Source organism: Anastrepha ludens, chromosome 3 (assembly GCF_028408465.1).
Source record: "Anastrepha ludens isolate Willacy chromosome 3, idAnaLude1.1, whole genome shotgun sequence".
In the NCBI taxonomy this organism is placed as follows: domain Eukaryota; kingdom Metazoa; phylum Arthropoda; class Insecta; order Diptera; family Tephritidae; genus Anastrepha; species Anastrepha ludens.
In genome coordinates, this window is record NC_071499.1 from 128,017,542 (window position 1) to 128,305,899 (window position 288,358).

General features: G+C 36.4%; 8 protein-coding genes and 2 long non-coding RNA genes across 18 annotated transcripts; 4 read left to right on the plus strand and 6 right to left on the minus strand.

Annotated features, from left to right (window-relative positions):
- The first annotated feature begins 36,994 nt into the window (after window positions 1-36,994).
- Window positions 36,995-38,918, plus strand: LOC128859186 (putative Dol-P-Glc:Glc(2)Man(9)GlcNAc(2)-PP-Dol alpha-1,2-glucosyltransferase). The gene is made up of 5 exons (XM_054095962.1): window positions 36,995-37,263; window positions 37,327-37,651; window positions 37,706-37,848; window positions 37,905-38,081; window positions 38,144-38,918. The coding sequence occupies exons 1-5, from the start codon at window positions 37,108-37,110 to the stop codon at window positions 38,693-38,695; spliced, it is 1,353 nt and encodes a 450-aa protein (XP_053951937.1). The 5' UTR covers window positions 36,995-37,107; the 3' UTR covers window positions 38,696-38,918.
- A 54-nt stretch (window positions 38,919-38,972) lies between these two features.
- On the minus strand, window positions 38,973-48,138 carry LOC128859183 (phosphatidylinositol 4-kinase alpha). Its single transcript, XM_054095958.1, has 11 exons — window positions 47,520-48,138; window positions 47,228-47,441; window positions 46,145-47,158; window positions 44,990-45,485; window positions 43,899-44,873; window positions 43,031-43,833; window positions 41,414-42,364; window positions 40,406-41,322; window positions 40,152-40,340; window positions 39,834-40,080; window positions 38,973-39,778 (listed from the first exon to the last, which is right to left on the minus strand). The coding sequence occupies exons 1-11, from the start codon at window positions 47,601-47,603 to the stop codon at window positions 39,393-39,395; spliced, it is 6,276 nt and encodes a 2,091-aa protein (XP_053951933.1). The 5' UTR covers window positions 47,604-48,138; the 3' UTR covers window positions 38,973-39,392.
- A 4,208-nt stretch (window positions 48,139-52,346) lies between these two features.
- Window positions 52,347-55,561, minus strand: LOC128859192 (uncharacterized). 2 transcript variants are annotated; one of them, XR_008454108.1, is made up of 3 exons: window positions 55,122-55,561; window positions 52,557-52,688; window positions 52,347-52,505 (listed from the first exon to the last, which is right to left on the minus strand). It is a non-coding gene; the product is annotated as an uncharacterized LOC128859192 (long non-coding RNA). The 2 variants fall into 2 exon arrangements; XR_008454107.1 differs by having other exon boundaries at window positions 52,557-52,818.
- LOC128859190 (uncharacterized) lies at window positions 54,851-64,492 on the plus strand. 5 transcript variants are annotated; one of them, XM_054095970.1, is made up of 9 exons: window positions 54,851-54,942; window positions 61,824-62,652; window positions 62,730-62,904; window positions 62,958-63,083; window positions 63,164-63,241; window positions 63,301-63,555; window positions 63,617-63,742; window positions 63,807-64,131; window positions 64,198-64,492. In XM_054095970.1, exons 2-9 carry the CDS (start codon window positions 62,549-62,551, stop codon window positions 64,455-64,457), a joined length of 1,449 nt encoding a protein of 482 aa, XP_053951945.1. In that variant the 5' UTR covers window positions 54,851-54,942; window positions 61,824-62,548; the 3' UTR covers window positions 64,458-64,492. The 5 variants fall into 5 exon arrangements, with proteins under 5 accessions (XP_053951945.1, XP_053951941.1, XP_053951942.1 ...); XM_054095966.1 differs by having other exon boundaries at window positions 61,824-62,064; window positions 62,214-62,652; window positions 63,807-64,492; XM_054095967.1 differs by having other exon boundaries at window positions 61,824-61,971; window positions 62,214-62,652; window positions 63,807-64,492.
- Window positions 56,151-59,712, plus strand: LOC128859189 (uncharacterized). The gene is made up of 9 exons (XM_054095965.1): window positions 56,151-56,987; window positions 57,247-57,694; window positions 57,789-57,974; window positions 58,080-58,157; window positions 58,217-58,471; window positions 58,533-58,784; window positions 58,846-58,962; window positions 59,027-59,351; window positions 59,418-59,712. The coding sequence occupies exons 1-9, from the start codon at window positions 56,959-56,961 to the stop codon at window positions 59,675-59,677; spliced, it is 1,950 nt and encodes a 649-aa protein (XP_053951940.1). The 5' UTR covers window positions 56,151-56,958; the 3' UTR covers window positions 59,678-59,712.
- Window positions 64,463-66,143, minus strand: LOC128859191 (putative nuclease HARBI1). Its single transcript, XM_054095971.1, has 3 exons — window positions 65,503-66,143; window positions 65,299-65,437; window positions 64,463-65,229 (listed from the first exon to the last, which is right to left on the minus strand). Exons 1-3 carry the CDS (start codon window positions 65,907-65,909, stop codon window positions 64,699-64,701), a joined length of 1,077 nt encoding a protein of 358 aa, XP_053951946.1. The 5' UTR covers window positions 65,910-66,143; the 3' UTR covers window positions 64,463-64,698.
- Window positions 66,144-71,965: 5,822 nt separating this feature from the next.
- LOC128859193 (serine-rich adhesin for platelets) lies at window positions 71,966-200,086 on the minus strand. 3 transcript variants are annotated; one of them, XM_054095974.1, is made up of 8 exons: window positions 199,941-200,086; window positions 168,424-168,863; window positions 81,006-81,908; window positions 79,452-80,852; window positions 77,598-79,384; window positions 77,373-77,532; window positions 77,134-77,302; window positions 71,966-77,056 (listed from the first exon to the last, which is right to left on the minus strand). In XM_054095974.1, exons 2-8 carry the CDS (start codon window positions 168,470-168,472, stop codon window positions 76,849-76,851), a joined length of 4,677 nt encoding a protein of 1,558 aa, XP_053951949.1. In that variant the 5' UTR covers window positions 168,473-168,863; window positions 199,941-200,086; the 3' UTR covers window positions 71,966-76,848. The 3 variants fall into 3 exon arrangements, with proteins under 3 accessions (XP_053951949.1, XP_053951948.1, XP_053951947.1); XM_054095973.1 differs by having other exon boundaries at window positions 199,937-200,086; XM_054095972.1 differs by lacking the exons at window positions 168,424-168,863; window positions 199,941-200,086 and adding an exon at window positions 104,394-105,458.
- A 4,795-nt stretch (window positions 200,087-204,881) lies between these two features.
- Window positions 204,882-206,264, minus strand: LOC128857732 (uncharacterized protein K02A2.6-like). Its single transcript, XM_054093475.1, has one exon. It carries the CDS (start codon window positions 206,262-206,264, stop codon window positions 204,882-204,884), a length of 1,383 nt encoding a protein of 460 aa, XP_053949450.1.
- A 1,755-nt stretch (window positions 206,265-208,019) lies between these two features.
- On the minus strand, window positions 208,020-216,295 carry LOC128859195 (uncharacterized). Its single transcript, XM_054095975.1, has 2 exons — window positions 208,179-216,295; window positions 208,020-208,107 (listed from the first exon to the last, which is right to left on the minus strand). Exons 1-2 carry the CDS (start codon window positions 209,451-209,453, stop codon window positions 208,099-208,101), a joined length of 1,284 nt encoding a protein of 427 aa, XP_053951950.1. The 5' UTR covers window positions 209,454-216,295; the 3' UTR covers window positions 208,020-208,098.
- Window positions 216,266-221,858, plus strand: LOC128859196 (uncharacterized). 2 transcript variants are annotated; one of them, XR_008454110.1, is made up of 4 exons: window positions 216,266-216,931; window positions 217,000-217,121; window positions 217,180-217,299; window positions 221,778-221,858. It is a non-coding gene; the product is annotated as an uncharacterized LOC128859196 (long non-coding RNA). The 2 variants fall into 2 exon arrangements; XR_008454109.1 differs by having other exon boundaries at window positions 217,000-217,299.
- Window positions 221,859-288,358: the final 66,500 nt, after the last annotated feature.

A 288,358-nucleotide genomic window follows, 5' to 3' on the forward strand; every position in this document is an offset into this window, starting at 1 on the left:
ATAAAATATTTCTCGAGTCCAATTATTTTTATATTTGTTTTCAAATTGTTTTTTATGTGATTGAATTCTTACTTTTTCTCCAATTTTAAAAACTGGTTTTTCTAAATTGTTTCTATTAATTTTAAAACAATTATCAAATATTAATTGTTCATTTTTTTCATTTACTTCACAAGGTTTCATACCAATAGTTCTATGTACATCTTTGTAATTATATTCATATAATATTTTATCAATTACATCAATCCAATTAGTATTTTTCTGAATTTCAAATCGTATTTTTAGTTTTTCATTAATGGTTCTATTAAATCTTTCTACAATTGATGATTTCTTTTCACTAAATGTTTGATACATGTTAATATTGTATTTATCTAAAACTTCTTGGAAATGTTTATTTAAAAATTCTTTACCAGAATCTGTATGAAGTAATTTTGGTGCACAACCTGCTTTTTTAATAATATTTAAAAATGCTTCAGAAGTTGTTTTTCCATCTTTCTTTTTTAATGGTTCTATATAAGCAAATTTAGAAAATGTATCAATTACATTAAGCATATATTTGTATCCTCTATTAATTCTAACATTAACTGTTGTCATAATTAGTAAATCTGCTGCCCACCATTGATGGATTATATAAATATAGAAAAATATTAGATATAGTTTTTGATGAAAAAAATGAAAAATATAAAGATTTCCAAAATAACTGGATATAATAAAAAATAAAAATCTTATTTAAACAAAAATTCAAACATTTTTTATATTGTAAAGAAAAATTCAAACATTTTTTTATATCTACCATCATTTGTTTCTTGTTCTTTATCTATTACTAAAAATCCAAACTGTTCTTTCCAACATTGAATACACATATTTTTTAAAATATCATAATCAATATCATTACAATGATCATTAAATATGTGTTTCAGATTAGTCTTATCTTGTTTAAATAAAATTATATAGTTTGCATTATCTCTTATCAATTGTTTAGGTATTTTTGAATATGTTTGACATAAATAAAAACAAGAAATGTTATTGTGTCTACCATAAGCAAAATAATTGGCAATATTATCTTGTTGTTCTGTAGAGATATCGTCAAATATTATTACAGAATATGGTTTAATATTTTCAGGTGTTGGTAGAGATTGAATTGATAAACATTTTATATCTTTAGATTCCAAATCATTTTTAACACACAATTTATTGAATTGAATTATCATATCTTCTAAAAATTTATATTTTTCTTGATAGCAAGTTTTTGAACAAATTATTATATCAGAATAATAAATCTTTGATAATATATTTAATAATACATTTGTTTTTCCACAATTACTTGGTCCACAAATAATTGCTCTAATAATATTCGGAAATATTTCATTTAATCTTTTTATTGGTTTATGAGTATCAAAATTTTGAATAGTTAATTTAATTTTATTATCTAATTTAGTAACTTTTAAATGACCATCCATAATTTAGAATTTTAGATAAATTTTTTTAATCTATTAATATAATTAATTACATATTTATTTCAATTAATTTTTAGTTAATTTTAATTTTATAAAAATTAAAAAAAACAAGTCAAACATGCATCACTTGATTTGTTAGTGGATTATATGAATAACTATCATCACTAATAATTAAACAGTGAACGACTGTATTTGATGGAAAATCTTCTGTCCATTTAAATTCAATTTTAATATCAATAGCAGCCTCTTTAATTACCTCATTCTGTTTAGATGTATCAATGCATATTATTGGATATTCTTTTAAAAATGTATCACAATTAACTATTGGTAAATTATTTATACTAGAACCATAATATGAATTTTTAAAATCTAGAAACATATTATATAATGTATCAAATTTATTTTGATTAATAGATAGTTGCATATCATAGTTTGGATATCTATTTGTATTTAATTTAACTACAACATTTTCTAAATTACAATGGTCAAATTTACTATTGTCTTCATAATTATTCTGATTTCTTGATGTTTGAAATGCAATAAGAAAATATCTAGGTTTAGCACTAGATGATGTTATATTCCAGGTATAAGTCTTTACAGCTGGAATTGCAGTAGTACAATAGTATCTCCAATTTCTAAAATACATTTGAAAGTTTGTATTATTTGAAATTTTTTTATTAATTTCATGATCAACTTCAACTGAAAATTTAACATGAGGCATTCTCCATATAATTTGATTAATATCAATAGAAAAAGTATGATCACTTAAACTATTATCAATAATTAAACAATTTGTATCATCATTTGATCTTATTAATTCTAATTTTTGATTAATTCTAAAAATGAAATTTTTGTAATCATCAAAAAACCCAATTAATATACATAATGGAATGCTAACAGAAAAATAACCTTTCTTATTACAAACACTACCTTTATTTACAATTTGCCAACCAGCATTATTTAATGATAAATCATTAGAAAATGATGCTAAGCCTTTAATTGTTGTTGTTATTCCAGGATTTTCAATTTTATCAATTTCAACTGAATTAATAAAATATGTAATTTTACTAAACAGATTTATTATACCATTATTCACAAAATTTATTTTATCAGGATTAAGTTTATCTAATATTTTACCATCTTTATCTTTAGCAATAATTTGACCTCTAATATTAAGTAAACTTTTTGATGGTAACGTTTTAATGTCTTGATTATTAATATTTATTTCTATTGGTCTTCCATATTCATTTAATAGTGTAGAATTAGATGGCAAATGTTCATAAAAGTCATAAGATTCGATACCTTTTTCTTCTTTCATTTATTTAACTAAAAAATATTATTAAAAATTTACTAATATGTTTTGACTAGGTCGAAACCTATGTTTAAAATAATTGTAGTCTTGTATTTAATTGTCTTATCAAATTATAAAAAAACATTATTAATAGAATAATAATTAGTACCATTGAAATGTATTCATTTTGCATTATTTTATCTATTCCATTTGAAATAATAAAATCTATTTTTGATAATTGATTATTTTTATCAAAATTGTTTTTACAATTATTCATTTAATGCAATAGAAAAAATCCTAAATATTTTTAATATTTTTTTTTTTTGTTAATCTTTTTACATTCATTTTCAATTACCTTTTTTTGTATATCTAAATATATTGCATAAAATATAAGAATTGCAATTACAATAAAAATTACAATAGAAATTAATTTTAATAAAGACGGATCCATTATGACACATCTACATCCTCCATTATATTTATTATTAGCATCAATTATGTATAACTGTGATATACAATCATTTTGATATGGAATAATATTAACACAAGTATTCATTTATTAACAATATTTTTTTTTTTATTTCATTTTACTTACACTTTTCAATAAATCATTGAGTTTTTGTGTTGTAATTTTTTTATTTACTAGTCCAATCTTCATTGTTTTAGATTCTTCAATAGCTTTTTGTCTTTTAATAAAATTGTTCTTATATTTTTCAGCTAATGCAGCGTTTTTATTTTCAATGCTATTTATAAGGTTATTATGTTCTGATTCAAGAATATCATAATTTACTTGTAACTCATACATATCATCATTTAATTTGCCAATAATTTCTTCATAACTCATTAAACTAAATTCTAATATAGCTTTCTCATTTAATAATTCATTTACTAATATTTTATTTGATTCTGAATGTAATTCAATATTATAATCTTTAATATTTTTAACACTTTTCATAATACAAACAGCATATTCATGCCATACATGATCATTATTTTTAAGTGCATCATTTAAACATTGAACAAAACCACTTCTATTATTAAACTGAGATTTATGTTGCCTAATAAATTCTTGTGTTTGTTTAACCTCTTTTTCTATTTCTTCTTTATTTAATAGTTTTATACTAGATCCTCTTAATTTCAAGATAGGCACATCAGTATTTGTTTTAAATTCTTCAATTGTATGTATATTCGACATTTATTATAATAAAAATTTTTAATATTTTTTTATATTGAAACACTAAGAAAAATATAATTATTTTAAAAAATTTTTTTATAAATAAATTAAAATTAATAAAATGTATAAGAATATAACTAATTTATACAATCGTCCAAGCCCTTCTACTAGAACTGTTTCACCACTTGTATCACTACAAGGGAAAACAAAAAGTTTTAGAAATTCAAAAAATATTCATATTCCAAAAAATGCTAAAGAACTTAAACAAATTAGAGAAAGAAATTTAGCTATTAATTATTTAGAACAAGCTAGTACTTTAAAATTAACTAAAGTAAAATTTTGCGAACAAAATCATATTTCACGCGATTCTCTTAATAATGGACTTAAATTACTTGGTATTGAAATTATTGGCAAAAACACTAAAAATGAAGACAATTCTCGACAATTCTCGACAAAAGAAGACAATTCTCGACAATTCTCGACAAATGAATACAATTCTCGACAGACTAAATCAAATAGTTTAACAGAGGAACTTTTAAAGAATGTAACTAAAATAAATAAGAAAAATAAAAACGAATTGTCTAATATTAATAAAAAAGTTGATGATGATATTTCAAGTTTACCTTCAGTTCATGATTAATAATTATCCAAATAAATAAATAAATACATCACATTTTCTATTATAATAAATGGTGCGATATTATGGTAGTGGTATTATAAATAATCTTATAAATAATCTTCCATTTGAATTACATTCTCCAGGATATAATTATTTAGGACCTGGTACTAATCTTGAATTAAAACTTGAAAAAGATATACATCCAATTAATAAATTAGATGAAGCAGCTAAAGAACATGATATTGCATATTCTAAAAGTAACGATATAAAGAAAAGACATGAAGCTGATAAAATTTTAGAAGATAAAGCATGGTCAAGAGTTTCAGCAAAAGATGCTAGTTTATCAGAAAAAGTAAATGCATATTTAACTACTAATGCTATGAAATTTAAAAGAAAAATGGGTATGGGTTTAACAACTCACAATTCATTAACTGAAGAATTGATAAATGTTGACTCTGTTAACGGTTCACAAAGTGAACATAATACAAATGAAAATGAAATTAATTTTATTCCAAAATGTGGACGATATATTAAATATCCAATATCTCTAAATGAGGATCAACAAAAACAAGTTTATGATGCTATGAAAAATAAAACAGATATTACTATAAAATTAGAACCAATTCAATTACAAAGAACTAAAGAAAGTGTAATGAATGAAACATATTTACCATTAACTAGAAAACAAATTAATTCAATAAAAAAACATTTAGATAATAATAAAACTACTTTTAAAATTTTTATATTAAAATTATCTATGTCTCAGTTACAAAGTTTTAATAATGAAAAAATTGGCGGATTTTTACCAGCACTATTACCACTTATTCCAGCAATAGGAGCTGCAGTTACTGCAGGAACAACATTATATAGAGCATATAATGATAAAAAAACTAACGATAAATTATTAGAAGAAAAAATACATCATAATAAAGCATTAGAAGAAAAAAATATAAAATCTGGTAATGGTATGTTACTTAAAAAATCTGGTAATGGTATGTTACTTAAAAAAAATTTGATTTTGAATTAATTCCAATTAAACCATTAAGTAATTATGATTTAAAAAAATATGCTAGAAAATTTAATATAGCAAATTTTAGAGGTGTATTCATGAAAGATAGATTACCAAAAAAGATAAAAGATATAGAATGTGGAATAATAAATTTAGATAATAATAATGGTAATGGTACACACTGGGTAGCATATAAAAAATATAATAATCATATTTTTTACTATGATTCCTTTGCTATAAATAAATTACCAATATTAATAGAAAAATATTTCAAAACTAATGAAAATACTGTAATTTTTAATAATAATATTGATCAAGAAATAAATGAAATAATTTGTGGTCATCTATGTTTAAAATTTTTACTTAATTAAATAATGCCGACTATATCATTAGATGGAAATACTTCAATAATTTCATGTAATTTTGATGAACCAATAATTTTAGATAATAAACATATTTCAACAGAGTCAAATGAAGTTAAACATGATTTTGAAATGTGTTTGCTTAATTTTTCTACTTATAATTCTATACCGAACATATCTGAAAAATTAAAAAATAATATTTTACATTATGTTGACTCTGTCATTGGTTCACAAAGTGAACATATTTTCGAAGGAAATGATTCACAAGATAATTTACATACAATTAACAGTGTTAACAAAATAATTACATTCCCAACTGGTTCATATGAAATAAATGATATAAGCAATTTTATAAAAGAGAAAATAAAGGGTATTACTATTAAACCAAATATGACAACATTAAAAGTTGAAATTAAAAGTGATTATATTATTGATTTTACACAAAAAAATTCCATAGCTTCATTACTAGGATTTAGTGAACAAATTATTCAACCTAATACATTAGTATCATCTGATTTACCAGTAAATATTATGAATGTTAATTCTATTAGAATAAAATGTAATATTGTAGGAGGTAGTTATGAAAATAATAAACAAACAAATATTATTCATGAATTTTTTATCAATGATAAACCTGGTGAAAAAATAAATGAAATACCTACAAATTTAATATACTATCCAGTAAATACAAATACTATTAGAAATATAACTATTTATATAGTTGATCAGGATAATAATTTCATTGATTTTAGAAAAGAAAAAATTAGTATAAGATTAAATATTAGAAATGTAAATTGATATTTTCGAAGAAAATAGTTAACAAAGTTAACATAAATTAAAAAAAAATATTTGTTAATAAATTGGAAATAATGAGTGAAATTATGTTTTCAAAAGAAACCATTCACGAAGGAAACATACCAAAACAAAGATTATATCATAAAATAATAAATGGTGAAAAAATATGTTTATCTATTATAGATGGTAAAAAAATATGTTTTTCATGCTTAGAAGAAACAACTATTTCTAATTTGAATAAGGGGTATTGTAAAAAATGTTACAATCAAAAATTCGCATATCGTAACTCATTACCAAGTAGAACTACAAGCGTAGAGTGTGAATGTGGTGTAAATTATACTCTTCCACATAAACAACGTCATTTAAAATCTCAATTTCATATTAAATATATTAATAATAAAGAAAATAATGAAAAAAATTCTGATAAAAATTAATTTCTAATTAAGTTAAATAAATTTAATTAGTATTTACATCACAATTTAAAGTATTAAAATGTTTGAGGTGCGAAGTTAAATTATTAAAAAAAATTTTTCTATATAAATAAGGAAAAATTAAGTAAAAATATCAACCAAATAAAAATGAATCCATTTAATATTAAAGAATTGAAATCTAAAAATTTAAAAAATTTAAAAAAATATATTAGAGCAAATAAACATATTTTTCAATTGCCAAAATATTGGTACAATAAAAATAAAAATAGTTTATTAAACATAATAAGTGTTTTAATAGAAAAGCATAATAATGATGTTATTCAAAATATATTTCAAAATTTTGATGATTATGATTTTGATATTATTGATATTCAAGAAAAACAATTAAATGGTTCATGTTTTAACAATATGGTTGCTGATTTAGAGTTTACAAATAATGAAGAATTTGATATTGAAAAGCATTTAGAATTAATAAAAAGAAATTGTTTCAAATATTTTTTCAAAGGTTTTAAAAAATATAGTAATTTTAAAGTGTCTTTAGGAACAGCGGTAATTCTTACGACTATTAATAAAAAAACTAATGAAATTGAAGAATATGAATATTGGTATAGATCAGAAATACATTATGTTAATAAATTAAACTATACAAAAGAATTTTATTTAATGATAGAGGAAATAAATAATAAATTCTCAGAAAAATGTACAATAAAATCTGCTACTAGCTTTGTTAGAATAGTAAAAACACATATTAGTAGAGATAAGTCTCAAATTCTTGCTGGATCATATATTCCATTTACTAATAGAAATTGTGTTAATATTAAAAATACTGATAATAAATGTATTTTATATTGTATTTTATATTCTATTCATCAAGATGAAATTGTTAAAGATCCTCAAAGACCAACAAAATATAAAAAATATCTTGAAGATTTAGAAAATGATGATAAATTTAAAAATCTAAATTTAGAATTTCCATTTATAATTAATGAAGAAAATGTTAAAAAATTAGAAGATTATTTTAATATTACCATGAATTTTTATCATTATGATTCAGAAAAAAATGATGATGAATATTACCAAATTCAATTAATGTATAAAAGTAATTCTTTTGGTTCTTTAGTTAATGGATTGTTCAGAAAACATATTAATATTATATATATAGAAGAAAATATTACAGAAGAAACATACAAATCTCATTTTGTATTAATTAAAAATTTATCTGGATTTTTAAGTGGTAAAATTCATCATCAGCATGAACATCTACATATTTGTAATAAATGTTTTAAACATTTTGAAAAATCTGATAAATTAGAAGAACATATAAAAACATGTTATTTATTAAAAGATGATAATAATATAATACAAAATATAAAGTTACCTAAAGAGGGTGAAAATATTTTAAAATATAAATCTAATGGTGCAGAATTATTTCATCCATATACTTTATATGCTGATTTTGAATGTACTTTGGAAAAAATTAATAAAAAAAAATCTGACAAATGTAAAAATACAATATTACTTCATGAACACATTCCAAATAGTTATGGTATTTATAACACTTATAACAAACAATATATTTCAAAGAATACTTCTAATAGAAAAGTGCTATTGAAATCATTCTTAGATAATTTAATAAAATATGCTAAAGATTATTATGAAGTAAGAAAATTGAATAATATAATTCAGGATAAAGAATCGATATTAAAGTTTGATAATACTAACAATTGTGAAATTTGTGATATTCCATTTTCTGAAGAAAATAAAAAATGTTGGGATCATGACCATACAACTGGTAAATATAGAATGGCTTTATGTAATAAATGTAATCTAAAGTTAAAGATGCCAAAATTTTTACCAATTATTATTCATAATTTAAAAGGTTATGATTCAAAATTATTTCTAAAATATTTAGATGAATTTCATCCTGAAACTGAAACTAGTGTTCTAGCAACGAGTACTGAAAAATTTAAACAAATTAAAAAACCAGTTATTGTAGGTGAAACTAAATATTTAAAATGTAAAAATGAAAAATGTAAATATCAATATAATTTAAAGACAAGAAACACTTGTCGTAATTGTAATTCAACAGATTTAGAATTATATACAGTTGTCGAAAAAATAGAATTAAGATTTATAGATTCAATGGAATTTATAAATACTTCATTAGATAAAGCTGTTAAAAATTTATTAGATGTTAATGATATATATTGTGTAACATGTAAGAAAATAAGAAAAATGGATTATGTATCTTATAAAGTTAGTAAAAATACTGAGAATAAAATATATGCTTGTAGTATTTGTTCAGTTTGTAATACTAAAAATATAAAACCTATTAATTTTGATCATTTAGAAAACTTTAATAATATTTTTAAAAATCTATCATTAAAAAATAAATGTTATTTACTTAGAAAAGGTGTATATCCATATGAATTTATTGATGATTATAAAAAATTAAGTATAACAGAATTTCCAAATCTTGAAAATTTTAATTCATCATTAAATGGAAATATTAATATTAACGATTATAAATTTGCAAATAAATTTTGGAAACATTTTAATTGTAAAACATTTAGAGACTATCATAACTGGTATTTGAAATTAGATGTTATACTTTTAAGTGATGTATTTGATAATTTTAGAAAAGAATGTTTTAAAAATTATAATTTAATATAGATCCTATACATTATATAAGTTCACCACATTTAAGTAATTCATCTGCTTTAAAATTAACCAAACAAAAATTAGAATTATTAACAGATCAAGATATGTATGAATTTTATGAAAGTGGAACTAGAGGTGGAATATCACAAATTGCACATAACTATGCTAAAGCTAATAATTGTTATTATTACATTTCCGAAGGAAACGGTTCACAGAGTGAACATATTGACCATGTCAACGGTTACCGAAAGGAACATGTTGACTCTGTCAACGGTTCACAGAGTGAACATGTTGATATTGTAGAACAAGTTTATAAATTAAGTAAAGAGGAAGCTTCTCTTAAAGGTATATACGATTCTAAAAAATTAACAAGTTATATTTTATATTTAGATGCAAATAATTTATATGGATGGGCCATGTCACAAAAATTAAGTGTTGGTAATCATGAATGGTTAAATGAAGATGAAATTAAATATTTTTGTAATGTTGATAATATTTTAAATAAAGATTTTGATGATAATAATATTGGATATACATTAGAAGTTGATATAAGTATTCCTCCGGAATTACACAACTTTTATAATGATTATGCTCCAGCACCTCATCATTATGTTCCACAATTTGAAGATTTATCACCAAATCAAACAGACTTAATTAATAAAGGGATTGGTAGTAAACCAAATGATAAAATTAAAAAATTAATGTGTACGTTGTTACCAAAGAAAAATTATATAATTGATATAAGATTATTAAAAGAATATTTAAATAATGGTGTAATTTTAACTAAAATTCATAGAGGTATTAAATGTAGACAAGAAGCATGGTTAAAAAATTATATTGAAAAAAATACAACACTTAGAAAAGAAGCTAAAAACGATTTTGAAAAAGATTTTTTCAAACTTATGAATAATAGTGTATATGGTAAGCAAATGGAAAATGTTAGAAATAGACTTAATGTTAGAATAGTTAAAACTGAAAAAATTATGAGAAAACTAATAAGTAGAAATACATATCAATCAAGAAAAATAATAGATCATAATATGTGTGTAGTGTTTGGTAAAAATACAAATATTAAATTAAATAAACCTATCTTTGGAGGTCAAAATATTTTAGATTTATCAAAATTATTAATGTTTAAAATGTATGTACAACTTAAAACTAAATATGGTAATAGAATGAAATTATTAGGAACAGATACTGATTCATTTATTCTTTATTTTGAAGGTAAACATATTGATGATGATTTTGATATTTATTCTGAAATGAAAGATGATCTAGATAATTATGATACCAGTGATTATATAGATAATTTTCCAATTGAAGATTTAAAATCTAATATTAATAAAAAAGTACCAGGAAAATTTAAAGATGAATATAATGGAATACCAATTAGAGAATTTTGTGGACTTAGAAGTAAAATGTATGCATTTAAGACCGATGTTTGTGATAAAAAAGTTTGTAAAGGAATAAAGAAAAATAATATTAAAAAGTTAACAATTGAAGATTATAAGAATTGTTTAATTAATTTAAAAAATAAAAATGAAACTGTTCATAATATTAGATCATATGATAATAAACTATATACTACAGAAGAGAATAAAATAGGATTGTCACCCTATGATGATAAGTTTTATTTCAATAAAAAGTTGAATAATAATGATAACGATAAGTTAAATAAGACTTACAAATTACCCTGGGGACATTATGAAATAGGAAATGTAGGTAACTAAAACGAACCCCTCCTATTTACTATACATTAAATTATTAATTATATTAGATTAAGTTTTTTTTTTTAATTTCAAATGAAATATGATGTGAACATATTTCAACGATGTTGAATATTTGAATTTTTATTTTGATTTATTATTTTTGTTTATCATTTATATATGTATGAATTTTTTAAATTATTTTTGAATTATATTTGTTTCAATTTGTAGTTTACTTTCTTCAATATCTGTTTCACTTTCTTCAATATTTAATTGTTTTATATATTCATCTACTTGAATACTTTTATCAATCTTATTATTAGTTTCATCATTTTGTTTAGTAATATTATTTTGATTAATATTGTCTTTATTTTGTAAAACTAAATCTTTAAGATAATTATCAATTAAAATTTGTTTTTCCGAATAACTATCCAATTGTTTTTCTAAACTGTTTTTAAAATTTTCAATATTTGTTTCTATAAAATCTACTTGTTTAGTTATGTTAATAATATCTTGATTTAAATTATTTTCTAATTGTTCTATTTCTTTATATACAACACCAAAAGCTACCACATTATCTTTTTCTTGTTTTTCAACTTCTTTTTGAAGTAGTTGATTTAATTCCATTAATTTACTAATAATATCTTTCATTTGATCACTATTTGAACGAATTTCTTCAACTTCATTTTCTAATGATATTATTCTATTAAGAGAATATTCATTAGATGAATTTATTTCTGAAAAAGATTTTTGTCCAAACTTATCAATTCCCATTTATTAGAAAAAAATTTTTTAATTTATTTAAATTTATATGTAATTTAATTAAACAGTTAATACGTTTCCTTCGGAGAGAGTCAACATATTTTCTTCTCTTAGTTCCTCAATAATATTCATAATTTCATTATGTATTTCTGGACTATCATTTCCTGCATTATACTCTCCTAACAACAAATTTAATCTATCTTTTAATTCATTAATATCATTCCAATAAACACGTTCACATTGTGAACGATTCGCAAAACGAACATATTCAGTAGGTAAACTAGTTTTAATTTTAAAATTTTGTAATGATTTTGAAAGATTATTTTTTGAATTTAAACCAGATCCTACTTTTTCTTTTATAATTTTATTTTTAATCAATATTGGTCTAATAAAATTCATATATTTATTTCCAACGCTAGATTTAATACGTTTAGAACTTTTGTCATTATTTTGCATGTAAGCATATGTTGATAATATAATTTCTTCATAATTTTGTAAATCATTATTTGTTACAGCTGTTGATGGTTCTTTTAAAGTTATCAATTCCCATAACCCTTTTGTTCCATTATAAGTTTTATTACTTAAAATAATATCATTATTACTAATTTTTACTTCAGTATTACCAATCCATAAATCTTTTCCATCTTCAGATCTTAGACCAAAAATATTGTCACATAATTTCATATCAGAATTATTTAAATTTAAATATTTCATTGCCATATTTCCAATTTTGTCTGAAATAAATTGTACTGGTGTAGATAACGTTTCATTTGCACTACGCAAAAGAGCGTCTTTTGATGTTGATGGAGTCAACTGTTCGCTCCGTGAACCTGTGCTAGTTGTTGGTGTACTTTCAACTAATTTTTGTTTGTTTGTTTTTCTAATTGGTGATAGTTGCTTTTCGTTAAATTCATTAGTTTGTAAATTCATATTATTGTCAAACGGTTTGGACTCCGTTGAAACATATTCACTTTGTGAATGTCCATCTATTGTTTTTTTATATGATTGATTTGATTGATTTAAATCTACTATTAAATTTTTAAAGCTATCATTTAAATTGTGAACATTAATAACTGATTGATTTAATGGTTCAATAATTGCTTGAAGATCTTCATTAATTTTTTCTTGTTTTATTACTTTGTTTAAATTAAATTGTTGAAGTTTATTTTTTAAGTCTTTTTGTGTTTTAATATATTCTTTTAAAACTTTATCTGATATCATTGTTATTTAATTAAAATAAATTTTAAATATTTTTGAAATGGATAAAGATGAATTTATTGATACTAAAAATAATGATTTTAAAATAGCAAAAGAGTTGCATAAACCAGTAAGAAAAAATTTTGAAAGAAGAAAAATTATTACTAAAGGCATAAATGAACTATGGGCAGCAGATTTACTAATTATGACAACAGTTAATGTTAGAATTAATAGAGGATACAAATATATGCTTAATGTAATTGATACATTTTCTAAATTTGCTTATATAGAACCATTAAAAAAGAAAGATGGAAAAACAACTTCTGAAGCATTTTTAAATATTATTAAAAAAGCAGGTTGTGCACCAAAATTACTTCATACAGATTCTGGTAAAGAATTTTTAAATAAACATTTCCAAGAAGTTTTAGATAAATACAATATTAACATGTATCAAACATTTAGTGAAAAGAAATCATCAATTGTAGAAAGATTTAATAGAACCATTAATGAAAAACTAAAAATACGATTTGAAATTCAGAAAAATACTAATTGGATTGATGTAATTGATAAAATATTATATGAATATAATTACAAAGATGTACATAGAACTATTGGTATGAAACCTTGTGAAGTAAATGAAAAAAATGAACAATTAATATTTGATAATTGTTTTAAAATTAATAGAAACAATTTAGAAAAACCAGTTTTTAAAATTGGAGAAAAAGTAAGAATTCAATCACATAAAAAACAATTTGAAAACAAATATAAAAATAATTGGACTCGAGAAATATTTTATATTAGTAAAATTTATCCATCTAATCCAATAACATATTTAATAAGAGATTTAAATTATGAACTAATATTGGGTAAATTTTATAAATTTGAACTTCAAAGAGTTCAAATTTGAAGTTTCAATTATTTTGCGTCCACCCTCTTCTAACGCTAAATACATACTGCACTTGTAACCATGTTTGACAAAGTCAAACGGTTTCGACTCTGTCGAAACATGTGTTGATGTATAAAAGCTTATCAAATATTATGCTTATCTTGCAGTTTGTGACTCATGTTGACTCCGTCAACGGTTCACAAAGTGAACATATTCAACAGTATTTCATTTTTTTTTTTTGGTTTGTGCTTATGCTTATTCTATTTATAGATTGTGAGCAATGTTGATAAGATCAGCATTGCTTGCTTTGCATACTACTCAGCTGTAATTACATTACTTCAGAATATGATGTTTAGATGAGTTGGTTAAGCAGTTGGAATTATAACAATAATTTTGTTGCAAGTTCAAATCTGACTCAAAGACTCTTGTTTTGAGGAGTTCGTCGTTTTTTTTGAAAGGTACTTTAAAAAATAAATGTATCCTTTTTTGTTTTTTTTTTTGTTTGAATAGATTACTTTAAATATTTTGTAATAAATATTTAAAATTATCAATCAATAATAATCGACCCAACTCAAAATTTTTAACTTTTTTTTTTATTTTTTTTTGAATAGATTACTTTAAATATTTTGTAATAAATATTTAAAATTATCAATCAATAATAATCGACCCAACTCAAAATTTTTAACTTTTTTTTTTTATTTTTGTTTGAATAGATTACTTTAAATATTTTGTAATAAATATTTAAAATTATCAATCAATAATAATCGACCCAACTCAAAATTTTTAACTTTTTTTTTTATTTTTGTTTGAATAGATTACTTTAAATATTTTGTAATAAATATTTAAAATTATCAATCAATAATAATCGACCCAACTCAAAATTTTTAACTTTTTTTTTTATTTTTGTTTGAATAGATTACTTTAAATATTTTGTAATCAATATTTAAAATTATCAATCAATAATAATCGACCCAACTCAAAATTTTTAACTTTTTTTTTTATTTTTGTTTGAATAGATTACTTTAAATATTTTGTAATAAATATTTAAAATTATCAATCAATAATAATCGACCCAACTCAAAATTTTTAACTTTTTTTTTTTATTTTTGTTTGAATAGATTACTTTAAATATTTTGTAATAAATATTTAAAATTATCAATCAATAATAATCGACCCAACTCAAAATTTTTAACTTTTTTTTTTATTTTTGTTTGAATAGATTACTTTAAATATTTTGTAATAAATATTTAAAATTATCAATCAATAATAATCGACCCAACTCAAAATTTTTAACTTTTTTTTTTTATTTTTGTTTGAATAGATTACTTTAAATATTTTGTAATAAATATTTAAAATTATCAATCAATAATAATCGACCCAACTCAAAATTTTAACTGTACCAACCTAAATATTGATTACTAGTACATCAAAAATAGATATCTTTAATATCTTAAAAATATTAACTACGAGTAACTATAATTTAGGGGTGGACTAAATCGACCCAATTCAAAATTTTTAACTTTTTTTTTGAGATAATATAAGCTAAAAAAATGAGTTAAATGTTAAAAAATGTTAAAATTTTGAGTAACTGTAAGTTAAAAAAATGAGTTAAATGGTAAAAATGTTAAATTTTTGAGTTAAAATGATAAAAATATTAAAATTTTAATATTTTTGATATTGCGTTGTAGCCCGGAATATACATACTACTAACAATAAAGATATTTATTCAATAAAGAATCTATTACACTGCAAAATAAGTTTTGAACCGCCTCATCAAAAGAAAACAATTCCACAATGCACAAATTGTCAAAAATACGGACACACTAAAAACTTTTGCACAAAAACCCCAGTTTGTGTAAAATGCGCGAGTAATCACAAAACTGTAGAGTGTGTTGTAGAAAATAGCAGCAACATAAAATGCGCCCTTTGCGGAGGCAAACACACAGCGAGCTACAGAGGATGCGCGGTGTACAAAGCACTCAAAATAAAACAATACCCAGAGCAACGTAACAAAGAATTGAATACTGATTAACAGCAAAACGCTTTAAATCGGCAAATAGATTCACAATATGTCAAACCGACAACGTCATATGCCCAAGTTATTTCTAACAACCCACAATCGGCAACTTCAATGACGACATCAAAGAATTAAAAGAAATGATGAAGCAGATCTTCACTCAAATGTGAATTATAATGAATATTATAACATTGCTCGTTAACAAAATAGATGGACAGCACAAGTAGACTCGAAATAGTCGCTTGGAATGCAAACGGCTTGGGCCAACACTTGAAAGAACTGATAGTGTTTATAAACCATAATTCAATAGACGTATTACTAATTTCTGAAACACCCTTCACTGACAAAAGCTTTGCAAGAATACCTAATTATAAAATATTTGTCACAAACCACCCTGCCAACAAAGCCCATGGTGGCACAGCGATAATAATTAGGCAAGAAAACATACAAGCGACATCGATCTAAATTGAAGATGAAGGCGGGAAACTAACAATCTCTGCTGTATATTATCCCCCAAAATACATAAATTCCATACCACAATACTACGACTTTCTGAAAACACTTGGCAAACGATACATAGCTGGCGGGGATTATAATGCTAAAAATGCAATTTGGGGTTCAAGATTGACGAACTCCAAAGGACGTAATTTACTGGACGCCATAAAAAGGAACAACAGCAAGTTCATAAGAAGTGGCGACCCAACATATTGTCCAACTGATCCAAAAAAAAGTCCAGATCTGATCGACTTTTTTATAACCAAAAACGTTAACCACGAGATATGTCAATTAAATCGTTAATTGAATTGTCGTCTGACCTTTCCCCAATAATAATGATATATCAGAGCACATATACGAAGGTATCCTCGAATAGAAACATATATAACAAAAAAACCTGCTGGGATACATTGAGTGAAATAGTCATCCGCAATCTTAACAATAAATAGGCTTAAAGACCTTTGACGAAATCGACAGTGCGATAGCCTATTTTAATCACACAATAATGAACGCCACTATGAAATCAACTCCACAAGAAACTATCTGTTCCTCGAGCTACAATATACCTGCACACATCCAAGAAAAAATCAAAATCAAAAACCGCTTACGTAAACGCTGGCAAATAACAAGGCTGCCACTTGACAAATGCAAGCTAAACGCAGCTACAAAGGAAATCAAGCAAATGCTATTCGACCATAAAAATATGAAACTCAAGAGACGCATCGAAAAACTTGGACCCGGTATAACGACAAACTATTCACTATGGAAAGCTACAAACAAAATCGAAAATAAAATTTTATACAAACCACCTATCAGAAAATTTGATGGCAGTTGGACTAGAAAAAATCTTGACAAGGCTGAAGTTCTCGCAAAACACTTCAAAAGTACTTTTACAAACAATACGCCTAATGTAAGCCTTTTCCCGACCCACGCAAACCAAAAAATGTTGCATTAGAAGAAATAAAACAATGCATATGTAAGAGAACTGATCCTAAGAAGTCGCCAGGATACGACCTAAAAATTTTAAGAGAACTCCCAGAGAAGGGGCTTATCTATAAAAGGAACTTGTTCAATCAATTCTTGAACTTGAAATATTTCCCAAAAGTATGGAAAATTGCTCAATTTATCGCAATACCAAAACCATGCAAAAATCCTACGCAAGTAACTTCGTACAGACCTATAAGTCTACTACCAGTATTATCAAAAATTTTTGAAAAGTTACTTTTTGACAGAATCGATCCCATTATACAAAAGGACAAAATAATACCTTGCCACCAATTCAGGCAAAAATATTCCACCATCCAACAAGTTCACAGAGTTATAAACAAAATTTTTGAAGACATCGATAAAAAACGAACGTGTGAAGCAGTATATCTCGACGTAGCCAAAGCTTTTGACACAGTATGGCACGCAGGACTTCTACAAAAACTTTTGACTTATTTACCAACAGACTACTACGAATTAATGAAAAGTTATATAACTGGAAGACAATTTTATGTAAAATTCGAAGATAAGTATTCTGATATACTAACAATGGAAGCAGGTGTACCGCAAGTTAGTGTGCTTGCGCCGCTTCTTTACACAGCTGATATCCCTACACCGGCAACTAAGAATTCTCTAATTGCAACATTTGCAGACGACACTGTCTTGCTAGCATCAGACAAAGATCCAAGAACGGCTGCTTATAAACTTCAGGAATTACTTAACAACACCAGTCAATGGTTCGAGGAATGGCAAATCAAAACAAACGCAGATAAAACCGCCCACGTCACATACACTAACAAGAGAAAAAAACAATACAATCCAATATTCATAAAGAATAAACAAATCCACCACGACAGGGCAAAATACTTGGGTATGATTATAGACAATAAACTTAACTGGAAGTTACACATTGGACAAAAACGACGCGAAATCAAGACTAGGTTTAAACAACTTCATTGGCTTTTGGGAAAAAATTGAACGCTCGCACTAGAAAATAAGATACTAATATATGTTTAAAGTAATTATAACACCAATATGGAAATATGGCGCAGAGCTTTGGGGAACTGTGAGCAGTACAAATATAAAAATTATACAACAAACGCAAAATAACATACTCCATATAATATTAAAAGCAGAGTGGTATACTCGTATACTAAATGATAATATCCATCGAGAACTTGAAGTAAAAACAGTCCATGAAGAAATACGCTACAACAGCTTAAGACACACAAACCGACTACTAGAACTTTCTAACAGGGAAATTCGACAACTTCCATTAAAAGAGAAAACCGAGACGAAGAGGCTTAAGCGCAAGCGACCAACTGACCTGCGGATGTAAATGGTGTCACAATTTTATGAATAAATATATAATTAAATAACGAGTTAATTTTTTTTTTTTTTAATAAATGTATATAGTGATATTGGCCTCTAAATACTGTTGAAACCCAAAAAGAGAGAAAAATTTTAAATATTTTAAGTTGAAATGGAAACAATAATAAAGGGTTAAAAAAAAATATCCAATCTACAGACATATTTTCAAAAGCAAATGGCTCGATGTACTTTTAAGTATATCTAAATAAATATGTTTGTCTATTTTGCCATTAATTCGCACCAATGGACCAACGCCATACCACAAAAACGCACCCCAAGCCATAACACTTCCTCCACCATGCTTAACTGTTTTCTTAATGTGCCTTGAGTTATACGCTTGGTTTTTTGGGCGATGAACGAATGATTTTTCATCAGGTCCGATCCTATTAATCTTAGTTTCATCGCTCTATAGTACTCTTTTCCAAAAATTTACATCCTTACTTTGATGCAACTTTGCAAATATCAACCGCGCTTTGATATTTTTTTTGTAAGAAGTGGTTTCTTCCTGCTAGTTCTTCCATACAAATTGGCTTCATTCAAACGTCTTCTAACCAGTCTACTGGCTACATCAAGGTTGTGCTCTTCATTAATTTCCGGACTTAAAAGGATCGGCCTTACATTTCCGTACAATAATTTTATCTAATCTTGGCGTGGATTTACGTGGTGGAGGCTTTCTTATTTTTTGTTTTGCAAAAAACTTTTGTCTGCTTGGATCAATTCAATAGCACTATGCACCATTTTTCTAGAACAATCTAATAATTCGGCAATTTTCGATTTGTTGGTGCCTTTTTCAAAAAGATTCCAAATAAGTTTTATTTTTTGAAAAAAAAGTTGTTTTATTTTATCACTTGCACAAAATACTTCAACAAATTGACTGATTAATATTTAATTTAAGAATGAATGCAGAAACAAAACTGAAAATGTGCTATTTCTTTGTCCAAGGTGAATGTGCAATATACCAACAAAAACGTGATTAAAAAAGAGACGAATCGATAACGATAAATTTCGAACGGGATCAAGATAGTATTGATATGACTAACAACACATGACAAAATTATTGATCTACGCCTGTGTATAAAAACATTACAGTAATAAACATTTTTTAGAAGAATTAGAAGTGTGCTATTTCTCTGTCCATGGCTGTATATATTATATTATATTTTTTTAGCAACGAAAGTAAATATTTTTGAAATTCTTACAACAGTAACTAAAATAATTTTAGTTCATGTGAAACTAGCTATAGTGAAAACTAAAACAAAAAAGTATTAGTACATCTAAACATAATATAAAAATTGCATTAATGATGTTTGCAAGCTACTCAAGCTGTAATATTTAAAATATTCTTTTAAATTTCTCCGCATTTGAATTATCTTTAGTGTTCTAGGCATTATAAATTTTCCTATCGCTCCTGCAGGTACTCCCTAAGGCCATATTTAAGCTTTGAGAAAAATTTGGAACGCTCACTACTGATACTGAAGATCATGAAATATTTTTGACGACTAACAGATTTTCTACTCCAACAACCGCCATGAACTCATCACTCCATTGTTGCCACACCGTCTTCATGTTAATCCTTTAACGGCATGTGATGCCTTATATGGTATTGCAATTTTTATTGTTACAAATAATTCAACCTTTTTTAATCCATCAGTATATATTTAGCAATAATAAAACCCAAAAAATTTGTCTATACTTTTATGGAATTTCGAAACAACCTCACTTTTATGCAAGTGGGTGAAAAAGCAGAATCGATTCATTTCTTGGGAGTCATTCACAAATGATAACACGAAAGTACTTTTTGACAAAAAATAATACATTTTCATGGAATCGATAACGTATATCTTTCTGAGCGGATAATAACTTTTCTGCTTTTCAACTGTTTACTATAATTTACAACAAAAAACTTCATAATTTTTCTTTTAATCTGTTATTGACATTAAATAAAGCTACTTCCACCATGAAGAAATAGTTTTTCAACACTTTACTAATTTATGCAGTAAATAGTTAAAAATATAAGCCGCGTTCTGGCTATTCAGCGCGTTTCCTGCGTTAACCCTCTCATAAACTCGGATGCCCCGCTCCCTGATTTTTAAATATATTTTTTCTTAACTGTACTAATTTTATTACCTACCGTTGACTTACCCTCCTCTCAACAAAAGGAAGTTTCCAACAAGAATACAACATTTTCACTGACCACAGTTGCCAAACATGGTTAATAAAAAAAACTGTTCTATAAAAGCGAAAATGTATTCAAATTAGACATTTTATTACTTTCCAAATGTATAAATTTCCGTTTCCTAATCACGGTACCATAACTTTTGTGGAGGACTGTTGTATGTGTTTTTGTTTGCATACACATTTTAATAAAATGAGCTCAAGTGCAACATAATGGCGACCCAAATGCCTGTGAAGGTAGCTAAATGCAGAGCAGACAGACATACAATCAGAGGTAGCACTCAACAACAAAAGTAAAAATAATCGTTAGACTAACAAACTGACTGTAGGTCATATTTGCTAAATATGCACCAAAACAAGTTTTTGTAGTATTATTAACAGAAGTATGAATAGCAGAATAGTTAATTTAAAAAAATGTAATGGAAATTTTAAAATTCTTCAGTTAAATTGCCACGAAAATTAAATATAGCATACTTTTAGGAGATATACAACATGTGAATGTGCACGGGAGCAAACCCAAAGTTTCTTACTATAAACCTTTTTCATAACGTAAAACCTCTAATAACCTCTTTCTACACTTAAGATAAATAGCTGAGGAAGAGAACAAACTCGTTAATCTTATTTAAAAATATATTTAAATGCTTTGGAAAACAGTTCTGAACCTGAAAATTACCAATTTTTGATTCTTCGCGTTCTTTCTTTTAGGCGCTAATTGCCTATTTATACATATATATGGTTAAAAGCCGCATAACTTTAACCCATATTTGTAGCCTGCTTTTAGGCTCAAAGTATATAAAGTACAATAATTTAAGTTATCAGTCTTAATTAGACTAAAATTATAAGTGAATGTTTCAGAAAACAGTTTTGATTATGGCATTTGAGAAGGTTGGACTAATTAACTAACTATATATGTATGTATAGCCTACATTTAGGCGAACGAGTGATATTAAAAACCTTCCTGTTCATTGGTATTTAGAAATGATATTCTAGATGACTGAATTGACTGCGATCGTATCTTGGTAGCTGTGTTACCCAAATACAGTGTACTTTCTCCTAGACTTTCCTAACGCCTCTCTTAAGGGGGTAGTATGGTTAATTCGGTGTAAAACAAGCATATTTTTCGAAATTTTTTTTGTCGACACAGTTGATTTATTCAAAATTTTAAAATTACTTCATTATAAAGTCATATTTAAAGAATATTGTGTGAAATTTTCATTGATTTTTATGAAGAAATGAGTTGGTGGCAGCGAATCTTCGCGGACGTCTCATAAAAAAGTTTTATTGCGGTGTCCCTCAGAACTCATTACTGGATCAACTAAAATCAAAAAACCAAATTGATTTCATCAGCTAATAAAGTTTCGCAGGTAACAACGTCGAATTTTTTTTTTTTTTTTTTAATTTTTTAAAGCGCTTTGAAGTCAAAACACCGATTTTTCATAAAAAAAACTTGAAAACTTTGTTGTTTTAAAATATGACAAAATTAAAAAAAAAAAAACTCGACGTCATTACCTCGTGAATAAAGTAAATAAACAAAAAAAACCAAATTTGAAAAGAATCGGTGCAGTAGATATGAATCATTACTGGATCAACTAAAATCAAAAAACCAAATTGATTTCATCAGCTAATAAAGTTTCGCATGTAACAACGTCGAATTTTTTTTTTTTTTTTTTTTTTTTTAATTTTTTAAAGCGCTTTGAAGTCAAAACACCGATTTTTCATAAAAAAAACTTGAAAACTTTGTTGTTTTAAAATATGACAAAATTAAAAAAAAAAAAAAAACTCGACGTCATTACCTCGTGAATAAAGTAAAGAAACAAAAAAACCAAATTTGAAAAGAATCGGTGCAGTAGATATGAATCTACAGTGGACACCGACCGTAAAAAAGGCAAGTGTGAGAAAAACGCGTTTAAAGATTTGTGAAGATTTTTACAGCGTGAAATCCGGTTGGAGAGGTAGATACTTAATCCTTTGTGTCTTTGTCAATTTTACTCTAATGCACTTCAAACTTTCACACAATAATCTTAAGATGTTATAGAATAATTTAAAAAAAAAAACAAAAAATGAAAAAAAAAAAATACCATACTACCCCCTTAAGCGGAGACATTTTTCAGTCCCCGAAGTGTCCTCTCAAAAGTGTTGAATAACTATAGCGCTGGGGCTTACAGGCAAGTTTTGACAATTTCTTTATTTTATTGTAATAATTTTTTCATGAAAACATAGTTTTTATTCTTCTACAAAAACCATGTAAGTCTAAATTTCAAACTTTTTGCAAGTTAAAAAAAAATCAACAAAAAAGATAAGTCCGTCTGTACAAAAAACTCACATCCCATTTTCTTGGGATCTGACCCCGTCAAAACATCACTTTTTCTGTTTAAGGCAACCCGGGTTTCGTCGGGTTAAAAAAAAGCCTATTTTCAATATTTTTTTCTATGTAAAAAATTATTTATTTAATTCAAACTTTTTTCTGTCTTATAGATACATATTTAAAGAATAATTTCTGAAATTTTCAAAAAATAAAATTAAAACTCCTTCATTGTGACGTCATTTCCGGTGACCCCTCGAAAAAAAGGTGCGTCCGCGTTGACAGCATAACTCCTGACAGACTCATCAAAAATGAAAAAACAAAAATAAGTGCTTTAGTTAAGACCATAAACTCGTGCTTAAACGAAGGAAAGACAAAAAGTAAAAATTGGAATTTTGGCAGACATTTTTCCAAAAAAATTAAAATTTCGGTCAAATTTGCTTGACATTTTATTTTTTTTTTAAATAGTTGTAATTGCAAAAAACAACAAAATCCTTAGTTCAAGCACGAGTAAATTGTATTTCGAACACCTGTGTAAAATTTCATCAAGATCGGTTGAGTAGTTTTCGAGAACATTTGACAACCGATTTTGAAAACACAGTTCCGAGAAAAACGCGTTTAACGTTTTGAGTAACAATAAAAATGGCTTGGAGCGCACACCTCCCAAAGGCTGTATCTCCGAATTTATTATTCGGATCGACTTGAAAATTTGGGATAATATTCCTGAGATGTTGTAGAAATTAATAAGCCAAAAAAAAAAATAAATCGAGGTTTTTTAACCAACGAAACCCATGTAACCCCTTAAAGAAGCAGGAGTTACCAAATTTTTAAATTTTCAAATTCAAACTGTCTTCTTTGAGTGTATAAAGAGTACATAATTTACAGTGTTGCATACTTTTAGCTGTTATGTAACTCCTCAACTTATGCTCAGCGCGTAAGGGTTCTAGTTCTAATGTGATGCGTTTATTTTATATTAAAAATGCAAAGTATTTTAACTGTTACCGCTTCAACTTCTAGCAGATAATTGCTTTCGATATTCTTTAGCTTTTGCAACGCATTTGAATAAAATGCAATTTTCTTGAATGGCTGCCTGGCTGTCTGTCATGTCACAGGGAAAATTGCATTTAAAAAATTTATTACGTATACGCAACGTTGCCATGCAATGATCATGGCGAGGCTCTACAAAAGTTGCTTGCCTTAAGAGAAATAGTAAATATGGGAAAATCCGTAATTTAAATGCAATTTTAATCAACAAATAAAGGATGAGGAGCGGAAGTAAAAAGATGAAATGGAAAGAGCAGCGACTTAAGCAAGAGGCAACTCGACCTATTGATGATGGTGATAAGACAAACTGGTAGTGGTAGCGATAGTGGAGGCAGCCAAGCCTAGTGGCAAAAGTTAAAAACTGACAAGTAAAAGGGTGAGGCCGCCATAAGCTGTCAGTTAGTCTCGCATTCAGTCATTTAATGGTAGTTGAATCCGATTGCGAGGGTATGTTTTGTGTGTGTGTGGGTATGTGTGTCTGCAGAGGAATGTGTGTTCGAGAACGAGGGTAAGGCAGCAAGCAAAGCAGCAGCAGGCGCTAAGGACAATAAAGCAAAAGGAAGAGATGAAATGTGCAATGGAAATAGCACAATCAAGCACAAGCACACACATACACATCTGCAGGGAAGTCGATATTAAATAAGTAAGCACGACCCACGAAGAGTTGAAACGACGTAATGCCATAGCGGCACACGTACACACATATGTACATGCTTCAACGGCATAGCTGAACCGAAAAGTGGGCTAGTAGGATTCGTCAGCTGCCATTGTTATTGCTGCCATCCTATGCTATGCGGTTGAAATCGACCGATATAGGTATTCAAACATTTCCCCACTCATAACCATTTTAAGAACTAATGTTGTCACCGCCTGATTTTAGGGTCGGCTGGTTGGCTGGTTGGCTGGCTGACACACGACTCTAGCTGCTGATGACAATGACACAATTACTAAACTAACGATTTTCGGCGCTTTATTTATACATATAACAAAAACAAAAAAATGCTGATGGAGCAACTGGCTTTGTTAAACAATAACCGTATTGACTGAAAAATAGACGGCAAGACAAAAGCGCCCTTTTATTGAGTATTAAAACATGTTCGAACAATTGGACTTGTAGACAGCTTTACGTTCACTAAGAATAGGAAACACTTCTGGGTTTGATAAAATATTTATTTCGCTGAGTACAAAAGAAATCAGTCTCCATAAATATGGATTACTCAAATTAATATAAATTTTCACGGAAATAAAAATTTAAATATTTTTTATAAAATTGTTTGTATTCACAATAAAAATTGCGTCAAAATCCTACGTCATTTAACCCCGAGTACTTCGAGCTGGCCAGAATGAGAAGGAATCTCAACTGAGTGGTCGAGAGCCTACAATTATGATACGAAACCGAATTAGAAAACAACTCAAACAAGAGCAGAGAGTACGTTTAATTAAGAGAGAACGCACATGTGAGCGCTCAAAATAATAATTTAGTAAATTCACCAAAAAAATTGTGCTAATGCGCAATGGCAGAGAGCCAACTTTTGCAGTGAAATCTAAGGTGTTAGTAAAGGCAGATTAGAGAGAAAAAAATAAATTAGATGAATGTGAAAATATGTATAGGGAGGGGATTTTTGACAGCTTAATGACGTTGAGCAGACGAGTTTTTGTTAAAATAATGACTGATTAGTAAATTAATGACAGGAGGCACTGTAAAAGATGTTTTCAAAGTTTTTGCGAACTTAAAAAAAATTACTTTAACGGTTCAGGCTTCAACGGCTTCTGAATATCAAAAATGAGAAAGAGAGCGAGTAGATGTGCTCTTAATACTAACACTGCGTATTTTGCATCAGACGCAAGATTTTCGAAAGTATTTAAAATCAGCCGCTTTTTTTGGGATTTTAAACCCCTTTCCAATTTTTTAAATCCGAGAGAAAATAAATTCTACACTTCTGACGATGCCAACTCAATTTTCACTACCTTTTACCCCACTACCTCTTGTCCCACTTTATAATTTTTTATGTTTTTTGCCTTTTTGCTTCATTTGCTCGCACAAACCAGCGAACAGCATTTCGCATACGCCTCTACGCCTTTCGGTATGCATGCAAACGGTAACACAGGGCGTATAAGCAACTTTTTTCACGTTTGCACGAAAATTTGTCACCACTTCGCAACTTTTCGAACACATACACAAGCTCACAAATATGCAGCACATTTATTATCGACACCTACAAATGCATATATATCAATCACAAATGCAAAGCGAAACAAATTTAGAAATTTTTCACATTTCTTAAGCTCTAATCAAAGGATTTTGTCGCTGCCTTACATTTATCAGCGTAGTCTTTAGCGCTGGTTGCTATGCAATATGCAATTGCATTATTTTATTTTTCAACTTTTCTGTTCGCCAATTTTTACATTTTTGCATTTTGAACTTTTCACTTTAATTTAAATAATTGCATTTGCATGAATCCAAAGGTTGAATTTTCAGTTACAAACGCATTTTCGCTGCTTAGCAACTTTTCGCCGTTTAAGTAAATTTTCGATTTTTCTTTCAGCGCTCCTACTCGTTGTCACCGAGCAAAGTGAAACGCGAGGCAGTAAAGCAAATAGCAGCGCGTTTCCTCAGTATTTCTTCGGTGCGTTTCGTCGCAGACGAATGACTCAATTGGTACGCTACGAAAGGGCAAGCAAAGGCAAAGCTGAGCGAAACCGCAATGACGCGACTCGAGCGACGAGCAAGGCATGAGCAATGAGCAACGATGACAGCAAAAAGACAAAAAAATAAAATAAAATAAATAAACGTGCTACTCGCCAAGTTGCTAATGGATAAGTTGTTGGCCATTGCGGTTATTGAGAGACGGCAACGTAAAGCGGTTTTCAACATATATGACGAAACGCACAACAGTCCTAGTCGCTTGACTTTCTCAGCGGTTCAAAACTGTGGCACACCAAAGCTGGATAGGTGCGCGCGCGCTCTGGCTCTCTTCTCTCTAATAAAGCAGTGAGCTGCTCGAAAGCATGGTCACTCAGGAGCATACCGCATTACACTTTCAAAATTTTTGACAATTCCCAGAAATGTCAAAAACTACGGCCATGAGGCATCGTCGCCATCGCGCAACGGTAAGCGAACTCTGGCATGTAGCATTTTTCGATTGCAATCTTTTAGGCGAAATAGCCCAATACTCACACTCGCACATGCATTCATTCAATCACTAACACGCTCACACACACATGTATTTATTTTTGTAATGTTGAAAGAAAAACGAACTTAGCCAAGTGAGGTGAGGTGCGTTAGAGCGAACGCGCGAATCGATTATTCACATACAAACGCACACACAAACAATTAAACAACAACAAATGCCGTTAAGTATTTTACTTCTCACAATTCCCCAACTTAAAATAAGTATTTATAGTAGATGTTTGCGTGTATCCTGTTCGGTTGACCAAAACCAGACTGTGGGTATGGGCACCTAAAAATAGGCAATAACCAATCAGTTTTTAATTTGTAGGTCTGATGTGGCGGGTGAAATGACGTCGCAGAGCTCAACAAAATTAAATCGTTATATTTAAAAATGCATCCCTCCGACTATATTCTGCATCGTTGTTGGTGTTGTAGCAATTTACAAAACCCTACACTGTGCAATGAAATCCTGGGTCGTGGTCGTCGATTTTTTCTGTAAAAAATTTAGCCCACAAGTTTGCCACACTGCTTTCAATAATAATAAATCTTAACAAGAAATAAAATACAGAGGCTACTTATTTTTGGAGCTTTTTGTCATATGTTATTTTATAGCAATTTCACAGTCCATTTTTTCGAAAAGTGTTCACGGAATTGACGAAAATTACCCATTTAAAGTCAAGTGCCAGCCAAACATAGTATGCTTCTTACGCCCGCTGTTTCAAAACGAAATTTTATTGATATATGTATGTATTTCACCTTAGTGGGTAAGGAGACTTTAATTTCGGTTGGAACCGACATTTAGCAAGTTGGAAGGAAGTGTTGCCTAGTGAATTTAAACATGCTTTGGACATTAGTTTCCTTATTTATTTTAAAGAATTATTTGGTAAAATTTTCGAACGTTTTTTCTGTTGGTCAAAGCCTCAAGTTTTCCACCTTGGCGTGTTTCAGTCTCTCGTTTTGTTGCTCAATTCAGAAGCCTACAAGCCACACTTTTTGGCGACAAATTAATTCTTCGGTAAAACTCACTTCTCATTATTGGAAAAGTAAAAACTAGTTTAACTAGTCAGTTTAAAAAAAATGCGATTCATCGATTCAATATTGTTAAAATATTATATGTACATACATATATATTTGAAAACAACATTTCATTTATTTCAATATTCCTTTTCTTACTCAAAATTCCAAAAAGTACTCTTATCCCACTACTATCCTCAAAAAAAACTAAATTCTACCCCACAACTAAGTGAATACAATTGAATATTCTCCCTCTAAAACAGCAACTTTAAACGAACAATCTATTCTATGTCAAAACTTTTGAAACAGTAAATACATGCGAACATGAGAAAACGCAAACAGAATAAACCGACAAATACAACATCGATGAGCATATTAGGTCAGCCACGACTAGTTTTCATTTCAGCAATAAAATAAAAATAAATATAATTAACAGGGAAGGAAGAATTTCGCGTGTCACGTGAAAGAACCGTCGAATTCCATACAAATTGCATTGCCGTGAAATATGCGTGAAATTTCGTACGTAACTCACGGCAAAGTAGTACTCAGTTCACGCTGTAAAAACGTCGTGCAACGTGCCATTCAAGAAAAAATTTTGCACTTTTGGTGTGGTTTTTGGGATGGCGGAGTCATCGGACCCTACTTTTTCGAAAATGATGCCGGTACCCGCTTTTACGATGAACCGAGGACGGTATCAATACCCAATTTTTGTTTTCACTTATGTCAGTTGGCTGTTATAAAATGTAGAACACAAAAAAAAAAAAAAAAAAAAAAACAGCAAGCAATTTGCATCAGTGACATTGAATAAAAAATGAGCTGTAACACGAACTTGAAGTATTAATTTTTTTTTTTTTTGTGTAAACTTACAGCGGCAAAAAAAAAAAAAAAAAAAAAAAAAAAAAAAAAAAAAACCGTGTGACAGTAGGAAATCAGAGAGTAAGGAAAAAATAAATAAAAAGAAAGAACTCACAGTGCGAAAAGCAGCAACAAATTAGAAGCCAAAATATGCAATAGAAAACCAGCTGTTAGTCAATGTGCGAATGTAGAAAAATGCATTGTATTTTCGCGCTGCACAATTAGCGCTGTTATGCAAGTGCAAACACAAGTTTGTGATGTATTGCAATGACGTCACTTGCTGATAATGTAATAGCTGTTGCTGCTTTCCTCATTTAGTTTAAGCTGACATTTTCTACACTTCAACAAACTGAATGTTTTGCAGAAAAATTAATAAAATGCCATTAAGCGCAATTTAATTTAATTGGCATGTTGTTGTACTATTTCTCTCTCTTTCCGTTTAGTGTGGCATAACGTTTAATGTACATTGAAATATTTGAAATTAGTTGTTGCAGCAATAGCATCATCAAACCACTCTAATGATCAGTGTCCACTTACCATTTTATAGTATTGCAATTATCAACACATTACGGAAGGATTTGGCTAAAGGAACTGCTGCGTGAGTAAGGAGTATAGTTAGCCAAATAAGCGGTTGTCAACTGTTACCAGTGTCGCTTTTTCTAGTCAACTCGATACAAGTAATTAGTTTGCGTGTGGCACGAAACATATTTGAGTTGCTTAATAATATTTAATTATGCCAAAAACGCGGCCAGGATAAAAGAAAAAAATTCATTACACGGAATGTTTACGGTCATTTTGAAGCTTTATATGGGCATTAATTTTAGAGCACAGAAATCATATAGTAAAATCATTGTGCGGGAAAAAAATTTAATAGCCGATATTTCAACAGAAAGATATTTTGGGAAACTGATTTTTTTTTTCAGATTGATTCAAATTCTTAAGGGCAGATACCTGTAAAATTTCGAAAAATAATTTTTTTTTTTCTGTCCCCTTAATCATTTTTGCAATTGGATCAAGTGTATGCTATAGAAATATACATATATAAATCAATTTTTGAATAATTGCTAAGCAAACATGGCCAAGGCTAAACTTACGTCTGTCCAAGAGTATTATAAAACTGAGTAGACTTCAAATCAGGACCTTAGTAGGGGCCCTCACCGGACATTGTCTCATAGGAAATCATGCAAGGAGATTAGGCGTTTACACGCATGATTTCTGTCGTAGCTGCCGAAATGAGGAGGAATTGGAAACAATTCAACACCTTTTTTGCACATGACCGGCTCTAGCCAGAAGCAGGAACCGATTTTTAAAATCCTACTTCTTAACGAATATATGGTAGATAATCTATATACTTTAGGTATTAACAACCTTTTACGCTTTGTCAAAAGCTCAGGATGGTTCAATATGGAGAGGGAAATGTAGCCCAGCCCCCGCGGCTCACAACGGATCCATTTCGTGGTCTAAGTGGCATCGTTGTCTCTATGTGCGATGAGGCTGCCAAACCTAACCTAACCTAATTTTTGAAAAGCTAAAACTAAAGTTTTCAAAAGTTATAGCAGAAGTTCAACGAGTGAGCAATAAAATTAAAAAAAAAAATTTGAAATATGTGTCTACAGCTCCATCTACCCTGAACTTGCTTATTGTAAAACATCCTGTTGCTTGTTTTAAGGGGTTATACGCAGTTATGACTTTCAAAAAAATAGATTTTTTTATTGCATTTTTGTAATGTACATATATTCAAAAGTATACGCACGAAATTTGAAGTAGATCTAAGCAATACTTTCGGAGTTATACCTAAATATGTAGAGATGCCTCGGCACGTTTTACGGTAGGTATTGAAACTTTAAACGTGTTTTTTTTCAAAACGGCATTTTTCAAGTCGGTGTACACGATATCTCGAAAACGGCTTGTTTGATCGGTCAACCGTTTTAACTCAATCTTTAAAGATACATTTTCTAGTAATTAATCGTTCCTTTTGTAAATCTGATACTTATTTTCCATTTTATAATCAATTTAAGGCCAAATTTTAACGTAAAAATCGAAATCATTTCTTTTAAAAGCTGCCATTTTGTGAAAATTCACTATTTTGATTAGCCGAACGATTAATTACTAGATAATCTAATATATTAACAAAATTTGTTTGGTTTTTTGATTTCAGCCCGATTGACAACCCGTCTTTTATTTGCTTCATAACAGCGTATAACCCCTTAATGAATATTTTTTGCCAATGTCTTTCTGAGCTAATTCCTCCCTTTCCTCTTTTTTAATAATTAACTTTTTCAGTTGAACTGAGTGCCTCTTTATATTCATACCCAACTTTTTTTATAGAAATATTAAAAATTTAAATGCTTTACAAATTTTACACTCCCATGAACTTCATCAAATAAAATCGTAAACTATGACGTGAGCTAAAGAGCAGACCGCAAGTCGGCCAAATTTGACAGAATCAGCTGATGTGCCTTCGTCACTTGGGATGTGTTTACAAAAAAAACCAAGATTGTGCTGGTGATATGCGAGCTTTCGCTCGTGTTGCTTCGTTGCTATCTGAACAAACACTGATTGGACGAGTGTGTGTACTCGTCTGTATCTCCCGAGTGACGTTGCAGCTGAAGTTCCCCTCACAAATTTCTTTTCCACCATAGTTAAAGAGCAAACCTATAACATATCATACTTGTACAATCGTGTACAAATAACTATATTTTCGTTGCCTACTATGAAAAATGGACACGAGTCCAATATATTTTGTCGTGCAAGTATTAGCATATATCTTTGTTTCTTTCAAATTTGTGAAATTGATTTTGATAATATATAATAATAACTTAAATCATATTCGATCATGAAGAATAATTATTTAACCGAATTTTAAGAGGTTTTGTTTAATTTTATTAGTTAATTTCTGTAAGTAATATGGTATTAAGTTTATATTATCATCTGTTTAATATGTTTCGTCCGCCGTGGATTTTAATTCGGCAAAAGATGAAACTACAGCAATATGCCGCACATTTCTTTGCAGTGCTTTGCGTTTTTCCAACAAAAACACTATTTTAAGAACCTCAGCGAGAGTAAAAGCCGAGTCTTTCCGAATGCTATGCTTTTTCAACTCTATAATTTGTATACAAATTGCGACACCTGAAACTTCAGCTATATTCGTATGTATCTATTTGGTGGCTTAGTTTTTTGGTATCTTAGTATTTTATATCTTGACTGCTTGAAACTAAAGGGTTTTTCAATAAGGGCGGGTAGATGTTGTAATGGAATAAAATGGCGTTTGCTGTGTGGCACGTAGCGCCGTCCTGCTGGAACCACATGTCGTCTAGGTCCATATGGTTCAATATGGGCCATAAGAAATTGGAAGGGCCACCACGTCTACCGAAAAATGGCGCAATGCGCGCAACGTTTGCGTTAATGAACACTCATTTTGATAATAAAGTTTTATCATTTGAACGTGCTGTTCAATCGTGTAACTTGTCGTGGTGATTTGGCATAAACAACTGAATAATAAACAAAAGATTGGACAGATGTCACCAAAACAAAATGGCTGCCACAGGGCGCCAAAATCGACCCTCGCCAATTGAAAAACGCTTTACAATAATTTACTCCAAACATGCACCAGCATCGGAAACAAACGCGTGGATTGAAAACACGATGGAGATTGTATGAACCAATTTCATTAATAGAAAACTAAAATGATATACAACTGGGTAACTTATTACCTTCAACTATTAGCAGCAGAGAAAGGCAGGTCGATATTTGACGCGCGCGCTTAAGTCTTATGATAGCAGTTATACATAATCGTATATGTAAATGGCAATACACGCACCGCCCAATTTGCCACATCAATAAGTTCGTTGAGAAAAAAATCATCCGTGTTGCTGGGCTGGCTGACTTTCAAGAACGAGACGTTTCGCTTATTGCTTTGCGTTCGCTGGTATCGTAGATACTATTTACTTAGGATAAGTACACCACTAGTCGGGCTCACCGTAGTAGGATATAGGATATAGTTCAACAGGATAACGAAACTAAGCACTCTGCTTCTACGACGAAAAAATGGCTTCGTGATGAAGGTATTTGCGTGATGTAATGATCCTTCCAAGGCCCAGATCCCAATCCTATTGAAAATTTATGAGCTAAATTTAAAGCTAAATGTTTGCTTTGTGGCTAAGAGAACGAGATCAGAACCAAAACATGTCCATACAAAAGTTCACCATCAGTGCATTGTTTTTGGGGATATGAATGATGGAAAGCGTATAAAGGCTGAGAGTCGATTTTTTTTACACCAGTGCAGCCCCGAAGTTAGGACTTTACTTTCTTTTGCAAGCAAGTGCAGGTAAGTTAGTAGGTATTTACATACATATGTATAAAAGTGGGACATGATGAAATGTGAGGCGTAACTATATACATATATATGGGTACCTAAGTTACCATAGCCCCAGTCAGAATAAGATATAAAAAAACGAATATCCCTTCACTTATTTTTAAGAGCTGATAATTACTTTCATTACATGCATGTTGAGCAAACAATATAATTTTGTAAATTTGTAAATTTTTAAGAGTAATTCACAAAGCAAGTAGAAATATGAAGAGCACGTTATCGATTTCTACTTCCGTCGTCAGAATCGAAATAGGCAATCGAACTATCAACTTTGACCATTTTTTCTGGCATTATTTTTCTGTATGCAACCTTTTACCCTTTTTGAAAACGAAATCAATGCACTCGTGTAGCCTTTACTCCCTTTCTAAAACCTATAAAAAAAAAATTGTACAGGTTTTGAAATGTCAGAAGAAACAATATCAGAAAAGCAACTAGGAGAAAAAGTGACAAATTGCGTTGAATTGTGTCGCTTCGTCTCGTTTTCACAACGATGACAGAAATGCATTCAATGCAGGCGATGGTAGAAAGCGAATAGAGAGAAAAAGAATGCATAGCAATTTCGTTGAAGAAAAGAACAAAGAAACACGATGAACGCGGTAACGCAGCAAGGGGGCTTAAGAAAAGCACTTGACGATAGTGGTAAGGATGAGCAAATAAACTTGTAACGCAAGGTGGAAATAGCAAAGAAAAAAAATTTACTTTTATATTTATTTGAAATAAAGAATGGATAGAAAATAAATATTCACACAAAAACGGCTCTTATATATACAACGCAATAGGTGGCCGCGACTTCTGTAGCGCACATCAGCAGAGCAAATCGAACAAACGAATACAAAATTTTCTAAGCAACAACTATTAGAGAAAGCAATAACTGAAGACGGAAACAAAAGGCCATTGGAATATACAGATGAGAGCACTAACAGCCGAGTGGAAATCTAGGAAAATTCTGTACATACAAATGCGGTACTAGCTGCTAAACTTGCCGACTAAAGGCTCCACTGAACATAATAAATTACTAAGAACTACTAGAGGTTTTTCATTTAAATACGATTTGCAATTTTTTTAACCAAATATTTATCAATCCACTACTTTTGGTTAAATAATCACTACAGTTTAACTTAAATTTATATTCACTCATCTTTCAACGATAAAACCACTCAGAGAGTTCGCGCACACTACTTTTTTTCTATTCTTTACCACTTCGCTTTCAATGGGAATCTCGCGTTCGTCATTGGAGCAGCAATTGGCAGCACGAATCTTTTGCGCAAAAATTATTTACCAAATAGACGACTCGCTTCAACGCAAACAATTCAAAGGAGAAATAGGTTTTGCACGTTACTAATACGAAAGCGACGCTCTATTCGTCTCACTTTTTGATAGCAGCAGTTACCTATAGCGCAGGCAGAGCCGTTGGCGTTACGAGTGCGACCGTTCACTCTCGCTCGCTCTTTCTATTCCCTCCCTCTTCCTGGCGTAGGACTCAATTTCAAGGATAGCCAGACATTTTTCTACATGACTTCAACGATTTTCCAGTAAAGCTGTGCAGCGAGCGACTGAGGGCACCGCAATCTCTGCTGTCGCAGGTTTTGCCATTACTTCTAGCCCGTGCTCAAAGAGTGAGGGAATTTTCCAATCAACTAGTTATCTCCAAACTTGTCACTTACATTTTTTGGAAAATTTGATACTTAACTTACAAGAATCATGCAAATTCCCAAAAAAATTATTAATGTTCATTCAATCAATTTAACTCAGTGTTCACTAACGGAACCGCTGCTTTTGCTGCGTTGACAGCTATTTAGCTGGCTAGCTCCCCGAATCGCGCTGTCGCCGCTGCTCTTTGCGACACACGTACGCACAGGTACACAGCGGTTACACAGCACTTGATTCCTTGCCTTTCCTTTAATTTTCTTTTTTTACGTTTTTTCTTCCGCTCGATTTTTATGTTCGTACGTTTTCCTTTTCTTTTACACTATTATTCTCCAGCCGTTTTTCCTTCTTTACAATGCGCACACTATATAATTCACTTATATATGTATATATTTTATATAATATATTCACAATTCCGACATAAAATTTTAGATGATTTGTCACATTTAAAAACCACACCTGACATTTAAAACTCAAATGCACTTTGTGAAAAATTTCTCAAACGGAAAAACGAACTACACTTTGAAGACTAGTATTCCGCATTGGAATAAGTAAAAAGAAAACTTATTTTTCCCTTGCTCTTTCGTTTTTCTGCTTGTCAATTTTTTTATCTACCAATTGCGGCTCTTCTCCACTTCGCTTGCGACGACGATGACGACCCACCAGTCGCCGTATTCCAAACTATTTTAAAGCACACACAATTACTTTTAGTTTACATCGATTAACGCCAATCTACCGAGTTAATATAATTAAGACAATTACTGAACGATTCGCAGCGAATTTATATTTTTAATGCAGAAAATTTCAGCGCCACACGCCGAGAAATCAAGAAACGACGACGACGACGACGACTCCTTTTTTCATCAATATGGCGGTGCAGTGCTGACAACCTTACAACATCTTAGTATTGCCAACTAATTCACTACTGCTACCAATACACTACCCAACGACTTGGCAACGTTCTTTCAATATATGCAAACGTGATTTTCTGTTTTCTCTATAAGTAGATGTACTCACGAAAATTTAATATTTACATATGCATTTGTGTAATTTCAAAATTAAACAGCTCCACATGCTAATGTACACAATTTTTGTTGCATTTTGACACTGGCTTGGCACCCCTTACTAGCTCCGTAGTTGGCAACTCATCAACCTTCTCCTCCATTGCCAACATTCATTCATTCATTCTTATATGCATTTTCGTAAACAAAATGATCAACTTGTCAATGGATTTGTTTCTCATTCCACATCACTATTGATACTATTTGCTATTCAGTAGTCAGTGGTTTGTACTTTGAAAATAGTAGCGAATATGCAAAAGTACTTCTGGCCGGTATTTTTGCCCATTTTATATCTGGCCTTCTCGTTACCGCTATTTCTGCGTGTCTACGCTACTGCTCCAACCGTAATTGATGAAGAGTTTCATCTGCGACAAGGACTGCATTTTTGCAATAAGCGCTTCGATGTGGTGTGTATGAGTGAATTATTTGCATACGTGTTTAATTTCAAATGCTTGACGATATATTCTTAGTGGGACCCGAAAATTACAACATTCCCAGGACTTTATCTGGTTTCTTTGATTCTCATACCGTTGGGCGCGTGTACGGAATTGGGTTTGCGATGTATATCGCTTGCAGCGGCTACGGTGAATATAATTGTGCTATATAAAATACGACGTCGACTGCTCGGTGGTGCTTATGGTCAGCTTGCCGCGCTCGATGCCATCATTGTAGGTGCTCTGCCACCACTATATTTCTTTAGTCATCTATACTATACGGATACGTTGTCACTTACGACTGTGCTGCTTTTTTACTACTATTGGCACAAGGAGTCTCATCTACAGGCAGCTGTTTATGGTAAATTTCCACCTTTTCAATATAAGAAATTTATTAATTTCTGTATTATTCCAGCTGCAGCTAGTGTATTGGTGCGTCAGACCAATGTAGTCTGGGTTGCTATGTGTTTTGGTATAATGGCACTGGATGTGCTGAGCGGCAACTACGCACGCGCCAAAGGTATTAAAAGACAGCAAGTAGAGCTACTTAATCCAAAGGTCTGTTTTCTTTTACGCCAATGCTTACACTTTCTTATTAAACCTCTGTATTGCAGGTGCTGTGGAGTATACTTACTGCATACCGGCTACTAGGGCGCAGCATCTGGCAAATATTACGTAAAGGCTGTTATTACCTCATCATAATTCTGCCTTTTGTGTTTTTCGTCTTCCTAAATGGATCCATTGTCATTGGCGATAAACGTGCACATGAAGCCACCTTACATTTGCCACAGGTATTATAAGCCTACAAAAACCTTTATCATTTTTCTCAAAAATTTTAAATATTTTATTTCAGATATTCTACTTCAGTCTCTTTGCACTAATCTTCGGAGTTTCCAATACACTGCATGAACTGCGGCCCACTCTGCGTTGTCTGTCGCGTGAAAAACTGATCGTACTATTCTTGTTCGGCATTGGCATGCTAACCGTCAAATGGAATACACTAGTGCATCCGTATTTGCTTGCAGATAATCGTCATTACATCTTCTACATTTGGAATCGGTTCTACGGACGCTACGAGTGGTTTAAGTATGCTATGGTACCCATTTATGTATTCGCCTTGGCTCTGCTACACTCTGGCCTGCAGCATATGCGCACCAGCTTTAAGCTGATGTTTTGGATAGCTACGGTGCTGGTTTTGTGTTTCCAACGCTTGCTAGAGCTGCGCTATTTTCTCATCCCGTTCGTGCTGTACCGCTTGCATACACAACCGCTTGTAAAAAGGCGCTGGGCAGAATGGCTGGAGCTGGGTTGCTATGTGGCGCTCAATGCCTTCACATTCTATATATTTTTGACCAAAGAAATAGCATGGAAGGACTACAAGGAACCACAACGCATTATTTGGTAATAGTCGCAGCATCGCTCTATTTGCTTCATTTTGCTAAGGAGTTGAACGCGTAAAGTAAGATGTTTAAACTAAAATGATCAGGTATTGCTTTTTGCCTAATCGCACACATGCACATAGTTATCAATGTATGTAAGTCAGAAATGCGCATATGCTCAACGCCTATACCTAAGATTTTGTGTATAAATCAATTTTCCTATTTTGATTTTTTTTTTGCAATTCAGTTAAATAAATATAATATTGAATTTAATTTCAGAATTAAATTTTTGCTACATCAAAATCTTGTTTGTATTTGAATATATTTTCACGCAATAGCACCACTAACATTTATACTTGAATAATATATGATTATATATATGTAAGTTTGAAACATCAATATTGTAATAATATGCAAATACTGCATAGGACAAACTTGGCAACACATTCTTAGCCGCGTTACAAGCACACAAATCACTAAAATGTTAGCATTTTTTTTTAAGTCGTACACTTAAAATCTAAAAATAACAAATTCGAAGTGCAACCAAACATCCACACAAATTTTCAAGAAAAATTTGCGAAGAGTGAATAGTGAATAACCTCCAACAATTTTCTTCGTCCTTTAACCGTCCTCAAATCATGCACAGTTCACTTCCCGTGCTCACCTACTCCTCTTTCTACGCGGTATAATCTCCTCTTTCCGCACATATCTCTGTTACATCCCTTAATATGGTATCTGGTTCTGATAATACTGTATCATATCGTAGGTGCGTGTGCGGAAGTTTTGATATGAATTCCTTATCACCGCCAACATGTGCGCTGCTGCCTCTTTATTATTCTTAGTCGCCACAAATCGTTGCTTCAATAAATTAATAGTCTGCCCGCGAAAACATGGGAGTCCGGTGTCAAGCATTAGAGAAACGAGCGATACAATGGCATCCTGATAGGGACGTACTGCGAGAAAGCCTTGCACGCACAACTCGCAGAACCACTTGAAGGCGGGCGCTTCCATTTTGCCACCCATAATCATAACCATTTCGTCGGTGAGTTTCATGTCCGGTTCAAAACCAATGTTGCCACCGGGCGAAGACTCGAACATAAAACCAAAATCTGTAGTGCCAAGCGGTTAACAAAATTCAAAAGAATATATTTAAAAAGTGCTCACCAATGTGTATGACATGCCCATCTTTGTCTATCATTATATTGCCGTTGTGCCGGTCTTTGATCTGTAGCAGGTAACCGACCAGCGAGTACGCAGCCATGGATTTGACAAAGTTGGCGCGTGCAGCTTGAAACTCTCTGGAGCTCTCGTCGCCGTATTGATGCAAGAAATACTCGTAGAGCCCAGTGTCGGTTTGGCGGCCCAGCTGATCGCGTGACTTGGCATTTGGCACGCACTCAATGACGCCGCACTAAACTCAGTGGTAAATGAATTTAAATCTTTTTCTATGTCCCATACGTACAGGGTGCCGCAAATACTTACGCCGGGAGCTGTGGCTACCACGCGGTATGGGAATAGGAATAGCTCTAGGCCGACTTGCTGGAATATATTCTTAAAGATGGTTATGACCTGCAGCGCTAATATATCCTGACGCACATCGTCGCCTACTTTGAAAATAGCGGCTTGCCAGGATTCCACGCCCAGCGTCATCTTAGCGTCCTCCTGCGAGTTCTGTAAAGAATCAAAACGTTTGTAATTCGATAAAATTAGATGCACAGCGAAATTCGAATACTAACCGGATTATTTGACACCTCCATGGCGCGCGTTTCGAGCTCAGTTATGCCACAGCGATACACACGAAACCGTGCCAGGTATGGCGCCTTTGCTGCGCTCTGCATGGGCGTGCCGCTGTTGTAGTCAATATCCAGTACCATTGCCTCGGGATTGGAGGGTAAATAGCAGCCCGATTGCACTTGTATGCGTGACAATGCTGCCAGGCAAGCGTTCTTTCGTTCGATGCCCTTCGGAAAAGAGCGTATCTCACCCGACACAGCTGTAATTTTGCCGAAGAAATCGAATTCGCGCTCGTAAAAACGCTTGGCGGCACCTGAAAACGAAGAAATTATGTTTTGCGACAACGCCTCCAAGCAGTCGTACAAATTCGGATCCTTATGCTGTTGATCTTCGTCCATAAACATATTCGTTTGCATATTCCAAATTAATTGGTGCGCTACAATCTGAGAACGCTTAGAAATGTTCTTAATGAATTCCACCACGTAGCCCATAGTGTCGTGGCGCAACGCTTGCACCAATTGTGGAATGTATGGCAATACGGATTCAGCTTGATAGGAGCTGAGTGTCTTGACGGCATACTGAGCGGTCAGCGGATGCGACGGGTATTGCCGCGAGAAGTATGATAGTGCTTGAATAGGATTGACCGGTGCCCATGAGAGAATGTAAACCAGATCTGGGCTTTCATGCAGCAGATTCTTCGTGTTACACAGATACTTGAGTGCTTCCGGTAGGTGGCTGACAGCAATGGGATCAGCGCAAACCAAACGCGACACTTCCTCCTCAATCGAGTCAGCGCTTTTGATGCGCAACGGCAAGAAAACGGCCAGTGCTGGGTTGTAAGCCCAGGCAAGGCGCGCGTAATCACGCCACAAGTTCAGTTTGGATGGCCGAGCGCGCCACTCGTTGACCTGCTCTTCGCCTGTATAGCGAATTACAAAAGAAACAGAAATGTAATATATTGTATTACATCACAAGCTACAAAATTTCAATTGCTTCGCCGCTGCACTCACCAGGTATTGCCAAATCGGGCAGACTATTCGGATTGTACCAGGTAATGAGAAATTCCAACTCGACGGCTAACAATTCCAAAATCAAGTTACGTTTTTTCATATAATCCTTGTCGTATGAGTCCTTCTGATAAGGTAGTCGTTTCGAACGATTCGATCGTTTTGATAGTGTCGATGTAGAGTGCGGTATGGTGTTGTACCAGCCGCCGGTGCCACCCGTCGACATCGATCGTGCCACGTCGCCGGCACTGATTAACGAAGCCGTCTCCGCGTTCTGCTTCACCGAAAGCATTTGCATCGAAGCTACCGCCGTAATATCGTATTCGCCTACCTCCGAGGTGACTAAATGTTTCTTCTCGCTGCGCATCGTCTGCCAGAATTTCAACAGTATCAAAATGTCATCCAGTAATTGTTCCTTGCTCTGATTCGGGCATGTGGGCGGGCCACAGAAATAGTCCAATGCATTGCTATAGATACGTTCGCGCAGTATATTACGCGCCAGAGAACGCGGTATTGTATTGCCTTGGAGTAACGAAAGGCCACATTGCAGTAGCTTAAAGCGACATCCAACTGTTGACACTTGGCGATTCTGTTTCAAATTCTTCGAAATGGGCAGACAGCGATGCAACAGCAGACAAAACATTTCCACCTTGTCACGATTGCAATACTTGGCGGTATCTACCATTTCGGATAGCAACTGCAGCCATATTAGATGTGGTGCAATTTGTATGGGCTTTGAGACCAGTTTGCAGCCTTCATAGGCTGCAAGTGGTATGGTCATCTCCACCTCGTCGGAAAAAAGACCCAATTTCTTCTCGAAGGTCGTCTGCCAGGCGCTGACCATCTCTTGAATGAAGCAGAGTTCCAGATCTTGGCGTGCGGTCAACACCCACTGCCAGCACTCCACGGCGGTTTCCACGGCATATTCCGTAAATAGTTCCACTTGAGATGTGGCTGAAAACAGTTGTCGGGTGGAGAGAAATAAAAGTATTTAGAAAAAAAATTTTATGAAAATATTTGAAAGGTAAAATAACGAAAGAATTCTTTTAATTAAGAATTAATTTTTAATTGAAAAAAAAATTTCAGAGAAACAAAAAACAATTTATGATTTAGAAAAAAAATTTCACCAGAATAAAAAAAAATATAATTAAAAAATATTTATAAATTCAGATTTCCAGAATAAAATAAAAAGATAAATTTCTATTGGTAAAAGATTTGACGAATCAAGAACAATCAAATAATGAGAAAGAGATTCAGGTAATATTATTTTTCGATAAAAATTTTTTTATTAAAATAAAAATTTAAAATTGAATTTATGTATCCTACAAATTCGTTTTTTGGCTATAAAAATTGAATGAGATAAAACTTTCAGACAAAAAAATTTGAATTGTATGCCATAAAAATTTAAAATAAAATTTGCGGGGACCAATTCGGATGAGACATACCAAAGTTGTTTATAGAAAATTCAGTTTTGACTGTTAAGTATAAAACTAAAGTGGAATTTTATCGGAGTAACGTTTCTGACCTTACGTGAAAAGCGCATTAACATATTTTTGCATCGGGAACTTTAACTTTTCCTATGCATTTTTATATTTTTTAATTTTCATTTCATCAACTCACCCACGGCATGCAAAAGCTTCCGATTCACATCGGAGCATATAATCAAGTAGGCGGTGGCACGCCACAATGCGCCACGGTGACGCGCATCGCTCTTTTCCGCGCACGCATCCCACACATCCTTTACCAACCGGTCAGCCAATCCTGCCTTGTCTTCCTCGCTCAGTACTGATAGCAGTCCTGAGATCTCACCAGCATATTTGCTGCGCAGACACAACACCGACACAAAGCGCGGTGTATTGCTGTTTACACAGTTCGGACGCTTATTGATCGAAGCCAAAGCATTCGGATACAAGGTATTGCTGCTCACTACCGAATCAAAGGCCAAAGCCAAGCCACTGTGATGTGCCAGCACCGGCGTGGGTATCTGATTTGGATACTCCTGTAGGTGAGAACGTGTGGAGCGCGGCGCCCATTTCATGGCTTCATTAACAATGCCCTGGCAACGATCAGCGAAATCCTTGAGCCGACTTTCGCGTGCCGGTAGCGAATCCATGAGTTGCAGCGTGTAAGGTGTGGACACGACACGTAACGTCGGCGTCTCTTCGTTCGGATCTAGTGTTAAAGAGAATGCAAGCAGTTGTAGAATATCCAACATGCACCAGAGCACACGACGATTCCACAGTAAATGCGGGAATTTATCGACCAACTGTGAGAGATATTGATCGGCGACCAACTGAATTTGCTTGTGTATGTGATTAAAATAGACGAGCAAAAGCATTGCCTGTGATTCGAGCACTTTCTCGCGTATTTCATCATGTCCAAAGAGCACGTTGCGGAACTTCTCGAAAACCTGATCGGCAACACTGCGAAAGAGGAATAGTAGTACGTTGTTTGATTGAAAATTATACATATTTCGTTCGCCACTAACCATTTTACGCACTGCCAGATACCAGATTTGTCCTTTTGCAGCGCATTATCGCACAGATAACTCAAAATCGGTTCTAGGCTTGGCTCCTCTGAATTCTCTACCCGCAACGTCTCCAACCAGTACACACTTAGGAGATAAGTGCACTGTGCGAATGTCAGCTTATTGATCGAAGCAGTCACATCGGCCGTGGGATGCTCCAGCAATAGCAATATTTGACTACGCAACTCATTTAAACTGACCGAATCGCTTTTGATTGCCGACGTGTAGTTCAATTCGCGCATGTCGGACTTGTGTGTCGTTTGCGAAATGAGTAAGGGCGATTTGGCTGCAATCTGTTGCACTCCTTGATACCAATCGGCTGGCCAGAGGCGAGCATTTGTAAAGCCCATGACCACACAATACACCCAGAAATCCTTGAATAATTTATGCAAGCGCATACGTGGATTCTTGATCGGCGGTAGGCGACGCACCAACACCGCAATCACGGGTATCAACATACCCAAATTTCCGGCGCTGGAGCTGGCCTTCTGCGCACCCGGTGTATTGTTGTCATAAGAGCGCTCGCCCTCCAGACCGATCTGCACAAAGAGTTCGAGCAGTTTGCCCAACAATTCGAGCATTTCCGCGTCACCTTGTATGTTGGCCGCAATATTACCCAAAGCATTGACCACCGCATCCGACACGTTATTGAATTGCTTCCGATGTTCCTGATCCGAGGTGTAAGCCAACGACGCCGACTGAACCGTAACGCGCGAAAACATTTTCATAATCTCTTCGAAAACATGTGGCTCGCACTGTGAGATTATCATACAGCCCAATTGATCAACAATAAGCGCATTCTGCTCGGAGGGTACTTTGCAGAAACGCTGAATGAAGAATTGCAAAATATTCTGAGTAGTCTTCGAGGTATCCTTCAGTGTGACGGCTACGTGACCAAGCATGACGATTATGTTGAGGCTTACCAGCGTAGATTCGCTATGAAAGGGGAAATATAATGGGTTACATGCGAAAAAGCAGGATTTTATATAGTCTTTAAATATGAGCATATATTTCCATATATCCAGACCCACAAAAATAACCTTCAAACTTACGACTCATGCTTCTCTGCAGTGAATAGACGATTCGAGAGATTTGCCACTAAAGCCGGCACGCAATACTGGTCTAAAGTGTGTGCTGAACGCAATGCAATACTTAGATTCTCAATCGCTGCATCACGCAACGCTTCGAAGGCCGCCTGACCCGAACGCATACCCGCAAGTTTCTGATTTTCTCCATAAATATCAACAGTCGAACGTGATTCGCTATTTTGTACGACGATTTTGAAGGGCGCCAACTTTTCTTTCTCTTTCTTTTGTAGCGCCAGCGTTTGCTGCGAGTAAGCATGAAGCTTGGCCAGTATTGGACTTGGGTCTACAAGAAAGTCGCGCAAATACGATATCGATGTACCGGCGATGTTTGGGAATTTTTGCGCCAACTTGCCGAGCCCCTCGAGACAAACCATCAACAGCGGCATATGGTCCAAAACAATCTTATGGCTCAGTACTGAGTTGAGCTTCTGCGAAAGGCGACCGCACAGTTTGTCGGCCTCTAAAAAGGAATGGAACGCAGTTAATAACAATCGCGTATTTCCAGAAGGCAGTGCGAGATTACAAAATAAATTAAACAAGAAGAAGAGGTATATTTAACAAAATCAAAATTGCATTCAAAAAACTATAAAAATATTGGGCAAGAAATGCAATCAAATGAGACAGATTATGCCACGCTATCTCTTTACCACTACTAAACTGGCGTGATAATGAATTAAATGATATTATGAATGTCCAAATTAGTACTTCGAATGATTTTTTCTTATTTTTTTTTTTTTCAAAAAGAACATTTCAGCATGCGCAGAACCGCACAAAAAACCGGTTCAAAACAAAACAAAAACCTTTAAAAATTAACAACCTTTTTTTAATAAAATTTTTAAACCCAACTGCAATGAAGGTACATTGTACTCATCATCAACTGAAAAGAATAATTCAAATTAAATAAAAAATAAATACCAAAAAATGTAATTACACTAAATCATTAAACGGAGATATTTCCTTTTCAAAAATGTTTTGCTTTTTTCTTTCCTTGAAAAAATCTAGCCTTCTTTTCAAGTGAACTAATAAGACTAAGGCAGAATATCCTACAATCATCTCAATTGCATTGTTTTCAAGAAAAAAGAAAAGTCTTCAACTAATAATTTGCGGCTTTTTACGTACCTGTTTCATCCCGTATGGCCCAGACAAGCAGATCCACGCACGCAGCATTTGCCATTACGTTCACCTTGTATTTGTTCACTACTGGTATTCCGTTCTCCTCGCGTTTCTCCTTCTCCTGATCTTGCTGTTTGTTTGCCAGCTCTGTTTGGCCATTCAAAAATAATCGCTTCACAAATTCTTGAACATCTTTAGTAAACGGCGTAGGCAAGTCGATTTGATGCTGTAGCAACTCCCGCAGTAAAGTTACCAATACTAAATTAAGTGTCTCCGAGAAACTTTTGTAGCAATAACCTTTGATTTGATGTAAAGCAAAGATATCGCTTGCTTGCTCATCCAAATGTTCTAGCGTCTCTTTGGTAAGTAACTTTTTTGCCACCGCGAAGATAGTCTGCAGGTGTTGTATGGGGAAAGGTGGCACAATAAACAGTTTTTTAGTTTTAGTTGGTGTTTCACAAACACGCATGTTGGGAAATTGATTGAAACTAGAACCGGTTTTTGTGAAAAAATGTGTACGCGGATCGTAGGGCACAGAGAAATATGTTTGTAATTGTGGGCGTTGCTTGTCGATGCCGTTAATCATTTGCAATTGGCGTAGGCGCCACTCGTTCGAGTCTTGGCTCAGACTACCGGACATGGAGCGTGGTATTATCGGTCGGAATTGTGAGAAGCATGCAATGCGCTCACTAGAACTAAAACTGCCACCATCCCGGCCATTCTGTTTAACTACCGGCATTTCTTCGCGTGGAAATATGCGACAGAGCAATGGAGGGTCTTGACTGGCATAACGTCCCATTGAACGTGCCAATCCGAAAAGTAATGGTACGGTGGCCTTGCAAAGTATGATGGGTGGTGGGGCAGAGCTACTGTCTTTGCTGGATTTAATGATATTTGCCAAAGCACTGAGCGTCTCTACTTGATTGAGAATGATTTCCTCACGTAGATCTGGGCATTTTGAGGCAATGTCGGAGAGCAAGGTATTCAAGCAGAAGCTAAACTTTTCTGCTGATGGTATGCCTACCGAAACAAAAATAAACATTTACAAATTGTAAAATAGTACATTCAAATTACACAATCTTCATTTACGGTCTATTTTGCTCCATTTCGCATCATCCACCCAAACGGCTTTCGGCATGCACTTTGCAAGTCGCAGCAAGTACGGTACAATGCGCTCCTCATGTTGGCATCCACTTTCCAAAAAATAAATTCCCAACGCTATTACCGCGTCCTGTGCTCGTGCATCAAGACAAAAAACGCCTGCAGCATTTTCTTGTGGGCAATAGCGAAAGAGCGATTGCACCTACAAAACAAAAAGTATGAGTCAAAGGTGAAAAGTCGATTATGTACTTCGAAGTTGACCGTGAAAATCAATCGCTACCTTGTCCCAAGGCGTTGGCTCTATGCGCGCCAACACTCGAGCTAAGCTCTGTACGGTACGCTGATAAGAAAACGTATCCGTCATTGCAGTGTGCCCGAAAAACACAGTTTTTGAATCTTTTCGTAGATTTACAACAATATTCCGCAATTTTCACTTTTTTATTGCCAAATCGTATGAAAAAACGTTCTGTTGATTTGGACATACATTACTCACTGCCAAGCTGACCAGAGTACGAGATGTTAGAAATTACAAAAGCTAAGAATACGAATGTGTGAGAAATTTTTTTTATTAATCCGCACATAAATAGTATTTAGCAACTGTTAGATGTAAGTTCGATGCTTCCTAGTACATATTTTTGGGAATATTTTGATTTTGACTTGATTTGGAATTTTATTTATATTTGGTAACTCAAATATTCAACGAAAAAAAACATGAAAGCAAAATACACCATAATACCATAAAAAATGTCAAAACAACGATAGATAAGCAACAGCTGTGGGTACACCATGTAGAAAAGTTCACATGTGTCGCGTGCAAATGTGTGTGTACACCATCTATTTTATATCCTCGGCTTTCCACTCCTTTTCGCTTATTCTTCCTCATCTTTTTTCTTGTTCATTTTCCGCAGAGAACGTTAAATATAGAGAATTCTCACGAGCTACGAATAGTGTGAATTGTCAAAAATGAAGTGAAACCGCGAACACTATTTCACCTCGCTTAACTCGACAGCGGGGAAGTTCTTAACAGGGCTGATTACAGTGAATTATGTACAAGTACATTGGCTCTGCTCAGTTTTTGGTTTCTGTATGAAATCAAATTGACGAATGCCGACGGCATTTTGCAAGGCATTTGCTTGTGCATTTTTATGTTCCCTTGGTAAACGAAAATTTATTCAATTTGTATTTTCAAACAAAGCTGATGAAGAAAAAATGATTGAATGTATGCGCCAACATTTCAAATCAAAGTACCTTTAATATTTTGATTTAATTTGTAAAAATTCATTATAAAACGACGTCTCACATTTTGGTATGTGCGTTTTAGTAAATTTAAAACTAAACAAATTTGATGAAAATTTTTACTAATTTTTTGAGTCGAAATTAATTCATAGCATACAAGTGTTTTGGTATATCGACATATGTATTTACATTTGAACATGCATTTATTTGTTCCTTTGGCAAACCAAATCTTTTTCAATTTACATTTTATTACAGGGAATAATAATATACATACATTTGTATGTATGCATTTTCTAGATAGTATAAAACTTTAAAATAAATAAAGGAAAACTTCAAAGAAACGTATTTGCATATATGGGACAACTAAGTTCTATTGCATCTTTAATAAATAGTGTTGCACGCATATGTATGCACTGAAGCAACATGACCTACCTCACGAGCATCGCCTTATCATATTTCATGCAATAATTAGGGTGTAAATATTCGAATGATCGAATTCCTGCAAATGCTAAAACAACTTCTTCTGCATTTGCATCGACGTACATATGTGCATGTGCGTATATGCACACTTGATGCCCTAACTATATATATATATATGTACGTTCAATTGATCAAATCAAAAAATTCTGTATACAAAACGCTTCATTACCAGGCACACAGGAAGATGGCATATGCAAATATAAATATTGAATTCAAGCAAAACAATGCTTATTAATATACACATATGCATGTACATACAACCGCACACACGGGGCATTCGCTTTATTCCTCAAAATGCGTATGTCGTTCAAAGCTAAAATTCCATGCCTAGCGACTACAAGAACAAAATGCAGTCATAGACGCAGGCGTAGCGGCCATCATTCTAGTTGCCATAGCGCTGAACAGTCGCGGCGGCGCCGAACAGTTTCAACTATTGTACTGTGCAACAAAAACTCATCTTCAAAAAATTCATTGATAAATTCGAGCTCATAGTTCTAAGAGCAAGAACTTTCATTCATAAAACGAGCCGCCCATATGCCAATTTTCTCGACAATTCAAAAATAGTCAATATTGGAATATTTCGCGTAGAATTATTTGCCAATATTTGATAAATCTTCAATTTTTGTCAAGTCGAGTGCCCGCGGCATCGTACATATGTATGCAAAAATATATATATGTAAATATGTCTTTCTAAATGCTCGACAGCCGCAGCTGCTGTGCGTCAAGTGCGCGCATGAGCATACAGTAAGTTGCAGAAGAAAACAAGTAGCTTAAAAAAAAGGTCTGATTCGGACATTTTAATACTAAGATAAAATTTGGAAACAATTATTTTATGTTAACTGATAGTAGGCAAATAGTTAATTAGTAGATTACTTTACGTATGTAGTTTTTCAATTGATAAAAAGTGCACAAAACATATGCATATATCTGCAGTTAGAAACTTACTCTGAAATCAGAGCATTTGTAGGTGCCTGTAAACATGTCAAGGTTACTGTACATACAATGCTGTGCCTATGAATGTGCGCTGCGCCTTTGAATGCGCGCTGGATTTCTTGCGAAGTTTTACCGTTTTATCTTGAGCTGTGGCTGGTGAGCACACATACACACAGCATATACATATGCGCAAATGTATATAAATTCACAAATGTATATAAATTCACAAATTTACATTTGCATATGCCATCTTCCTGTGCGCCTGGTAATGAAGCGTTTGCTATAGAGGATTTTGATTCAGTTGAAGGGAATTCAACAAAGTTTTACAGACACCAGACAGACAGACATAACATATGTACATAATTTGGATGATTTGGAGAAATTCAAATATATAGGTCATATTAAAAAGCTACCTAGCATTCTTTGCTTCTAATCACCAACAAATTCTTATCGACTGCTGCTAAATTTACATAATTCAGCCCCTTACTGTTAATTTTTGTTGAAAAATGTGTCTGTGGTGAAATTGTCTTCGCGAGACGAGTACCCCTCGAAAATGAACACTTTCCTGTCATTGAGACTTCTCTATACATTAACGTTCTCTGTTTTCCGTACCGACGTCACGGCACATTATCATTCTATCCATGGTGGAAAGAATAATGAGGTGGCGCCTATCGTGATCCCGTTACTTTGCGCTCAGCGAATTTGACAACTAGTTACGTGTCTTAGCTCCAGTATGGCCAGATTACCATTTTCGTAACTTGATTTATCTTTTTTTTTTTGTTATTTTTATTATTTTGTGTCTCGGAGTTTTAGTTCTTTCTTCATGACATTTTTCTAGTTGTTCTAATTAAAATGTCATGTTTATAATTTTGTAAAATATACATTTTTTAATAATTATTTAAATAATTCACTCAGTTTTATTTAGCTTTACTTTTTTTTAACATCTGGTGGCATTGCCCGCGAGTGCAGGTATTGTTGGTGTTCTTCTGCTTTCGGCAGTCAAATCTCTCTCTCGCTACTGCAGTGTTGCCTAGCTTTGGATATAAAAACGCATTAAAATGCCCATTCAAAGAAAATAACCCAACAAATTTTTATTGAATCACTTAAATAACTTTGTATGCGTGACAAATTGTCTTTAAAGTGTGCGTTTTTTTTAAATAAATGTGTCATGCTTATGTACAATTTAATTTATGAGGTTTTTTTTAAGCGAGACTTTTTTGTTAAGGGAACGACTTTTTTGCTATATTTGAAGTTATGTAACTAGATAAGGTACTCTTTTTGTAAAAATGTCAGTATGGTTTCTTTAGTATTTTCTGGTATTTTGTTGTTTATTTTTACAATGAATATAACTCTTAATGCCCTATGTCTCACTAAGGATTGATGACCGGAAGAAACGATTACACCTCTATGGTTTTAATTCGCATTCAATAAATATTCAAAGGCTTTTTAAAATGTGTAAAAAGGTTTTCAATCTTAAGAAGAGTTGAGAGAGGTTTGTTTGTGATCACAAATATGTGCACGCATAAGTCTATTTGCATACATATGTTTATAATATTTAATTAAATTAAAGTTAAATGTTTTAAAATGTCTATAGGAATAGTCACTGAGCACCGATCCACGGACTGAGTACACTGCCTCCGCCATCCATCCAGTGGCACCATCCGTTCAAGGTACTTCTCCTGGCGCAACTCCATCAGCACTATTAAAATCCACATTCACACATTGTTCAATCTTATCAGCGGCTGTGCAACAATATTAGACACTATAAAATGTGTAGATCCATGGCTTGGTTGAACAATTTAATATGATTTGCAAAATATTTAAGATTTTTCCTACCATTTTTTCAAAATACTAAATTTTATAAGAATCAACTAATTTTCATTAGCACTAAAATCTTCTCAGAGTGACCTAGTTTAACATTCTTTCTTTAATAATACAGTTTTTTTTAACTTACAGTTTCGGTAGCTTTAAATTAAACGCAAAAAGAAACAAACACGAAACTTCAAAATTTTCGCATTTTCGGTATAAAAAAGCACTAAATTTATTGCGAAGAGCAAATGGTTGGCAATACTGCACAACCCAGTAAACGTGACGTCACGTACACTCTGCGCCCATCAATCTTGTTTCTATCATTCTTGTCATTCTATCATTCAATTATTATTCTTTGCATCATGTCTATCATTATTATTGATAATGGTTGGCATGAGTAATTTGTATCTGAAAGTTATTAACGCAACATAAAATGTACTTTATTCCCATGCCCGCGAAAATTTCATTTTACCTATTCTCCATTTGCATTTAATAACATTCTTGAAGACTTTGTTATCACAATTTCAGCTACTTCTGCCTCATCGCTAAGGAGTAAACAACATAATATATCCAGGCAAAGTTTTATTAATTTTTAATTCAAACAATTTATTCGCAAAGCTAGAAATAATTTATTTACATTACTACTTATCTAGAAGTAATTTGCCATGAAAGCAACCAGCTGATTTTGGCGTTATGAATACTAAAAGCAAAAACAAAATACTTGTAAGTTTTTACTTACTTATGCCATAACCTGCAAAAAATTTCACTTAAGAGAAGGTACAGATGCCATAACCTGCAATAAATTTCACTTAAGAGAAGGTAAATACTCAAGACTCAGTCATCCTTGATAAATACTTACTTTTATTCTACTATTCATATACTGAATGCATCCAGAAGCATAATCAAAGCTGGATTTGCCATAAGTTCCATTAAAAGAAAACAACTCGACGAAGATTTAAATGTTGCAGATAACTAAATATCCCATTCATGCCTGCAAATTAGATAATTTTTAACATATTTCTATTAATTTGGGGAATGGGTATGCATGTTTGGGGAACGCTGCTGGAGTGACGGTCCTTGGTCGGGTATAAATCGATGTTGTTCCGGTGACGTAGAACCTACTGTTATAGATAATTTTATTGTCAATCACTTTAATTTGATTTAATGCTTATTTACTCTTAGCGTAATCTTTAGCGTTACGAGACTTTTAAATTCTAATTTTATTCAAATTACAAATAATTCAAATCCCAAATCAGTTAACAGTTACAGAAAAGGCAATGCTCGGATGGCCCAATTGCTTTTCTCCACTCTATCCAGGTTTAGCAGCATATGCGATGCTCTTATGGAGCGATAAACTGTTTAACCGTGGACTCTCTATCGAGTGTCACATGAACTCCTTGGTGAGAAAGGGTATACCAAATGAAATATTTTCCCGCTTTATTTCTGAATACACGAACAGCAACAAAACAGGCAGAGAACGTTAATACATTAATACCAAGAATGATATTCTTTCCATCATGCATTAATACATTAACGTTCTCTGAAACCGGTCTGTTCGAATAATTTTCGAGCAACGAAATTCTTGATAATTGTCATCTGTTCTCTCCCTCTCAGTTTCATTCTTCTAGCCTCAAAGAGATGAGTACATGAGAGTTGAGAGGGAAACTGCTTGTGGCGTGAAGCAAGGTGGATTTATTAAGGTGACAGCAAGGTGGATTTAATAAGGTGACAGCATTCTCCCAGCTGAATTTTTCGCCGTAGGTATGGCTTACGTCAAAATGTTATGCTTTGTTTGTATGTATTGGTATGTTTACATTCGTATGTTTACATTTGCTTGCTGATTTTGACATGATGCTTGCACCAAACGCAACAACAAATACATGTAGGGTTTTACTTATATGTGTTTGCTGTCACCTGTAATAAATTCGCCTTGGGTGACAGCATTCACCCAGCTGAATTTTTCACCGTAGGTATGGCTTACGTCAAAATGATATGCTTTGTTTGTATGTATTGGTATGTTTACACTCGTATGTTTACATTTGCTTGCTGATTTTGACGTGATGGTTGGACCAAACGCAACAACAAATACATGTAGGGTTTTACTTATATGTGTTTGCTGTCACCTGTAATAAATTCGCCTTGGGCGTGAAGTTTTCGGAAAAATTCACGTCTGGGTTTGACTTTGAAATTGAAAACAACCGATTTTGGGGGTGAAGGTTGTACCGTTGGAAAGGTACAAATTCCAAATTCACCCGAAAGCTTATAGTTTTGAAATATTTGAAGATAGAATTTTTAACCAAAGATATCAACATAAGAACCATGAATGTCAACATCAGCTGCTATTTCGAAGTTGGCAGCTCAATTTTCATTTTACTGCGCGCATCCAGCAATCTGATTTGTTCGATGCCATTTTGAAAACTCGTATAGTGCTGCCACACATACATAGTACACTAAAGTAAATACACTTAGGGCTGAGAATTCACTTTTTCTTTAGACGAGGGATTATATTTTAACTATATTCTATATAAAAAGTGGGTAGTAATTTAAATATTTTATTAAGAATAATTTATACAAGGTTTGAGTGTCCAATGAATTTTTTTCCAAGTTTTCACCTACTGCGGTTTTTATTTCTATATAAAACCATATACAGCGAATATACCAACAACTTTCATTTTATATTATATATAATTTGTTATAAGAAATTCTACGAAACATTAACAAACCAACGATTGTGTTTGTTTTGCTACTATATGGCAACTCGTTCGATCGCTATAAATTTCGAACAATTTTTACTACAGTCTGCGCAGTGAAAAATAAAGTTATTTTACAATCGTAATTTAACGAGTTTTTATAAATAATAATTAATGTAAACAGTTTAAATATTATAAAGTATTTACGAAAGTGAAGCAACTGAGATCAGTGCGTATCTTTATATGGATGTGGCGCTGTGTGGTTAACCAATTTTAAAACCTTTTATTTTAAATAACTCAAAAACTATTTGCTTCCGGCTGGTAAAAGTTTTATATTTGGAGAGGGGAGGACGGTACCACTTTTGCGCCAAAATCGTTAGTCTCTATTTTAAAGTTTTCCCTACGTCGGTGCTTCAAGCACTTCTCCGCCAAAAATTTCACATCAACAAACATGAGACGTACTCGACTAACTTCAGAAGCAAAACCATCGTTGAATTCCGCTTCAGGTTCCATTAACAGAACACAACTCGACGAAAGCATAAGTTGCGTAGACAAGTAAGTTAAATATTCATGATTGCAAATTAAGGGATTTTACTAATTACAAACAATTTAAATCCGAAATCATTAAATAGTTATAGAAAGAATCGTCCGACATTGGCGCAATTGCTCTACCTTGTAAACTTTGCGCGTAAGCATCCGAAAAAAAAAAATAAAACTAGGTCTGTCAGACTCACGCACGGTAGAAGTGAAACTTCTAAGTTGGTTGTTCCATGCATGGGAGCCCCGGTTTAGATCTCTCCCCCCTCTCTCGTGTTAAATTCAGGTTTTCATATTTTTTTTTTCTATATCACTCCACATAAATTTGTACTATTTATATTTGTCCTTATTAGCTTCAAATTTGACACTTGGGTGCAGTGTTGCACTTGACGTTGACATTTCTTTGCACTTCCAATGGTATTTTTTGCCTACTTTTGGCGCGTTAATCAATTTGCTTTGATCACCGAAACGGTTGAAATGTCATTTTACAACCTTCTACTTCAACTATCGTCACTCGTTTGGCAAACGCACTCATTGTATCGCTTCGTCTCCTCCATACCTACCATCTATTTACTTCACATCAGTTTCTTATTGCTTTCCCGCTTACACACATTCAATCGGCGCTTTATCTGATACTCACACGACAGAGAGAGCGAATAGGCGAGAGTGGGAAGGAGCAGCTGCTCCTTGGCCCCGCCCATTTGACGGATTTCGGTAACGCTCCGAACTTACCGTTTCACTCGCCTATTTTCAATCTGCCTTGGGGCCCCCGACGCGCCTAAAGAAGTTTCACTTCAATAATTACGTCTAAATTTGGACCTGTGAGTACCTTATGGGAAGAACTAGCCGACGAATTGAATTCTATGGAAGGGGCATATCGATCGGCTGATAAATGGAGAGAAGTAATTGATTTCATTTGAGTATTAAAATAGTTGCAAAAGAATGTATTTTTCAGTCTATGAGTACGTGGCGAAGTCAATTGCGGTGTAGAGCACGTCGAGGTAAAAGTAGTGGTGTACCTGAATTTGATGAATTCGCTTCATTTAATTTTGGCCAGCAAGCACTAACGAGCGATACGGATGTAGGTTTGCACTATTTAAGTTTTTGAAGTAAAACTTCTTTAGGTGCGTCGGGGGCCCCAAGGCAGATTGAAAATAGGCGAGGGAAACGGTAAGTTCGGAGCGTTACCGAAATCCGTCAAATGGGCGGGGCCAAGGAGCAGCTGCTCCTTCCCACTCTCGCCTATTCGCTCTTTTTGTCGCTCTCTCGCATCGCAAGCGCTGAACGATGTGAGGGAGCCACCGAGACACGTCGTCTCTCCCCTTCTCTCTCGAATGCCTTTCTTTCTCTCCCGTTTGCTCTATAGCAGTGCTGTCCAAAATGAAAAATGTGAGTGTATAAGTGAGAACGAGAGAATGGGAGCAGTCCAGTGGGAATTTTAAACCAAAATAAATAAATATTGGATTGGAGTAGAAAATTTTTGTGGGAGGAATCGAAATGCCTTTTGATATTACATCTATAGCTTCCTTTGAACGACTTGTAACATAAAAGGCATTGCAAGTCGCCAAAGGCACTTTCTAGCATAAAAAAGTTCTCACAGGGCATTGTATTGCATACATTAAGCGTCGCGGACAAACGTGTTGTTTATTCGTTGCTGGGTTGCTAACGACTGAACGATGGAGAGTAAGAATACGTGTCATCAATTGATGTATGGGATGGACAGCACTGCTCTATAGCAAACTACCCACGCCGTGCATCAGCCGTTCAGTAAGTGTGAAGCGAGGTTAGGATATTGCGTTGACCTGTGATTCGCACTGAACGAAGCGATATTCTTAATAGTTTTTAACAATATCGCTAAGTCGAAGGAATATACGTATTACGGCTATTGATTTTTCTTTATTGCGTAACTATTTAGAGGAAATTCAGTGTGTGTTGGTGAACAATTAAGTTACGAGCAAAATTAGTCAGAGTGAGACTGATGTGACGCAAACTTGCGCATCAGATGCGACTCATCAACAGATAGTTGTCTCCAATATGCCTGATGAAATACATGGCAATCCAAGGTAAATATATATTAAGTAAATATATCAAATAAATATATCAAAAAATATATCACATAAATGTACGATGAAATACATCACGAATGAGGGATTTTGAATACATAACCTCGTTAACGTGTGGGTTTGAATAGAAAATTCACTAAACTCGTAATTAATACACAGCCCCGGTAAATTGGTTTATCGCGTTCTTTCTGTCATCAATACGCTTTTTAATCGGAATATAAAATTGATTGGAAAATAAGAACACTAATATATGATCTAGGGACGTGATTTCTTCAACGGATTCGAATGTGGACGCGCTTCAAGCATCAAGTGCAGCAACAAATGCAGAGCCGAAGCCCACAATAACGAAATGGGCTGAATACAGTAGGAATTACAGACAGCGTCAAAAACTCGCTCGACCTCCGAAACCTCCACCTAAAACGCGAGCTGCGATTAGTAAAGCGTACCGAGAACGTCAGAAATTGTCGAAATCGATTGAAACTGGTGCTGCAAACATTATGCCATCAAAAGAAAAGCAACAGCGAAAAGTCGCTCAGCCCAATATGCCTGTTGCTCCAGTCCTTAGCCCAGATGATGGTCCACAACATATACAACATACGGTACAGGTGCATCGACAGTCTCAACCAATAACACAAAATGTTGCCAGAAAGACAACAGCTCAGCGGAAAAAATCAACTAAGATTAATAATAGAAACATATCTCAAATGGTATGTTCGAAGTGAATAATTGCGTCTTATAATACATTGATCGGGATTCTCACGGATTTTAATAATAATATATAAAATAAATTTATTTTGTAAGAATTTAGATGAGATTCAAGAGGCACCTATTCAACAACCAAGAACCACAAATGGGATTGATGGAATTCGCGAGGCACCTATCCGACGGTTAAGGACTCCACATGGGATTGATGAGATTCAAGACGCACCTGTACAAAACGCAAGAACAACACATACGAATCATGCTAATAGGAATGATTGGGATAATGTACGTATCATTTTCAAAAGAATGAAAAGAAAAAGTCGATAATAGTGAGTTTATTTAATTGCCTTCTAATCCAAATAATTTTGTTTATGTTGTGTAAAAAACAAGGAATTGGATGACCGGAGTAATTCAATCAGAACTCAGAAGAAATGTAAGGACATATTCAAGCACGACGCTGAAACGGAGGTATGTCACTGGTTTACATTTATTTGCATTTTAGTTTAAAAAACTATACATGTTTGTAGATCGTACTGGAACCGGAAGCAGATATAGAGATACAAAAGGAAATCGTTCCCCCGACAGTCGGTTCTGCTTTACCGGAACGACCCGGATTTTCATCCGGCCAAGGACTGTCACTACGGCACATGTATGGAAATGTTATAAATGTTGATACAACAACAACAACAATAAAAAAGGAAATCGATTGCTTTGACGATGATGATATAAATAAAGTGACGGCGATTTGCGAAGATATATCAGATGAAGATTCTAAACCGGATGTAGGTTATCAATCACACACGAATTTTCATTCTTAATTAATTAGACTCAAAATATTCGAAGGCTATTCTTGATTTTGAAGCTGAAATGGATATGAAAACTGAGATTGAGCTAGCGAATGAAGAATATACAACTTCTGAGCTGAACACCCCCACATCATCAGGACTGTCACTACGGCACATGTATGGAAATGTTATAAATGTTGATACAACAACAACAACAATAAAAAAGGAAATCGATTGCTTTGACGATGATGATATAAATAAAGTGACGGCGATTTGCGAAGATATATCAGATGAAGATTCTAAACCGGATGTAGGTTATCAATCACACACGAATTTTCATTCTTAATTAATTAGACTCAAAATATTCGAAGGCTGTTGAAGCTGAAATGGATATGAAAACTGAGATTGAGCTAGCGAATGAAGAATATACAACTTCTGAGCTGAACACCCCCACATCATTAATAAATGTGCCGACATTGGGTTTTCCGGTAAATTAACATTGCAAAATTTTTTATGTATTAAATATTTTAATTATTATCCAAAAATATTCAGGTCACTACACAGTCGCAAATTTGTGTTACTCTCCGACCAAATACTTCTTTGAATGCAACAATGCTGGCCTCTGGTGAAGCTGACAGAGCAACTACTTCGGATAAATCTAAAAAGTCGGTAGAAAAAGCGTGCAAAAAAAGTAAAATTGCTGTTCTTCCCTGCCCATCAGATATTACGAATGCCTCAGATGTGGGGCATAAAGAAAGACGAGTCTTTACAATCTCACCCCCATCAACTTCTTTGAATATATCTACGCAAGCCACAGTTGACACCGCCAAGGACGAAAAAAGTGTTCTTTCCCATCCATCTCCAACTACGGCAAAAGGTAAAAGAGAAAATGTTTGTATTGCCCGTTCAAAAATTACTTTGGATCCCTCTTTGATACCCGCAGAGGTGACGGGCACTGAAAGCTTTAACACCAAACATTCTACGCATACGTCCGTACCTGAAGATACAACAAATGGATCGAAAAAACGCAAGATCACATCTCTTAATGAAATGTACGAAATCGTTTTAAAGAGCATAAATAAGCGAGATGAACGAGAAGAGCAAATGATGGGTATTTTGCAAGGACTCACAGTTGCCGTAACAAGATTGACAGATAACGTTCAGAGACTAGAGGAAGTATTGACATTTTGTAAGAATAATTAATAAAATAAAAGGTATTAAGAAATATTTATTTTCTACATTGTACTGATATTTTGTTGCAAAAACAAAAAAAAAAAATTTAGTCATCGCAGCTGTGGCAGGTCCGCAACAGTTGTGTGCATACAACAGTTCATCATCAGTGCAGTTTCATTGGAGATGTGAAAGCGTACACAGGTTAAAAGTATATTTCTTTGTACACCAGTGTATATACTAGGCTTCTGTAAAAATAGTAATATTTCCTCCACTTTAATCAATTATAAATGTTGTGTATAACGGTGTCTAACGTGTGTGCCGTCTACAAATTTTGGCGCACACTTCAAAGCCGCTTTCTCTGACACCTTCGTCGAAGCCTCTTCTACCGATGTTTGTAATTCGTTTTTGAAGTGAAACTTCTTTAGGCGCGTCGGGGGCCCCAAGGCAGATTGAAAATAGGCGAGTGAAACGGTAAGTTCGGAGCGTTACCGAAATCCGTCAAATGGGCGGGGCCAAGGAGCAGCTGCTCCTTCCCACTCTCGCCTATTCGCTCTCTCTGTCGCTCTCTCGCAGTAGTAGACTGGCGACATGCAGGCAACCGACAATCGACAACCGACAACGGGTATTATAGATAGCCATAGCCCGTGCAAATGAGTGCTGTGTGTGAGTATCAGATAAAGCGCCGATTGAATGTGTGTAAGCGGGAAAGCAATAAGAAACTGCTGTGAAGTAAATAGATGGTAGGTATGGAGGAGACGAAGCGATACAATGAGTGTGTTTGCCAAACGAGTGACGATAGTTGAAGTAGAAGGTTGTAAAATGACATTTCAACCGTTTCGGTGATCAAAGCAAATTGATTAACGCGCCAAAAGTAGGCAAAAAATACCATTGGAAGTGCAAAGAATTGTCAGCGACAAGTGCAACACTGCACCCAAGTGTCAAATTTGAAGCTAATAAGGACAAAAGTAAATAGTACAAATTTATATGGAGTGATATAGAAAAAAAATATGAAAACCTGAATTTAACACGAGAGAGGGGGGAGAGATCTAAACCGGGGCTCCCATGCATGTAACAACCAACTTAGAAGTTTCACTTCTACCGTGCGTGAGTCTGACAGACCCTAGTTTTTTTCTTTAGACGAGGGATTATATTTTAACTATATTCTATATATAAAGTGGGTAGTAATTTAAATATTTTATTAAGAATAATTTATACAAGGTTTGAGTGTCCAATGAATTTTTTTCCAAGTTTTCACCTACTGCGGTTTTTATTTCTATATAAAACCATATACAGCGAATATACCAACAACTTTCATTTTATATTATATATAATTTGTTATAAGAAATTCTACGAAACATTAACAAACGAACGATTGTGTTTGTTTTGCTACTATATGGCAACTCGTTCGATCGCTATAAATTTCGAACAATTTTTACTACAGTTTGCGCAGTGAAAAATAAGGAAAAACTTTAGTATAATGTATATCGCTTTGGAAAAAACGGTAAAAAGGGGGTGATAGAGGGGTGTATCCCCATTTTAAAACTGAAAACAGAACCTGCCGGAGGCTTATAGTTTTTAAGTAATTTAATGTTAAAGTTCTCTAATTTAGCGAAAAGTTGGTGTTGCCATACACCTGAAATGAGAGCGAAGTTCGCACGCAGGGATGTTCGGTGGAAGGTTCATTGAAAAACTGCAGTATTTTTTGCTGTAATTTAAAGTTGAGAAATATTTTTGAAAATAAAAACACACAACATATTTAAACTTAAAAACAATGATATTAAGCGTATCACAAAAAATAATAAAGTAATTAAAATTAAATTAAATTAATTAACACAGTATTTTTGCGTAGAACTCCTTTTCGCGTGGGCGGCCTTCGGCCGCGCTTCAAAAAAATAACCCTCATCAGTCCAACTCCGGCTACGCAATCCACAGTATTTTTGCGTAGAACTCCTTTTCGCGTGGGCGGCCTTCGGCCGCGCATCGAAAAAATAACCCTCATCAGTCCAACTCCGGCTACGCAATGCACAGTATTTTTGCGTAAAACTCCTTTCCGTGTTAAAACCATTGAACCTAAAATTAAAACGTCATATGCGTGTATGGAGTAAGGAGGCACAATAACCCCCAGCCCCATGATTAACACTAAACTCAAGAACTTATTTTTTGTTTTCATTTGCAGGCATCCGGCAACACCATACTGTTGGCATTCCAATCTTCTTCTTATTCGCGCTTAAAATTGGGATGTGATTGCATAGGCAAATGAATTTGCATTTAATTTTAATAGATATAATTAGAATATTAGCATAAAAATCGGTAAAAACACGCATGTGAGTGTATATTTGGTGAATTTTAGTGAAATGTTAAAAAATATAGAGTGTAATGTGGCAAATTATAGTGAAGTTCCCGAGGGCATTTTGAATGTAAATAATAAAAAAATTATTATTTCCCGAATAGTTTAAAGTTATAAAGAGTGTTCCTTAACACCTCACTAACATCTCCACCAAGTTTCATTAAAAAAAACATTATAGTTTGCCAGAAATTCCAAAATATACATTGTTCTAAATTCCAGCCAAAAATAAAGTTATTTTACAATCGTAATTTAACGAGTTTTTATAAATAATAATTAATGTAAACAGTTTAAATATTATAAAGTATTTACGAAAGTGAAGCAACTGAGATCAGTGCGTATCTTTATATGGATGTGGCGCTGTGTGGTTAACCAATTTTAAAACCTTTTATTTTAAATAACTCAAAAACTATTTGCTTCCGGCTGGTAAAAGTGTTTATATTTGGAGAGGGGAGGACGGTACCACTTTTGCGCCAAAATCGTTTGTCTCTATTTTAAAGTTTTCCCTACGTCGGTGCTTCAAGCACTTCTCCGCCAAAGATTTCACATCAACAAACATGAGACGTACTCGACTAACTTCAGAAGCAAAACCATCGTTGAATTCCCCTTCAGGTTCCATTAACAGAACACAACTCGACGAAAGCATAAGTTGCGTAGACAAGTAAGTTAAATATTCATGATTGCAAATTAAGGGATTTTACTAATTACAAACAATTTAAATCCGAAATCTTTAAATAGTTATAGAAAGAATCGTGCGACATTGGCGCAATTGCTCTACCTTGTAAACTTTGCGCGTAAGCATCCGAAAATAATTACGTCTAAATTTGGACCTGTGAGTACCTTATGGGAAGAACTAGCCGACGAATTGAATTCTATGGAAGGGGCATATCGATCGGCTGATAAATGGAGAGAAGTAATTGATTTCATTTGAGTATTAAAATAGTTGCAAAAGAATGTATTTTTCAGTCTATGAGTACGTGGCGAAGTCAATTGCGGTGTAGAGCACGTCGAGGTAAAAGTAGTGGTGTACCTGAATTTGATGAATTCGCTTCATTTAATTTTGGCCAGCAAGCACTAACGAGCGATACGGATGTAGGTTTGCACTATTTAAGTTTTTTAATATAATTGCCTTCTAATCCAAATAATTTTGTTTATGTTGTGTAAAAAACAAGGAAGTGGATGACCGGAGTAATTCAATCAGAACTCAGAAGAAATGTAAGGACATATTCAAGCACGACGCTGAAACGGAGGTATGTCACTGGTTTACATTTATTTGCACTTTAGTTTAAAAAACTATACATGTTTGTAGATCGTACTGGAACCGGAAGCAGATATAGAGATACAAAAGGAAATCGTTCCCCCGACAGTCGGTTCTGCTTTACCGGAACGACCCGGATTTTCATCCGGCCAAGGACTGTCACTACGGCACATGTATGGAAATGTTATAAATGTTGATACAACAACAACAACAATAAAAAAGGAAATCGATTGCTTTGACGATGATGATATAAATAAAGTGACGGCGATTTGCGAAGATATATCAGATGAAGATTCTAAACCGGATGTAGGTTATCAATCACACACGAATTTTCATTCTTAATTAATTAGACTCAAAATATTCAAAGGCTATTCTTGATTTTGAAGCTGAAATGGATATGAAAACTGAGAATGAGCTAGCGAATGAAGAATATACAACTTCTGAGCTGAACACCCCCACATCATTAATAAATGTGCCGACATTGGGTTTTCCGGTAAATTAACATTGCAAAATTTTTTATGTATTAAATATTTTAATTATTATCCAAAAATATTCAGGTCACTACACAGTCGCAAATTTGTGTTACTCTCCGACCAAATACTTCTTTGAATGCAACAATGCTGGCCTCTGGTGAAGCTGACAGAGCAACTACTTCGGATAAATCTAAAAAGTCGGTAGAAAAAGCGTGCAAAAAAAGTAAAATTGCTGTTCTTCCCTGCCCATCAGATATTACGAATGCCTCAGATGTGGGGCATAAAGAAAGACGAGTCTTTACAATCTCACCCCCATCAACTTCTTTGAATATATCTACGCAAGCCACAGTTGACACCGCCAAGGACGAAAAAATTGTTCTTTCCCATCCATCTCCAACTACGGCAAAAGGTAAAAGAGAAAATGTTTGTATTGCCCGCTCAAAAATTACTTTGGATCCCTCTTTGATACCCGCAGAGGTGACGGGCACTGAAAGCTTTAACACCAAACATTCTACGCATACGTCCGTACCTGAAGATACAACAAATGGATCGAAAAAACGCAAGATCACATCTCTTAATGAAATGTACGAAATCGTTTTAAAGAGCATAAATAAGCGAGATGAACGAGAAGAGCAAATGATGGGTATTTTGCAAGGACTCACAGTTGCCGTAACAAGATTGACAGATAACGTTCAGAGACTAGAGGAAGTATTGACATTTTGTAAGAATAATTAATAAAATAAAAGGTATTAAGAAATATTTATTTTCTACATTGTACTGATATTTTGTTGCAAAAACAAAAAAAAAAAAATTTAGCCATCGCAACTGTGGCAGGTCCGCAACAGTTGTGTGCATACAACAGTTCATCATCATTGGAGATGTGAAAGCGTACACAGGTTAAAAGTATATTTCTTTGTACACCAGTGTATATACTAGGCTTCTGTAAAAATAGTAATATTTCCTCCACTTTAATCAATTATAAATGTTGTGTATAACGGTGTCTAACGTGTGTGCCGTCTACAAATTTTGGCGCACACTTCAAAGCCGCTTTCTCTGACACCTTCGTCGAAGCCTCTTCTACCGATGTTTGTAATTCGTTTTTATCCAATGTTGCATTACCTCCATTCTTCAATAGTATATTGTGCAATATGGCACATGCATATATAATGTTTGCCGCACGTTCGTGCTTATAATACAACCTGCGCCCTTTGGAGAGACATTTAAAGCGGGTTCTTAATACGGCGAAAGCTTGCTTAATACAATTATGAGCTCTTCTATTCCTATCGTTATAGGATAACTCCAGGCGACTCCTAGGCGTCACAGGAGTAAGCAGCCATGGTTCTAGAGGATATGTGACATCGCCTAGTAACCAAGTGTTTCGTGAACCTAATTTGTAATGTTTTATTAAAAATTGGCGTGCCGAAGAACTACGCCAGATGGATGAATTAGATAAGGAACCAGGCGATCTCGCGTTTAGTGATGTGAATAACAAGCGGTGATCACAAATCTATCAAATAAATTGTTATAGTGGAGATATTAATTGAAGACAATAGCTTATTCAGCTGGATGTACTCACGCCTTCTACTTTGATACTGTATTCACCGTGCTCATTAAAATATTCTTCCGATCCGAATTTGTCTTTCGGCGCCAGTATTTTAATGTGCGCTGTTCCAATGACACCCAAAGTATTATCCATGTCAAATTGTTCTTTGAAACTATAAAATAATTGTTCCGCATATACAGCAGCTCACAAACATAACATTTTGTCGTCAATACTCACCCCTTCTTCACGACTGCTTGACTCTCATTTGTGCCTGGAAAGCATATTTCATCACCTTTTTGTGTAACCAATAGTTCCGTTATACTTGACAATGAGCGCGACATCGATGGCTGACTGATGTCGAATATTTTATTGCTATTAGAACGTTTTGGAAAGCTACCGGAAGTGTAAAAATTGACCGTTGTTAGAAATCTTAGAGCGAGAGGTAGACTAGTGTCCTGTTTATCGTACGGTAGCAAGTCTTCTATTAATGAGCGACACATTGATTTTGGCAAGAGGAAGTGCTTTTCGAAAACTTGGGCTGGCAAATTAAACGGATCGCTGCAGTCACGAAGAAGCTTCATATTATTGCTATTGAAAGCATCCTGCCACGTCTCAATTAAGAGCAATAGAAATTCCTCTTCCATTTAGATACTCTAAGCACGATTTCAAAAACGAATTTATTTAGCGCTACTATTAAATTTTTATCCAGCAAAGTGGAATATTATAGCCCTGTCACAATAGGTCCGTTACGTCCGTTGCATTGACTGACGTGACGTGTAAAACGTACCGTGGTGCCACAATGGAAGTATTGCATGTAAACATAAAACAAATGTTCGTGTCGTGAGAGCAAATAATATAAATATTTCGTTGTGTATAAATAGGTTCTTGTTGGTTGTGAAATATATTATAAAATTTTGCTTATTGCAGCAAAAGAGGGTTTTAATAGAATTTATGGTAGTCGTAAACAGTGGGTCCGACCACAACTTCGAGATCGGGACGCACATTTATTTTTCAGACAACTTGGTTAAGCCCAGTCTTTTCTCTACTTTTTCAAGCTTTTATCCCAAAAATAATAATTCATTTAAATTTCCTTTATTTCCTGGAATTAATTAGATATGTTATAAAACACCATCGATAAAAATTTGCGCAATACAAAATTGTTCTTCTAAACCGTTGTCATTTTCGCCGCACTTGCCGTAGGGCAAAAGTAGAAAGTTGCCAGATTTTGTGCACAATCTTTTTTGATGTCAGTCAAATTTGTTGCCGTAACGGACGATACAGACTCATTGGGACGGGTCTATTAGGTACACAAATTTTGGTTTACCTTTCAATTGCAATTAATTTCTCGATTCATCATCTGTTTCGCAGCGCTTAAAACAGGGTGACACCGGCAGTGCGAAAAAAATATGTAGCTGGCTATTTCATCAGCTTTTGGATACAGCGAACTATGATGTATGTTGATATGAAAAAATCTATTATATTATCATAACTGTATCATTTGATTGAAATAAAAATTAAATTTTCTCACAAAACTGATTTTTGAACACCAAGGCAAACAGCGAGTTCTTTGAATTACCTATTATACTTTCATAAAGGATCAGAGCAAAATAAAGCTGTGGATACACTGTGAGCGGACACATTTACAGCATTACGTATAACAAGTACGGGAATTACGCTTGCTTTTCATCACGTAATTCTATTTTGCAACAATTTTTTACGGCATCACATAGAAATGACACAAAATGGCAGATAATGTGACGACAATAGCATATTTTATGAACAAAATGGAATAATGAAAGCTAGGCAATATGGTAATTTGAATCACTTTTGGTTTTTAATTTAGTTTGAGAGGTCTCGTTTGGAAAATCGTAACCCCTGTGTTTTTGTTGCAACAGCTTACCAAGCCCTACCTAAACTGGGCTTGTTCATCAATTCATCAATATTAGTCGTCGACTCCATCTAATGGTGGACCTATGAACCCGCTATTTCGATGGGGTCGGACTTAAGCAAAATAGCGAAAGGGATGTTACATGAGTTGGTTTTATGGACCAGGTGAGATGCGAGGCTCCTTCATAGGCGGAACATACACATACAGCCACTCACACCTTATTTGATACAAATACGACTTTTTTTGTAAGGTCTTCATTTCACAATATTTTGCGAAAATGGAAAAATAGAGTATGCAGGCATCTGAACTATTTTGATTTACTTCATTTCTAAACATAAAATACGAGAATTCACGCTGCAGCTTAAATGATACAGTTAAAAGTACTACTATTCACGGCGCAAGTTTCAACAAAGGAAATTGTATTTTTAGTATGCGAGAGTTTGTACAGTGAGTTTGACATAAAGCAATACTGAATTTTATGTACACTTTTTTTAACTGTGGCTAGGCGGTGTACTTCGATAGAAAAGCATCAGCCGGATTTGAACGTTATCGAAAACTGGTGGCTGGTTTTGAAGACGTATATGAGAAAATATGACATCTATAACAAATCTGATCGTAAAAAAGCGTTATTTGAAGAGTGGAACCAAATTAGTCCAGATCGTTTCTAATAGCGGACGTCCCTCGGTAGGCAATGACAAACCTCGAGTGTATTTCTGCTATGAAAAAAATTCATCATAAAGTTTCATCTGCAGTTCGGAGGCAGCATAAAACTGTAGGTCCTTCCATTTGTGGAAAAACATAAAGACGCGCACCACAAATACAGTTTTATTTGGTCTCTGAAGTCCGATAGTTTTTATTAGTAGCTTTTTCACGACATAAAATAAAAATTAAAATGAATAATTATTCTCAATTTTTCCATATACATAAAAACGCATTTGTTTAACTAATAAATAATAATGTGTATATATTTTTATCTTTATTGATTTCAAATTTTGCACAGTGACTCAACTTTTCCGGGCCATTTCATTATTTATTAATGTTCATTCATTGCGTTTTTGTGTATATATGTGTATTCTTTTAATGAAACTATTAAACATTTATTAATTCATTTGTCATACGTTTTCTGGCAAAATGCATTACTCTTATAGAAATTTTGTAACGAATCATGAAACTGAAATGCATATTTTGTTTTGTAAATAATTTTGCAGTTAAAAACAAAACCCTTCTAAAATCAACCAAACATATGTATAGTCATACTATTTTAACTGCGTACACATACATATGCACATATTTGTATGTATGTTTTACGTATGGTATCAATATTTTTTGCCAACTTTTACATAAAAATATGGCATACATTTATAATTGTCGCATATGCGTTACGTAATGCGCTATTGTTAATATATATAATATATATGTATATGTATGTAGCCGTTGTATATAGAATTTAAATTTAAACAATTTCATATACAATATTCAATTCAATAAACATGACAATTAATTTCTCAATAGTGTACCCTATAACATGTTTCTTGTTATTGTTTTTGTTTGTGTGCCACTAACGGGCTTGGTTAGCTGGAATCAAAGGAAGCAGGAAAGGCCTTGCAACATTATATTTGTTTTTCAAATTTCAAAAGTGTTCACAAGTTTAATTTGTGTTCGTATGAAATGTACGCCTTCATAGTTCTTCGCGCCTTTTGTGTGCATTTGTTGTGTTTTCGTAGGTGTCTTTTTGATTGGAAAAAGTTGCTTGGAAGGGTCAGCTGATAACATTTAATAATTTACATAATTACTTTACTAAGGGAATTTCTGCTCTTTGTTTTTTTGTTTCTCTTTGTATTTAATTATACTGTTTTCACTTACTTCCACGTTTACTAAGTTTTTGTGTTGTTTGTGTTTTCACTAATTGTTTGCTCCCCTTATTGTTGGTTTTTTGTATTACATAGAAATATAGTACTTGTTTAATATATGAAGGTATGTATGATGTATGGATGTATGTATGCATATGGTATGTGTTTATCCATTTTTCCTCTTTACTAAAATTTCGTATGCTAACGGCTGTTAGCAATGCAATCGATCACTTCCGTTGCAAACGCAATGCCAACGCGTTGCCAACTATGCTTATTATGCTTCCTGACCTGAGCCGCGCTGCCAGCTAATAGTTGCTGGTGGCAGTGGCGTCGGCATTGTTGGTTTTTTCTATTTTTCTTTTTGCAAAAACGTTGCTTGACCTCATTTCCAACCGCCTCAGCTTGTCAATCTTACTCACAAACTTTAATAATTTATACCCACCTAACCACTCTAAATTACTCATATTTCTGCCTGATATTCCATTACGTTTTTGTAAAGCGCGTGTGTATTTGACTAATTTTACTATGGAAATTTACACTCATTTTCAGCGTACTCGTATTTTACTTGTCTGCACATTTTGTTTGTTGCTATAGTATGCACTTAGGTTTATTTTTATGTACTTACTCATAGACTAATAAGTAAATGGATTTTTCTAATTACCCCTCAGTTTGCTACATGTTTGTTTTTGTTTTTTACTTTGTGTATGTAGTGTTTAATTTTATTTTTTGCTTTAGACTCATTAAGTCGGTATACCTTGTTTACTTTGGAATCCCTAAAAGAAGCTTAAACCTAATTTTTTCTGCTGCTTTCAGTGTTTTTTAGTTCATTGTGGTTTTTGGTTTCTTTGTGTTTGTTAGTTCTTCGATTTATTTTATTTAAATATTTTCTAACATTATTATCTGTTTACAAACACAACTACAATTGTGTTATTCATTTTTCCACATGTTTGTGTCATATTTTCAGAATTTAGTTTTAGTTCCTGGGACAATAGTCCCTTACACAAATTTTACTACGCCCATTAATAGTTTCTTTTTATATCTACTCGATATTCTCGTATTTTTATTCTTGTTAATTGATTGGGTATGTATTGTATTATAGGTATGTATGGATGTTGTATATATGTGATACTTCAGTATGTATTGTATATAAGTATATGTATGTATGCACGAGTATGTCAGTTGCATACTTTAATTTTGATAAGTTTTGAGTACTCATGCAGTTGACCAAAAACGGGTCCTTATTATTTTTTGTGGCGCTCGCAAGTTCTCGAATTCGACGCAAAATATGACAACACCGACTAAAGAACTTCTTAATAGCCGGGGCATTATTAGATAGTTTATTTAATTTTATGTTTGCCAATCTATGACAAGAATATGGTGTAAAATTAGAATTGAATAAAATTAGAAATATTAAATAGAAATAAATAAAAAAAAAGTTTTCATCTACTAGTTCGTGATAGGTCCATTATTGATGCAAACGATTTGTTACATAGTATTTTCAAAGCTGGCGCCTAAGAGCATGCAACAGATAAGCAACGTGTAAAACGCAAATCCGCATTGTCACATAAAATCCACTACTGAAGCTCAGGGCACATTGCTAGCAGCGGCGGTTGCGCAATTTCTAACTATAAGTTCTGATTTTAAGCCGCCCTTAACCCTTTGGGTAAACATTTATTTGATAGAAATTCTGCGTTTGGTGCGCATTTATTTTTGTGGGCAATTTAAAGCAGTAGCATTTGTGCCAGAATTCATTTATTTCATATTATTCATCTGATATACTCCTAGATTATATTTAGGTAACATTAGGCATCACGTGAGTGGCACTGAAGTGGAACCCGCAAGGGAGCAGAGGTCCCGGTTTTTCAAACAATACTTGCAGAAGGTCGATGATGCGCGAGCCAGCAGATGCCGACATCACAAGGGAAGGCGCAAAAACAACTGCTCAGAACACTGTACGATGGAAGAGTCTTGTCTTTCTTCAGAGCAGAATGAAGTAGTCAATTATTATTATAAAAAAATGTATAACAAAAAGCAAATTATTAGTCATTTTGAAGCGTGTGATATTTTCCAAAGGCATTACTAAAAGTCACTACTTTCGTTATCTATTAGAAAGAAACCCATAATTTTCTCGGTAGATGGCTTTAGTGGTCGATATCTCGTAAAGTATCGATCAAACAATTTAAAATTTATGCTCGTTGTCAAGGTGACATTTCACACTAAAAAAATTCTTTTGCTGGTTTTTGTTTGTTCCATTCAGTTGTGAGTTACAGGGCGTTAACAATGGAAGTCAACAAAGAGAAAATTTGGTACATTTACAGTTTTGCTTTGATAAAGGAGAAAACGCTATGGTATTGGTAGTCATGCACCACTCCATTGGGCTACGACGGCCGCCAACTAATACAAATTGCTCTCAAATAAACACGAATGAACATGTTAAATATTGCCTCCATTTCAATGGCGTATCAGAACGTCATGTCAGAATTTGGCCAAATAAATGCATGACGTTCTGATATGTCAAATGTACCCTTCTCGCTATCTTGCTGCTTGATTAGCTTAAGGAAAATTTTTAATGCGAAAGCAACAACAAAGTTACCGAGCAAGATTTTCCGCTAGCGAATATGTAATTTACAAACGCATGTAATTTCAGGGAGCTCAATTCCCGCGTTGCCAACATATGTTTATTTATACCAGTTGCTTCATCTATTCGGCCCTTGCCAACGTTTGGCGGAAAGAGGAGGCCTATTATTATATGATAATAAAATAAAATAAAAAACAACAAATTGTGTATTTTTCTTTGTTCTATTTTGTTTTCTTTGTACTTAATGCAAGCACATTTATTTAAATGTATGTATATATGTATGTGTATTTCTGTAATTGTGTGTGCGTGTGTGTGTATTTGGTACAATATTTTAAGTTTGTTAGTTAAATTTTTATGCGTACACGTATTTACAACAAAATAAAATGAATTCAATATGATAATATTTTTATTAACATAATAGCAAAATAGGGTGGCCAGTTGCACAAAAAAAAAAGAATTATATTTAAATAAATTTGCGCTGCATCACGCCGTTTTTTTTTCTTTCTTTAATGAAACTACATACACAAAAACTTATTAATAAACAATAATTAAATTATAAGTCTGGCGAAATTATATTTCCACAAACATAAATTATCGTATAAACAAATAAATATAAGAATTCAACGAATTAAATAAAAATGAAAAAATCGTAAAAACTTAATTAATGAAATTTGCTTTGTTTCAATTAAATTATTTTAAAAATTATGCTTACATAGGTAAAGAGAAAATTTATATTTATACGAGTATATCCATGTATGTATGTGCATAAATGTTGCAGCAGAAGTGTTGAAATATTTCATATTTAGCACTTGAGTCGCGTAAAATCAAAAACAAATCATAGGCATTACAACTATAAAATACATACATATGTATGCCTGTGCTTATATGATACAAATGAACAGCCGCGCATAATGCATACAAATGTACTTTTGTATATATCTGTTAAAAATTATTTTCTATTTACTGTAAATGTATGTATGTAGGTATATATGAATAAAGGAAATTTGCATACTCATTGCATTGTTTCTGTTTTTTTGTCAATTATGACTATGGTCTCTTCTTACATAGCCCCATTCCAGAGAGTGGTGAATTGTAGAAAAAATTTGCTAACATTTAAAATTAGACTGGAATAGCGACATTGTTGTTTTTGTTTTATGTTTTTTTATTCCAAGTCATTCAAGACTTGCTTGCACCACTTTTGTGTTTTTATGCTTAGTTTCTGCTGTAAAAATATGTTTTTTTTTTGTTTTTGCATTTTCTTTTCTACTGTAATATTTTGTGCTTATTTGCTGCTCTTTTTTGATATTCATTTTTCCAAGTCATATTTTTTATTTGCTGTTTTAGGTATTGTTGTATTTCCTTACGTCATTTAAATTTTGATTCTCAAATTTATTGTTTGTAGGGATTATTCAAAGACAATTTTTTGTGCCACTTTCCACACAAAAATTGAAAATTTAGTAATCAGTAAAAAATAAAAAAAATGAAAAGCCTCAAAATTAAAAAAAAAATGTTAACAAGCAATGAGGAAAAGTAATAAAATATATAGAAAGTAGAAACAGAAAATAAATTTTTGGTTATTCAGATAAAAGATAAAAAATATGTTCGGTTTTAGGGAAACAGTCTTTCACTATCTGTCTGAGTGCCCAAGTGTGAGTGCTCTACGCCATCAGAGAATGGCGGGGGAATTCTCGATGGTCAGCTTGAAAGAAATTGCAGAAAAGAAAATAGACGATTCATAGTCAAATCAAGATGGTTCGACGAATACAAATTAGTGGTTCTACAAGAAGTGTATCAAAATGGGATTTTTTGGTGTTAATTGGGTCTGAACTGTGTCACTCAGACTCAGACACACTTTTATAAATTTAAGAATAAACAAAAAATATAATAAATTTCAGAATAAATATGAAAATTAGATTTTTTTATAAAATACCACTAATGGGTTAAATTTCCACTAATATACGCATCATTTGATTAAAATTTTGTCTTAGCGCACTTTGATAATTTTAGCTTTTTTCGAAAACAAAATATTTATGTTCAGTGTCAACTAGAAATTATTACTTTACGTTTAAACATAAGAATTTTATTTGAAAAAAAAAAATGTAATATCGTTTAAATATAATAATTTTATTTCCAAAAAACATATCTGCGCTTACTATTATTTTATAGTAAAAGGTCGAATTTAGAAAATAATACCTATAATAGTTTTCTTTTTAATTTTTATTAATGAGCTAATATTAAGGAAACGTAATTTTTTTCATTTTTTTTTTTTTCAAAAAATATATATTGATAGTTTTATATTTGACAAGTTTTAGCTGGTTCAACAATGTTTGTTTTGCTTTTATGCTTTAAAATTTTATACATATAAATACTTCAAATTTGCCGCGCCTATTTTAGAGTGAAAGAGGAAATTTATAAATATTAAATTAAATTTAATTTAATTAGATTAAACTTTTTTAAATTAAATTTTAATTAGATTAAATTTTTTGAAATTAAATTTTAAATTTTTAAAATTTTTTAATTTAATTTTATTTACAATAGATTGAATTTTTTTAAGATAAAATTTTATTATTTTAAATTTATTAAATTTAATTAGATTAAATTTTTTTGAAATTAAATTTTAATTAAATAAGTTTCGTTTTAAGTAGGCCATCTTTTTCATTTTGAGCACATATATTTCGTTTTAGTATTTAGTATTTTAGTATTTTTTGTTTTAATTTGGTATTAATGCGACGAAAATTCAGATGTATTTGTTTTTTTTTTTGCTTTTTTCTGCATATAAACTTTATTTATATAAATACTTCGAATTTCCTGCGCTTATGTTGTTTTAGAGAAAAAAAAATTTAATAATTCAAAATTAAAATATTAAGAATTAAAAATTAAATTTTTGTAAATACTCAATCTTTTTCCTTTTAAGCATATACATAAATTTCGTTTTCGAAATAGTTTTTCTTTTAATTTAGGGGTAATGCGCCAACTTATAAAACGTATTTTTTTTACTTTCAATGAATATGAATAGGAATTAATCTTATTTTAGAGCGAATTGTATTAAAAAAGGAAATTTAATTTTATTTGCAATAAATTAACTGTACAACCAATTTGGAATACGCATATATTTTTTGCCATTTTCAGCTGGAAATTTTGTTTTCAAAAATTAAAGAAATTTGCTGTATTCATACTCATAAACTTTTTACGCAAAGACTCGAAATCCGCAGCTTCCAATGCGCTTGGTTTGATTTGAAAAAGTTTTAAATGTCTTATATGCCCGAAAAATCGCATGCAATAATTTTTATTGCACTTAAGATTTTTTTTAGTTATTTTGTTTGGTAAAAAAAGTTTATATTTTCTACGATAACTCATTAAAGTAATAATGCCATTCGCAGCAGGTGCATAAATGGCAACTGAAATAATTTAGCATAAATGCGCACAATCCCCGCCAAAGCGCATCTATTAAAAGTGGTAGCGTAGACCAGCTGCCTTGTTTTTGTTTCTTTCGACGGCTACATTCGGATGCAAGCACAAAATTGAATTACGAAATGCATTAGGGTATATTCAGAAACGCATTATAAATGCGCAGTAATTGCAGCGCTGGCAGCACTGCCAATGTGACAAGTGTTGCAATTGATAGATTGGCAGTATTGAAATTTTTCCTGCAAATAATGCGCGACGTTTGATACAAAAATGGCGTTTTGGAACGCGATGCATATGCAGTACTGCCATATTTGCATTTCTGAACGCATTGCCAACACTGCAAAAGTACGTTGCGCATTATAATGCGTTATTGAATATACCCTTACTAACATTTAAAGTGGTTTTTTGAAAATTGAAATTTTGTACTGAATAAATTCAAAAGTTGTTATGTGTTATGAACATTTTAAAATAATTTCACCAGGACAAATAAATTGATTATTTCTCGCTGTTTTGTCTTTACAAATAAATCCATAGAAGTGATTTCTACTTGATGCTCTACTTGATGGCATGCTGCCACCCCCTTAAAGGCTTCGAAAGCGCTCATTGTTATTGTTTATATATTATTAATATAATATAAAGAATATAAACATTTTTTTCTTTATATCTAAAAATGTATGACGTAATTTTTCAGTTCAAAAAAGTAAAAATTAAAACGAATCATATTTCTTATTTATTCTTAAATTTATAAAGTTGTTGTAAGCTGCAAAAACACTTGCCAACAAAATTTTAGTAATCAATTTTTAACATAATTATTTGGGGGTTTCAGTGCAAAAGCACAACTCCAAAACAAAAAATAGCAGAAATTGAAATAAAGCACAAAATATTTTCAGGTTATTCATCTATAAAATTGCAAAATATTTCAGAAAAAAATGTATTCACTGATCCTTATAAACTTTATGTTTTGCCTTCTTTTTGACTGAAGAAACCAACTACGGTTTACTAAATTCTTTAAACGCTTAATGCTTACAACTAAACTGACTATTTTTTGTTTAATACATTTTTTAATTAATATTTACTTCTCATAAAGTTTTTGTTACTTAATGTTTGCTTTTAGTCGCCCTGTCCCTTGTTTTTGTTATAATTGCAGTTTTTTTCCTTTCAGTTATACGCTTGCGCTACACCGTTTAAATATTCCTAAATATTTGTATGTATGTGTTTTACTCATTTTTGGTTAAATTTCCATTCCTCAGCGTGATTAACTTCCAGTAATGCAACGCAAAAATTTTCACTTATTAATAGTTTTTTTTTGCTATTTTCTGCAATACATAATTCTTTGCTTACAATAATAGTTTGTTTTAAAAATAGAACTACACTCAGCATTTGTTTTGTGTAAGTTGATAAGGAAAATATTTCTATATAAATACGTTTGCTATTATGTAATAAGAAACGACGCGGAAAGTAGGGCAAATAATGCAAATACATTGGCGAAAAAGCCGTACATCGAGTAAAGCTTACACATACAAACGTAAAATAGAAGAAGAATAAATTTAAAATAAGTCACTTAAACAATTTCGCTTAAAAATAATTAATGCAAAAAAAAAAATTACTCGAGAAAGTCCTAATGACCCTTCGCACTAATTTCAACAGCACATCTCATTTATATACTTTTATAGCACCCTATATGACATGCCAAAATGTTTAAAACCACAAATACAATACTATTTCATTTTGTTTTTGTTTCTATTATACCTAACCTCATTATTATTTTAGTGAGTCCGAGTGGCACGCATCGTGCTCACTTGCTGTAGTTGCTCCTTCACAGTGCGAATGCTGAGCGGAATATTTTCATTGCTGCCTGCTTAGTCGTTCACGACAATGTAGTCCTGCTTGTTAGGCATCTTCAGCAGCCGCCTTGTGCGAAACTCATACGCGCGCCGGCAGAACATGACCAACTCGGGATTGGTGTTGTCAGGCACGGTGCGTATGCTATAAAAACAGGGTCGTTTCGGCACAATGGAGACCTCCTCTTCGATGTCCTCTTCAGCGGCGCGCAAGCGGCGGCGATATCTAAAAGCAAAAAAAATGTGGTACATTGAGATTATTTTATTTGATTTTGTGTACTGCTTCAAAAATGCAATGCTCACCTGCAGTATTCACTGAAAGTGAGTACATAGCATTTATCCTCAATGCAGGCAACAGAGTTGTGATCACGATGCCTCGACGCGTACACCTCGTCGGGACTGTCATTGGGCTGGCGGCCTTGTTCGGTGTGTTCAGGCCGGTAGTACCATAGCAGAGACATCATCATTTCACCTGCAAAGCAAAGATTTGAAAAATTCTCTAAAATATACGCTCTCTCTATTTTTGTTGAGGAGAGACTAACCGTCTTCAGGATTCTCCCAGAGATGCGCCACCTTCGCCACATAGGGCAAATCATTATCCTCATTCGCTTTGAGCAGTACGCAGTCGCGTGTGCGGATTATGTCGCCCTCCGAATGCCGCATGGCGGGATAGCAGGTGCGTATGACTAGCGGATCGTCGCTCTGAAAGGGAAAAAATCAATTATTGATGGTATGTTTTACCTTTAACGCAATCAGCCAACACTTACATTCAAGAATACCGCGCCTTGGAATGGCTCACCTTCCCATGTCCAGCCGTTGTTCCATTTCGGCACCACATCGCCGCGTATTGCTGGCGGCAACCGATCGTCTAATTCAAATGAGACGGTGGAATGTTTCACCTTCTGCCGTTTGCGGCTACCGAATTTGGATCGTGAACGCGTGCGCTTAGTGCCATGATGCGGTTGGCAAACAATGCGCGGCATTGGCGGTACAGGCGGCAGGAACACTTGTGCATTGGAATGTTTCTCGATTGGCGGCTGTTGTTGCTGTAATTGAGTGATTTCCTGTGACGCGCTCGCTGATGACTCATAGTCGTCAGCTTCTACTTCCATTTGTGCGTGTCTGTCCGCTTCATCCGTCGACGCATTTTCTGCGCGGCATTTGTCATAAACGTTGTTATTTGTTTCTAAAGAAAGCTGATTAGCAGCGTGCACCGGCGCCGCCGCATCCATCTCCAAAACAGGCATCTCGTTGTCGCTTTCTTGCTGTTTTGACTTCGCGCTGGCTTTTTTCTTATTTCCAGTTTGTTTTTTCGGTTTCTTCGCTTTAGCGGTTTTTCGCTTTGCCGGCGTGCGCTTCGACTTTGTTGATTTATTTGTGCTAATGGAGTTGCTAACAGTCTCAATTGGCGCTGCCGCAGGCTCGGCATACGTAGCTCCTTGCATCAAATCTAAGGGTGCCTTGCGTTCCACATCGCACGATGCTGACGCAGGTTCTGTTGTTGAGGTAGTTTTTTTGGCACGCGCCGTTGTAAGCGTTTGGGCGACATCAGTAACTTCGGATGCAGCGGCGGTTTTGATAGGCTTCTTTGTCTCAGACTTTGAGCGTTTTTCCGCGCTCGACTTTTTGTCTTTCTTTTGCTTGCGTTCAGACACTGTCTTATCCAAGACTAGTTCGCTGTCAGCCGGATCACAACTAGTGTAATGGTTTTGCGCGCCACTGCAACGTGATGTTTCAGGTTCAGAGAAGTAACCACGCGCCACGGAGTCGATGGTTTCGAGCAAATGTAGTGGAACGCAAGTTTTACGCGGTGGTTTGCCGCGCTTTGGTGAAGGTTTCGGTGTGATCCTGAGTGTACTCATGCTGCTGCTGCTATTGCTATTACTGCCACTACTGAGGCTACTGCTCTCTGATAGCAGCATGCGCATTGTTGGCACTTCCGGCTGTGTGAGTTCACTGAATTCGCTTTCGGTCTGCTCTGGCTCCTCTACTAAATCGACGATCTCCTCGAGACATGGTTCGATTTCTTCTTGTTTTATACCGCTCGCAGCTAGTGATTTCTTCAGCTGCTTCTTCCGCTGCAAACGCTCTTGCTTGGCAGCTGCGCGCCGCTTCTCCAGCACTTCCTGCTTGCGGCGTTCCAGTGCTTGCAATTTTTTCTTACGCAGTTTCAGCTGCTTCTTCTGCTGATCAGTGAGCACTAATTGACGCCGACGGATTGTGCCATTAACGCCACCAGCCTTACCAGACTGCCGTATTTGCAGTTTACTGTAGCGGCCGCGTTTATCCAACTTGCGTCCACTTAGGCACAAATAGGTTCGCGGTTCAGTTTGTTTAATGAGACTTTTGTAGCCATTCGGCGATGATTTCTTACACAGTTGCTGTGCCTTGGGTAGGTTAAGAATTTTGAGACGTGGCTTTTGGCCACAGCCTGAGGTGGATGTGGTCGGACTCTGGCAGAGATCGAGCACGTCATCGTCTGAGGTCGTAGAGAGGTCAATGTCGCACTGAATGACTGGCGGCTGCTGCCAACTAGGTAAAAGGCGCATGCGACCTGCGGAGAGAGATGGTAAATGAGATTTGGAAACGACTTTGATTGATGTACGAAAACAATAACTTACCTAACGGCTTAAGTGTCGTATTATCGGCGACATCATTCATTACGGCCGTCACTTCTTCGCAGGCCAATGTGAGCGGCTCAGCCTTGATTAGCTTCACTTCAGCTTTTTCACTGTCTTTGTCATGGTTAGACTCCTGCTGTTGTTGCAGCTGCAGCACAGAGCTAAGCAACTGCTCTTCGTCTTCCAGCTTAATTTTCTCTGCCTTTATTTCCGTCTTAATCAGAAATGGTGCCTGCAGTGGTGACTGGATTGTCGCCGTTACAGGAAAGGACTCGTTTAGCGTCGCTGGCACTTGAGGTGAAGGGCTGATAGCATTTAGCAGCTGCTCGGGTTGTAACGCAACAAACTGTGTCGGCGCTGGCTGCTGCTGTTGTTGCCGCTGTGTATGTAACTGTTGCTGCTTTGACTTCGCTGCTGCGCCTGCGTACACCATTTCGCGCGCCATCGTTTTGCCAATGCGCGCTTTGCGTCCCAAAAGCGGTAATGCGGTGGAGCTGGTGGTGTTGGCGTTGGCGTTGGTATTGTTGCTAATGGTTGTTGTTGTTGTGGTAGTGATTGGTGTTGACGGTGGTGGCGTCACTGTCGCTGTGGTCAGGTCGTAAGCTTCAAGTACTGGCGCCGCAATATTTCTATTGTTGCCGGCCAATTTCTGTTTTGACTGTTTCTGCCTACTGCTATCAACTGTTAACTTGCTGTCATTTTTGTTAGTGCACAAGAGCAGCTTTGTGTTAGCCTCTTCAAGAGCTGCCGGCAGCGACGCCGATGACAACTCGTGTTCGGTTAGCGAATCCAATAACTTTTCGTCGTTGGTCGTGTAGCTCTCTGGCGGTGTCGGTGGCTGGACCACGCTCTCTTCGTATTGGCTTTTGTTGTCCGAGTCTTCTAATTTTAGCTCGGACTTCACCACCTGTAACAGATCCAAATGTTGTTGTGACTGTTCTTTGCCGAATAGTAGCAATTCGTCGATTTGGGTTGGTGTTGTTGCCGCTAGCGCGACGGCTGTTGCTGTTACTGGAGCGCTGGTAATTGTTGCTGTTGTTGTTAGGGTTGTCGTCGTCGATTTTTTTACTGGACCTCTACTGGTAGCCACTGAATTGTGGACCGAGCTGTTGCTGCTGTTGTTGCTGTTGCTGCTGTGCTGGCTGTGGTTCGTCATATTCGAACTCTTGTTGTTGCTGCTGATGTTGTGGTCGCTGTTGCCATTCATCAGCGTATTGTTGCTGTTGTTGCTCAAATGACTCATCGCCGAACAATTGTTGCTGTTGCTGCTGTTGTGGCTGTTCGAGCCGCTGTTGCTGATGTTGTTGTTGTTGCTGCCGTTGTTGCTACCAATATGAGGCCCAGTATGGACGTTTTTTGGACACGATTGTTGCATTGGACACGGACACTGTGGTGGATATTCTGGAAAGAGGTGAGAAAATGCTAAAGTGAGTTGCCATAAAAATCTAGGGCGGAGGCGTGTGAAAACTCTCAAAGAAGTGTACTTGGTGTGAGCAAAAATGTTTAACCTCTCCTTCCCCCATCTACCTAGGTGAGAACCATACTTTTCCTTACCCATATACGGTCCCTGTATGCTGCGCGTGTAACACTGCCCCGCAGCGCCAGCGCCTGGACTATAGCCGGTGTAGTAGCCTGGCGGTCCCGGATAGTGCTCGAGGTGTTGTGCGTGTGCTGCCGGTCCAGCCGGCACAAGTTGTGTTCCGGGGGGCGGTGCTGTTGGTGGTGGTCCCTGAATAGACGTAGGCGGTGGCGGTCCGGTAGCTTGTGCTGCACTACTGGCCGCCGTCGGCGGCGGTGGTGGTGGCCCCTGTTCGTAGAGTTCGGCCGGTGGTGGCGGATGGCCGGGCTGATAGTACGGGTAGCGTCGGTATGTGGAAGGTGGTGGTGGCGGTCCTGCGCTCTGATAAACTTTGGTCGGAAAGTAGGGCTGATAGGCGGGCGGTGAATAGCAAACCGCTTCCACTGGATAAGGCGTACAATAGTTGGCCGGATACGCTGTAGAATAGTGCATCTGTGCATGCATCGAGCGTGAATATGGAGAACTCTGATGAGCGGCGGCGGCCGCAGCAGCAGCAGCTGCAGCAGCTGCGGCGGCAGCTTGCTGATGTAGCTGTTGTTGATGCTGTTGCTGCTGCACCTGCTGATGCTGGGTGGTGGGCGCGCCGCTGTGTGCGGCCGGCGGATAGCGAAAGGGTGTCAAGTCGCCGCCAGTGATAAGCACATCACCGTCTGCGCTGTCTGCGGTTGCGGCCGATGATGGTGGTGGTTGTTGGGCGGCTGCAAGCTCCGGATCGGAGCTAAGCGGTGCGGGTATTTGTTGTGACTTCTTGATAGAAGAGGCGGAAGCGGAAGCAGCACCAGTCGGTAGAAGTGGCACATTAGGAGGCGGCGGTGGTGCAGTAGCGACGGGTGGTAGAACGTGTGGTGAGATCAATGGACCGGCAGGTTGGTAATAGCCTGGAAGATAAGAAAAGAATGAGGAAAATTGTTAGTTAGTACGACTAAATTATAACAACTTAAATAAAATACGAAATACAAAAAGATAGTTTTGTAGGCCAAAGTAGCGACTTGATTCGTATCCTGAAACTCCTCACACAAAAATATTCGTAAGCACATATACATGTGTTCATAAATGAACTATATTCGCAGGAAGACCAACAAAAAAAAATCTGCTGGTTCTTGGGCAGCATCTATAAACGAGTCTAATTTATAGAGGTTAATCTGTAAAATATGGCCATCTTGTCGCCGATCGATTGAATATTACGTCGCACAAAACCCGGCAGCGTTGGCCACAGAAACAAACAAACATGAAAACTCGTATAAACCTGCAGTTGTTTTTTCTTTCTAAAACGCAACTCGCGCTTTTAAAAGGCAAGGCGGAAAATGAGAAAAAACACAAAGCTAAATAACAAAAGCGTCTCTTTATCGCACATTTTATCTGTTTACAGTTGCAGTGGCTGCAATTGCAATTTTTTGTTTTTTTGTTTTCTTACTTTGTAGTTGCTGTACTGCCTTTTTTTAAAAAAGTCTTACGTAAATTGCGCGCACAGTGCCGTTACGTTGCTGCTGCTGTTGCTTCTATGTATTGACAGAGAGCGCACTTCCATTGGCTATTGCAGCTACAAAAGTGTGGTTCGGTTAGTTGGTCGGGCTGTCGGCCAAACGAATGATTTTCCCAAAGCTGTTGCTGTTGCCTTTGCCGTTGCTTTTGTTTCTTGTTGTTGGTTTTTGTTTTGTTTTGCCTACAACTACACTCAATTGACAGTTGCAGGCTTGCATTTTGCTAGCAGCAGTCAGCAGCAACCGAAAACAATGTTGCAGTGATCAAGCGACAACAGCAACAACAAAGGCAAAGAGCTTAACAAAGCTATAAATTTAAATGTGAAAATTTCCTGGTTGAAAAATTTTATTTTTATTTTTGTTATTATTTTGTGGGAATTTCGGCATTTTCTTTACTTGCTGTTTCTTGCAGTTGGATGATTTTTGTAGTGTGGAAATTTGACATTTTGACTTTTTTAACTGTTAAGTGGCAAAAGGTTAGTGAGGCATTTGAAAAGCATAAAGTGGGAAAATCAATTTGGTTAGTGAAAAAGGGTGCAAAATGAAAAGAAAAATGTTTAGAGCATGGAAGGAAAGGAGAGTTGAAGGAATTAAATGTTCTTAGTAAAACTTAAAATCATAAGCTGCTGTATTTCATTACCTAAAACATTAAGTAATACACTCATGAAATTTCAGGACCCTTTTGAAATTCTTTCTGGTTATAGAACCAAAATTTGGGCTGAAAAAAAGTTCCGACTGTTGGTAGGACTAACCAAACTTCCATTTAGCCCGTTAGATTAAAATAACCCTGATGATAAGGCACCGTAAACAGTAAAACCCGCGTATATAATGGATGTGTTTTTAGAGATGAATGAGGAATGAGGTTTGCAAACAAGTCACAAAAAATCATTAAGGATACCTTTGGCCAGCTCGACTACGTCTTATTACGACCATTCTGTCGGCTCAATTTAAAATCACTTCTAGATAACTAAACCTTTATTGGCAATAACGCGATGCCTACATAAACGAGAACCTAATAGTTGGTCCCCACTTCTTCTCTTTGAGAACTGTAATGTACAACGTAGTGATTCATTCAGTGCCCTGTGCGCAGAGTTAGTTATTTATCGACCAATCAGTCGAATAACTGACAGCGAATGGTTGCAAAATAGTTGCTTACCCAGTTGAAAAGTAATTAACACATTTTGATTTTTGTGCTAGGCCTATCAACTTGCTGTTGTCTCTAGGAAACTCTAGGAAAAACCGCCGAAGCTAATTTAGTCATTTACACCGTTTGAAGGGTGGCCAGTGTTATGCGCACATCTACGAACAAGAACTACCATATTTCATCATTTACAATAAGCAGAAAGATGTGGAAAAGAAATCGCTCAACCAGTCGATGTACGAGTAGAGAATTTCAAGTGGTTGATTGACCAAAGAATAAGCGAAAGGCAAGACAAATCAGAGGGCGGTGCTCACGACTGGTGATTCTCGGTTACCGGAGAGACTCCGATTTATTTGGAAATATTGTTGTTACTACTAATGAAATTTACTTCAGTATTAAGGTAAGTAAATGAAATTTACTTCAGTATAAATCGGAATTGTGGATATCATCCCACCAGATTATGGAAAGCAAAATATATTTAAGTTGCTACAAATATAGAATATTTCTCTGTTATAAACCATTTTCCATATTATAGAATTTATTTTTTATTTTTATGGATTCTTCCGCTTTAACATTTGGCATAATAAGAAGAGACACTGATGGCTAATCATCGCCAAATAAAGGAAACAAAGCAGTATTATGAGCCTACTAACTGCCTAAATATCACATTTCTAATATACGACTTCTTTATATATCCTTTTACAACAACTGCATTTAATCGTGCAAAGCCTCAGCTGCTTGATGCGTTCATTATCAATTTAATTCGTTAATAATTAATTTACACTCATCACCTTCAAAGAACACACTAAATAGCTCAATTTAACACCGTAAGTATCACTTCACCCAATTATCACACTTCCAATGCATCGCTTGACAACTGCCAATTTCAAAGCTTACGGCAAGTTGACATGTCAAAATATAGCTCTAATGACAACTCATTGTAAATAGCACACTAAAGTGTCAGGAAAACACACACACACGCAAACTTTTACACTGCCATACTCTTTTATACTTCACGTTTCTGTAATTATAAATGTATATCCTGTCACTTGCAGCACACGATTGTGAGCTGCCTTTTTGGCATTATTATCGGGTAAAAATTCACACACTCACCCCATAACATATGCACACACACACACTTGCGCGCAAAACCGACACACGATGTCGGCATTTGGGGATTCTCTACACCCACCAACCCATACATATATCACTCATTTCGCCTCACTGCCAGTTCATCAGTACTGAATCCATGACACCAAATGGAGGCTCCCATTTGCCAACCACTATCGAATCAAACTACGAGTGACAATAAGCTCACACATACAATATGTACTTGGACATACATATGTATGAATGTGTAGGTAACAATGCAGCTAATCAACCAGTGCCTGTCAATCAATACTGCGAATAAATTTCATATGAAGTAGAATATACGACGTGTATGTATGGAGGTATTTAAGGAGAGCGCTGACTGCCAGTGTGAGTACGCGTGTACTGTGGCACATCGCGAAGTTCGTGATTACGCATAATCTACTAGAACAGCTTCATTGTAAGTTGGAGTTTATTAAATATGCGCGTACTTGGTACAAATGCGTTTTGTATGGTGCTAAGTGAGGGTGGAGGGAATGTATGCCAGTGCTTACAATTTACTACATTGAAATAAATGCCCGTTTTTTATATTAAGAGATGTATAGACGCAAATCAGAAGTAGGCACAAGACAAGAGAAACAATTTTCCACTAAAAACTCTGAGGTGGCCGATCAAGAGAATTCGGCTTAGTACAGTTAACTAAGTGCGTTTTTAGATTTTATAATGCCAAATATAGGAACCCCAGTAAGTTGAAAATCAAACATCAGTAGATATATCGATCAGATGCATTTAAAGATAAATATATATTTAAGATAAAAATAAAATAAAATAAAGTGAAATAAAATAAAACAAAATGAAATTAAATAATAATAAAAAGATATAACCAAATGAATTGAAACAAAATAATAAAGAGAGCAAAGGAGAAATAAAAGAAAAAATGAAAAGGTCAAATGAAGTAAATATAAAAGAATTAAAATAAAATAAAATGAAATAATAATGAAAAAATACAACAAAATAAAATGAAAAAATAATAAAGGAAAACAAATAAATAAAATAAAAATTAAAGAAAAAAATAAATATAAGACAAAATCAATAAAATACAATTTAATATAATAACATTAAATGAATTTAAAAAAATTTTAAACATAAATATATAAACATACATTTTTTTAATATTGATTTTTCCCAGTGCCTTTTTTCAAGGGCCAACAAATGCATGAGAATACTAAGTTATTGGACAACAGAATAAAGCAAAAGAAATTGCATATTAATGAACCCAACTGAGCAGCAAAGAAGAAAAAAATAGAGCCCAAATATGTTTGTACATATGTATGAATGTATAAAGTGACATAAAATAAATAAAGCAATAATTTGCATATGCTTCACAAGAAATTGAGTAGCTTAATGCGATTGTACAAATGTACGCAAATATTATTAAATATGTATCAACATCAAGCTGCATGCAATTGAATGGGAACATAGGTTTAGGTTGGGTGAATTTGTGGCATATGTCAATAGGGAAAAATGAAAACGGCATAAAATTAGCTTGCAAAAAAACAAAAGTGTGCATGTGCTGCAAAATGAAGGGCTAGGACTCCTTGCACTGACCCCTCACTTGTTTTGAGAGAAATATTACGTATTTTCCAATGAAATTCACAGGAGATGTTGATTTCATGCTTATTTTGCTAAAACTAATTAGCACCAACACTATTCAGTTAATAATAGTTTTTAAGTTATTTGTTGATAAAATTCGTCCTTTACCTTCACCAAATTTTGATACAATAAGTGCACTTATCACATTTATTTTAATAATTATTCAAACTACATTAACATACACACACGTTTCTAACACTTTTTATTTGGTGACAGGTGTCACTATTGCTGTCAATAATTGAAAAGTCATTTAATTAAGTCTTTAAATTGGCTCTAAAGGTTGTATAAGTCGTAGAACACGATCTTCCTTAAATTGCGCAAGCAAAATTTTCTTGTGAGCAAGCTTGTGGAGTATAAGGAAGGAAGGATCCGCCATTTTGAATTTCAAGAAGTGCCACTTTGCTTTCGAAAGTAAACATAATTACCTACATTTTAAGCCCTCATAGACCTCTTTTCGTCAAAATCTATTCTGGGGGCAGGGGGTCTCACGTTCAGAAAGAATGCCCCATATATATCATATTTTCACTGTATTATGAATATATGATATACAAATACAAATCTGTAAACTCAAAATGCATACAATGAAACCTACTTTACTGAAAATCAAGCATTAATATATATATGTAATATATATAAATATATATATATATATCCATAAATATACCTATATATATATATCTATATATATATATGAATAGACGTATATAATATAGAAATAATTTGTAAAATTTTGTATTTTTATTCATTTATTATCTTCTAAAATTGTTTATTTATACGATGTCTGGCAGCACTTCGGGTTGTTGAAATAACTAAAATAGGAGGATTCTTGGTCAATTTTACAAATTTTGAAATCAAATAACTCAAAACCTATAAGCCGCCGACAAGTGAGGTTTTCTCTTTTAGAAAGTAGAATACCCCCTCTACCCCCCGTATAACCCTTTTTTTAAAACTCATGGGGCATGTCATGAGTATTTTCCCAAATGAAGAATGCGACAACTGCCGAGGTGTGACAAGTGTGAAAGGCAGATAATAAAATAATACATAAAAACAAATGAAGTGAAAACACAAAAATTAACGAACTGCTGTCAACGCTTCCGATAAACCTAACCTAAACGAGTATGTAGCGGAAATAACCAAGTAATTTAGTAGCGTGGCAAATCATCAGCCTCAAATTGCTTGCGAACATGAGCTTCGTATAAGCACTTCAAGAATCATCAACCACCCGCACAGCTAACGATAGAGCAAAGGGTGGCAGCACATTAGTACAAGAAGGCCTCAATTCGATGGAAAGGTTAAGAGCGCTTGTAGAGTTCGATACAACTCCATGTCAAAGTAATACATAAATGTTCTTCGGCTTACTTACGCTGCTTGGATGTGAGAATACTTCTACACATTTGTAACGATACATACGAATGTCTGCAGCCATGCCAGTGTAGGTAATTGAAACGTGTTAACAATAAAAATCACAACATGTTGAAATGGTAATAAAATTGTGGTTACCTAATGACGCCGCAAAGGCGTTAGTTACTACCTCACGCTCACGTTTCCTCACCTTGTCCCTCTCTCGCGCGGACTTCCTGTTTCCGTTATAAGCTAAAAGCAGCCACAAGGAATATGTGGTGCTCGCAAGAAGTTGTTAGCTTTGCTAGGATTGCTGACGGAGTCTTTGACACAAAACGTTTGGGTTTGTGTGATTGAATCCCTCTTGTCTTATTATTGACATTTCATCTTTATTCCTATTTTTATTAAATTGGTGGCAGATGGGTGAGCAATAAAAATGAGGAAGCAAGAGAAAATAAAAGAAGCCAGTCAATTCATAAGGAAGTATCAATACATGGCTGGCATGCCGCTGTGTGTTGCAAATTCCAGACATGTCTGTGGCTGGAATTATAATTGCTTTGCAATGTTTATGGTTAAATGACTTCATTATGACGATTGCACGCAAGCACGCCTAGCAAATTAAAATATTTAACGAAAGTTGTTAAGTAATTTGAGTTATTTGATGGATTCAATTCGATGATGACAACTAATCACAGAAGTGACAATGATAATAAAATATTTGTTGGAAAATAAGTAAAGATTTGAGTAAACTGATTTGCTATTTAAACGGAAAAAATTTAATTCAGTTTATGAAATCAGTGGCCTCATTTTTAAAGGTAAGTTGGCAACGCGCACGCCATAGCGGACAGCTGCTTTATTATGCTTACACATACTGCAATGAAATGCAAACAGAAATGAGAAAACAAGCCAATATCTCAAAAATTTCAAATAATCAATTGCTGTGAAGTGGAATGGTACATTTTCATGACAAGTGCTTGTTACATTTACACACACATATATAAGTACAAATGTTAAAAGTGTGCTTGAGCTAACTCAATATTGGTTTACTTTTCAGAAGTGGCATATGTAGGTAATACCTACTAGGTATGTATGCACGATAAGCGAAGCACATCCACTTGGAGGTAACGTGCCAAATTAATGTAATTTAAATTTTTGTAGCGTGAAAGCACAAATATTTACATAGTTTGGTGATTACGAACGATTGAAAGTACAAATATCAAAGGGTGCAAGAAAAGCAGCGCCACGAAGGAGATGAGGAAATATTCATAATTCAAATGAATAAATCTTATATTTATTACAGCTATAGCGGCCACAGAAGAGATTGAAATCCTAATTATAACTGCAAATATAAATGGTAATAAGAAACAGAAGCAAATGAATTAATGCATGCACATAAGCAGTTCAGTGCATGCGACAACGCGGGCTATTACTAACAGAGTGTCCCACAAAAAGTGCATATATAAGTACATACATATGTGCACGCTTTAATAGCTTATTCTTTCTAATTTATTTTTTTCTTTTCTAGTGCCGATCAGGTTAAAATGATGGCAGATTAGACTTTGAAAAGTTTTATTTATTTTGAAATGGAAGCGCAAAGACGGTTTAGAAGAGAGTTTCGGAGAGATCCACCTACGGGACTCACTATTATTCGCGAAAGTACATCTGAAAGAGACGAAACTGTTCAAGATGCCTACAAACAGCTTCCTGGGAGATGACGGACATCCATAAACACCGCAAGAAAGAAAAACAACTGAGAACTTATGGCAAAACTTCAGCAAGATCTATTCGACAAGCGACACATGAGGTAGTCGCCTCAAAAATAATGGAAATGGGCATGGATTTGAAGATTATTGCTGAGTAAATAAATACTACATCGGTGATATTGGATTTGTACTTTTAAGCTGTAATCGATCTAAATACATATACTGTTTTTATAATCAATTATCATTTTAAGATACCCTGTATAATAATGTTAAGCGCAAAAATTTGCAAGCATAAATGTTAAGGTATATTAAAAAGCAAAACATAAAACACCAAAACCTAGCTGACACCGAATAAAAGCAAAACCAGCTGTCCAAGTAAGTCGCACACAATAAACTTGGCGAGCCAACAACAAAATGGCATATTTTTGCCCAACACTTGCTGTAATGCATACCAAGTAGATAGTTTTTGCGCGCTTTGAGAACACGAGTGACAGCGCGCTAAACGCATACGACTTAAATGTGAACACGCAGCATGCAAATTAATGTGATTCGTTAGAAATTTTGATAGTATAACTATTTATATGAATTGAACGATTATTTATAAGAATAGGACATTTTAATGCACACAGTGGCAGGCAGCTGCGCCACAAATAGAGAACCTATAACTGTTAGCAATAAAATATGAACGATATTAACGGATGACAGACCCAGTTTTTGACCGGTAATCCCAGGGTGTTGGGTGTCGACGCTACTACGTGCATGAAACTCGAGTCAAACCTGTTAAGTACTATTCGTATTAAACCACGATTACTTTTGGGTCACCTCCGTTGCCGCTGACAGAGTGCATTTTTTTCCACCGCTCACTGAATACCTCATGAAAACGTATGCCAATACGACTCAAATAAATAAATAAATAAATGCATGAATGAGTAAATGACGAATTGCCGGTACACCGCTTTGCTGATAGCAACAGTGGCAAGCAGCAACACACCTAATACTTTAGCAGCAGAGCACGTTTTGTCGCACGCTGGCATTATGCGCGACTCGATGCGCCAATATTTAGCGCTATTTGACTGCAAAATGTGCCCATACAAGCTGTGCATGTGTACGTGTACGCGTCTGTGAACGTTTTTCGCACAAATTGTGCGCATAATTAGTCGAGGAGCGCGTCAAAAGACATACGAGAATGACACTTGCATACATAAAATGGTTCGGATATGTGCCGCCACATGCATGGTTATTATTGCGTGTATGAGTAATAGGTCCTCCATTGCCACATGCGTTTGTCGTCGTCTACACATTTTTAGATACATAAATTAACTGGATGCGTTGAGGATTTTTGAACAGCAAGCAGGCGAATAATGTGATTTAATATATGGTTAGCGTCATTATTCTTATACCTAACAGGACCATCGCAATTAGCGTCAAGATTTAGAGCACCATAGTTGGTGAATGCGTGCTTAGGAAAATCAGTCAGCATGGCGTTGCCATTTGCTGCATCAGTGACGTCTGCGAACTAGTGCAAATCGGAACGCCATGGTTGGAAAATTAATGCTTAGGGAAATTTGCTATGTTGACACTACCGTTTTCTGCAACAATTCATGCCGTCTTCGAAAGACTTGCATCAATTCATTCGGGGCAGCGATTGCTATTGGAAATAACTTTTCTATTATTTGATTATTTGATATACATACGTATATGCCTTTATAATCACATCGATGCAAGGCGCATTCATTAAAGGAGGTAGCACTAGACCAACAACAATATTTTGAACGTTTGATTGTCAAAGCAAAGTATTGGAAAAGTAGAAAACAAAAAATGAATTCGCCTTGATTCATTCAGGGCTGACAGTCGGATGGACACGCGAAAGAAAAAAAAAAAACAAATCAGCTGATTTGCCGATTTTATCTTTAATATACTCGCCTTGTATCGATGTTTTTTCTGTTAAAGTAATCAAATTATGAAAAACTTTTGGCGTGTTCAAATTTATTTCTTTCTCTTTTTTAATTTCTTTGCCACTAATTCACTTTGCTTAAGTCCACAAATTCATATTTCAATTTCAAAGTAGATTAGCCTACTTAGTTTATTTCGCCTTTTTCGCAATATTTATACTGTAGTGTATAAATAATGTCCCATTTAACGCACTCAACGCATCATAAACAACAGTCCCCCCGTCACATTTCACGCATACGCACACGCAGCACACATATAACTTTATCATCATCACCATCGACCACATCAACGCAGCCATCATCAATGTCATCAGCGCATAAATAATTAAACGCTGCAACGTGCCACATTACGGTGCAGTTGCGCGTTCTCAGTGTCAGCTCAGCGGAATTTTAAAGTGTCATAATTACGTCAAGCACATGCATAGCACCACGCACACACACAATCGCGTACGCACAATGCAAATACGCACGACGAACGGAATACGCGAAAAGTGCCAATAACGTTGCGAGCCTATCAGTGCCGCTACTGACTAATGCTTATGATTAGAATAACGATAATTATGATGGTAATGACGTTGCCATTGCTGTTGATGTTTATGTTGACGGTGATGTCAGATGTGTGAATGTTGACGAATACAGGCCTTAGGAGAAAAAATGAAAAAGTCAAAGAAGCGGCTAAGTCTGCCGTTGGAAAGTTAGGGGAATGGAGGTGTACGCAGAGGAGTGGTGTTGGTGTACCCAGCCAATGTTCGGCCTGCTAGTTGTTGCCTGTTGTCTGCCGATGTGCGAAAAGTTGATGGTGCGTTGCAGTTGAAGCAACGCTTGCGTGTTAATTGAGGTGTGGCGCGCATCATAAGTTCTGCATAATTAATCGCATTTTTATTGCCATCCCCACAAAAGCTGCGTACAGAGGTGGGGCGACCCGAGTGATAGCGTAACATAACGAAATGTGATTACAAAGTGGAGGATGGTTCCATGTGTAGAAGTCCACGCAAGTGGGGAAAGTTACTGATCGCCATTCACTTGGGAGTGGCCAGGACGATTCTTCTGCATATGGTTCAAGCAGCTCACAACGGCCGGGATTAGCCCACGTATCCTCTGGGTAGCTTCCGAACACCCGTTCGGGAGTGAGCTAAAGTGAGAAGGCGAAACATTCCAGGATAGCTGGTTGTGCGTTGGGTTTGGGACCCGCCACTTAAAAATCGCCCCCAATGAAAACTTTAAAAAAGCCTCGGATGAGACCTCCATATACTGATGACGACCCCTGCAAACGAACTAAGGACTATGATTTGAGGGCATGCACCTGGAATGTCCGGTCCCTTAATGGGGAGGGTGCCTCTGCCCGGCTGGTTGATGTCCTCGTGAGAGTAAAGGCTGACATCACTGCCATCCAAGAGATGCGATGGACGGGGCAAGGAAAGAAAACCATAGGACCTTGCGACGTCTACTACAGCTGCCATGTAAAGGAGCGCAAATTCGGTGTCGGATTTGTTGTGGGAGAGAGACTTCGTCGCCAAGTACTGTCGTTCACTCCGGTGGACGAGCGTCTCGCAACAATCCGCATCAAAGCCCGTTTTTTTAACATATCGCTAATTTGCGCCCACGCCCCGACGGAAGAGAAGGACGATGCGACCAAAGATTCTTTCTATGAGCGCCTGGAACGTTCCTATGAGCGCTGCCCCCGCCACGACATAAAAATCGTGCTTGGCGACTTCAACGCCAGGGTGGGCAAGGAGGGAATTTTTGGTCCCACAGTCGGAAAATTCAGCCTACACAACGAAACATCCGGTAACGGACAGAGGCTGATCGACTTCGCCGGGGCCCGAAACATGGTAGTCTGCAGCACCAGATTCCAGCATAAAAAGATACACCAAGCTACCTGGCTGTCCCCTGATCGAAAAACGCGAAACCAGATCGATCATGTTGTGATAGATGGAAGACACGCTTCTAGTGTATTAGATGTACGTACGATCCGAGGACCCAACATTGACTCGGATCACTACCTTGTTGCAGCCAAACTGCGCACGCGCCTCTGTGCAGCAAAAAACGTGCATCTACCTACGCAAAGAATGTTCGACCTCGAAAAGCTGCAATCACAACAGACAGCCAGAAGATTCGCCACTCGACTCTCACTCCTGCTCTCAGAGAGTACTGCCCAACAAACCGGCATCCACGAACAATGGAGCAACATTTCTCGTTCTCTACGTACCGCCGCCGAAGAAGAAATCGGATTCCGGCGAGCCCGAAAAAACAATTGGTACGACGAGGAATGTCATGCTGCCGCAGAAAGAAAGGATGCCGCCTATAGAGCCACGCTGCGATCGGGCGCAACGCGAGCCATGTGGGATCGCTACAGAGAGCTGAAAAAGGAAGAGAGACGTATTATCCGACAGAAGAAACGAGAGGCCGAAATACGTGAGTGCGAAGAGCTTGAGATGCTGGCCACCAGGAACAACGCCCGAAAATTCTACCAGAAAGTTCGGCGGCTTACAGAAGGTTTTAAGACCGGGGCGTTTTCCTGTAAGAACAAAGACGGCGAACTGGTGACCGACGTACAGAGCAATCTTAAATTATGGAGGGAACACTTCTCGAACCTATTAAACAGTGACAGCTGCGCATGTCACCGAGAAAGTGAAGATCCCGATACCCCAATCGTTGACGACGGAATTGTCGTTCCGCTACCCGATCATGACGAGGTGAGAATAGCGATAACGCGGCTAAAGAACAACAAAGCCGCGGGCGCCGACGGACTGCCGGCTGAGCTATTCAAACATGGCGGCGAGGAGCTGGTAAGGTGCATGCATCAGCTCCTATGCAAAATATGGTCGGATGAAAGCATGCCTGCCGATTGGAATTTAAGTGTGCTCTGCCCAATCCATAAGAAGGGCGATCCTGCAATTTGTGCCAATTACCGCGGGATTAGTCTTCTAAATATCGCCTATAAGGTTCTAGCGAGCGTATTGTGTGAAAGGCTGAAGCCCACCGTCAACCAACTGATTGGACCTTATCAGTGTGGCTTCAGACCTGGAAAGTCTACCATCGACCAAATATTCTCAATACGCCAAATCTTGGAAAAGACCCATGAAAGGAGAATCGACACACACCATCTTTTCGTCGACTTCAAAGCTGCATTCGACAGTACGGAAAGGAGTTACCTGTATGCCGCGATGTCTGAATTTGGTATCCCCTCAAAACTAATACGGCTATGTAAGATGACGTTGCTCAACACCAACAGCGCCGTCAGAATTGGAAAGGACCTCTCCGAGCCGTTTGATACCAAACGAGGTTTCAGACAGGGTGACTCCCTGTCGTGTGACTTCTTTAACCTGATGTTGGAGAGCATCGTGCGAGCCGCAGAACTTAATCGCTCAGGCACAATTTTTTATAAGAGCGTACAATTGCTGGCGTATGCCGATGATATTGACATCATCGGCCTTAACAACCGCGCTGTTAGTTCTGCCTTCTCCAAACTGGATAAAGAGGCAAAGCGAATGGGTCTGGTGGTGAACGAGGACAAAACGAAGTACCTCCTGTCTTCAAACAAACAGTCGGCGCACTCGCGTATCGACACCCACGTCACTGTTGACAGTTATAATTTTGAGGTTGTAAAAGACTTCGTCTATTTAGGAACCAGCATTAACACCGATAACAATGTCAGCCTTGAAATCCAACGTAGAATCTCTCTTGCCAACAAGTGCTACTTTGGACTAAGTAGGCAATTGAGTAGTAAAGTCCTCTCTCGACGGACAAAACTAACACTCTACAAGACTCTCATCATGCCCGTCCTAACGTATGGCGCAGAAGCTTGGACGATGACAACATCCGATGAAGCGACGCTTGGAGTGTTCGAGAGAAAGATTCTGCGTAAGATTTTTGGACCTTTGCACGTTGGCAACAGCGAATATCGCAGACGATGGAACGATGAGCTGTATGAGCTTTACGACGACATAGACATAGCGCAGCGAATAAAGATCCAGCGGCTACGTTGGCTGGGTCATGTCGTCCGAATGGATACAAACGCTCCGGCTTTGAAAGTATTCGATGCGGTACCAGCTGGTGGTAGCAAAGGAAGAGGAAGGCCTCCTCTGCGTTGGAAAGATCAGGTGGAGAAGGACTTGGCTTCACTTGGTGTGTCCAACTGGCGCCGGTTAGCACGAGAAAGAAACGACTGGCGCGCTTTGTTAAACTCGGCCAAAATCGCGTAAGCGGTTATAGCGCCAATTAAGAAGAAGATTACAAAGTGTGATGAATGGACGTACAATGAGATTTAGCGCTAGTGGTAGAAAATTAGTATTTCCTCGAGCATTCGTTCGATGGCAGTGAACTCGGCAAATGTCAAGCGCATTAAGCGACAAGTCACTTCATGCAGCGATGCCTAAGTACTTTACTTTACTTAACTTTTCCAAAAATCAGACGCACAACCAGTCACGTAATCAATCATACATCATATTGCCAACCATTTTATGAGCAGGAGTTGCCAATCAAACAAAAGTGTTCTAAGATTTTCGATAAAATTTAATGTTACTTTGCTCGAGCATCATCTAAACTGTGTCCTTTTCGCATTACCCTGATTGACGTTTACATATTTGGTTATGCAACAGAGTTTGCCTCATTGACCCAGCTGGGGTTAGGGTGCGCCATTCACCTAAAACCTCGAACCTTTCTGCGTAGGCAACACCTTCTCCAGTTCTTGCAAAGCCATTGCTGTCGTTTTCAATCACATTCAAAGGCATTCAATTATGCTGAAGCGTGGCAATTGTCACAGGAAATTGCTTCCGCTTTAGGTACAACGAAAATCCATTTAAAATGCAAAATTTGGGTCAAATTTTGACGATATATAAATGCAAAGTTTAAAAACTATATTTACTTCTAAAAGCTCAATATTAGAGGAGCAAATGTCGAAGTTGCAAAAGTTTTCCATTCACTTGAATTTTAAAAAGCACCTGCATTTAAATTTTATTCTTTAATTTAATTCATTTTTATTCTATTTTTAGGCTCTTCTAGTGCTACCAAAAATACGTTGGCATTGTGCTGGCAGCTGTGTGTGATCATTTCTGGCCTTGCCGGGGAATTAAAGTCGTACCATGCAAACACATTACGTATTTGCGGGCGAACACAAACACAAATACAAAAAGAAAAATGCAAAATGCAAAAAGTCATTATACGGTAGCCTCATCAGTGGCAACGGGTGTGAAATCAGAGCAGGCCAATCATTGCAGGTGCAGCTGGTCAATGACGCTTATGAGGCATGAAAGACAGTTTACATATGAATATGTATATTTATATATGTGTATATTTATGTATGTAGGTAAGTGCGGTTGCAGTTGTGTAAGAGTACGGCTGTGCGTAGGCAGAGTTTTCTCCACCACCCAAGTGCTGAGCATTTTGCAATCAAGCGCTTCCTGTGTGTGTACCATCTCGCCAATTGGTGGCATACGCAGTGCTGCACCGCAAATACTCGTACCAATAACAAACAGCAACAACATCGAAGGAACAAAAAAATAAAACAAGCCTTTCATGAAGTTATCAGCAGCACGCAGTTGCCTAGCTGTGCAAATTGTTGTTGCCATGTGCTGTCAACTGCTCCTGAGCAGGCAAATCCAGCGCAGCTAACACACACACATGTACTAACATACTCGTACATACATATATGATTGACATACAAATACACGTATGCTGCTTCTTTGCTTTTTACTGCTATCGGGTTGGCAAAACATTCTGGCCAATTCATCATTTTGTCAGCGTGACAAACTCAACAATTGACAATTTTTCAAGCTGACAGCGCTGCAGAGTTGCTGAGTTGTCGGTGGATGAGTGGCTGAGTAGCGGAGTGCCAGGCCGGGAGTTGATAGAATGTGGACAGCTGAAGTGTCTGGTCGTTTGCCTGCTCCGTCAACGTTCAGTTTGCGAATATGTAAATGTGTGCTGACAGTTCTGATGCGATGGGTTGTGTGGTGTTTGGAAGATATGTACACATAGTCGCATCTATTTATTTATTCATGTGTATGTATGTTTGTGTGTGATTCGTTTTTTGCAACGTTTTTTTTCAACGTCCTGCGTGAATGCTGATAAAGTGTGACAGATAAAAAGCGACTTTTGAATATTTTAAGTGGACTATCACCGGCGGTTGGACCGCATGCCACAAAATATACTTGTACTTGAGCTGTCTTTGTGTGTCAGTGCGAATGTGTGTGTGCAAAAAAGAGCGTAGCATTCTAGGATGTAATTAAAGTGAACCGCTTCGACCGCCCCTTAGGAATTTGTTTTAACAAAATATACACAATTTTAATTAAAATATTGATCAAAACTTATTTTTCGAAATTCGAATTTCAATTTTCAAACTTAAGACTGTTCATTTGCATCATACTCATACTGCAGGTACACTTATAGCAGATACTTCTTAGAAAATCTAGAAGTATTCACGATTTTTTTTTATTTAAAATTTTCGAACTTATGTAGATCCAATTTATGGATATTTAATTTCGGATACTTTGGTAAAGCATCTAACAAATATTCAACACGTAATCGCTTAAAATAACTCAGTAACTATTCTCTAGTGGGTTAGTTCAGTTACCAGCCATTGAAATATTTTCAAAAAAGTCATTCGTTAAAAATTAATGAACTTGTGTGAAATCATTGCTGATGAAAATTTTTGACGTTTTAACTATATTTCAAAACTGAATTTCTGATAAGTAAAATAATGTTTTTTTGCAATTTTCGAAAATTTCGAATTTGTGTTTTCGAAATTTCGAGCAGCACAGCTTGCAATTACAGCTGCTTTTTGGTAACCACTATAACAATTTTATAAGAAGCTTTATTAAAATTAATAAAACTGTTGTCATAGCTTTATTCTAAAGCATACGCAACAAAATACATATATACGCACTTAGGCTATTCTTCGGCGCTAAAAACACGCGTAAAGTCATTAATTTGATTTTATTGCGCTCCATATTACTTCACCACAGCTGAAACTCAATTAAACGCAGATTACTCCACAAGTATGTACGTATAACCACCAGTACTTCATTGAGACAGCAGTAAATTAAGAGGTGTTGACAAAATTTGCGACACCGACAAATAAATTTAAGGGCCTGCGTCCACCCCGCTACAGGGCGTGCAACGGATTGACTGAAAGGCCGCCCACGCAACATCACAAATGTCACGCGACGAAATCTAACCTGCTACATAATGGGTGATTTTTTAAAAGCTATAAGAAAGTTTTCCAAAAAACACACGTAAAATTCAGAAAAATGCACGACATTTTTATTTAAATCGATAGTACAGTCCATATAATTTAATGTAGGAAGATTATTTCATGCAAATGTTGACCGCGACTGCGCTTCAAATGGTCCATCCGCTTAGTCCAATTTCGGCATACTCTTTCCAATGCTTCGGCTGGTATCTCACACATAAATGCTTTAATGTTGTCTTCCAATGCGTTAATTGAAGCAGGCTTGTCTGAATAGACATAAGCTTTAACATAGCCCCACAAAAAACAATCTAAAGGCGTTATATCGCACGATCTGTGTGGCCAATTGAGAGGTCCCGAACGTGAAATAAAATGTTGCTGAAACCACATGTCATGCAAGTCAAGCTTTTGCATTTTGGGCAAAAAAAAGTTGGATATCATTTCACGGTAGCGCTCACCAGTCACAGTTACGTTACGATTCACAGCATCTTTGAAGAAGTACGGTCCAATGATACCTCTAGCCCATAAACCGCACCAAACTGTGACCTTTTCTGGATACATTGGTAGCTCTCGCAATTCTTCTGGCTGATCTTCACTCCAAAATCGCTAATTTTGCTTATTTACGTACCCATTGATCCAAAAATGAGCTTCGTCGCTGAACACAATTTTTCGATAAAAAAAAGTGGATCTTCGGCCAACTTTCCAAGAGCCCATTTATTAAAAATTCTGGGTTGCGGTAGGTCGTTCGGCTTCAATTCTTACACCAGTTGTATTTTGAAAGGCTTCACACCTAAATCCTTTCGCAAAATTTTCCACGTTGTTGACGGCGACGAATCGATAACACGGTGTGACAAAAAAAAAAACAATTAAATATACTTTTATGGAGACCTAGCACAACTTGTAGGTATAGTAAAACTAAGAAACATGGTATAGGAGAAATTTCCAATACACCCCCAAAATCTCATTTTATGGCCATAAAACCGTTTTTCAGTAGGTTGATGTGAACAATCACTCCTAACTTCGTCAATTTCCATCCGATTTCGAATTTGTTTTTTTAGTTCGAAAGAACAAAAACAAGCCTTTTTGACAGTGTGTTGACAATTTTTCTGAAATGACAACTGACGAGACTGTAGACGGAAGTATTTGGATTTTTTTTATTTTTTCTCTATTTTTTCAACTTTGACATAATTTTTACGATATTATCCGTTAGTGAGGATTTTTTTTAGTACACTACTGTTATAGTAAATTTAATTTTGCGTCGAATGAGCTATATTTGACTGTAATTGAATTAAAATTAATGGAGTTGTGTGAGTTTTAAGATTTTTTTTTTTTTTTACTAATTTGGTATGTAGGTATAACTTACGCTAAATGGGAATAAGGACGTGTTTTGATGCGTTATTATAGATACGTAATATTTATTGGAGTATATATGTATACATAAGAGTACACTGTACTGCATACAACACAACTGGTTAGAACTTACGAAAATATCTGACATATTATAGCACTTTTTTTTTTCAATAGAAATATGAAAAAGCTCCCAAGTGTACCAAAGTTCACACTGTACATTGATTAACAAAAGAAGTTTGTTATTATAATTTAACCTTATTAAAACGTCAAAGTTTTATTGTTTGTTTCATTGAAATCCAAGAGATATAAATCAAAACGTTGCCAGAAAAGTCGAATTTCTCAATATTCTCCGATGATGTGGCATCATCAGCCTTATCATAAACCAGATGATTGTTATTTTTGTAAAACGGACGTAAACGGTCATCATTATAAAACTCGAAAGCACATAAAGTATGCTGATGTTGCAATTGTTAAGAACCCCGTAGTCTTGGACGATATGATTGACTCAACTGCAAGTCATGAACTGAAGGAAGTTCAACTCATTGCTGATGATGATCAAACTGATAACAATAAACCTGATGATGAAGAGTACTTTCCGTCTGGTTCTAAGTCTTCAGAACGACACATTGTATCAAATTCAGATTTTCAGGACCTTTCTCGTGATTTACTTCTATCGGGAAGACAATCTGAAATGCTCGCTTCTCGATTTAAACAATGGAATTTAGTTGATGACGACTTCAGATGAATGATGATGATCGAATTTCTTACAGAGAAGTATTCAAAACTGATGAAGAGAATGACAAGTGTACCGTACTATACTAAACTCCAAAGGGCCGTTTCCACTGCATTTTTAAGTTTGGAACCAGTTCCGCTGTGTACTGCACCGTACCGCACCGTACCATACCGTACAGTGCTGCACTGCACAATACTCCAATAAATATTATGTGTTTGTAATGACACTTGTTATCATTTTCATGCTTCGATGCCTACAACCAAATTAGTACAAAATAAAAATAAAATCTTAAAACTCACACAACTCTATTAATTTTAATTCAATTACAGTCAAATATAGCTCATTCGACGCAAAATTAAATTTACTATAACAGTAGTGTACTAAAAAAAATCCTCACTAACGGATAATATCGTAAAAATTATGTCAAAGTTGAAAAAATAGAGAAAAAATAAAAAAAATCCAAATACTTCCGTCTACAGTCTCGTCAGTTGTCATTTCAGAAAAATTGTCAACACACTGTCAAAAAGGCTTGTTTTTGTTCTTTCGAACTAAAAAAACAAATTCGAAATCGGATGGAAATTGACGAAGTTAGGAGTGATTGTTCACATCAACCTACTGAAAAACGGTTTTATGGCCATAAAATGAGATTTTGGGGGTGTATTGGAAATTTCTCCTATACCATGTTTCTTAGTTTTACTATACTTACAAGTTGTACTAGGTCTCTATAAAAGTATATTTTCACTGTCGCACAGTGTAATTGATGGTCATCATTAACACTGGCCGATACAGCTGCGATATTTTATTCAGTTCGCACTCTACGTAAGGGTGTTGGTGGTTTGATGTCCAATATTGTGAATTTGATTCTAAATTTAGTCACAATAGCTCGAATAGCCGCTTCAGTGGGTTGATTAAACTGACCATAAAATGGCAGAAGCGCGCGAAAAACTTTCTTAACAGAACACGCATTTTTATAATAAAATTCAATGATTTGCAAGCGTTGTTCGTTTGTAAGACGATTCATGGTTAAATTATAGACCAAACTGAAGATATTTGCCAGTAAAACAAAACACGAAACGTGCGGCAGCTGTTTAAACCAACTGTTTAAAAAGATAATAGCTAAAAAATCACCCGTTCCATATGCACATAAGCACTTCTCCAACACTTCAAAAAAGTACAAAATTGGTTTAGCTGTAACAACCGTCCGCCACCCGTCGTGTCAGCTCCTCCCCTTTGCCACCAGAGGATGTGATTACGAATGTCACATGTGCTTCGCATAGCGTATTTTGACCGCGTCCCAGACATTTGTCAAATTGCTATTGCTACCATTGTTGTTGCTGCCATTAATATTTTGTAGCGCATTTATTGCGTGACAAATTATTTATACGCGTACACACACACTTACACCGCGAATACCACAAATTATTGGCGAGCACTCTGTTTATGTTCAATCCTTCGCACCGCACCAGACGCCAAATGCCACTATAATCGAAACGGTAACAACAAAGCGGCTTCTTCTTCTGGTCGCGCCCAACGAGTGCGAAAATCAAACGATATAAAAAACGCGGAAACATAATTCACATCAAAATCGAAATCCAAGGACCATCGAGTGGATTCTTGTGGAAATATGTACATGTGCGTGTGTGTGTGTGTGGACTCAAAAGCGTTCGCTTTGACAGCAATAAGCTTCAAATGACAAACTGTGCAGCCCCAGCAACGGCAACAGGCAGTAGTTAGTTGGGCACTAAGACGAAGCGTTTCGCAGATCTTTTGCAGTTTGCTCAAACAAAACAGCACACAAACAAGCAACGGTATTGATAGGTAGCAGACGTAGCAGCTCAAAATAACGAAAAAAAATTGACGCATGAGTTCATTAAATTTTCTACGATGAAAAAATTTATAACAAAAGATGTTTTAACGATTTGCGTTTTTCAGCCGCACTATTTTTCATAAATTTTTTTTGCTTTGATTGTTCGGCCCCTTTTATTGCTGTGCTTCTGTCTACTAATAGGCATTCGTCAAATGGGCGAATCGAAAAATTGTGGGCGTCTATGACACTAATTGACTAAACTCGTTTGGGTGCATTTTGGCTTGTTTAGGTTAGCGCGTAATGCGTAGTTGTTGTTGTTCTAATATTTTTTTGGTTGTTGTTGCTTTTTTTGTTATCGCGATTAGTTCACGTTTGTCTGTTCGCGACGTTTGTCTGTTCGCGCCACCGTGGAATTTTGTTTGACAATTGTCAACTTTTTTTGTCTGCGTTCATTCGATGTCGTTGGTTGTCGCGTAGATAAGAGCTCTCCACACCGCGTGACACAGCACTGGCTTAAACTGTGGTTGCCACTGCGCGATAATCGTTGATAGCTTTGCGCTGTCGAAATTTTAATTGCTTGTCTATTTGTTTTGATTTATTTTGACATATTAATGGGTTATGGAGGTCAGTATTGAATAGACTCCAAAATTATAAGGGGCCTGCCTAAGGGAAAGGCAAATGAGGAGCGCACTGTAAATACAGGTTTATAGGTAAAGTTGAGCAAATGAGTGATTTAAAAACAAATTGGAGGAAAAAAGCTAGGCTTGTATTTCTGTATGTAATCTAGCTCTAATTAAAAAAATGTGTTGCCCAAAGGTCAAGGTGGTTTCAATTCATTTTCAACTTGCTTTTAAGTTTGCCTATATACTTTTCTATGTTTTTCGTCTCCAACTCGCTACAATGATTTATTTATTAAACTAAAAGCGTTGGCTAGTTGAGCCGTTGCTTGCTTTTCTACTTTACTTTAGTAAAGCTACTCAATGACATATACCCTGGTATGATCAGAAAGTACCGGGAATGTTTAAATAAAACAAAACGGAGTTAAATTTCAGGCAAATTTATTTAATCTTCTTCAAAATATGACCCGTTTGAAGCAACACACATGCCCACGTTTAACTCAGTTCTCCATGCACCCCTGGTAAGCCGATGAAGGGATGGTCTTCAGCTCCTTCGTCGCATTCTCCTTGATCTCCTCTATCGACTGAAATTTTCTTCCACGAAGTGGTAACTTCAACCTAGGAAACAAAAAAAAGTCGCACGAGGAATGATTCACTACTGACATCAAGGCGCCACTTTTGAAAGGCCCCTTATCTACAAATTAAAATGGCGCGTTCCCAATCAGGTCGTACATATTTGAAATGCCGAAAAAAAACCCAGATTTAACACCTCATCAAATTTGGTTAACCTTAATCAATTTTTCAATCTATGTAATCCATTATTCCGGAAGTTACACTCCTAATTTTTCTAATTTTTATTAACTCACATTTGCTTAACAAAAGTCATTAATCTTTTCTATAGGACCCACAAAATTCCATGCATTCCTGCTGTTTACCACACATTTGAACACTCGTCTACTGCGCTCTTGCGCGCGCACAGCCGCTTCAACTATGGCAAACGTCAAAGAAAAATGATAAATGCTTCTAATTTTACTGAATAATTGTCCACAATAAGGGGCTGACATATTTGTAAGAATTTCATTCTCTCACAGCAAGCAAAGTGTTTTGGCTGGTTCCATCCGCCTCCCCCCTCCCTCAAACGCATATTGCTACCCGCCTTTCTGTGATATGACACGGCTATTTGTCTGCTAAATCATCTGTTTCTACATATCTTTATTGTTTGCTTTTGAAATTTCCTATTAATTATAATTTATTTTTTCTGTTTCAAGATTTATACAAGTGAATCAATGTTTTCTACTTTTCGTTACCTCGTCCAAGCAAATGCGCCGCATAGAGCATATCACGAAACTGATGCGCCTGTTGATGTAATAACTTAAACGACTCGGCCAACTTGGCAGCTATCGCCGCAGCACCAATACCGCCAACCGCCGCCGTAGCCGGTGCTGGTACGTTGGTTGTTGGTGGTGGTGGTGTTGCTTGCGCCACTGGCCGTGTTGGCAGCAAAGGAATCGGCGCTAACGGGGCGCCTGTCATAGAATACGTTGGCATGGGGGGTGCAGCAGTGCCGGCTGCAATGCTCCTTACTGTCTGCTGCCAAATGCTGTAGCGCTCACTGCTGCTCGGCTGACTGCTCAGATTGGTGCTGCTATTGATCGTTGGTGACAGCGCCGAACCGGACAGCGAGGAAAGCGTGTCGCAAGTGCTGCTGCCGGTGCTGCCAACACTGGAGCAACGCTGCTGTGGCTGTAGATGTAGTTGTTGCTGCGCTGTTTGTTGTTGTTGCAACTGTTGATGCTGGCCCATTGGACTCGAGTTGGGGCGCAGCATTTTGTGCCAGCAGTTGTCCCGCTGTTGCTGATGATGTAGTAGTTGTGCGTTGTTGTGTCGCATTGCGAACAATTCACAAAATGTACAAGAATCCATGCTCTCACATTTCATGTTGTATTTGTTGTAATTGTATTAACGACTGTTTATAATTCACGTTTGTGTTTGTTGCTTTAGCTTTTGTTTCTTTTGTAGCAAAAATATATGTGTATGTGTTTACATTAAAATTCATTTATGTCATAGGATTTTGATTATTGCTTTTCAGTTTTCAACAAGGAAGCGTTTCTTTGCAAATGTTTTTGTTTTTATTTTTCAACGATAAGGCAACTATTTTTACGTTTTGTTTAACTTTTCTTTCATTTATTAACTCTGCACTTTTTATTTTACGGTTTTGCTGTGGGTTTTTTTATTATTTTTTAAATGTTCAATTACTGTCCCGTGGCTTTTGACACATTTGTGTAATAATATTGTTTTTAACTTTTTAAAAAAAATTTTTGATTTTTGCTTCGGCACTGGTATTTGATTATTTCTCTGATATTTCACATATTCTGCAAGTGAGAAAAATATATTGGTATTGGAGGATAAAAAAATATGTATTCATATTTTAAAATAAATTGCCCATATTTTTGCTATTCCCGTTTGGAAGTTTTTTAAAATTTTTTAAATTTAAACATTTTTTGGTTCAAAATATAGTTTCAAGTAAATTTTATGAGTTATAAACGGATTTATTGTTTGTTTTTTGCTTTGTTTGATATAACACAATTTTTTAAAAATCAATGATTCATTAGCAGCTAAATGCGTTTTAAATGTTGACGAATTCATATTAAACGACATTAATTTTCGATACACTCGTTCTTTCACGACAGGTTTGCACTCGAAGGTTAGAAAAGATTGTTTTTGCATTCTGTTATTTCATGTCCTGTATCCACCGAATGGTAGTCATAAACCAATTCGCAGCGCTGAGTTAATTAATTTTAGTATTTTCTAAAACTAATACATTTGAGTTGAGTTGAATCTTTGTTTTAATTTTTATTTTACATTAACTTATATTTCAATTTGACGTTCATACAAAGGTTTTTGAAACTCCCATTTTGAGCAAAAACAAAGTTTAAATAAAACAAAAACAAAAAAAAAAAATAAACAAATAAATGTAAAAAATTGGAAGCTTTTTAGTCCACGATTAAATTTAACTCTTACCATCACAAGATATTAGGACAGTTGGCAACTAAGTGCAATCTGTTTGGCAACATGGCTTTTGCAAATTACCATGGCAACGCAACATAAAATTGCATACAGGTTGGTTCAAAATTATTAAAAGCGAGACGTGCTAACCAGTAGAGAAATCCAAATTTATACCCCACATTAATACAAGGAGACAAAAAATTAATCACCCTATCAAAAGATTTATAATTTTTGCAAGTGGTATCGTTCGTACATGAATCAGATTTGATACTTGTATAGTAGACAGCTGCAGTATATAAACAGACAAGCTATGGAGCGCGTCAAGGTCAAAATAAAGATTTTCATTACTCAAAATCATTTTCTTTTATTTGGAAAAAAATTATTTAAAAACAAAATCTGATGATTAATTTTGCGCCACCTTTTATTTCAACTTTCAATTGAACACACAAACATTTTTGTTTCTATTTGTCAATTCATTTATTGTTTACAATCCCTTTGAAGTTGACGTGTCAATGCAATGGACGGAAACGAATATAAAATTCTTCATTTTGGTCTGTTAATCAGTAGAAGAAATTCATAAAAAAAATGGAAAAATTGTGCGCTGATGGCTTTTTCATTTAATTTATATATTTTGTTTATCTATAAATATTTTGTTTACTTATTTATACTTTATTTTATTTATAAACCTCCAAAAAGTGCAATACACGCCATAAATCATTGTTTGTGAATGTCCAAGTTACACTAAGCGTGAAACTGCTGAATGGCTGAATAGACATCCCAGATGAACGAAAAAAAAACTATCCATATTTTACATAAAAAATTACAAATGGAAAAACTTTTCGAAAAGTTATTGACACATTCGTTAACTCTTGAACAAAAAGTGCATCGAAAAGAAATGTTTTGACGTTGGCTGAATTGAACCAATTAAAGTGCGAATTGCTTGACCAGATTTAGCTTCCAGCGATTGCTACCTTTTCTTAAGCTTGAAATAATTCCTTTATGCCAAGCGTTTTCGTTGAAAGAAAAGTAATTTGCAGAGCTTTCACAAAATAATTACAGAGACGGATGCTATAAAGTATTTCGAGAATGAATGGAATAAGAGCATTGAAGTTGAGGGAGTTTGTATTGAATAAAAAAACAAATGATTTCATTTAAAAATTCACATTCTTTTAGTTTTGCTTTCATATTTTTCAAGTGACCTGTGCATTTGGAATTATAATTTATGAATGCTATGAAGCCACGAAATTTACACGACATTGTGAGCTGTCACATTGTAATTTTTTTCAAGAAAAAATGTAAGTATGCCATTGAAACATTTGATTAGCACTTACTTCTACTCTACCACACTTAAGTGAGCGTTCTTCTGACCTCTCGTTGGCTTATTGCGCTTTTCTAGCCTCAAATTTTATAAAAACCACGCCTTCCACACATTCACACTTTGTTGGCTTTCAAAAATTTAACACCGTCCCTTTAGGCAAACAATTACAACGCAAAATATCTCAAACATTTTAATGCCACAAAAAAATGCACATGCAGTGGCGACGCAAATATTTCTATTAACGCATTCGAACAGATTTTTTTGGCGCCGACTCCGCCGCTCTCCTTTCATTTCAAGTATCTTATTTATTTTAATTTACAAATTTTCCTGTTTTTTGCTCATTGCCTTATTGAAGTTGGCAAAACAGCCTACATAAATGAGCTTAGCGCGTTTGCGCAATTGAGCGCACAGAAGTAGACAAAAAACAAAAAAAAACAAACGATTGAATATATGTAAAAAATAAAAATTTATAAAAAATAAAAATAAAAATAAAAATTTTAAATTATATTAATAAATCGCGAGAAATAAAAAAGTAATATTTTTTGGGTATTTATGTTTATAAAAAATTTAAAAGACACAGCGCGCAGCAGGTAATCACAGTGACGGGCAATCCAAACGCCGCAGCAAGTCGGCAACCGATACATATTTTACATTGCAAGGACTGTCAAGTCGGCAGCGACTTTTTAAGTTTAGCATCTTGTGCTTGTGACGTTTTTGTTCTTTTTTTACTAATTTTTGGTTTTGTGACTTTTAGCTATTTGACGTCCATGCGATTATTAGCTGCGTTTTTCTGTTACCTCCTACTGGCTGACAGTTGGCCGAATAAACATTAAATAAATTCAAAACAAATAATTTTCCACTCAGTTGGCAACGCTAACGAGTGCGTGAAATTTCTGCATATTTCATTTACTTGTGCGGACCCATGCAATTGTTTGTATGTAAGTTTCAGATTTTATTGCTTACAACCCGTTATTTTGTATGTGTTTTTTGTGTGTGTTCAAGTAAATGCAAATAGTTACAGGCGTTAAAACAGCGGGCAGCAAGAAGTAAAGAATTGTGAATGCTTCCTGCTTGGCCGCACTGGTGTTAAGACGGAAGTAGAATGCCGTAGCAAGGAAATGACGTTGGCAGGCAATTGCTAGTTGGAGCAAATGCAGTAGAACTTGAAATATTTAAGCTGAGCATTTATTTGATAAAATGTTTAAAAATTATGCCAAGCGCATGACGTATGAGGTGTGTGACAAAATATAAAAGACAATCAATATCAAGCCACACAATAGAAGAACTTCTGTCCGAAGTTAACGCAGAAAACATTAAAAGTTTTATACACTTTATTTACAAAATTAATTTGTATTTTGAAATCTAAATTAGCTGATGGTCTAGTCGCTAATGCTTTTTAATTTCATTGTGATTGTAATTCATTACTTTTTCAATTTTCTAATAAAAAAAAAAAAAAAAAAAAAGTCAAGCAAGAAATTATCGATTTATTTATCGAGCTATCGCTAGCTGGCAAAGATCAAAGAAGGATTAGCGTTAACACCAGTGAAATTGTTAGGCAAACATGGCCAAGGCTAAATCTACGTCTGTCCAAGAGTATTATAAAATAAAGTAGACTTCAAATTAGGACCGTAGTAGGGGCCCTCACAGGACATTGTCTCATAGGAAATCATGCAAGGAGGTTAGGCGTATACGCGCATGATTTCTGTCGTAGCTGCAGAAATGAGGAGGAGTTGGAAACACTTCAACACTCTAGCCAGAAGCAGGAACCGATATTTAATAACCTAATTCTTAACGAATATAGATACTCTATACACTTTAGGTATGAACAACCCTTTACGCTTTGCCAAATGCTCAGGATGATTCAATATGGTCTAAGTGGCATCGTTGTCTCTATGTGCGATGCGGCTGCCAAACCTAACCTAATCTATCGCCAGCTTGCCAGTTAATAGAAATTAGCCAGCGCCTACGTTTGAAAATTCACACTTTTCACACTAACTGAAAATACAACTGCAAGCTCTTAAAGCTGTTCTCTGACAAAATATTCTTACTCAACCCAGCAACAGCGAAGAGAAGGCCGCTAAGTGTGTACATACTTCTACAGGTAGTAGTTGATAGGCGTTCATACTATATGTTCCCTACCGCACATGTGTGTTAATGGATTTCAATACGGAGCAACAGCAAGCCGAATGGTGTCGCGAATGGACGGACATGTGGATGGGGTAGACTGACGCAGCTGCTCAATCGGTGCAATTACCCTCCACTGCAAGCCTACTATACACTTCGATACATTTACATACACCTATGGCAGGTTGAAAAATTTTCCCACACATAAGCCTCCAGTGTGCATGCTTGAGTGAGCCGAAGGGGAAGCAGAATGTTAAGTGTACGCTGCATTTAAATGCCGACGCTCTTTCGTATTAAGCACTCATTACGGCTGTTTGTTGTTTCAAGTGTTGTTATTTTATTTTCATTGCTGCATTCGTGCTTCAAATAACTAGTGTGCCTTTTAGGTACGCAAAACAGCTTGGCTTTGCTATGCTTTATGTTCTCATTGACTGTTGCGCTATGGTGCTGGCCGAAGCGTACGTTTTGCGTGAGTTTACGCGCTTATTTGTTTTTATTTTTAGTTTTCTTTTAACGCTTATTTCCAAACCAAAAGGCTACAATAGTGAAAATATGCCACTAAAAAGTGCTACCTAAGACAACAGTCTTACAAAACGCACATGAATGAAACAGCTACAAGTACAATAACAACAGATGGAGCGACAAGAGCAGCAACAACACCAACAGAATTGCTGGCAATGTTTCCGTCGTCGCCAACGGCGCATGCAGTGCCACCGGCTGTTTAGCTTTACCGGCAGTGACCACCAGCGGCCTGAGAAAAACTTCCTTCACAAACTTCAGAAAAAAATAAAAGAAATAAAAATAAAAAACCAAAACAAACCTAAATAACACCAAGACCCAGAAGCAGCATGCAAACTTTAAAGAGTTAAAGAGGTGGGGAAAATGAGAGCCCGACCAATGACAGCAGCAATAATCAAAACAACTACAAATAACACAATAACAATAATAAAAACAACATCAAATTACGCGGTCCAAGAACATGGCATGAATGATCCACGATCGCGTAAAGCCGCCGCCGCCAGCAGTGAACACCTTGCCGACATACGAGTCAAGTGCTTACTTATACCTACACGTGGTGGCGGTGGTGCTGGTGGTAGTGGTGCGAAAGGTAGCCTATACACCACACAGTGGCTTTGTCGCGCTTTGTTGGTGGCAAGCGGCGGTTGTTAGTTGGTTCGCAGCCGACAATCGCATGAAGAGCCAACTGTTGCGGTGGCATTTGAGCGGCTTTAATAGTGATTCCTTTTGATTGTTGGCACAGCGGCAGTGGTGACGATAACATCCGTGCGCAGATGAGCAAACTGCCAGCAGCAGCACTTGAGTGGTTGAATCGGCCGAATTCTTTGGTTCGTTGATCGTTTGGTTACGTTTAATACGATTTCGGCTTCGAGTTTTTGCCGCTTACTATGCCATAAAACTGACTGGTTGGCTGGCTGCTGTCGCTTTTTTATTTTGCACACCTTCTGCTGTGTCATAACGACCGCCTGTGCCGATTTTTGAGACATGCTGCCGCGGTTGTCGGTGCTATGCGCGGCGATTGTCGCTTTTTCGGGTTAAAAATTCCAATGAGATTTCAATGAATCGCAAAAATGCAAAAATAAAAATAAAAGAAATCAACAAAAGTTATTTCGTGTATCTCGTTACGCAGCTTGTAAACGTGGAAATTTTACAAATTCTGCGGCAAATTTTCAATAAAATGTAAGTTGTGTTTTTTCTGGACGCGTAAGCATCAAAAGTCGTTAAGTATTCCGATTCAAGACAGAAAAGTGGAAGCACTAATGTTGGCGTTTCAAAAATATATCTAAAATTACTTAGCGTGGAGGGCTGATAAGATCTAAAGCTGAGGTATTTAGTAATGATTTATAATTTCGTTACGATAACACGAATGGCGTGACTCATTAAAAACACCTTTTTAATTTCATTCACTAACAGTTAGTTTTTTAATTAGCAGCAAAAGGATATCAACGGAAACTGGAAACTCTTGCCATTTGGAGCAACGCGTGGTGATTAAATTAGTTGTTCGAAAAGAGAATATAGTAAAACAAATGCATGTAAAATCTCTTGGGCGCTAAGCAAATTCATATTCTTTAAATGTAATTGTAAAAAAATGAGCTCGGCTAATTCAACAAGGAAGAAAGAGCTGTGAAGACGACCCCCACCTGTGCCTCCAAGTGACAGTATAGTGGCCGGAGATGCCCGCGGCACATAAGTGCTGTTTGTCCTAGATGACACGCCCCTTCACACAGCTCGGGTTGCGAGTGATGCCTTAAACGCTACGGGATTCACAGAAATTCAACTGCGCTTAGTTTTTATGGATTCGCCAACGGCAGGCAAACAGCAGAGGAGGCGAGACAGTAAGCAACACTGAGAGGTAGTTAGCAGTGGCTTAAAGGAACTTAAATATGAACCAAATGCGGAGCGGATGTGTTGAAAAACCGAAAAAAAGTTCAGCTAAAAAACAAATTGATTTTGTAAGAGAAAATAGTCTAATATTCGCTAAAATGGCATACAAATGTTGCATTAGGAAATTAAAGTTCCTCTAAACATAACTGAAACTTGAACCTAAAATTTACGCCTCCAAAAACGCTTTTTCATGACCGGAACAACTTCTTTCAATATTAGACGCTAGTGCGTTTCATACTTAGGGTAACTGAATGGTAATCACGTTTAAATTCACTCGGCTATGGTGGCCGCTGGCACGACAAAATAGTAATGCTACGAATTCATTGCTGTAAACCAGTTAATAATCAAATTATTATATATGTATATGCATTAATTTTATTAATCCATTAAGGAGCAAAGGGACGAAAATCAAATTATTATGTTATATCAAAATATGAATCGAACAACCTTTAATGGAAAAATCATAACACTCATTAAAAACAAAAAAAAAAAAAATATAAGTATATGAAAATGGATTCCTGGATTTCTTCTATGCTCACATCACCAGCATTAAAGTGCTAATTAAGTAACTTTGTAAACGACGTCATCGGCATCAACGCTATAATTATCATACATATACCCTTACATCCGCAGCCCATTCACACTTCACTCAATGGCCGCCATTCATTCATTTATTCCTTCAAACGAGACCTACAACATTAACGTCATGATTTCATTAGACAAACACGCCCGCGAGGCCAAGCACACACCCAGCCACTGTCATATTTACGAACGTCAGCTTAGGGAAGTGCGCATTTTAAAGCTGATGGAAGAACATTTTACTGTGGGGAAAGAGGGGGGAGACAAAAAATCTCTTTCCAAGTTTCTTACATTAAACGAATTCATTTTAAGGGCATTTTGTTAACTCAGGCGAAATAACGCTGAACGGAGTGGAGTGGAGTGCGTAATATGAGCGAGTTTCTGGCGTTGCTGAAAAGTGGCAATGGCGCAAGCCGCCAACTAAATGAAATGTAAAGCTCTAAAATGAAACACAAAGAAACGCAAATCACTCGGCTAGAAGGGACGTCAAATGAGCGTGCAGCAAAGTAATGTGAGCTACATTGCACAATTGACACTTCGATTATGGCAAACGCGAGTGGCAAACGTCAGCACTCAGACGTCACTGGCAAATGAGCCATGAGTGCTGACGTCGACGTTGAAGCTGAAAGCCTGAATCGCAAGCAATAATATTGATCGCCATCGTCATGATGATGTTTTTGTTGATGCTGATGCGTATGTTGATAAAAGCGTTGCTGGTAATAACATTTAGTGCTAATGAAAAAGATAATCAAAAAAAAGCATTGCCAACTATCTGCGAAACAGGCGCCGAGTCAATGGTGGTTGATGCTGTGGTTGATTTTAATGCTGATAGAGTGTACAATTTCTATGCTAAAGTATAATGAAGAAGAAAACGAAACGAAAATGACATCTTCTGCTGCCGTAGGGCCACACGCAGCACAAGTGGTTTAAGGGTGAAATTAACATTTTGCTGTTACTTCTGCCAACTGATTGTCGAGCGCGTTCGCCAGCCACATAGTTTGTTCACTTTGCCGCGCGGCTTAAGTCGACTTGATTAGAATGTCAAAAGTGACAAAAAACAACAACAACATTCCTACCCATCTATGCACAAGAAAGTAATTCAAATAAGAGGAAGTTCTTTGTGGTAAGGAGAAGTGAAAGGAAGAAAGAAGGCAGGAAAATTTGTGAGAATTTGAGGCTTGATTAGGAAAAGACGACAGGAAAGTTATGTGAAGATCGAGGCCGCTGATAAGCATTGAAGAAATGTGTGCAGTTGTATGAGTGCGTGGGCAGACAAACGAACAATGACAGCGAAATACGTTATCAGCAAGTAGCAGGACAGCTGTGGTGGCAATGGGCTGTTGCGACAATGGACTGTAAGAAAGATAATCGTGAACAGGCGTACAAAGGCATGCCTAGGAAAAATTGGGCAAATAATATTTTTTTCGCTTATTTCTTACAAATCCTTGCTCTGTATTGATTTCTGTGCAGACTCATTTTGAAGTTATAAATGAATTATGATTTTATAAATTTTTGCTAAGTCGCGTCTTCGCGTACTTTCCTGATTGCTTTACTGCACAAATATTTCTAATTTACTTTAAAGCTTAAAGCTTTTAGTCGTTCACAATATTACATTTTAATGGCAGTCATCAATCGTTAAGTTCAAGGACATGCAACCCCTTTTTTCACAGTACACTCGTTGGCGTACGGTACTGGGCTGACTAAACTCTCACCACAAACAGCAAAAGCCTTGTCATACTTTTGGCTACACTTTCGAGTGCAAAGTTGCCAAGATAACACACACACACCCATACAAATACACACCAATATGCATGGCGTATACTAAACCCAGTGTGAAATATGTCATTATGCAGTGTTTACACAAGCCAAAGTGGAGTTGGAACGTATGTTTTCGCATTGTTGAAGGATTATTGATTTTTGTTTTCACTCTCCTAACGCTCTCCATTCGCTTCCGACAGACGTCAGTTGTCAACGAGGGCGGAAACGTTTAGTCTTGTATGCAGGGATGGGGCAGTGGATTATGGTTTTGTTGAGGGTTAGAGGGATTATGAACATCAAGTCATGCCCACGGTGGAATTTGCGTGCAAGTGTTGTTGTTGTTAAATCAATAGTACCTCGCTCGAACCGTTCTTTGGTATCATAATTTAAATAAAATATAATCGTAGCAGTGTAAAAGTACCAGACGACGGCGGAAAGACACACACAAACACACACATACTTGATGTAGTGTCAATGGAGTGCTTCAATACTATAGAAAATCACTTTTTAAAACAAAAAGTACAGGCTTTGCATTATTAGTTGGCTTACAACACAGCCAAAGCCAACAGTTTAGCCTCTAATTTCGTTGCTTCTTAATGGAAGTTTACTTTGGAAAATTACTATACAGGTTGTGAACTATTTTCTGATTACTAAGAATGCATATCATTCAAATTTAAAGGAAAAGTTGCTAGGGAGCGTCAAAGGATAATGTAGCATTTTACTTTAAAGTACTATTCGACACATTTCATAGCCGAGAATACCGTAGTTTTTTTGCTACCCACTAATGCGAATGAAAGCTCCATGAGTGCTGAAGTAGAAAGAATAGTAGCCCAACTTGGCTCACCCGAAGTGATCTGCCACGAAATGATATTTAAGACCATGGAAGTTCTCCTAACAGGCGCAGGAAATTTCACTTCGCAGACAACAGGATTCGTAAAGTTTGACAGTCAAACCAGGCACACAAACTTACTTGATCAACTGAAATTGATTGTCGGAATTCGGTGATAAATATGCATCAAATAGATTTCGAGCTAAAAGGAGGCATATCGAAACTACAAAAAACCCCCTAAGTAGTTAAAGAAGATACACGACATAGACTGTTGAGCCTTAGGTCAGCTCAGGAAAGACTGTGCTAATCCACATTGCGTAATGTTACGAACTCCTTCGGCTCTGTAGTAGATCGAAGGCATATGAGAAGGCTACTAAGGCTAATCAAGCCGAAACGCTCGCTAAGAATCTTCGCGGATTATTCCAAGTGCCAATTGTGGTCGACGTGCGGCAAAGGGAAATGAAATTGCGCTGAGCTTGCCAGGAAGGGGTCGAATGAATTAGTTTCAGCGGTCTTCTACCAGGCCATCGGCATCTCCCTGAAAGCTGTTAAAGGGGAAGTGCACAACTTATTTCTCAGAAAAGCACAGAACAAATGGAGCTCCATTCTTTCATGTGCTATTTCGAAAACCCTTTGGCCTCAGTACAATAGATGCAGGACGCAGACGCCATTCAATTCCCAAACTCGTAGCTTTGCTTATTGGTCATTGGACGAACGGTATACACGCAGAAAAGCTAGGTCTACCTTCAATCCCCATTGCAAAAGCTGTAGGCACCTTTCAGAGAAGGAGACTGTTGAGCACTTTCTCTGTAAATGTCCGGATTTGGCAGCCAGACGACTACTGGGTACTGCTTTCTTCGACAGCCTGGGGCAGTGCTCCAGCCTAAATCCCTTCAATTTTCTTCACTATATCAACAGCAATGGTTGACTGTTGATATCTGCCTGTTGGAGGGCTCAAAATGCTATCAAAACGACGCTTCAGTGCTACTTGGGGAGTGCCAGACTGGTATTTCAACCATTTCACTACCTACTTCACCTACCTACTTATCTACTGTAATCATTTCCTTTCCCCCTCTACTTTTTAGTATTATCACGACAGTTTCTCACTCTCTACCCATTAATTTCCTTGTATAACCTAATCTTTACTTAATCTTAGCATTATTTTAGGGGTTTTCACTTTTCTCGGAAGAAATTTTTTCGCCCAGAAATGCTCTGAGCAGTGAAAGCGAGACAATTTTCGAAGATTCCAATGCATCTTCATTGCAATTCAGACGCATTCAGCTTGAAAAGTTCAATAAAATTTTACTCAAATCGACATAAGCAGCAAGCTGCGGCGGCTCCTTTTGTACACAGCTAACTCCAATATCTGAATACCCGGCATTTGCCATGCGTGTTGCCGCACTTGCTCCTCCATCATACGCGTACAAATCGTGCCCTTCGCCGCATTCCTGTGCTTGTTAACATGCAACCCAGCGCGCAGAGACCACCAACTAAACCTTCTTCGTGGCACTATGTACATTCGTTTATTCACTCGTTTGCCGTGTTCGGAAACTATCTACCGTTGAACGTGGGTCGGCCGCAGTTGGCCGATGCAGTGATGCGGGAAATTTTTTCACGCCTCTGTGGCAGCTGCTAAACAACCTTGGCCAACAAACGTGCCACACAGCATTCTTCAACATTTATGCTGTCTAGTTTTATGTATTAAATATTACAACACGCAAGTATTCTTAAGGTTTTGCCACTCGGAATGTACTCGTAAATGTATGTAGTTTGCTGAACGCCCAGTGATTTGTATCAAGACATGATGAACCGTCGCATAACATAATTATAGCGAACAAGGCGGCGGCGTCGGCGTATCACCTACAAAATGCTGAAGTTGTCATGTATTGTAGTTGGGTTTAGAGTTAACAAAAAAGAAGCAGTTGAAGCAGACGGTGGTGTTGACTCGTTAACACACGTAAGCTACACCGACATCGCTGAGTTAATTAATCCTAAATGCGTGCGCGCACGCGTAATCGATTGCCGCGCAAGCGGATCCGAAGCTCACAAGCATTACAATAGATGAAATAACATCAAAGCGGTTATTTAAATGTTTTGTGTTTTGTTTTTTTTTTTTTTTGTCATCGGCTTAGTTGTGGCTGTTTAGCGATTCATTAGCTACATCCATCCTATTTCGAAACTTTTTTTTTCGGAACTCCACAAACAAAACGTGCAGAAAGCACCGCTGAGACTACAGGCGCAGCCATTAGGCTTCGAAACTTTATTTTTTCGATTTTTTGTTTTTTGTTTCGTAAACGCATTGTTCGCTGCATATTTCTTATTTTTGTATAATTTTTCGATTTACGCGCTAGCTGTGCTTTTTACTTATTTCCATTTATACAAATTTTTTCGGCACTTTATTTGAAAATACATATGTATGTACATATTTTAATATTATATTGAACTGCAAGCGGCCAAAAGACGGGAAAAGAAGTCCCACGCTGGGTTGCGTTTTTTGCTACTTTATTTTTATTATATTTTGAGCTTTTTCTGTTTGTACTTGGCCTACGCGCATATACATACTTTGTATTTTCGGAATTCTCTTCTTTTTTTTTGCGCCTTTCAAAATGTCTTAACGCAACTTAATAAGCTTAACTTGGCTTACGCGCGCTGAATGCGCTTGATTAGGCTAAAACCAAAGCGACGGGGCGGGCGACAGCTGTTTTGCTGGCAGCACTGCTGTGTGTTGGTGCCACAAGTTTGCATAAACTTTGTAAATATTTTGATACGTTTCACTCTCTTAGATTTTATTTTATTTGAAGATTTATTTTTTGCCCTCTTAATACCTCGAAAACGACATTTTGAAACTTGCAAAAATGTTTCTTTGCTTAAAATTTGGCTTCTCTAAAACCTTAAATAAGACACTGTTAAATTAAAAATTAAAAAAAAATTATTTTTTATTATTGAAATATGCGCAGAGCCCAAAAAGGAGCCCAAAATATAATTTTTTTTCGCCGCTACAAACCCTAATAAATCAATAAAATATGCAAATTAAAACAAAATTGAAGTGGAGAATTAAGAAACTAACGATGACTTTAAAAAAAAAAAGTGTAAATATTTTTATATAAAAACTAGGTGAAAACCACAAATATTAGCACTGAAATATATCTAATTTTACCTAAACTAATAAAATTTAAACTTTGAATGCAAGTTAAAATGTAAATTCGTGATTAAACATCATCAATTTATAAAAAAATAAAACGGAAGATATAAATATTTGTATAAACACAAAAATAAAAATTTAAAAAAGTATTAAAAATAAAAAAAAACCTAAGCTTTATGAAATTTTTAATCAAAAGTGATGTTAAAATTAAACCTTTAAAACGAAAGAAAAAAAATTAAAAATTTAATTTACTAAAAAATTCAATAAGTAGTCAAAAAAATGTGCATTTAGTGAATAAAATTTAAAAATTTTAATATTCATAAAATAACAATAAAATAAATAAAATAACAATAAATATTCATCGGCTCGTAGGAATCAATCATAGAATGCAAGATTGCGCCCATCAGAGAGCCGACACAAGATTGCAAGAAGGAGAAATTACACAAACAACGAACGAATAAATTGCACAAATGAAGCGGTTATTGCGCCAAGCAAGAAGAAGATGATGTCGACACAGCGCGACTTTGTCGAATTTACTGAGAACAAAGTAGCGGTACCACCATCGGCGCCAACTTCTCATTCTCTCCATCGTGCATTGAAACCCTATACATTCCCGTGCCAACCACAACAAATCGACTTTAAAAATCAACACTTCAATGGTCTCCATTGCAAAAAAAAAACAGAAATTAACTGTTGAATTAGTCTCAACCAATGACAGTCTTTTACGCGCTTAAAATCATCGAACTTGCCAAAGCTTGCTTGTTTTTATTTCACGCCTACAGAAGTTGCAGCGATTAGCGTCAAAAGCCGCAGCACCGCTTTAAGCGGCAAGTTATTATAATTTTTTTTTTCGTTAGCCGCTATGCGTGACGGGTGAATTTTATGAATTTATTAACGGCATTACGCGGTTGATAGTGTCAGAAGCATTTAGGTTAATTGGATTTTCTTCGAAACGTCAGCTAAGTAAATATTAGAATAAATGATATATTTTTCGTTTCGTTTAATCAAATTCATAATCTGGCCATATGCGATTGCTAATGCGCACAAATTTACTTATATGTCACATTTTAGTGGAATAACTTTAAGATTAATGAAGTAATGGATATTTGAGTGTTGGATAGATACGAATCAGCGCTGGTGACAGGCGCAGCACGCGCCTCTCTCTCACTCGCTAACTATTTAGCTGTACATAAATTGCTGTACAGTAAAGAGCATAAAAGTCTCCACGAAGAGGGTAGGCGGAGGGGTAGGATATTTTTAGGGCAAGCTTTTTTTGCCAGACCCAAGGCGGAGACTCATTCCCCTGATGGTTACGCTTTTATTCATCACCTTCTGTCTTCTTCAGCTATAGTATGGATTCGATTCTGTAAATTTCTGCTTTTCTCTCTTCGAAGCCTTCTTTGGTTGTACTTTCTTTGAAAAACTAGCAACCTCATCATCAATTCAGTTGACATCTGAACAAAGCGCAACAGTCTTCTTCTGCCCCCTTTCAGGCAAATCTGAGAATAAACTATTAGCTTTTAACGTGTGTCTAACAAGGCACTCTCCATCTACCTGTCCACTTCGGTAAGCACAAACTGTCTTCACAACCGCGTTCGACACCCTTCGATCCCAGCTATGACAGCTCACCTTTTGCCTGTGCCTTCCATATTTTTAATTGCGCATAATTATAAGTTTATCGCGGCTTTACGTGTTAATGATTTGTTGAAAATTGTGAAAATTGGCTGTGGGCATAAAAAACTAACAACAACAGCAATCAAAAAAACTGTGAATTTATAATGGTCATTATAAGGTCCTTGCCTTCTGGATTTCTTATAAGGCTTTGAGAAATGAATCCGATTAAATGTAGAGAAAAAAAGTGCAGCAAATATAATACGCACGAATGCGTACTGCGGAAAGGTAGCAGCTACCAGCAGTCATTGCGTGGCATTCACTTGTCCACTCGTCCTCCCTCTCTAGTCAACAAATCACATGTTGGCTGTCAGTGTTTATGCCACAAACATGAAACGCGGTGGCATGTAGAAATCAAAGTCAATTGGCTGGACGCTTGCCTGCAATGTGCAGGATTGCTTGCTGACTGTCTGCCCATTTCGCGCCTGGACGTGCGGCAAACAAATGCAGAACAGACACGAGACATGGGTATTTAATCATAAACATCAAAATTAATAGGCTCACAAGCCGCACTTGGAACGCAAACGCCCCAAACCCGACGCTTCGGAGAGTGCCTTGTGCACGCTGCTGATGGACTGCTGTTGCCCGAGCGAATGAGTGAGTGAGTGAGTGACAGCTTGGCTGCCTGATTGCCTACCTTCGTCGCATGTTGATGATTTACAACAATAACAGCAGTAACAAGGTGGCATGAAAACATGTCTAACAACAAAAGAAGAACGAAACACAAGCGCCAGGTGAAAAAGTGGCGGCGGTGGCAATCAAAACTCACAGGATACAAACAAGCAAACAAACAAACGACGAAAAGGTGTCTACAAAACATTGGCCGCACCGGCGGCGGCAACTATGTTGTGGTTTAGATCTTTTTTCAGTTTGTGTTGTTGTTATTGTGGCTTCAGTTTCGTAGTTTGTTTAGCGCACAGGTTGTTTGCTGTTGCCTTTGTGCCCTTTGCTTCGAGACTGCCCACTTACAATTGACCACCTGCCGCTGCTGCCACTTGCAACCCAAAGCCGCCAGGCTGATTGCTTTTAGGTGCCATTTATGTTGTTGCTCCCACTTATTTGGTGCTGTTTGAGCTCATCTCATTATTGGTTTACTTGGCGGCGTGCGTATTATTAGCTTTCGTAGAAAATGAGAAAAAAGAAAATAATCATAGCGAAGAACCTAATGCAAAAAAATTGTATACCATCAGACTGCTTATAAAAATAAACCAGCCTACTTCTTTGCTCCTATAGCTCTTAGTGGAATAGGCTCAATAAAACCAGCATTTAAAAGAAAAGCGAATAGTCAACACTGTTTCCCAACATAAAAAGCTGCAGCTAATATGGAATTGTCATCTTTAGCGCATTTATCAGGCAGTGTTTGACGTCCGAGTCTTTAACAGGCCGGGACGATGACTTATCGCGGGCAGTGAAAGATGGAGTACCCAGTTAGCTCTAGAGTTCCGAGGTGAATTAATTTATTTAAGCTCGATGCCTCGGTGGGCCCTATCAACTTTTCATACTTTTTGGGGGTTATTAAGTCAGCAGTAGACCACTTTTGGATGCACGCATGTATGGTGAAAAGCGAAGAGGGCGGCCATGGAAATCATAGTTAGACAAGGACGATCTGAGAAGCATAGGAGGAGCGACCAACTACCGTAGTATGGCTATGGACCGAGAGGCATGGAGAAAATTTGTAGAGGAAGCTAAGGCTCACACCGAGCTGTAGTGCTAAGCATGATGATGATGATGAAACCAAGTTATTAGCAGCTTCGACTGGCCGCCACTCTCCATCTCGAACAAGTATGCTACTACAGTCCATAAAATAGTGAAGCTTCCGTTATTATATACATACTATTGGTCCATTTGTCCAGTGGCACACAAATTCCCCACCGGAAGCACTTCTCGCCTCTTGAGCTGAGTCATCAGCTTATGCGCTTTTTGACTTATTCATACATAGGTGCGAAAATTTTGATAAGCCCGAGGCCATATTCTGGATTCAATTAAATGGTAGTCGTAAGAAGTAATGTGTGGTAAGATCTCAGTTTTCAGTGTTTTTAAGTATGTCTTCACCGCTTTTGCGACTTGAGATCGGGCGTCGTCATGCTGAAGAAACTTTGTCGTATTTCTCTTGATACTGTGGCCGATTTTTCTTCAGCACTCAGCTCAAATGCATTATTTCAGAATTTCAAATGCAGCGCTGAGACGAAAAACAAAACCGATTGAGTTTCTTTAAAAAATTCCTTCCAAAAGTAATCGAAAGAGTTACCTAAGCAAAATGGAGATGGACCCTCCACTTAGCGCGCTTTACGGATAACAGAACAGCAAAGAAAAACGCAGAAAGGAGACCACTAGACAACAAGAGGAAAATTGGAAGGCAGCCCACCAGATGAAGCGATGACAAAGATGAAATAACGACAAAGTAGATAAAAACAGCACAGGATAGAGAAAATTACAAATCAATGGAGGAGGCCTATGCTCAGCAGTGGCCGCAAACGGCTGGGCTATGATGATGAACCCGAATTTCGGACAATGTTGAGAAATCGCCGCAAAGATTGTTTGATATCATATTTTCGGCTTTCATTCACTGCTCTACTTGCTTTTAGTGCATAGCTTGTAAATTTCCTGCCTGTGCGAGATCACCACCAACAGCAAACGGTGAAAATTGTATTGTCATTGACCACTCAACAAACAGCAGCAATAATTCGAGCATTACCTTTCACCTTTTCTTGGGCATCGTCAGCGACGAAAAGTGCACTACCGCACGCGTGTTAAGTGCAAATCAATTTAGTGGCAATTTGTGCAAAGTCAAGGCACTATCAAATGGAATTACAGCGTTAGGCCATGAAAGCTATTATTGCGCCGCATATGTGATATAATATTTAATTTGTGCTACAGCAGCATTCAGCGAAAGAGGAGATCAATTTACTTGCTGTAGTAGTGGCAGACAGGAGAAAAAAGCAACGTTGCGTAATAAAATAGGAAGTGCTTCCAAAAAGCCACAAAACAGCTTGCTTGGGCGCTTGATTGACACTGGCTCACAGGCAGCAATACATACAGATGGTATACCACTCGGTAAGAGCACAGCAACGCTTAGCGGCTCGTCGGCAACAAAGCCAATACTCAAAAGTTGCGGCGTTGTAGTATCAGCAACAAAGCGGGCGCACAAGTTACGAAAAGAAAAAATCAGCAAATCCAAATCGATAGTAAACCAATCAAGCAGATGGCATTGATATGCCCGACTTGAGCTGCGGCATGCAGCATAAAACGAGCAAAACGTGTGCACAGTCGGGTCGGTGCGAGTGGGAAATGTAGCAGTGTAATACAGCAGTTAACTCGAGCAGCAGCGATTGCAGGGAAGGAGCGACAAGCGGCAGAAAAAATAATTTTTATTTTTTTTTAGTTTCGACAAACGAATTGGAGTACAACATAAAATAAATTCCACAGGAGAGTTACAGGCATACAGCGAGTCATTCACAAGGAAAAAGTAAAATAAAATGAAATAGAAAGAAAAAAATAAAAATAAATGCGTGAGGAAGAAAATATTGCATAAATAAAATGAAAAAAGTGGCAGCTGAAATATATAGTCACATTCATACACTCGCGTGTATGTGTGTGAAGTAACAGTACTCGGTTGGTAGTGCTTTGCCGCATTGGCATCGAATACTCGGCAATTGCGGGCTCGGCGCTGACTGCGCTGTGAATTTTGTAAACGATACAAACGGATATAAAACTACGTAGGAAAAAGCATTCCTGAGAGATATGAACGCGCAGACCAACTCTGGAGATTTGAAAGAAAGTTGCGACAAAGCGTGCGATAGCTGAGAGGCAGCAAAATTAAAACTATATTGAATGTTGCGAAGAAAACAAAACCAAAACTTGGGGGGAAAAATGGGAAAAGCTTTTTGGAGGAAGGTGAACATTTCAGTTGTAAAAGCAACCAAAGAAAATTAAATATCGAAAACAAAAACAAAAAAATTAAGCAGTCAAAAATAAAATAAAAATGTGGCAAGAATATGAGCAAATGATCGAGAAGTGGTGCTATCTCTTAAGCCGTGCATGCGGAAGAAAATCATCACCAGTTCATGCGATTGCAATAAAATTTTGGTGTATTGTAGGTAAGCCAGAGACGGCTTTAAGTCTATTTGGCGCCCGCCAGATGGCGCTGGAGTTGAGGTATTTCTAAAAGTCGTACTTATGCTTCGATTTAATGCAGGATTTGAGTTGGGTGTCTAAGAAATACTTTAATGTTTTTTGAGGAAAATGAAACGACGAAGTGGCAATGGAGTGCAGATATTAAAATAGAAACCCGAAATGAAAATACTACCACTGTGATCGAGAATTAAGAGCGAGATCGAGGGGCGACCGCTATTAGAAAAAACCTTTCCTTCAATCTGTAGGTTGAGTATTTCCACTGAAATAATCCTAATTAGTGACCAGCACCGTTTTACTACCACTGTGTGATGATGTCTGTTTTTACTCCTTGTTTCTAAGTCAGATCCATTTAGTGAGCTCCAAGTATAGCAGCAAATTCTTTATCTCGATGCCCAAGATCTCATTAATTTGCTGTAAGAAAGGCTTACCGAAGGCGCGAAGTCATGCCCTAGTTAGCCCTGGACATTTACAGAAGTAGTGGCAAAGACTTTCTTTCGCCCCTTCCGCTTGGCAGCTTCTGCAGATGGGATTGAAGGGTAGTCACGTACCAATCCATTCGGCTACGCCCAAAATAGACTTAAGCTAAAGATGAAGACCTGTTGTGCTGCCACATTTGGCTAAACTGTACAACCCTGCGTCAAGATCTTGCAATAAGAACAAGGCTCATCACAAGAGATCCCAAGCCACAAAGCTTAATAAATTAATACAGTGCGCCTGATAAATCTTATTAACTCTCTTAAGTCGACACCGCCACTTGATTTAGAGTGACTACAAATCGAGTCACGAGATGCTAAAACTTGTTTCTGGCCAGTGCGATGATCAGGGAGATCGTTTCTTCCTCTTCATCGTTTTTCCAGCTTCTGTAATATCTTTGAAAAGGGACATCCAGTCTCTTTAGAGAGTACGCACCGCTTATTCGTTCCCAGTCTAGTTTCGGCCTCAGCAGTTCACTCAGCCACTCAGTTTATCTGAGATTTCGGTGAGTCTGGAGTCTAGCCTCCCTTAGAGATTGACAAGATTAGAATTGAAAGTGATAGCTTTAATTGCTTATATCCACGAACCCACGTAATTCTAGAGTCTGAAGCCTCCACCAGAGATCGGTAACAATACAGCCACAAGCTTAGAATTGAAAGTGGCAGAGCCCAAAGCTTCAACTGCCGCCTGACTGTCACTGATATAAGAAGATGTCTTTTTTTGTAGTCTGGGTTCCGATTTATCTCATCTAATTTTGCAAACCAAAGAGGCGAAAAGAGATGTTTATTAAACTGATCTTTATTACTAGTCAACGTGGAGATATCCACATTGGGTATATTGAAATTTCATGAGTCAAGTAATTGAAAGTGACAGAATCCAGAACTCTAATTGCCTTTAACCCGGGGCCCGCGTGAGTTTGGCAGTACCCCAGAGTTGCAAGTGACAGAGCTCAAAGCTTCAGTTGCTGCATGTCTAACACTGATATAAGAAGATAACTCTTTCTATAGCCTTGGTTCCGATCTGTTCTACCTATCGACAGCAAATTAAAGTGAGAACAAAATGTAAGTGTTAAGTAAATAAAAACTACTTCAACTAGCAGCGCAAATCTACGGAAAGTGAAAAAAATATTTAAGGCTCAAAAAAAGCTGTTGTAAAGAAACAAAAAAAAAAAAACAAAAAAACAACAATTGCAAATCCCACCAGAGGAGTTGGTTGAATGAGTTGTGTGCCATACAGAAATTTGTACGCTGTCAAGAGACAGACAAAATGCAGCTAGCGGCACATAAAGAAAGGCACACAAAAAATTAAATCCTATAAATGGAAAAAGAAATCCATGCAGCATGACACAGAACTAGTTGCAGTAACAAAAACAACAAAAAAAAAAATAATAAGAGTACAAAAAATCGTAAAGGTGCAAAAGGAAACGACTACATCAACAGCTAGAGACAATTTAACAGTCGAATAACACATTTTCCCAAGCCTCCAATTTTGGGCTGTGAGACTCAGCCTCAGAATCAGGCAGCGGCAGAAGAAATGGCACACAGCGCGCGCATTGTACTAAATTTGCAATTTGAGTTATGCGTTCCTTAAGGTAACTGGTACACTCACAGCTTTTTCCCACACAACCGGCATGGCTATGCTGCACACAAAATCGCATAGATCTTATACTTACATATAAATAGCCAAGTCAATGTTTATTTGCATGTGTGCGTGAGTGTGGCTGTTAGGGATCAGCAAGCAAGACAGCCAGCCAGCACAACAGCCACTGAAGAAGTCATTCAAGGATTTGGGGACACACTCATTCTGCGTGCTCTCATTGTCATACAAACACACACACACGCACATACGAGTACATACATACATATCTGGTGTACGAGCATGAATATGAGAAGAGCGCGGAAAGTGCAGCGTCTGGCATCTACAATGGGTGAATTATGAACCAGTTACATACATACATTTGCACGCACGAACATGAATACATACATACAAACATACATCTTGAAGACACTGCAATGACAATGAATAATGCAATGCAACGTAATATCAGCGAGCAGCAACTTGCATGTGTATGAGTGCGTACGGGCATGCTGCGTGCTTGTGAGAACTCGTTGGTCTTGGCAGACAATTGTGGGGTGGTTGGTTGACTGGGTGCAGACGATTGTGTCGGTGCCAGCTGTCGTTTGATGGCACTCGTTTTTGTTTTTTTTTTTGTCGTTCAGCTTTTATTTTGGGTCTCACGCGCTGCGCATCTACTTGTGTGAGATTTGCGCTGCTGTTTTTTCTTCTTTTTCTTTTAGTTGCTATATATACTTATGCATGTATGATTGCATGTGGCACCAGTGAGGGTAGTTTTATTGAGATTGTGATGAGTTGCATGAATGAATCTTTTCATTCAAAGTTTTGAGAAATCTTTTGCTTTGCATGAGACTGATATCTTTTAACAAAAAAAAAAGTGCAAAAAAGGGATTGAAAACACTGAAACTAATTTTTCTGGCGGAATTTAAAAAACTTGCTCTTTTATTTGTTAGGAAACGTATTTTTAAATGCTGCAAGAAATAGTCACATAATTTTCGTGTCCGTTAATACTTAAGGGAACAGCAACAGTAATTCTGCTCGATATACAATAATTAGCAATTTCTGGGCCATACAGGGATCTCGAAATAGCACATGAAGAAATGGAGCTTCATATTTTCAGCGCTTTTCTGAGAAATAAGTTGTGCAATTTCCCTTGAAAAACACTCAGGGGTATGCCAATCACCGAGCAGGAGAACTCTGAGACCAATTCAGTCGACTCCTTCCTGGCAAGCTCAACAGCAATTTCATTCGCCTCTATGCTCTAAAATGCTACCATGTCACTTGAAACAATGCCTACAGAGGCCAGTCTCCTTTAACCTGATTGCACTTTGCGCAGCGATGGAAACAACGTAAACTCGATGGGAAGTAAGTTCTAAACGACATTTAGGGCAGCACTGGGACAAGTTCTGCACGCTCCGTTGATGCCAATACATGCAGTGCTTTGAACCTTCGCCAGTTTAGTGATCTCATTGCGCTTCCGAAGAACTTCCCACCAAAATAGGCATCCATACGTTAAAATTGGCAGAACCACTACATTGTACATCCAAAGACCGATCTGTGACTTGAGTTACCATTTTTGGCCGAACATAGATATGCAGGAGTTATACTGGCCTTCTTTAATCGATTTTGAATGTGTAGCTTCCAATGGAGAACGTGGTTATTTAAGCTCTGTAGTCGTCGTAATTTAATGTGTTTGCAAAGCAGAGTTTCTCTCGCAATAGGAACTTGAAATAAGAACTCTCACCATCTTCGTGGTAACGGGCTGCAGCACAGCCAAACTCATTGGGTCCGAATATGGTTTTAAGAGAAAATGCACTTTTTTTAAGCACAGACTCGACACTGGAATACGAAGTCTGCGTATTACCTATAAAACAATGAGTACTTAGGGTTGCAAATCAACTGAGAGTTCAACATCTTTCATGCCCAGCATTCGTGAAGAATTTGCAGATTATTTTTGAATAAGTGACACTCACTCATTTGAACTTGACTTCCCGATTCAATGTGGACATTCTTAGTGCGCCTTAAATGTTCGATTATTCTCTCGCAGCCAGCAGACTGTCTCAACTACTTCGCCAGGCAGCAAAAATTAGAATTTTTGCACGCTGTTGGTGAGAGAAGCACCGGCATAAATGCAAAAGCGGGCATGAGCTTCACGGGTTAAAAAAACGAAGCTAAGCTTGTTTGCTATTTATCTCAGCTTTTGGCTAAGTTTATGCGTAAGAGGCGGTACTCAGCATATAAATTCTGGTGCCATTTACACAGCAAAGCCCAACACAATCAGTTGAACTTTCACGATTGCTCCCACAAAGAAATGTCGCTCTTTGACGCTTGCTAATCCACATAGCAATCACATGTGGCTAAGTTTGTTGGCTTCTGCAGCCGTAAAGTTTCAACCCATTCCTGAAATATCCGAAATTGCACGTTTTTAACACAACTTACCTTCAACGTTCTTGTCATCTTAACTTCTAACCTCTTTAACTTTGTCATGTTAAGGTGCGTGCGAGTAGCAGGCAATACAAACACACACACACATGCATATGTATGCAGTATTTTGTCAAACAGGAGTTGCCAAACTGTCATTTGATAAACAACAACTAAACAACTTGGATATTGAAAATCTTGTAGGTGGCAAACACACAGGTTGAATATTAAATATTTTACCTGCTACGTAGAAAAATCTGGAAAAGTATATTTTGCAGCAAAACATCAAAGAAAGTATTTACTGCCACTTTGCCTGCAGTCCAGTTAGGTTAAGTTCGTGCACTTTTGTTATTGTTTTTTTTTTGTGCTATTTGATTTTGGTAGCAAAACTTTGGTATAAGGCAGGCCACCACATTTTCTGACAACAAGCATAAACAAATTTTGGAAACATTTTTGAAATATATTGTACGCGCATGTACGGGAATCAGGTATGTGCGGCAACACTATTTTGTGAGCAAACAAAAAATAAAAGTATTTGTTGGAATTTATGTAAGTGTAGAGCTGTTTGCGTACATCGGTACGTGTTAAAAAGGTGAAAAGGTTGAAGGAGAAAACTTTACAAATATGTGGTCGGTTTTATGGTTTGGGCGCCTTGCAAGAGCTTTGAAAGTGCGAAAAAGGGTGAGGCTGAAGTTTTCAATTTTATGGATTTGCTCGTAGAGATTTTTGACTTTTTCATTTTTTGCTTTCATTGCATGTTTACAAACAAACACAGCTGGCTTACATGACACAAATGTTAAAGTACTACATCTATACAAATAACGGCTTGTACGGGTTTTAGTAATATCCTTCAGGCGAGTGCTACACAAATACAAATATTGATGTACGAGAATTAAAAGAAAGGATAGCTTTGAGCAATTTTGCTTTACCTTCGCTTTCTAATGCTCGCTTTTGTGTATTTGAGTGGGTGCTTAGCTGCGCAACCAAAGGTTATTTGCGCTCAGAAGAAATCATTCGAACTCAGATAAAATGAGAAGTTGTCGGTGAGTGGCGGAGCTAGAGATTAAAATACTAAAGTGTTTAAAGCCGTGTGCCGTTCGTAAACGTGAAAGTGACAGCTGAACATTGAAAGCAAGCCAGTGTCGCTTTTTGCAAGAAACTTCTTCTCATAGCCTCCTTCTTCTTCTTCTTCCATGCTAGTATACCAGTCACTACAATTCTTCAGTATACAATTTAAAAGCAATCCAACTTGAACACCTGTTGCTTCAAAGTATGAAAAAAAAATTAAAAAAATTCTAAACAAAACTCAAAGCGAGATACGAACCTTGGCCACTGAATATAAAAAAATGCGACTTTTTGAAGGAAAAACAATGTGCGCTTAACCGCTTACTGCATGCATAAAAACCCATTCACCCACCTACACACACACACATGCACATATATAACCCGCGATCGTATCAGTGGAGAACGTTGCTGAGCAAATTCAAGGAGCCAGCCTCCTAAACACACAGCCATCGGCGGCAATAATCGAGAAAACGATCAAAATTTAATAAACGAAAGAAGCCAACAACAATGCACAACAAAGTGTATAGTAAACAGCCGAAAAGCGGAAATAAGGTAAGCAGTCATGAAAGCGGAGGAACCGCATTGATCGACAGGCGCAACCACTAAATGGTGGTGGGCAGCAAGCGAAAAAACAGGTAGCCGAGGTTGGAGTTATATCGACAACCAGAAGGTGTGTGAAAGCAGTAGCCATGAAGCAATGCAGCAGCAGCAACAGTGGCAAGTGGCGGTTATTACTGGCAACACCAAAGGTGGTGGTCGCTATAAAGGCGATAGTAGCCAAGAGATAAAAAAAAAAACAATAGACAGACGATACGAAGGTATTGCGAGTACGTATGGAATTGGCAATAAAACAGACGAAATAAGAGAAAAAACGCACAAACTTTGTTAAATAAAAATTTAATGAATTCGATCAAGGAAAATATATTTGTATTAATAACTAATAATGAGAAGTGTTGGCAATGCGTTTGCTAATAATATCGAAAATCGATAACTATTGACGATAATGTGTTTGAGGTATAATTAGGTGATGTTCACATATAGTAAAAAATAGAACAGATAAAGTAGAAAATAAAATAAAATAATCTTTAAAAAGTAAAATGAAATAAAAAATTATGACAGATAAAATAAAAATATTGCCATTAAATAAAATTATAAAATAAAATAGAGAGAAAAAAAGAAAATTAAATGAACTGAAAAAACAAATAAAATGAAAGCAAAGCAAAACTTCTAGAATCTCTAAATAAGGATATAGCAGAAAATAAAACTAAATTAGAATACACAAAATAAAATCACATGGAAAAGTAAAATGAAATTAAAAAAAATTAGGAAAAATAAAATTAAAATCAAATGAAAAATAAAAAATTAAATAAAGTACAACAAAATAAAATAAATTAATAAAATTAAATTACAAAAAACAAAACATATATAAGAAAATAAAAAGAAAAGGATAATAATAAAAACGAAGTAGAATTTCTGGAGAACAAAAAAAAAAAAAAAATAGAGTAGAAAATAAAATTAAATTAGAATAACGTAAGAATCTTCTCTGGAATCTCACTGTAAACAGTTTGCTTCGAAATCTCGAAAAAGCAGGCTGCAAGGCTGTAGCGACCGCCGTAGCCGAATGGGTTGGTGCGTGATTACCATTCAGAAATTCACAGAGACGTCGTTGGTTCGAATCTCGGTGAAAGCAAAATTAATAAATATATTTTTCTAATAGCGGTCGCCCCTTGGCAGGCAATGGCAAACCTCCGAGTGTATTTCTGCCATGAAAAAGCTCCTCATAAAAATATTTGCCGTTCGGAGTCGGCTTGAAACTGTAGGTCCCTCCATTTGTGGAACAATATCAAGACGCGCACCACAAATAGGAGCAAGAGCTCGGCCAAACACCTAACGGAAGTGTACGCGCCAATTATATATATATATATAAGGCTGTAGCCTATGCAGATGATATTGCTCTCTGCGTGTCAGGCAAACACTGAATACCCTCACTGAGCTCATGCAACGCTCAATCAATATTCTGTCAAAATGGTGCACCGAATGCGGACTAAATGCGAATCCAGCAAAGACAGATCTTGTTCTCTTTTCAATAGGAAACAACAATCTCTTCCACTGCAAACAATAACTTTAAAAGGGGAATCATTACTTCTATCTGATTCAGCTAAATATCTAGGAGTTATTCTACATAGGAAGTTGAGTTGGAAATTGAACATCGAAAACAGATGTAAAAAAGCTTTCATAGCTCTCTATACTTGTAAGAAAGCAAAACCTGGGGTTTTTCACCTCGGATCATTTATTGGATATATACCTCGATCATCAAACTCTTCTACGGTGTGGTTGTATGGTGGACAGCACTCGAAAAACGGTGTAGAGTAGCCACAATTGATCGAGTCCAAAGAACAGCCTGCCTCCTGATAACAGGATGCTTAAGTACAACACCTACTAAGGCTCTAAATACGCTGCTTCACTTGTTCCCTATCGATCTGGCTGGCAAAGCGATTGCAGCGAAAGCAGCGACACGCATGAATGCTATATCGAAATGGAATAAGTATCTTCGCCATTCGGCCATACTGAACAGGAACACTGTTATCTCTTCCGACATAGACTATCATGTAAGTCTTCCATCACCACCCTTGCTATTCTCCTGTTCACTCCCAACTAGGGAAGAATGGAAGACAAATCTAACCGAAATCGATGGCCCTCTGATTATATATACAGATGGTTCAAAACAAGACGGCAAAGTGGGATTTGGAATCTTTTCCAATTCCCCTCACATAAATCTATCATTTAGATTACCCGACTACTGTAGTGTATTCCAAGCGGAAGTATGCGCTATATCTGATATGCTGCGAAAACTCTCTTAGAAAATAGAATATCACTAGAGGATATCCGCTTTTTCACCGACAGTCAAGCGGCCGTTCGAGCACTCAGCTCCTCTTATACCCACTCAGATGTGGTTCGATCCTGTCTCTCATCTCTTAACGAGATAAGTGTTCAGAATTCTGTCCAAGTTATCTGGATACCGGGTCACAGTGGATTCGAAGGTAACTGCAAAACTGATGAGCTCGCAAGAGCTGGAGCTGCGCAATCAAATGTTAGTAACTTGCCCCACAATCCACATTCCGCTCTCAACATGTAAAATGCTCATCGATCGAGAATTTCACAGCATTGCTGATCGGAGGTGGCGAGTGGAAACTACTTGCGTTACGACCAGACAAATCTGGCCATCCTACAATCTGAAACAGACAAAAACCCTTATAACACGAACTAGGGGCATATAATATATCTTATCACCGGCCACTGCCTTTTGGGCACTCACGCACGTCAGCTCGGGGTTCCTCAAAACGACCTGTGCAGATACTGCGAGGACGAAGATGAGGAAGTATCAAGCAGACATTTTCTGTGCAGTTGTCCCGGTCTAGCCAGAAGTCGACTCGCTCTTCTAGGCTCTCCAACAGTTGACAATCTTTCAGTACTCTCGGATGTGAAAATCGAATCTCTCATAAAATTCTCGAAACGAATTAATATCTTTGACCAAAATCTATAATAAAAATCTCGGTTAGGCGGGGGAAATCTATAATATAAATGAGCTCTAGGGCGACACAACGGACCCAACTTGCAGTCTATGTGGCACTCCGATGCGGGGTCACCCTTAAACCAACCAACCAACGTAAGAAAATAAAGCAAAATAAGCAAATTAAATAAATGGAATATAATTACACAAAATAATATAAAATAAAGGAAAAAAGAGTAGTAAAAAATAATAAAGGAGAGTTTAAAGAATAAGAATAAAGAATAAAGTAGAAAAATATAATAAACTGAGTAAAATTATTACAGACAAATATACAAATATATTACAGAAAGTTCAATAAACAAAAGTAAATGAAAAATAAAATAAAAAATAAAAAAATAAAGAGAAAATTACATGAAGTAAAAAGAAATTATAAAAACATCGCAGATCTATCCGGAGTAAAAAATAATAATGAAATGAAAAATAAGAAAATTAATCAAAATAAAATAAAATTAGTAAATTTAGAAAATTAAATTAAATCAAACGAAATGAAGTAAATGAAATTAAATCTATTATTAAAACAAAATTAAAATTTAAGGAATAAAAATAAATAAATGAAAATAATATAAAATAAATTAAAAACACAACAAAATTTTTCAAGAACTTTAAAGTCTCCTTTGCCGACGTAACTAGTGTGTCATCACCTTCAATAGCTCAATAAAAAAAATGTTTGCTTTCGTCTCGCACGCCTTTTTTGTGGCGCACTTCAGTCTTACATACCGGAGCACAGCAAATGCTGTCATCAAAATTAACAGCACTAGCCACAAAATGATCAACAAAAACAGTAATAACAAGGCAGTAGTTTCGCCCACGCACACTTGAAACAATGTTTATTTGTTTTGTTTTTGTGCGCGCTGAAATTTATATGCCACGAACTGGCCTCCAGTTGCGAATTACGGTCAGCGACTGTTGCCACTGCCAAAGTCTATTGATTTAAAGGGGCGGTACTGCTGTGCATGTACATATGTATGCAAGTAGCCGGTTCAAGCGTCCAACAAGTTAATTGTTTTTGTGCTTTATTGTTGTTCTACACTTTGCTATATTTTTTTTTATTGTTGTTTTGCTTGGTTTAATGTTATTGCGTGCGTTATTTGTGCGTCTTTATTTTAACTCTACAATATTTATATGAGTAGCGCACATTTACATAGTTGACACACACATGAAATGAATTTTTGCGGTCACTTGTAGCGTCTGTAACTTAGTTTCAGTATCGCCGTGCCTCCTATTTTGTGTCACTTTTTACAAATATTCATTATTTTTTCTGCGCAATTAGTCAAAGCCTGTCCACGCTCTTATAAATCTACAAATCTCGACTATTCTGACTTCTGATAAGTCACTAGTAGTCGCAGCTCAAAAGGGTAACACCCCAGTGCCTTGGTCATTCACACAGAAAATGCTGGACAATGTCAGCTCTATCTTTCGGTTGGCAGCTAAGCGAGCCATGTGCTTGCTGCCACAAATACTTAGTGATCGTTACTGTAATTCTAAAGGCATCTGGCTTTGGTTGATACAGATTTACTATTTACTGTCCTAAACGTTTGCATATCAAGTCTTCTCGCAAGAATGAGAGAATACAAGATTGTGTCTTCCGAATTCGCTGTGTCGTCATGCCCCGGGAATATACAAACAAAAGGAAGGTGAATTACTTATTTATGAAAAGGTGCCCCACCTTCTGTATTCGATTCGCTAAGGCGAATTCATTACAGGTGATGGAATCCGCATATGAGTAAAAAATACGTGCGTTTTGTTTTTGTTTATTGAATTTTATTGCGTCAAAATCGGCATGCTTCGGTTCGTCCCCAGGAACGAACGCCGAAAAAGGGCCCTTTACCCCGCTCAACTCTTTTTATGCACAACACTCATTTTTTTTGTTATATTTCACTTTGGATATTATTTGCATCACTAACTATAAATTATCAATGTACACAAATGGCAGAGTAAACACAGGGATGTCAACAAAATAATTAATTTTAACGTTATTCATATCTACGGTGAAAAAATTAGCTCAGCGGATGCCATGACCTGCATAAATACCCCTCACTATTCGCCTTCATTTTGTCGACTGATATTTGCAGTGAAATGTGTAGAGATGCCACACATTTGGCCTCTGGTGACGATACAGCATGCTTGACTGAGCTTTATATGTGTTAGTGCAGTCGGGTGGCGTCGTGTCACACATACTTGTTTTCGGTAAAAATCAAAAATTTTAGATATTAGCGTCAAGCACCCGACACGCACACATATAAAGTTCTTGTCAAACAATGCTAGACCGTCACCAGAGGCCAATTGAAAGCATTTCTATAACAAAACAGTTCTTTTTGACTGGCCACAAATTAGCTTAGTTGCGTTCGTTGCATTGCTGTTGTGCCGAGTTTGCTGTATAGAGTATGTAGACAGTTGCTCAACTCTCCCCCTGTCCAGCTGTGAATGTGTATTTGTAAATAAACACATTTAACTCAGCTGCCATCTGAGTATTCATTCTGCCAGGCCAACTACTTCATGCGTCATTTGCACTTACTCCTATCTTACATTGCATCTATTGAGTAGTCAATCACATTTTCCGCTTTTTTACGCTAAAAATACTCCTTTAATCGCATTATTTCTCTACAAATTATAATAAATATTGGCCATTTTATAGTGTGATTTGCCACAAAGCACGCGCTCGTTATATTCTTGCCGCACTACTGTTGCTTTTCGAAAGAAAATAGAAAAAATGCGAAAAGCCTATTAAACAGTCGTAAAGCGCAAATCAAATTAAAACATTTACGTAGAGCTTGAAAAAAAGTAACGACCATAAAAAGTATAGTGGAAGCAACGGCATCAGCAGCAATCGCACAAAAAAATGTGAGCAATGAGCGTACACAGAACCATATTTTGTAACACATTAAAACAAGGCAAGCATACGAAAAAATGGATAGGAATGTAAAAAAAAAATGCCAAACATCGAGATAAAAACGTTAAGAAAAAAAGTGTAACTGCACAGAAGCTGTCGAGTTGGGATGCCGATAAATGCCAACGAAAAAATGTGGGCGGTGAAGAAGACGCTGCGCGCAGGTGAAGAGCCTAAAAAAGGGGTAATAAAGCGTGTTTGAGTAACGCACAAACATTGCCAAGAGCGCTCGAATGGCAATGCAACTAAGCGTAAAAAATGCTACATGTGATCGTCGAAACAAAAGCCGATGGGGAAATCATAAAAGGCAAAAAAAATATTTTTCAAAAAGGAAAAAAAGGTATATATGCGAGTATATACAAGTATACAGGTACGTACACACTTATCAAAGCAATAAAAAGAAAAAATTCAGTGACTTCCAGCAGCACGCCGACATGACAGCAGCAAATTGTTCTCAAACTTTACGTGCGCGTTGAGTCGGTCGATGAAACAGACAATACCATACACATTTTCTTCCCTCTTGGACGCATACAAAGTGTGAAGCGCACAGAAAAAAGTGACTTAATAGGGAGTAGGCAAAAAACAACAGAACTGACTCCCTAAATTTTCCTTAACACTCAGCAAGTGTGAAGTCCAAAGTGAAGAAGAAAGTGTAAAGTATAAAGTTAGTGCTCGAAGCCAACTGCCTCTCTTAGCTACTCGACGACGCGCCCAGTCTGAAGCTGTAGTGCTGTTATTCGAGTGCACACGCGCGTCTCAAGTTACCTCCCAGCGCCACAGCAGTGCGGCTGTGGTGCAACAAGGCATATGCTACGCCAGTGCCATGTCTGCTTTTTATAAACTTTGTGTCTGTCTGTCTATCTCTGTGTCTACTCGTGTATCTGCTGGAGCATATGCGCCAAGTGGTCATATTGGCACGCGCGTACAATTGCACGCGCTAGCGAATTGACGTACGCATCAGCCGCAGTTAGTTATTTACTTAGTTAGTTAGGTAGGTGGTTGACCGATCCTCCTTTTTTCGGTCATGCACCGTACGACCTTTTAGTGACGATATCGTGTCTGTGGGGCTGCTTTGTCTAGCGTTTGCTGTGTGTCCTTTATTTTTCGTCTATCCAAAGTAGTTTGAGTGCCGCAATGTGCTGTGGATTTGCACTACACTTTTTGCTTCACTCAATCGTTACAACTCGAGTGCTGCTATTCCCTACCGTCTTGCTGTACTTTTACAACCTTTTGCGAAAAGGAATTTGGAAATATTAATGAAAGTTGAAAGCAAAGTTGTCGCGTTGAAAACTTGTTCGCAAATTCCTTTTTGTTTTTCGCTCTTTGCACTTAGCGCCACCTTGTACGGGTGCACGTACGCGTTGTGCTTGTTTTTGTTGTTTGTGTGAGCATGCAGCTCGCAGCTAAGTTTGGGGGCAGGTGGGTTTAACAAAGCGTGGCAATGCACTAAAAACCGCGCGTCTGCTTGTGTCTTTCAGGTTTTATGGGATTTTTCAAGCAACTTGTTGTTTAATTAACGCCACAATCGCGGATGCACACAAAAATTTAGCGGATTGGGTGCTTAAGCATGTTGGCAATATTAAGAGCAGCGCGTTAGCAGTTAGTTTTCGGGTTTGCGAATTTAGGAAGTGTGCAGAAAGTTCTTACGATTTTATTGTCCACTTTAGCGATACTGGGTAATAATTTTTGGCGAGTTCCACAATCCCAATCTAAGAGAATTTGTTGTTGTACTTAATGAAGCGGTGCGGTATTAAACTGCTGATAATCGTTGAGAGTGCATAAGTTCCAAATTTAAGTGGCGTGTGGACGTGGTCACAATGGCCTATAAAATTTGAGTGAATGGAGTAAGTTTATTGATGCACAAAGAAGGGAAACTCCACATGTGTGGAATGAATTACGCCAAAAAGGGCCATAAAAAGTAAAAGTTCCAATATTATTTCATTAACTGTGTATGCTGAAGTTGCGATTTAGCAAAGAAGTTTTGAAGAATTTATGGTAGTAAGCCTATTAGAGGGTTGCTCAAAGTCTAGCATTTGTCTTTGGATAGTGCAAGATGCGGAAAAAATTAGGAATATTACAATTTAACAGTAAAGCAACAATAAAATGCAGATTTTGCAACAACACAACAAATGTAGAGGTAAATTTCACACAGTTAAGTGCAGAAGTGCGGCGGCCGCCATTCGTAATTCACAGAGAGAACGTAGGTTCGAATCTCGGTGAAACATCAAAATTAAGAAAAACATTTTTCTAATACCGGTCGCCCCTCGGCAGGCAATGGCAAATCTCCGAGTGTATTTCTGCCATGAAAAAGCTCCTCATAAAAATATCTGCCGTTCGAACAACATTAAGACGCACGCCACAATTAGGTGGAGGAGCTCGACCAAACACCCAAAAAGGGTGTACGCGTCCATTATATATATATATATATATATATATATATATATAAGTGCAAAATGATCAATGCAACCTTGTAAAAGTTGCAAAATATTTTGCAAGAAATCGTTCAGACAATTGTTATGGATAATTTTCGTTCAACACTTTATTCCAGTTAAAAAGCCATTAGCTACTTCTTTCAAATTTCAATAAAAGCCTGCTAAGTGCTCGCAATTATTTTTAAAATCCCCTCAAGTTCAGCAATGCCAAGTGCAAATTAAATGCTGATTTCAAACTTCAATTAACTGCCTTGCAAGATTTTTGGTCCTAACGAAAAAGAATCAAAAAGCATGCGCTCATAATGACCTTTAATAACCTTTGCACCAATTAAATTTTCCACTTCATTAACCGATTTCCGTGTGAAATCTACGCTTCACAAAGTTCACTAACTTCTAACAGTGGACTGTTATGTTATATGAATAGCTATGCCACAAAAAATAATTGCTGCTGAATGGCACTTAAAAAAGAGAATTCTAGATGGAACAGCGTAGAAAAAAATGCTATTAAATTAAATTAAAATTTCATAGCCAATCGAAGCAATACGAAATTCAAAGGAAACGAATGGGAAGCAATAAGCAGGATAAAGTACCATACACAGACGGCACAGTGAAAGAGTTATGGGGAAAAGCAACAAAGAAAATGAAAACTACTCTGTGAGAGCTTGGGAAAAAGCATTAAACCTTGATGTGCGTGGGATGGCTGTGTGGCTTTTGCTGTCATGGTCGCCTCAGTTGTCAGCGCAGTGATGATATGGTCACATCAGCGCACATTTTTGACAGCTCCAACAATAGCAATGCAAAAGTTTGCAAAAATGACACTGATGCGACCAACAAAGCCTGGCATGCGGGGCATGAAAAATGCGATTACTTTATAAAGCACCACATCCACCAGCAATAACAACTGCAACAAAAGCCACTTTGACATATTCCCCAAGCCGCGGCTTGTGAGTTGCGTTGCCAACCACGAGTAAATAGGCCAAAAGCGCAAAATGCATATGTGAGTGCATCGATGCTTAATTTTTGCATGGCAAAAAAATTAAGAGTTATGAGCCGCAATTGGGGCAGCAACAACAACAGAAATTTAATAAAATATGGCAAGTTTAACAAAAAATGCTGTACAACTTCGGCAGCATGCGAGTGAAAAAAATTGTAATAATAATATACTTCAAAGTATATCTCCACGGCAACCGGACGGCAGAAAAAGCGGCGTTGCGCGCGTGTCGAAAGCGGGCAAAAATGAAAGTAGCTATCACGAAAGCAACAAAAACGCAAAAGCAATACAAAGTTATATATAAGAAACTTAAGCGACAAGCAAGCTGACTAAAAATCAGGCTGCGGGCGAAATTGTGTTTTTGTGCTTTTTGCTGCGCCACTGTTTTCGCCATTGGCCGGCATGAGCTGTTCATTGCTTTGTTCATCGCTGAGTGGCTGTTGTGCAGCAGTGCAATTTCGCTGTCAGCGCGCGACTGAAATATATGCAGCTCGCTGCTGCTGTTGTTGCTGTTGTTTTCGCTGACATTTTCATTATTATTATGCGCTTTTTTCAACTTATTTGTTGGCTTTTTTAACACAGTGTTGTTGTTTTTGGGTGAAAGGAGAAAGTTGCTAGCTGTTGGCTGCTGCTACAGCTGCAACATTGTTGCATGTTCCTGGCGCTTTGTGCATTTCAAAGTTGCATTGTTGTTGACCAAGGTATTGCAACTTGAAAAACGGCGTAGAGGAAAAAATAAAATCAAATATCAGTTGAAAGGAACGCGAAAAAGTAACGATGCATTCGCGTAAAGGTAAAAAAAATAAAATCAAACAAAAATAAAATGGAAATTTCAGTCATTTTGGGAACCGGGGGAACAGCGGCAATGGAAGGCAAAAATAATATTTGCCGCAGGTGACAGCGAAATCCGCTACAACAAACGTGCGCTGCTGACAGTTGTTGTCAATCGCGCTGAGCTCAAAGCATTTTTTTCATGTGTTTCACCACCGCTTAAGTAATCTTATTTGAAACTCTGTTTCCAACTTGCAAAAGTGTTAATTAAATTGTGAAAAAGTTTACGTTCAATTGAAGTGCATGGCAAACATGCAGACCAAAAATTAGATTTTACTTTAAGCTTTGAAAATAAAATAAGAAGGATAACAGCACTTACATTCCAGGCCTGCCAAATATATATTTTAACAGCTAGTGTCCACGTATGAGTAAAATCTTTAGTGACCTCTTATAAATAAAATATTTTCCCCGTCAGCCATTTCTTCAAATTGGGGAAGAAATAGTAAACCGAGGGATCAGAGGAAGCCAAGTTTGAAGAATAGGGGGGGTGTGAAACGAACACTATTTTCATTAATTCGAATTCTATTAACTTCTAATTTTATACAACTGCCGAGGCGTCAGCTCGTAATGCAAAAGGAAAATCACACGCCTTCCTTGACTAAAGCGGCTGACAAAAGCAAAGAAATACACCGATCTGGCTGTGTGTTCTTCCAAGAGATGCTACTAACTAAACATAACCTCGATACGCGCTAGTGGTGCCATTTCGCTGACTTTGCACGGACTTCTCCAACGACCCTCGCATAAAAGCTACGAAATGACTGCTCTGCTCTGTCATACACCTAAACGGAACCTTAGCCCCAATGAGTATTTATGGGTACATCTCGACAGGGAAATTCGAAAGAGCAGCACCGCCAGCCAAGACTCCCTAAAATCTGCTTTACTGGATAAATGGTCGAAAATTTCAGCTGAAGTGAGAAAAAGATTAGTGGCGTCAATGCAGCCATATAGGCCTTTTGTTTCCTCTAGGAACTATGGGAATATATATATATATATATATATATATATATAATGCCAAGGTGGTTAGTAGAAACAGTTGGATTTTTAAGTTTATTTTAATTTAATTTTAACTATAAACTTTATTTTGGCGCGCACAGCATGCACACGAATTCCGGTTTCATAGCTATACTCGTACAATTGGCAATCGGCGGAAACATTTTTCACTTCTAAGCAATTCAAAGCATCGTTACTAGCCACACAATTACATCATTTCACAATCTCAGAAAAAATGAAAAATTCAAAAACTCAAAAGCACCTTCAAAATCGTAAAAATTGACTTTTTATGTTTTTCTATGCTTATTTTGGCACACAGAAATGGTGAAAAATTTAAAAATGAAACAAATATAACTCTGGCAAAAAATTACGAATCTTATGCAATTGCGCACTCGCATTCGCACACTTCGTACATTAGGCTTGTGAAACAGCAAAACGCTGAAGCTGCATGTAACTGCTACTTTAGTAAACGGGAGGTTAAATAAACAGCAACAATAAAAGTGCACAGTTTTCCATTTTCGGCGCACATTTTTTTCACCAAAAAAAAAAAAAAAAAATAACGCGATCGTAGAAAAAATTAAATTGCAAGAAAACGTCAAACCGGTCATGCGGCACGTACGAAGATACTTATACGTTCACCGTGCGCATGCATGTTTGTGCCACCGATTGGCGTACTGAAACTAAAAGCGACGCTCATTGATGGCAACAACAGATACGACGACGACGAGTACTTGCTGTCATTATGCGAGTGGCATAGCAACTAACTAAGGCACAATCAACCGCGCAGTGCCAGCTAAAGGAATAGCTGAAGGAGCTGTTGGCAGGCGGCCACCGCCAACAACAATCGCCAGAGCGAGCGCAAACGTTTTCAGCTAAGTGGCAGCATATGCATATGCGTTGGCAAGTCTTTCGTCGCACACCTTTTAATTTCTGTGTGTGCATATGAATATGCTCTTTTATATGTACTTTTAATGCTTTTATAATATGCGCTTTTCTTTCCTCTTTCTTTTTTACAGAGGTGTTTTTTCTGCGCGCTTAGGTTTCCCATTGTGTTGTGCAAGACTGCACTTAAATTATAAAAAGTGTCTAGACAACTCATACAAATTTGCAATGCTGGTGGTTGGCGGGAAAAAAGAAGGAAAAGGAGGAGGCGCGCCGGCAAGCAGTTGCAGCAGTGGCAGATGAAAGAAATAAAAAGAAAAAATATGAGAGGCAGAGGAGTTTGCGGTGGTGCAAGAAAAACATGAGGCACGGAAAGTAGTGCCTTCGTATCAAAGGCAGTAGTTAAACTAACGTTTAATACAATTGTTGATGAGCTGGTTAATGCAGAGCCAACAGCATCAGCGCGGCTGATGAAGACGAACTGAGACATGCGCGGCATGAAAAAAGCGATAACTCCATAAAGCTCCTGCGCGGTTGTTAAAGGCAGCCTGAGAAAAAACAGCAGCTAAAGCGCTGCTGTTGTGACAAAAAAAGCGAATAATAAGAATAAAAAAATTATTTAAAAAAATTTTTTTTTTGAAGAATTTGACTTTTCTGCAAAATACGAAATAAATGAGAGAAAATGTAAAAGAATGAAAAAAAAAAATTCGAATGAGAATAAAAAATAATTAAAAATAAAATTATTCCAAAAAAAAATATTTTTTTTTAAGAATTCCGACTTTTCCGCAAAATACGAAATAAATGAGACAAAATGTAAAAGAAGGAAGTAAAAAAATGCGAATGAGAATAAAAAATAATTAAAAATAAAATTATTCCAAAAACATCTTGTTTTCTATTTTTGGTTTTTAAGACTTCGCATTTTTCGAATACGAAATAAATGAGACAAAATGTTATAGAATGAAATCAATAAAAAAAAATCAGCCAACCAACCTATAGTAGAAACTGCAAAAAGTCCCCAACACTCGTGACAAGTGCGCAACAAAACTGTTGAGTGCGCGGCTGCTGGTGTTGGTGCCGGTGCTGTACGTTGGGCAACGCGTCGGCGAAGTGGCGTACGCAACTAAAAAAGTGAACTGTGCACTCGTTTGTGATTTACACTTGAAAAGGCGTTGGCCACACTCGAGCGGGCAATGTGCTCAAGCAAGCAAGCCGGAAAGGAAAAGGGATGCTGAAAAAGTGCGCTGCAAAAGAAAAAGTGGTTACTGTGAGCGCTGAAGGGTGTGCAAAATGCGCTGCAGGTGGATGCGAGTGATGCTTACGGCTGACGTAGGATGGCGGCAGGCAGCAGCAACCTCTGCCTTAAGTATGCCTGTGCGCATAAATTTCACAGCAAACAAGCGATTTCGCACGGTTATTTGCGTGCTTCTTTCCATAGCGATTAAACTGTAGGGCTTGCAATCTCATTATGGTGTTGCCGTGAATTTTTTTCATAGGAATTTTGGATATAGGAAAAGTTACTGAAATACAGAGCAAAGGAATAGGACAAAAAAAAAAAAACGAAAATGTTGCTCGACAAATTCTGTTAGAGTGATTTGGACTAGTACTGAATTAATGTGGCATAAGGGAAAAAATCAAATGAAATTAGCAGCTCCTTCATGGCAGAAATACACTAGGAGGGTCAACCACTATAATAAAAAATATTTTTTTTTTTATTTTGGTGTGTTATGCCTATAGCGGATTTCGAGCCTTAGGCACTACCGAGTGATAGTCACGCTCAAATCCATTCGACTACGGAGCCGCATACGATATATAAAAAAACAAGAGTGCAAAGGTAAGGTTGGACATAATGCCCTATGTGATCATCTTCATTTTGGAAAACAAATAATCGACGCGGTAACACTCGCTATTGACTGTAACGGCGACTTGCTCGTTTCCGAAAGAAATGTTCCAATAACGCCGTTCGACGAAAATCCGCACTCGGTGTGAATGTATCTGCCCCATGATGGCGAGTAGATCCTCTGGCTTCCAAATGCTACAATTCTGTTATGATGTTATGATACGATATAGATATGATTTTAGCTACCAAAGTGAAATAAAAAACGATAAATCAAATTCGAAAAAGCTGGATGGACCACCCTGTATACATATGTATATGACTTTCTGGCTAGTCCGTTTAAAAGAGTTTGGAGCATTTTTTATAAGAAAAATATTATTTTAAAAGAAAAAAATAAATTTTTCGAAAGATTTTTAAATAAAAAAAAAATATAAAAAAATGTTTAAATAAAAAAAAAAAATTAAAAAAAGTTTTAAATAAAAAAAAAATGTAAATAAAAAAATTAAAATTTGGAACAAAAAAAAATCATTTGGAACGAAAAAAAAAACATTTGGAAAGAAAAATTTAGAAAGGAAAAAATTGGAAAAGAAATATTTGGACCAAAAAAAATAAAAGTTTGCAAAAAAAAAATGGGAAAGAAAAAGACAAAAACATTGTTTTTTAACAAGAAACAGGGTCATTTAAAAAAAAATGTAAAACCTCACTGTACAAAAGTGCATTAATTTTTGCAACAGTTCTTCTTAAAGTTTATAAAGAAAACTTGATTGCTACGATTCTTTGTAAAATTACGCACTTTTCAACAACAACTGCCAGCTTGTTTCATTGCCTTGTCATCAAAAATCCAATAGTTCATTTGTATATCCACGCCCACCTTCATTGGCATGCGCACAGCAGCTACTGCGTGTTCACAAAAATGTCATCTGCTTTCCACCGACAAAAAACAAGAAAAAAACACCAACCACAAAAACAGCAACTTAACCTATAATTTTGCCAAAATGAATGACGCACTCATGCAAAAAGATGAAAATTACCATAATTTCATCGTCATTATGCTATCATTTGCGCATAAATAATGGTATTCTTGACCAACCGACCGCCGAAAAGCGCAAGTGCACGAAGAATGGCACCGAACTAAAAATTAAAACATAAATAATGCAAAAAACCAAAAGCAAAAACGAAATTCCGGCAACCTGTTGTGGCGGCCAATCGAAGGACGCCGACAACAAATTGCAATTGAATGCAGCACGGAGGAAGCGACTAATTAAATATGCAGCAAGCAGTTAATAAAAAACGAAATAACAACAAAAAATACAGCACAGAACAAAACGCTTCGTTGCATTTTATCAGCCGCTGATGTCGAGCATAGGAAAAAAGGAACTGAAATTTTCTGTTAAGAAGGCAGACGTTTAATTTATGGTTGCCACACATCGCATCACTGTATTTAATTGTATTTCCTATACAAAATGCGTATACATACATACATACATATCCAAATATGCACATATCCCCTCCATCGCTTATCTTAACATTTGCATCGCCCAGCACGAAATACCAAATGTTGGTGAAGATATGTTAAAAAAAGAATTTTATTAATAATAAAACTTAAACCAAGTGCTGCGTTGGAGATAAACCAAAGGCGGCAAACCTGATAAAGGCCAACTCACAATAATGACGGCAGCAATAAGAAGTACAAGCACATAACACAAACGATAACGAATGACGGCGCAGCAGCAGCAACCCTTAAATACTTAAGCCGGTCAGTCAGCAAGCTAATCGCGCTTGGATGACCGCTCGTTTGAGTTTGGCCTGTTGGCCTACAAACACCCGGTTACCCGGTAATTATGCAAACGACTTCCTTCCTAAATGGACTGGGGCAAACGTATAGCAGAGCACAAGCGGCCATTAGCAAGCGCTAGTACTTTGTAGTTCTGCTTCTTTTTGCTTTCGAGTATTTCAAGAGAAATTCAATTACATACTTAACAACAAATACACAAACACCTTGTTTTGCAGTGTATGTGACTGTGCAGGAATGCCGTTAACACGTGAAGCAAAAGTGAGGGGCAAAGTAACGTTGAAATGCAACTACAAGTAGAAGAGCGACGCTTTCTCGCATTCGGCTACTCTGTAATTAATATATAGTTTTGTGGGCTTTGTTATTGCTGAGTTGTGTTTAACACGCCCTCAGCTGAGCTAATGCTGTACTCAAATTACTCGTCTTAGCGCTATTTGTGTATCACGTTAAAGTATGTGTTGAATGTTGGCATACTGATTGGGGAATTATGATGAACAACAGAATTGTACATGAAAAGTAAATTTTTGGTTATGCGAAATTATGTGCGAAGGATTCAAGGAAAGTTTGCGCGTTCAAATTATTAAGTGATAATGAGGTAAAAAAAACACAGCAAAAAATAGGTGGCAAATGGAAATAAACTGAAAATGAAAAGAAAAAACGGTCGTCGGCATATGTATGTATGTATATTGATGGATCACATGAATTGTGTGTTTGCTGGTGGAGTTTTAGTAGAAATAAAAATTGCATGACAAAACTTTAAAATACGACTTTTTTATAAAAAGACTAAAAATAGAAAATAATTTATCCCAGAGTCATAAAATTAGTAGTGACAGCAGAAATACACTCGGAACATTGTTATTGTTTGCTAATGAGCGATAAGAAAAAAATCTAACAATTGGCGTTTCGTGCCCATGGTTTCGAACCTGTGCACTAAGACACGCACCAACCCATTCGACTACGGCGGCAGCTTATAGGAATACCTGGTGAGGCATTTTGTGAGAAAAACTACGCAAAATTTCAAAACGATTGAGTTAAAGTGTATACGTATCTTCAAACATATTAGGCGCCTTCTGTTCGCTACTTCTCTGATTGCTATGTTCGGGCTCGGCTCACTTGAGGGGAAATTTGCATGTGAAAGCAACAACAAAAGGACTCTTCTATTCGCCAATTCTCTGCTCTCCATCTCTCTGCTCGGCTCATTTGACAAAAAATTGGCATGTGAAAGCAACAACAACAATGTTATCGAGAAAGATTTGCCACTTATATTTATTTATACCGATAAATTCATCTTTTCGTTACTTGTGAATGCTTAAGGAATCGAAAGCGCCTATAATCGATGAATGCCAATCTCTTAATTCAACACGTATCCATCTCTTCACCACCCTCCAATGTTATTGTTGTTGTATTAGCATAAAAATTCCATATACTGTTGGAACGACTGTCATGGGAACGACCACCGTACCTCTATTCCTTTTAATGAATTAAGTTGAGCCATGAATCCATTTATTATAATAAAATACACTCGAGAGATGAATCACTATTACAAAAATCGTTTTTATCACTTTGATGTTTCGTGCCCGTAGCAGATTTTGAACCCGGGCTCTGCTGTATGGTAGTCACGCACAAAAACTCATTTGGTTAAGGGAATATTAATATTTCAAAATATGGGCAATTTAGATTAATCATTATATTTGTAGGTAGTTTTAATTATTCCATCATTAAAAATTCAGCTGTATGCAAATAGAGAATTTGTCATATAAGATACGAGGGGTGCCGCTTATATTTCGGGATTTGGCAACCCTGGTGTTGCAATCTGGCAACTGACAGCTGTATCGCAAAGTTTGACATTTTTTGGCTTTTACGTACTCAGAACGTTTTGAAATACCAGCGCTATTTGTGTTGTTTACAGCAACTTAAAAGATTCATCTCGGTCCAAAAATGAAATTAAATCGTGAACATTTTCGTGCGATTATTTTTTACAACTTTCGACGTGGATTAACTCAGCAACATTGCATGGATGAAATTAATTCATTTTTTGGCGATGAAGCTCCATCAAGGACCAGTGTTTATCGATGGTATGGTGAATTCAATCGCGGTCGTAGTTCCCTCCAAGACGAGTTTCGTGAAGATCGTCCAAAATCAGTTGTTGTTCCGAAAACCATTGATGCTGTGCGCGAACTGATATTGCAAGACCGTCATGTGACCTATCGTGAGATTGAGACAATCTTAGGCATTAGTGGGACCAGCATACATTCAATGTTGCATAAACATCTGACTGTCAAAAAAATTTGTTCGCGTTGGATCCCACACAATTTGTCAATCGCTCAAAAAAAGGCTCGTGTCGATTGGTCGAAGGAAATGCTCAAAAAATACGATCGCGGGGCTTCGAAACACGTCTATGACATCGTGACAGGTGATAAATCATGGATTTACGCGTATGAGCCCGAAAGTAAACAGCAGTCGACTGTATGGGTGTTTCAAGATGAGCCAAATCCAACAAAAGATGTTCGCGCACGAAGCACTTCCAAGCAAATGGTCGCCTGTTTTTTGGAAAAACTGGACATGTCGCAACCGTACCACTAGAACAACGCAGAACAGTAAATTCTGAGTGGTACACAACCATTTGCTTGCCCTTTGTCTTCCAAGAAATTAGGAAAACCAATCGCCAAAGACGGATCACTCTTCACCAGGACAATGCGAGCTCTCACACATCGGCTCAAACAGCTGCATTTTTGAGCACCCAAAACATCGAATTAATGGGTCATCCGCCGTATAGTCCTGACTTGGCACCGAATGACTTCTTTTTATTCCCGTACGTAAAAAACAAACTGAGAGGTCAACTTTTTTCGACACCTGAAGAAGCGGTTGCGGCATTCAGAATGCATGTTTTGGAGGTACCTCATTCAGAGTGGCAAAAGTGCTTCGACAATTGGTTCAAACGCATGCAAAAGTGTATAGATCTTCATGGAGAATATTTTGAAAAACAATAAAGTGATTTTCGATTATTAAAATTTGTTTTTGTTCTCTAATCCCGACATATAAAAGGCACCCCTCGTATAATTCAAAATAGTTTTCCACTTTCACAAACACAATTTGAAACACAAGAAAACACTACGGATACGCACGAAAACCGAGTCAACATTTTAGCGTCACTTGTTACCGTTCAGCACGGCGTTCAACGATCAACTGACGCATTTATCATAAGCGCACGAAATTTGCCGTAACCTTATCGCTTTAAACTATGTGCATAACCATGCCTCGAGTGCACACAATGCTACCTGAAAAATAGCCTTCTAGGAAGAAATCAAGGCGCTACACCAACAACAACGTGCTGCACACTAGAACATTACAACAAAAGAATGTAAAGTAGATAGTAGGAAAATAGAGAGGACATTCGTCAATTTATTTTGAGCTAACATGTTCAAGGACGAGGGAAAAACAAAAACAAAGAAAAAGAAAGTACGGCGTTTAGCAGTCCAATAGGTATGAAAACCCGCCAGCCATTGCGTATCCAGCAGTTTAGCTGGCACCAGTTAGACACACCAAATGAAGCCAAGTTCTTCTCCACCTGATCTTTCGAACGCCCTTCGAACGAGGAGCCCTTCCTCTTCCTCTGCTACCAACAGCTGGAACCGCATCGAGTACATTCAGAGCCCGAGCGCTTCTATCCATTCGGACGACTTAACCCAACCAACAAAGCCGATGGATCTTTATTCGCTGTGCTATATATATGCTGCCGTAAAGTTCATACAGCTCATTGTTCCTTGCCGTCTTCTTCTCTCAAACACTCCAAAGGACGCCTCATCGGATATAGTCATCACCCAAGCTTATGCGCCTGGCAAATAGGACAGCTTAATGCTGAAGTAAAATGAGGAGGCTGTGATCAAAAGGGGGAAATAAACCAATCCGTTGCCATTTTCGAATGGATCTGTTTGCTGACCACCTGACAGTCAGAGGTTAGAGTAGATGATGATTAATTCCCCCGTACAAAAAAATTATTTAAGTCCTGTCGAACAACCACCACCTTAATTGCAACTTTTAAGTAAGATAATATTGAAGTGGCTGCCGATAGAACTTTACCAGCACATGTGGTATTCCATGAATAGACCCATTGAGACAACACGCGAAGTCAACATTTGAAGTTGTGGAATGAGAGTAGATGACGTATGCTTAATATACTGCCTAACACAACAGATCATATAGCAGATCAAACAGAGATAAAGGAAATGATGATGAACAGATCTCTGAAAATATGGAAATCATGAATATTGTTGCCCTCTTTGCAAAGTTCTTGGCATTCGCTGAGTGGTTCTTGATTAATGTTCCTTTCTGAAGTTCGTGTAGAGCCCTGTGGTGCATTATCAGCCTTTCTACATGTGTCCCGCTATTATCATGACCTCTTGCTGCCGTCCCCTGCGGCTGCGGATAATTTGTTTTGTTCAGCATGCGACACTACTGTGATAGTTTCTTATTCCGCTCTGTCTATATGTGTTTTTACAGCTTGAAGAGTACAGCAGTGAGGCGTAGGAACAGCTCGAAACGGAATGAGTTGAACTCTGCACTCCAAATTCCAGCTTCTTGACCATAAACTGAAATATCTTGCGCGTTGTGGCTTAGAAGCTACTATCTTTCTCTCAAAACAGGCTGTAATGTCGGCTTTGTAAGCCAGTAGCATAAGCATGGATTATAGCAGGTTATGTAGTGCTAGCTGATCTGTAAAATGATCTCATTTAGACCCCTAGCGTCCATTTTGGTGTGAGCCACAAGGGTTCATCATTTTATATAATTCACTTGGCACGTCTTCGCGAGGTTTAATTAGCTGTTCAGCCTTTTGTCAGCAATATCCTTCAAGGATAAAAAATATGTTGATCCCAGACACATTTGTCGATTCCTACAGAGAGCAGGGCAGTTGCAAAGTAGAGGTTCCAAAGTAATCCTAGTATTCGTTAAAGTAGGGGTTCCAAAGTAATCCTAGTAGAAGATATGGAGACAAATATTTTGCTGGCTGGTTACGTCGAGTTTAATGCTTGAAGGTATAGTCACACACGAAGAAGGAAGGTCACAAAAGTAAATCGAATTTCAAGGTGTACTTATATACATAGTAAGGTGAACACCATCGGTGCTTTAATTCCCATAATAGCAAAGATTCATATGTCCGAGGCACCGATCTGATTTACAGCTGACGGCGTCTAGATTATTTCTTATTGAGAAAATTTGTACTACGTGACTGTGCGCAGGTCTGTTAGATAGTAATTTACATCTAGCTTTACATAGACCTGGGCTGCGATCGCTCGATGTGTGTCGCGCGACCGTTCTGGCCTATAGCCGCTACGCACGTCTGGTTGCATATCGACTAAGCCACGAGCACCTGTTCTCACCGCAGACGGTTGTTGAGGGTTTACATTTACATCCACGCATTACACGCGTTTCTTTGTGTTGGTGCCTGCTACAATTACTCGGATTATTATATTTATTTCATTTCTATACCGCTTACATTACTATTCTCATACCCATTTCTATTCTATTGTCTTCGTCTGCGGTCGTCTGCAACTTTGCGTTGCTTTCACTGTTTTCTTCTTCGTTGAGCTGCTGCTTTGCGGTTGAATGCAAATTACACAAAATGCACTGCATTAATAATTGCCTTTTGCAACTGCCGGCCTGCCGGCCAGCCAACCAGGCAGCCAGTCAGCCAGCCTGCATGCATGGCGGCTTGTATTCATTCACTCTTTCATTCATACGCTTAACTTGGCTACAATGCGGCAGCGGCCTATCTGTGTGAGCTCATCTCTCATGCCACGTCCAGCTGCTGCCCCGCAACACTCAAACATATGCACTCACACCTTTCCTCTGCACTCGCAGCTCTTCCCTGGCAGCGGCTGTCTCTGAACCGCAATGTTAATTCCCTCTGGAGCCAACTGCCCGCTTCTTACCCTGATTAGGGATGAACCCAATTTGATACACACACTTTGCTCCGTCTGCTCCGTCTGCTTCTTACTGCCATTGTTATTGCTTATATTGTTATAGTTATTCTTCATGGCACATTTTGTGTGGTGCTAATAATGTGGCATGTTGCTGTAGCAAGCAAAATTGGTGTTGCTACTTACCTCACACTGCAAGCCATGCCATGCCATTACCGGCCGCGGCGCATCGACAATGGAAATGTTGAAAGCGGTCTGTCTGTTTGTGGGCACGCATGTGTCATGGCTTTTGTTTTATGGCCCATGGCGCTCGGCGTTCGGCGCTCACTCCAGCGCGCGCGTGTGTTGTTGGGCAGAATGCCCATGCAGTGCAAATTTCTACCAACAATTTGTGGACAAGCGTGTGCTTTTGGAGCAGCCTGCAGCTGAGTACATAAATTCCACGCAATCTTGCAACGCCACATTGGCAACACATGCAAGCAGTGCAACACACACCGAAAATACGACGGGTAATGCATGCGGCAACAATGCAAACACTCCTAATGATGAAGTGCCACGCTGACCTCATTATGTCGCCTCACTTTATCTGAGCTCGTATGTGGCGAGTACGGGTCCGTCCGCTCTCTGTATGTAGTGTCCTGCGGTTAGTGCAAAAGTCACCCAGCTTTCGACTGAAACAAAGCTAATATGCAAACAACAACACATGTTGTGTACGAATGCATTACGAAACCAATAATTGCTTGTGATGAAGATGAGGATGAGAACGGAGTGGATACCACTTGGCATTTGGGATGTGCCCCAGAAAGTAGGGCAATCTGTGGGTTACACTTGGGTGAAAGATTATTAACTGTGGCGAATTAGTTTGGTGTAAATAACTCAATTCTGCTTTATTTAACCACATGGGACAATTTAACTGAGAATCGGATGTGGTATGAGTAGGCAGGGTTGGTAAAATGAATGGCTCTGCGAATTGACTTCAGCTCTCTAAAGCCAATAAAAATGGGCGAATGAACCCTTACGAATAGAAACACCAACTTTCCCTTATCAGCAAAAATGGCTTGAAGTTGATACTTGTTTTTTTCTTCATCAGACCGAATAATGATATGGGACAGGACAAGACTGCCCACGGACAGTAATAGTCTAGCCGCTTAGTTACTTGATGGCGCTGAAAAATGGCACTTAGTGGTCTTACTCCGTGTGACCAATCAAGCGGAGAGCTGATTCGAAACACAGATTGGAATCTTAAGCGCTTAGGAATCTGCTGTAGCCTTTGAATGGTTTATAATTTATAACAGCTGAGTTAAACCACGTCAAGTGGGCCGCGATTTTTCCATCAAATTCCCGATTTTAAAATCAAATGCATTTTTGGATAGAGAATTTGTCACATAATAATTGCTGTGAATAGTTTTTTTATTTCGCCTTTTGTTTATGTTATTAACAATTCAATTTTTTTTGCATGATATTCTTGTAAAATCAATATTTCAGAAACTACAATTGATAATTTGATGAAATTTATTTCGGTTACCGAAAAATGTTTACTCTATCGCTTTAACGTTCATAGACTGTGTATTTGTTGAAACAATAATTTTTTATAAACAACCGCAATTATGTTTGCGTTCTTCACGCTCTAAATAGACAATATTACAGTCAGCTTAAGCGCACAATGCTCACCTTTAATAATCTGTAACAAAAACTTTGTTCATCCAATCCGTTCTGAAGATATCGAATTTTTTTCAGTCGAGGCACTACGCACAAAAACGAACTTGCATGAACATGGCTTTGCAGGGTACAGTCGTCGCAACTTCTAGTGTCAGTGTGCTGTGATTCCTAGTATGTTGTCTATGCTTTGAGGTTAGAAAAACATTATTATGTATTGTTATGGAAATGGTTCGACCTAATGAGTGTTGCAATCCGTTGGGGAAGAAAGGTCATAATTGGGTACGTCATAATTTATTCCAAATAACCGCTCACTGGGATGTAAAATTCAAACAATATATCAGTAACATAACAATATATAATACGTTTGCAAATCATGTCGTATGAAGATATTATATATAGAGATGGAAGTGTTACTGAAAGTGCAGCGTATATACGGCCAAGTCCACAGTGGGTATAATCTTGATATTTATATACATATGTTGTGCATCGAATTATTTAGGCAAATATAGTCAATAAGTTCTCAAAAATTTGTGACTGAAAATTTTGATTAATAATTTTCTAGTGCTGACCAAGGAGCAGAAAACGATGAGTCTCGGATAGTGAAGCTAATTTTGAAAACCAGGAAATTCAGAATGACCCGAAATTAGAAAAGGTGAACAAAATTTTACAGGAACTTGGTGAACCGCCAATAAAAAAACGACGTTTTTCAAAATTAAGTGATATGAATGTCAAAGAGATAAGAGCAGAAATCATCAACGAAAAAAACAATGAATATACGAGAGTAAATATTCAACAAGGAAAATAAAATTTGAATTCAGCATTTATGGAGAATATAAAGTCTGCTTTACGTGAGAAAAAAAAATACAAATGATAAAATTCAAATTTTAACAACGGTACCAGAAGAGGTAACATCGAAACAAATGCGTGAAACATTTAGTATTTCGAAAAGGATGGCATCTAAAGCCAATCAATTGAAAAAGAAAAGGGGGTTTGGATCTGTGCCTGATAAGAAGCGCGGAAAACGTATTCCGAACTCAACTATTGAAAAAGTTAAAGCTTTCTATTTATCAGACTATTCCAGCAAATCGGTACCTGGAATGAAAGATTGTGTAACTGTTTATGAAATTGGAAAGAAATTGAAGCCGCAGAAGAGATTGTTACTTTACAATTTGGTGGATTTACATGAACACTTTAAAATAGAGTATCCTGACATTCAGATTGGTTTATCAAAATTTCGATACCTCAGACCCCATCAATGTATTCTTGCAGACCAAAAGGGCACGCACAATGTATGTGTTTGCAAAATGCATCAAAATATGGCTCTAAAAATATATTGAATCAAGCAAGAACTTTGCAAACGTAAGATCGCCTTTAAATAATCTATGGGCGATTACAAAAAGCGTGCTGTGTGCAAAAATTCAACGTCAGTTTGTTATTTTGGGGAATGTAAAAAACGTCCTGAAGTGGCCCCGATCATTGATGAACTGCAAAAAATATTGACTGAAAATAACGTTGAAGAAGTCACGTTTACTCAATGGATCAACACTGATCGGTAACTAAAAAATTTTAAATGAATTAGCAGTGCAATTTCTTGTACACTTTTTTGCAGCTGTGATATAGTATCATACAAACGACGGATAAATTAGCTGAGTTTTTGAAAAAGTTAAGCGAAGATCTAGCATCCGTGTTAAAGCACGACTTTTTATCAAAAGCCCAAGCTGCTTACTTTGTTGAAAAAAAAATACTGCAAGTGATTGGGAATTCGTTGTCACGTTAGATTTTGCAGAAAACTACACAATTCAAGTGCAAGATGCGATCCAAGCTCATCACTGGTCAAATACCTAAGTGACCATTCACCCGTATGTAATTTACTATTGTATCGATGGTAAACAGCATCGTTTAAGCTTTGTCATCATTTCTGAAAAACTAACCCACGATACAAGTTCGGTTCACTTATTCAACACAAGACTTGTTAAGTATCTAAAAAGCAAATTTGGATCCAGAAATATAAAAAAGTTCTCTTACTTTTCTGATGGAGCTGCACCGCAGTACAAGAATAAATCTATCTTTTTGAACCTATATTACCACAAAAAAGATTTCGGAATCGAAGCCGAATGGAATTTCTTCGCGACTTCCCATGGCAAGGGAGCGTGCGATGGGGTCGGCGGAGCAGTTAAAAGGCTATCCCGAAAAGCAAGTATGCACCGTGTTGCTGGAAATCATATTCACGATGCTCAAGCTTTTTTCGAGTGGGCCAAAGGTGCGTTTAAATCGATAGATTTTGTCTTTTGTTCGCAAAAAGATCATGATGCACATGAAAAAAAAAATTTCCAAACGCTTTAATGAAACAATAGCTATAAAAAAACGCGGCAATTTCATCACTTCGAACCTGCAAGTAACAAAAAGATTCGAAGTAAAATATTCTCCGAGGATACATCTTGTTTCGATAGTATTATTACTAATTAAATTTTGTATGTTTTCATGTAGATATGGATGTATGTAATACAAATTCTAGTAATGGAACACCTCATTTTTGAATCTTTAATCCTTTTGTATGTCTTTTTTAAGTGCTATACGTTTTAGCGTATGATCCCATGGGACAATGTAAGGCCAACTGCGAAGCGCGTCGCGTTGCACCAGACTATACTGCGCATCAAAACTTTACACAGTTTGACAAAAAATTCGATATCTTCAGAACGGATTGGATGAACAAAGTTTTTTTACAGATTATTCAAGGTGAGCATTGTGCGCTTAATCTGACTATAATATTGTCCATTTAGAGCGTGAAGAACGCAAAAATACTTGCGATTGTTTATAAAAAATTATTGTTAAAAATTATTGTTTCAACAAACACACAGTCTATGAACATTAAATCGATAGAGTAAACATTTTTCGGTAACCGAAATAAATTTCATCAAATTATCAATTGTAGTTTCTGAGATATTGATTTTACAAGAATATCATGCAAAAAAATTCAATTGTTAATAACACAAACAAAAAGCGAAATTAAAAAAAACTATTCACAGCAATTATTATGTGACAAATTCTCTATCCAAAAATGCATTTGATTTTAAAATCGGGAATTTGATGGAAAAATCGCGGCCCACTTACGTGGTTTGACTCAGCTACATACTACGTTAGCGACAGCTCGATTCTGTATGAATCACCACTTCAACCAACAACAACATAATACGTTTGTTTCAGAGCTTGGCACCTACCTTTTTGCACTGTCATGACAATCCTTCAGATTTTGACTTAGAAATGAACTCGTCACGAGTTAAAATTTTCTTTTTGATCCTGCTGGATCCCACCCACCAGTAAAAATAGTAACTGGGCACAGTGCAAATTGTGAGTCTGTTTTGCGACAATAAAAAAAAGTTAACTTTTGAACTGCTGGCGAAGGCTATAAGCGGCACTCTTACATCCTTCGACAGTACGTAACCGTTCGATCTATTTTACTAGAACGATCTGAACTTATATCCGGTCAAGTACTATCACTAAAGTGTTGTCTCGTAAACAAGCCAAATTGGCAGATATGAAGCGACAAAAATCCACGATATGTAGTAGGTCTACCCTCCGAAAAAGTTACTAATTAGTGTAGATTTTGATTCGGCGGTATTTATTATTTCTTTGAAGATCCGAAAGAGTTGCACTCACTATCAGTGGGTAGCAATATCAGACGCTGAGTAGAAACTGTTTTTAGCGAAGGATGGATGCCATGGATCTCACAAATACATGGCTTCACTTGCCATACTGCGCAGGAAGCATTTAATCAATTGAATGAGAAGTTCATTTACCTCATCATCTCATGTGGCGGCGATATTCAGCGGGCGCCTAAATCATGTGACTTAACACGCCGCTCAACAACTCAACTATTTTCTGTGCGGGTATGTGAAATATCTGGTCCATGCAGGCAAACCATAGACGCTTGCCGCACTGAAGACCAATATAATGCGCGTTCAATCATCAATAAATTTAACAGTCCGTCAATCCACTGGTCCACATTTGTCACCTCGATAGTATCATCTGGTTTGTGTGCATACTTGACTGATTGACAAGTTTAAATTACTTTAATCATCAGTTGTTTTAAGAAAAATTGCGATGGGAAAATATACGATGGAAAAATATTTATTATGAGGAAATATTATTTTATGTTATCTCTTGTATTCCCCCACCAAATTTAGAAGGGCGGCAATCTCTTCCTCAGCAGTTAAGTTCTTGGCTCTTTTTTCTCTTTTGGTGCGTGACTGCATTCGGAAGTTCACAGATTCGATACACCAGACACGAAACATTAGGTAGGTAGGTAGGTGAAATGGTTGGTCTGGCACTCCTCAAGTAGCACTAAAGCGCCGTTTTGATACGATTATGAGACCTCCAACAGGCAGATATCTACAGCCAGCCAGAGCTGTTGAAGAAAGGAGCACCCAATGACCATAGGCGTCTAGCTGCCAAACCCGGACATTTACAGAGAGTGTGATCAACAGCCTCCTTCTCTGTAAGGTCCTCACAGCTTCTGTAATAGGGGTTAAATGGTAACTCTAGCTTTTCCACGTGTGTGCCGATCGTCCAGGACCGGTAAAGACAGCTACGAGCTTGGAAATTGAATGGCGCGGAGTCTTAAGGACTTTCTGAGTCCTTCGTATATCGTATTGGGGCCAAAGGGTTTTCGAAATAGCACATGAAGAAACGGAACTCCATTTTTTCTGTGCTTTTCTGAGAAAAAATTAATTGAGTTTTTACTGATAGCCGTCGCCTCTCGGCAGGCAATGGTAAGCCTCCGAGTGTATTTCTGCCGTGAGAAAGCACCTCATAAAAACAATCTGTCGTTCGGAGGTGGCATAAAACTGTAGGGCCAACATCAAAACGCAGCTCACAAATATGAGGAGGAGCTCGGCCAATAACCAAAAAGTGTGTAAGCGCCATTTATGATGACCCTCAAATTAACAAGACAGTCGAGAAAGTGGCCTAGGTAGCTGGTAAGACAATAAATAGTTGAAATAAAGTAGAAAATATTTATGTACAATAAAATATAAAATGGTTTTATTTAAATATTTCTTCTATGAATGTGTCACAATTAAAGCAACGCCTATCTTCCTAATAACTTTACGAGCTTCTCGCCTTCTAAGCTCACTTCTTAACTTGTCTTAACATAGTTTGCAAGCTGCTTAAGTTTGTGAGATTTTCGAGTTTATTTAAAGTTTATCACACAAACCGAACCCAGAGTAAACTTATTCTTCCGCAGAATTCAAAGCATGCAGCACAAAGTTAGTTTGCGGTACGCAAGCACAAAGTTTTGGCGTAAAAAACATAGCTTTTTTTTTGAATGCCCGGAATTGTCTGTGAGACAAAAGCTCAGTTAATGCATTCAAATGGTGCACAGGAATAATAACAAAATAAAAATCGGTATGTGAAATAGAGAAATGCAAATGCAATTCAAAACTATTGAAAAGCCATAAACAAAAAGTGAGACAAAGCGAACAATAGAGCACAAATTTCCAGAAAGTGTTTTCCAACACACCAAATAATATTGCGTTGTTGTTTTTTGCTTTTCAACATTAAGCAACATTTCATGTGCTCACCACCGTAGCGTGTGGCCCAACACATTTGCATGCGGAAACGTTGTCGAATTGCAGCTAATAAACTAACAAAGGACACGCAAAGGACGATAAGTGCTCTGGCAGTCTAAATTGAATTGTGAATGTGGAAAAACAAATAATAGAAATTAAAGACAAAGAAAAGAAAAAGGTTGTGAATAAAATAGCATAGCGCTCAGAGCCTAACAATAACAGTTGGATCAGTGAGCACTAAAAATAGGCAAGAGCACGCGCGTAGGCGCAGAGACGGCAGGTAGACACAAGGAAGTCGACAGGAAGCACATAACATATGGCCCACGAGAGCAGTAGAAGGCCCGACTTACATGCGCGCTTTTGTGTGAGTAGAGGAAATTTTTTTGCGGCTTTTCTTGTAAATAAATTACAAGCAGCTGCTGCCAACAAGAAACAAGCCGAGCCGAACCAGAGGGAACAAAGGCACAACAGGCGCTCACTCACTCAACTTAGGCTGTGTTTGTAACAAAGCGCACAGATAAGAAGCCAAAGCAAGCAAACAACCAAACAAATGCGGTTGAAGAGCGTTGAAGATTTGAAACAGGAACGCAAGGCAAACACAAAAACAAAATATAACAAAATATTTGCCGTTGGAGGAGAAAAATATTTGTAGGAAACAGATATTTGAAAAGGATGTCGTTGATAATTAAGTTGCCAGCAAGCAAAAGCGCTACACAAACAACAATAAATGTGTGTAGGAGAGCTAAAGCGGCAGAAAATGGCTATAAATCCTTGTCGTTATTGTAGAGTTGTTGTGGCACAGCGAGCAGTGGTGCAGCGCACGTGACAAACAACACTATTGACACATTGATGGTAGCGACGAGTGAGGAGGGTAAGAGATAAGCAAAAGGGAAGGAAAATCTAAAGATAGCTTCTAATGAAAAAAGTAATAAAAAGAAAAATTCAAGTTCACACGAATATTTGAAATTCTCTGGGGAGAGAGAGCAGCGCTGAAAGTAGAGAAAATTTCTTTAAAAATAGCAACTGGACAAATAACTAAAAACAGGCACAACAACATATGTTTTTCACTATATTTGTATTTGTTTTTTGTGTAGAAAATAAAATAAATAAATAAAAATAAACTTACATAGCAAAAACTAGAAAATCAAATAATTACTAGCTAAACAAATGACCACAAAAATTTTGCAATAAAATCTCTAAACTAAGCAATAACAACATTTAGTTGGCTTGACTCATTTGTTTATTTGCCTTGAGTTGGCGCACGAAAATTCGAACTGATTAACGAATTGAAAAGAGTGTTGAGAAAAAAATGGCAGCTATAAAAATTTGTTAAAATAAACAGCGACTAATTTGTGGCCAAAAATAGTGGGCAATACAATTTTGTAAATATTTAAAAATTTTATTGCTGCATTTTCCTGTGCAGAGGAAATATAAAAATTTGCACAAAACGTGGCAATTAAAGTCAATGTTTTGTAAAAGCTACTAAAACCAATGAAAATGAAAAATTTAAATGACACAAATTGAACTATGAATTTTTCCGTAGAAGTAAAAGTACGTGGCACCACCGTCATAACTTGCATCCGGTCATATCACAAAAATAGTAATATAAAAAATCTTCGGGGTTTTCAGCAAATATTTGCTTTTTGAAATTTTTAGTTACATAGTTTGGTCCACCTGTCATTTGGAATTTAATTTTAGGTTAGATTTGTATTTACTGCTTGAAATAAATACATATACATATAATCCAGATAAAACAAATTATAAGTTTGTTTTTTTAGCATACCACATTGCGTGAAAATATTCAATTAAAAAAATCAAAGAAATCGAAATCTTTAAATCGATGACCTAACTTCATCGAAAATTTTATATTAAATATCTCCTAGTTTGACCTACATACTTTTAACACCAGAGAGGTGAATGTACCCATAGTCTTACATATCCTATTTTTACTCTTGAATCACTTTTCGCTGGTTACTTTCTCCAAACCAGCTGTCAAAACGCAACTATAGTCTTCTAACCGCGTGTGTTACTCATCAATTTTGGCAGTGACAGACGCACCTACTAAATAAGTAATTGAATTCTGACAGCTGGTGAACACTCAGGCATTCCCATCATCACATACATACACACATTTGCATTTGCCCATTTCGATGGTAAATGAAAGTGTCAAAAAGGTTTGACAGCTCACAGTGCATCGACAATGGCGATGATGACTCGCCGCTGTCCACAGAATGACGCAAAACGATTATTAACTGCCAGCCGCAGGCTTAACCCAATAATGCACAGAGCGCGCCGAGTAATCACGGCCAGACGAGACGACGCGCAGCCGATGGGCCGCCAATGCCATCACCGCCGCCGCTGCCGCCGATGCATGCACGGCGATAATATAATAAATGCAAATGCAAATGAGCAGGCAACGAGGAATCAACACAAAAGTGAGTCGTCTGAGGCACACAAATACATACACGATTTTTTATTTGTTGTACTGTGCGCACATAAATTACTAAATTAAAGAACCGCCGGTTTCTGACAGTGCGCAGCGCCGACGAAATGTGTTGTGGATTGTGGAAGCGGCCGCCATTGCCGCCGCCGCCGCATCGATCGATGTGTCACGTACGGACAAAATTAACACATTTTAGGTGCGCAGACGGACGACGGAACATTATGTGTATGTATGTATGTGGGAATACAAGAGCGCGTATTTTTGTACCTCGAACATTCTTGAAAGAATAGACATAAAACTTATGCACGACGCATGCGCACGTGCGACATAAAATTTTAAGTAGCCTGTAGGTGTGAATGCGAAATAAGGAGTTGGGAAACTAAATGGAAATGAGTAGCAACAAATAAACATTTAAGCTGAAAATTATTTGTTCGCCGTTTTTGTAAAAATCTTTAAAATTTAATGTTAACTGTTAGTAAGGAAGTGGACAATTTTAAAACAGGAAATCATTAGTTGCAATACTAGTTAAAATGTAATTACTGTTAATAATGAAGAAAATTTTCATTTAGTAAAATAAAAAATAGTTTAAAAAAACTAAAAAACACGCTTTTATTGCTAATCGAACTAAAAAGTAGAAAATAAATTTTAATGACAAAGGGACCTATAATGAAGTAATAGCAAATCGAACGATCAGTCATAGTCAACTACCTCAGAACAGAATTATAACAAAAATTAAGATACAAATAGAGTAATTCAAATTAGAGTTAAAAGCGTGGGATGCTTGATATAGTAAATATTACAATCATTCTATTGGCAACTACCTATGTACAGAGGGTTATGAAAGTGAAGCAAAATGCATCCCACGCTTTTAACTCTAATTTGAATTACTCTATTTGTATCTTAATCAAAGATTCCGTTACATGCATACATACATACATACAACCCGACCTAATAAAAGTGTGTTAAAAAAATATTATGCTTTTGAAGTTTTTTCTATTTTTACCATGTTTTTATGTTTTTGGAAAGATTTTGAGATTTTATTTTTCTGTCTTCTCTTTTCGCAGTTTTCCTCCCTTTCGCTTTTATTAATTTTATACATTTTTTATTTTTATTTTTTTCACACATTTCTACAAAGCTTTCAATATTTATAGCAATTATCGTTAGCCATCTAAATATGCACTTGTATGTATGTATGTAAATGTCACCGCCATCGCGGTTGTTATTGTAATTGGAAGTAGTGTTCCCGAGGCTTGCGTTCAAGGCTAACAGGGTAGTAAATTTTTGCTTAACAAAAATACTTTGTTAATTTCTGATTTGAGTTCGAATTGATATTTATTTTGTTATTCACCTAAAAAACGTGGAATATTTTATTTTCGTTTATTATCAATTTAATTTATTGCGGTACGAGTATTTTATGTATTTAATACGGAGATTTTAAATAAAAGAGAATTTTTTATTTACATTTTAACCAAAATAAATTTATAATAATTTACAAAGAAAGAAGAAATATATAAAAAACAAAAACAAAATAAAATTATATTTAAACATTGGAGTAAAATGTTTGTCTAGCTTATAAGTCTTCTATGCATTTTTATAATTTTTCCATTTTAATCTTATATACAAGGTGGCGCAAAATTAATCATCCAAAGTTTTGTAATGCCATCATTATAATATATTACAGTATTGTTGCACTTTTCTAAATAAAAAAAATAATTTATTTTAACTTACTAAATAAAATGTTTCCTATTAAAAATAAACAATTATAATAAATTAAAAAAATGTTGAAATTCAATTTTAGTTAGTTTTATAATTTTTCAATGCATTGTAAAAACGTTTTTCATTTTAATTTTAAATATATAAAAGATGGCGCAAAATTAAGCATTCACTTTGGTTTTGAATAACTTCTCTACTAAATTAGAAGATGTAATTCTACCACCTGCAAACCTGGCTCCCAGATATAGTTTAAGAATAAGTCGAAATTAGAAGATGGTAGAACAGGGGCGGGTATCAAGGGGCTAAATCCAAATAATAGATTCTAATGGGTTTTTACCCATGAATCTTCCAGGCAGAAATACATGCAGTCGAAATATGTGGGAAGGAGTGCCGCCATAGGAAAATGAGAGCAACTCACTAATTCTTTTCAATCGTCCTGCTCGGGATCTTAGATTTCACGACATGTTATATGTGCTTTATCACAACACCAATTTCAGGATTAATTAACCGGATTAAAAGTTTAGATGTTTTCGCCAGTTCTGGTGAGAGTTTGAAGTCTAAACAAAAACGTTTGGGGTTTTTTTCCAAAAATGTTACCAAAAACATCAGGTTTTTTTATTTTATTTTGTATTTAAAAAGTTTATTTTGTTAGAAAAAAAGTAATTAAAAAAAGAACAAAAAATAGTTTTATTAATAGACAAAATATAAATAAACAAATTTTTATAAGTTTTTTTTGAAACGTATGAAAAATTGAACTTACTCATTTTTATTAGTTATTTTATTTATGTATATTTTTTCTATTAATAAAGCTAATATACTTTTTGTTCTTTTTTAATTACTTTTTGCCTAACAATATAAACTCTTTAAATTTATAAAATATAAGAAAAGAAACCATATGCAGCAGCCGGTACAAATGACAAGTGGCGATTGGCAAGCGCGATTCGTTCATGTGTCGATTGTAATACGAACATGTCGAAGCTTGCGAGCAGCACTCGGCTCGGGGCGTCAGAGTATGTTCCCCTCACACGAGCGCTGTTCCCTCAAAACCATTAAGCGGTTAAACTGCAATTAGTTCATATATCATATTTTACTGTTGGTGTACATTTACGCATTTATGTACATATGTATATTGTGAGTGATTATTATTTTAGTAATCTATTTGAGATGCACGCTATTTGATGAAATTTAAATAAATAAAAGTGAAATTTAAACAAATAAAGATAAAATTTAAATAAATAAATAAATACAGAGTCCAATAAATAAAAAGAAAAAAATAGTATATTACATATGTATGTCCACTAAGCATTGAGACTAACTTCAGACATACTATGTATATTTCGGTGCATAAAGAAACACACAGATGCACTTGTCAAGCCCATGTGTGCTTATACTTAACTGTCAAACTCATATTACGCGAAATTTTCCATTCAAAATGGCGTACAAGCTGGATTTATATAAATCTGGGCCAATCTGTTTGGACGACTCAGTACAAGTGAAATTCTGAAGGTGTTTGAAGATAAACCAATCTCCCGTGCGACTATTTTCGTGTTTTGAAAGATTGCCGGAAGGGAAAAGAACCGGAAAATAAGGTTATGCCGGGTCGCCCATTAAAAATAAGTGCCGCAACAACGAAAAAACTGCTGTCAAGTGCCAAAAACAAACTTGGTCAGTCAACACGCAAATTATCACGAAAATTTGGCATTTCAAAGTCTGGCGTTCACAAGATTTTGACGGAAAACAATGTAATTTATCGTAAACGTAAGCAAGCTCGAAAATATACCGCGAAGCAACTCGAAAAAATACCAATTTGCTGCCGTGCACTTGGTCGTGAACACTTTGCGAATGAAAAATTCATAATTTTGGATAATGAATCGTACTTCGCATTTTTTCATCATGGATTGAATGGCAACAACGAGAGTTTGAAGTCTAAACAAAACAACATCGAAACAACACCAAACGAGGTTAAATATGCCAGCAAATCAAAATTGAGCTGAAGATGCTAGTGTGGGTCGCCATTTTTTCGAAGGGTGTTTCAGAACTATTGATCCGCCAAAAAAAAAAGCCAAAGCGATCAATGCCGACGTTTGTATCGGTCAATGCTAGCCAAAACTGAAGAAATTCATCGATAAATATCACAATAGCTCAGACCTTGCAAGCTGCTATTATGCAAAAAAAACATTGGATAGGTTAACTGAGCGAAAAATACCATTTGTGCCAAAAAAGGACAATCCTCCAAATGTGCCACAGGGACGTCCAAAAGAAAATTTCTGGACAGTTCTCAAGCGGTTGTTGTACGAAAAGGGCTGGGAGGTATGAAAGGAGTATGATCAACTGTTCATCAAGCGAAAGTTGAAAGAAATCGATATAAGCACCGTCCAAAACCTAAATCGGGACATTCGCTCTACTCTACTAAAAATCGAAGACAGTGGTCCATTGAGTGTAATCTAAGTGTATTTTTGATATGTAACCAATCGACTGAAGAACCAAATAAAAATAACTTTTAATTCAATTGTTTGTTTTCAAATGGCGTATGCCAGAAGTTAGTCTCAATGTTTAGTGGACATATGTATGTTATTTGAAAAATTATTAATATTCTTTCATGTATTTTTAAAATCTATTGCTTTGCATTATTTTCAGAACCCTTCTTTATTTTTAAATTTCTATACAATTTCGCTTCAGCGGTTGGAAAACGCCTAAGATAACTTTCTTAAACTTCATTTCGCACTTTGCCACGCACAAAATAGTTCGACAGGTCTTTTATAAAAAAAAAAGCGAAAACTATTCACCAGCACACAAATGTTTCTACAGCAAAAATTTTCACTGCACAATTGTCAAAATATTTGCCAGCGCCTTTGTCGGAACGCTTATTTACGAAATTATCATATTTTACCAGCCTGCAATTTCAGCCCCAAAGCGACTACTTGGCAACGCAGAAATGCTTATCAAGCAAAGAGTTGACGGTTAAAACTTATTTTTGCGAGGCCTTCATTTTTTATCAGTTAAGTTGGCAAAATGCGTACGCACATACGCACATACATAGATATACTACAGTGGCTCACAGAAGTATTTTGCATAATAGCGCGTATGTACAAATTTAAGATTTTGTATGTACTAAGTATCCGAAAATAAAAATGATAATACTTACGCATACGCATTATTGAGCACTGTCTTAGCAATTGGGCTACACATCATGCACAAAAATTGTACCGTTAGGTGCATATAACAAAAAACGTGCGTAGCAATGAAAATGTGTGCTCACAAAAGTATTTTGCTTATTGTTTATAGATACCGTTACTGGACGCAGTTCAGTTACTTTTTCTGTTTTCGCTGAAGTTGTGGCTACAGGTGCGTATTATAATCAATTTTATTTGTAATTGAGTTCATTTCGTTTGTAATTGTGGTACTGTGCATATCGGAAATGCCAAAGGGTAAAGAACTAACTACAGCTGAAAAAACAATTATTTTACATCTCCATAATGAAAGAAAATCTACGAAATATATTTGCAATATGTTTAGTCATTGCCGCCAAACGATAGAAAATGTAATAAAACGGTGTAAAGAACGCGGTAATTTAGAAAATTTAACCCGTTTTGGTTGACCAAAGTTGCTAACTGAGAGAGAAGAACGCCAAATATTGAAAGAAAATCGCAAAAACCCACATTTATCAGCCCCAAAAATCAATGACAAAATAAAAGCAACCTTTCAGATTGAAGTATCCGATGAGACAGTGCGAAGAGCCCTCAGAAGCAACAATATTCACGGTCGTGCAGCAAGGAAAAAACCACTGATTTGACAAGTCAATAAAGCAAAGCGGCTTTTATTCGCCAACACCTATAAAACCAAAAGTTTTGAGTTTTGGAAAACCGTCATATTTAGTGATGAAAGCAAATACAACATTTTTGGTCCGGACGGACGTCGTATGGTATGGCGGAAGCCAAATGAAGAGCTGCGATTAAAAAATGTTAAATCCACTGTTAAGCACGGTGGAGGTTCCGTCATGGTGTGGGGTTGTATGTCGGCCCAAGGAGTCGGAAAGCTGGTGTTTATAGATGGAACGATGGATAAACATCTTTATTTGTCTATTCTCAAAGACAACTTACATTCCAGTGCAGAAAAAATGGGAATGTCGTCTAACCACTTTTTGTTTCAACACGACAACGACCCCAAGCATACAGCTCATGATGTCAAAATGTGGATACTTTTTAATACAAAACATTTGCCAACACCTCCCCAAAGTCCCGATATCAACCCCATAGAAAATCTGTGGGCCTATCTCGAAGAAAGAGTGCGAGAACACAAAATTTCGTCAAAAAGTGACCTTAAAGATGTTTTACTCCAAGAATGGGAAAAAATACCTCTTGACTTTTGTCGCAAGTTAATAGAATCTATGCCAAGGCGCTTTGAAGCAGTTTCCAAAAATAATGGTTATCATACGAAATATTGAATTAATAGAAATTAGTATATTTGTACACCACCTAGTCAAAAGCAAAATACTTTTGTGAGCAATGAATTCTATTTTATTTTACTTTTTTTACGTTTACATTGGAACATATTTTTCTTCTAAAGTTTTAATACATTGTTTATGTAGATATAAGGTTTATGTTTAAGAATTTATGAAATAATTAACAAATGAATTTAAAAAATATACAGGAATTGAAGCGTGAACTTATTTGTCTTCTCATGCAAAATACTTTTGTGAGTCACTGTATATCATATTTGTGCGACTGTCAATAAAAAAGTTATAAGCAAAGATGAAATAAAAAAAAGTAATTTGTTAAAGCACTATGCAAATACATTTGCTGAGCCACCAAGCTAACAAAAATTAAAGTGAAATTATTAATGCGGAGAAAAGGCTTAAAAAGTCAGAAATTGTTTATTTTAATTTCGTCTTAAATTTAAATAAAATTTTTGCAGATATTTTTTCGAGAACTCGGTCATAAATTATTGCGGTTTATTGCGCTCTCTGAGTGATAAGGCTATTTTCAGGATTTCAGCAGCAATTCGAAAAAAAATGAGCAGTTTTAATTTGCCAAAATATGCACTGAAATATCATAATAAATAATGATTAAGAACTTCGTGAGTTGAACACATGAAAATGTAAAACAAATAGCTTGAAGCGCCAAGAGGTGATGAGAGCGCACCTAAAAGAGCGCCAATGGTAACTAAGGCCGTCGGCCGATAACTATGGCTTGTGTCGCTTGGTTTACATGAATTTCAGGTGCCTCGTATTCCCGCGCATCTCTCGCGCGTTTTTATGCCAAAAAATATGCTAAAATTAAATGAATAATTTACAAAATAAAAATAATATACGAAAACAAAAATACAAACATTTCAAATACGGTAATCCGAATTTAATCCACATAGTGAAGTCATGCATGCGTGCGGCTTTAGTACCGGCGGTGCTGGCTGCAGCGATGAGTCCACCAAATGCGGATTTATGCAAGCACCGGCAGCAAGGTTGACGAGGCTGTGACAGCTGATGACAATAAAATTGTCATGAAAACTGCAGCGCGCGGCAATTAACTTAACTTATGCGCCTGAATCGCTATTATGCAGAATTTGTTCATCAATTTATTGATGCAAAAAACACTTTTGATTGCACTTTTTCACACACGAAACAGAAAGCAAAAAACAAAAACAAAAACACTTTTTCGTCTCACAAATAAATGACTTGGCATTTACATTTGAGCAAACAATGAGCTGATGTCACCTGCCACGTCATAAAAGCTGTTTCAAATGACAAATGACGTTTCAGGTATTATGCACACCTAAAAGGTAACAAAAAAAAAGTTAAAACAAATATTCATAATTAATATGACAAATCTAAAACAATTTTTTTTTCTCTTTATTTGTTGGTTTATTTATTCACTTATTTGCTTGCAAGTGCATTGTTGAATGCATTGGCTGGTTAAAATGCGGCACTCACTCATTCACGCGCCGATTATTGACGCGTCATTGTCGTTCACTTTTCATTAATTGCTGGCGACACTGCGAAACAACGAAAGTACTACACGAACTGATTACTCTATTATGCACTTGTTGCTATTAAATTGTTGTACATGCACTGTTTGTTGTTGTTGGTGTTGTTGCCTTTGTATTGACGCGTTTGAACGCTGTTGGAGCTTGTTGATGTTGATTGTTTGCTTGCTGGCTGGCGTTATTTTTATGTTTTATTGTTTGTTTTTGTAATTTTTTTAAAGCACGTTTTGTTGGTTTTTATTATACTTGTTGGACCATACGCCAACAGCTTTTGTGACAATTTTGTTAAATATTTATGCGCGCGTCCTTTTTTTTCTTTAAACAAAAAAAAAGTTTGAAAGAAACGCCCACGCATACTTTTTTGTAGTATCATAGCAGCAAGAATAAACGCATTTTGCATTTTTTTACAAAGCAAAAAGCATTAAGTTCGCGTTGCCAAAAAAATGCTAGCGATTTGTGCACTTAACCTATGAATGTATACCATTTCGTTGTTTGTTTGCGAAATTGAGAGTTTAAACATACTTTGTTTGCAGCTTTTATTATTGCTTGGCGTTTTTTTTTTGTGTTTGTTTAAAAAGTGCTTTTCAGCTGTTATTGCTGGAAAATTTGTTTCGCAACGAAAACTTTTAGTAAAAGGCGTAAATTAGAGGTTTAATTTTCGGCAATAACGCGACGAAAGTTGGCTGCTAAGTGCTAGCTTATCTGTGTAGGCATGTGACTTTACATATTTCCAAAGAAAATAATCTAAAGAAATCAAATTGCACGCACGAAGATGCCGGTGATTTGAACGTCCCACAAAGCACTCGAAACTATGACTTGTTTTTTACATTTAATAATGAGCCAAAGAATCATAGGATATTAAAATAAATTTTTTTTTTAATTTTAAACTAATTTTTTGTTTACTTTTTAATTAAAAAGGGAAACAAATTATAATTTAAAGCTTAAAACAAAAATAGTTAGTTTTTTTCAATTTTTAAATTCACAAAAAATTTTTTTTTCTGGTTTTCCAATTTTTAAATTACCAAAATTGCGCGGAAATTTATCGCGGCACAGTCACATCAAACAAAGACTAAAAACCAGGATTTAATCGAATCATTTTCCTCCGTGTGTGGAAAAATAAAAAAAGTAGATTTGACAAGTGGATTAAGTCATTTATTTGGCCCTCAGGCATGATGAAAAGATTTTTTTGAGGTGTATTTCCTAGCAGACCGTTATTCGGCTCTGAGCAAATTCGACAGATATGCCGTCATACATTTTGTGTTTCACTAGACTTAATCTAAATTTTGTGAAACACAAAACGAATGACGTAGAATCCAAAGTTCCCCTCAAAATAATTTTTTTCACCATACCTAACGTGCAAACCTGGTATCTATCATCCTTGGCTTTAAGGGCCTATGCAACTCTGCTTCACTCTATCCAGTTACCCATTTACCTATTTGCCCACACTCATCACCTAGAAACAACTTAACTCTCACTCATCACTCTCTTCACTTATCCATATTTACCACCCACTCATAGCCAGCAGCCCTGCATCACACCTACCACCACCTACTCATATCTGACAACACCCAATAATTACCATACTCGCCGATACACACTTGCCATTTATTATATTTTACTATTCATTTATATTGGCACGTCGGCCTTTTTGTGATCTTTTACGACTTTCGTGGTGCATTTCGCATTAACTCTTGTTTACATTATTGTTAATATTTACTATAAGCTTTTTTACATTTGTTGCTTCAAAATGTTTATTTTTTTCTATATTGCATTTACCATAAGCAACTCTGCTGAGTATTATTTTAATTAGTGTAGAAAATTAGAAAACAAAAAAAACATCTTTCATTGTAACACAGCTATTGTTCACGAGTCGAAAGAACGAGTTCGTACCGCAAATCGACGACTACAATGTAAGCATTGCATTGCTTTTATTCGTATAGTTGTAATTATGTGCAGTGCTGTATTGTTGTAGCTGGAGAGTTACTACGTAAATTTGATTTTGTTTTTGCTTCGGCTGCCGAACGCTTATGCGCCTTTAACGTAAAGTATTTAGGGTGCTTTGGCGCTTTTTTAACACCTCTTTCAGAGCAAACTGCAGCACTCTGGTTTCCATTTTTTGCAATATTCTGTTTAATGCAATTATAGTTATAGCTATTATGTTGCATTTATTTGCCTTTTACTTTTGTTTTTCCGTGCATACATATTTATACGTTTGCTTTTTAATGACTCTAAATTGTACTTTGCAATTAACTTTAATTATGTTGCAGCTAATTTTATAGCCAGCAAGAACAAAATATAAAACATTGCCAATGAGCTCATAGTACCAGAGTGGCAGTGGCGCATACAGAGCGCGCCGGCAGTAGTCTTCGCCGATAACTATTGGCGCCATCAAAATTGCGTTCTACTAAATTACCCACTAGACGTGTGGTAATTGACACCTTTCGGCGCAATGAAAGACAAAAGGAGGCAAAGAAGCTAATAAAAATAAAAGAATAGCGAATACATAGCAAAATAAAATAACGACATAATTGGAGTAGTGTAGCAAAGATGTATGGACTATAAGTACTCCACTGCTTCGTGGATTTTTCAAGTACAATACAATACGTATAAAATGGTATAAAGTAGCAAAATAATTTATGCTTAATAAGAAATGCGATCATTTGCTCCAGTCTTGCTGTGTTTTCACCTTAAGTGCGAGTCGCTGTGTGTATCGCAGATTTATCGATTCTACTTAAAAGATCGCTAAGCGATGTTGTAGAAATTTCAAAATACGAATACAAATTCATACAAGTATTAAAAAATAATGTTTCAAGAAGAGTTCGTAAAGCTTTTGTGATTAAGTGAAGGTGATTTTAAGTTTGGTATTCTAATCAGGCCGACACAAATTTTGAAGCAAGAACTAGACTAGACTTTTCGGACAGTTTTTGATGAGTGAAGCTAAGCTCAAAATAATGGTATAGTTAGTTATGGTTTAAAGAGTACAAATATTAAAGTTTTTGGCTATATTTGAGGTTGTCCAAGGAATCTCCAAGTACAATTCTTCACTTTCTAAGCCCGTTTCAGCCAATAGCCCTGGTAGCTAGTGCGATTACTAGTACATTAGATTAATCTGTAATTTGAATGCTATTTTAATAAATAATACTAATAATAAACCCATTTCGATATGTAAAAAGTATTTATTTGTCTCTAAGATAGGTCTGATATATTGAGCTCAAATTCGTACACGCAGGTGGGGAAATTTTTTGGTTCGCTCAACTTCTGAGTAGCTACCAAACACTGGATTGAGAACGAGCGCTGCTAGCGTTATTAAGGCGTATTGTTTGTTAGAAGGTATGACTGCCAATGGGAATCCGCCTTGAGGCAAACGGCTCTCTACAAAAACATATACGAGTATGTACATGTAGTATACTATGTGCTATACACATACACTGTGCTATGTGCTGTACTTGCGGCCAACCACATACAAATCACTGTCTTTGAAAGGATTAAAAAAGATGCGAATTTAAGTGAATATTACAAAGAAATTTGTAAATTTGGTGGAAAAGAGAGTTGTCTAAATAAGAATATATAGAATTTGATTAATACAAATTATGCCACTTTTAATAGTTATTTTGCAATATGAATGATATGCAAATAAAATAATTAGACCTGCCAGTCATACGAAAAAATTTAGTCACACACTTTTTGTGAACTTAAAAATCTTAACGCTAAAAATATTTTTAACTGAAAACTCACACATATCAAAAGACGAAGATTTGACTAAGCTTGAGGCTGGCTACTGAAGTGCGTTAAAAAATACCAAATTAATAAATAAACGCAAGAGCGAAATCAACAAAGTGTGAACAAAATATACAAAATAAAAAAAAATAAAACACTTAAATTGGCGAAAAAATAGTGAAAAGCAAAATTGAGTTTAAACTAATTAACATAAATTTATTTTTCTGTGCTAAATTAGCATAATTTTTAGGCACGACCATAAGAAAGAAATAAATATGTACATAAATAAGGGTATACATTCTGCTCAAATATGAACGAGACGTTATCAATAAAACGGTCCGCGGATGACATATGGCAAAAATAAATTTTTTGTTTTTTGGTAGGACGGTTATAAGCTTACATGGCGAATTTCAGCGTGATATGTCACATAGTTTGTTTTCTGTGCTACTGTAAACAAGTCAAGCTCGAGTGTGTTCTTCGAATTTAACGATGGAAATTCAAGTCGAACAAAGAATTTGTTTGAAATTTTGTTATTCCAACAAAATTTCGGCTTCAGACGCCTTAAAAATATTGCAGACAACCTATGGGGACTCTTTTCTATCGTGTTTACAGTAGCACAGAAAACAAACTATGTGACATGTCACGCTGAAATTGTCCTACCAAAAAACAAAAAATTTATTTTTGCCATATGTCATCCGCGGACCGTTTTAATGATAACGTCTCGTTCATATTTGAGCAGAAGGTACATTTAAAAATTGCCGCAGAGATGGTGAATGATATATGAACTGAAGCAGATTTCTGTTTTTGTAATTTTTAGCAATATTTTTTTTAACAAAACTTTACTTTTGTGAATTTTGGTGCGGCTGACATGAAGACATTAGACTTTTGTGTGATCGCTGAGGCACATAAAAACTAAAAACAAAAAAATTAAAATTAAACAAAAAAAAATTAAAATTAAACAAATTTTTTTTGAACAAACAAGTATTAAATTAAAAACAAACTCCTCTTCTTGCGCCACAACCACTATAATTTTTGGCTAACTCATTTTCGCGGTTTTCCCAAATTGTAAAGAAATCTATTATGTTTACTCAAACGCTAATTTTTCATAACATAAATTGCGCATCTAATTCTAAATAAGAATTTGTAACTCTAACAACTGGCTCACCCTGTGCGAGCTCACGTTCTAAACACATTTTGTTCTTGCTTTCAAAAGCCCCTATTGTTATCGTGTTTTATGTGCATAATTTAAATGCTAATTTTGTAGAGGCGTCGATCTTAAAATATGTCGCAGCCGATAAGCAATGAACGACAGCAAGCAACCCACACACCAAACATTGTTTCCTTTCAATTGTGGAGGAATATATTTTTTTTTTTTGACATTTTAAACGGTTTTGGAGGAGCATTTCATATTCAAATTAATGTCTTTATTAAATTTTTTGTGAAGTAGAAAGATTGAGTTTTGAGAACTTCGCATGCCTCTGATTTTTGGTATTTACATGGCATGTTTTATTACAGGGGTTCGTTTGTTTTATTACAGGGGAGCGTTCGCCCGCTGAAACTAGATAAAAACAAACGGGAGATATACCCAAAACTGTTTTTTTTTCATTTTTTTATGACCTTATGTGTGGAATATAAGTTTGGAGTTATTGGCCGCCGTAACAGCGCTGTAGGTGGCGCCATCTTAATGTTCCACTTGTGGATGACAACCATTGACAGCGATGAGCGCATTTTTAAGGGAATAAGTGCCGGTGATGTCGCCGAGTCATGGTGTAAAGAATTCAGAGTGTGGCCAACATCAAATCGTTAACCAGCTCTCAGCGATTTCGAAGGAATCAGTTGATTGGTTGACGTAACCGGGATCGTTTACAGCGGTTCGTGTACGTAAAAACTGAGATTGTGTTAGTAATATACGAAAAAAATTAACATAGTCTCCCGCTTATGTTACTTCGCTGCCGTCTGAGCAACCATGAGTGTGTGAATATGTGTGAAAGGGGCGGGCAGAATTTTGCTGCCTAGTATCCGGTGACGTGGCAGTCGAAGTTATTCTCACAAATTTTTTTTCACCACAGCGGATGACTAACTCTGGTAATCTACCATCCTTGTCGCCAAACCAATATCCACAACAATTTTGCTTCTCCACGAAGCGACTTAACTTAGTGCACACGGAATTTTTGGTGAGTAGTGCACTGATTTTTATAAATTTCTACAATTTTCAACGCACTCTTTCTTGAATCGTGTAGCATTTTATGGTTAAAAATTAAGATAAGGGTAAGGATACGCGCCAAATTGGGTAACCCTGTACATTACACCAAGCAGATCTACTGTTTTTCTATTGTAATAAAAAACATGAATTCCACTTATTTTCTTCTATAACTAATTTTTCACAATGCACCCAGTCTCTTGCTGCTTTCCAAGAAAAAAACTACTGAGACTTCAGAAAATTTGTCTAATCTACCCATAATCTTATCTGCAGCAGCCAATAGAGATAATCTTCCGTTTTCCGGTCTCTTTTCGAGTGCCAGCGTACACTCCCATCAGCTTCACCACAATTTCAGTTACCTGTTTTTCTTTTTCTCACGCTGCTGAGAACAACAGGAAATTTTATGAGATGTGCAAAATATGTATGTATGTATACACTCATTGATGAGGCGTTACGACTTTCATGACCATGGAAGTGCTGGTTCTAACAATAGAATCTCCAAATTCAACTCTGTAGACCGAATCACAAGTCGTTCAAGTTGCTTGGGTCATCCAGTTTGTTGCTCGCGATTATAGCAAGCAAAAACAATTGGTTGTTCTGCCAGCTTTTGACTATATAGGTGAACCACTTGTACTACTTTAACGCAGGGGTGATAGTTGTATTTTTTCACTATTCTACACATAGGTAAACTTGGTGAACACCCAAGCCATATTGTTGTTGAAGTGGTAAATTTGAATGTCTCGAATTTCGCCACACTTCACCTTTGTAAAACAAAACAAAAACAAAAAGAGTGGAAGTGAGCTCTTGCATATTAAGGGCTTTGTATTGCTTTAATCCGCAACAAAGTAGATTAGAGACGTTTTGTTATGCTTTGAAAGAAAACTATTTTGTGAATTTGAGACGGAAAATTGTAGAAAGATTTTGTGAGATAATGTAAGATGGTAGATGGATGATGTATTGAATAACGATGTATGCAATAACAGATAAGCGTAAAAAGATTTTGCGGAGCGATTGAAAACGTCTTTTCAATGGGTTCGTCTTTCGAAAGAAAAAATAGATTAGAAGATAATATGCTTTAAAAAGAAAGTAGTAGCAAAGTAAAGTAGCTAACCAAAGTAACGAAGCAATAGCGTATAGGTACTGCAAAGGCGTATTTGTTAGCCTTTGTAGTTTTTTTTTTGTTAATTTTTAATTTCTGTATAAAAACCTTACATGTTTTCGAAATAGAATTTTTTGAGTATTACACTTTTATTTTTGGCCGGTTTGGTTTTATTATTTATGTATTTCTGCATTATTGCAAAATAGTTTACTTTCCAGATTTCTCAAAACTATTCATATGAAATAAAATATGCGCCCTCTGTGTTAGAAAAATATCAGTGTTTCCTTTTTCTAAAATTTTACCAATTTTTTTTCGAAATCAATTTGTTTTTTTTTTTTTTTGAGTATTTTGTTTTTATTTTTGAGTATTTTGTTATTATTTTTGAGTGTTTTATTTTTATCTTGAGTATTTTGTTTTTGTCATTATATTTCTGCCTTGTTGCAATTGATTTATATTTCCCAAATTTCTCAAAAGTTCTCATATACACTCGAGCTTGACTTGTTTACAGTAGCACAGAAAACAAACTATGTGACATATCACGCTGAAATTTGCCATGTAAGCTTATAACAGTCCTACCATCCAACAAAAAATTTATTTTTGCCATATGTCATCCGCGGACCGTTTTATTGATAACGTCTCGTTCATATTTGAGCAGAAGGTAAAATAAAGTATACGCCCCCTATTTTAGTAAAATGTTAGTGTTTCTTTTTCAAAAAAATTACTAGGCATTTTACAAAATTCATTATAAACACAAAAAACTGTTTTTTCCTAATCAATTTTTTTGGAGTATTTTGTTGTTGTTATTATGCATTTCTGCCTTGTTGCAATATTAATAAAAAAATATTATTAAAATAAATTTTTTTCTGTTTCAAAAAAATTTCTAAATTTAAAAAAAAAATTTTAAATTGCCAATTTTTTTTATTTTTGCAAATATATTCTATATTTTTACGGTACCAGACTCAATAAAAAAAATTCTTTATTTATTTATGTTTGTTTTTTTGTTTTCAAAATTCATTCCAGGTATTTGGCTTACCACATTTAATTAAAATCTTCAACTGATTTTTTTTTGCCAAATTCACTCTAATTTATGGTAACCAAACTCAAATAAAATTGTTTTTTTTTTTTCAAAATTCATTCCAGTTTTTTGGCTTACCACATTTAGTTAAAATCTTTAAATTGAACAATTTTTTGTTTCGAAAAATCTAAGATTTGTAAGTTTTACTATCTGAAATATAGCCAAAAAAAAGTTTCAATATTTTAGAAAAAAGTATGCCAATTTAAAGTAGTCCCATAAGTGTGCAAAATATTTTAGCAACTAAGTAAAAAGTGCTTATGTCTTGTTCAGTGACTTAAGGACCAAGTAGTTACCAAGAAATTCTGATTTAGTAGCAAAATGAACGTCAACGCTGCTCGCTTTTCCACCTACCTACCACGGCACCGTTTGTGCATTGCAAATAAACTAACTCACATTTGCATTTATTTAGTTCAAACATAAAGCAAATTGTAATAATCTTGTTGGCTCCCCAAAGAGCTGTAGTAGAAAAAGTGAAAAACTAAGTTTTTGAAGAAAGAAATAAAATGCAATAAGAAGAAAAACCCACATACGCAGGACGAGACCCACGAATGTGCTGGGAAATTTGTGATTCTAAACAGTTGGGCATGGCAATGCATTACACATACAAACTGGCATTTCTGATTTAATACATGAATACGTGCGCTCTTTTTGTGCGCTAGTGCGGTGCCACAGCTTGTTGCACACAAAGGCACACACAAACACACACGTATGTTTTTGGCATTAGCACAATCAGATTCTTGGCAATGCGCAGCACAACTGCCACACAGCAGACAACATATGGACAGGTTGGTTGGCATGCAGCCGCAGCCGCAGACGCCGCTCAGCTGCACTGATCCACCGGCCGTCCGTATAGCGCGCACTGCCAACAAGTACAAGCGCACATATGTATGTATGTATGTATGTGTACGCCACTTTGCGGCAATAAAAATTCAACATGAAAAAACACAAAGAAATCAAGCGTAACAAAACACACACATACATGCAAACATATAAATAAAGCCATAAACATTTTTAGGTTGCATGTTGCGGCAACAAATTTATGAATTATTATTTGTGGCTGGCATATTTCGGTTCGTCGCTACCAGCCAAGTGCTTTTGAATAATTTTACAAATTTAGTTGCATTTAATGGCGTATTTTGTAGTTATTGTTGATAATTTATGTAAATTTTTATTTTATGAACTGCAAAAACGGCTATGAAAAAAGTTTACGAAAGAGTTGTGCATACATATAAAAACCATGTAATAGAAATGGAAAAATATATTGCACTAAATGCAACTTTATGTGGAGCCAGTGGTCATTGAACCAGATTTTAGTGGCGCATTTCTGCCAATCCGAACGCAAAAGTGAGATGAGAGATTTGTTTTGTGTATTTAATTTTTGATTTTTTTTCTTTCATTACATAACTCTCAGTTATTGCAGCAAGAAACTCACAGGGAGAAAGCGCTTAAAAATTTAACCATCTTTTGAATTGCACACTTTCACAGCGCTGACATTTCCGCCTGGCCGCGACTGAGCACTTTTTCCGCACTCCCGAGTAACGACATAAAGACCAAGCAAATTTGTAGGCATCATAAATATTTATTGCACAATGTGAATGAATGAATCTATGAATTTTTAATCTGCTCGCCACACAACAACAGTCTGAGGCAGTGAAACAGAAAATCACAACATGTCAAAAACACGAATTTCTTAAACGAATAAGCAAAGTGAGCGGCGAAAAAATTAGTAAATAAAGTTAGCATTAACGAAAAAAAAAAATTCATTAAAATTCATGCCATACCACACATCAATGCTGGGGAACTGAAAGGTGTCGCGTAAATTGTGTTGCCACCTGTGTTTCATAATTTTTAATCGCTTTATTGCCAAAATCAACTGTTGCGAGTGTTTGTGTTTGCGTTTTGTATTTTTTAACATTTTTTAATTATTTGCTTAAAGAAAATATGCTATGCGAAGGCAAAGTCATGCGCGACAGCGATCAGGTTAAATAAATATGTCAAAAAAGTATAAGAATTACGGCGCGACATTGAATATTTGCATACAAACGTAGCCGAAAAGGGTGAAGAAAAAAATGAAATCAGTTCGAAAAGTGTTAATTACTTAATTAAATATCAAAGTGACGGAATAGTGCATTTCGCAAAAGATATACGTGCACAACGTGGCGCAAAAATAATCAACTTTGTTTTTGAATAACTTTTTCAAATATGTCTTTTCCATAAAATGTTAATATAATCCTTTAAGAATATGTCAAACAAATTTTAGAACGTAAATTTAAGTATTTCTTATATTATAGATCGTCAACCGTAACGACTCTATCTCTGCGTTCGAGCGCTGGGAGAGGTATAGTTACGTTGCCGACTTTAGACGAGTTTTTCTCAAAACTATATTTTTTGAAGTGGCGTGCACGATAACTCGAAAAGTTATTGACCGATCTCCCTGAAATTTTGCACGCATCTTTATTGTGATATTACTTTCTATGTGAATTTACAATTCGAAAATTTTTCGAAAAAATATTTTTTTTTTCGAAGCAAAAATAGTAGGAAAATTTTCCAAAACTCATTTTTTTAAGCCTTTTGTCCGCAATTTTTTTTCCATATTTTTTTTAATTCATATAGAAATTATGACAATAATAAACAAAAGAATTTTTGGTTTTTTGTATTCAGGTCACTGACGCCGATGCTACAATGCCCGCCGATTGAGAAGCCCGCTGCGACCTTCCTGGAAGAATTGAGTGTACATCCGCCATGTTAAATGATTAAAATAAAAATATAAAAAAATGTATATTATTTTAATGTATAAGTAAACTGTATGCCAATTTTGGAAAAAATATATTGACTTCTTCATTTTAAATATTTTTAATGAAAATCAGGGAAAATATGGCCGTTTACAGGTATCTACCCCCTTAAAACAAAAAAAATATTCTAAGTGGTAGAGATCTTTATTTCAACCAATGGAGCAATCTTGTCTCTTCGGAGACTGCAGCTGTCTACTTTACAAGTGACAAATATGATTGACGTACGACGCGCCATTTACAAAACTTGTAAGACTTTCGATAGGTTGATTAATTTTGCGCCACCCTGTAAACCGCCATAATCTTTAAAATTGTAAATATTTCCAGAAATTCAAATTTTTTTTCGTATTCACACCGCTCGGGAGCATAGAGCCTCGACAAGACTGTTCCATCGGTTCTGGGCTGTTGTCTTTGCGCCGTCCGATCTGATGTCGCAAACCGCTGACTCGAGCAACATCGACCTTCTCCGAGTTTTCTTTGGTCGCCCGCAACCTCTGCTTCTTTGCGGGTGCCATTCTCGTGCTGCTGTCTAGTGGTTTTCTAAGCGTGTGACCTATCCATTGCCACTTTCTGCGTTTGATTTGCCAGAGGATGGGCTCCTCATTACTTGATTCTCACAGCGCGTCGATGCTGACGGTGTTCGGCCAGAATATTTTGCAGATGATGCGGAGACATTTGTTGACGAAAGATTGTAGCGTCTGTGTGATGATGTTAGAGACCAGCCATGTACCGCTTCCGTGCAACAATACTAACTTCACGCATGCGCTGAATATTTGCAGTTTAGAGCGCCTGGAGATTTGCGAACTCGCCCATACTGTATGCACTCGCCCGAACGCCGCACCTGCTTTGTTTACCCTTCGGTTAACATCTTCATCTGCTCCGCCGTCTGCCGTGATGATGCAGCCGAGGTAGCAGAAGCTTCCGACAAATTTCATCGCGCACCCGTCAACCATTATATGGTTGACTCTGTTGACTCTCACGGCCTTTGTCTAGGCGATAAATAGTGCGTGCCAGCGGGACTAGTCTGTCCGTCTTTGCTTGCATGTTAGTGAGACTATGAGAGTCAACCACAATAATGTAAGTAGATCTAATTAAGGACCATGGAAATATACCTTAAATATGCATATTAAACCTGTGGATCTAAGAAAGTTGAAGATCCGTGAGGCAAATATGGAGGTAAGTAAAATTTATACGAAAGCCACTGCGGTAAAAAAACAAGAACTATGGAGAGCTATTGCATCAAAAATTAATGATTAATATAAATAATTCAGGCTTACACCCTCTATTGAGTGTTTGACCGAGCTTCTCCTCCTATTTGTGGTGAACGTCTTGATGCTGTTCTACAAGCAGAGGAAGCTTAAGCCGACTCTGAACGGCAGATGGTTTTAATGAGAAGCTGTTTTTTAGAAGTCAAGGAAAATCAATCACCGAAGTCAAATCATCCTTCACCAAGGCATTGCGAGCTCTCACAAGAGAGTTCTTGAGCACTAAAAACACCGAATTAATGGATCATTCGTCTTAGAGCCCTGATTTGGCACCTAATGATTTCTTTTTGTTCCCGAGCATTGCGACGTTAAGGTTTTTTAATACGTTGAAGCCTTTAAACAGCTCGTTTTGGAGGCATCCGCCTCTGAGTGGCCAAAGTGCTTTGAAAACTGGCTCACGCAAATGCAGAAATGTATTGACTTCCGAGGAGAATATTTTGAAAAATTTAAATAAAAAATCGCTCCGCTGGACATTGTTTTCAAAATGTTCATTTGGCCCTTTTTCGTCCTGTTCGAGGATTATTTTTAAAAGGTTATATCCATAAGTCGATAGAAATTAAATTTTTGGAAGCTACCTGGAAGTTCAAGTCGATAGCTATAATAGAAATATGTTAAAGTCACGTCCAAAGTCGCAAAGGTCTGCCCAGAAAAGCCTGACCCGGGTGCCTAACGGAGGAATAAAGCCATTTTCACTTTCACTTACATTATTTGGCGCAAAATATAAAAGGTCGTCCCCGCATTATTGTACTTCCAAAGAAGTTTTGGTATCTATAAAACAATATTTGGCAGAATTGTCTTAATAAATGCTTCGATTTTTGCAAAAAAGTGACTACACTTCTGTATGACTGACTGTACTGGGATACAATTGCAGAATAAAAAATAAATAAAAATAATAACTCACGAGAGGAAAAATTCATCAAACGGGATTACAAAAAACAAAAAAAATAAGTATTTTAAAAATAGTTAACTCGTGTTGTTTTGCAGACATCTGCGAGGTGCTGCCCACTTGAATTTTTTGTATGTATAGATTTATTAGTATTTTCAATTTGAAGCCACAGTGAGTCACATACACATGTTTGCACTCTGTCTGTCCAAGACATTCTCCAAATTACATATGAGACATGAAAACTAAATCGTAAACAAAGTGTAGGAATGTGAAAAATATTTCTAAGAAGCTAAAAATATCAATAAACGCAAAGAAATTGCTCATAAGAAAGATCGCATGGCGCGCATAGCACCGCCGTATTTATCGGTTGACATGCAGCAACAGTAGCCACGCGGCTGGTGACAGCATAAACGTTTTGCTATGCGCGTACGTACGAGAACATAGTTTAGCGCACAAGTATGCAATGCGAGCAACTGCAGATCGCCGTGAAGCCAAAGGCAGCAGCAGCCAACTGCACGTCCGTCAGCCGACGCCCGATTCAAGGCGAACTTCAATGAAACTGGCTTTGAGTTATGTAGAGGCGCTGGCGCTTGCACTGGCGCACCTACAACGCAAACACTGCACCAACAAATGGACGCAAAAAGCGGTGGACGGACAGACGGACATACTGGCATACGACATTGAAAATGCAAAGTGGTAATTGATACAATAACAACTAAAAACAGAACTCCATAACAAAGGCAAACGCATTGGGCAGTCGAGTTTGTGTTGCTGGCTTGACCCCTGCCTATCGTTTTATGTGTGGAGGATGTGTGTGTGTATGCATGTATGTATGCACGCTTGCTGCAGATGCAAGCGCGATCAGCAGAAACATAAACAAAAATGCAGTCAACTAAAAAAAATATTTTTTTTTGCCACTTGCATTGTTGGTGTTGTATTTGTCGCACGTGTAACTCATGTAAATGTTGCTGTAGCTGCTGCTGCTGCTGCTGCTGCTCATTGCAACTTATAGATTTTTATGATTGAAACATAAAATCGTGATTTTCTTCACTTGCGTTGACGACAACTACAGCACCAATCGTTTGAAAAACAACAACTCATTTAACCTGCCACCAATGCGCACAGGCGGCATTCAATGTTGTAGCAAGTCCAATACTTACAGAGTGCGAGGTATTGAAGCGTGTTGGTACTCGTATTTATTTAGAGCTGAGTGGCTGTGTGTCTGCTTGTCTACGCACATTTGGAGTGTTAACTCAGGCCCCTAAAGTAGCCAATGCATCGCCAATGAACGCAGGCATGCCGATGCTTGGCCAGTGGCTGCTCTGGAGGGCTATAAATGTACAATTGGTGTGCGCTGCTGCACACTTAGGTATACTTCTGCTGGTATTTACGCACCGCTCTGCGTATGTGTGGCCTGTGTTTACGTTAATCCGCTACAGCCACTTAAGTGTTGCTCCCATCACTTCTGTATCTTGGGCTGTTTCTGTTTGATCACTGCCTTCACGGCGTTTTGCTTGACTTGCTACAGCTTCGAAGTAGAGATTCTCGATAGCTGTGTGCAACTTCAGCAACACCTCAGATAGACGCATGCCAAATTGGCAGTGGATTGTAGGAATAAAGAATGCGGTAAAAAATATATAAAAAATAAATAATGTCAGAAGTGAGCTGGAAGCTATTGCATGCTGCGAGCGCTGTGCGTACGTGAAGTCATGGCGACAAAGCTCTCTAAAAACTGAGTAGGAATTTGAAATTCATGAAAAAGAAGTGAATAGATAATAATAAAATGTGCTGTGAATTTGGGCGTGACAAAAATAAGACGCGGAAAAGTCAAACAAAGTTAAAAGATATAGCAAATGGCACAGTTAAACTGAATACAGACTGAATACTCGAGCTACGAAAGTCGACTTATTAAAAATTATTATTATTAGAAAACAATGTAGAGGAAAGTTCACTCAAGTGCGCCAATAATATCGATAAAAATTCGATAACGTTAGGCTGCGCTTCCAATTAATGAGTAATTTCTAATTAGTAAGCGTTCACGCGGCCGCCGTAGTCGAATGGGTTGGTGCGTGATTACCATTCGGAATTCACAGAGAGAACGTTGGTTCGAATCTCGGTGAAACCAAAATTAATAAAAACATTTTTCTAATAGCGGTCGCCCCTCGGCAGGCAATGGCAAATCTCCGAATGTATTTCTGCCATGAAAAAGCTCCTCATAAAAATATCTGCCGTTCGGAGTCGGCTTGAAACTGTAGGTCCCTCCATTTGTGGAACCACATCAAGACGCATACCACTAATAGGAGGAGGAGCTCGGCCAAACACCCAAAAAGGGTGTACGCGCCAATTATATATATAAGCGTTCACACATACAAGGTGGCGCAAAATTAATCATACTATTGCGTGCTGTGGCCAATATCAGGCCGTTAACCGGCTCTCAGTGAATTTGAAAAAATCAAAAAATTTTGAATTTAGTTGCCTATAATCGTGCTTATATTGATTGCATATAATATATTTTAGTTGCCAAACTTGACTTGCTTTTCTTTACATTTTTGTCTAATCTGTATAGTACTTTGTACTGTAGATTATTATTAAAAAAAAAAAAAAAAAAAAAAAAAAAAAAACCTTAAATAAAAAAAGGTGGGAAAAAACATTATTTGAAATTAAAAAAAAAGGGCAAACAAATGTTTTTCAAATATACATATATATGTTTTTAAATATAAAACAAAACAGTTTTGTCTAATCTGTACAGTACTTAAAAAAAATTAAATACAAAAAACTAATTTATGTATATTATAAAAAACTTTATATAAAAAACAGACCTTTCTTGGTAGAACAAGGTAAAGATATGACTCAAATCTTTCATAAAGTAACTCAAGCGGTTATTGATTGTGATCACAAAATTATTAACTCGCTAGCGAAATAACGCTGAGTTTGAGATATGCCTCTACTTATATATTTATACGAAATTATTTTTATTTATAATTCATTTCAATGAAGTTGCTTCCTTCTCTCACTTTTTTTTAACTTTTCCCACTCTTTTCCCCTTGCTGTCAAATTTTGTGAAGTGTAACTTAGCGCTTCAATAATTTTTCTTCTGTTTATTTTAGTGTTTACCACTTCCCACTTTCTGCTTTCTTTCGCATTCTCATTCGCTTCCTCCTTTCAACGCACTGTGTTAGGCTTGCTTTTTATGAATAATGAGCCAACGAAAATTTCCGGCAGCCACAATTTATTATGACGCAGCAATCAACGAAAATCCCAAAGCGAAGCAACTCCCCTAAGTGAGCTGACAAAAAAAAAAACGAAAAACGAAAATTAAATGACAAGAAAAATGAAGATCTCCAATAGAAGTGCGCATCAGTTGTAAGACAGACTGCTTAAAAAAAATCATGGGTAAGACAAAGTATGTATGTATATGTAGTTACCGAAATTCGCCTCGAAAAAGCTATTGAATATTCAAGTCAAAAATAAGATTTTTTAATAAAACCATAATTCCTTGGTAATATCGTCTACTTCTGCCTTAAAATATATCAAACAATATTGATTGTAGGCTTTTTGACTTGTGTTAACGAATTGCGTAAAAATATGTAGGGAAACTTCGAACCAGTGATACAATTCCTGGTTCACAAATTGTACTTTTCGAGCCAGTATGCCACTAGTTAAAACAAGTCTAGAAAGTGACTAGCTGAGAGAAGACAGAAGGTTGAGCATATACCCACGATGGAGAGAATAATAAGGTGGCGCCGATCGTGGTACCGCTACTTTGCTCTCAGCGTAATTGAGAGAATCGCTGCGTGAGTGATTTGTGCAATTTATTCGTGTGTTGTTTATATAATTTCTTCTTCTTATTGTATTCTTGTCGCATCTCTTTAATGCAACTGCACCGATGTGACTTCACAAACTCCCTGATGGGCACAACCTTGGTTCTTTCATTATTTCATATACTCGCACTCGGCTCTCAGTGAATTCGATGCAATCAGCGGTTAGTTGACGGAAATTTAGAGCTTTGGTTAATTTTTTTCTTTACAAACAACTTTTCTCTTTCTATTTTCTTTTCTATTTCATCATCTTTACTTGCATTTACTTAACCTAACTTTTAATTTTTGTTCATAAAACTTCGCTATTTTCACACTCTCTTTTTGGTTCTCTTCGCGAGGTTGCGCATATTACAACACCCCTACTTGACTCTCAGTAGATTTGGAATGTAAATGTATGAATGAATGTAAAAGCGTATCTATGACTAGCTTCGCTATTATGAAAACTTATATTTTATGAGTGTTTTTGTTGTTACATTTTTGTTTCCCCACCATTATTTGTTATTGTTGTTGTTGAGTATAGCAAATTGACAACTTAATTTGATTTATTTTTGAAGTGATGCTTAAGCAGATTGACATGTGAGTTAATGAAAAAATAAACAGAACAAAAAAATACCACCAAATTATGCGATGAAGCGAAGCAAACCAAAGAAATAACAATAATAGCAAAACAAGTTCCTTTGCTAGTAGTGGCGTAAAATATGGTGATGAAGAAAAAGATATGCCCATACTTTCATGTATATACATATATGATGTAACTATGGATGTATGTGACTGTGTATACTTTTACTTCTTATTTGGTAGCTTTGTTATGAAGACAAATAGGTAATTACACAAAATTATTTGTGGCAAGAAAAAAACGAAAAAAATATATTCCTCCATATTTTTTGCGTAAATGCCGTTTATGGGGGTGTAAGGGGGTTTTAGAAATCTGAGCAAGTAGCTATAAGCATTCTATAACCTCAATTCCTACTCTCATCGCCACCTCTCCACGTGGTACACCCTGGTAACCTGAGCAACCATAGCTGAAGACGACAAGGTATCTCACGACAATCGTTCCTACGTTACCTGAATGACACGAATTTATATCCGACCAAGGGCTTGTCACTCCAACACCATTCTCCGTATCCGTGGGGAATCATGGTGAAACGATTTTTCGAGGTGTACTACCTAACAGACCGTTATTCGGCTCTGAGCGAATTTGACAGATATGCTGACGTCATTCGTTTTGTATTTCACAAAATTTAGCTTTAGCTTAGTGAAACAAAAAAGGTTTTTTGCACCATACCTAACGAGCAAACCTGGTATCTATCATCCTTGATGGGGAATGTTTATGCTGCTATAACACCGGCATCGAGGTATCCAGTCCACGTGGGAGGCATGGTTGGGGCTAACGAGAGGGGAAGCATCGGAGCGGAGCTACCTTGAAACATATACAATTTAAAATCCTCCAATTAACCGTCTAGAAACGTTTTTATTGGGCGCTGTTAAGGTTAATGTTATGGCAACCATCCAGAGACGATTAAAGAGTTGAAAGATGCATGAAATCCAAATTGGCATTAGTGAGATGAGTGGCGAAACCCGCCAATTGAAAAATGTGTATCCATATTTAATAACAAGAATTACTCGAGCCCACTAAAACAAAATTGCATTAAAAAATATGCATGCGTCATTTATTTACAACAGAATTAAATTTCAAACGCTAGCTGGACCACCCTGTATTCAGTTAGTTTGACATCATTAAAGAGATTTTTATTCAAACCGAAAAAAATTACTATTGACATTCGGCTGATGTGCTGTTATAAACAAAGCTACGATTAGTTAAACTTTAATTCACTTTTTCTTTTTATTTTCCCACAAAACCCTCCACCTACCTTCCTACATTCCTATTCGCATCTACACATTAATTACATTTCTAACTACGCATTTACCGGCAACGTCGACAGCAGCAGCAGCCGCAGCTACGCCGCCCTACCTACCTGAATACACGCCCACAAGCCAACTGACTCATTAACTGTACAATTTAGCCGCCTACAGGTTGTGTTTTAATTGAAAAGCGCATTGCGCTAATATTTTAATGCTGTTTGTTGTTGTTGGTGCAATTTTAAGTAAATTTCTGCGATGTTCATATCGGCCTTTTGCATTCAAATGCAATGAGTCACGCCGTCGAGCAGCAACACTTTTGCCTTGCAAACAAAAAATTATAAAATTGTAGCTGTGACTTAAATTGACGAGTTCTGCCATCTCTGTGCAACCGCGTATAAAAACAAAAGCATGATTAAAAAGCAAATGTTTTCTAAGAATTTTTTTATTTTTTTTTTGGTCTGTTCCACAACAGTGTACTCAGCTATTCAAGTGGAGCACGGAGTGCTGCTATTCATTAAATCCATCATTCATCAGACCATTGGGTGGTGCACGCAATCCGTAATTCTGACACTCTTCTAAGTGTATAAAAATTATGTCATTGACAATCCGAAACTTCGCGCATTAACTTGATACGGGCAGTTCTTTGATGCCACATTGGATGACGCTCTGGTCTACTACGCTCTGGGGATCTACCCCAATGTGAGTTTCAACAGTCATTCTGAGATTCCTCACACAGAAGATGCATGGTCTCTTAGTTTACCATTTCGTTCATTTGAGTTTTATCACTGGGCGACAAATCTTTTACTTAGCTATGTTCTGAGTTTCCGGTGAATGTGCAGCTGAAAGTAGGCACCCCCCCTAACATCTCACATTTCGCGATAGAGTCAAATCTTTATTCAGCTGTCGAAACTTGCTATGAAATCTATCATCAAATCAAGAGTTTTGTAGTTGTCCACAAGCTCCGTTATAATTTCCCAAGAGTAGAACTCTAAGGCTCTCAAGGCTATCTGATTTTTCGACATATCCTTTGCCAAGTTAGTGGAGCTGTCGGAGCTGCCGAAAGCCTGACTCATTACTCAGCTTAGCATTATGGGCACCACACCTGAGATCCTTCACCAAACAATATGTTTTCATTGTTCTTTTACCGTTTTCTATTCACTACACAAAACATATCGCTTTTCCTCTGCTCAGATCTACTTTGCATTTAGAGCACAACTCTAACCAAACACTAACCGCAACTGCGCAAATAATAACCAATACGTATGCAATCCCATAACCAATTCCCTAAAAATGCCTTTGCTTCCACTTCACCCAATTTCTCTGTCCAATTTGCCTGCATACACACGTCGAATTCTCACTTTGACTAAATTATTTATTGACTCACTCATTCGTTCACTCACTCATTCCATAGTTCATTCATTCTTTAATACACTTTTCACTTGATTCACTGTTTTTAGCGCATCCAAACACTAACTTTTTAAATTTTATTTTCTCTTGGTTTATTTAACTGGCTTTTATGAATTTATTTGATTGGCAATCGATTTGTTTACGCTTTTAGTTTTGCGCATTTTCATTTCATTTGAATTATAGATTTCTCTGTCTGTGTGCTTGTATGCCAATGAGTATGATTTGTTTATCTATTTACAAATTTAAGTTGTGAGATTATAAAGGGTAAATTTGAGGCGGAAGAATAAGCGCGTCACTCTGTTGATGGAAAGCTTCCGTTGCAAGAATGATATTGAGGTTGAGTTTTTGTTATTATTATTTTTTTTTTTTTTTGAGATACCTAAACTACGTTTTTAGTCTGATATTCCAAAAGATTCTGCAAGCTACGGAATTACACCGCTCAGGTATCACCTTTCTATAAGCTGGCAAAAGACCATCAACAACATTTCATTAGGCGGCCGGCCCCTGGAGTGGTCCGAACCTCTATGCGAATATCCCAAACGACGGAACATTTACAAATTCATTAGGCCAGAGAGTATTGGATGCGGTACCTGCTGATGCTGTGAGAATACATTGACTTGCGTGGGATCTCATCTATGATAATAATAAATAAATAAATAAAACAATATACCCATGCACCTTAGAAGAATAATGTCAGCCATTCACAATGGATATAAACTCCAAAAAATACGTGAACTTTGAACAGTCTTAGTAACAGATATTTTGGATAATCAAAATGCTTTCAGAGCCTTAGAACTCTTACCAATTAATATCAGAGTTCGTGGATAGCTTCAAGCAGAGGAAAATATTACTGAGCACTTTCTTCTGCATTGGGAAGACCCACTAGTGGAGATTTCAGTTGAGATTCCGAATTAACAACAATTATGCCACGAAGGGGAAACGACCGTCAAGTTTCATTAAACGTGGCGAAAATCGGCTATTGCACTAGCAAAGAAGAAGAAATGCTTTTTGCCTGCAAGTGGATGGGATGAAACAGACATTTAGTGCTTACCACAACCAAAAAATTATAAAAAATGGGAAAAATGTGGTTAAGCAGACGATACTGAAAGGCTTGGAAACTAAACGGACATTTCATAGATTGAATAGATTTAAAATAGAACTACTGACAGCAGAATGCATTTTTTCAATATGAAATGAGTCCAAAAAGTGAAATGAAAGACACACACATCCCCAGTGATGCTTTTTAGGATGCAATCACAGTCGCTTTACTACAATTACATATTCTGTGCTCGCTGAACAGCGTGAGCGACGCATGTGCGAGACGCGGCAGACAACCTTTATGGGGAAAAGAGAAGTTGGACGCCCTATCGGACATTTCTGCCTTGGCATTGTAGCGCCTTTTAAACAAGAGTTGCATCTGTGAGAGTAGTTTGCTATGCAAATGAGTCTTTTAAGCCAAATCTTTCCAAGAGTTAAACTCTTCACATATTTTGCAGTGCCTCAGATAAGATTATCAATTCCTTTTACGATGCTTTGAATAGACGGTATTTTAAAGGAGAAGTTGTTTGTTAGGTTGAGCGCACCAGACAGGGCTAGTTTACTGGGGCGGCAGCCCTTGGTCGAGAAAAACAAGAGTCATTCCGGCACGTAGAACCAGTTGCCATGGGAATTGGAGGAAAAGTTGTCTCTGTCCGGTTGATTGATTGCTCGAAGGGACAAAAGCTGGCATACTTACTAGTCATCTAGCGAGAAACGTGCCTACGTTACCAAAGGCTTTTTTATACTATTCCAGACAAGGCGACAATTTACAGATATATTCCCTCGCCAAAGCCCAGTGGGGCTCAGACTGAATTCGGAATCTGCCGTTTTTCCTATGCTGATTTATGAAATGATAAGTCAAATACTGAAAGATCGAGGTATTGCAATACTTCTCAAAAATTTATGAACCAATCGGAGTTAGAAGAGAGTTTCTGGAGTTAGGAGGTTAAAACTTGAGGGTCTCACGTTAGAGATTCGATTTGAAGAAAAAGTTACGAATTTGAAAATATAACATTTAGGGATGAAGGAGTTAACGTAGGATAAGTTAACATAAAAGGGTGTTCTCAAAGACATCTATCATTCGCAGGCGGCATTTAAACTACATGTTCCTCCATTTGTAGGACGAATTCAGGACGTGCACCACAAATCAGAGAAAAGTGTCGAATAAATACCCAGCGAAGAAAGTTTGCGCCGATTCCCATTAAAATTCCCTAACCATCGTTAGGTAACCTGCAATGAAGTGTTGTTACCAAAACACAGAGAGATAAGGGGCTCAGCACCAATTCATAAAAGTGATTTGATTGATTTATGAATTTGAGCAAAAAAGAAGTACAGAATATTTCTAACTTGCTTATCACAAGGCATGAGTCATTCATGGAAATTCTCGAAGAATTCGAAATGCGTATTTTGGTAGACTCGTGTGATTCATAGCGCCTCGGAAAAAGCAATAATGCGAAAAGTAGAAACGGCAAAGTACTCAGATAACAACAGAGAAAACAAACAAGTGGCCAACGAATGACGTATCCTCGCACAATAAGTGGAAGGACGTGCCTATGCGCGCACACAAATAAAAGCGAGGAACAAGGCGCTTATATCCCGCTGTGTTCAGGCTGCGGCAAGTAAGACTGGTAGGGCACTGCAAACACTGGCAGAGTTAAAAATCTTCGTAACTAATGCAACTCACAACAATTGGAGTAGGAAGGCGTAAATGTCTTTATAGCTGACGTCTTTTTTAAGACAACGCAGGACCAATGAAGGCCAGCAAGACGGGTGGCACAAGGGGCACTAACGAACGCGATGAGAGAGAATAAGAAAAGCCAACTGCGTAGTAAAAATAAGCTGGCAAGGACAAAAAGCAAGACGCAATAAAGAGAGCCAACAACTGCTGCTGCACTCAGTGAGTGACTCTGTGAGTTTGTTTAAGAAAAACAACAAAAAGCTAAGGACAAAGGGCAGGACACTCGAAAGTTTGCAACGTCACATACTTGTAAGCGCATATACTCGTACATATGTACGTTCACCGACGCTGGCAGCGGCGGTGGTTAAATGCGTAGTAAACGAAGCAGCAACAAATTATGACTAACACAAGAATCCTGGCCTTGCTCACGCAGCATTTCGGTAACAGAATTGTTGGTGATTAGAAAAAGAGGTTGTTGCTTCACGCACTATTGTTGTTGTTGTTATTATAATGCTACGACTCCATTGCCTAACTGTTTTGGTGCTGTGCTCGCTGCTTTCTAATATCCTTTTGAGTAGTGGCTTTGCAGAACTCCAAACAACAAAACGAATAGGCGGCGCGCACTACATTCAGCTGTTGCTGCTGCTGCGAATGTTAAATAGGTTTTTTTTTACTTGCTTCTTTTTCTTCTTTAAGGAGTTGCCTTTTGCCTTTGCCTTCAATGCCTGCGAAGTAAAGCGGCTGCTGCTACGCTAAATTGTTATTGCTCGTTTGGGCTGACATTGAACACCCGGCGCAGCTGGCAAATTTAACACAAAAACAAAATTTCGACATAAGAACAAGAAAAACAATCAACAAAGCATGACGAGGGCCTTGTGTGTGCGTGAGAGGGGGAGAGGGAAAGAGAGAGAGGGGAGAGGGAGGGAGGCTAAAAAATGCAAAGAAAGGAATGAAAAAGGTCCATCGCCGATGTACTTAGCAGAAGCAACAAAGATTTTGGCTACAAGAAGGTTCAATTTACACTGGGGATTTACGACAAGAAGTTAATGAGTAGGCCGCCAACAGGCCGCATTCACTTCGACACCAGGCTCGATAAAAACTATTGCAGAGCGTCCATCAGCGGTCACTGCCGCTTAAACCATTACTTGCGATGGGAAATTTCTTCGAGTGGTCATACGTAGATCGTTTTGAGTGCTTTATGAACTGCTCAATGGGATATTTTTTTCATCAGAAAACACAATGTTAGAAAATTCGCCACACTCGAGCAAGCGCAACAACTCCTCTGCTCTTTTGCACCGAACTTTTTTTTGCTGGGGTGAAAGATCGTGTGCTTTTTGGAACTTGTAAGCCTTGACCTTGAGCTCATTTTTCAATATGCGTCGAATGCTGTCTTGCGATATTCTCAGTTCTTTGGCCATTTTTCTTCCACTTCGACGTGGATTTCGTTCAAGTCGAGAGTTCACTTCCCGAACCATTTCTGGCGTTGTTGCGGTTTTTTAGGTCCACCTCCATAGCGTTTTGCAATGCTACCAGTACCATTGTAACGTTTTATAGTGGGATACACAAACATTTTATTCACTTTGAGGTGACTGAGCTCACGAACAATGGCTGGTTGTGATTTTCCAGCCAAATATAACGCAATCACAATATTACGTTTGAATTCCATCACAGAAATAAAAATAATCAACAAAACTCAGACGCAAATGCTTTTGATGGCTTATAAACAATACCTGTATATTGAACTGCCATTAGAACAATTTTGACGTTGATGTCAAGAGCTGTTTTACAGATACAAGCAGTGTGAAGTTGGTAACACTTCATATCGTTCACCATATGAAATATTAATGACATATTTTTGATTTAAATAAAATATATGTATAAATATATATATATATATATCAAATATTAATATTTGATATTTTTTCAAATAAAACATATATATGTATGAAATATTAATAAATAACTTTTTTTTTTGTTTGAGTACAAATCGAAATACACCCACCAAATACAAATCCGTAAACTCAAATGCATACAATCAAACATACCTTACTAAAAATCAACCATTAATATACATACAGGTATCCCTTGTATAACGCGGTCTTATACAACGCGGTTTCGATATAACGCGATTTGGAAAAATTAGGTTTCAGTACAACGCGAAATTTAGGCTTATATAACGAGAAGGGGAAAATACATAATTATATTATAAAATCTGGTAACACTAATTTGCGTACTACATATATATAATATGTAATGTATTTTTAATGTAAACCGGGAATTACCCTTTTTTGCCTTCACAACATGTGTGAGTATACCAGAAAAGGAGCTTAAAAAACCACCCACCAAAAACTGATAACAGATTTTGCAATTATAAAACCAGTAGAAGAACCACAAGGTCCCACAACTAGTTTCTTATCCAATAGCGAAAACTATGTTGAAGAAATATCTTCTGATGAAGCTATTGCTCCCCCAAAACGCCCACGTGCAAAGATCTTTAAAGACAGTGAAATAGATGAATTACCATAAGAAGTTTGAAGAATAACAATAAAGTTTTTAATAAACCTTTAATTTGTTTTAGTTTGTTTTTAAATTGTTTAATGTGCACATAATTATTTAAATTTTGTTTTTTGAATTTTGAAATATGTATGTACATACATATGTACAATATTATTATTCATATCTTGTGTTTTTAATTGTATAAGAAAGTCTGAACTTTAGTATTGAGTTGAAATATATGTGCATCTGTTATTTTGTATGTATTTGATTTAAAAAAAAACCTATTGGAACATAACCCCCAAATTTATATGAAAACTATGTTTTAGATAACGCGGAATTACATAACGCGCAATTCTTCTGGAACGTAACTATCGCGTTATACGAGGGATACCTGTATATATGTATGTCTATAAATATATAATATATATATATATCCATAGATATACCTATATATATATATATATATATATATATATCTAGACGTATATAATATAGAAATAAACTGGAAAATTTTGTATTTTTATTCATATATTATCTTCTAAAATTGTTTATTTATAAGATGTCTGATAGCACTTCTGTTGAAATAACCAAAATAGGAGAATTCTTGGTCAATTTTACAAATTTTGAAATCAACAAACTTAAAAACTATAACCCCGCGCCAGGTGAGGTTTTCACTTTTTGAAATTCATGGGGCATTATATGGAAAATTTCCCATTTTGCTACTGCAATCGCAAGTTTATTTATAGCAGTTAATTTTTTAATTCCTTTTTATTGATTACTTTTGCTACATTATTTTATTTACTATTTATTAGTTTTTCAATGTGTTAGGAAATCATGTGAAGAGTGACTTGAGATAATATCTAAAAGGTATTAATTAATAATTCGTGTGAATTCATTATAAACAGACAACCAAACGCCTTCCAAGCCGTCCGACCGAGTTGTATCGACTTTGCTTTCGATACTATTTGGTTAATTTAATTACCACATTTTGTTGGTAGAGATTTTTCTGCTACAATAACCGGCAGTTGATGAAGCTCACAAACACGCGATGAAGAAAAAATAATTATTCTTATTAGAAAAATAGCAAATCAATTTGTAAAGTAACTGAGAATGAATAATAAAGAGGTTTTTAGTTTGGCAACTTCGTCAAACTGGTTTTCAGTACAATAAAAGTATTTTTCTCTATTCGATTAATAAAATCTCTCACTATAATTTCTTTGTCATTCGTACCAACAGGTTTTTGCAGCAGCTTTTGAGATGAATTCCATTTTTTCCAGTTTTTTGTTTTTAAATTTCACGGCACTTTAACCGAAATAGTTTTGCAGTGAATTAATTAAAATTTACCTCAATGACCTAAGCATTGAGGTATTTTTATTTTCATTTGTTTTTATTTTTGGTAAAAAATTATAATAGAAAATATTTTCCCACGCCAAAAAAATTATTGGGTTGATTTGAATATTTTTTTCTGGCTATTTTACCGAAATTTTAATTTAAAATTGTCACGCTTTTCATGTGAGCAAAAATTTGGGAGCAGAGCAGCAAACAGCGGAAATAAAGTAAAAAATAAGATGCAAATTTAAGTAATGTATAAAAATTAATAATAAAAAATGGGGAAAATGTATAAAAGGCGTGTGGAAAACCAGAAGCATACACATACACCTACACATTTTCTAAAGTGCTGATATTTATAAAGTTGCGAATTTTACAAGGTGGCACAAAAGTGATTATCATATTTTTTTTAATAACTTTGTTTTTGAATAAAAAAAAAATATTTTGAGTGATTGATCTTTATAAAGCGCGCTGCATTGCCTAACTGTCTAGTCAAATATGTTTGACGTATGACGTCATTTGCAAAAATTGTAAATCTTCCAATATGATGCTTAATTTTGCGCCACCTTGTACAGGAAATACTGCTATTTTCAATCAGTTTAGTGCTATATATTTAATTAAATGAATTTATCGGCTGGATGCGCTTCAAAACTAAAAATATTGGGTGAAGTAAAAGGTTTTGAACGCTTCCCGGTAGATTCTTTAGTGAGCCCCATATCAAACATTGCATCGGTTCTTAACCTAAGGCCATTTAAAGGTGATATTACGCTTAAAAAAATGTGTTTCTTTGAAAATATAATAATGTATTTGGTGCAGCCAGTGGAGGTTCGCAGCGTTTCAAAATTAATAAAAAATAAAATTGAATACATTTTTCGATTCCAGCAGTAGGCGTAAGTGGCAAAAACAAAGGCTGTGCTTTCCTTTTCTACCACGATATATTTGCTTATAATGTCTAAGTGCGTGGACCGAATTTAAAAATTATAACACGCAAATGTAGTCACTATATTAGCCTTTTGATTTATATTACTTTTTATAAATTAAAATTAAGAATTAATAGCAATATTTAACGTTAAAAATGCAGCTTTTTTGCATAAGCTTAAAAAAATGCCCTATTACAGACGCTTATTTCACATAAATACAAACACAGAAAAGTAACAAAATCACTTATAAACATTCTTTATTACATTAAGATTCGGTTTAAAGCTATTTTTACTAAATAATAGTCCGAATTCTATTAAAATTCTATTATTACAAATGTTCTTCTAACCGTTTGTAATACCGTGCATAATAAATTTGAGGAGCGAACTGTCAAACGAACGATGAGAGAGAGAAGAACAAAGCGAAATAAGAAAAACCCAGTCAACCAAAAGCGAACAATTCTTTTATTATTTATAGGGGCGCTTTTTTAGTTTCAAATATACATAATATTACAAAAACAAATAATTTTCCAAATACTGAAAATTTGGAATAAAAATCGCGCGATTTTTATTCCAAATTTTCGCCTGCGGCGCTTTTTTAATTTCAAATATACATACATATATATTACAAAAACAAATATTTTTACAAATACTGAAAATTTGGAATAAAAATCGCGCGATTTTTAGTCCAAATTTTCACTTGCGGCGCTTTTTTGATTTCAAATATACATGTTTATAACAAAAACAAATATTTTTACAAAAAAAATGTATAAATAGTGAAATAATGCAAAATCGGACAATCTAAATTTTCGCCATCGGCACTCATAATTTTTACGATAAAACAACGTTTTCATAAGTGCTATGAAATATAAAACCTAAGTTAAATGCTTGCTGGGTTGACGACTGCTGTATACTCTTCTCTTCAACTGTATTTCAGTACAAACTGCAAATGCGGTCGGAAAAAACCTAATTTTTAAACTTCTCCTGGGGGTTGTATAGGGACACTAGGAGGTTGGGACTTTCACAGTTATAATGGTGTGACCTTGCTCTTTCTAATGGGCGGGGTGGGAGGTACCACGCCTCCTCCCCCTCCGCCCCCCATTCAAATATATCGTGGTAGTAAAGGAAAGTTTTGCCAAAACAAAATTTAAGCTGTTTATGGATTCAACCCAGTATCATCGAATGCAACAGCAGAATGTTGATTCCAATCTGGACCTGTACGCAGGCACACAAGCATAGACCTTGTAATGCAGAAGATAGGTTAGCCAGATTGCTTGTCTAAGACAAAACGCTCGGTGGAATAAGAAAGATGGAACGCCACTTTGAAGTAATGCGAGAGCGGCTCCAAACGAGGGGGAGGGAATGTTTTACTCTCCAGGCATACCATTGCTGCGACGGCAGCCTTGATGCTGCATTAGGCATTTTAAGCCTCCTCATCCTTGGAAAAAATACCAATCTGGTAATATGGGCGTCGCAGATGAGGCACACTCTGGTAGGCCAATGTCGAAAAAGTGGATAAAATTGTGGAAGTCTTTGAGTCGGATCGGCATTTGTGCGCATTTATTTAATTGTCCAGGCATTGAAAACTAGTCAGAAAACTGTTTGGAACTATTTGTATGAGGATAATTACTATTGAACGACGATTAAACGTCGAAATAAAAGCTTGCAGTTTGCTCTGTTCCGGTAAAAGTAATTTCTTAAAACTTTTTTTTAATAACTTTTTCACTTTCTCAGCAATTTTTGAAGTATTCTCCAAACAAATATTTATATTTTTTGTTCTTTGAAAAATACTTTGCTTTAATTTATTGCTTATTTTTCACTATTTTTGTTATTAATATTTTTGTGAAAATTAGCCCGCTCTGCAAACGCTATTTTTTATAATCTTTCGCTTTTTAAGTATTTTGCTATTGCTTTGTTATTTGGCTTCATTACATTTTTATGTGAATTATTTCCATGCAAACCAGCACTTATTTGCTTTTTAGTTTTTTATTTATCTCGAATTTTCTAAAACTTTTGTTTTCCATCAGTTTCTTTTCACGTTTTTTCATGACTTTTCAACATTCAAAAGTTTGCACTGCGGCGCCACTTTGATCGCATTTGTATAAACAATTATTCGTCCAAGTTAGACATCTTCACTACAACCTTTACCTTTGCTACGTTCTAATTTATCAATTATCGCCACAAACAAGTAAAAAATCATAGTAATAAAAAATACAAAAATTATAATTCATACATTTGGCAGAGCACCAACTAAGCAAACAAAGACAACAACAAGCGAAGGGGCAAATTTTCACAACTTTTCTTTTTTCTTGGCCTCTACCTTTTCCGGTTATTCAACTATTTAATATTGTATTATTGCACTCATTATTTCACTTTACGGCTTATTTTGCTTTCATTTTTTGTGGATTTAATATAGCTTAGCTTTTTTTCACGAATACCAAATGATATATCAATTTTATTGCATCAAATTAACAAAAATATGGGCAATTTTTCTTTCACTAATTTATTGCATAACACAGACGGACAATTGGCAGTTTTTATTTTATTAAATTTCATTTTTTTTCTTGTAGATTTTGTGAATTTATTTGTAGACAATATTTGTCCTCTTTTATTTTGCCCACTTTCTAAATTTCCACATACACGCAAATCATTTGGATAAATACGCACAGATTTGTATGAAAATGTTATCAGTAGTCCGACAAATTCACGCCTCGCGATATTAAAAAAAAAAATAAAGTCGCTCACTAAAATTAAGGGCGCGCGCGTTTTACAATCCGCACAACAGAAAAAAGTTCAACGAGGAAAAATCTACACAAAAAAAATCAACTAAGCTCGATATGATGATGATTCTTATTTACATTTCACGCGCACGTTTCGAGCGAAAAACGAAACGCGAGTCGGGCACACAGAAAAAATAAGAATAATAAACCAGCAGTGTCGAGTTACGCGTCGCGTTGCGCTGCCGCTCACCACCCACCGCACACCACGACAGCCAACCAGGCCCAGCTAGCGTACGACTGACCGACAACCGGCTATTTTACAATAAATTGTTGTTGCTGTTACCTTTTTTGTGTTTTCAACGCGTCATTCATGTGAATGTTGTGCTTTTCTTTTGCGCCGCAACAGCACCGGTTAGCGCGTTGAAGTGGTGTGGAGCAGCGGTGGTCACGGCAGTGCACCCGCGCCGCGCACAGTGGCGGCGTAAAACCCATAAAACGTTCACGCTTTGCATATACGAACGCGCATCCACGAACATGGAATCGCGTTACTGAACGTATTACATACATACATATATCCAAAGTTATTAACTACGCGTTAAGTCGGCTCTAGAGTGGGCGTGTATGCGTGACACATTATTGCCTTAGTTGATTTAACTACTTGTTTTCTTGCTTACATACGTTTCGCTTAACGTTCTATGTGATGTATTTAGTTCGACAGGTAGAGCAATACTGAAGTGGCTAACGAAATGCTAGTGGAACTATAAAGAAAATGTTGCAGCCGAAGTGCGCTCACTGGAGCGCGAAAAGAGAGCGCCATGTGTCATTCGAGAAGGAACGCTGCGGCGAGAGCCAATACTTGGGCTTGCTCGGCCAGACCAACAAAGCAACGAACAACCAGCAGGCCCACATCAGTTCCGACCGCCACCACCATCTGCTTGCCTGTGCCTGTTTGCTGAGTACAGTGTGCGACAAATGATGGCACATTAACAGTAAACAAATGCACATTTTTTATATGAGCAACACCGTCAAGGAAAACAGGTAATAAAAAATCAACGGAACTCTTTAGCAACTTCAAACATGCACTTTATTGCACTACAAGGTGGCGCTAAATTACTCATCCAATTTTGTTTTGAAAAACTTTTTTACTAAATAAAAAGAAAATTTTGAGTGATGGAAATCTTTATTTTTACGCGCTCCATTGCTTGACTGCTTGTATGCTGCAGTTGACTAGTTCACAAGTTTCAAATATGATTGACATACGACCCCAATGAAAAAATTATAAATTTTTGATAGTTAAATTTTGCGCCACCCCTTAGAATTCAATAAGTTATGCAATTGTATACCAAAAATCTTTCCAGAAATTCTAATTAAAAGCCATAGATAGAATTATGGTGAAAAAAATGTGGAATTTTTCTAATTTTTGTATTGTACAACATTCTAAAATTGGATGTACATGCTTTTTATCTTAGACAATCGGCTATACTTTTATTTATTTATTATTATACGGGTAATATTATTTAGTCTACGAACCAATTTTTTACAGACTAATTACAACGAAAAATAGAATAATTATCGAATATGATAGAAAAACCTAAAAAATAGAGATGAAAAATCTAGTTGGATAGAGCCCCAGACTGTATTAAACTCACTTAAAGGTGGAACAAGTGGAGGATTACGCAAAAGCAAATAGGAACATGCAGCAAAAAAAGTCAAAACTGGCTCAAATGTTGATGGGCTATAGTTTTGTCGCGTAGTGTATGTACTTGCGCACATTCGTGTATCGCAAAGATACATAACTATAGAGTAAACACAAAATTCTTACATTACCGCACTCTGCCACGACAGTTGGCCAGCTAGTGAGCCACTACTACAGGCAAGCAATCAGCTGACTCTCACTCTCCCGTCCTCACGTAAAAGAGTGCGCACTTCTACTCTCTCTCTCTCTCTCTAACTTCACATCTCTAATGCCTCGACGTTGCGAATTCTGTGCAAAAATTTTCCACTCGGTTTTACGTTTCCCTGTCATAGGCCGTCATCAGTTGTGTTGCATCGTCTTCATGCGCTTTCTTGTGTTTGGCTAAATGAAAATTTTTCCATCTCACAATGAGTCAAACGGTGCACGTTCATGTGTTTGTGCATAGCTATGACAGTTTTCCTCTCGTATTCGTGTAAAGTGGAAGCAGAAGTGGAAACACTGTCAAGCATGCATTCTACGTCATTTCGAGAACATTCGTTAGGGCTTTGGGTGGATTAAATTGGCTTAAATGGGATGGTTGTGTGGCTTTTAGTTAAATTTTGATAGTGTTTGTTGAAAATTTAAGTATAATATTTAGGATGGGATTTAAGATGTTTGAGGAATTTTAATGCTTTGCGCTTATTTTTAGGCAGTAGTGCGGGTATTCGAATTGAAATATTTATAAAAAGCCAACTCTTTTTAAAATGATTGAGCTAAGTTCCATCGAGTCGGAAAGTCAAATAATTTCCTTTTGGAAACTACAAGCTGAGAATCGTGTGTCGAGTGCCTGATATGTATGTACATATATCGACAGTAGGTGCTAGACTCTATTACCGCTGTGAACATGAAAATCAGTATGTAAATCTCCGAGCGCGTTTCTGCCAGTCTATCCAATTTTGCGACAATATCAAGACATACATCACAAATTAAAGGAAAAGCTCGCCAAACACATTTCAAGGGTATATGCGCAAGTCTATTATTATCACACATATATTGTTCTTCTTCTGGATCCACGCGATAATCGCCTAAGCGATTTTGGCTGAGTTCAATAAATCTCGGCAGTCGTTTCCTCCTCGCGCTGACTGATGGACGTTGAACACACCAAGTGAAGCCAAATCTTTCTCAACTTGAACTTTCCAACTTAAGGAAGGCCTTCATTCCTCTGCTACCACCAACAGGTACGGGATCGAATACAGTCTGGGCTGGCATGTTTGTATCCATTCGTACGAAAGGCAGCCGATGATGCTTTATTCAGCATGTCTTCGTCCCGGTAAAGCTTATACAGGTCATTGACCCATCTTTTGCGATATTCGACGTCGCAAATGAGCAAAGGTCCATATATCTCCCGTAGTATCTTTCTCTTGAATACTGAAAAGGCCGACTCATACTTCTGACGAAAATTGTATCATTCTGCGAAGGCTGTAAGTTTCATTATTGAGGTTCCCCATGTACACAGAATTTGAGTCAACTCCTCTAGATTAAATTCGTCCAGACAGTTGCGTTTTAGACTATAGCAAGTCTTTCCGTGTGGATACTAAAGCTCATAAACAGAGTAACAAGGCTCCCGCCGTTGAATCCGAGTCCATAAGTCTTTCATCACGCCAATGTGCATGTTTTTGATAAAAAAGGTTTTGAAAGAGAACAGTTTTGAGAAGTTTTGCTGCGTTGTATATCACATCAAATGGAAAAATATGCCAGGATATACCCTAACTATTCGCAAGTAGTAGTCTGGGCGATCACTCTGGCTGCAATAACTTTCCAAGTAGTAGAGTAGGCACTCAATACATAAGCACTTGTTAACTTCCTGCATCTGATGCGACACCACTTTCTCTAATTTAAAAAAAAATTCTATTTTTATTTCGACTTCCATATTATGTACATTCCACGGTCGTTTTGCTGTTGGAAACCCTTGAAAAATATTACCCATTTTAGTTTATCGGAAATAATAAGTCTCGATTTATATGGATCATATCCCCACTGCGTTAAAACTTTATGGAATTAAGACTGATAAGTGGAAACTTAAAGTAATCACATTTACGAAAATCCCAATTTCCAAGTGCCCCCTTTAAAAGTGACAAGCGATAAGAGGTCTGGGGTGCGAAGGATCTTACTGACTGTCTGTATCAGGTTATTGATAATTAATTAGTTTACTATACCTACAGGCAAAGGCTGATAACCGAGTTGTTACACCACTCTACGAAACTCATAAGACTAAGGAGCGACCTTCAACGGGCTATTGGCACACAAAGCCATAAAAGTATAAAATATTTCAATGTGGCGAAAAATTGCGCTTTATGTAGTTTTTTGCGTAGACTGGCCTTGCTTTCTCTAGCAGAGCTCTCACCCACAAAAAACAGCTTTCGTACCCACTATTTGCTACTCGTTGCTGGTACATACATATGCACACTAGTGGCGATTCTCATGAACTGGCAATCGAGTAAAGTCAAAATAGCGACATTACTTCATAAATAATGATTTTGTGTTAGATGATCGATAATTCAGTTGAATTTTTGTTTCAGGAGTGTTTAGTATTTTGTCTATGACTAAAAAGCGTATGGAATTTATTTGAAAGAAGAAGGGAATTAAAATTAACAGGCGAAATGAAAGAAATGGTGAATTACAAATAATATAATAAATTTTATTAATAATAAATATGTATGCTTTTTTTTAGATTTTTTTACTTTAATGTTTCTTAGCATAATAATATCTAAAATGTATTCGTTGGGAACAATTTTTTAAACTATTTTTGACTCAATTTATTTTAAAACTTTAAATGCACAAGTGTGTAGTTAAATTTACTATTATTATGTTGGAAATTGTTACATTTAAGTTTACATTATATAAACAATAATCGGTTTCGAATTTTATAGCTTCCAATAGTGATATATTTTAAAATACTAAAAAGTCTTACAGTCTACAGCCTTATTTTAAAATAATCTATACTATAAAGGTGAATGTCTGTACGTTGTCCGCGCATCACTACAAAACGACAACACCAAATGACGTAAAATAGTTTCACCCAATGAAGGTTATAGGCATGTTTTTATGATGGAACTCCCTTCCCACAGCCCCCAGGCCGCGCCACCCCTCTCATTCGTTACTAATAATCGAATTTTTGCTTAAATTTAATCTAAAAAATCTAAGTCTTTCCTATTTTCCACTATTTAGAGCACACTCTAGACTTCATTATCCGCATAAGTTGTTCAACTATGACCCAAATGTAAAGTTCATAAACGGTTTGAGATAGAAAATCAATAAAAATAATTTTGCTTGATATTTTTCTGATTGGTTGTTTTGATTTTATTCAACGAGGCATAGCAACGAATGCCGGGTATTGTAATATTATGGTTATTAATAAAAAATTATTTTCTATGAATTTATTGTTTGTAATTCTTTTATATACATATCCTAAATCCCTCAAAACTACTGCTACGCGAGCGCTGCCGCGGGTTAAAGCTAGTATATACATATATATATATATATATATATATATATATATATATATATTGTAAATAGAGGGTACTTCCAGATATTTTAAAGCCGGATGGCTCACGATTAAATTCTGATAGAAATAAAACGACTGGCTATTTTTACGATCCAAGCGGAAGTGACTTCCATTTTATTCTTTCTTCCATTTGTCATTTAGGGTTGCCTTATTTTACTTAATACTACATCTCTTCTTAGCATTACTCTACGTTTACATTATTGGGTGTATCTTATACTATGCCTACACTTACATTAACATACATTCCATCAATAGGCGACCTTAAGGGTTTTACAACTCGGCCAAACCTGATAAGTGATCGCCCTCGATCATTCGCGGTTCATCAAACTCAGAATAATCTCCTAAGGGATCACTTTCCAACTCTATGCATTCATCGGGTTGCTGAACCCACCTTTTTATGCGGTGAGCCTCGATAACCCCATCATACGGAAGCTGGGTGAGCTGACAACCGCCAATGTCGCGGACAACATACCTGTCGTTTCCTAAACTTTTGTGAATGACATAAGGACCTCGATATCGGGGTATAAATTTCTTGTTACTACCAGCCGTGGTGTCTACATTCCTTATGACCACATAATCACCTGGGATGTACTGGGTACTAGGGCTACCCTTTGAAGCCCGCTTAACGTCATACTCCTGCCTAGCTGTAATAGCCTTAGATGCTCTGTCTCGTATCTGGGTAAGATCTCGTTCGTAATCAGGACACAACATATCCTGAAAGTATTCGGTAAACTCATCCACTATTACTCCCCTTTGTTCCACGCCAAACAAGAGTCGACTGGGAGTATCCCTACAGGTACTGTGAATTGAGTTATTCATGGCATATTCCACCTCAAGTAATTTACTAACCCAGTCGTCATGCTTAATTTCATCCGTCAGTTTACCCAGCATCGTCTTTAGAACTCTATTTACTCTTTCTACCTGACCATTTGCCTGTGGAGAAGCTACCGCGACTTTTATATGACTTACATTTCGTTTCGTTAAAAATGAACTAAATTCTAAAGAGGTGAAACAGGTTCCTCGGTCAGTCACAATTCTCCTTGGTCTACTATAATAACTAAAGTACTTGTCAAGAGCATTAATAACTTCCTTAGCGCTTGTTGTATTACACGGATAAAGTTTTACGAATTTTGTGAAACCATCAACAACAACTAAAATGTGTTTACGTTTAGATCTAATCGATGGTAATGGTCCAAAATGATCCAAGTGGATCGTATCAAATGGCAAAGCAGTTTTGGAGATGGGATACAAAGTTCTTTCCTTATTCTGTGGGGGTGTGGCATACATTATGCACTTCAGACAATTTCTTACAAACCTTTCCACTTTTAATCTCATATTGGGAAACCAGTAGTACAATTTTAGCTTCTCATGTGTCTTTTCAGTTGCTAAATGACCCATTTTTTCATGTATCACGCGTATGACATTAGACTCCATCTCATGAGGTACGTATAGGGCCATCTTCCCGTCTTGATTTCTTTTGTAAACAACCCCGTCCATTAGATCATAGTCAGTGACATTTTCGCGTTCCAAACGGTCTCGTATAGTCTTAACATGGTTATCTCGCTCTTGTGCGACTTGTATTTGGAATTGGATATCATCCACATCTATGATTAAACCTATCTGTCTCCTGCTTAATGCATCGACGTGGCCCATCGCAGCACCTCGCTTATGTCTTATTTTATAATTAAAGTTCTCTAATTCAAGGGCCCACCTAGCTATTCTGGGATTAAGCTGCCTCCTATCAAGAGTTAAGGTTAGTGAGTTGCAATCAGTTACTATTGTGAAGGGAATACCCTCTAAGTAAGTCCTAAACCGTCTCAATGCATATATGATTGCTAGCGTCTCCAGCTCAAAACTGTGGTATTTTGATTCTGCACTTGTTGCTGTTTTGGAGAAATATGATATTGGGTGAAACCTTTCATCGTCCTGCCGCTGCAATAGCACTGCTCCAAAACCTATGCTGCTTGCATCACAATGCAATTCGGTTTCCCTTTTGGGACTATATATGGCCAAAACTGGGCTCCGCGTCAGCCTAAATTTTAACTCGTTAAATGCGTCAATACACTCCTGATCAAACTCGAATCGCGCGTCTCTCTTAAGCAAGTTCTGCAAAGGTTTGGCTATCTGGGAAAAGGAAGGTACAAATCGGCGGAAATAAGAAAACAGACCTATGCATGACTGCAGTTGTTTTGAGTTAGTAGGTATAGGGAAATTTTGTATACTCTTAATATGGGAGTTGTTCGGCAGTATTCCTGTCCTGGTTACTGAGTACCCCAGATATTCGATTTCGTCATATCCAAATTTACACTTTTCCAGATTGAGTTTTAGTGCGCGCAAGGTAAGTCTGGTTAATACGGTCTTCAGCAGGTCTACATGTTCGTCAAATGTTTCGGTAGCGATAATAATATCGTCCATATAAATAATAATTTTCCTATTATCAACCATATCTCGAAAGACATGATTGATAAATCGTTGGAATACCGCAGGTGCATTCTTCAGTCCGAATGGCATTTTCAGAAATTCAAACTGTCCATTTGGAGTCACAAAAGAAGTTAATGGTATGGATTCAGGGGCCATATGCACCTGATGGAAACCGCTTTTCAAGTCTAATACTGAAAAATGCCTTTTATTTTGTAAATATTCGATACAGTCATCAATCAGAGGTAACGGGTAATTATCCCTGATGGTAAGTTTGTTAAGGGCCCTATAGTCTATGCACATACGGATTTTACCGCTCTTCTTTTTCACTAATACTACGGCTGAGGCATACGGCGAGTCACTCGGTCTTATGATCCCCTCTTCACGAAGTTCCTCAATGATGGATTGCACTTGGCTGCGCTCCAAATATGACAATCGGCGGGGGGCGGAATGAAAAGGAACGTCAGTTGTCAAATGAATCTTCATCTCATATTTGTATGGTTCGGGCTTTATTTTTGACTTTAAATAATTATCATTAATAAGCTGCTTTAATTTATCACGACAGATTTTAGTCATGTTAGGACACACGTCAACATTACATTCGTCAGATGAAAAATCAATATGGAAAATGTCAGGTACGTCAACGGCAGTGAACTCACCCAAAGACAAGGAATCATTTAGAATGATTTTACTAGCATGGTTTCTTCCTAACTCATGCTGTTCCGCAACTGCGATAAATGCATTCGAGTCGGTTACAGAATTTAAGCTTTTTGGCTCCATAAGGGACCGTATTTGAAACAACTTATGCTTACTATATTTCTTCAGTGCCTTTGATAATTTAATGTTAAACAACCCCAGGAAGTCACGGCCCAAAATAATTGGCATAGTCATATTTCTATTGGAAATTACATTTAATTCAATTTCTTCAATTTTTCCACAGTATTTAACAAAAGTTTTTAAAACATAAAGTATTTCAATATATTTCCCACCAATGCCTTTGTATTTTTGAACTGGTCTCTTTACACATTCCTTTTGGACCCCTTTAGGAACCAGTGACTCCTGGATAAGGCTAGTCGGACTACCGGTATCAAATAAAGCCATTAAATCTATAACTAAAGGTTCAACATCGGTTTTTAATACTATACTTACATAATTAAATGCGCCAACCACGTCATGGTCTGTATCCACTTGTACGGCAGCAACTTCTCGGGGCTTCAAAACTTTTGGTGGGTTCGGGCAGGATCGGTGATCGTGCCCCATCTTCCAACATCGGAAACAGGCGTCATTTGGTCGCATAGGGTAAGGGCAGTTGGGTTTGATGTGGCCATCCTTCGAACAATTGTAGCACTTTATTTTTTGTTCGGCTGCTGGTTTTGTTGTTTTGGGAGCTGCTGTCTGTGCCGTGCCAACTGCAAAATATTTGTTTTGGAAACGGATCACCAGCGTCTTGAATTCGTCTAAGGTTCGGGCCGTCATAAGGATATGCGAGTTTGGGACATTCCCGATTCCATCAATAATAAAATCAATAACCTCAAGATCGCTGACATTGGCTCGCTTTCCTAAGGCTTGCATTGTCAGCACATAACAGTGCAGCGACTCATCTTTCCGCTTCCAGCGACGTTGTGCCAACATCTTATATATCTCATGCCGTGTGACGGATATGTCGAATTCGTCTTTTAGCGCTTTCCTTAGCGCATCATAGTTCAACGCTACTGTTGTCGTCAGGAAAACTTTCGCCGTGCCCGTCAGCGAACGACGAAGTGCAAGCAGTTTAAATCGGTCGTCAGCTCCAGTCGATTCCATTAGATCCTCAAAATCTTTTAGGAATTGGTTCACCGTTAAAGTGACATCATCTCCACTGAATTTGGGGATGGCATGTTCAAGGTCCCCAAATTCCAGACGCCGTATACTCTGATTTTTCGGACGGCCTTCGAGTTCTTCGATTTGTTTGGCCAGCTTGAGAATTTCTACCCGCCTTTGCAAAGCTGCGATCTCTTCATCTAGACCAATAAACATACTAGTCCGTCCACAGTTTCTAATATTGGTAGCGTCAGCAGCGGCACGTACGTCAGCAGCGGCACGTACATCAGTAGCGGCAGAGTCAAAAACATCAGAAGCGGCAATAATATCAATAGCGGCAGTAGTATCAATAGCGGCAGTAGCACTAATAGCAGCATTAGTGTCAGTACCGGCAGTGTCGTCAGCAGAGGTGAAAACGTCGGCAGTAGCAGTGGCATCAACAGCGGCAGTACCAGCAGTAGCGGCAGAATTTAAATTATCGTCATTTCTTGAAATTTCCGTGCTCCGAGTGGCTCCTACCACATCCCGCAGCAATCGGCGCAATTGGGTTGTCGTTGCTGTAGTTGGAAATTCCACACCAGCCTCAGTCAGCACGTTAGTTAGTTCTTGGCGAATATTTGCCATTATCTCGCAAAATATTAAAGTTATCTTTAAAATGTGTAGTTTATTGGGTTGCGTTTGCACAACCCCACACCTGAGTTGTAAATAGAGGGTACTTCCAGATATTTTAAAGCCGGATGGCTCACGATTAAATTCTGATAGAAATAAAACGACTGGCTATTTTTACGATCCAAGCGGAAGTGACTTCCATTTTATTCTTTCTTCCATTTGTCATTTAGGGTTGCCTTATTTTACTTAATACTACATCTCTTCTTAGCATTACTCTACGTTTACATTATTGGGTGTATCTTATACTATGCCTACACTTACATTAACATACATTCCATCAATAGGCGACCTTAAGGGTTTTACAATATATATAGATAATTGGTGCGTACACCCCTTTTGGGTGTTTGGCCGGGCGCCTCCTCTTATTTGTGGTGGGCGTCGTGATGTTGTTCCACAAATGGAGGATCTACAGTTTCAAGCCGACTCCGAACGGGAAATTATGAGAAACTTTTTCATGACAGAAATACACTCGGAGGTTTGCCATTGCCTACCAAAGGACGACCGCTATTAGAAAATCCGTTTTCTTTATTTTTTTAAATAATATATAACTTGGGGGGAAAAGAAATCCACTATTTTTGCGTAAAATTTTGGCGCAAGTGGTTTAAAACTTTTCTTTATTCATAAATGTCTGATCGGAATCGACGAAACCAAAATTACAAGTAATTAGCTGTTACAGTATCAGCACCATAAACACCATTCACAATTTCAGCGGCATGAATTCCACTTTGTGAAAGAAAAACTGTACAATGTACCGAATTTTCTTTTTGTTGATTTCCATTGTTAACGATTTTTTTAGTGTGAAATGTCAGCTTGACAACGAATATCAATTTTAAATTTTTTGATCGATACTTTACGAGATGTCTATCACTACAGCCATCTACCGAGAAATTAATGTATTTCTTTTTCCCCAAACTAAAATCAAACGCTTTTTACTCGAAACCATATTTTCTAAACCGGTGTTATAGGCGATTATTAAGGCATTTAGAAAAAAATTTAAATCGTTTTTCTTTCATACAATTTTCGTTTCTTTTTTAAAACTGCTGCCGTTTTACGAAAAATCAACATTTTACAATAATATTTTTATTGTTTATATAAAGGTTATTATTTATTCCTTTTTTCTTTTATCGTGAAACAACCGCCTAAACGATCTTGGCTGAGTTCATCGAAGTATGCCAGTCGTTTCTTCCTATTTTTTTTTAGCACCATTAATTTTGGCGGCCGCCGTAGCCGTATGGGTTGGTGCGTGACTACCATTCGGAGCTCAGAGAGAACGAAGGTTTGAGTCTCGGTGAAACACCAAAATGAAGAAAAAGTATTTTCTAATAGCGGTCGCCCCTCGGCAGGCAATGGCAAACCTCCGAGTGTATTTCTGCCATGAAAAAGCTCCTTATAAAAAAAACTATTTGCCGTTCGGAGTCGGCTTAAAACTGTAGGTCCCTCTGTTTGTGTTACAACATCAAGACGCACACCACAAATAGGAGGAGAAGCTCGGCCAAACACCCAAACAGGGTGTACACGCCAATTATACATACATACATTAATTTTGCCCAAACTGCATATTCCTTAACAGGAAATGAAATACAATTTTCGTAAGAAAAGCAGGTGAGTTCATGTGACTTGCCACCAGTGTATCTGGCGAACGAGTGCCAATGCGAGTGAGTGATAACGAAAACTATGTTTGCATGGGTGTGTGTATGTGTGCGGCGACTAACTTCCTTCTTTGACTGGTGTGAAGGCCGAAAACTGAATTCGAAATAGAAACAAAGCAAGTACATATTATCAAGTGAGGGAGGGGGAGATAGACCTTCAAAAATCGAGTGTTTTTCGCTGAAACAATTTTTTCCTTACTATTTCGCATGTTTTGTTTATTTTTCAAAGTAACAAAGTGTATAAAAAAATATAGATTAGCAATAATAACAAATTTTAATGTTTGTCTACACTTTATGGCATAGTTACGCGCGTAGGCGCACATACGTTTGTATGCATGCACGCATGTGATGTGCGAATGTAGAAGGTTAGCTTTATTTTTTTAATCTAAAATATTTCTGAATTCGTTGAACTTGATTTGAAGGCTAACGGTTGTTTAGTTTAGTGAATTCTGTGCAGCATCCGAAGTTTATAAAACTGCCTAAATCTGTTTACAACAAACATTTTGCTTTACCGGTGCTTGTACGAGTAGCAGCTCTAATTTTGATCGAGCACCAAAACTTCATACGCAAAGGAAATTGGCCAACTCATTTTGCAATTGTCATCTAACAACCGGCAATCGCTTCAACTGCTGTACAAACTTCGCAATGAAGTTATTTGCATAAAAATTTTGTTTAACAAAGAAAGAAAAACCGAAAAAATAACTATTTATACACAGCCGCTCTTACAAAAAAAGGAGTAAACTAACGACTTTCGCACAAAACCAAACGCAAACTGACTAAATGCAAATATAAATACAAATGCAAAAGTTAAACAAAAGCAGCAAATAGAATAAAAAAAAGTTTAACCAACAGAAAAATGATAAAGGGTGTTTTTTCAGATGATTGGTGGGGAGATCCGAATTTTCTTGATTTTCCAAAGGTTTATGATAAAAGTAAATTGGAAATGGTAAAAGGGGCAAGGTGGATGCGATCTCATTATCTCATGCAATTCTCATTAAGTCCGGTGCCATGTCTACCTTGGCCAAAAATCAACATTAAGTAATAATATTTTAATATAAAGACGAAACTGGGACTCTGGAGCATGCCAGGAGATCCTATAGCTTAATTAGTGACAAAACTGACTCTGACGTCGAAATGTGAGCTCCGTAAATGAGTCTCACCCACAAAAACCTACTAGTTGGAGACATCCTAATGCCCTTTTAAACTCGAAATGATTCAACTTAGCGGCAAATCACTATTTTTTGAAGGTCGATGAATCCAACAATGCGCTAAAAGTTGACACAAAAAGTCGAATAGCAGTAAGAAAACTTAATATCTAACGAATCTTAGCCAGCTGGAAGTTAGAAAGTATAATAAATTATTTTACTATGAAACCCACACTGCTGTGTGAAGCGCACGCTTCAGTACACTTCGTATTTGCATCACTTTTACACGTTATTCAACTGAGTATCGCTCCATGGTTAAGTTTGCCAAAAATGTAGAAAATTTTGAATCACCCTTTGCATATACATACATATTTCATAGAAGTGTTGTTCAGAAAATTGTTAGTTTAGTAAATAGTCAGTCAACCCACTATGCAAGCTTTCTCCCGCTCTCATGACGATAGGCTGCTATTTACAGATCTAATTGTGCTCTAGGAACAGTTAAAAAATTGAATCATTAAATTTTTGGTTAATTCTACTTTGTCAATACTAATTTACCCAGAAATGTTTTCTATCACCCAGCTAGCAGCCCAGGACAGACGAGACAATTTTTGTGAACTCGACGTACCCACCTATTTTACTCTCAAATTAACTCTCCTTCCAGTTCTGCTAATGGTGACTTTGATGTGAATTATGACTTCACCAATTTGAGCACGGGTCCTTTTCTTACTGATTTATTTTTGGAGCTTCTAGAATTGTATAGAGGAATTGCTTCTTTCTCTTTAATATTATATTTGAATATTATTATTTGAAAGTCCTGAAACCTTTACCTTACATTACACCAATACAAATTGGAATCTGGCATTAACTTTTATATCTTCTATGGAAAATTCATTCGTATACTACATACAGTGGCTCAATAAAGAACTCGGACAAACCTTAGTTAAAACTTTGTATAAAAAACACTGCTAAAATAAAGGCAATTTGAAACAATATTTTTCGATTTCTAAATGCTTTATTTATATAATTTAAGAAATAACAAAAACATAAGATAAGTCGTGTGCACTTCTTTTACAATAACAAACAACTTTCAAAATGACCAGAATTCACGCCAAAAAAGAACTCGGACATGGAAATTAATTTTACTTTAAAAGCCAATAAAAATAAAAATTAATATTTTGCGGGAAACCCTTTGGATTTAAAAACAGCATTTAGTCGTCTCGGCATTGACTCCACCAAATTTCTGCAAACGGAAGGATCAATTTTAGCCCATTCGTCCTTAAGAGAAGCTTCGAGGTCCTTTTTGTTTGAAATTTTGTGATTTTTAAGTTTATTCTCCAAATGCGCCCATAAATGCTCAATGACGTTTATATCAGGGGACTGTTGTGGAGTTTTGAGCACTTTCGGGCAGTTATACATCAACCACAAGCGAACATCAAGCGCCTTATGCTTGGGGTCATTGTCTTGGTAAAAATAAAATTGTTCCTTTATACCCAATTTTTCAGCACTTTGAATTAAATTTCTTTTTAAAATTGAAAGATATTGCTTGTGATCCATTATGCCATCAACAAAACAAAGATTTCCGGGTCTGGAGGTGGACATACATCCCCAAACCATCACTGAACCGCCACCGCGTTTAACAGTGGCACGCACGCAGGTTTTTCTCTTTCAGCTCCTCATTTGGCTTCCTCCATACGTACGACTGCCCATCTGATCTGAATATGTTGTATTTGCTTTCGTCGCAAAATATCACATCTTTCCAGAATTCAATGTCCTTATTTTTATAGGTTTTTGTAAAACTAATTCGTTTGTTTTTATTTTCCTTATTAATGTAGGGTTTTTTTCTTCCGACTCTGCCATTGAGGTTGTTTTTTCTTAGAACTAATCGCAAAGTTTCTGGATTGCAGTCAATTTCAAGATGTTCTTTAACTTGTGTTGTAAGTTTTGGAGCACTTAAATGAGGATTTTCTCTGACTTGGTTTACGATCCACCGCTCGTTAGCGTCCGTAAAAAGCTTTGGCCGTCCTGTTTTCACTTTGTTATCTACAGATTTTGATTCTTTAAAGCGTTTTATGGTGTCACATACAGTTGATCGCGGTCGATTTACAAGTTTGCCGATTTCACGCATGGTTTTTCCATCTTTATGTTGCTCAATAATTATTTTTCGCACTTCCACCGAAGTTTGGCCAAGTTGTGGACTCGTTTTACAAAAAAGAAAAAAGAAAATGCGTACTTGGCACAATTTTCTTGACACAATTTACTTCCAAAACTGTCGATCGTTCCTCAATTAACTATATATAATTAAAAAAATGGGATTCACCCCATTTAAACTGTCAGAAATTACGAAGTGATGCCAGATGTCCGAGTTCTTTTTTGGCGTGAATTCTTCTCATTTTGAATTTTTTTGTTATTGTAAAAGAAGTGCACACGACTTATCTTATGTTTTTGTTATTTCTTAAATTATATAAATAAAGCATTTTGAAATCGAAAAATGTTGTTTCAAATTGCCTTTATTTTAGCAGTGTTTTTTTATACAAAGTTTTAACTAAGGTTTGTCCGAGTTCTTTATTGAGCCACTGTACATAGGTATATACAATAACCCAATCAATAAATGCCATATGTTTTGGCATAAAAATATTATCTTGGACGCTCGAACTTGTTTAGAAAAAAAGAATTCAAATATGAGCTAGAAAAAATATACAAATACCCAAGTAGGAATGTACCGCACAGAGGCAGCGAGTCAATATGACGAGTGCAAAGCGGCAGCAGCAACTATAACGGCAATAGAACCGAGCGAAAATAAATAACGCACAAATAAAAACAATAAACAGTCAAATGGCAACAACTAAACACAACTAATGTGGCGGTGATATACTTCCAAATCGCGTTTGTTGTTGTCGCATTTTGTTTTTCTTTCGCAACTCACTCTATGATAGAGTCAAAGTCCACACCAAACTAACAAAAACAACTGACCAACTGTGAGACATGTGCTGCGAACCGACATCGCGTGGTCTGTCAGACTGTCGGTCGTGCAGTCGGTTGTATGAGGCGGATAGACGAACTTTGCAAAATTAAAATTAAAATAAGTAAAATAAGTTTGCAAACTGCGAAAATATGTAAGCGATGGTAACACTAAAGCCAATAGTTTGGTGATAAAAAAGTCAAACAGGATCCACAAGAGAGATAGAGAGAGAGAGAGAGCATGAAAATATAAAGCCTAGTGGCTGAGAAAAAGTTTGTGGAACAGCCAGCCAACTGCTGAGTAACGTAAATTAAAAATATGTGAGTGAGAGACATAAAATTTGAGCACACGAACAAAAGCAAATGAAATAGGCTCTGAGTGCGCGAGTACGTGCACGTAAGCGCCAGTGAGTTGGTATCATCAGCAACAAAAGTCTCGTGCGGCGGCACGATGACGACAACGATGTTATTTACCTTCGCCACTTAAGGCGTTCAAGTGTTTATTTGCCAACAAAATAGTCGTTCGTGTATTTCTAACGAACGATTGCTGGCGTTTGATTGGCTGCCGAGAAGGGCTGGTGTGCAATTCGTGCATACTTCGGCCGCCAGCGCGGTTGACAATAACAAATCAACACATTCAGAAACTAAAAGAGTATGAAGTAGTTATTTGGTGAACGGAAGAGCGTCAATTGCGCTAACGATTGCTCAAATTTCCTTTGATTTTGTTATTTTATAGTATTTTTATTTGTTTTGCAAGCGAGTAAACTGCATATGATTTATTATCTAAAGCGTCGTCTTCAAGACATTTGAAGTAATGCGCAAAGCGGGTGAACAGAAAGCAACAACTAAGAGCAAGGTAAAGAAAACAAACCTGAGCAAATAGTGTGCATAGCAATAATGATAAGAGCATTCGACGTGGCGATTAAACTTGAAATGCTGCTCCTGTTTTTTCGTGTTGTTTTTTTTTTTTTTTTTTTTTTTTGTCAACAATGCAAAGCAATCAAATCAAGAATTGGTATCGTAATATTTGATAATTTATGGCAAGCAGAATGGTCAACTACTCCATGATTGCTTTGAAGTAGCTCGGCATTTGGCGCTTAAATCACAAATTTCCTCACTGTGCCTGATTAGATAAGGTGCACTATTGGCACATCAAAATATTGTAACACAAATTGGCGCACAAATTTTTATGAAAATAAATAAAACTCACAAAAAGCAACTACTCTGCTGATTAGCCGTAAATAATTCGCTATGACAATAATTTGCCAGCAAATGGACACTTAGAAAGCAAAACAGCAACAGCGCGGTTCGCTTTGTGGCCTTTTCGCAACTGTAACAAATGTCAACAAAAATGTCATTAGCAAACAGCAAATGTACCCATCACACAAACACAGTTCTGCGCTCGTTTTGTTGCTTTCGAACTCATTAGCATTTCGCACTTCATCGGCGGCACGCATCATTAGTCGTGTTGGGCACTACCAGTCGGTAGACAATAGCAGCAACAGCATTGACGTGCGCTGGTCATCTTTCACCCAATTACACATTTCATTTCAATTCGATTAGCAGCGCCAGTGACAGCTACCGGATTCGTGGTGTTTTAGGCGGATATTGAATTTACGAAGTGCTCTACATACAATTTGAAGCAACAGGCTGAAGCTTAGAAACAGTTATACAAATACTGGTATGTACCTAAAAAAACATGTGTATATTCTTTCATCTGTGGTTTATTTACGTTCTATATTTATGCAGCGCAAACTATAATGACAGCCAACAAACGTCAACACCAGAATTAATGATGTCGAATGTGGGACGGTTGCTTGTCTATACGCAAGGGTGTGGACATCGCACCGCTGTTTTGCTTTGGAGCGCTGGTATGGCATGTGAAATATTAAAAAATTAACCAAGTGTGTTAAAATAAAAGAATTATAGCCAAGTCATGACCGGATGCACTCACGTGGCAATGCTTAACAATTAATTACAAATGTCTCGAGATGAATGAAGTGGATACAGATAAATGAAATAAAAAGAAAAAACGAGTTTTGAAAACAGGTGAGTGAAATAATAAGTGAAAGGCAATGAATGTTTACTAGGAGTGAGTTGTAGAGATTATGAAAAGAAAATAAGATGTGAAAACAAGTCTTACCACATGGATACCTAACGGGCAATACCCGGTAAGGATACCCACCAAATTCGAGAGCTGTAGGTTTGTTAGCCTCAGAAGCCCCCTCGGTCGACCCCGATCTACCCGTGGCTAGAAGGATTTCGCGACTTTGCACGTTTGCGCATTAACCCAGCGCTCGCTGAGTGACGCGTGGCTCATGACAGGTTCTCAAGGGAATCCCAACCTCGCATTTCGCGGTGTTTACCCTATGCCACTGTAACCGGGAACCTAAATGAGCGTAATATCGAAGGTGTTCATGCGGTGAGACTTGATTCGTTCTGCAGAAACTGTTTGGAAGATGAGGTTGAATCATCTCAGCACCTTCTCCTCAGTTGTCTTGCGCTCGTCGGGCCAAAAACGTCAGGGCTCTCATTTTTTGCTACACCTGCGGACACAGCAGGTTTAAGCATTACACGCCTGGTGAATTGCATCATACCTATGGTCGTCATCCTCTAATCCAAAGCCTCTTCTTCCTTTTTCTCTCCTGTTAGGTTGTTTCCCGCTCCGTTTTTCCTCTGTAGGGCATCACAATGAAAATATTTTATTCTTTGACCAATTGGGGCCTCGGTTGGGCAGCCATTTATCCTAACTAACTAACCTAAATGGTTTGACGGTCAAAGCGTCGCTTATGTGATGAGCGTAGCTTTTGTATGCAAGCTATAAAATGAATGTAAATACTACTAATCCTCCATTTTTAAGAAAAGATTAACGCAGAATACAATTTGGAGGGGCAGCTCGCCAGGGATGTAGGTATAACAGCTTTAGTACTTTTATTTTTATTGAAATATTGTGGCACTGTAAAATCAAATAGGCTGGCACTTCAATCAGGATGACTTCTTTAATGCAATAAATATAAAACGTGTCCAGAAATATAAAAATCTGGCTTCTATTTAAATAACCATAAAATAAGATTAAGTAAGAAAACTTTCTGATGCTATCTAAATGTGTAGAAATTTATTACGCTTCATAATTTCACCACAAAAAATATGTGTTTATCAACAAGCTTTCACATCAAGGATTGCCCTTGTTGAATGCATTCTTCTGACGACTTGCACTTTATCATAGCATTTACAACAATATTTTCAGCTAGTAAACTTTCTTTCTGCATGAAAATCCATATTATCCAAGTCGATATCTTACTACTCAGAATGGAAGACAAATGGCATAAAAAATAATCGCCAACATTTGTTGGACAAATGGACATGACAACAGCAGAAATGTCTTATCCCCCTCCCCATTGTCCAGCACCAAACGAACATACTGCAGAGAAGGCAGCAAGCACAACGCAGCTAGGAAAACTCGGCACACTTCGACTACACGAATACAAGGGGAAAACGTTGCAAACGTGCTACGTAAGGTGGATGAAGAGTAACTCATGCGATGGAGTACATTACAAAGTTGCAAGCGACAACTTTCAACCGCAATGCCAGTAGACTGAAGTAGAGTGTGTGACACCAGATGATGATGCTCCAATACCGAAAAATCCACTGATGACAGCTACGGCAACTTGGCAAGCATCTGTATCAACAGCAAAAACAACAACCACCATAAATGTTTGTTGTTTGTGGCATCAGTCGCTGTGTAAGCGCACTGACAAGTCCTACTCTGACAACCTGAGCACTTTGCACGTTTTACTGTTATAATTCCTGTCGAAAACCAAACCAACAGGCGAGCAACGAAACAAGCGACACATATCCAAAACACACACAAGCGCACACACGAATGGCAAGCACGGATAAGCGAATGAATGGATGAATGTGGCAGCAACGTACGAAGCGCATATGTTGAAGCAGGCGCAGCACTGGATCGCCTGTAACTGGAGTTGAAGGCAAGACGAAGCGTGCTCAAAGCTAGAAAAATTTCGCTTTGCATTGAAGCGAGGCCCAGTTTTTAAACCAGGAAATGTAACAAAACTAAAGCAAATGGAAACGACGAAAAAGATAAGTGAAAGAACCAACCAAAGCCAACAAATTCGCAAATTCGCGCAGTCTAACGAAAAAGGAGCAACTGCTGCATGCATTAGAAACAGCGCAGCAAACACGAAATGTTGAGCTCCAGCAATACGATTTTCCTACTATAGCAATGTGGTCAGCGCTCACGACCAACGGAACGTACATGCAGCAGCCAACGATGGAAAATGCATAGAGGGGAGTTGAGTGTGCGAACGAAGCCGCAACGGGCTGACACATTTTTAATGGATTTCCGGCGAATGGTATGGCATGAATTCGAGTAAAGTTCGGCAGCATACAACGGACAGCACAGCACAAGAAAACAAAACCAGTTCAACATTAGCGACAACACCGACGACACACACGGCAATGAGTAGCCGCTCACCGCATTACCGAGGCTACATCTGCTGCCAACATGAGTCGTACGCGCGAGTGGCCGCGGTGGGTGTGCGCGACACCAAATGATGCTGCACTTGGATGTTTGTGTTGGTAAGTTAAAGCATTTGTTGCGGCCTGGCATCAACCAGTGCTGCCCTTTTTTCGCAGTCGCAACCATGGCGCTGCAGTGGGCTTTACAGATCACTATCGGTGAAGCTCAGATCTGGTGCAATAAAAAGAAATACACTTCGAAAGGTGCAATAAAGTGGCAAAGAAAAAAGGACGAGCAAACAATTGTCACGCATTCTATGTTGTGCAAGCACGCGTAGCCCACAAAGCATTCGGTAGCCGATTAGCGCATGTGGCACGTGCCGCACTGCGCCACGGCAATGCTGACCTAACTTGCACACTCGTGCTGCGCTGACGGCGCACGCACACAACTGTCGTCGTTTATTGGGCGGAAATAAAATTGCGATTTGGCGGCGAATAAGGGAAAGGAGGCTAATAAAAACTGTTATTAGTCAAGAAGCAAAAAAATACAAAAAATACAGTTACAAATATAACGCATGCAAATTAACTTGCCAATTGACTACTAATTTGCTGCTCATCGACATCGTCTTCCCTTCAAGCGTAGTTAATTCGCCCGATGCGCTCAAACAATTCCGCAAATTAAATTTTAAAGCTGCGCTGTTTTAATCGAAATTTGCAAGCAGCAATTAACAGTCTTCAAACGAGCATTAAAATCATTCAAGAAAACCACTCAACTCGTTTCGATTTGCAATTTTAGTTTTACAACATGTTTCGCCGCTCATCCGCTCGCTCACTTAGCGAAGTTGTGCGCAGTGCAACCTTTATTTTAATATTATTGCTGTTGTTTTTGCTCTTGTCAACGATACTTTAAACTTCGTAAAGGTTTTTGAGATTATCACTTAGCTTTGAGGGACAACAACAATTGCAAGAAGACTAGCGAGGAGCGCAGTCACGTCTGCGAGTAATAACACCAAAAAAAGTGGAAGTGTGCACCAAAACTTTTTACATGCATACACACCGCACACAATCGCAGTGGCATCTTCGCAAATTTTACGGTTAAGCCAACGGTTATTTGTTCGACACTGTGTAAAGCGCACCGAACGATGTGAAGAATAATAACTGCCAGACAAATGCGAATTAGTGTGGCACAAAAGCGGAGGCACATATGTATGCATGTACAGACTGTCTAATGGATGTGTGTCCGGTAAATCTCAAGCTTAGAGCTCCGTTGTAAAATATATAATAAATATAAATGTCGCTAAATAGGCGTATCTTCTTCGCAATGCGTGTTGTGCAATTTGTTGGTGCTGTGGGAAACTTAGAAAGCATGCGCTGTTTTTAAAAAACGAGTTCCCGCTCATGAAAAAACTGCCTTGAAGGTCCAAAAATGTTCCGCGCATCTGTAGGAAAATATTTGAAGAAGTCGAAGACGTTCATAAATAAATGGGTGCAATGGTATTATTATTATTTCTTCCGTATTCCTTTACGAGCTTAAGGCCTCAACAAAAGTTTTCCAAACATTTCTATTTCTAGTCGTTTCTATTTCTAGTTTCAGTTCATTAAGGAGACAGATACCTGTAAAATATCAAAAAAAAAAAAATTTTTTTTTCCATAAAATGTTAATATAACCCTTAAAGAATATGACAAAAAAAATTTAGAACGTAAATTTAAGTATTTCTTATATTATAGATCGTCAACCGTGACGACTCTATTCTTTGCGGTCGAGCGCTGAGAGAGGCATAGTTACGTAGTATTCAAACTTTAGACGCGTTTTTCTCAAAACTATATTTTTCGAATTCGAAAAGTTATTGACCGATCTCCCTGAAATTTTCCACGAATCTTTTTTATGATATTAGTTTCTATGTGAATTTACAAATTTTCGAGAATTTTTCGAAAAAGTAGTAAAAAAATAGTAGGAAAACTCGCCCCAAAATTAATTTTGTTTTGTTTAATTCATATAGAAATTATGATATTTATAAACAAAAAAAATTTTGGTTTTTTGTATTCAGGTCACTGACGCCGATGCTCAATGCCCGCTGATAGAGAAGCCCCGCTGCGACGTTCCTGGAAGAATTGAGTGTACATCCGCCATTTTAAATGATTAAAATAAGAAAAAAAATTTATATTATTTTAAAGTATAAATTAACTGTATGTCAATTTTGAAAAAAAAAAATTGACTATTGACTATTGATTTAGGTAATCTCTGTCGCTTTTTTCGATTTTTTGTATGAAAAAATTTGCATACAAGTTTGTCACACTGATTTTAATAATAATAAATCTTAACGAAAGAGAAAAGAGAGACCAATACGACAAGCTATTAGAGAGAAAACTAGAACAAAGAGCAACAGTGTTCGCCGGACTTACAAAGATTACCCGTTAAGGCTAGTACTAACTTCTAACAGCCGTGAAATTTCATCAGCAACATTTATTGTCAATGTCAGAGGAAACGTTACATTTATGAGCATCGCCCCTGTGTATGAAAACATGTCGCTGTCATGTCACTACTTTGCCGTGAGTTACACACGAAATTTCACGCATATTTCACGGCAATACACTTCGGATGGATTATGACGTAATTTCACGTGAAACGCGAACTCAATGGGTTAAGGAAGACAAAAATTATCCAAACTAGAGCAAAAATAACGCAGAACATAGTAACGTTTTTTAGTATATTCCTAAACCCCAGCGCCAAAACGCTGAATGGAAGCAAAGAGATGATCCCAAACCCCAAAAAATCGCGTTTAGAAAAACCAAAAGGGAAGTAAATGTTGATATATTTTCTCGATTCTAAGCGAATTGTTCAGAAAAAATTACTTACAGTGGGCCAAAAGATGCATACTGTGTTCTATCTTGGTGCTATGGCGCATTTGCTGTCGCATATGAGTTGTGTTTGACAAGAATTTGGAATGCATGCTAATGCGGCAGCTCATTGTTTCACTTTAATAACAAACTCTTTGAAAAAAATGGCATTCTCTCTATAAACTACTTCCCGCATTCTCATGATTAAGATTTAGCTCAGAGTAACTTCTTTTTGTTTGAAAAATTATATTTGACTATGAAAAGAAAGCCTTGGGCAGACACTCAAGACCTACAAAGGCCAGCGACCGCTACCCTGCGCTAGATTTCCAAAAACGAGGTGGTATGCTTCACGACTATGCAAAGCGGTGCATAGAGAAAGAAGTGAGTATTTTTGTATGTTCGTAAAATAAATCAACTTTGCCAAACGCATTTTTAGTTTACTTAATTTTGCACCAGTCCGAGAATTTTTGCGCCAAGTCATGCACAATTACTGATATTACAATCGGAAGGCACTAGCGACTATTGGCCGGTGGACAATTTTGAAATCATTAAATTGTGCAAAATCGCACCAAAGAGAACGTAAAGCTTTAAAACTCTTGTGAAAATTGCGAGAAAAGTCCAAGCCAAAGCCCGAAAACAATGTAAGGTCTACCTCTAGAGAATTATTTTTAGAACAGAAAGATTTTATAAACTAAAACTGAAATTATTGTGCCGCAAAATACCCATCTACTAATGCAAACAGGATGCGGCAGGATATGTTTGCTTTTCCTTTGTTGGCATTTCTTTCTTATTTTGCCATCTTCTAAGCTAGTTTTGCTATATTTTTATTTTCTTCTTCAAAATGGAATGGCAACTCCATTACGGTCACTCCACCTATAATAATCCCATATAAATAAGAGCGCTCCACACGACCTCACCTACGCTAAGCAAAACCTACAAGTTTACCAACAACTCTATATTTATGCACAGGCCCTCAACGTTTGCTGCTTTTTTGCGTTTGTTTCTGGTGAGTGCGCACTATTCTTTTGCACGTTCTTGCAATATTTGTTTGCTTTTCTTTGCCCCGTTTTATTTGCCTGCCCGTTGCATCACTGGGGACGAGTAAAGTTGAATTGCTGTGTAGGGATTGCTTTTACCTTTGTTGTTATTGGTTTTTTTGTGAGTACGAATAGACTGTAGTGTTGCCAGAGTATAGGCGAGATATTAAGTTGAGTTTCGAGTGCTCATGCAGTCGAGCTGACACATGGGTAGGACCACCTATTGCGTCTTAAATAATCAAAATTAATGGACTTAACGTACGCATGTTGGCGCGTGTAAATTTTGTTTAAAGATGCCACTTACCAAAATGTTTGGAAATGAAAATGAGTTTAGCAAATGGCAATGCGCCATATATAACGGTTTTCAGAGTACTGCCAGAGTGAAATATTTGAGGATATAAATAACGGGCATTTTCGGTACATACCTGCAAAGAGAAGAGAAAGAGGAGATATTTTTTATGTGTGTACAAATGTATGTATGTATTTAATTAAATATAATCAGTTACTTGAAAAACAAGTGGTAGAACACAGAAAGAAAACTATTAGGCTAAAATGCAAGTTTAATTTTTTTTATTTTTTGATAATATTTTGGCTTTCAACTGGACTTTACAAAACAACAATAACAATATGTAGGTTAATTTCGATCTTTCCAAACAAAAAAATATATATACTCAAAGCTTCAAACTTTATACAAAATTAAAAACAAAAAAAAAAATTACAATTTCAAAATTTAAAAAAGGATTTGATTTAATTAAAATAAAAAAAAAATGTTTAATTAAAAAATTCATTAATTAATATTTAAATTTTTTAATTTTTTTTTTTATTGGAACGTTACAAATATTTAAATACATTTCATTACACCTAGTTCAAAACTATCAAGTAATATTATTTTATTAAATTCGACAGTATTTACAGGAAATACGTATATAACTGGAAGACAGCTGACAGAAATTTACATATATTTGTCAGTCATCAAAATTTCTGGAACAAGATCATTTGGTTTTTTTCTTTTAAGTCTCCGGCATTGCTCATCTAAATTGGCAAGTCGCCGAGCCTCCGGGTTAGTATGTTTTTCGAGCCTTTCGGCATGAGCTACAGCGTAATGTTTGACAACTTCTGATACTAATGACATCTTGAGGTCACAATGTAAATCAGTGTTCCTCACATACCATGGTGCGTTCACTGCGTTCATTAGAAACATGTTTTGAAATCGTTGTATTTTTTTGATATGAGTTTGTTTGGCACAGCCCCATAACTGTATACCATAAGTCCACACAGGTTTAAATACTTGTTTATAAATTAAAAGTTTGTTTTGTATGGAAAGAGGAGACCTCCTTCAAGTAAGCCAGTTTAATTTTTGCACTTTGAGGTATAATTCCACGTGTTTTATTTTAACGTGCTCTTTCCAGCATAGTTTGGCATCAAGCGTCATCCCTAAGTACTTCGCCGTATTGGAGTAAGGAATTTTCGTGCCAGAAATATATACAGGATGACACTGAATTTTTTTGTTTGTAAAATCCACATGAAGTGACTTGGCTTTATTAAGTTTTATACGCCACTTTGTAGTCCATTCGGTGATTTTGTTAACATCTTCCTGAAGTTTGTGAGAGGACTGTGTCTCATCGTCTCCAATTGCTAAAATGCATGTATCGTCAGCAAAGGTAGCTATAGTGTTAGTCTCAGAAACCGGTAGGTCAGATGTGAAAAGCACGTAAAGCAGAGGGCCAAGGATACTGCCTTGTGGAACCCCGGCTTTAGGCTTGAATAAGAGCTATCGCACTTGATCCTGAAATATCTGTTATTTAAATACGAAGTAAATAGGTCCGAAAACTCCCTTGGAAGCAAGATTTTAATTTTATGGAGTAGTCCGTCATGCCATAATTTGTCGAAGGCGTGAGCAACATCGAGAAATATGGAAGAGCACACTTTTTTCTTTTCGATTGCTTCTTTTATCACATTTGTAATCCTATGCACTTGTTCGATTGTTGAGTGCTTTGCTCGAAATCCGAACTGGTGCGTAGGAATAAGGCGCTTGTTTTCAATTAAAGGCTTTAACCGCTGCAGAATTATTTTTTCGAGTAGTTTGGACATTATAGGTAGCAAGGAGATCGGACGGTATGATGACACTTCGTGAGTACTTTTGCCAGGTTTCGGTATCATTATTAACTCCAGTACGTTGGCATATATTTTAGCTTAAGGCATGCATTTATAATTTTTGTTAGCTTAATCAATGTTTTTTGAGGAATATTATTCAAGGTTTCAGCGGTGATAAGATCGAAGCCGGGTGCTTTTTCAGATTTCAGGAGATTTATTTCATGCTTTATCTCTGCAGGCGAAGACAAACAGAACTGGTTTTCAGCTTGTAAGCAATGGTGCATGATGTGCTTCATGAGGCTTAAATGTTTTTTCTAAGTGATCAGCAAACACTTCCGTTTTTTTCAATATAGCTCTTAGCCCACAAGGCATTGGGTTTTTTAATTGGAGGATTTTGTATAGTTGGTCTTTTCAGGTATTTTGTAGATTTCCATAGGGAGTAGGCAGTACTTTTTTCCGCTGTTAGTTCCGGTATATAGTGATTGAAGGATATATTTTTTTATTTTATTCATTTCTTCTCTTAAATGTTGAGTCATTTTGTTCAACAAAGTTTTTAGCGATGGTTGTCGGGTTCGTTGCCACTTTTTTCTTAACTTTCTTTTTTCGGCGATAAGGGAAAATATTTCATTTGGATAACGAAGTCCAGCTTGTTTTGCTGTTTGAGTTGGTGATTACCATGCGGCATTTTGGATTTGTTGGGTAAGCAATACTGCTTCATCAATTTCATTATGTGACGAGAGTGTACTTTGTTTTTCAACGTTTTGATTAAGCGTATATTTGAAATACTCCCAATCAGTAAACTTGTTGGTCAGAGTAGGCGCTTGTTGTTTGAGTTCAATGCCTTCACTTAGTTTTAAATATACGGGTGAATGATCTGAATTAAGGTCTGATCCTTCATATACTAGCAAGGATCATTTTCTTCCCTAAGCTCATTATATATTCGCTCAATTCTTTCTAATTTTTCTTGCAGCTGCCTATTTATTATTTTTTGGTCAGATACATTTTTGATTTCTGCGCCTACTCCCGGAGGCGGTGAATGCAACATATCTCAATTTGTTGATATATATTTATTATTGCTGTTTTTTTTATTTTTTATTTTATTATGAACCTGGCAACGCTCAATGTGAAGTGTTATTGAAGAGGGGTTGTGTTCAGGATAGTTGAGTTATTGCACTTTTTCGTTCCTGCAGTTGGTTTGTGTATTATGACAACTTTTGGTGCAAACAGCTGATTTGCAGTAAATTTATTGTTCTATCAGCAATTGAATGATTTTATGTTGAAGATAGCGCAATAGCGAATAAAAAGCTTTCGTTTCACTATTAAGTGTTGAAAACCCGATTGCAGCAATTAAATTTTTTTTCGAGGCGATAGCACTCGCGAAAGCGGCACGCTTGGGGCGAACCTTACGTGACTTGCGCGCTTATAGACCGAACTTTTCGTGAAATTTTTTAATTGAAATTTAAAAAAAAAGTTAAAAATAAATTTTTTTTTTATAAAACAAATGTTTTAATATTAATTTTAATAATTTTCTTTAATAATATTAATTTTAATTTAACTTTTTTTTAATATTAATTTTAATTAAATTTTTTTGTAATATTAATTTTAATAAAATATTTTTTATTTTTAAAAAATTCCGAGCATGCAGGTTTGTGGTCCGAAGCACCATAAGTGAAGACTGTGTGGAATTTTTTTCGTATGCCACTAATACAATCTTATCACCAGCCGAAATTTGAACGATAATTTCACATACATTCACACACTCGTCCAATCACTCGTTGTTCAGATGGCAACGAATTGACATTGTGTTGATTTTTTTCATTTATGACCAACACAATTTCAGTTTTTTTGTAAACATGTCCCCTGTTACTTCAGCGTATTAGCTGATTCTGTCGAACTCGCTTATAGCCGAGGATACCTTCTCAATTCTACTCACCTTGGGTTGGGTTATATGGTTGATCATAAGAGAGCCGACAGGAATGAGAAATCAAATTCGCCCATTGTGATGGCAAAAACAAACAACTATAGACAAGTCGTTTCAATTAAGTCAGCTCAGCAGCTGATTCTGCCAAATTTAAGAAAGAGCCGAGTGACGGTTCGCAAAATGTGAATCCTTCTGTATTCTTTAAAATGTAATTAATTACTTTTCATTAATAACAGAAAACCAAAGCAGTGAAATTCAGATTGAAGAATTTTGGCATTTCAATAAATTTTTTAAATTTATTTGCACTGCACATATTCGCATCGGCAGCGTAATCAAAGCTCCTCCCCGCTTCACTTGACCTTGACACACTTGCCGCTAATAAGAACATCAAAGGCAACGTTGCCATACCGAATTCGGCGAGCACAAGGCCACTCACATTGCATGAAACAACATTGATCCCTCGAAAGCGGCTTCAGTTAATCCCCAATGGATGCTTACGCGTATTTACAACACTGTGCTTGCCCTTTTAACTACATACATATAAAAGAAACCGAGTGTGTGTAAGCGCCGGCAACCCTAAAGCGGCCATCAATTACGCGGCAGCGCATTTTAATAAGTAATAGCGAGATTTTCAGCGATTTCGCTGCAATTTATAGCCACCACAGCTGCTGCCGACGAAAAGGGGGAAAATACGAAAAAAAAATTAATAAATAAAAAGAAAAAATGCACAACGTTAAAGACAGCCAAATCGCAGCTACTAAATTAATTAAAAAGACAAACTGCGGCGTTGCGGCCGCCGCCGGAATGATTTTGCTCCACTTCGCGTGCCACTTATAAGCGTTTATTAATTTTAGAATTTCCTGTCGTCATCAAAATGGTGGCGCTGCTAGCGGCTGATTAAGTGAGGGCTTCCATGAGTTAAGTATAAGGAAAAAGGTGGGATGACGAGCGATAACCGCTAAGCGGTAATAAGTACGAAGTCGCAAGGGAAAGCAGAATACATGAAACGCGCTAGGAAAATATGCTTTCAGAAGAAGCTGTAAGCATAGAAAGGGCGACAATTAACGCCCGCAGGTGAGTAATTTCGCATACGCAACAGCTAACTGCCTGTTGCTGGCGGGAACCAGGCGGCAGTTGGGGCGCTCTGAAGACGTAGGATATTAAAATTAAATACTTAATTTGCTTACAACGCGCCGACAGAAAGGCGTGCTGGTAAACAAATACCAAGTAAGCAAAAGCCGGTGAAGCGAAAAACATAACAGCCAGCATACTGGTGCATGGAAGACAATGCCGGAAGAAGTAGGAAGACAACAACGCTGCCGTGCCAAGCAGGACAATAAGGCAGCCAGCTTAGAACGACCCAACAAGCGACAGCGCAACACTGCCAAATACAGACATACACATGTATGTATGTTTGTGAGAATGCAGCGCAGTTGTTTTTGTTTACACTATACTGTGACATGCAGCCGTTGCATGCCTTTGGCGTAATTTCTTAACTTTTGGTATTTCCTGCTTTTCTTAACATCTTCCGCTTAAACTTCTGGTTTTCTTGCTTGGCGTCGCACCCAACGACGAGAAACTTCTAGTTTTCCTCTGTTTTGTTGCTCTTCCATCTTTTGCTGTTACTCGTCCTTCCTAACTGTTTAAATTTTAATTTAAAATGTAGCAACTTTGGCTGTTGACAATCTCTTGCTGCTTGACTGGTGGCTTTGAGGGGATTTATTTTTCGTATTCGAACGATTACGATTAGACGAGGATGGGATAGTAAAGAATTCAATTTGTGGAAAAAGTGGTTGCAATTAACGCAAGTCAAGTTTGTGTAGTATTTTATTTTGACAAATTGCTACCAATATATAATTAAATTGCCACAGGGGCGACCTTAGTTCGCTAAAATAATATCGATTTTGCAACTCGAATAGCTACAAAGTCGATTGGAAAGGGCAACAGAATGAAAGAGGTTTCTGAATTCGTGCCTGAATTTTTCACAGCCCCAATGTGTGAGAGAAATATTTTTAAATTGTTATGGGTACTGCGTCAATATCAAAGGAGGTCGTTAGAATCTGAAAATATGGAGATTGCGAGATTTGCTCTGGCGTTTGAAGTAAATTTAGAAATTTTTTTAAATACTAGTAAAAAGAAACTCACAAAATCCTTCATGAAATTAATCGCGTTTTGAGCAATTGCTCTGGGGAGTCAATACGGAGCTTTCGGAAAGGTGAAAAATGGAAAAAGCAGCGATAGTAGCATTAGAAGTTATTTAGCGCCGAAGCAAAATTAGTAAAAATTCGGTATTTTTATTTTCTTTTTTAATTTTTGTTCATTGATGCTAAGAAGTAGTCTGCTATTAGGTGAAATGATTAAAGTTAGTGACTATCCCCCACACTACCACCACCGCAAGTTTATATGTCATGCTGAATTCTCGTTGAGCGCGGGATGGTCCGCACTCATTGAGTTGTTAGCATAAATCAGTGTGTTCCGGCAATGTCCATTTGTTATAAAAATGTTGAGACTTGGGATGGGAGCACGTCTCCAGTTTTTGGTTGGAGATGCATTTCCGCCATTTTAATGGATGCAAATGGGTACCTCGAATAGAAAGAAACAAAAATTGAGCAAACCTCTCCATTTCCGTCGGTACAGAAGTTGAATCAGTCAAAGTAATTGAATTTGGTTACCAGCTCAAAAATTAAATAAGATATGTTAGTAGAAAAATTAGAGTTTTAAAGATACTATATTTTCTTTGATATATGGAAAAGGCTTGACGGTAAAGTACAAAATAAAAGTTTTTGCAAGAAGAAGGTGCTCTAGATGGTAAGAGAGGAAGAATAAGGCAAAACTTCAAACTTTTGATAAAATTTATTGCGTCTACTAACCACAAAAAAAAAACTTAGAATTTGGCCATATTTTAATGAAATTGTTTTAGATTTATTGAAATGTTATGTTGCTTCATGGCTTGATAACTAAACAATCTACGGAAGATTTAGTAAACTCTTGCCCAAGTTTTGATTTGGGATCCATATATGTACATTGGAATGTTTGAGATGCCTTTTGCTTCTATTATAAGGCTCCGCACAGAACTCCATTGAAAACCGATAAACTCTCTAAGCTTTTTAAAAAAAATATCATTTTCCTTACCGAAAAATCGTCCTAACAACATAAAAAGCGGATACGCAAATGATGAGCGTACACTTTTGACATTCGGCTTGCTACGTATTACCGACCGTAAGTACCGTTATAGCATTTACAGACGGTGGCGCTAATTTGGCTTACCGGGGCAGTTAATCTGGTTTAAAATTGTAGTGTGGCAGACGGTTGTTGCGCGGATTAGTGAACAGCTGATTTGTTTATTTAATTTATTGGATTGGTATTAGCTGTTACTGTTACTAAACAGCAATAATTTATTTAAAAAAAATCTTAAATTGCAATTCCTCAAACTGCTCCGAAATATCAAAACAATTAATGTAATTTCGAACGGGTTAGTGCAAACAAGCATTGCAACCACACTTCCTTGTTCTTCCTTTGTTCCGCCAAGCCGCTAGATTACGGGAATTAAGACTAGTAGTTGTACTTAATTCCTGAGATAAATGCGAATTTAATCGTTAATCTCTATTAACGTCACGCCTGTCTATGCCATTAGTTTAAAGCCAAAAAGTTTAAAAAATGATGTAAAAATTCAGAAATACGAGGTGTGTTCAAAAAGTATCGCGAATTTTGAATTTTCGCTGGTTACGTATATTCGAATTTCGATTATTTTGTGGCGATATGTTGGTACTCATGTCTCTCACTCATGCGGACGAATTCGGCCGTTTATCATGTGGTACAAAATGTTCTCAGAAGGCCGAGAAGATGTGAACGACGAAAAGCGTGCCGGACGCCCGAGCTCTTCAATAACAGACGACAAAATGTATCAAGTGAAGAAAATAGTATTGGTCAATCGTCGAATCACCGTTAGAGAAGTTGCTGAGGACCTAGACATATCGATTGGGTCCTACCATTCAATTTTTTTTAATGATTTGGGCATGAGACGGGTCGCCGCAAAATTCGTACCAAAACTGCTCAATTTTGATCAAAAGCAGCATCGCATGAACATTGCTAATGAGATGTTGGACTCTGTCCGCGACGACCCAAATTTGCTCCAGAGGGTCATAACTGGTGACAAATCGTGAGTTTATGGTTATGACGTGGAAACTGAAGCTCAATCATCTTAATGGAAGTTGTCGCACGAACAGAGACCGTTTTCTTCAATTGCCGGGGCGTTGTGCATCAGGAGTTCTATCCACAGGGCAGAACGGTCAATAAGGAACTTTACCTGCAAGTTATGCCCAATTCGCGCGAAGCAATCCGCCAAAAACGCCCGGATTTATGGAAGAACAAAAATTGGCTCTTGCATCACGACAACGCCCCTGCTCACACATCGTTGCTTGTGTGCGACTTTTTGGCCAAAAACCACACACTAATGATGCCACAGCCACCGTATTCCCCAGATCTGGCCCCCTGTAACTTTTTCTTGTTCCCGAAACTGAAGAGGCCTATGAAAGAATGACGCTAGGCTACGATTCACGAGATAAAGACGGCTTCGAAGAAGGAGCTGAACAAAGATAAAAAAATGATGTTTTGAAGTGCTTCGAAGATTTAAAAAAACGCTGGCACAAGTGTATAGTATCTCATGGAGCTTACTTTGAAGGGGATAAAATAGATATTAATGAATAAATAAATATTTTTTGAAAAAAAAACACAAAGTTCGCGATACATTTTGAACACACCTTGTATATTAAAAATATTTGTTATTTTAAATTTTTCAAGTCAAAGACATTTTTTCGAATTTTCTTTTGTTGATATTTTATTGTTTTTAATGTTACCATAAATTTTAATTTGGCATAGCCGCCACCCTGCTAAAACACTCAAGCAAAAATACCAAGCAATCACACCATCATACACTTGACTGCCTGTCAAACTCACATGCTCTTACTTGTATTTTTGTACAATGGCTCAAGGAGAGTTTTCCTGCATTCACAATCGGTTTTTGTAAACTACAATAATTTGTAAAATATTCCTAATGAAGGATGAATTAATCGATGCTATCAAATTATCTCTTCAATGCAGCATTAGGCTAAGTTACCACCGCTTAAAACATCATTCTGAAATAATAAAGCCGAGCTTGTAAAAATGTTACTAGCATCACCTTTTCATTTGTTACACTCACTATTGTTGTAGTAGAATAATATCACATAGCTTCACAAGGAAATTAAAAAAAAAAAACTCCAAACACTAACTTTATCACTTCAGCAAAATGAAAAACACAAATTAATTACGTCATCTATGTTAATTACAACGTAGTGATTACATCCAACTAAAGTGAACAAATAGTATCGGAAGTCGATGACTATCGGCTGTGCTGCGTTTCAGGCGTAATTGGCCGACTAAGCAGCGCTCACACGCAACATTTATTTGAAATATTTCTTAAACATGCAGCAACATATTTCACCATTTAATACTGTATGTATGTTTGTATGCGCACAGGAATGTAATACCACTTGATCTGCGATTTATTTTTAATAGGATTTTAGGAATCAATGCCTTTGAATGAAGTTCATTAAATGCCTTTTCATATGATCCCATGACACTGAATATGTTGAGGAGCTACATAGCTATACAGGTATATAAGTTTGTATGTGAAATAGGCATATCTGTGGGTATTTACACTCCCACATACACATTCATGCACAGGCATGCTTGTGTGATATTTGCATATTAAATTTACGATTTATTGGCACAATAAAGTAGAAATATTGGAATTTAGAGTGTGACTGCTGGAATAATACACTCGAAGGCTTGCATGCACACATACATATGTACATACATATGTAAATATATGTATATATGTAGGTAGTGCAATATTTTATTTGCATATTCATATGTAAACACACTTTTTGTTTTTGTTTTTGTCTTTACAATATATTGGGTTGGCAACTAAGTAATTGCGGATTTCACTCATAGATGGCTTCGGTTGAATTTTAAGGTTTGTAGACGTAGTACAAATTTAAAACACATTTTGTTATTTGACAGTTGGCAGTTCAGCTGTCAATCAGTAAAAAAAGTTTTTTGATCGATGCGTAGTTTTCGTTTGGCGTTCGTTGAAAAATGGAAAATCAAAAGGAACGTTTTCGTCATATTTTGCTTTTTTATTTCCGAAAAGGGAAAACCGCATCTCAAGCTCATAAAAAGTGATGTGCTGTTTATGGTCACGAAGCCTTAAAACAACGGCAGTGTCAAAATTGGTTTGCCAAATTTCGTTCTGGTGATTTTTTACTAAAAGGTGAAAAACGCTCCGGTCGTCCAGTTGAAGTTGATGACGCCCTAATCAAAGTAATAATCGATTCGAATCGTCATAGTACAACACGTAAGATTGCACAGAAGCTTCATGTATCACATAAACAACTTGGCTATGTTCAAAAACTCGATACATGGGTTCCTCACGAACTGGAAGAAACGCATTTAACGCAACGCATTAACAGCTGCGATTTTCTAAAGAAATGTAATGAAAATTATCCATTTTTAAAACGGCTGATAACTGGCGATGGAAAATGGGTTGTTTACAACAATATCAAGCGGAAAATTCATGATCAGGTCAGGTGAACCAACTCAAACAACATCAAAAGCTGATATTCATCAAAAGGAGGATTTGTTATCAGTTTGGTGGGATTACAAAGGAATTGTTTACTTTGAACTCTTACCACCCAACCGAACGATCAATTCTGATGTCTACATTGAACAACTAATGAAATTAAACAATGCAGAAAAGTATTGTACGAGTATTCCATCATGACAATGCAAGGCCACACACACATCTTTGGTCAGTCAGCAAAAATTATTGGAGCTTGGTTGGGATGTTTTGCCACATCCACCATATAGTTCTGACCCTGCACCATCTGATTACTTTTTGTTTCGATCTTTACAAAACTCCTTGAATGGTAAAAATTTCAATAATGATGATGATGTCAATTCGTACCTGATTCAGTTTTTTGCTAATAAAAACCAGAAGTTTTGTGAACGTGGGGTTATGATGCTGCCTGAAAGATGGCAAGACGTCATTAGTCAAAATAGGCAATACATTACAGAATAAAGTTATTTAGTTCCATGAAAAAATTGTCTTTGATTTTCTAAAAAAAATCCGCAATTACTTAGTTGTTATACGGAAAATACAGTAATAACAACAATATGAACCTTACAAACATATTTCACGGATGCATTTATTTACTTTGTCATATCGGTTTTTGGCTTTTTTTTTTTTAAATTTATTGTATTTGCATCTACCAAACTATTTTTAAGCACTATTTGCCACATATGGCCTGCATAATGCATGTGGCAAATGAAATAAAATTGCAACTGTAGTTATACAAATGGATGTATGCATGCGAGTGCGCTTGTAATACTTAGTATTTGTGAATTTTCCTACTTTGCATGTAAAATTTATTGCGCATAATTTAACAAGCGCACTGAGTTGAGCGTCAAACCGATGAGTGCCAACATACGCACATTCATATTTACACCAGAATGGCAATAGTATAGTAATGTACGTAGTTGCATGTATTAATGTGAGAATTATTTGCTGCGTAAGTGCATAAGTAGCAGCATAAGTATTGAAGCATGTAGAGCATAAAAATGCATAAGCTCATAGGCGAATGCATGTATGTATGTGTGTACCATTTTTCATACCCAGAGCGCCAAAAAAATAAAAAAATAAAAAATGAGCAGGGGCAAACTCCATTCGCGCTTATAAGCAGACGCGTGCTATTCATATAATATACATATGTATTATATGTAAGTCTTACATGCAGACATATTTACATTCACACATTCGTACCTACTCGTACTTATGTAAATATGTGCATGCGCACGTAAGTTAACAATACACCAACAATACTCTTACTTCAGCGCATCTGTCAATTTGCACAAAAGCATTCCATACCATTATAGTGCGAGTACTCATGATTTTTTGATTACTATCATTATTACAATAATTTGCTTTCAATGCTTCGAGGAGTCAGCGACATGGAATTCAATGCGTCCATATATTTTTGTAAATAAAATATGCATAAATAAGCATGTAAGTACTTGAGTGGCTGTTGACTGGCATTGTAGCGGAGCCATGTGTCATGTGAGTTGCTGCCACATGCCACACTTAACTTTTGTTGACTGCTGCTTATCACAAGTCGCGCTTTACATCTATTCTTGATGCATTTGTGTTCGGTTTCAAGCATATTTCGCCACAGATACATTGAGAGAATTTTTGTTTACTGATTTCAATGACTTTTCTGTGCGAGGAAATCCAAAAGTATTAGAATGAGAACTGGCAAAGCGAGAAAAGGAAAAAATATTGAAAAAAAAAGATTGTTCGAGCACTGCGGGACCCGAAATACTTGGAAAGGCACGAAATGCTTCTTACAAAAAAAAAAAAGAAGAAATTTTCGGGAACTTCAGGACCTGCAGGACATACAGCTCAACAACGTCAGTTAAATTGAAATTTTTGGCATCATCTCCATAGAGTTACATAAATGTACCCACACCGACAACCCTGTATATATTTATGTTAGTAACACCCTATTTACTATTTACCTAGTTTGTGTTTATCACGGTTAATCATGGTAATCCTGTAGATTGGCCGAGTATTAAAAACCTATTGCAAACTAATTTCAATGTAAATGAAAGTCTCGAAGCTATTGTTAACAAAATTAAAATTGCTGAAATAAGGTCAAGTATTAGAGACTTTTTGACTATGTTACAGAGCTTTTAACAAAACTAAATTTAAAGTCGCAAGTTGAAGAAAATAATTGGTATAGATGCGAAACAAATGAAAAAATGGTTTTAAAAATATTCATTAGTAAGCTACCAAGTGATGCTAAGTTGGTGCTTCAAGCTAGAAATCCCAATAATTTACAAAAGGCTAAAGAGATGTTAATTGAAACCGAATATTTTTATAAAAATTTACATCCGCGAAATAAACGAAATCCTGGTACTTTTCAACCTCTTTTAGCTTACAATAGAGACAATTTACAAAATAATAGGAATAGTAACGCTGTAAGTAGTTACAATGATGCTAGAAATATTGATCAAAATTCACAACTTTCGACTAGATATTTTAATAATCCCAGAAGCTCACCACCCAAGTAGCAAGCACCACCAGTAGTAGTAGAAGTAGAAGAAGAAGAAGTAGTAGTAGTTCCATCTAATATGACGAGGCAGTCTAATACTTCAAAAAACACCGCCTCAATGGATATAGATGCTATTGAAAACGAACAGCCGAATTTTCAGTTATCACCCACAGATATCTTCCCCATATAGTGGGCAGAACTGGGTCAATACCACTTAAACTTTTAATAGACTCCGGGGCAGGTACATCATTAATAAAATAAAATTTATTTCATTCTTCTTTCAGCTCAAAAATAGAGAACCCAATAACAATACGAACAATTAATTCGAAATCAGTAGTAAAGTTACCATACCGTTATTTAAAGAGTTTAATAATCATAATGTTAAAATTGAAACGCTAGAAGCAGATTTAAATACTGACTTTGGCGGAATTATTGGCTGTAATGTTTTAGGCCCTTTAAAAGCCAAAATAGATTTCGGTAGGCAAGAATTAATTACACATAATGCTACCGTGAAGTTAAATTTTTCCAACCGTATTAATGAAGTAAAACCTCTTTCCAATGACGAAGTTATCAGTTTCAGTTCTAGTATTATAGATATTAAATTCATTAAGCCAGACTTACTTAAATAAAGAAGAATTAGAAAAACTTACAACTTTATTGATACCCAGATAAATGAGATTTTGGATTCTGGAATTATTATTAAATCTTCCAGTCCTTATAATGCTCCTATTTGGGTTGTACCCAAAAAGTTAGATAACTCTAAGATCGAAAAGTGGCGCTTGGTTATTGATTATCGAAATCTCAATGCCGTAACAATGGAGGATAAATTTCCTATGCCAAATATGGATGACATGTTTTCAAAATTAGGAAACTCGTAATATTTTACAACGGTGGATTTGGCCAAATTGCTTTTGAATACAGGCATAACGGCATTAAGTCAAATCCTAATAAAATCGATGCCATACAGAAAATACCTGTGCCAAGAACAATAATGCAAATAATTCGTTCATTTCTAGGGCTCACTGGATTTTATAGGAAATTTATAAAAGACTACAGTAGAGTTGCACTTCCACTTACTTCTTGTTTAAAGAAAAAATCTAAAATCTAAATCTAGTAATGACCCGAACTATTTGGAATTTTTTTATAAGCTGAAAAAGCTCATCAGTTCAAGTCCTGTTTTGGCTTATCCTGACTTTAAAAAGATGTTCACCTTAACAACTGACGCAAGTAATGCAGCTTTGGGTGCTGTTTAATCGCAAAACGGTCGTCCAATAGCTTATGCTTCGCGTCAACAAGATATTTTCGCCCGTATCTATTTGGCAGGAAATTTCAAATCCAAACCGATCACCGCCGGCTTGTTTGGCTAAGTTCTCTGAAAGAACCAAACATGAAGATGCAGTGATGGAAGATTAGTCTGAATCAATACGATTTCGACATACAGTACATCAAAGGAAAATCTAATTGTGTTGTAGGCTATTTGAGCAGGATCGAAGTAAACGCTTGTGATAATGATGATGATGTACGAAGTGATTTAGCAACTATCCATAGTGGACAGGAAAATCTCGATGACCACGTTTATATTACAGAATCGCCGGTAAATATCTACAAACATCAAATTATAATAGAAAATGGAAATTCTAATACCTATTTAAAAAAGATTATTTTTCAAAGAAAAATTAGGCATATAATTAAACTAAAAATTACGAAAATGCTAAGTGTTAAAGGTTTTAAGGGATATATTTCCGATAAAAGGAACTGTTGGGGTATTTTGCGACAATTTTGATATATTTAAATCCCTCCAAGAGACTTTGGTTAAGTACTTCTCAAATATTGCAGGAATGCGTATTTTAAAATGTTGCAAATATTTAACGGATATTTTCGAGAAAGACAGTCTTCTTGAAGCAATTGAAAAATACCATTTCGAAAAAAATCATAGAGGAATCGATGAATACTACGAAGAAATTAAAAATACAATATACTACCCAAATTTAAAATTAGAAATACATATATTTATTAACAAAATGTATAATTTGCAATATGTGCAAATTCGATAGAAATCCAACCAAGTTAAAGTTGTGTCTTACAGAAACTCCATCAAAATCTAATGAAGTAGTTCATATAGATATATGGTATTTAAATAAAGTAAAAATGTTTTTAACGTGCATTGCCAAGCTTACAAAACACGTGTCCATTCACTCGCTTCCTGATCGAAATTCAATTACGATTGTAGATTCTCTTAATGTAAGATTTGCTGTATTAGGTAAGCCGGTAAAAATTGTTGCAGACAACGAATTTAACACAGCTTTTATATTATTAAAAATTTTCTTAGCTCTGAAAACGTAGAATTTCACTTTACATCACCTAATACTCATACAGGAAATTCAGATTTTGAAAGGTTTCATCTTACCCTAAATGAGCACATACATACGTATTTTCAGACTAAGCAAAATGTACGCGGATGTAGATGACAAAACCCTAGTGTTTAAAGCTGTGCAAATATACAATAACACTATCCATTCGGCTACTAAACAGAAACCTTGCGATCTTTTACATAATCACGTAGACAAATCTGCTTGGAAAGATTTACTGGATATTGTACATAATAAAAAAGAAAAATATATTAATAAAATTAATAAAAATAGAGCCAGCTCACAAGAATTTGGAGATCGTGAGCTCGTAAAAAATGTGGGATTTCAAAGTTTGAAACAAAAACCAAAGTACATAATCAAAACTGTAAAGGAAAAAGGAGTCACTAATTTTCTTGACGAAAAAGGCCTAAAACGAGACAGGCAAATTGTTAAAAGAAAGTATAAGCACCAAAAAGAAATTGAAGATGTAAATTTTGATAGAAAAATTACTGGAAGGAATAGAACAAAACGAAATTAAATCATGATATGTATATTATTTTTATTAGAAGGCCATTACGCACTGCGACCAGAGCTGATCTATTGTGAAAGGCCTATTTTGTAACCCTAGAGTTTGAGGCTTTTTAGAAATTTTAGCACAGTTTTGGATTTGTTGTTCCAAAGATTGCATGGAGATACTACGATACCACCAAGGTGGTGAAGTCTTTGTCTGCCCAACGCAGGACATTCACAAAGCACATGTTCTGAGCTTTCTATGTCCATTTCGCAAAAGCGGCAGACATTGGTCTCGGATAGACCAATATTATTTAGATGGTACCTCAGGCTGCAGTGAGCTGTAAGGTATCCGATTAAAAGACGCAGATCTACTCTGTTTAGTGAGAGAAGTTTGTCAGATATTCCTTTGTTGGGACTTAGGAATAGTTTGGCTTGACGCTGACCGGCACAGTTTAGCCAGTGTGCGGCAAGTTTTCTTTCTTCCCATTTCCTAAGGATTTCATTAATGTGGCCTTTTGTCAGTCCACAGAAAGGCTCAGGACCAGTAAGTTGCATATTTGCTCCTTGTTTTGCAAGGTCGTCAGCCATTTCATTTCCCTCATGTCCTTCATGTCCCGGAATCCAACATAGTGTTACTATGTTGAGGTTTCCTAACGTGTTTAGGAGGTTTAGGCAATCATTTACCAATTTAGAGGTGATAGTTGTTGATAGAAGGGCTTTTAGAGCCGCTTGGCTATCTGAAAGTATGTAGATGTGAGTACCTCTCATTTTCCTTCTAAGGCATTCTCTCACACATATTTCAATGGCATGTATTTCTGCCTGGAATATTGTTGGGTAGGAACCCATCGGAATCGATTTTTTGAATTTGGGCCCATTGATTCCTGCCCCTGTTCTACCATTTTCCAATTTGGACCCATCAGCTGGGAGCCAGGTTTGAAAGTGATAGAGTTAGTTCTCCAGTCTGTTCGTTCATTGATTATAACTTGGAAGTTCGTGAAGAGTATAAAGAAGTATATTTAATATAATTAGAAGACCAAACTTTCAATTATGTATGTAAGTTGTATCAAGCGCACTACTTGTAATTTTTTTTCTCTCATACAAAATATGTATAAGAACTTATTAGAAATACGTATTCATAGAATATTAGAAACGACTTACTAAATATATTCGAAAAAAAAATAAAACTAAACATTTCAGGAGTAATGTTAATCTAAGATGGGGGAGTTACATAAATGTACTCACACCGACAACCCTGTATATATTTATGTTAGTAACACCCTATTTACTTATTTACGTGATTTGTATTTATCACGGTTAAAATCCTAAATTTCTCAATATAAATATTGCTCATTTATTTCTTCTAATATAACTGTTATCCGCTCTTCATACTCTTTCTATAAACTCCTTTTCAACTTAGTTCTTATATTATCTCCTCATTTTGAATCTATAATTTCAACTTTTACACTAATTACCAACTAAGCATAAATCAATTACTGCTTTATTCTTGAACTGTGCGGATCGGTTATATCGTTTAAAAGCTAAACGTCTAAAACAATAACTTGTCGTTTAACGTAATATACATACATATATGTATATTTGTATGAAGTGATAAAAGAATTATTAATTAACATAATTAAATGAACAAATTTTAACAAAACTTTACAAGTGTTTTCTTAAATTGGCGAACATACGTAAGTATTACATAAAAGTATAGGGAGGCCTCGCCAGCGCAAATGAGAGCAACAAAAACGGAAGCGATTGCGTCTAATCGCTTAATGTCATTTCCCTTTCATAAATATAAATATTTAAAATAAATAAATACAGTGAAACCTTCTTTCGACGGACTATTACCGACAGTTTACTTTTATCTGCCTAAAACAAGTGCCCGCTCAAGGGAGGAGGGTAAGTTGCTCCGGTAGCTAAGACTTAATACGAGTATAGGAAAAAATATCCTCCCAAGGATAAAATATCGGACTAATAGAGGTGTCCGTTAAGATAGGTAACACTGTATTTATAAGTTGTTTTTTGTTTTATTTTTTTCGCCGTAGTCGAATGGATGAAGCGTAACTACCATTCGGACGAGTGCGTAAGTTCGAATCTTCGTGTATGAAACACCAAAATGATAGAAAGACTTTTTTTCTATTAGCACTCAACCCTCGGCAGGCAATGGCAAACCTCTGAGTATACTTCTGCCATGAAGAAGCTCCTTCTGCCGTACGGAGGGCATATAACTATAGGTCGCTCCATACAATATCAGGACGGACACCACGAATAGGTGGATTAGCTTAATCAAACACGCTAATTATATATAAGGTCGCGCAAAATTAATCACCCTATTTGAAGATTTAGGATTTTTGAAAATGGTGCCGTACGTCAATCAAATTTGACACTTGTGAGTTAGACAGCTGCAGCATACAAGCAGATAAGTAATGGCATAAAGGGTAGGAAAAAAGCAAATAAGTTATTCCAAACCAAATTGGATGATTAATTTTGCGCCACCTCGTATATATGTATATGTATATATAAGTGGCGCCACACTTGAATTTAGTGCTTTGAAGAGAGAGCCGGGACAATTACAAAATGGCCACATCCGACCCGCAGTACCGAATTGTGTGCTCTTCCAACTAAATTCATTTTTGTTATGTTGAAATAGAAGATGAAGAAGAAAAAGCATAATTTCCTTTATTTCATTCTTACAACCTGCCTACTTTCGTCCAGCTAATGCTAGTGCAACAAACAACACTCGCTGACTCACTTCATACATACATATATTGTACCAAACAAAAACAAATATTCTTTGCGCTGCTCGATTTATATACACATTTTTTATTACCTTTTCCTTCGCTCCGTAAATGCAATAATAAAATAAAATTTTCATTTAGACAGCGCCGCTAAATGTCTGAGTAATACCAGCAGCGCCTCGCGGGTAAATGTTTTAGCTCAAGCTTTTATCGCTTTCCGCCCACTCTTTATGGCTAAATACCCTATCTTGCCGCAGTGTTGCTGTGCTTTCCATTCGACAAAGTAGTTTAATGACATTTTCAAGCGCCAAGGTCGTCACGGCTGTGACAGCTTGTAGTTAACACAATTTGATGGCTTCGAAGTTGGTGGAAAAAACACCGAAAATTGGCAATAAATTCAATTTTAATTTTTATAAAAGAGTTCAGTGGTACATTAGTGGCATGCGCCACAATATTCTTCTTTGGCTGCTCAAATGCCGAAGGAGTGCTACATTTGGCTTAGAAGTCTTTGAAGTTTAAGCTGAGTTGCGCTAAACCTGTGATCTGTAATCCTTTTAAAAAGTGCTGTTTTTACAAAAGTTTTGTAGTTGAGAAATTACATATTTTCAATGTATAGTGGAACCATTTCAGCGCGTTATTGCGGTGTATTGTTCCATGGAACAACGCCAGGGCGTACAACACAATTGGAGGAACAGCTCGACTAAACGTGTAATAAAGGATGAATGCGCCAATTGTGTAATATATATATGTGAAAAGGTATAAACAAAAGTATAAACAATTTCATTTTAATGTCAATTTGCTTCGAGTTATGCTCCAAAATCCTATATGACATTGGTCGATCTGGCCGGGCCGTTAAAAGTTATAGTACGAACAGTTATAGTATTTCCCCATTAAATGAGCAAACCTGTACTATGACTTCTTAAGCGAGAAGTCTAATAAGCATTTTTTTTTTCAAATCGCATTCGCGCTTTCCTTGTTCTCAATACATAGAGTGTAAATAGGCAGTTTTTCAAAGGAAACTTCCCCTGCGAATGACTAAGCAGCAACAAACGACAGGTTATTCATACGCCCCGCAGCTCACAAATTACAAAATTGATGGCAAAAATAATTCAAACCCAGTTAATTGACATTTACGCGGCAAAGTGACACTTCTATCAATAATTTGAAAGAATTGCCGATAATTTATGCGAGTGGAAAAGTTGTGGTACAAAATATTTGCAAATGAATCAGACTGTGGCCAGTCTGCCAAGCAAATCAACGAGCAAGCAATCAGCTAATTGGCAGTTAGTGGACGAAAAAAACTAGTAGCCTCAAAAGCTAATACTAATAAATGCGATTAGTTATTAATTTCACGCCTAACACTAGCCATGTAAATGTGTCCGCAAGGCATTTGCTCAAATTATAGAACAAAAAAATGGCGTAGATGGATGTTGGCGGCGACGCAGAAAAATTGCAGTGATTGGCGAAAATGAAAGACAGCGCAACTACATAGCAATCAGCGAGCAATAAAAATAAATTTGTAAAATATGCAAAGTATGTGACGGCAGTAAAAGAAAACACGCGGCAGCAACCGCGCCAGTTGGGCAGCACACAGTGCGAGCAAAAGCAAAAGAGACAGGAAAAAAAACGGAGCGTTGGAAAAGTATTTTGCGCTTTGCGCGCAAGAAATAGTGTCTGTTTTGTTTTTTGCCATTTTTTGCGCGCGCGAGTTGTTGCTGCCACATTTGCTAAGTACTTGTTAGTTTCAACTGCTGCTGCTGTCTGTCGGCTGCTGTCAAACGACAATTGATTGATTTCGCACTGCAACAAATCACACACGGCGACGAAGTGCTGCAGCAATGCATGCCCAGAGACATACACTCACACACAGATACATGCATATAATACATACATATACATACGCAGCCACTTGCGCGCGGCGCTTGCTGCAAGTTGCCAATATTTTTGCTGATTTTTTCGTCACTTTTTTTTTGGATTTCTTGCCCTGTAGAATTGCCACAAATATACATACATGCAGCATTTTTGCGCTAACGCGCTCCCGTTTTTGGTGGTGTTGTTGTTGCGTTTTTTCCTTGTTTGTGTTTGAATTGTTGCACGTTGTTGGAATTTCTCGCTGCTGTGATGCGGAATGCTGTTGCTGCCACATGCGCGAAATTAACATGCAACATGCAGTTACGCGTATTAAAGTGCGACACAGAGACACATGAGCTATACACACACACACACACATATGTCTACTTACACCGTCAATGCAACATTTTGTGGCATTTTAATTGCTGTTTAAATTTTATTTGCAAATAAATACAGGAAAAAATTTGGTTATTAAAATTTTTTTTTCTTTTGGGCAAAACCAGCGCTCACAATAATGTGTCAAGCGTAAATACAACTCTGCGTTAGCTATGACAAAAAAATGTGCGCTCACAGTTGATTGCGAATTTATTTGCCACAGACGAAAATCGTAAATAAAATTTGGGCGAAAAGTTTTTTTGTAAAAACAAAATAAATAAAGGAGTAGCAACTCCGCTGCCTCAGCTCAATGTTCAATCGTCGTAATTGTGAGCCGTATTTTCTTTTTTCTCTCAAACCGAATTTAAGGTGCGCCATTGGCACCGCCACCAACACAACAACAAGAGCAGACTATAGAGGTAAAAAACCACTATGGAGACGACAAACATAGCAACAACCACAGCAAGAAATATAACAACGAAAACAGCAACAACAATAGCAAACAAATAGCAGAGTGGTTCAGCAACTAAAGCACAGCTACAATCTTTCAGCTGTATTATTATGGAATGACGACTACAACAAAAATAAAAAAAATAACAAAATAGAAAAACAAAAAAAAAATAAATAAAAAGCAAAACAACACCCCGTTACAGTCACAATCGCTCGCTAAACATCAATGTTGCTGGCAGTCTACAAAAACAATAACAACAAGCGTTCAATCGTACACGTTTTGTTGGTATGTCTCGAAGTGCAACAAGATTTGCATTGACTGCAATTAGCCGGGCATTGTGTACCACAGTCGAGCAAAAGAGTTCGTAGCCATCGAAAAAAAAGTTGATGAGTGAGTGGAAAGGCAAAGTGAGCATAAATAAATAAATAAATAAAGTCTGAAAAAAACAAATAATTGAAATTTAAGTGAAGCGCTTAATTTTGGGCTAAAAAAATATGTTGATAAATAATTCACCCTTCGACACTACAGTCTATACAGATGGCAGTAAAATGGACTGTGATGTAGGAGCTGGGATATATTCTCACGAACTTAAAATTGAGAAATCTCTGCGTCTCCTAATACCAGCAGTGTCTTCCACGCGGAAGTACTGGTAATTGGGGAAGCGAGTAGGCTACTAATCACAGCTTTCTCTTTCAAGGGCAATATCGGCACTCTTTCGGATAGCCCATCTGCAATTCAGGCACTGGGTTTGGCTACAACAACCGCTAAAGTGGTGGAACAAAGTAGGAATAGCCTCACCACCTTGAGTGAAAACCATAAAGTTACCTTAATTTGGTTCCCGGGACATCGGAACATTGAAGGTAACGAAAAAGCAGATGCATTGGATCAAATGAATAACGCTCTTGCAGCATCGGTATTCACATCATTAGGAGCAGTCAAGAATATAATTTCCCAAAAATACCTCCGAATCGCGGATTGTATAATAGACGTTATGGCCTACCTACAACCTCAAGCAATCGTCGACATTAATAAGCATGAAACGACTGGACGCCTGGAGACTAACGGCAGTCATAACTGCCTTTTGTCAGTTGTAAACAACCGGAGAAAAAGGAAACAATCTGCCATTTTCTCTGCAAATGCCCTGCTCTATGGAAGGACAGAATCTTAACTCTGGGCCAACCGCTGCCCGAGAGTCTTGAACAACTGTCTGGCTTAGACGTCAATAACCTAAAAAGGTTCTTAAACCGCACAGACTGGATATAGTCATCTTGTAAATAACCGTTAGACAAGTTGGTAGGATGTGGCAACAAAATGATGCGGAAGTGCTAGTTGGATTCCGGAAGAATCACACCTTTAACCAACCACATCACCCTAGAGTCTTGAAAAGTATAGGTAATTGGTGCTGAATTCTTGGGCACACAAAAAAATTTTTTTGAAGTTTGAGTTTGGTTTCACTTTATTCCATTCGATTTGATTTCACTTCGCCTCAGTTCATCTCATTTCGTCCCATTTGATTTGATTATAATTTTTTTCTTTTCAGTTCAATAAGTTTTTCTAATTTTTTCCTTAATTTTTCCCACAATTTTGCGGGTATTTTTCATGTTTTCTCCTCACTATTTTTCCGGTCTCTTTCGCTTGAGTGTTCAACGCTAAGGCGAGCACGTTGTTCGTGTAACTGTAAAACATCAAATGTATTCGCATTTTTGTATATTTGTGTGTGCATGCAGCCTGTATAGAAAGTTTTTTCTAGCAAATTGCGCGACTTTTCTTGTAAATACCTCTTGTAGATACTTTACATCTTAGCCTTTGACTTTTCGTACTTCTTGCTGACTTTTGCTTGTGTTGTTCTCGTTATTTGCGTCGTTATTATTATTATTGTTTTTTTGTTTTGTTGTACGTTTTGACTGTGATTACTTTTGTTTTGTTATGTGCGAATGAATTTTGCTAATTGCACAGCGGGACGTTGAAAACGCAACTAGTCGTGTAGACATGAGCGGAGCGGAGAATCAAGGCCGGCATCGCGACTAACGACGATTCCGGAATCGCTTGGCATTTTATTTTATTTCTATGCAAATTCGAGAAGTACGTTACCAGAGAAGATTATACGTAGTATTTTTTGTAAAGTACGTAACTCTGGAAGCCTAGAAAGTCAATGGACTTAAAGCTTTAAATTCTGGCGCATTTGCTTGTACATTCAGAATTTAGTTATTCTGATGGAATATCCGACCACCTGGCAGTTTGGGGAGGGCTATCTGCTAAAGGCGAGGAGGCGAGTTTCTTTGTTGTTAAGAGGATCAGAGTTGATATGCGAGCGAAGGTAGGAGAAAATTGACTGCAAAACTCAGGCCTGAGAGATGTAGATATACATTATGTCAAGAAAACTATCGGGAATAGTTCATTTAAAAAGCGCGCGTTACACATATGTATGACTGAATTTTTTTTCCTGGAATGTTGTACAACTGTCCTCTATAGTATCGCAGAGTTTTAACGTGATCTGTCAATTAGCTTGTTTTTGGCATTTAATTATATCAGTCAACCGCAGGTGTAGTACTCTGCGATTTTCACTATGGATAAAAATATCGAACAAAGAATTTGTCTTAAATTTTGTGTTTTCAATGGGATTTCGTGTGCCGAATCGTTGAAAGTGTTGCAGAAAGCCTATGGCGAGTGTGCTTTATCAAAAACATGGGTCTACGAGTGGTATAAGGCTTTTGCAGAGGGCCGAGACGTCGTGGAAGATTTGCCCCGATCTGGTCGCTCATGAAAACGTCGACAAAGTCAAGGAAATGATGCTGGAAAACCATCATTTAAGTTTGAGGGAGATAGCTCGTGACCTTAGCGTGTCTTACAAAACAATTCACAACATATTACACCATCAATTAGGCATGAGGCGCGTGGCTGCTCGACTCGTTCCAAGAGAGTTGAATTTCTTTCAAAAAATTTATCGGAAGAAGGTGGCTGAATACATATTTGAGCCAGAGAATTCAGACTCAACGTTTATGCAGCGCGGCATAACATGTGATGAGACGTGGGTATATGAGTTTGACATGCAAACCAGTAAACAGGCGGCTGAATGGCGCTATCCACATGAGCCGAAACCCAAAAAATCACGTCAAAGTCGGTCAAAAGTGCAGTCATACTACTCGTTTTCTATGATTATCATGCTGAAATTCATTCCAAATGGTTCTACGGTAAATAGGTAATATTATTTGGAAGTTATGTGACGTTTGAGAGAGAATGTGCGTAAGAAACGACCAATTTGTCGAAAGTAAACTCATAGATCGTGCATCATGATAACGGACCGTCTCACAAGGTTCATATTGTGAACACTTTTTTGACCCAAAACTCGAAAAATATCATCAAACAGAACAACCAGCGTATTCACCGGATTTAGCCCCCTGTGACTTTTTCCTTTTTCCAAAACTTTAATTGCCATTATGCGGACGCCGCTTTGAGTCGATAAAGGCCATTAAGGAGAATTCCCTGAAGGAGCTGAAGAGGATCTCTCAAACGTTTAAAAGGTGCTTTGATGACTGGACTAACCGTTGGCATATGTGATTTACTTCGAATGGAGCCTATTTTGAAGGCGACAAAATAAATTTTGATGATTAAACAATTATTTTGCGTTTTATTAAACAATTCCCGTACTTTTTTGACGGAATGTATTTAGTTATTTTATCACAAACATTTCTATCAAAAAATTTCCTTAAAAAAACAATATTAAGTAAAATTTTATTAATAAAAAAAATTCTTAAAACTTTCTTAAAAATTGTTAAAACTCTTTTTTGTTGCCATAAAATGGACCTCTACAATTAATTTAATTTAAAAAAATTTTCTTCGACTCAGTTTGACTTGAGAATTGGAGAGTTATGAATGCGCTTGTATTTGTATTTGCATATAAAAATGTTTTTTGATTCATCACTCCAATATCCAGGCTTCATATTCTAGCGAGAATGCAGGTTATCATAAGTTTTTTTGTTTAAGCTTTTTTCCATACTTCTTTTACTTTTTAACTCTTTCTCATATTTTCTTTAATTGTAGCTGCTTTTTTATTCAGTTTGAAAGTGCCTCATATTTGCTACATTTCTCATCTAAGCAGCAGTCATCTTTCGCCGTCACTGCCCGGAAGTCAACTCCATACTTACCGCATTTTTTCACGCTCCACATTTACTGCAACTGCCACAATTTTCATTGTATTTTTTGCGTTCTTTATTATTTTTATATTTTGCTATTTCTTCGATTCCTTCACTCTTCCACGGTGTGGAGTGTGATTGTTTTGTGGATGCCACCAGCTCCGCATGCGCACTGAAATGTGACCGTTGGCGCGTCCAACCAACCAAGTAGAGCTGTGATTACCAACCGAAGCCAGTGCCAATGTCTATGCTTTTCACAATTATACGCCTTTGGCTCATTCGCCATTTGTAGCATCGCACTGTGTGGCCGGGCGGACAATGCTCAGGTGTAATACTCGTACGCGCTTCACGTCTTGACCGCTCATGGCGTGAGAATTTTTTTCACTACTGCCCACAGTCTCTGCTCAGCCGCAGCTTTACGCTTATTCGCTGCTGCTACAGTTTGATATCATTTGAAGTTTGTGTATAATTTTTTGTGCTGGCGTGCAATTTTTTCTGTCACTTTCTGCTTTGTTAGCAATTTTATTTTGTTTCTAGTTTTATTTTTCATTTAACTGCTTTAAAATTGCGGAAATTGCGTTTCTATTTTTCCCATTACTTTTTAGACGAAACACGCCAACTTTTGCCAGCTGCCAGTTGCCAGTTACCGCTTGTTCTACCCAGTTCCGTGTATTAAATTAGTATATGTGGGCATATATTTGCTGTCCCCTGTTTTGTGTAATTACTCAAAATTACTTTTGGCAGCAATTTGCGAGATTTTTTTATATTATAAGTTTTTATTATTTGTCGAAACTTTATCTTACAGCAATGTCACGTGGGTTCAACATGTGACATTGCTTTTGAAAATGATTAAGCGAAATATAATAGAAAAACAACAATAAAGAAATAGTAAAACGGATCTGCACGAGCACTTGAAAGTCCCTCAAGCGTGAACTTAACCTCATTTATGTTGTGTGCAAAATTTATTTTTAATTTTTTTATTTTCATATGTGAAAATATTTGGAAGTAATTTAGTTGACCGTGGCTTAATAAAACCGGTCTCGTTTTGCATGAGCAAAAACGAAATATGTGCGTGTATATGGATATGCTGAAAAGCTTACATGCAAATTTCGTATGAGATAAAAAAAAAAGTTTGAAAGTATGTGAAAATTTAGTGAATATTAATATATAAATACGATATAACGATGTTATTTCAATTATAATAAATATATTTATTATATAATATATTAAATTTTATATTTTTGGAGGAAAAAAATGTTTAAATAAATATTTTTATATAATAAAAAAAATGGCAAAAAAAAAATATTATACATATGTAACGTTAAGTGAAATTTCAACATTTTTAAAAATTATTATTATTTCATATAAATATTTTTAGGATTAAAAAAATTATTAAAATAATTATTTTTAGGTCGCAAGTTAAGAAAAGAAGAGCAAGAGATACTTATTCGTATGTGATGTTACGCGCAATTTCAATTTTTTTTATAATTATTAATATTTATTTGAATAATTTTTGGAATTAATAAATTTAAAAAAATAAGAATTTTTAGAACACAATTTTCAAAACAGAGAAAGAAGTTAAACGTTTAACAAATATATTTTTCAGGCACATATTTGTCATAACTATGTGTGATGTTACGCGCAATTCGAAAATTGTTTATAATTATTAATATTTATTATTGTAGTTAGTATTAATTTTGGAATTAATAAATTTTAGAAATCAAAATTTTTAGTACGCACTTTTTCAAAACAGAAAAAAGAGCTAAACGTTTAACAAATATATTTTTCGGGCACATATTTGTAATAACTGTTGAAATAAAACACTTTAAAATAAATATGCTTTATTAACAAAAATTTTTATAACACGAATTTTTAGAACAAAATTTTTTCCACTTTTTTAAATAAAAAATTTAAATTTAAATTTTAATTTTTTATTGCAACTAGTTCATAAATATTTACAAATGACTAACAAGCAACTTAATTATGATAACATTACACAATTTTCACTCTACATGACATAAAGCATTTCTATGGAGGTATGAGATCGCTAGGTTTAGTGCGTCTGAGCCTTCGTATTAATCCGTTGGTTTCAATTAAATTAAGTGCTTCTTCATTGATGTGGTTTATTAGTCTTTCTTTATGGGCAACTGCAATCTTTGCGATTTCAGTGTTGACGGAGTTTATTTTAAGGTCGCGCTCAATGTCGGAACTTCTGCAGTACCATGGTGCTTTGACAATGCACCTAAGGACCTTATTTTGGAAGTGTTGGATTTGGTTTTTCGTACTTTGACTGGCGCACCCCCATAGCTGCGCACCATAACTCCATACTGGCCTTATTATCTGCTTGTAAATTAACAGCTTGTTTTCTATCGTGAAAGCTGATCTGCCACCTATGAGCCATTGCATGTTTTTGAGTTTGATGTCCAATTCTTGCCTCTTTTTCTTGACATGCTCTTTCCATCGAAGTTTGCAGTCAAGTGTCATACCTAAGTACTTAGCATAGTTTGAGTATGGGACCTGTTGATCATCTATGTATAGTGGTATATGTTGTATTTTAGTGTTTGTGAAAACTACGTGTACAGATTTTGTTTGGTTAAGTTTTATTTTCCATGTATTAGTCCACTGGCAGATCTTATTTAACGCGGTTTGTAATGTGGCTGTCGATTCGTTTTCAGTTTCACCAACTGCAATCAAGGCGGTGTCATCTGCGAACGTTGCTGTGACGTAATTAGGATCAGACGGTAGGTCATGTGTAAAGATAAGGTACAGCAGAGGCCCAAGAACGCTACCTTGAGGTACTCCTGCATTTATTTGTCGAAAACTTGAATAAGCATCATCTTGTTTGACTGGAAAATAGCGATCTGATAAGTACGACTCCAAGATTTCGTAGTATTGCTTAGGAAGTATTAATTTTAGTTTAAAAAGCAAACCTGTGTGACAAACTTTATCGAATGCCTTTGCCACATCGAGGAATACGCCAGAACATACTTTTTTATTTTCGAGTGCTTTTTATATTTCGTGCACAGGTACACAGGCCTGGTCGATTGTAGGATGTTTACTTCGAAAACCAAACTGATGTGTTGGAATTATTTTTTTTTCGTTCTATTATTTTATTGAGTCTTTTAATCAACAGCTTTTCAAACAGCTTTGAGATCACTGGTAGGAGTGGTATAGGTCTATACAATGAAACTTCGTGTCCAGGTTTGCCTGGTTTTTGGAGCATAATAACTTCCGCAGTATCCAGAGAATAGGAACGTAATGAAACTTAAAAGATGCATTCATTATGCTAGTGAGAATTTGGATGCTTTTAGGTGGAAGCTGCTTGAGTATTTCTACAGTGATTATATCGTAACCAGGGGATTTTTTATTTTTTAGCATTTTAATTTCTCTTTTTAGTTCGGCGCTCGTGACTCGTGGAATTTCTTCAAACTCTTGGAGCACGGATGTAGACAGGCTTTCGGATGTTGCCTCATGAGGTGTAAAAATATCAGCTAGATAATCTGCATATAGTTCTGCTTTCTGGGAATTGTTATTATCCCATTTTCCTTCTTTTATCTTGAGAGGAGGACAGTGCATTTGTGGCCTTTTTAAATACTTTGTGCATTTCCATAAAGAGTAATCCCCACAACGATCGTTGGACAAGGAATGCAAGTAACGAGAAAACCCATCATTTTTAAATTTCTTTATTTTTCGACTAAGGTCTTTGGTCATTTTGGTTAGCTTAGTTTTATCTATTGGTGTTCGTGTTTGATGCCACTTACTGCGAAGTTTTCTCTTTAGTGAAATAAGATCTCTGATGTCCTTTGTCTCTGATGGAGTACTTTTCCATGCGGCAAGTTGCACGTTGGACGTAAACTTTTGAACTTCACTATCTAATTGCTCCTCATTAACTATTTGTGCTGCATTATTTTTGCAATTTTGTAGAATTTTCTTGAAGTAATGCCAATCTGTGAATCGGTTACTCAATTTGTCCATTTGTTCTTTAAAAATGATATGCTCGCTGAGAGACAAAAATATTGGTGAGTGATCCGAGTTTAGATAATCACTATCTTCAATTTCTAGAAAGTTTCGAGATATTTTGTTAACTATGAAGAAATCGATTAGGTCAGGCATTTTTTTGGAATCAGTTGGCCAGTACGTTGGTTTGTATGTTGTGGCCGCATCACATCCAGCAAGTTGCATTGCCTTATGTAATTCTCTTCCTTTCATTGTAGTTAGTTTTATTTACAAATGCATTTTATATTATTTCAAGCGTATACTTATACTTCTGTGGGAAAAATTGATCTTGAAAAACAAAAAATGGAACAAGAATTTACATATTTTTAGAACTCAATTTATCAAAAAAAAAAAAAGAAAGAACAAGCCTTATCCGAAAAATATTTTTGGGGCACACATTTTCGGTAACTTTGGAAATATTTAACATCTCAAAATAAATATACTTTTGTGACGAAAATTTTTAGAACAGATTTAGAACAATAATTTTTGTGATTTTTTTGGAAAAAAATTTACTTATTTAAAAAAATAGGTACTACCACTAAAATGTACTACGTATATTTGATGAAAATATACTTCACAAAAAAATTAAGAACAAAAATATTTAGAACAAAACTTTAAGGGGCTAACATAATTTTTTACTTAATAAAAAACTTAGCAAAAAAAAATTGTATCAAAAGATGTTTATCATATTGTTATAAGCATAGTTTGTTTTTGTGAAATAGATTTTGAAAAGACTAAACTATAAAAAATTTAGAACAAGAATTTTTGTAATTTTTTAGAACAAAAAATTATGGGATAGAAAATGTGTTAAAAATGAAGGTACATAGAAGCTTTCCTTGAAAATGCGCCTAATTTATTGCGAAATATAATTAAAAAAAATTGTAATTAAAAAAGAAATTAGAATAATATTTTTTCTGGTTTATTAGAATAAAAAATGTTGGTACCACAAATACTTTGAAACATTTGTATATTTAGTATATTTTCAAAAAATATATTTTCGACAAAAACTTTTAGAACAAGAATTTTTAGAACAAAAATTTTTAGAGCAGAAATTTTTGGAACGAAAATTTTTAGAACAAGAATTTTTTACTTTTCTTAATATTGAAAAACCAAAAACAGCATGGAAGAAAATTTTTTTTTTAAGTTTATTTAATTTGATGTAAAAATTGTTAGAATAAATAATTTTAGAACCGAAATTTAATAGTGCCAGACTTTAGTGGAACATTATTTCTTTTCTTTCTTATTATTTTCGAAAAATAGAAATGTTTGGATTTTTTTCTTAATATTTCCCAATAATAAAATTTAGAGTCAAATTAAAAAAAATATATTCTTATAAATAAAAATGAATGTTTGTCTGCATGTCATCGATGAACTCAAAAACTACTGGACCGATTATTATAAAAATTGGTATAAATATATACATACATATGTATTTTTCCACGGAGAAGGTTTGTAGAATATGGTCATTGACTGATTTTTCTTTAAAGTTATTTTTCTTAAATGTATTTTAGTTGTTGCCGTAGCAACGCGCGTCAGGTACAGGTATTATAATATATAAATACATATGTATGTATATATACAAGAATATCTACCTACACGTTTGTACAAAAATTTTGGGGTTGCACAGAACCAGATTTTTCAAGTCAAGTAATTTTCTGTCGAACACTTTTGGTCATAACCTCCAAAATCAAGTTTTTTAGAATAATTTCTTTTTTTAAATAAGCATTTCGGTAGAAAAGCACTTTGTGCCAGTCAAATACTTTTATTTGCTACTCACCTATGGTCATATAAGTTGTAAAGAGCATAGCTTTCCACAGCTTCAACGGTAATTTACACGGTGCTTACGGCAGCTTTGAAAACTCGAAGAAAAATTGCAGCTCGAAAAAAAGTTTTTTAACGAAATTTGAAAATCTGCTCAGCAAAGGCTTTGCCATTTTATACAAACTAAAAACAACAAAAGATTCACAAAAAACTGCGCATTTGACAAGCGAATGACAAGCCCATTAAACATTGCCACCACTTAGGCAGTTGTCTGTGCGGTTGGTTGGTTGTTGCTTTGCGCGCACAGCTACTAATAATTTTTGTAATTATCAAATATTTCGCTCACACTCCGTAGGCAAGAGAAAATTTTCCATTAATTTTCAGAGTGGTAAACATTTTTGCGCAGCTTCAAAACGCCAAACACGAACACTTTGTTTACATTCTATTGAGCACTGCTGTTGTTTTCGTGGTTATTTTTTATATAAAAAATTGTTCATTTGCCATTTCCAACAATTTTACGCTACACTTTGGCAATATTTTTCGCATTCATTTCTTTTGTACTTAATTTTGCGTTTCGCTTCACTAAACTTATTTGTTTTTCGCTTGTTGTTGTTGGCTGTGTGTAGAATGCGTATAAAGGCAAAGGCTGTTAAAATAAAATTTTGTTGTTCTTATATGCATACATACACACGTACATGGTCACATACATATGCAAGTTGATTTTTACTTTTTTATCGAGAATTTATCGCAGCTCGCTAATAAACACGTACTTCTGGAGCAACAATAACAACAATGTTTGATTTTGTTTGATTCATTTATTGATCGAACGATTGGCGCGCGAGGTCCAATAACAATAGCAACCATAAAAACAAGCAACAAAAAAAATATGTCACTGTGCTAATGCAATATTTAAAAAAGAATTGTTTGGGAGCGGCGGCAATGAGTTTGACAAAATTTATCATTTCTTGACAACAATAACAAATTGCTGACTACCAGTTTCTGATTTGTTATTATTTATTTATACAAAATTTCTCACAGCTTAATGTTGATTTTTTGCGCTGCTGAATTTTTAAGAGATATTTTTGAAAATTTTTATTAATAGCAACCAGTACTTAGTGGCCCCTTTTTTGTAAGGGAAAAATAAAAAAATGTCTATGAAAATGAAATTCGAAAATATCTCTTTATTGTAATTACTTTTTTCTAACAAAAGGTGCAGTGGCTCTAAGCAAAACAATAAACAAACAAATTTTGAAGTACGTAGTGATCTCGACGATTCATTCTCAAATGCCCCTCGTTTCCACCTTTCAATTTTTGTTTTTTTCTATGTGTCAGTGGCTTTGTTAACTTCAACCAGAGTTGGCACCCTCCAAGAATAGATGAGGTTTTGACTGCCAGTTCAGTCAGGCTTTGAAATAAAGAGCCTTGTAAAAATTCAGATTCTTTCAGGTTTTACTTTTTTTATTCAAAATACGGCTCTCAACAACTATAAGTATATGTGAAAAATTACATAATTTAAATCCCCATGAGCACGTCTACAGGTAGCTAAAGAGTCAATTGTTGATGATTGATGAATGTCTAATGCCCGAAACAGAATTGCAATGGATAGTGGATAACAGCTTAACGGCTGGTGAACAGCTGATCTACTCACGTCGGAAAATCGGTTGGTTAAAAATATTTGCGGCCACCGTAGCCGAATGGGTTTGTGCGTGACTACCATTCGGAATTCAGAGAGAACGTTGTTTCGAAACTCGGTGAAACATCAAAATTAAGAAACATTTTTTTCTAATTGCGGTTGCCCCTCGGCAGGCAATGGCAAACCTCCGAGTGTATTTCTGCCATGAAAAAGCTCCTCATAAAAAAATATCTGCCGCTCGGAGTCGGCGTGAAACTGTAGGCCCCTCCATATGTGGAACAACATCCAGACGCACGCCACAAAATGAGGAGGAGCTTGGCCAAACACCCAGAAACGGGAATATGCGCCATATATAAATAACTGCGACGGCGACGGTTTTCAGCTGACATTTTGGGGTTGCAATAAAATTAATTTTGTAGTGAAATCTTTTCGTTTGGTATATTTGTAAAGCAACTCATTGAAGCTCATTGATAAACAAAAACAACACAAAAAATCAACTTCTTTCTTATTGATATTTTTCCAGTTTTCTTGTGAAAATGGAATATTATTTGCTTATTATTTGCCTGCTGTTGCTTATAAACAAACAAATTGTCATCAAGTGATCAGAAAAGCAACCCTGAGTCTTCAACACGCTGGAGAAAATAGAAATGAATCTGAATATTTTCCCACTGTAAAATAACCGACGGCAAGAAAACCGTTCCGGCCGCAATTCTGTGGAATTTCATGCGATTAAAAGTGTTAGGATTTTGACAGTGGGTATCCATCAGCCCGTTACCCGCTGTCCGCTGCAATTCAGTTTAGCGCATAATTGTTGAGAGCATCGATCTATCGATTTTGAAGGTTGTTGAGCAACACTTTGCGCTGCAGCAGCAATATTCTCAACAGAGCGTCCAATTTTGGTTTGCCAGTCCATTTTCTGTCCTCAACAACGTTTGAACTGTCCACTCATTGAACGAATTCTGCGACATGTTGTTCTTAAGCTAAATACACACCAGGCAACCGTTGCAGCAACACGGCCATGTTGAAGCAACCGTTGCCTCGTGTGTATCATTGTTTACTGCTTTTACTCGTTCAGTTCGTTGAAAACAAGCGAAGAAGAAGGTTCGTGCGGAGTAAAATAAAGTGAAAAAGGAAAAAATGGCAAATGAAAATAATGAAAATTATGTTAATTTTATTAACGAATATAAAAAATTTAGAGAGCTGTGGGATATAAGTAGTGAAAAATATAATTTCAAGTCCGCAAAAGAGTTTCCTGTTGCAAGATACCGCAAAGTTATTGTCAGTCTAATTTCTGCCGATATTGCCTCTCTCATTATGGTATCTTGTTTCGTTATTTTGGCCTTTACGAAGTCCAACAATTTTCTAAACAGGGCTTCGCTCATTTTCCTTCAGTTCTTTCAGCAGCCTCTCGTTCGAAAGTTCGATTTTTTTAAAAGCCAATTTTTTGACCAAATTTTCTTTCTCTTCTTTTGTTGCATCTCTTCTTCCTCATTTTCGTACAAAAGTTCGTCAATTATAATAAGAGAAGTAATTTTGCGTATGTATTTCGTCGATCATTTAAAAAATTTAATTTTACGTATTTTCCGCTTGTACCTTTCCTGCACCACAGTTATACACAATACTGAGATTGATGCAACGGTCGCAACGTGTTTCTTAAACAAAGGCAACACGTTGCTTCAACGGTTGCCTCGTGTATATCTAGCATTAAAGATCAACCATTTTCATAATAAGTCTCAATAATTTTAAAGCGTTGTTCTGCTGTGTAAAATTGTGCATCTGTCAAAAATAGGATGACAAAAAACATCTAGACGTCCCTTTCGAAAGATCCTTTACTTTAAGATTTCGTCAACGAGTCGTTGCTGGTGTACTCGCCGATATAAGTTTTGTCTTTGTACTCGATTTGCCTCTGAACGACACACTTCGTAAGGCTTGGTGCTAAACCTCGTATGATTTGCGCTTTTGATTTCATAGACGCATAGGATGGATAAGTAAATAAACAAGTAATGTCAAGAACACATCAAAGGCTTAGGCCGATCACGCTGCAGGTTTGGTAGCAGTAAGTGGCGCGAATACATTTGGCTGGGACTGGGTTATCTACCGTTACTTGTAACGTTACTAAGCATAAAATTAAAACTGAACAGTAATGGAAATTGAGTCCAATGTTCAAACCAACTGCCAAAGAAATACTTAATGACAGTACCAATAGTAGTGCCCGGCACTAAGAGAGCAAAAAGTTTTAGTTCGAGATCTTCCCATGTTTCAGAAGATTTCGCTCGTCATTCTTTAACGATTTTAAATACCGCAGCGACCTTTACTTGCTTCAGCGGGCTTTTCTCTCCATTCTTTAGGAGATTTTATGCCGGGAAACTTTTTTATGAAGCTCACGATTTAGTAATAGAATCCAATTGCTTGCTTCAGCCATTGCTGTTGTGGCTACCTCCGGAGCGTATTTTTGCATGGCAGGTAATTCACAGACCGAATCTGGGAAATCTGGCATGCAAATTAATTTTTGAAATGAAGGTTCTCTGTGCCTTGATACATTTTTTTTTACCAGCTGCACTGGGATTTGCTTTGGGTCGACCAATTCTCCAGTTTTATGCATTTAGTACACATGCGTACATATTTTATATGTAGAACTTACTAAATTATCATTTTTCGCACTTCCAAGGTAATTTCATAATTTCTGTGTGACATTTTAAGGCCCTCTTTGTTAGCATTTGCTGTTTATATCACCGAATAACTGTTAAGTAACAGTTATCTGTGCCACCAACTGCTTGTATGCAGACTTACATACATACATACTCGTACATACATATGTATGCATGCATTTGATTGTGAAATTAGATAACTTTTTGTTTGCTCGTTTGTTGATGAGTCAGAAATCGTAAACAAATTACGCATTAGAAATTATGTGCTGAGAAAACTATTTCCTAAAATATAATAATAAATAAATAATTGGCGCGTACACTTCTGTTAGGTGCTTGGCCGAGCTCCTCCTCCTATTTGTGGTGTGCGTCTTGATGTTGTTCCACAAATGGAGGGACCTACAGTTTCAAGCCGACTCCGAACGGCAGATATTTTTATCAGGAGCTTTTTCATGGCAGAAATACACTCGGAGGTTTGCCATTGCCTGCCGAGGGGCGACCGCTATTAGAAAAATGTTTTTATTAATTTTGCCTTCACCGAGATTCGAACTAACGACCTCTCGGTGAATTCCGAATGGTAATCACGCACCAACCCATTCGGCTACGGCGGCCGATACAATTGAAGAAGACTGCGATTTTTTATTTGAAAATATTTTTTTTTGTAATAGAAAACAAAATAATGTTAAAAAATATAATATATGCATACGTTTTTCACGCAAAAATATTTCTTCACAAGGTTGCACGGTTTTTATTGGTAAATTACTGAAACAAAAATAAATAAATTTCGAATTTTCTTTGCATATTTTATTGCCACACTGCGCACATTTCCTACAAATTTAATTAAAAAAACAAACAACAATTTTTTTTCTACAAATATTTTTTTGTTAATTTTTTTTTTATATTTTATTGCCACACTTCGCACATTTCCTACAAGTTTAATGAACAAAAATTATTTTTTCTTATAAGATTTTTTCTTAATTTTTTTCATATTTTATTGCCACATTCCGCACATTTTTCACAAATTGAATTTAAATAATTTAATTCTAAATATTTAATTAATATTTTTTTCTTTTTATTTAATTTACATTTTTATTATTAAATTCTTGCCAGGATTTTTTTACTAATTTCAATGTCTTACTAATTACTTTATTTAATATTCACGCAAATCGAAATAAAAATTTGATTAGCAAATGCAATTGACTTCAAAGCCATTTTATTCCTATTTTGCTGCACCGCGACACATCACAATTGAAATCCGACTACGAATTGGCGCTTGTGCAAATTTGCATATGGCTTCAAAATAAATACACATTTGTATGCATATGTATGTACACATATTTAAAAGCGATGTGCCTAGCGGTGCAGGCGGATGACGGCGGCGGAGAACGCTCAGCGACAACCACAATATTTTTTCTAAGAATGAGCGGCACAAATTCACTGCATCTTGGCATTTCCGTTTTATTGATAAATTTTTATAGTTCACCGAACAATTGCATATGCACACATACATACATACACACATATGTATTATATAAAATTAAGCGAATGTGCAAAAGCGTTTGTTTAAATAAAAGTTGGTTTGTTGATTTGATTTGCTTAAGCGTGTTGATGTGTGTGTGCATTTTGTTTACTATTTTTATTTATTACTTCAATTAAAGTTTTCTAAGAATTTCGCGATAAGCTTCAGCCTTGACAGTTCGTATTTACTTCGTACGTTGGCGTTGGTAAAGTGCTGCAAGTTACACATAGGTGCATACGTACATACACAGATGCTTATGTATTGCGGGAGCGTTATAACTCAAAAATTCAATAAAAATTGCTACAAAACTTTCAATTTACCTTCCTGAGTAAAACTCAAAATTAATAAAAAAAATTAAAAATTGAAATTTGAATTGAATTTTTTTTAAATTATTATATTCTTGGGGAAGCATCCCTGCAGGAAAAAGCTGAACTAGTGAAGCTGGTGAAAACTACAATAGTATTTCGCCAATTAAGTAGCAATTTTCTACGCACATTACAACTAAAGTCCCTTGAGTTGACTGCTGTTTTTGATTAATTAAAAAGAAAATTTAATAATGCACTCAAAAGTTTAAGGTACATTGGGAAATTTTTTTGAACATGGCGGACTTTTAAAAAAAAAGATATGTTTTTCGGGTAGAAATCAAGGCAGAAAAGAAACGAAAGTAGCACCTGCCAGAATGCCTGTTGAAAAGCCACCTATCTTTTTTTAAGACGCTTACTTTGGTGCCACACTACTAGCAAAAAATATGCAAAAAAAAATGTTTTTTTAAACTATTAGATGTCAATAATAACATACAACAAAACCAAAACGATCGCATTTTATTTTCTTAAAAAAATTCCTACAAAATAATAAACTCATAAAAAATTATAATTTCTAAAGCACTGCACACAGGACCTCGAAAACTAGTATTCCAGTGCTGTAAAATAATTTTCCGAATTTAATACTTTTTTAGATCCATCAAAAAGTGGATAACGCGAGGAAAAGTTTAAAAAAAAACAAGTATAAAAAAATTAAAATTATAAATTTTAAAATTAAAATTAAAGAAATTAAAATATTTTAATGTTTAAATTTAATGTTTTTTAATATTCAAATATTTGTTTTCGTATTCTTATTTTGTGAGCTCAAGCTCATAATGTTATTTTATTGTTAAACCACCCTAGAGCTCACAAAATAATTTTTTTAATTCTTGAAGAACCGCACTTAGGACCTCCAAAACTAGTCGGAGTCTATTGAAGACCCACAATTCAGAGAATATATAGGGGTTTTCAGTAAGAGCGCTTCAACTTTTGAACTTTTTTGAATAAAACACAAACGGTTTGACTTTTTTAACTAATTTTTTTCTTATTATCGAGCTTGAACATATACATTTAAGTATGAAATTCGATTTCTTTTGAATGACCACCGCGTGCAGGTTTTGCGAAGTCCAATCGTTGAACCCAATTTTCGACCACTCTTTTGCATAAATCGGCCGAAATACCAGCAATTTCGCGTTCAATATTGGCTCTGAGCTCACAAATCGTCGCCGGCTTGTTACTGTAGACCAATGACTTCACATAACCCCAAAACTGGACGGCTTGTTAAATGGACCGTAAAATGGCCGTAATGCTCTTAAAGTAGCAGCAACAGAACGATTATTTTCATAAAAAATTTGCACGATTTGCAATCGTTGCTCAAGTGTGTAGCGTTCAATGATGAAATGTATACCAATGAAGTTTACAAATGACAAGCGAAAAATAAAAAATATTGCGTCGTTCGCCCTCCCTATCGGAAAAAAGTTGAAGCGCACCTATTGAATAACCCTATAGAAGGCGTGAGCATATCGCGTTATTGAGACTCGGCCCTCAGTTAAATTGACAGGATCAGATAATGTAATTGTAGATTTTTGCTTAAAATTTTTTTATTTAGAAACAACTTGTTTCTCTTCTATCATCTTTCTTGTTTACATTAACAGAACATAACTCTTAATTCTTATTAAAAAATCGATTATTCCTTTCTATTCTCTTTTTTATCATCTTTCTCGTTTACATTAACATCACCTAACTTTTAAGCTTTTTTTATAAACCCTTTTTTCTTTCTATTCGCTTTTCTTCTAACTTTTAATTTTTATTAAAAAAATAACGTTTTTTTTCTATTCTCTTTTCTGTAATCTTTTAATTTTTATTTACAAATCAGTTTTTTCTTTCTTTTTCACATGAACATAACATAACTTTTGAGTTTTATTTACAAAAAACTGTTTTATTTCCATTCTATTTTCTGTCATCTCTCTTTTTCACATTAACATAACCTAACTTTCAAGTTTTATTTACAAACATCTTTTTTGTTATCTTTTATAAGTAGCCTTTCAGTTTTGTTTACATAGAATTTTTACCATATCTCATTTACACATTAACATAACCTAACTTTTAGGTTTTATTTATAAACCCTTTTTTCTTCTATTCTCTATTTTTATCTTTCTTATTTACATGAACCTGACCTACTTTCTAATTTTTGTTTACAAAAACTGACTATACTGACACTCTCAACTTATTTCTCTCCCTCACCTAATCTACAATTACGTCACGGCAAAGTGATGAGTATTTTTTCTTAATAAATATATATAAAATAAATATTTTTTCACTTAAATCTGCGCGATCTTGTATTCAATCATTCTGACGCACGCCATCATTCTGACCACTGACGCGATCCCGCCAGTTTAAAGGCGCTTCATTGTGTCGGTGTCGGAGTCGACATGTCGTAATCAGGCAGCTTTTGTTCACAATCGCCAGCTCAGCAGTATTTAAACTCAAAACACAATCTCTTATTATTCAATCACTCATTATCACTCCATAGTTCTCGGAATCTCGAATGCTTCTTTCTTAGCATCTCTTTGTATATTTCCCGAATCCATTTTTCTGATTCTTATACTCCTACAATTGCTCAGGAGTTTCACTTAAAACCCCCAATGTTCTCCTGTGTCACTTCTGTGCGCATCAGCTGTTAAGCTCTTTGGAGTTAATTTCCTCAATTACGCAATACATAATTGCTTAATTTAAAAATCCCTTTTTGAATTTTTTTTTAACAAATTAATTATCCAGCTCTCTTCGCCATTGACACACTAAATCCGATAAAAAGGTTAACACAAAAATCATTTCGGAATTTATTTATTAAACCGAGCAACCAAAATTCAGTACAATAATTTGCGGTTAAAAATTCATTACTACTTTTCACACATGCACACACATGTACACACACACGTAAGCAAAGCTGATAAAAGTTGAAAATATTTATAATAGCAATAAAATTGTGGTTTCCTGCGACCGTTCACTTGCTACTCCGCCGGCTACTGAGTGCGACGCATAAAATCTGCTGAGCATTATTGATTTGTTGTTGTGTTGTTGCGCACTTGTCACCAAAAAAATTCAAAACATAAGCAGCAACAAAAAGTGGTAGTACGTTATCATAAACATTTTTTATTAGCGATTATTACATGGTAACTATGCGATGCGGCGAACGTGATTTTACGAGCATTTTGGTAGCGTGTTAAGCGTATTTTTACAAGCGGAATTTATCACGCGTCAACGCGATGGTAGAATGGCAGTCTGTCGAAGCGAACATATGTTTGCAGATATTTGCAGTAATTTTGGTAATACTTTGGTGTAAAATAGCGCGAAAAGGCATTTATTTTAAGCGCTGGAAGTTTTTCTTGTTGCAGAAATAGCTTCTCTCCCTCAACTATAGGGGATGTGATTGAGGATTTCATATTTATATCTAAGTTTAGGTTTGAAATATTATAGCGCCTCAAGTTGATTTATGGTAGTTACTTCCAATCAAGTAATAAAAACTCAGCTTCAATGAAGTGCGCCACTATTTTGTAATTTTTGTACAAATACTGTTTTTTTCTTTCTTAAATACCAAGCAAAACTGCTTCATTTTGGTCGCATCCGATGTGTACAGAAAAGCCAACGTCATACTGCTGAATTAAAAAAGTGCATATTTGATTAAACGTCAAGAAATCGGCAGGTTGAGCTGCCTATGCTGTCACTCGCTCGGCGCTTGTCTTGTGTTAATTATCAATAAATAATTCTTTAGCTGGATGCAAAATATACGAGCGTGTCGTCGTAATTGTCAGTGCAATCATAAAATAAATGACAGCTGTAGTGTCAAAGATATGTGTCGAGCTCAAGCACAGCCCGAGTGCGGCAGAAAGTTGTGTACATATGTATGTGTGTGTACTCGTAAAGAAAGTACCATTTTTAATGTGCGCATTTACAAGACATTAAATGCTAAAATACGCAGCAGTAACGATAAACCCCCCAAGAGCACCGAAGGAGCTGCATTAGAACCTGTGCCATTTCGCACATGGCGACGCACAAATTCCCAAGCGCAATGCTGTTTAGTGCATGCGAGTATTTGAGTATTTTGCCAAAATGTAACCTTGTCCACGGGCGCAAAGCACATAAACAATTTTAAATGGCGCACCATTGGAAATTCAGCGATATGCCCGCCTGTCTGTACAATGGTCGTTCGTGTAATGGCCGAGTCGCGTGCGATAATTTGTGCGTACGCGCCGGGTGCGTCACATAAAATGCCACACTTAAAAATCGAATAAAAGTGAAAAATTTGCAGACAGCAAGCAGTTCTAGCGGTTGCTAGATGGCTGTTACATGCTTTTATGGACAGCGGCGCAGCAGTCACAGTTGAAGTGGATAAATGGCGGTGAGTTAATAAAATAGCAGCACTTAACTGTTTGACACGTTATCAGGCCGATATTGCGGTTTTAAGTAAGAACAATACAAATAAAAAATAAATGGGAAGCAAATTTCAGGCCATAATGCAAGTGTCTATGCCAAGCACAGCAACATTATGTGGCAGCTACGTCAGCAAAAATAAAATATTCGTTAAATGCACGCGCGCGCCATTTGAATGCGCGCAACTGGTTTCTCCAACAACGCATGTATGTAAGTATGTGTGATGTACTCCGGGCAGTTTACGATGAGCGCAAGTAACGGTGTTAACCTGCTGCAGCTGTTTAACTGCCGCATATCTGTCTATACCGGTGCTGGTGCCAGTTTCCATGCTGGTGCCGCTAACTGTAGCCACTTTTTGCACGCGTTGCCGCGCCGCACATTCGCTCATCATAGATGGAGTAGCTCTTTTTTCGTTTTTATGCGTACCAACCAACAACATACAAGAATTAAACTGACCCCAGGCCAGCTGTGCATAAATCAAGTGGCAATAAGAAAAAGTAGGTACAGCAATTCAACAGCAATAAAAATGTGAATGTACGTGTGCATTTGTAGGTATGTATGAGTAAGAAGCAGCAATATACATATTGCTATTTGCTGCTGGCGGCTGTGAGCTGTGAGCTGCTGCGCTCCAGCAGCTACTGTTAGTTATTTTATGGCATTATTAGTTGTTGTAGTTCGCTGATTATTGCCTTTGCTACTGTACAGCGCTGCCGCAATAGTTGCCAATCGGGCGTTGAATTTGCGGATTTTTTTATTTTTTATTTACTTACTTCTCTCTTTGTCGTTTTTAATAGTAATAAACATACACATAGTCGCAGCGTCAGCAGCATTAAAAAGGCGGAGTAGTGGGCGTGACGCCAGCAAGGGCGGAACTGATTTGACGGCAACAGATTGGCCAGCGCTGCCAACCTGATTGAGTGCAAAACAGCTATTTTGAAAGGCAGCGCAACAAGTGGTAGTGGGAATGTGGCTTGTATCACTCGCGCGAATTTCGACTTCAGCTGCAGTTGAATCGGATATTGAGGCAAAGTTGCCGTTCAGCTGCGATTTGAAGACATGCAATGAAAAGCATATTATCAAACGCCCGATTTTGCAAGGAGTCAAGGACAGCGAGGTGGCTGAGTGAGTAGTAAGCCGACAAAGCAATGACCTTGCTACGCCAAGTGACATGTATCCGGCTTATGTTCACCCTCAAGCAATAAGGCTTAAGGTTTTAGTGTTGCTTAGTTATTATTTGGAAATTTTTGGTTTAGTCAACCAATTTTTAGTAAATTTGTAAGCAGGCGCGGAAACATTCAGCAGTCGTTGCACAAAGTGGAAACACTTGAAAGCCCTTATACACCTTCATTTGTTTTTTGGCGGTGCTGAAGTTTATAATTTCGCGTAAGAACCCTTCTTCTCTTATTCTGTTCAGTTATCTGATACTCAAAGCGCTTTCCAAAGCAAATAAAACGTTTTAAAAACTGGTATGCAGAAAGGAACTTTGTCACTCGAAAGCATCAAAAAGGTATATTCTTAAAAACTTTAAGTGAGTTAGTTAGATGAAGAAGCATTATAATTGCCTCTGAGGTGCGAACAGATCTGTACCATGTGAAAGCGCCTGAAGGATAAATGAACCACCGAAATTTTCTTGAGATTTTGTTAAACTACGGAATTATTGTTTAGTTGTGCAAGAGGATTGTGTTAGTTTAAGCTATCGGAAGCGTCGATTTTTTCACAAGTATACCATCAAATTTTACTGAGATTTCTCTGAAATGACAGAAGGTCTGCGACATCACCAAAAAAGGAGCCATCCAATAAATCGCCTATATTAAATTTATTTCTAAATTTTTTAAAACTTTCAACCGAAATATTTATATTCATGAAAGCAAATTCATGCTGATGATTGGAGCTCACGAGTGGTTCAAGCGGTCAAAGCAACATAACTATTTAAGAACATATTGACAAATTGTTTCTTCTTCTTCTTCTTAATTGGCGCGATAACCGCTTACGCGATTTTGGCCGAGTTTAACAAAGCGCGCCAGTCGGGCATGATGAGAGTCTTGTAGAGTGTTAGTTTTGTTCGTCGAGAGAGGACTTTACTGCTCAGTTGCCTACTTAGTCCAAAGTAGCACTTGTTGGCAAGAGAGATTCTACGTTGGATTTCAAGGCTGACATTGTTATCGGTGTTAATGCTGGTTCCTAAATAAACGAAGTCTTTTACTACCTTGAAATTATAACTGTCAACAGTGACGTGGGTGCCGATACGCGAGTGCGCCGACTGTTTGTTTGAAGACAGGAGGTACTTCGTTTTGTCTTCGTTCACCACCAGACCCATTCGCTTTGCCTCTTTATCCAGTTTGGAGAAGGCAGAACTAACAGCGCGGTTGTTAAGGCCGATGATGTCAATATCATCGGCATACGCCAGCAATTGTACGCTCTTATAAAAAATTGTGCCTGAGCGATTAAGTTCTGCGGCTCGTACGATGCTCTCCAACATCAGGTTAAAGAAGTCAGACGACAGCGAGTCACCTTGTCTGAAACCTCGTTTGGTATCAAACGGCTTGGAGAGGTCCTTCCCAATTCTGACGGCCCTGCTGGTGTTGAGCAACGTCATCTTGCAAAGCCGTATTAGTTTTTGGGGATACCAAATTCAGACATCGCGGCATACAGATAACTCCTCTTCGTACTGTCGAATGCAGCTTTGAAATCGACGAAAAGATGGTGTGTATCGATTCTCCTTTCGTGGGTCTTTTCCAAGATTTGGCGTATTGTAAATATTTGGTCGATGGTAGACTTTCCAGGTCTAAAGCCACACTGATAAGGTACAATCAGTTGGTCGACGGTGGGCTTCAGCCTTTCACTCAATACGCTCGCTAGAACCTTATAGGCGATATTTAGAAGACTTATCCCGCGGTAATTGGCACAGATTGCAGGATCCCCCTTCTTATGGATTGGGCAGAGCACACTTAAATTCCAATCGGCAGGTATGCTTTCATCCGACCATATTTTGCATAGGAGCTGATGCATGCACCTTACCAGCTCCTCGCCGCCATGTTTGAATAGCTCAGCCGGCAGTCCGTCGGCGCCTGCGGCTTTATTGTTCTTTAGCCGCGTTATCGCTATTCTCACCTCGTCATGGTCGGGTAGCGGAACGTCAATTCCATCGCCGTCGATTGGGGTATCGGGATCTTCACATTCTCTGTGACATGCGCAGCTGTCACTGTTTAACAGGTTCGAGAAGTGTTCCCTCCATAATTTAAGATTGCTCTGGATGTCAGTCACCAGTTCGCCGTCTTTGTTCTTACAGGAAAACGCCCCGGTCTTAAAACCTTCTGTAAGCCGCCGAACTTTCTGATAGAATTTTCGGGCGTTGTTCCTATTGGCCAGCATCTCAAGCTCCTCGCACTCACGTATTTCGGCCTCTCGTTTCTTCTGTTGGATAATACGTGTCTCTTCCTTTTTCAGCTCTCTGTAGCGATCCCACATGGCTCGCGTTGCGCCCGATCGCAGCGTAGCTCTATAGGCAGCATCCTTTCTTTCTGCGGCAGCATGACATTCCTCGTCGTACCAATTGTTTTTTCGGGCCCGCCGGAATCCGATTTCTTCTTCGGCGGCGGTACGTAGGGAACGAGAAATGTTGCTCCATTGCTCGTGCATGCCGGTTTGTTGGGCAGTGCTCTCTGAGAGCAGGAGTGAGAGTGGAGTGGAGAATCTTCTGGCTGTCTGTTGTGATTGCAGCTTTTCGATGTCGAACATTCTTTGCGTAGGTAGATGTACGTTTTTTGCTGCACAGAGGCGTGTGCGCAGTTTGGCTGCAACAAGGTAATGATCCGAGTCAATGTTGGGTCCTCGGATCGTACGTACATCTAATACACTAGAAGCGTGTCTTCCATCTATCACAACATGATCGATCTGGTTTCGCGTTTTTCGATCAGGGGACAGCCAGGTAGCTTGGTGGATTTTTTTATGCTGAAATCTGGTGCTGCAGACTATCATGTTTCGGGCCCCGGCGAAGTCGATCAGCCTCTGTCCGTTACCGGATGTTTCGTTGTGCAGGCTGAATTTTCCGACTGTGGGACCAAAAATTCCTTCCTTGCCCACCCTGGCGTTGAAGTCGCCAAGCACGATTTTTATGTCGTGGCGGGGGCAGCGCTCATACGAACGTTCCAAGCGGTCATAGAAGGAATCTTTGGTCGCATCGTCCTTCTCTTCCGTCGGGGCGTGGGCGCAAATTAGCGATATGTTAAAAAACGGGCTTTGATGCGGATTATTGCGAGACGCTCGTCCACCGGAGTGAACGACAGTACTTGGCGACGAAGTCTCTCTCCCACAACAAATCCGACACCGAATTTGCGCTCCTTTACATGGCAGCTGTAGTAGACGTCGCAAGGTCCTATGGTTTTCTTGCCTTGCCCCGTCCATCGCATCTCTTGGATGGCAGTGATGTCAGCCTTTACTCTTACGAGGGCATCAACCAGCCGGGCAGAGGCACCTTCCCCATTAAGGGACCGGACATTCCAGGTGCATGCCCTTAAATCGTATTCCTTATTTCGTTTGCAGGGGTCGTCATCAGTGTTGGAAGTTCTCATCCGAGGCTTTGTTGCTGTTTTCATTGGGGGGGGGGGCTTTTTAAGTGGCGGGTCCCAAACCCAGCGCACAACCAGCTATGCTGGGATGCTTCGCCTTCTCACGTTAGCTCACTCCCGAACGGGTGTTCGGAAGCTACCCAGAGGATGCGTGGGCTAATCCCGGACGTTGTGAGCTGTTTGAACCATATGTAGAAGAATCGTCCTGGCCACTCCCAAGTGAATGGCGATCAGTAACTTTCTCCACTTGCGCGGACTTCTACCATCCTCCTGTTTAGTCGACGAAATTTGTACAAAAATTACCTTGTATTCATAAAAAAGCAATCCAAATCTGCATTGCAATTCATGAGCCCACAACACACATTCCCATCAGAGTAACTCGCAAAAGAGAGTTGGCGTTTGTTGCTCATCACAATGAACGATATTTGTAACTGATTTTCTTAACTATCAATTTTTGACTAAAAATCTCGTACATGTAGAGACTTGTAGCTACAATGTGAACCACAACCCGACCGACGATACCATTCGACATACTTTTAGATAAGGCGAATTGCTATTTTGGCTTATAGGAGACTTTTTGAATAAAATAAAAAGAGCTTTTCTAAGGCAATCTGGCCTTTTTTTATTTTTTAAAAGTACTGTTTGCTCTGAAACGCGTATGAGTAGCAAACACCTTAAATAGCAAAGACTGTTTTTCAATATCAGCTAATTCTCTGCCTCCACCTTTTAACACTAACAATACTTACACACACTCACTCGTTGCAGTTTACAGTTTTTATACTGACTCGCAACTTCAAAGCACTAAAAGTATTCATTACACTCATTTTAACACCTTTCTTAGTCTAATTGAATTGTTTGCAATTAGCAAACATTTTGCATAGCATTGAACATTTCGTGACCTTTTCGTTTTCAATGCCGCGCGCTTCTCAAATAATTGAAATATAAACTCGTTCAAGCATTTCAAATGCAAGTAGGAGAAATACACACATGTTCGTATGCTGAGAGGGAGTAATTTAGATGCTCACAAAAAAAGTTTGTGTAATTGTACAACCATGCAAATAAAAGAGTGAAGCAAAATGCACTACGTGTGTAGGTGACAGCAATACACAAATGAGCGCATATGCATATGTATGTACGAGTATAGTAAGTAAAGAACAAGAGCAATAGGAGCAGTGACCACAATGAAGACGAAAATGTCAAGGTCTTTGCGATAACAAAAACTAATTAGAGCAGCGGTGCTGTATGCGCTCAGCACAATCCACCCATAGTAACGCTGCGCCACACGTTTCTCATGTTAGTCAACAGCCACTGTTATTTTGCGTGCGTCTTTCAGTGTATGTTAGGGACAGCAAATGTCGTGGTACTGCAGTTTATAAGAAGAAACCAAAGATGCTGCTCTTAAGTGCCAGTCTCGCCTGTCGTCTGTCATTGGGTGGCGCTACCAGAATTACGCTCACGCGCATTTCTAACATAAAATTTGCAGAAGCCATAAAGTAATAATAATAACATCATTGGAGGCGCAACAAAAAGGTGTTCGGGTGCATTTTAGTGGTGCCACAACTCAGGGAGATAGGATGTAAACAACATACATACATACATATAAATACATTAAAAATACGAAACAGCGCAAACAGACCTCAATCAAGTGGAGCGTAGATAAGGAGAGAGAGAGAGGCCGCGCCAAGGGAGTGATAGTGAAGGCGACAGGCGTTGATGTGGCCTTGTATGCTAGCTGGCTGGCTGCCTTGTACGGTGCCACTGGCATTATAGACGCCCTTGCATACATTGCTGCTCTGCACATTTGCCACAGGGACGCGGATCAGCGCATCGCAGCGGCTTAAGTGGATTTGTCGTTACCCTGCTGCCAGCCACTGCGGCAACAGCAACAGCAGCTGCATTTCAACTTCAAGGATGCACGTCTTTAAGCAAAAAATATTGAAGTATATAAAATGCAAAATAAAAATGATTAAAAGAAAAAAAAATTATATCATCGTGTTGTTGTGCACTACAAAAAACGACCGTGCGTTGTTGCTCGGGAAGCCGCAGCCACAAGCGATTACCCGTTGCGCTCACGGCGCGATGGAAGTCGTGTGGAAGTTGAGCTTGCCGGTGATGCAGAGCTAAGGTAAATTGCATTGCGCGCATAAATTGAATAATTTATAATTGAAGTTTATCTGCGCTGAGCTGCTGACTGTCAGTCACTTTTGCCATTCATCGTTCGTTGATTCATTCATTCCGCTACAACTTTTTCAAATTAAAAAAGGAAATTGCGGCGCGCTAGAATTTTTCTCACACTACTGGCAAACAGGATAGAACTAATTACGTGCAAAGTAAAGGGAGCAAATAGTCATAAGCGGCCAAGCAGTCACACAGAAAAGGTACATATGAATGTATGTGCGCATGTATGTGTGTGTACAACAACACACGAGTCTGTATGCTTCTAGGGCATATTTGCCGTTGCGTTATGTTACCACCGCGTGTGGTTAATTGCTGCCGCATGCCACATGCCGACGCGTCACATTAGCAAATTATGGATCATTGCTTTTGCCGCCACACAACTGCTAAGCGATATACTCATGTACACACATATCTACATTTATACTTTGGTTTCGGATTGTTGTGTTTGTTGAAAAACAGCAAGCGGGCCCATTAATACGAATTTAATTGTTCGCAACTTTACACACATTCAAGCGACAAACACCCACCACGCCAGCACCCTCAGCACCATCAATATCAAGTGGTTTGCTGCTGCGTATGGCAGGCAGGCTTCATGGATGTTATGGTCATGGTGACAGTGTTGACATATCTGTAAATCTCTTAACTACTTTTTAAGTCGTATCAACACGACATTTACGGCAACAGCAGCCAGAGTAGTCTACAAATAGACTGAGCAAAGCAGGCATATTAAAAAGATTTCAGGAGTGCTATTAACTGTAGCAATTACAGAAATTACTTGAATAGCTGAGTGAGCATAACTGGTTCTGTAAACAGTTCTTCGCTCGCCGGGGCATTTGTGGAATTTTAATGTGTCAACAATAGGAAGAACGACTGAACAAATGCGTAGGGGCAGTGTGTTTATATCATCGCAATTTTTTTTTGTTTTTAATAATTCGCTCTCTTCATACAACGCGCGCAAATTTGGAGGGCTGGAGGAGTAAAAGATTATGAAAGTGTGGAAATATGGGCAAAGTGAGGAGTCTTAATAAAAAAAGTATATATACTTCAACAAAATTATTCAGGTCAGTATTTATTTTTATAATTTAAGAGAAGCTTGATGGGTTGATTTGTTAAAAGAAAAAAGTGTAACTGGAAAATATTATTATACTATATTAGTTGCAAAATATGGTAAGTACTGTGATGTAAATATAACATACAGAATTTGTTTCTTCTGTTTTACAGCCCATATAAAGAAGAAAAAAGCAGAAGAAAGACGTTGCAAGGTTACTAGCAAATAAAAGTAATAAAAAAATGGTTCCGTTGCCACGCCAGTCGGTTCCACGTTACCGTAACGATCCGGATTTATATCCGGCCAAGGACTGTCACTCCAGCAGCATTATCCATACATGCATGAGGAATGTTTATGCTGCTACAACAACAACAACAACAAAGACAATGCAAGGTTAGTAGTAAATAAAAAGAAAAAATAGCCGCCGACCGTAGGAAGGAGCTTCATTAATATGATCATAAAAACCACTTTACTGAAAAAAGAAAATAAAAACATCCGACAATCAGGACAGTAGCACTAACATTATATGCTAAGTATATATTTACTATATTAAGTATATGTGTGTAAACATCTTAAGCCATAAAAGTTAACTTTATTCATTTGCTCTTTATTATAAACTAAACTTAAAATATCCAAGCTTACAGTTTACTCGTAGATTAACATTAAATAATAACAGAAGATGTTGAGGAGAATGTAGATGTTGTTAAATATGTTACAGTGGTGTAATTAACTATTAAGATAATTAAGAATACTCGTAGCAATAGGAGCATAATGAAGAGAAAGGTTGGTGGGTGCGGTCAGTACGTGACTATGCAGCTGAGCAGCAGACTTTCCCTGTTTTTCGCTGTGTCAAAGCAGAACTTCAAGGTAGAAAAAAAAATCTCTCTCGCTGTACTAACCAGAATATGCGGGAATATTCCAAGAAGAAGCAGTAAGATCTGTTAAGAACTCATTTAGCATCAGAGTTGAATAAAGCATTTATATTCTCAGATGTAACCGACGACAAGGGTCTTAACGGTCGAAAAAAATGTATATGGAGGCAGTCATATAAACCATTTTATATTCCCTTAATCTGCACTCGGCAGACCACAAATAAGACTAGATAAACTGAAATAATTATAAAACGGCAAAATCAAAGAGAGAGAGAGAGAGGGAGAGAAGTTATTTAAACTTTATTCCTGTTTTTTACATGAATGCGTAATATCGCCAGAATTTTGTGCTAAAGTTTAAATGTTTGGAGCAAAATTGACGAAGTTAGGCGTATTTGAGCATCCATGGAGCAATTTTAACCTACTCGATTTTAAAGCACTTTCTGAAACTTGTTATTTTTGATGCGCCATAACTCAAAATTTACAGGATCAATCGTTTTGAAATTTTGAACAGTACTTCTTCACATAATTCACCAGGTATACGTGGAAGCTTTTTTATTTATTTATTTTGATTTTTCAATAATTATTAATCTTACAACAAATTAGCCGATTTTCTCAAATTAATTTTCTGGCTGCCAAGAGCCTCGAAAAATTAAAAAAATGCTTTTAATTTGTTTGTATCAAATGGCTCCGTTGCAAATTATGAGAGTAGAACAATTTTTTTTGAAACACCTCCAAAGATTCGCTGTCACTGACGCGAGTTCCTATATTTTGCAATGAAAATGTACGAAAATATTGTTCAAGTTTTAAGTATTATTATATGGGGATCGGCTAAATAAATTAACACCATTTGTAACGCCTAAAAAGTCCTGAAATATGCCTTTTTCCACCGAATTAACCTTAGTCCCTTTTAAGAAATTTCCAGGGAATTAAGGCATTTAGCCTCCCTACTCGCTGTGTTCCGTGTTTCGTTCGCCTTTTTTCGCATTTTTGTCGCCTTTACACAAATGGAGACGCAAATTGTGTTAAGTACTTAATAAACGGACCAACTCAAAAGCTGCCCAAATTCAACCCAATCCCATCCACCAAAAATGTTGATCAGCACTAGCAGTTGAACCGAATTGCCTGCTTTTCCCGGCTATCAATTTTTTCCATCCCTTTTACTTCACTTCTGCTATTTCCATGCCATTCATCTTTTCGACGCCTGTTTTACTGGAATTGATATGACAAAAGGGGTTTTTTTTGTTTGCTTTTGTGTTTTTGTTCATCACTGTGCCCCACCTGCTGCTAACCACACAAACAAACTCGTATTTGCCACAATGAGCACATTTAAGACACATTTAAATATTTGTATATTTATATCGCTGATTAGATATGCCTTGACGGCAACAGCACGATTAACAATTGTAGCATGCAACAATCACAAACAACAGCTAATCAGCAACATTGCTTGTACATTGGCGGCAACAAATTGCATGCGCGTACACACTAGCAGCCAACCTGATTTGCCAAGATTTCTGGCTGGCTTGCGTGCACAGAAAGTTGACTAAGTGGTTGCAGAAATAGGCAAAAACAAAACCGCATAGCGTTGCGTCTAAGACACGCAAATGTGCCGTCGTCGCCGGCTTGCATGTGCCGCGTTTTCAAATCGCGTAAAAATCGCACAAATCGCCACGCGCGCAAACAAATCAGTGCGAGCAGCAGCCGTAAACAGCAAATAGTTATAGTTGTAACTGCAACAAATAATGCGCGAAATGAGGCGACAACGAACGCGTTCGCACCTTGTTGCAAACAAGCAAATTTTATGTATGCAGCACTCAGCTGCTAATGAGTTTTTTCATGCAACATGTGCACATGTGGCATGGCGGTAGGCAGTAAAGTGCATGAAAGAGCGAGCGCGCTCATAGCTGGCTGTAGAAAGCGTGCAACAATGTGTTTTGTTGTTGCAATTAAGGTAAACGCAAAACTATTTTGCAACTAACGTAATGTCATAAGCAGCAATCACATTTGCATGTGTGTTTGTATGTATGCAGTTGCACCTACTCTAAACCAGCACTTAACAGTTATGTTGCTGCTGACCATTGCTGAAGTATGCGCGCATTATTTCTACAAAACGTTTTGCAGCACTATTTGTTGTTTTTGTCAACCGCCCAATAACGCGTCACCAGTCAGCGCAACACCAACAACACAACAAGCAGGCAAACAAGTGAGCACGCTTTCGGACTAGTCAGTCGAACCAAAACGCTATAAACCCAGTTGTTGTGTAGTGAGATGGAAGGGGAGCGAGGAGGGGATGGTGTGGTGTGCAGCAGGCAATTATGCGCACGCAATTTCGTAAATTTACTCAACAACAAAATGTTTTTACAAATTGTTGGGCCACCACTTATACAATTACACGTACCCAACAAACATGCGCGTCAACAGTGCCTTTGCGCTTGCTGCCGTGCCACCACCTCAACCTCTTCACCAACTAACTAACTACGCGCATTTAACGGCAACAATTCGTACAATAACTACAGCGATAACAGACTTTTCCGTCGGGCTACAGTCATTATGTTTATAATTAAATTAGTGCAAATTACACAGATGCGAGTCGTGTAATAAATTGACTGGTCACATACTCGGCAGTTAGCAGTTAACCTACTGCCTGTGGGGGTGTGTGAAGTGTGGTGGCGGTGAGTGCAGGAGGAGAAAAGTAAGTTGACGAGTAGTGTGGTGGAATGTCATGAGAAATTTTATTTATCTGGCGGTGGATATACAATTTTACGTATTCATTTATTTGACAACAAAGGATCAGACCGACCGGAAGTGCATGAGTGTAAGTGTGAAGAGAAATTTTCGCGGAAAATATGTATGAGGTAATAAAAACAAATTATTTTCATTGTGCGAGTTGTGTCGGCTGATTCAGTGGGCGAATTTTATTTTCGAATTATTATAGTGGGATTTTAGGAGAAAAAATACCAGGGGTGTCACTCTGTAATTCACTAGGCAGAGCAATGTGATTCGAGAGAAATTTGACACTCTCTATTGCTTTTGCATTCCTATTAATGTTCGTTTATTTCCTTCTGAAATTGGCATTACTGACAGAAACATCAAACAAACGGAGAACAAAGCAAACATAATAAAAACATTTAAGCAGTTGCAAAAAGTTTGATTTATATAAAACCTTTCTCTGGCTTTAGGGGATGACTTTTAGAATGAGGAGAGGGTTGAGAGGAGAATCATAGGAGATAACTCGAACACCTTCTGTTCAAATGCCGGTGTGTATTACTTTGCATAAAATTAAAGAGGCATTTATGGACGCGTTTAACTGCGTACAGAAAAAAATTCAAGTGATCCCAAAGATCTACCGTAGTCACTCTTATAGAGAAATCACCTTAAAATTTCGTTCCCACTACAGTCGGTTCTACGTTACCGGAACGACCCGAATTTATATTCGGCCAAGGACTGTCACTCAAGCAGCATTTTCCGTACATGTATGGAATATGTATTTACGCTGATACAACAACAACAACCTTAAAATCTGTTGCTCAAGGCGTATATCAACAATATATTGGAGGCCTGCGCAACAAAACGCAACAAGTTCTATTTTACAAGTTTGCAATTTCGTTTCCTTGAACACCGGAGTGTCCCGGAACCCATATAAGTACAAGCCTGTTTTGTCTTGCGACAGAATTAAGCTTCTTCTTACATTCTTGAACAATCTTTGAGGTTTGCTTCGCGTTCTCCAGGGCCTTCAATGCAGCCTGACTGTCACTGAAGACTCCAATCTGTTTCCGGCTCCATCTCCTCTCGATTATTCATTCGGCTACTTCTAGGATGGCAAAAACTTCTGTTTGGAAAACAGTTGCCATTCCCCCCATAGCATAGTGATACTTATTACTATCGTTTAAGTACCATCCGGCTCCAGACCCTATTTCAGTCTTGGCCCCATCGGTAAAGAAAATATCCGTCAAACCTCCCTGCATGCATTCTGGATTGCTCCATTGCTCACGCAATGGAAATCTGACATCAAATTTCCTTCCGAATGGAACTGTGGGTATCAGGTCATCTTTAGGTGCCAAAAACAGTGGATACTGCTCCGACAGCAACTTAAAGATTTCTCTGTGTCCCGAAGTTCCATCTTCGTGCCAGAAACCATATTTATGGAGTCTACACATTGCTTTTATTGCTTCCTGTTGTATCTTAAGATCCAGGGGGAGCAAATCAAGCATAGCATTTAGGGCATCACCAGAGGTTGTACTCATGGCACCCGTGATGCATAAACGTACACTTCTTTGCAGCCTGTATAGTTCCCGGATTGTGGACTTAACCATGCTCCGTCGCCACCAGACCACAGAAGCGTAAGTGATGATTGGTCTGATAAGTGCCGTGTATATCCATAGGACCACAGTAGGTTTCAGACCCCAAGTTTTGCCAAAGGCTTTACGGCATTGCTGAAAAATCTTCAATGCACGATTCACCTTCAGTGAAACGTGTGTCTCCCAGGTCAGCTTCTTATCCAAGATTACTCCTAGATATTTAACTTCGTTGGAAAGACCAAGTGTCACACCTTTCAGTGTTGGAAGACTGAGTCCATCCAATTTCCGTTTTCTCGTAAACAAGACAAACAAGACTATGGTTGTTTTGTTCAGATTAAGGCCGGCGGGCCAATTAAAAGGTCAAAAAAATCGATTTTTTTTTCCCTGAAATCAATAGCTTATATATTCAAGAACATGAGACACAAATTTTCAGAGTTAAATTCCAAGTATTTGCAGAGCTACAGAGCCGAGCGTAGTGCGGCGTCGGGCAACCGTGCGCTTATTGTTGTAGTTTGAAGCGCGTTTTCTCGGCTTTTCATTTTCACGATTTTACCAAATTTATGTACACGATTGCAAAAAAACTAAACGAGCTATCCATTTCATTCAAAATGCGTTATCTTCAGTATTGTTTTCTCTTCTATGTGAACTAAAAAAACATCCAAAAACTTTTTTTAAGCGACTTTTTTACCCAGTTGAAGAGTTTTGCTTTTCCTTGAAAAACCACTTTTTTTTTCTACCTTCCCCAAAAATTCGAATTTTACGTGTTTCTCCCAATTTTCTTAGTTCACATCGAAGATAATTACATCAAAATTAATAATCTTTTCTTTTTTTGTTTTCAGATGAAAATTGCAAGTTGTATCTTGTACAGAAGTTGGATACTTCAGTGGCAAGGCGCTCTGGGAATCTATTGATAACTCGGCTTACAATATATTGTTGGAGATTGTAAAAATTTTTTTTTTTTAGTTCAAATATATATTAAACTATCCCCAAAACTTCATTTGGCTAATTGTTTTTTTTCTCATCCTACAACGCTTCGCGAAAACTACTGAATTTAGGACATCTAATTGGCCCGCCGGCCTTAACGGAAAGACCTTGTCTCATGCACCAATCATCGATTTTATCAAGAATCCTCTGCACTTTCGTGCAAAGCCTCCTTAAAGATTTATCCGATGTTAGCGCACAGACGTCGTTCGCATATGCTTGGTCGTGAAAGCCGAGTTCCTGCATCTCCGCTAATAGTTTTCCTTAATAATTCCTTACCTTCCTTTCCTTCCTTCCTTTTTCAAATAAAAGAGTATTATGGTAAATCAGCGAAATTCGAAAATTTTCGGTGCAAATGTCGTATTAAAGGGTACGAAAATTTGTCAACCCTGGCACAAGGCAGAATAAATGCAATACTATTGTGAGGAAAAATCGCTATTAATGTTCTTTACCTCTCCAGTTTATAAAACTAAGTTCCAAAATAGTTATGTAAGCTAGTTACTATTCACAGAATGCTCCGATTTGCATAGAGTTTTTTGTATTTTGAAGTTAATCTATACGGGAAGGTTTTTCCCGACATAAATTACATACACTCACAAAAGAGGCGTGTCTCTAAGCCACAATATGTTAAAAAATCATAGAATAAATTTTTTCAAATTGCCACAAATTAAAAATGACTCAGCCGATTTAAGTACTGTTTATTTGCTGTAAAACTTTGAAACCTTTACTATCACTCAGCATTAATCAAAATTATTAATTGTTTCCTTTTATTAAAATTTGGAAAATAAAAGGAGCATTTTTTCAAAAAATTGCTGTGTGCGTTTATATTCGTTGAGTCCAAACTCCAATAAGCGGGGTAAGCGGACAAAGCAATGGAAAACTATTGTTTAGTTAAAAAAAAAAATATTTTTTTTAAGTAAAAAAAGGTTTACTTAAAAAAAACCAGTCCTGTGCAAAATTTTAGCAGAATATTGTAGCTTTGAAACTGAGGCAGATATTCACAAAAAGAAATTTAAAAAAATTTATAATTAAAAAAAAATGTTGAGCAATTTTAATTTTTTTAAGTTTAATTTAAAAAAAAGTTAAAAAAAATTAAAAAAACAAATAAAACTAAAAAATTCTATGTGACCTCAGTTATTTCTGAAAATCACCGAGGTCGGTTTACCTTAACTACAGCTCCCACAACTCTGTTAGTTCAAATGTGAGGCTCCCATAGCGGAACTTCAAGTGAGCTGAGTTTATATTAAAAATAACATAACATTTAAACAATTGCAAGCCGCGAATTCTGAAGCTACAAGTACATTCTCCAATCGGGTAGTCATAACAACAAACACGCACATCAACCTTCACACAACCAACTCGCTTAGAAATAATACCAGATTATATGTACCTATGCGGCCACCACACGCGGTGATCCATCACGCCGTGTGTAGACAATTTAAATCCATCAACGGAGAGCTCGTAAAGTTCCATTAACGGAAACACATAATAACAGTTGAGTAGACGCGTTGCGCGCAGAAACTTTTGCCACATACTGGCAAGCGGCAATGGAAAGCTTATCAATGAGCAAAAAATACAGAAAATAAAATTTATTAAAAAAAATCTATTACGAATTCTTCATATGGATCAATTTGCGGTTGCTAACTTCAATGCATACATACAAATATGACAAATATACGTATTTGCGGTCATTTATAACCAGTCATCAGCATGACATTAAAAAAGGCGATTGCATAGAAGAGCAGCAGCAATCGATCGGATTTGAGGGTGGGAAAGCAATTATCAACTATGGTATTAATTAGTAAGCACCTGCTGTTATGAATTTGTTCGAGGAATTTCAATTTAAGCATACGGGCATCCTACCACGCCTGTTACGTGATTCTGGTAATTTTTTAATCGAAAAGTGGACCTTAATGACCGTAGTTGTCCGTTTGGATTTTCAGAAGGTTGTTGTGAATTGCCACAAATGAGAGTTGATGGGCCAAAAGTGACTGGATATTTGACATGCAGGCCAAATGTGAATGAAATTAAACTAGACGCAAAACCACTAAAAGAAATCTAAACTGATAAAGAAAAGATGGAACTGTGTTCCAAGTGCGAATCCAGACAAGTTGTACGCTTCAGAAAGCAATATAAGACTCCGACTTGTTCTCCCCAAAAACATAGAGGCATCATCTATCTCTATCAATGTCAGGTATCTACATTAAAGTTGAATATACAGGAAGAAATTAAGGCTCCAGCGCCTCACGCGCATGAAGAAACCCGCTTCATAAGACGGGTCTATGGGGGGTTAGCGGCTGTTGTTGCCGGATGAGCTTGTGCGTGATTATAATTTGGTGCGTTCCGCGTTCAAAACCCACTGCAAGCACGAAACACAGTTGAGGACAGAAAAGCTTTTTTCCAATATTGGTCGCCAGTCGGCAGTCAATTGCAAACCTCTATGAAAAAATTTTTCATAAAAGTCCATTTACTGTTCGGAGGTGGCATAAAACTGTAGGTCTCTCCATTCGTGGAACAACAACAAGACGCACGCCACGAATTTGAAAAAGAGTCCCGCTAAATACCCATCAAAAGAGGCAAGAGCAAATTATTTATTTATTTTTTATGAAGGAAAGGGTTAAGATTTCATAGCCTTATAAACTTGAAAAACCAACCATTAAATAAAATATCATAAGATTCACCCGAAACAGAAATGCACCTAGGGTGTCTTCTGATGTCGTCTGAAAACTATTATATATCCACAGTGAGCAAGCAATTACTCACCGTAGGTACCACCTCAGCAGACATCGCCTCTTAGATCCATCAGAAGTCACCTTCCTGAGCTAAAATATAAGCATTCCGCATTAATTTCGCCAACAACTAGACTAGACGGACTGTCGATCACCTCCTCGACCATCAATAGTCACCTTCGTGAGAAAAAACATGAAGATTCAGCATACGTATCGCTTGAGCAGAACAACGATACCCAACGAGAGATAATAAACATCTTCAGCAACCCTCGCCTCATGAAACTGTAATCGATAGTCAATCAGCATCATCTATCGCAAAAGCAGAGCTCTAGTCACCTCGTTCAAGGCTAAGCCTCTGCCCATCCAGGATGAACACCGACATAGCAAATATTGGACCAATATTTAAAAAAAAGCCCTCACTGTTGAACTAATTACTACCACCTCACATGGGACAAACTTCATCGGAGGTCAGGCAGCTATTAAGGCAGCAGGGGTTGCGATGACCACATCGCATGCTGGATCCCGGCGAACAAAGAGTTAAAAGAATGATTGGGTTGGCCGATGCCGAATACCGTTGGCAGTTATGGTTTTGAGGTTGTAAGAGACTCCGTTTATTTAGGAATCAGCATTACACCAATAACAATGCCAACCTTGGAATTTAGTAATTTAGCAATTGAGTAGTAAATCCTCCTCTCTCGACGAATCAAATTAACATTTGATAAGGTTCTTATCATGCCCGTCCTAACGTATGAAGCAGAAGCATGGACGACATGGACATAGTGCACCGAATAAAGATCCAGCGGCTCCGTCGGCTAAGTAATGCGGTCCGAATGGATACTAACGCTCCGACTGTGAAAGTATTCGATGCGGTACCAGCTGGTGGTAGCACAGGAAGAGGTACGAAAAATCTGGTGAAGAAGGACTTGGCTTTACTTGGTGTGTCTAACTGGCACCGGTTAGCATAAGAAAGAAAATACTGGCTCCTTTTGTTGCCCATTACACAGGTGACCTGAAAGACTTTTGCTCCCTGATCCGTTGAACGTGCTGTAGAACGCGACTTGACGATATTTGCCCTGCTTCTTTGAGGGATATAGGGAATAAGATTCTTCAGAATTATGCAATCACACAGAAATACTTTTTTCAGTGTGTTGCTACTTTTTTGCTCTATTTTTTCCTTCTTTTTCTAATTTTTACTATCATCTGTCTATTCATGCATCCAGTGTCCAAAGCATGCGACTAAGTACTTGAAATTATTTCCAAGTCCTTAGAAAGGCTTAAGTAAATAAGAATTTAGCAAATAACATTTTTCGGTTTTATATTCAAAACAGACCAAAACTAACAGACCAACTCTTGCGCTGACAAGTCATACTTGAAATGAAACTTTTGACTCAAGACGAGTGCACAACTTGAAACAACTGGGAAAGTAAACACAAAACAAATGCTTCGTCAAGAACCCGTTGTTGAGTCGCTCGCTGGAAGACGCTAAAAAACTTAACCCAGTTTTTAGCAAAGCAAGCGGCAAATATTCATAAAATCATTTACAAGAGTAGAGAAGGAGGACTCGAGCGAAGAAGGCAGGTAGGCATAAAGGCGAAGATAATACAAAATGCTAAACGTCAAAAGGCGAAGGGCAATGCTGAGGTCGAGTTGAAAGCGCCAGAGTAGCTGCGCTGCGGAGAAGTGCAGAAGAATGCAAGAAAGAAAAAATACAAATATATAGGGGGTTTAGTGGGCACAACAGATGTAGCAGTGGCAGGTAGAAAAATGGTGTCAGCATGCGCGGCTACTAGCTGATATTTTGAGTGCGCACAGAGCCGAAGAATCGGTGAACTGGCGTGGAAAAACTTGGCAAATAAATTATGAGTTATTATTCTGTAACAGTTATTTGGTTATATTTAAAGCAAATTTTTTGGCCAACTCCTAGCTAACTCTACTTTCTAAGAGCGAGAGAATGTCGACGAGTGTGAGTTTGAAGGAAAGTTTGCCGCCGTGCAGCATAAACGCATAGCAGCAACCACAGCATAAAGTATGAGCGCAGTAGCACAGCAAAATAATAAAAGGATAAGCACAAACAAAATTTGCTTGCCACTGCACAAAAGTCAAACAACAAAGAGTTGCTAGAGACGCGCGCTCATGACAATACTTGGCCGCCAAATGCCGTTGCTAGCGCCGCAGCCAAAACTTTTGCCAAACAAATAACAAGCAACAACAATAAGCGTAATAGTTTAGCACAAATAGTTTAGCATCTGCTTGCGGCGGATGTGATGCACAAACAACAACAATTTCACTGCTTACAGAGGCGCTCAGAACAGTAGCAGTGCGACATTTTGCTAAAGTGTGACTATTTGTTTTATTAAAAAGTAATAAAAACTTGTTTATACTACAACAAAAGCCATATAACACAAAGTTTCAAATTTTGTACAAAATTAAAAAAAAAAATCAAGAAATATTCATCAAAATATCAAACAAATTTAAGCAGCGCGATATTTTGCTAAGTCGCGACTGTTTTTTATTAAAAAAAAAAATGTGTATACTACAGGAAAAATCATATGACTCAAAGTTTCAAACTTTGTACAAAATTTTAAAAACTTCAAAAAATGTTCATAAAAATTTCAAACTAATTTCAGCAGTGCGAAATTTTGCTAAGGTGTGACTATTTTTTATTTTTAAATTTAATTAATACTACAACAAAAGCGATATTACTCAATGTTGAATTTTGTACAAAATTTAAAGTAACTAAAAAAATTGCATCAAAATCTCAAACTTTTCGTTAAATTCAAAATTTTTTTTTCAATTTTAGTATAACAAAGTGCAAGTTTAAAATGGTACAGAATTTGCGTTCATTTTTGACAATTTGTTGTTTTCATTTTGTTTTTTTTTCTTTCATATAACGAACGCTCGACATTTTTTTCAGAAAAATGTAAAAAATGCGCATCGCCAATAAAAAATTACCGAAAATCAATAGAAATTATACAAATTGCGGCAAAATTGAATGGTCTACAAAACTGCATACCCAAATTCTTTTCTAAATGACAATTTGTGAAATTTTAGTTGAGTTATATGGTTTTTTTTTTGTATTTAAAAATAGAAATAATAATAATAAAAGAATTTTATTAAAAACAGTTAAAATATACAAAACATTTCAAAATATCGCACTGCTATTCTTTTGCGCGCCTCTGTATACGCATCGTCTGAAGCTTAAGAACTCGAAACTCACTCACGAGTGGGCTGAGTGCTTAGTAAATACGCGCGCTGTAGCTAAGTGCAGCATTTGGTGGCTTGTGGCGGATCGCTGGCACTGCATTCGCCACATTTACTTAAGACACACTTTCAAGTTGCCACTGAGCTAACATAGCTGCTACTGCTGCTAGTACTTCCGGCGCGCGCGTTTTGTGACCGCCTTCAGTCGCCATTCCTTCTGTTCTGTTGCATACTCCCTGCTGTATACTTTTTGAAAATTCACATTGCGAGCTTCTGCTCATATGGAAATATATCATTTTTTGATTTACTTGCGCTATGCATAACCAGCTTGGCTCCACCTCTCTCACTTCCTTACCTCAACATGTTTATTATGCATGCAAATGTCAGATTTATGCCACTGTTTCTCCATAACCAACTACACCTCCTCAATTCTTCCAGAACAAGTCGTTGCTGCTTGGTTGGTTGAGTGTTGGCGTTGGCTACTGGCTGCTGGCCTAGCTTTGCCACTTTTCAAGGTAAGTTCAAGGTGAATTTGTGGCGTTAATCCGCTCAATTTACAGCACACAAGCATTAGTAATAAACAGAAAAAACTTCTTAAACCAAAAAGCCAAAAAACTAAAACAGGCAATATTAAATTAAAATTAAAACTGCTGAAGGCCAAACTTTCTGAGTTGCGGAGAATTTGAAGGATTTTTTATTCATGTGGGCTCATGGGTTGGCGGCATGCACCAAGTCAATGGACGACTGTGTAGTTCACAAAGGCGTGACCTTGGCGCGAACCAAACTGGCTAGAAAAAACTATATATAAAACTAATGCCGAATCTTTCACTAAAGAATGTGAATATTAGTTGGGAGTTTGTGCCATTTAATTGACGAATTAGATCGAAAACGCAAAAGTAATAAAAACAAGGAAATACGGAAGTGCTGAATACGGTCTGAAATTGTGCCATTTTGTCCCTGTTCTGGATAAGTTAGAGGATTAAAATGTTTTGGAAAATTATTGCTCGGAAAATTTCACTAGAGGCCTTCTCACACAAAATTTGCATAAAAATAACGAAAAAGTCTATAGAAACTAAAATGGCAAATAGTTCAGCACAATTCCCCTTCAGATATGCAACTCTTTTTATACTTTCTCTCCCAAGCGAGTGCGCAGAGCTGCTACCTGTGTCGCTAAGAGCATTTTTTAGCGCTTTACAAAAGTGTTTGTTTGTGCTTAACATAAGGTTCAGATTTTTTTTAATTATTCGGATTATAAAAAAATTTACTAGGTGCTGCGAAAAACTTTGGAACTTTTATAATATTTGTATATGTCCCTTTGTATCCCCTTTATTCTACCTCCAGAGAGGAACCCTAAAATTGTCATATGGTGGTATACAAGAGCAGAGCACTTTCAATTTCATTTCCCAGCACCAAAAAATTTGGTACAAAATAATTAAAATTCACTTAATTTCTGAATTATTTTATTTTAAAATTTTTGTCTTACGAAAAACAATAGAAAATTTTATCAAAGAATTTAGCGATTAACTTGACAGCCCTACAGCTACGAACGCAAGAAAATTTGGTATAAAATAAATAAAAAAAAATTACTCATCTAAATTATTTCATTATAAAATTCTGTATTTAACGCATTTTGTTTTAAAATTTTAAATTTAAAGAATTTTTTCTTTTTTTATTATTGTATTTTATTCTAAAATTCTGTATTTCAAGAATTTTATTTTTATTATCTTATTTTACAATTTCGTATTTCAGAATTTTCAGACCATCAAAATGACAGCCCAAAAATAAAAAATAACGGCATCCAATGATAAATTTGCGTAAATTCCCGCTTACCGCTGTTAATGCACGGCAGCTAAATAAATTACACAAAAGCCTGAACATAAAAAAACAAAAAGCTGTGCAGCCTGCCTTTAAAATATGAAACAAAAATATAAAACATCAAAACTAACACTCCAAAAAACACCAAAAAATTTTGCGCACGCTTAATATTAAACTGCAGGTGCGGTGCCTAAGCGCCCTCCACAACCACATCCTTTAGCGCCGCATATCCTGTAAGCCGCATCCTGCACGCCAACACGCGGCTCCCAGTTTACAGTACAGTTTTGCAGCTTTTGCTGAACTGCGCCAGCCGCCTGCCTCCGGCCGCCAGTCAGTGGCTGCTGCTCGATGACGTGTGAGATGCCATTTCCGCTGAGTTCAGCGGCCGTGAAATACACGAGCCAAAAACGGGCATTTGCTGTGCTGTTAACGAGGAATTTTCGCTTGTTCTTTTTTGCCGTTTGCAATTTGGCGCGCAAAACAATTTACTACAGCCACACAAAAAACAGAAAAACAAAATAGTGGCAAAATAGCAAATAAAATCTTTGTCAAAATTCTAAAACCTAACAGGTGCGTGTGAGTGCCGAGTTGAGGGTTGTGGCAAAATCAAACAGCAACAATGCATACACACATATGTATACACATACAAATGAATGTGTGCATGTATAAACGGCACTTGTGCGCCCATGCGTGGCGGCAACGCATAAATTCAGAGTGCGTCCCCTCCCTTTGCCCACTCGCCAGCCATTTTCAGCGCGAAATATTTATTCCGGTTTTCTCTTATTTTGCTAAACTTTGCAAATTTGGCGCTAAAAGCGTATCCGGCGGATGCCAAGCAACAGCTATACAGCCGAAATCGGCAATAAAAATAAGCAAGCAAGCAAATGAATATTTCACACCACATATTGATATTCTTGGGAATTGTATGGCAACTCTAAATGCAGGTTTTCGCTTTTTAGGTTATGAATAATCAAAATTTACAAGCGTTTTTGAACTAAATCATTTTATTTGGAAAAATGAAATTAAAAAAATATCATTAGCAGTTGGAAGAGGAAGAACTTGCATAAACAAGGAAATATTTTAAATAGAAAAATTAAAACATTTAAACTTTTTATGAGCTTTTAAAAAAGCGCTTGCTCAAAACACGTTAACGTCAGCTTGAACCTTTCTCCTAAATATCGCCCTCGAATAACTAATGATTTTT

What these genes read in the sequence shown, in the direction of transcription:
- LOC128859195 (XM_054095975.1), bottom strand. Translation starts at nt 209,453, where the DNA reads ATGGCAAATATTCGCCAAGAACTAACTAACGTGCTGACTGAGGCTGGT.
- LOC128859186 (XM_054095962.1), top strand. Translation starts at nt 37,108, where the DNA reads ATGCAAAAGTACTTCTGGCCGGTATTTTTGCCCATTTTATATCTGGCC. An exon ending in GCAATAAGCGCTTCGATGTG is followed by an intron (nt 37,264 to 37,326) that starts GTGTGTATGAGT and finishes ATATATTCTTAG; the next exon opens with TGGGACCCGAAAATTACAAC. An exon ending in CCACCTTACATTTGCCACAG is followed by an intron (nt 38,082 to 38,143) that starts GTATTATAAGCC and finishes ATTTTATTTCAG; the next exon opens with ATATTCTACTTCAGTCTCTT.
- LOC128859191 (XM_054095971.1), bottom strand. Translation starts at nt 65,909, where the DNA reads ATGGAAGAGGAATTTCTATTGCTCTTAATTGAGACGTGGCAGGATGCT. An exon ending in CAAGCAGTCGTGAAGAAGGG is followed by an intron (nt 65,438 to 65,502) that starts GTGAGTATTGAC and finishes ATTATTTTATAG; the next exon opens with TTTCAAAGAACAATTTGACA. An exon ending in ACAGTATCAAAGTAGAAGGC is followed by an intron (nt 65,230 to 65,298) that starts GTGAGTACATCC and finishes TTTATTTGATAG; the next exon opens with ATTTGTGATCACCGCTTGTT.
- LOC128857732 (XM_054093475.1), bottom strand. Translation starts at nt 206,264, where the DNA reads ATGGGCCACGTCGATGCATTAAGCAGGAGACAGATAGGTTTAATCATA.
- LOC128859183 (XM_054095958.1), bottom strand. Translation starts at nt 47,603, where the DNA reads ATGACGGATACGTTTTCTTATCAGCGTACCGTACAGAGCTTAGCTCGA. An exon ending in ATCTGGCAGTGCGTAAAATG is followed by an intron (nt 43,834 to 43,898) that starts GTTAGTGGCGAA and finishes CCTCTTTCGCAG; the next exon opens with TGTTGCCGATCAGGTTTTCG. An exon ending in GAAGCTTTTGCATGCCGTGG is followed by an intron (nt 42,365 to 43,030) that starts GTGAGTTGATGA and finishes AACTGTTTTCAG; the next exon opens with CCACATCTCAAGTGGAACTA.
- LOC128859189 (XM_054095965.1), top strand. Translation starts at nt 56,959, where the DNA reads ATGCCTGATGAAATACATGGCAATCCAAG. An exon ending in AGCACGACGCTGAAACGGAG is followed by an intron (nt 58,158 to 58,216) that starts GTATGTCACTGG and finishes ACATGTTTGTAG; the next exon opens with ATCGTACTGGAACCGGAAGC. An exon ending in TGCCGACATTGGGTTTTCCG is followed by an intron (nt 58,963 to 59,026) that starts GTAAATTAACAT and finishes AAAAATATTCAG; the next exon opens with GTCACTACACAGTCGCAAAT.
- LOC128859193 (XM_054095972.1), bottom strand. Translation starts at nt 105,024, where the DNA reads ATGAAATGTGAGAGCATGGATTCTTGTACATTTTGTGAATTGTTCGCA. An exon ending in GGCGCATTTGCTTGGACGAG is followed by an intron (nt 81,909 to 104,393) that starts GTAACGAAAAGT and finishes CTTATCTTCCAG; the next exon opens with GCTATTACCAACCTGCCGGT. An exon ending in CTGGGAGAATCCTGAAGACG is followed by an intron (nt 77,303 to 77,372) that starts GTTAGTCTCTCC and finishes TTTGCTTTGCAG; the next exon opens with GTGAAATGATGATGTCTCTG.
- LOC128859190 (XM_054095966.1), top strand. Translation starts at nt 62,549, where the DNA reads ATGAGACGTACTCGACTAACTTCAGAAGCAAAACCATCGTTGAATTCC. An exon ending in CACTAACGAGCGATACGGAT is followed by an intron (nt 63,084 to 63,163) that starts GTAGGTTTGCAC and finishes GTAAAAAACAAG; the next exon opens with GAAGTGGATGACCGGAGTAA. An exon ending in AGCACGACGCTGAAACGGAG is followed by an intron (nt 63,242 to 63,300) that starts GTATGTCACTGG and finishes ACATGTTTGTAG; the next exon opens with ATCGTACTGGAACCGGAAGC.